At 43.8% G+C, this 261,927-nt stretch overlaps 2 protein-coding genes, 1 long non-coding RNA gene and 1 other non-coding gene across 8 annotated transcripts in view; 2 read left to right on the top strand and 2 right to left on the bottom strand.

Moving 5' to 3' along the window:
• Positions 1-6,534, bottom strand: part of LOC109261385 (solute carrier family 41 member 3-like) — a 319,912-nt gene extending 313,378 nt beyond the window's left edge. The window contains exons 1-3 of one of the 3 annotated variants that reach the window (XM_053896885.1): positions 6,433-6,527; positions 607-740; positions 1-81 (exon numbers count right to left, since the gene is read on the bottom strand). The exon at positions 1-81 is cut by the window's left edge and continues 47 nt beyond it. The gene's annotated coding sequence lies outside the window, so the exon portion shown is untranslated. Of the gene's footprint in view, positions 82-606; positions 741-6,432 lie in introns of all 3 variants that reach the window. The other 2 variants (XM_053896890.1, XM_053896886.1) reach the window with 2 other exon arrangements.
• A 13,095-nt stretch (positions 6,535-19,629) lies between these two features.
• ALDH1L1 (aldehyde dehydrogenase 1 family member L1) lies at positions 19,630-150,210 on the bottom strand. Of its 3 annotated transcripts, none has more exons than XM_053896880.1 (23): positions 149,912-150,210; positions 103,539-103,690; positions 101,007-101,241; positions 100,074-100,239; positions 98,184-98,285; positions 97,258-97,347; positions 96,180-96,317; positions 93,364-93,489; positions 90,114-90,205; positions 60,910-61,057; positions 59,167-59,286; positions 57,761-57,888; positions 53,652-53,802; positions 52,425-52,495; positions 49,218-49,323; positions 47,659-47,746; positions 33,293-33,386; positions 30,782-30,881; positions 29,397-29,495; positions 26,277-26,442; positions 23,140-23,245; positions 21,768-21,967; positions 19,630-19,969 (listed from the first exon to the last, which is right to left on the bottom strand). In XM_053896880.1, exons 2-23 carry the CDS (start codon positions 103,663-103,665, stop codon positions 19,914-19,916), a joined length of 2,709 nt encoding a protein of 902 aa, XP_053752855.1. In that variant the 5' UTR covers positions 103,666-103,690; positions 149,912-150,210; the 3' UTR covers positions 19,630-19,913. The 3 variants fall into 3 exon arrangements, with proteins under 3 accessions (XP_053752855.1, XP_053752856.1, XP_053752857.1); XM_053896881.1 differs by having other exon boundaries at positions 150,077-150,210; XM_053896882.1 differs by lacking the exon at positions 149,912-150,210 and adding an exon at positions 148,214-148,313.
• LOC128775715 (U6 spliceosomal RNA) lies at positions 63,703-63,809 on the top strand. The gene has a single exon (XR_008420695.1). It is a non-coding gene; the product is annotated as a U6 spliceosomal RNA (small nuclear RNA).
• An 18,216-nt stretch (positions 150,211-168,426) lies between the features above and the next one.
• LOC109256024 (uncharacterized) lies at positions 168,427-175,921 on the top strand. Its single transcript, XR_002075470.2, has 3 exons — positions 168,427-168,606; positions 168,846-168,914; positions 175,884-175,921. It is a non-coding gene; the product is annotated as an uncharacterized LOC109256024 (long non-coding RNA).
• Positions 175,922-261,927: the final 86,006 nt, after the last annotated feature.

Here is a 261,927-nt window from a genome sequence, read left to right as displayed (position 1 = left end):
AGTTGGAGGGCTTTGCCGGGATGAATATCACTCAGTTGATAGAGGTCGCCAATAAGGTTTTCATGAACAGAGAAGTCACAGCTGAAAGAGAAGCGGAGAGAAGACTAAGAAGCCACCCTTCTCGCAGCAGAACTAAAAGGAACAGACGCTGCGAAGGTGGGAAGACCCCAACCACCAAAAGGGCAGAAGCCCAGAGCCACCTTAGCAAGGGACCGATGTGCATACTGCAAAGAGAAGGGACACTAGGAGAATGAATGTCCAAATCGGAAGGGACCCTCAAAACCCAGCCAATATTGGGAGGAACCTCGAGGTGAGAACCTCGTTGGTCTGGCCAGGGTAGAATCGGACTGAGAGGGGCCGGGCTCTTTCTCTCTTGGCCCCCATGAGCCCACGGTCGAAATGAAAGTAGGGGGCCGAACAATAACTTTCATGGTTGACCCTGGGGCTGAACACTCCGTTGTTACTTCCCCTATGGCACCCTTAAGCCAAAAGGCAACAGCCATATTTGGGGCTACTGGGACACGGGCAATACAGCAGCTCTTCTGTCAAGCTCGACAATGTGGACTTGGGGGGGTCACAAGGTCCGGCATGAGTTCCTCTACTTACCTGACTGCTCAAGTCATCTCCTGGGCCAGGATCTGCTCTCCACACTTGGGGCCCAGATGACTTTTGAACCCACTGGATGCACTCACCTCCAATTAAACCCAAGGCAGAAGGAAACCCTGGTCTTGGCGATTACCCTGCCAAGCGAAGAAGAATGGAGACTATTCTGCACCCAGGCCTTATTCTGTAACCCCTCAGAATTCAGGCTCACATTCCCCTCCGTATGGGTTGAAGATAACCCACCTGGACTAGCTTGAAATCGGGCCCCCATCATTGTTGACCTGATCCCTGGAGCCCAACCTCAGAGACAAAGGCAGTACCCCCTCCCACTCAAGACTAGAATGGGTTATACAAGAGCACCTGACCAAGCTCAGAGAAGCAGGTATTCGAATTGAGTGCCAGTTGGCTTGGAATACCCTGCTCTTGCCAGTCAAGAAGCCAGGAGGAGGAGACCGACCAGTACAGGATCTGAGGGCCATTAACAAAGTGACTGTTTCCTTACACCCAGTGGTTCCGAACCCATATACTCTCCTCAGCCAAATTCCGGGGTCAGCCACATGGTTTACATGCCTCGACCTGAAGGGTGCTTTCTTCTGCCTCCACCTGGCTCCTCAAAGTCAACCATTGTTTGCCTTTCAGTGGACTGAGCCCGTTACAGGGTGCCAGATGCAGCTGACCTGGATAGACACAACTTCCCCAAGGTTTCAAGAACTCGCCCACTCTTTTTGGGGAAGCACTAGCCGCAGACCTCGCCAACGTTCTGAGGGAAACCACAGGGTGTGTCCTCCTCCAATACGTAGACCACCTCCTCCTTGCCAGCGACACTGAAGACAACTGTATGAAAGGTACCAAGGCCCTCCTGCAGCTCCTATCCTACTTGGGGTACCGGGCCTCTAGGAAAAAGGCACAGATTTGTCAGCAGCAGGTCCGCTACTTAGGCTTCCTCCTCACAAAAGGAAAAAGAGAACTAGGACTGGAAAGGAAGGACGTTATCACTACACCGCCACAGCCCCAAACAAAACTAGGCTTGCATGAATTTTTAGGGGCCGTGGGGTTCTGTCGCATTTGGATTCCTGCATCCTCAGCCATAGCGAGGCCCCTCTATGACCTGTTGGGAGGGCCAGACTGGGAGCCCCTTGCATGGACTGAGGAGGCAAGGACCACTTTCACAGAAATAAAGTTGGCTCTGGGATGAGCCCCAGCCCTGAGTTTGCCTGACACAGAAGGCCCTTTATCCTCTTTGTGCATGAAAAGGAATAAATATCCCTTGGAGTGCTCACTCAGGGCATGGGGCCTTGGCAACAGCCAGTAGCCTACCTGTCAAAAAAACTTGATCCCGTGGCTGCAGGATGGCCACCGTGCCTCAGAGCGCTGGCAGCCACAGTCCTGCTCATCAAGGAGGCAGGCAAACTCACACTGGGACAAACACTTAATGTTAAGGTTCCACACATGGTCGTGTCCCTCACAAGCGCTCAAGGATATCATTTCCTCTCCAATTCTCAGCTGACACAATACCAAGGCCTTCTCTATGAAAACCCAGGGGTCACTCTTGAAACAGTAAGAACATCAACCTGGCCACCTTCCTTCCCACGGAGGAGAGAGAACCCGACCATGACTGTTCCAAAGTAGTGGATGAAGTCTACACCAGCCGCTCGGACCTCCAAGACCAGGTTATAACAAGCCCAGAGATCACCCTGTTCAGCGATGGGAGCAGCTATTTACAAGAGGGCAGCCGAGGAGCAGGATATGTGGTAACCACAACCACCGACGTTCTGGAAGCCAAGGCCTTGCCGGAAGGATGGTCAGCACAAGCTGAACTGTATGCCTTAACCTGGTTCCTCATCCTTAGCAAAGGTAAACAAGTTAACATCTACACTGATTCCCATGAAGCTGATGCCTTCGCTACTGTGCAGGTGCACGGGGCCAGCTATAAGGAAAGAGGCCTCCTTACCACTGCAGGGAAAATGATCCAAAGCAAGGAAGAAATACGAAAGCTTCTTGAGGCCACCTGGCTGCCAGACAAGGTAGCCATCCTACACCATAAGGGGCATCAGAAAGGAGACAACCCCATAACTCAAGGAAGTCACCCAGCTGACAAAACAGCCTGAGCGGCCACCTGTGGTGACCCGGGTGAAGCTCCTGCCTACACTATGACTCTTGCACCCCAGAGGGAAGCCTCCCCTCCCCTGTATACCAAAGAAGAAATAAGTTGGGCCTCGACAGAAGGGGGCACACTAAGCAAAGAGGGATGGTGGGTCATGCCAAATGGGCACATCTTTGTCCCCTTTGTTTTCTGTGGGAAATCACCTAGTGAAGGAACATCACCAACTCACACACCTAGGAAAAACTGCACTAGAGGCCCTCCTCAAAAAGAACAACTCTGTCAGCCAGCTGCCAGCACTATGCCGAGCTGTCAGTGAACAAGGTGGAACGTGTGCCAAAACAATGCTTCGTCTGTCCCCACAGCCCCTGCCTGGCACGTGATGGATGGGGGCCGCCCCTTTCAAAGACTTAGAGGTGGACTTTACTGACATACAACCAAATAAAGGTTTCAGGTACCTTCTTGTAATAATCTGCACATATTTGGGATGGGTCGAAGCATTCCAGACCAGAACGGAAGGAAGTCGCAGAGTGGCCAAAGCTCTTCTACAGGAGATTGTGCCTTGGTTTGGTCTACCCTTAACCATACACAGTGATAATGGGCCTGCATTTGTGGCAGACATTATACAAACCCTAACAAAATCCCTCAATGTTACCTGGAAACTGTGCATTGCTTACCAACCCCAGAGCTCAGGGAAAGTAAAGCGGATGAATCGCACCCTCAAGGAAACCCTGGCTAAGTTCCACCAAGAGATTAATCTCCCATGGCCAGATTTACTACCGCTGGCCCTCCTGTGTGCCAGGTTTTTCTGCCAGCATTCTAGTCTGGTTCCATACAGATTCACTAGGGCATGAGAGACTCAAGGACTTGAGACTTGCCCACTGTGGTGTCCCCCCCCCACCCCTCCTGCATGTGACTTTAGCCCCTGCTCCTTTTCATCCCTTCTCCTCTTTCCTGATTAAGTTTAGTCCATCCTGCACAGAAGAGCTGCTGACTATCAAGTATGATGCCCTGCTCTCATTTCTGAAAATGGCCGCACTGGTGCTGACCCCTTCCTGCAACATCTACAGGAACTCTGACAAATACCTTCCCCCTAAAGCCCTTAAAACATTCTGCCCACCTCCCCCTTGTTAAAAGGCTCTTCTGGAGCTTTCCTGTGTTCAGCACTCTACAATAAAGTCTAGGTTAATTGTGCTGGGACTGATTTTGTTTCTCCTGGGGCTCCTAGTGTGTGCATGTCAAGAAGCCTTTGATTGCTGAGGCATCCATGTCAAAGGCAGCCAGCTCCTAGCAAACCAACCCCACAAGGTCACCCACACACATAAAGCTCCCCTTTTAGCAAGTCCTGGGTAATCTAGATCACTGACTGCTTGAGTGACTCTGCTTCTCCCTTCCCTTATCCTACTTCTTGTTCTCATGTTTTAAGCCATCCGATAATAAGGAACCCATGAAACCCTAATTATCTCATTCCAACAAATGCAGAGCCCCAGGCCCACGCATCCTCCCTCCCTCTCCACCTGAGACTATACTGTGTGGCTGTGTGGCCCTCGCATGTGCCATGGACCTGCCAGGACCTGTGAGTAATAAACCTTGTTCTCCAAAGTTCCCTGATGATTTTGCTGACGCTCTTCCTACAATATAACAAGAACCACAAGGGCTGATCCAGCTTCAACAATGGCTCCAGGAGGGGAACCTGCTGGGGAATCATCACAAGTAGTATAGGCCCAGCGGGCATTCCTGGCCTGTAGCATCAGGTAGGCACCAGGAGGCAAGTGCCAGCAGCCGAGCTAAACTGAAGGGTTCCCTGACTGCTAAGAAAGAGGCCTCCTCTCAAGGTGTAGGGCAGAGCTATGAGGACCACACAGAACAGTTCCAGAAGAAACTTGTGTGAGGGAAGCACACTGAAGAAGACCCTCTAAACTCATCAAATGTGCACCAGAGGCCCATTGGGTCAGCACCCAGCACGCATTCCTACCTACCCTGTGCCCTTACAGTGTGGGGCCTCCGTGATCCCCCAGCAGGGACCTCACAACCCTGTGGATGGTAGTCAAGGGCACTCAGCTTCCTTGGGAAGGTGGGGGTGTGTCAGAAGGAGAATGTGTTCAGATGTCATTTGCATCGACAGAAGAATACGGATGAACACACCAGGTCCTGAAGGACAGGCCTGCTGGTGAAGGCGGCCTCTGTCGGGAGAGTGGGCTGTGGACGCAGGAAAACCCTGTCCTGTAGCCCCCAGAGAGGGGGAGACCTGGGGGGGTGGCACTGACTCCAGGGCAGAGGTTCCCACCCAGCCTTTCCCCCAGAGGACACAATATGGAGACGGTGCCCCAGGACAGGCCCCCACAACAAAGAACTACCAAGGTGTCAGACCCTGCCAAGGTGTCAGAGTGTGGAGTGAGAGCCCTGCACAGCCCATGTGCTTGGAGCCCCTTCCTCGGGCACAGGTCTTGAGAAGGGCTGGGCAGGGGGACCTGGGCCCACCTGGCTGCCAGTCACAGGAATCTGTAAGGTCATTGCTCTTGCAGATGCCTCCTGGAGAGTCTGTACCCATCAGACTGAGGAGGACACTGATGCGGAGCCTCCCCGTGAGTCAGGGAGAAGCTGGCCTTGAATCTAGGGCCTTTGGGCACCCTGGGGCAAACACATCAGGTCTGAGACCTGGTCACCGGGACCTCATACAAACTAGTGCTCACCCCAAGGCAAGAGACAAGGCCAGTCCTAACTCTTCACTGCACAGCCAAAATGCTGGAACCGATGGCTCCACTCAGCTGCCCACTACCTGCTGTGAGGCCAAACTACCTCTGGACTTTACAGGAGACCTGGTTCAGTGGGAGCACCCTGGAGTCTGCCCTGAGGGTCTGAATCCCAGCTCTTCCTCTTCCTAGATGCTGGTCCTTGGAAAAGTGAAATTTCTGTGCCTCGTCTGTTAAATGGGGACAAGAGCACCAACTTCACAAGGCTGTGAAGATTAAATGTAATAATGCACTTACATCACAGGACACCTGGCTGGTTCTCCCACTTCAAATCCCTCAAAGCTCTAATGTTTCAGACCAGTGCCTCTTAAATTATAGCTGCATCAGAATCAGCTGGAGTACCCACCTGGGTAGTTTCTGATAAGTAGGTGGGGGGACAGCAGGCCTAGTAAGCCAAAATACTGGCTATGCGGGAGAGAGAGCCTCAGAAATACCTGAAGACTTGCCCAACCCTCAGTCTGGATTCCCCTCCCCTCTCCCCCCACCCTCCCCCGGACACCAAACCCGCCTTGGGCCCTGGGTTTGTCTCCCTCCACCCCAGGTCCGTCATCCAGGACCCAGCCCTGGGCCCTTACCTGGATACCTCCCCAGGTGCCCCCTCTGCCCGAGGCCCCTCTGGGACCACTTTCTCTTTCCCCTTCCCGCTTTCCCTTACTTTCGCCTATTTGCAGGCCCCTGGCGTCCCACCGGACTCCCCCAGCTCTGGGTTCACGTCCTCTTCTGCGTTGCCCAGGCCCCGGACTTTCCAGGTGTGCCCCACCCCGTCCCGAGGTCCCCCTCCAAAGGCCCTGGGTTTACTCCCTCTACTGCTCATCCCCCACTCCGCGCCCCAACCCCAGCGCTTCCCCAGGGCCGGGCCTCCTCAGTGTGACATGTCCATCCACCCAGACCGCCCCCTTTGGACTCCATCGCCGCTTTACCCCAGACTTCCCGCACCCCTGCCCAGGCCCGCTTGGGGCGCAGCGCCACGCTTACCCGATCCCCTCCCGGGCAGCAGCGCGCAGAAGGCGAGCAGAAGGCGCGCGGGCCAAGGGGAGGGTTCAATGAGGAAACAGGGAATGCCAGATCTTCAGGCCAACTTGCCTGGCGGTTTCAGGACCCGGCGAAAGCGTGACGGGGCGGGGACTGGGCGGGGCTACCTGGAGGCGGGGCCCTGTCGCCCAGGGCCCGAGGGGAGGTGGGGAGGGGGTGTCCCCAGTTCCAAGGTCTCGCTGCTCGACCCAGAGCGCGCCAGAAGTCAGGGCCACGCAGACTCTGCCCCCGGGACCCTGGAGCTTGGCCTTTGTGGTGGGGACACGTGGAGCCAGAAGTCTTTCTGGGCTGTAAACCCGATTGTTTCCTGAGCGTGCCAAGCTCCTCTCCTCCTTTGCTGCAGTTAATGCTCGAAACAGCCCTTAGGGGGAGGTCGTGTGCTGAGGCCTGGTTTACAAAGAAGGAAACCGAGTCTAGGGCTGTAAAACCACCCAGGAGGAAAGGGGGGGGGCTTGAGGATCCCGTCTGTAAAGGGTGTGTGAAGACTGGCCATTCTTAAGGGACAGCTGCTTCGCCTGCAGCCAGAGCTCCATCAGCTCTCCAGGACAGCGTTGTGTTCTTGTGTTTTAACTTCTTTATTATGAGAAATGTTCACTCACGCCAAAAGTAGAATAATAAAATGGTCCCATAAACCAATAGGCCAGCTTCCATCATGGTCTGCATCTTGCCCTTTTTTTCCCCCATCTATATCCCTCCCCCTACACACACACTTTTTTTTTTTCCTGGAGTAGTTTTAAAGCATTCTGGCAGACATATTTCACCTTTAAATTCTTGAGCATGTTTCTCCAATCATTAAGGTTGTTTTTTTTTTTTTCAAACATCCTCAATAATACCAGTATCACACCCAACAAACTTAGCAATACCCAGTCCAGTTCTATTTTTCCTAATTGACTCAAAACAGTCTTAACTGTTGGCCTCTTCTGACCAACATCTAAAGAGGGAGGAGAGATTTTGGGGGGACACAGCCTCAGGCAAAGTTCATCCTCATGGTTTTTGCCACAAACCTGTTCATGATCACAGAGCCAGAACATCAGTGGAATCAGACGAAAGTCCAAAATGAATGGAAACACAAGGGCATGTGAATGCTAGATATTTAACAAAATTTAGTCCTATGCTATATTATTTCAGCAAAAGACAAATCTGCATGTTAAACACAAATACATATATAGATATATATAGATATATTCTACAAGTTTACAGACACCCTGATTTTCAGCAGGTGTCCTGTCCTATATCTGGGTTGGGTACTGCCTGCACACCTCCTTATCCACCTAGGCTTCCGGGGCCAGCCATCCTCTGGCACCTCCTGCCCTCCCCAAGGAAAGAGGATTCATGTCTACTGGTAGCCAGTAATCCTGCCCTAAACTTTCCAGACAATGCTCCAGCTCCCAGTCCTGGGAATTCTGAATGGCTCCAAGCCCACTGCTAGGATATATACTCAGATCAGTGCCCCAGAGAATGAACCAGTTGTGGGGCATGACCTGTGTCTTTATACAAGAGTCCAAGATTTCTACATTTGAACCTGACCTCCCAAGTTGCTATGGAAGTACATTTGTCAAGGCCAGAAAACAGAATAGACTCTATTTTACAGCTATGTTTTCCTTGCATATGTATTTAAACATATGGTTTGTGGGGCCCCCATTTGTGTTTTTTTTAACTTTTTTTTTTTTACTTTTATTTTTGAGAGACAGAGCACGAGCAGGAGAGGGGCAGAGAGAGAGGGAGACACAGAATGGGAAGCAGGCTCCAGGCTCTGAGCTGTCAGTACGGAGCCCGATGTGGGGCTTGAACCCAGGAACCTGAGCCGAAGCCAGATGCTTAACTGATCCACCCAGGTGCCCCTGTGGGCCCCCGTTTGTAATCTTGCCCTGTAAATTTTGAGGTGGGCTTATCTTGTGTCAATATACTTATGAGTATAAGAAACATTTTATTTTCTACTTACCTCTAATGCAAGAAAAATAAACCATCAAAAGCATGAGGATAAATGGCAACTTAAATAGTAAATAGTAAAAATAGTTGACTTAAATAGTAAAGAAACCATAGGGAGAATGTAGCACTCTTGCAAAGGGGGCAGCCCCAGCTAAGTTCCAAAGGACAACTGCAATACCCGGACACAGGACCCATTCTTCAGGGCCTTGGTAAGTGGCCGGCAGTGTGCACCAAATCCTGCAAACTAGCTCGTGCCCCATTCTCTTGCCCTCACTAACGGGCATCTAGAAGTGCCCAGAGTGCTGCCTTGGGAGTCCACAGGCCTGGCTGAACTTTTGGCAGTGAGTAGCTTTACAAAGAGATACTATACCAAACTGTAGTCCTGGGATGGAAATTTAAGATATATAGACACAAAATAAATTTGTAAATGATAAAATGTTAACAGATATTATGGACCGAGTTGTGTTGTTCCCTACCCTGAATTTGTATATTAAAGTCCTAACTCGCAATGTGACCGTACTTGAGGATAATACCTATAAGGATGTTATAAAGGTTAAATGAGGGGCACCTGGGTGGCTCAGTCGTTTGAGCTTCCGACTTTGGCTCGGGTCATGATCTCACAATCGTGAGTTCGAGCCTCTCATCAGGCTCTGTGCTGACAAGGCAGAGACTGCTTGGGATTCTCTGTCTCCCCCTCTCTCTGCCCCTCCCCTGCTCATTCTCCCTCCCCTCTCTCAAAAGTAAATAAACATTTTTTGAAAAGTTTAAGGGGCTCTTGGATGGCTAAGTCGGTTAAGCGGCTGACTTCAGCTCAGGTCATGATCTCATGATTCCTGACTTCGAGCCCCACATCAGGCTCTGTGCTGACAGCTTGGAGCCTGGAGCCTGCTTTGGATTCTGTGTCTAACTCTCTCTCTGCCCCTGCCCTGCTCTCTCTCTCTCTTTAAAAATAAATAAACATTTTTTAAGTTTAAAAAAAATTTCACAAGCTGAGCTTAGGAAAGATGTGAACCTCAGTTTTCTCATCTGTAAAGTGGAGTTAATGTTAGTACCTACCTCAAAAGGTTGAGGACAATAGGAAGCAATCCAGGTAAAGTCCTCACATTGAGTGCCTCACATGTAGCAAGGGTTCAATTCATGTTTCCTACTATGTTTACTGTTACTATTAATGTTCTAACAGGACAAATCACAAGCAGGGGTGATTCTAGGCACATGGATGGACCGTTGTAGCAGGCTTGGGGCACAAGGAGGGCCTTACCCTGCCACAGCTTTCTCATGCCTGTTCCAGTTTCCTGCTGTTGCTCTGCCACCATACCGTCCATCCTTCGTTCCCAACCAGTCCTTGTCTTCCCCAAATGGCCTTCAGCCTGGAGGCAGCAGCCCCAGTTCAAATCCTTCCCAGTCCCCTGCTCCACCACTGCACTGTCCCCCACAGTCTCAGAGGCCCGTATGATGGGCTGGCCAAGCCCTGACTGCCCCACTGCCCAGACTGGAGGGCCATCGCCCGGCCTCGCAGACTGACCCCACAAAGACATACTATAGGTACTACAAATCACTTTGGAGTTTAGGAACCTCACCTTCTTTCCACAATCCCACCAACGCCTGTGCTGCCACTCAGCCATCCTTTCAGAGACCACACCTTGCAGCAAGGTCAGCCTCCTACCTGGTCCTGCCCTGCAGTGGTTGCCCTCTGCAATGACTCCCTTAGCCTCTGCTCAGGCTTGTCCTCCCCTGGGAAGTGTCAAGCACATGCCCCTCAGCCTCTTTCCTTGGAATCCCCCAACACCTCTTAACTATGTCATTGTGCTATATTAGGTGGGATATTTTTGCCTCTCAGACTGTGAATTCCCCAAGGGAAGAGACTCTGTCTGTTCATCTCTGAACATCTCCACTAGTACATAGTAGACACTTGCTTTAGGTTGCCCCCACTCCCAGCCCCCAGAAGTGACCATGAGATGAGGATTTAAGTGCAAGGAGTTTATCTGGGAGATGATCCCAGAAAACGTTGGTGGGAGAGGGAGGAGGTGAAGCAGGGAAAGGAGGGCAGCCAATGAAGTTTCGTTACCAAGCAAGTTACCTCCGTGGGCATCTGGAGCTCAGTCCTGCCTGGATTTCTGGGAGCCTCAGAGATATTGCCCCTGAAGGGTGTACAAATCCTAACTCCCACCCAACTTTACATGAGGACTACTTCCAGGGGACAATAGTGCCCTGGTCCTTCAGGCCTGATGGACTGTCAGGCAAGGTGGGCCAAGTGGCTCCCACAGCAGAGAAGGCTTTCCTGGGAATTGCTGCAGGCCCACATTAAGAAGTCAGACAGGTGTGCCCGGGGCTGGAGGCGGAACCTGAGTGGGGCAGTGGCGGGGACATCTGCAGCACTGGAAAGACATTTGCTGATTGCAGAATAAATAAAAAGGTGCAATGATGGAGGGCAAAGGGTGCCTGCCAGCCACTTACTCCAGGTGCAGATTGCCATCTGCAAATCAGTGCTGACCAAGCCTGTGAGGGGAATATCTCCTACCTTTTTTATGGATGAGGAAACTGAGGTCCTAAAGAGTTCCTCCACTTGCTGGAGGTCACAGCCCTGAGAGGCATAGCCAGAATTCAAACTCCATTCCAATTAAATCTAAAGATGACATTTTCCATTCCATCAACCAAGCTGCCTCTCTCACACAAGGGAACAAGAGAATGAAGGCATGAACGGATGAGTGCTTTATAAATACGGGGAGGCTCCGATTCATCTAGTGTTCTGGCTCAAAGATGACTACTGACTGAGTTAGCTGCTCTTTGATTTATAATCAAATTTACACAGAAAACTATAAAGTTCCAAGTAAGAAATCTGTTGTCTGGTGAGGAAGATATCTTAAAATCAGGGCCTGCCCCTCACCACCCCTGCTTGGCATGCTGAATAATCCAGGGCTGGTTTAGTTGCCCTCCATCCCAGCCTGCCCACCCACACCCAAAGGCCATTCCTGGGCTTCATACACACGTGGAGAAATGAGCTATTGTTATTGTTGGTCCTGCCAAATCCATGACCCCATGACTCAGTGACAGCAGGATGAAGCACATGGGCCTCAAGGTGGGACAGGACTGCAGCAGTTCTCTCTGCCCTAGGCCCGGACCACCACCCTTGTGTCGAGAGCTGCCAGGAAGGAAGACAGCGCCACTACTCAAAACCCTCTTGTAATTTGCATAAACATGAACAAAAATATTTATTCTCAGTCAGTTAAGCGTTCAACTCTTGATTTTGGCTCAGGTCATCATTTCATGGTTTGTGAGTTCGAGCCCCACGTTGGGCTCTATGCTGACAGCACAGAACCTGCTTGGGAGTCGCTCTCTCTTCCTCTCCCTCTGCCCCTCCCCTGTTCGTGCTCTCACTCCCCCTCTCTCAAAGTAAATTAAAAAACTTAAAAACACTGTTCATGCTATAATGGAAACAGTACCTTGAGCTTTACTAGGACTTTCCAACACATGCTTACATCCATGATATCATTGAATCATTGTGACAGACCTGGGGGCAGGCAGAACAGACATTACCATTCCCATTTTCCAATGAGGAAACTGACACTTGCCCCTAGAGAGTGTCTGGCAGTGCTGGACTTACAATGTGAGGGATGATCATGCCTCTGTTAGAAAACCTCCCTACAGCAGACCCTAGGAGTCTTCTCCACCCCCAAAATGGCTTAACAGCCAGGGACGTTCTTGTCTTTGTTGAGATTCATGCAAGCAGACTTACAGTGCCCCGGTAGGGGCATGGACTCAGGTGGGCCTCAGTGAAGCTGCTGGTTTTCCCTCCGGGTAGGAATGTCACAGCAACTGGGCTCACATCCAGGCCCCTGACAGCCTGGGGACACAGGAGGGACTAGCCCCACAAAGGAGGATAGCACATGAAGCTGCTGACACCTTAAGGGTTATAGGAACCTCAAAAACAACCCCTAGGCTACTGGGAAGAAGCCGCAAGGCCCCAGAAGGAGGGCTAAGGTCACTGCATCTGCCACTAAAAATAGTCCCACAAGTTTTGTTGATTTCACTTTGAAGAGCAGGTGGCAAAGGGGAAAAGACTAGAAGTCAGCCACTCACCAGACACAAGAGCCTAAGGAAAGCCTGCTTCCTCACCTGTAAGATGCAGACCAGTGCTGGGCCACATGTCTCTTAATCTCTACCAGTCTGGCTCAAGCTTGTTCATAGGGGGGGAGGTAGCTCCAAGCAGAGAGGGACTGAAAGGTGCATATCTTTAAAAGAAAAAAAAATTTAACATTTATTATTGAGAGACAGAGCATGAGCATGGGAGGGGCAAAGCGAGAGGGAGACACAGAATCTGAAGCAGGCTCTGGACTCTGAGCTGTTAACACAGAGCTTGACTCGGGGCTTGAACTCACAAACTGTGTGATCATGACCTGAGCTGAAGCTGGGTGCCCAACTGACTGAGCCAGCCGGGTGCCCCTAAACTCCATTTCCTGATGGAACAGCACCACATATTGAATGGTGTCCTACCTCATTCCCATTTCCTGCGGATTTCTGCTCAGATCCCACCTTACCAGAAGGATCTTTCCTGAGCACCCCGTACAAATAGTGCCTCACCCATCCCACCCTCGCCCACAGACAGCATTCGCAATTCTCTCACTAGTGTATTTTTTCTCCATATTTTTTCTCCATGGTATACACTAGACTCATTTGCTTATTGGTTTCCTCAGTTTTTGCCCACTAGAATGTACGCTTCATCAGGGCAGAAACTTCCTCTTGGAAAGTGGCACATAATAGGTGCTCAATATATGTTTGTGGAGTAAAGAGATACATAAGTTCTGAATCAGCTATTGACTCAATGCCATGATAATAATAGTAATAGAATCAGCTGGCACTGAGCACTGACATCACACACAAGAAGGTGCTGAATAACACTTCTTATTCATTGTCTTAACCTCACAATTACCCTGGGAAGTAAGGACGGTGAAGATTGCACTCTACAGATGTGAAAAACTAAGGATTGGAGAGGTTATATACTTCTCCAAGTCAGAGTTATTAAGTGGCAGACTGTAGATTTGAACACAGGTACATGAAAATGCCCTTTCATTGTCAGTGGAGGGGATTCTATTTTCCTTTCAGCCATCCTTGTATTCCTAGGATGCTAGAGTTTGGTTATAATGAAATTATTCTCTCTATAGAGATGAATTCAATTTATGAGCATGTTATTGCAAACATTAACTATGTTGCCATTTTTAAGATTGTTCTATTCATTTGGTTTTATGCTGTCATTGTCATATTTGGACACTAGAGACATGATAGTTATACAGAAAGAATGATAAAACTTTCATCTTTTCCTATGCACTGGAACATAGATATGAAAATTATCTATTTCTTAATAAAGAAACAACTTTCCTTGTCTGAGCTGAGAGCCTTGTTGGAGGTAGTGATTCATCCTGCCCACTGATCCTCAGTTTTCCCACTTCTGGACACATGGAGACTGAACTTCCTGTTCCCTGGGTTGGATGGGTCACTGTGGCTAGCCTGAGCCAGTTGGTTAGGAGCAGAAGTGATGTGTCACTTTCAGTGGAGAGCATCTAAGTGCTGACACAGACTCACCAGGGTGTTTCCCCCTTGGCCATGGCACATGTCAATGTCTTAGACCAAGGAGCCCTGGAACAGAGTCCCTGACCATCCATGATGGACACAGAGCATAAGTAAGAAACAAGTTCATTGAGTTGTGAAGCTAGCCAATCATCAATGATACAGAAGTAACTCCTTGTTGAATCTTCCATGTTTTTCCAAAAGTGAACAAATCTGGTCAGGTTCTTTACTACCTCTTAAAAGAATTGTAGTCATGTATCTTTTTTTCCACAAGATAACCCAATGCAGTGAGAATTTAGAATGATCAGCATACAGATTTATTCATTTGGTCAATAAACATTTATTGAGCACCTATTATATATGAAGCCTGTCCTAAGCACTGGGAATAGTGAAGTAAACAAGCTGTGTGTTCTGCCTTCATTGTTTTCAGTTAGAACTCAACACTTGTTCAATGAACAAATACAAGTTTAATATAACCTAGACCTTGCAATTGATTTAATCCACTCCATGAATCATATGGAAGCTAACATTTATCTTGTCCTCACTGAGTGTTAGGCTATTTTCAAAACACTGTGAGGTTTTACAGATGAGGGTATTGAAGCACAGAGCAAGTTCAGTAACTCATGTAAGGCCAGGATGAGACATGTTTACCAAGTCATTCATTCCTAGGTACTTATCAAATGTTTACTATGTACCAAGACTGTGTTTCCAAGTGAATTGGTCTCACATGGGTATTCTGGGCAAGACTGTTTACTAGACAGAAGGAAAGCTTTCAATGTGATACTCTTTGTAGAGAGATGCGTGTCCTCATGCCCTTAATATATTTATTGTAAACTCCTTTACCCATTTGAAATGCAGTTTATAAGGACACTTCACTCCTTGGTCCAGCTCAGTGGACCCCACAACACTAGGGTTGTGGTTATAGTGCCTGCCAGGGACTCACTGCCCAATGCACCTTACACATTCCCTTGGAAGAAGTGGCACTTTTGGAGGATTACCAATGGATATGCAACACAACCTTGTGCCTAAGTTTTTACTCACATAACCAGATGTTCTCTGGAACGTTCTTTGCTCTTGCACTCTGCTCTGCCCGTATCCCCTTGGGCACACAGACCATCTCTTCTTTGGGGTTTCCCCAAGAGGAGCAAGTTCACAGGAAAGCACAGTAATGAGGAATTGTTGACCTTGGAGGGAGAAGGGAAAGGAATTTCCACCACCTATTCCCCGATATATCTCAACGTTTTGCCTTGGCCACCAAGGGATCACCTTCCCCACCTTTCCCCCCGCCTGCCAAGTCTACCTCCTTCCTTTGCCACCTCATTCCTACACACACTTCAAAAATCTTCTTCCCTGTACTACATAGAGCAAGCCTGTGGCCATTTTCTGATCCTGAACATCCCCACCAGCCCCCTTTTACCTAGTCAGAACATTTTTCTGCATGACAGAAGGCACTGCCTGAAATGGCTTCTGGTGAATTCCATTTCCTCTGGCTCATCATGTTTGGATCAAGACAGATCAACAGAATGCTACAGTGGGCTCCAAGGTCTGTCCTCCTCCCCACCCCACCCCACTGTAGTTGGACGAATATGTAGTGTTTCATGCTACCAGGGGGGTCGCTTGTGCCTCCAGTAAGTCATCGTGTGCTCAGCTACCTTGGGGAAGGTCATAAGAAACAGCCATCTGCAGCGTAACGCCCTACTATAAAATAGTATAAGGCAGTGGTCATCACATGAGAAAACATATTATTTTCAGGAGGACATAAAAAATGGATTTCTTTCTGTACTCCAGAAAAACTAGTTTGTTTCTTCTGTCACATGGACACTGTGAATTAGGCCACAGATTAGGTTCCCTCACACTCTTGTCAGCTAGAAAGCTCTGAGCTAAATCGTGCTCCAACTTTAGAATGGTATAAAATTTCACAGAACACAATTTTGATACTAACCACACTCCTGATTTTATCTTTGTGCTGTGTTCCTCCTTGGCCCTATTCACACATGCATATTTTCATTTTGTTCATTATATTTCTTAAATGCCTTTAACATGGAAAGATAAATGCATTTAAAATTACAAAAAGACAAGTTTATTTCTCCCATGTACCAATGACTGCTGGCAGGTCACCTTGGATCATATTCACCTCCATGATGTTGGGGATTCAGATGTCTGCCACTGTGTGCAGCTCCGTCCGCCTCCAAAGGTAGTGCCATATCCGCATGGTCTGAAAATGCACACCACCCTCTTTCCTGGGTCTGCTTCCAGCCAGTCCAAGGGAAGGAAAAGAGGGAGAGCAACAGCATGACTCCCTGCTTTAAGGGGCACGTCTCTGGAGTGAGCACTTCTACTCACATTCTGTCCACTGGACTTGGTTCTATGACCAAGACCTAACTGCAAAGGAGGTTGGGAATTCTGTCTTTCTTCAGGTCAGCCATGGACCCATGCAAACTTTGGGGTTCTAGAACTCAAGAAAGAAGGGGATAAAGGAATGGAAATGCATAAACCGATAGTCTTACCATTCTTACTGTGAGATAATAGAAAATGTGTACTGGTCTCTGTCCATGGTTCCTGGCACAGAGCTCCTGACACCCTTGTAATTTCCTAAGTGATAAGAACGCTAATATTTGTCTCTGACCCTGACACAGTGCTCCCCAAACCCTTGTAATTGCCCGTGAGAAGGGCATAGGAGCATCTTTTATTCTATTGAGGTGACTCTGGGTGGGCTCCCAGATGGCAGCCAATCACCAAAAAGACCAAGCCATGATTAGAAACTTGGCATTTTCACCCCCTCCTGCCCCACCAAACCAATCTCCCGAGAGGGGAGAGTGGCTAGAAATGGAGTTAACGATGAGTCATGACTATGTGAGCAAGTGGCCATAAAAATCCCAGCAGTATGGGTTTTGGAGAGCTTCCAGTCCTCGTAAAGACATCCACACTGTGTGTGAGAGGGCACTGTGGCTCACCCCAACTCCACAGATACAGAAACTCCCATGCTCAGGACCCTCCCAGACCTCACCCTATGCATCGCTTCATCTGGCTATTCATCTGTATCCTTTATCATATCCTTATTAAAGTGGCAAATGTGTTTCCCGAGTTCTGTGAGCTGCTCTAGAAAATTAATGTAACTCAAAGTGGGACTCATGGAAACCTCCGATTTATAGCCAAATCAGATACAAGTTGTGGGTAACCTGGACACCTACTACTTGTGACTGACATCTAAAGTAGGTTGGAACAGTATTTTGGAGTTGAGCTCTTAACCTGTGGGATCTGACACTGTCTGTGATGGATAGTGTTGACAGTTGAGTTAAATTGTAGGACACGCAGCTGGTGTCACAGAGAATTGCTTGATGTGGGAAACACTCCCCACATTTGGTGACCAGAAGCATCAGAAGTGAAGTGTTCCATGTAAATGTAAAGGAGACACAATAGGAAAGAAGTACATAGGAAGGGAAAGCAGGGTAGTTTTTCTCAAGTACTTACCTTATAGTTTCAGAAGAATTCTTGAAGAGAGGAGAAGGTAAAAAAGGTAGGAGCCCAGCTGTGCACATTCAAACCAGAGGTGTCAAGATGGAAGTGTAGTGGGGCAACCTGGCTGAAACCAAGCTCTGTGTGTGTGTCTAAAGAGGGGAGAAGAAGGTTTCTGGGCTCAATTTGGGTTTGGATCAGCCTGCGCTCCAAATGTTTCCTGCTCTTCTACTGTGAAGAGCTGTTTGCAGGGAAGACAAGGCTGACCCCGCCAGACACTGGGCAGGCTTCTGGGTGCATTAGTTGGACCCCCTTGGCCCTGGGGCTGTTTGAGGTGAAACAAAGGGGACCTGGGAAAGGGGAAGATAAGGGACTCATCTTGTTGGATGTGTGTTAAGGCAGATCTGCACCCCTTTGGGACAGGAAAATTCTTCTCAGCATGCCTAAATGGCTAGACCAGTTGAACATCTGACTCTTGATTTTAGCTCATGATCCAACAATTTGTGGGATGGAAACCTACATTGGGCTCTGCGTGTAGCCTGCTTAGGGTTCTCTGTCTCTGTTTAAGATCCCTTCTCTCTCTGCCCCTTCCCCACTCACACACTCATGCCCCCTCTCTCAAAATAAATGAACTTAAAATAAGCGGGTGGGGGAGAAGGTCTTCTCTCAGAGAAGTGGTTCTCTGCCATCAATCATCACGATCAATTCCCAGGGAGGAAACAGGGTCCAAGAGACTTAGGCTGAGGTGAACAACACATTTCTTCCCTTCTGTGGGCACGAGCATTGAGACCACAGTTCTGGTGGTGGGGTGAGCTGGCCCTGCTGCAAGCAGCCAGGTGGGAAATGGGTACAAGTGCCTCCCATGGGGCGTATGCTTCAGGGCTATGGGTCTGGGCTTCGGGGTTCTGAGTTGGCTCATGGAGTAAGAGTTGTCAGTTCTTCATGACCCTCTAAGAAGCCCTCATGAGAAGTTACAGCCTCCTGGCAGTGGTACATGGGGGGTTGATAGAAGAGCCCACTTCCTGCTTGGGCTACAGCGGACATGGGGAGGTAGAGGACCCCCACCCCAAGATGGGAGCAGTAGCCAGTGGATTAGCTTGCTCCCCCCAAACCACAGCAGCTAAGCCCTGTCAAAGAGCAAATCCAAGTGGGCCTGACCCCCAGCAATGGAGGGAGTCAGGAACTCAATACTGAGGGGCTCTCAGAGGGGTGAATTGCTCTGTAGGCAGAAAGGGCTTCAGAGTCCTTCTCACTCAGAAACTAGAGGGAATGCAATTTCAAGTGGTCTTGTAACCTTGGGCAGGTAAATGTCTCTGCCTCAATTTCCTTGTTTATAAATGGGGACAAAAGCAGTTGGGCTAATGGAAGGATTAAATGAGATAAACACATAGTGAGGGCCTGGAACCTCCATGCCTCCAGTTAGTACTACTCAGTGAACTACTGCTTCTCACTACTATTACCACTCACTGTTACCAGGGTAGTCTGGACGGGACTTCTGTAAAAGTGTGTCCTGAAAGGAAGAGAAGCCATCATGGAAGGTAGCCAGGCATAGGGACCTCCCATTGCGGGAGGTAGACAGATTTCATAGGTCCTGGGGGACAGACTTGGCTAAAGGAGGAGGACTGAAGATGTTCCCAGATGAGCAGAGGCTGGGCCAGGACACACCCAGCATGGCCAGGACTTGCAGGGGGAGGAGGGGAATTTCAGAGGGGCAGAGCCGGGTAGGGGTGGAGGGGTGGGATGCCGAGCAGAGTGCTATGTGGGGTAAACTGGGGCAACAGCAGGTAAGTGAGGGTGTAATGTTTGTGCCCTCAGGAGTGGGAGTGCAGAAGGGAGGGCCCCAGAGTCCTGCGGGGTGATAGGAGAAAGAGTGAACAAAGTGGAGGGCTGGGCAGGCAGGGCAGGGCCTGTCCCATCCAGGGAGGCTGCTGCAACACAGGGAGACAGCTGCATCCTGGCACGACGCTTCTGCTGCCCATCCTCTTCCTCTGCTCTGCATTTCCCAGGTATCGCACCACAAATATCTCACACTCCTAGCTTCATCTCAGCACCCATCTTCTCAGGCTGAAGCTGATGAACATTTTTTACTCCTGCACCTCTCCCCAGGACACCTTCCTTGGGCAATGCCACTCAAGTGCCAGGACTTGCAGGGTCACCAGGGGTACCCACAGAGGGAGTGGAGAGACACGGAAGTCCTGCTGCCACTGGTCAGAACCTTTATTTGCCTTGGGGCCAATTTCTCACCCAAACAAAGGGCACTGTGATTGGGCAAGGGTGGGGCTGTCCCAGCAGAGACAGAGAGTGTGGACAGGAAGGTTTCCAACGGTGTCTCAAGTGGGGTGCTGTGCACTCGGGAGGGGGTGAGAGCATGAGACCTCTGGGGGAGCAGCCTAGGCCTCCCCTTGAGAGGGCAGGCCCGGTTGTGCAGGGCGAGGACACATCGTAGAGAGCGGGGCATTCTCTCAGGATATCTTTCTTCAGTACTCAAAAGTAACTGTCTTGACCCGCAGGTACTCGTTCAGGGCCTCCTCTCCTGCAAGACACCACGTGCCATTGGGAAATATCCTCACAGCAGCCCCTACAGCAGGCCTGACGCTGTTCTGAGCACTGCACCCCTGTTGTCACACAGATCCATGCAGCAACCATGTGGGGTCAGCTTAGGCTCAGCCCCAGTTACAGATGAGAAGCTGAGGCCCTGGGGGGTCAGGAATCAGTTGGGTGGATAGGCGGAGGTGAGGATTCCACCACAGGTATCAGAATACAGACCAATCTGGGGCAAATGTTCCAGAAACTTCCCTCCTCTGACTACCTCCTCTCGAGGGATGGCAGCCCCATCAGCCAGAGGGCAGCCAAGAGGCTCTTTTGGGGCCCTTACTAACCAGAGGTGCCTGTCCCCACTGCTGCCCCCCAGCTAATTCCAGGTCATGCCGTTACTAGGAAAGGGAACTCACAGGCACCCAGAAGCTGGCTGTGTTCTGCAGCTGTATGTCTGGCCCCATGACCAGTATGTTGGGTCTGTGGTTGCCTGACATCTCCCCCACCCACTAAGGTTAGCTCCAGGAGCCACACTTCACCAGACAGGGCCTGCTGAGTTCTCTTGGCTCAGCCTCAATGGGCTATTGGGGATGCCTGGTTTATGTGCACAGGACACTGGGGATGAGGTGGCAGCAGAGAGGATGAGCTTGCGGAGCTCGGGGGGCATAGCCTTAAGTGCCAGAGATTAGACCCTGGGGACTTGGCACCCACAGTCTCCTGGATGACAATAGCCCTTGCATATTTCCATGGAGGACACCAAGAAGAGGAGGTGGGAAGAGGTGACAGACAAGGACAAACGGAGCAGGACTGTCCAACATCACACCTGTGCACGTGCATGTGAGCGAGCCCCACCTCTGTGTGCACAGTGTGGTACCAGGCTTTGGGGGGTGTTGTGGGGTCCCTTTAACCAGCACCTTTGGGGGTTCCCACAGCATGTGAAGGATGGATGGGGGGGGTAGAGAAAACAAAATAGCAACCACCTCCCTGAGGATCCTGAGCTGGGTTCAGGGATGGAGTGTTGGGAGACAGCTGCTCTCCCACGCCTTGCCCCCCTCACCACGGCTGGGCCTTAGAGGTAGAATCCCCAAATGGAACCAGTCTTCAACTGCTAGACTCCATAGTGCCAGGATGGGGAGAGTGGCATTCATCCTAAATCATGCAACAGCCCAGGGAAAGAGGAGTGCCAGACCAGATCTCCACTTCTCCTGGCAGGCCAGGTGGGTTGTATGTGGCTACTCACTTGGGTGACATTGTCTCTACACTGGGGACTCACACCACCCCATAGGCCTCCATACTCAGCCTCCATGGCTTCCCCTATTTCTGTGGATGAAGCTCTGACCATGGCCACCAGGACACTGCTCTCTGGCCCCTGCCAGCCTCCCTAGCCTCTTCTCCTCCGGTCCTCCTGTCCCTGAACTGAGGCCCTTCTCTGCAGCTCCAAGACCAAAGCTGGTCTCTCAAGACCTGCTGTCCCTTCTGCCAGGAGCACACACCCTCAGGTCTTTATTCTGCCTCTTCCAGACACTGGTGTCTCAGTGCAGGCACCTCCTCCTGGGAAAGGCCCACCCTGGTCCCCGTTAAAGTCACCTTCCCAGTCTCCCTGGCCAGATCACTCTGTCTTGTCTGCTTCCTGCAGTCCTCACTTTCTAGCAGGATCTTGCATACCGCCTGAATTATCGCTTGTCCCCTCTTGGTAAGAGGTGAGCACTGGCAGCCATCTTAGTGCTACACCCCTGGCCCCCAGGACTGGGCGGGCGGGGGCCAAGAGGCCTTACAGGTGTTCAGGATTAGGTTACCAAGGTCTTTGCCAAAGCCGGACTGCTTGAACCCTCCGAAGGGAGCGGCCACGTCGGTCTTGTTGTATGTGTTGACAAACACGGTGCCTGCCCCCAGCTTGTCGCTAACATACAGGGCCTTGTTGATGTCCCTGGTGAAGACGCCAGAAGCCAGGCCAAATTCTGTCGCATTGGCCCGAGACAGCACGGTGTCCACGTCACTGCGGGGAAAACCCAGGAAGAACTCTGTGAGGAGGGTCATGGGGCCACCCGAGGCATGGGATGCAGGGAGACCTACCCCCCTCCTCCGAGGGGAGGTGCCACCCACTCCAAGCTTCCCATCATGCAGGACCCTCTGAGAAATCATGCTGGGCCGACAGCAAGTATGGAGGAGATAGGGCAGCTGAGAGAAGAGGAAAGAATGACAGGCAGGAGGCAGAGTAAAGTCAGACCATTCTGGTCATCATGGGTGAACCCCTCACTTTATAGACCAGGGGATAGGAGCCCAGAGAGCGGGACAGGCTCAAGCCACACCCACATGGAAAGGAACACCTGTCAGGCATTCCTCATGGAGCTGCCCTGGGGGCGTCCCCACCACAGACATTATAGGCTTGAAGATTCAGCACAATATTTGCTTGGTAGATGGCAGAAAAGTGTCTCATTCTAACACAGCATGTGAAGATAATTTTGATAATTTTTTGACAGCTGGAAGTATGGTGTATCGAGGATGAGGTGCCATTCTAGAATCTGCTCAGAGGTGCTACTTTGAAAAATAATAGTCAGGAAAAGAACCTGTGGTAAAGCAATTATGGCCGGCCCCTATTCCTCTCCTGGCCTTGATGACTTGCTGGACCAATAGGAGAGGGGAAAGTGAAGTTCCGGGGTGCCTGAGGCTGACTGATGGTTCTTGAGGAGGCTTACATCTTCCACTGGCCCTCTTTGGGTGAGTGAGGTGCCAAGCAGCAACTGCCATGCCACGGAAAGCCTAAGGGGAGGCCCTGACATGGAGGTAGAGATGGCCAGTCCCATCGAATGCTGACCAAATTGAAGATTCACAAGTGAAATAAGTAACTTGTTATTCCAAGCCACTGGGGTTTGGGATGGTTTCTTACACAGCAGTGGATAATGGGAACAGGACCAGCAGGCAGTGAGAGGCATCAGAGAGATGAAGTGGATGCTCTCAGTTGGACCCAGCCCTCCTGGACCTCCTGGGACTCTCCTAACTTCAGTGGTTGACAAGGACTGGGAAGACTAGGCTAGGCTTCATCCTTAGCCTCCACCCCACCTGAATTCTCCTTCTGGCCACACCCGCCACCCACAAAGCTCAAGGGAAGAACCCAGTAAAGCATGGAAGAGGATCCGGTTCTCAAGAGACATAAGCAGGGCACACTACCCATCAGCAAACCGAGAGATGATCATGATGGGCCCAAAGGACTCCTCCTTGGCTATGAACATGTGGTCCTCCACATCCGTGAAAACAGTTGGCTCGAAGAAGAAACCTAAGGGGGAGACAGAGGTCCGTGGTGTGTAGGTGGGTGGTCCTCTCCCAGGCCAGACCTGGTCCTGTTGGCCACCATGCACACATTCCCACTCTGGCACTGCAATTTGTGACACCTGTGTGGTGAAGACCACATGCTGTGGGTGCCTTTCCTGCCTCAGGAATATGAGTCCATGGGATTATCACAACTCTTTCAACTAAACGTTGCTGAGGAAAATGAGGCTAATGCTCAGTGTTGGTCTGTGATAGAACAGCGATTCTGTACCTAGTATAGCCCTTCAGGTGGCTCTCCATCAGTCTCTGTGGAGTAGGTTGAGTAGGGGGAGGTCGCACACGAGTTCTGATAGGATCTCCCAGAACTGCTTCCCATCTCCTTCCAGACACCTCAGTGTGGGAGCTGGTGCCCCAGGCACAGAGGCAAGTGCCTCCTGCTCTCCTGTCAACACATGCCCACCACCTACTCCCATCCAGACTGCTGCCCCTACAGGCCCTGGTTCTAGGTGGAACCACCTCTGACCGCAGAAATGCTTCCTCTATTTCTCCTCTAGAAACAGAGTGCAGGGGCCCTGAGACCCTACCTGACTGAGATTTCATTTAGCCTCACTAGGGAAAATTGAGAGACATGAAATTTTCTCTTTCTGGTTTTTTGAAAAACAAAAAGAAATTAACTTTAAAAGTAACTTAAGGGGCGCCAGGGTGGCTCAGTCGGTTAAGCAGCCGACTTCGGCTCAGGTCACGATCTCACGGTCCGTGAGTTTGAGCCCCGCGTCGGACTCTGTGCTGACCGCTCAGAGCCTGGAGCCTGTTTCAGATTCTGTGTCTCCCTCTCTCTCTGGCCCTCCCCCATTCATGCTCTGTCTCTCTCTGTCTCAAAAATAAATAAACGTTAAAAAAAATTAAAAAAAAAATTAAGAGTAACATAAATAAAATATTCCATATTTTTCACACATTTGTAAATTATATTGTAACATTAATTACAATTTTTAAAACCAAAGTTAGGTATGAGGGGTGCCTAGATGGCTCATTCGGTTAGGCATCCAACTTTGGCTCAGGTCATGATGTCGTGGTTCGTGAATTCGAGCCCCGTGTCGGGCTCTGTGCTGACAGCTCAGAGCCTGGAGCCTGCTTCGGATTCCATGTCTCCTCTCTCTCTGCCCCTCCCCCACTCACACTGTCTCTCTCTCCCTCTCTCTCTTTCTCAAAAATAAATAAACACTTTTTTTAAAAGTTAGGTATGAACACATATTGGCTCATGTGGTGTGGCCTGTATTCACTCAATCTGCAAACAAACTGTTGCCCATCAGGTGCTGGAGGCTCTGGGCTGGCCAGGCTCTGTCCCTTTCCTGTTCCTTCATATTCTTCTCTGCCCTTCTGGGCCCCATGAGGGGGACTGTATGGCCACGCTCCCTCATCTTCTGGCTTCTAGTAGAGTTTGTACCTCATAGCTCTACCCCTCACCAGATACCAGGAATTCTATGCCCTCCTCTTGGCCCTCAGGCCAGGGGGTGGTGATGGTGGCTCCCTACTGTTCCTGGTTTCGAGGTAATGCACTCCCTCCCCTCACTGCTCTGCAAACCATGCCTTCAGTTCACTCTCTCCAATCAGCCTCTGAACTCTGCAGAGAGTGGCAGTCAGTGGCTATACAATTGTCACTGTAGAAGATGCCAGGGAGCAGCTGTGACACAGGAGCACATATGGTCTGGGTCTGGCTGTTATTTGAGCTGGTTGGTGAATTCACCAGGTGGTGAAACGGGAGCTGGTTGCTCATCAGAGGAGCAGCAAATGCACAGGGAGCAAGAAAAGGGGAGATGTATTCAGAGAGAATAAAAAATGGTTGGAGCGTGTGTCATGGGCGAGCAAGTTAGAAACAGATCATGGAAGACCCTGTGTATGAAGTGAGGAGATTGAGCTTGTCACTGCAGGGGGATGGGTCCCTGTAGAAATTGCTCCAATGTTGGGGAAGATATAAGCAGACTTCTGGCAGCTACATGAGTGAAGGGTTAGCATGGCTCAAGAGGTTCCTCAGGAAGCAGACATTATGGTCCAGGCAGGACAAGCTGTGGAGAGTTGGCAGGATGGTAGGAGGGTTGCAGGGCAGGCAAGAAAGATTTTTAATTTAATAGAATCAGGCAGTTAATTTAGAGTAGGGGATCAAGAAAAGAGAGGAGTCTAATATTCATTGTTTCCTTCCCTCCTTCATTCCATGAAATTAACTCAGGTTTCATATGAGTCTCAGTGCTGGCATGAAGGACCTAATGGTGTAGACAGAGACAGACACAGTGTCTTTCCCCATGTAGCAGGCAGTCTAACAAGGAAGCAGTTCAAATAGTCCATGCTGCAGCTCCTGCTCCTCTGGCTCCAGTGACTTGATCAGATGGAAGATTCCAGAGAGGCAGGTGTATGCTTGGGTCAGGTTGGGGCTGGGGGAACTCAGATGTGACGGATTCGGTACCCATTCAGTTCAAAGGGGCCGTGGACATACAGGTGGAGGTGTCCAGGTGGGCAGGATTTCTGGATGAGGAGGAGCTTGGAGACAGATATTTGGGAGGGTACGAGCCACTGCAGGGGGTGAGATCCTCCAGGGAAAATGTCTGCCATAAGCAACACTCCAAGCTCAGGAGAGACTTGAGCATACCTCCATTTAAGGGACAGGTGGTGAGGGAGGTTCAGTGAAGAGTGGCCACTGAGAAGTAATGCCAAAGATAGAAAGCCATGAAAGCCAGTGCCTTGGAATCCACAGGAGGAGAGAATTTCACAGATGTGGAGAGGTTTATGGCAAATCAAAGTCCACTATGATACACATTAAACCAGCACTGACTGGATTTCAGCTTTGCTGTCTTCACCTTGCCAGTACCACGCCTGGTCTGGCAGGTGTCCAGATAGCCAAGGCCATGGCATCCAGTGTCACAGATGGGCCCTGAGGCCTGGGAGCCTAACCATGGCCTTCACATACCTCCAATTAGAAGTAGACAGGAAACCAGAGGCCATGCTACTGGCCCTTCAGTTCACCCAAGTGGAGTGCTCTGACTGACCTGGCCGAGGGACTTGACTCCCACCACAGACCAACGTGGCCCCTTCCTCCACGCCACGCTGGCAGTACTCTATTAGCTTCCGTAGGTGGGCTTGGTGGTTCTGCGGCCCATGGTTGGTGTCCCGATCTAAAGGGTTACCAATCTTCATCCTCTTCACCTCTTCTACCTGTGGAAAGTTCTCCCAGTCAGGTCCTGCTCAGGTGCCCAAGTTCCTGGCAATGCTCCAAACCTGACCCACTGACATTTTTGCATTTGGCCTCCAGCCACTGGCCCCTGAAGAAATTCCACACACCCTCAAGATGTTCCATATTCTGGTTCCAAACCTGCCTTCCAAGCTGAAACCCAAGATGTATCCTATGTGCAAGGAGACCTGAGCGTAGCATCAGATGAGCTGGGAAAACAGAGGTGTCCAGGGATATGGGTGAGGGCCGGACATGGGGCTGGGGGTGGTGTCAACAGAGTGTGTCTCTACACTGGTCCTGTGCCCAGCTTCACAGGCCGAGAAGCTGAAAGAACATTTGTCTGGGGACTCCAGAACATGGGATGGGGATGGGGATGGGGCCAGGAAACACCAGTCCTGCTGCAATGCCCCAGTGGTAAGAGTAGAGCAGAGGGGCCTGGGCCTTGAGTCCACCCACTCCTGCTCCCACTTCTGCCTGCTTCAGGGCCCAGCTTCAGGGCCTCCTCCTTCCAGGAAGCCTTCCCTGTTGCCTCAGCCAACACAAAAGTCTTTGCTGCCTGGAGACACAGGTCTGGGTCTCCACAAACGATGTGCCAGATGGTGTCTGCTGGATTCTGGGGCTGAATGCAGAGAGTCATAAAAGCCTCTGAGTATGGGATGCTGTGCTATGAAAAAGAACTCAGATGGCATAACCAGTGGGATGTAGACATCAGAACTTCTGGGCTCCAGGCTAGGATCCACCCCTTCCATTTTTCTCTCTCCAGGCTCCTTCCTTGGTTTCCTAAAATCAAACAAGGTCATCTACACCCTCCCTGTGGCTGCATCAAGGTCAGACCTGACTGGCCATCTCCTCTACCTCTGAGGCGAGGGCTGTCTCACCCCTCCATTCAGGCTCTGCGTACACATTCCAGACAGGCCTAATCAGATGCAGCAGACACTCAAGTCCCTGAGAAACACCCTCTGCCCTTTCACCAAGAACCCCTTCTCTGTGCTGAAGGGGGTTCCCATCTCCTGCTTTGCTCCCCTTCTCTGCTCTCACTTGGCCACCCTCCACCCAATCTCCCTAGGACTCCAAGAGCAATGGTGCTGACCGTCCTGGGTGCACTTCTCCCTTGCTGTATTTGGGAACTGAGATGATCCTGAGAGTTATCCTGGGATTCTGTCCCCTGCCTCACTCTGTGGGAGTTTCATGACTTCCCTGCAGTCTCCAGAAGGGTTGTGCTCCCCATAACCACATCCGCTCAGTGAGCCGCCCCCTCCATCATGATTCTCCATCCGTGTCCCAGGTTCAGCTATTCCTGTGCTGGGCGTGTCACAGCAAAGGACTTGCTCAGCCAGGCTTCCCAGCTCCCAAACTACAGTGGGTTATACAAGTGGACACCACTGTATGCACTTCCCATCGAGGTGGAGCTGGTTTCCCACCCTTTGAAACTGGGGTGGCCTGTGACTTGCTTTGGCAGGTAGAATGTGGCATGAGCAACCTTTGAGAGATCCAAGAGGGCTCTCAACTCCTGCTCTCACTCTTGGGAACCCTGCCACTGGCCCCGCATGTGCCCGAGCACACACTGTGAGAGGAAGCAACACAAGGACAAAGATGAGCCTCCCCAGTGCAGCCACCAGTGCTCCTGCTGGCCGCAGATGCACGAGCCAACCTCAGGTGAACCTGGGTTGGTGCCCACGGTGCCAACCCACAGGACGATGACTGCACAAACAGCATTTACCAAAGCCACTAAGTTTGGGGACTAGCTTATGACATGGAAAAAGCTGTTACACTCCCTTTTCTAGAAGGTCTGCTCCTTTCCTCCCTGCCTTTCATATTTTTACCCATTATGCAAGACCCTCTCCAGGGACACCTGGGTGGTTCAGTGGGTTAAGTGTCCAACTTTCAGTTTCGAACCAGGTAGTGATCTCGCTGTTTGTGGGATCGAGCCCCATGTTGGGCTTTACACTGACAGCATGGAGCCTGCTTGGGATTCTCTCTCTCTCTGTCTGTGCCTCCCCCACTCAAGTGCACATGCACTCTCTCTCTCTCTAAAACAAAAGACCTTCTCCAGAACTCCTTCCGAACACCTGTCCTGCCTTGTCTCAGTCCTGCTCTCTCTTTTTTCCTGGCTTCATACAGTGTGTTTAAACCTGCACACAGGGGTTGTGTTCCAGCATCCCCTCCCTTACCCACTGTGATCAGACTCTCCTTTCCAGGATGTGGGGAAGGGCTCTTGGCTGAAGCTGAGCCAACCAGAGCCCTGTGGGTCCTGCAATCACTAAATGGACCAGAGATGGACCTGGGACCCAGTCATGCCAACCAACATCCTCCCCCACAGCCTTTTCTAAGAGAGTCAGTGGGGACAGGGTGACTTTCCCTCTGGTTCTATGCTATCAGCGCCATGCCCCTGTGGGCACCCATCCCACAGCAGCCATGAGAAGTGGTTGCTGATGGTCCCAGGTCCAGGGGGGAACTCCTCTAGTCCATGGACACTCACAGCCAACAACTGTTGAGAGGGGATAAACGCCTGGCCCTTGACCCAGGGGTACACCTAAGAGCTGTCCTTCTTGCTCCAGAGCTCCTATGTGTGGGTCAGGCTAGGGCTGGATGTCACTTGAGACCATGTCCTGTCTCTGTCCTCTCCTAGTCCCTCTCACCCCTTAGTCTTCACCTGAGAGCTCATCCTTAGTGAGCCACATGCACCTGAATTCCTGGCTCAGGCTTCACTGCTGCAGACGTGCCCTAGCACAGGCCCTTTCTGGTTATGTCAGTGTGAGGTGCAGGGTTGCTATTTCTTGCTGAAACAATAAAAACCAGTAAAAATGATACGGCTTTGCCTGAGGGTTTCCTTGCTCAGATGAACAGTGCCCGACTCCACCTGGCCCAGCCCTGTCTCCCTGTCCCCAACCCCCTGCAGCCCAAGTCTTCCTGGTGAGGACTCTTCAGCATAACTTACCACCTTCTGCACAAAGTGGTCGTGGATCGAGTCCTCTATGAAGAGCCGGCCCGCCGCAATGCAGTTCTCACCTTTGTTGAAGAAGACAGAGCTCATCCCCTTCAGAGAATGGATAAAGATGCTGGCTTACAACCTCTCCCAAGGCACCATCCCCCCACATCCCATCGGCCCCAGGTAACCCCTTCCTATAAGGAAGGGGAAGAATGTGTATGTCTTGACCTTTGACGGATGGTGGGCCAGACCCAGCCAGTGCTGGGCATACAGGCTCCACTCATTCCTCAGTCACCTCAAGAGGAGAGATGAGTCCTATCCCCTGGGGACACCTGTGTCCACACTGCAGAGAGTGGAGAACAAGTGGGAGTTGGGGAGTGAGCCTGGAGACCCTGTATGCAGGCATGCTCCCTGGGGTGATACAGGAGGGGTCAGAACTCACCCTCTTGGGGCTGAGCCTGGAGGGTCTGTTAGCTTGGAGCAGGCAGCAGCCCCATGTCTTTGAGGGACAAGGTGCCAGCTCAGGCCTGAGAGAACTCCTGGCAGGGGTCCAGAATGACTGTCCTCAGTGGCTCAAGGGAGCCTGTATTTTGGACCTGGGGAGCCCTATGTGGGGGAGCAGGGGAGGAGGGTGAGCCTGACTGCTCTGGGTCAAGCTCAGCTCTCATGGCAGCTGGGATTGCACTGCCCAATGACATGGCCTGAGCCACTGGCCCTGCAGCAGTGGCCTTGGCACCAGGGTCAAGACCCTTGGGCTGATGTACTTGTCTCCCTCAGTTTCCCTGAGGCTGTACTCTCTTTCCTGTCCATGCTGGGTGTCACATTGTGCTTCAAGACACCTTGAGACTTAGACAGAATGGGGCATATTTGGGCACATGGTTGAACATGGCCTTACTGGTTTGCTCCCAAAGTGTGGAGAGGGGGACTGAGGCGTAACAATGAGTGACAATACGAACATAAGGACAACTGACACACAGCACCTGCTACATCTTCTAAGCCCTTCAGACTTAATAGCATGTTGAATCGCTGTAACAACCATAGGTGTATTCTCCCCATGATACAGGTGAGAATGCAAGGGCCAGAAAAGTTAAGTAACTTGCCTGAGGCTGCCCAATGAGTCAGTGGTGGAACTGGGCAAACAGACATAGCAAAAAGGAAAGGGTTTCATGCTGACCAGAACAGATGGGAACATGGCTAACATTTCCCATTCTGTGAAGCTGATCTCAAATCCTGACAGTTATGAAACATCTTGGGAAGTTTGTTTTTCTGGAAGGCATATGGAATTCTTTGTCCCCTAGGCCCCTTCCTGCCAGTCTAGGCCAATTTTGTGAGTTTGTGGAATCAGCGATGGGCACCCCATGTCCGCCCCCCACCCCCTTCAGGCCGGCCCTCACCATCTGCACAGCCTTGCTGAGGTCACAGTCAGCAAAGATGATGAGGGGCGACTTCCCGCCCAGCTCCAGGGAGACCTTCTTCACGTTACTCAGGGCGCAGCTGAAAGGGACATAGGTTGGTAGGGCTGAGTCCCTGGGAGATGGGGACACAGGGGCTCCAGGTGGAGGAGCCGAGGGAAGCTCCAAAGCATGCTGTACTCAAAGAGCAAGCAGAGGGTCAGAGGGGGCTTCTCCCCACTCCCACACTCATCTGCTCTCCCTGCCTCACTCCTCTCTCCACACCACTGCCTTCCTCCTTCTCCGCACCCAGGCTACGCCCACAGCGGGGTCTTTGCTCTCACAGCCCCTCAGGACCCTTCCTGCTTCACATATCCTTGAACTTCATTCATCACTTTCTTCTGGCCTCTGCTCCAATGTCCCCTTGCTGGGGTGCCTGCCCTGGTTGTTCCCTATAAATTGCATGCTCCTGAGCTCCGTGCCTGATGTGCTTTGCTGTGTGGAGTATTTGTGTCTGACCCTGCCCATCAGAGAATAAGCCCCACCAGGGTGGACAGGCATGTGTCTGGTCATGCAGCTGTGTTTATCCAATGAATAAACCAAACACAGAACCATTCCCCCATTGGCGTGGCTACAGTGTCATAGGGCCTTTGTCCCCTTGGATGTTTAGTGACAGGTGCAAACAGAGAGAAGGTGGGGGTCCATCGCATGCTATATCAGTGGGCACAAAGTGGACTTACTGACACTGTCCTCAAAGGGACACTCACAGGAGTGGGTCAGTGAAACACAAGCATGGCACAGGGTGGGAGTGGTGGGGGGGTCTCCTTGCTCAGGACTTACCCAGGAAGAAGGCTCTCATCTCAGGCGCCAGCCTCAGGGTATTCTTGGAATGTCCTCAGGTGATGGCAGTCCCAGAGCCACAGGACACCCACCCAAGCCCTCCTGCCCTGAAGTCCTCAGAGCTGACATTTACTGAGCCCTCACTCACCCTAGCACATATGTGCTTACATAGGACTATTGCCTACACAGCATTGGGAAGACCAGATGATTTACTTGTAAATCAACTGCTGTGACTACTTGCAGTTAGCCCCTGCCCCCACTCCCTCATCCGTCCATCTGCACCCCAACTATCAGTCCTGCACCACCACCAGCCTCCCTCTCTTCAATGCTGAGGCTTGCTCTGCTGCACTCAAAACACTTCAGAGTTGCTCTTCCTGGACCCATTCACAGGCTGTGATGTCAGCCTCCACTGACCCTAAAGATACACTCTACCAGCCACATTGGCTGTGGCTCCTGGCCCAGAAAAATATGCCATATAAAGCTGCTGTGATCCTCATAAACATGGTGCCCACTTAAGGAAGGCACCAGGGCCCAGGATGCACCCTGTCCCACAAAGGGCATGTGTGGGGCCAAGGGGTGAGAACCCCATCTTGTGGGGGCACAAAGAGGCCCCTGGAAAGCAGGGTCATGGGCTACAGAAGTGTCCCAGGGAAAAAGAACACTGCTCTGCACTGGGGGCTACAATAAGGTGGTGTTTTAACACAAGAGAAGCCTTTCTCCCGTGTAATTGTCATGTCGTAGTTGGACTGCTCTGGAAGGTCTCACACACGAGTCTTATAGCACAGGCAGTGGTGGGTGTTCATGTGACCTCAGAGAAAGGCATCACTATGTCCAACAGAAACTCCAGCTCCTCTCTATTTGTAACTATTACTCAAGTACACACGCCTGAAACCCATCCCCAGAATTCAGCTTCAGTGGGGTGGTGCTGGGGCATCCAGTGTTTGTCTTGGGACAGCCAGGGCTATGAGGTACTGTCCTGCAGTCCAGCCCTGTCTGTAGCCCCAAGCTTGTTGTCTGCACAAACCAGCACCTCGGAGCATGCAAACTCAACTGGTGGGGAAATTGAGGCCCGGAGGGTCAGGGCTTGGCCCTGGTCCTATCATGAATTATTAACAGAGCCAGGGAATAGAAACCCAGGTGGTTTGAGGCAAGTCCCAGGAAAAAGAGACGAAAGGATGTTCTAGAACAGGGCTGTCCAATAGAACAAAAGCCTCAAAGACCAGCCACAAATGTAAGAGAATTTTTTTTTACTAACCACTAAAAAACAAAAGTAAATTCCTTTTAGCTTTAAAAGAAACACTAAGAAGAAACCAATGAAATTAATTTAAATGTATTTTATTTAACCCAATTCATAAATTATTTCAAACTGCCATCAATATAAAGTTATTAATCAGCTACTTTGGGCACTAAGTTTTCAAAATCCAGGGGGCCTTTGACACTTGAAGCCCATCTCAATTCAGAGCAGCTCTGTCCCAAGTGGCCATGCATGCTCAGGGCCCCAAATCGCATGGAGCCTCCAGCAGCCCCAGGTCTGAGTGTGCTCCGTGGAGCAGCTGCACTGGCCTCCACAGGGGCTGGTCAGAAACTCAGACACTGGGCCCAGACCTGCCTCAAGCTCACACACAGCACTGTCCACATCTTCACACTGTGGCTAGGGGTATCCCCAACACCTACCTTTTCATGATGTGTTTTCCCACCTCTGTGGAACCTGTGAACCCAATTTTCCGCACATCGGGATGGTCTGAGAGTCTCTGGCCAACCAGCGAGCCTGCAGGTTGGAGTCAGTGAGGGAGTCAGGGCAGCCAGCAGGTGCTGAGGGTGAGGTACAAACTCTCCACCCCTGGCACGTGCCTCTTTAGGCCAGGCCTCTGGGCTGTGCACCCCAAGTACTTAGTACCCTCCATGCCCAGGGCCTATTCCCTCTCTGCTGTGGGCAGAATTGCATGCCCTAAAAATTCATTATGTCAACCTCTAGTACCTCAGATCCGACTGTGTTGGAGACAGGGTCTTTAAAGAGGTAAGTTAAAATAAGGCCATTTTCTCCTTTCTTCAACGCACACTGTCTCCTCAGCTTGACCTCACCCTGGCTCGCCTCTTCAAATGTCATCTTCAGACACATCATCCTCTAAATCTGCCTGCAATCCAGATCCATTTATGATTCCTCTGACTGCTCGGCATCTCCACTTGGATGCCTTGCAGCCTCTCATATTCAACATATTTGACACTGAACTCTTAATCTTTCCCCAGACGTGTTCCTTCTCCGGGTTCTCCATGTCAGTAAACAACCTCTCTTTGCAACCAGTTGTTCAAGCCATGAACTGGGAGTCAGTCTTGATACTTCCCTTCCCCACCTTATCAACTGTCTATTCCTGGTCTCCTCCACCCAGTCACCCCTTCATTTCCATGGCTCCCCTGCCTCTGAGCTTGTAAAACTGCATACGCCCAGGTGCACCTGTGAAGATTCTGGTTCAGTTGGTTTGAAGTGGGACACTCTCATCCTCTACATATACTTAAGAAACTAATTCCATTCCACAATTCTTGTTAAAAAGAAAATAACTGTTTGGGAAAGAAAATATTTGCAAAAGACACATCTGATAAAGGACTGCTATCCAAAATATACAAAGATCTCGAGGCGCCTGTGTGGTTCAGTTGGTTGAGTGTCCAACTTTGGCTCAGGTCATGATCTCATGGTTGTGAGTTTTGAGCCCCACATCAGGCTCTGTCCTGACAGCTCAGAACCTGAAGCCTGCTTCAGATTCTGTGTCTCCCTCTCTCTCTGTCTCTCTCAAAAATAAATAAACATTAAAAAATATATATATAAAGATCTCAAAAAAAGAATCAACACTAAGAAAGTAAACCACCCAATGAAAAAATTGCACAGGCAGTGTCTGTACACACACCACATCAAGAAGATATACTGATGGCAGATAAGTATATGTAGAGATGCTCAATATATGTCATTAGGGATTGCAAATTAAAACAACAATGAGACACAACTACACAATTATTAGAATGGCCAAAATCCAATACACTGACAGCACCAAATGCTAGAGAGGATGTGGAGAAAAAGGAACTCTCATTCATTACTGGTAGGAATGCAAAGTGGGTCAATTGCTTTGTGAGGCAGTTTGGTCATTTCTTACAAAAGTAAACATAACCTTAGCATATGATCCACCAATCACAGTCCTTGGTATTTACCAAGTGAGTTGAAGGCTTATGTCTACAGAAAACACTACACATAGATGTTTATGGCAGCTTTATTCATAGCTACCAAAACATGGAAGATACTGAGATGTCCTTCAGTAGGTGAATAGATAAATAATCTGTGGCACATCCAGACAATGGAATATTATTCAGCACCAAAAAGAAATGAGCTATCAAGCCATGAGAAGATGTGGAAGAAACTTAAATACATATTACTAAGTGAAAGAAGCCACTCTGAAAAGACTGTATACTATATGAGTCTGACTATATGATGTACTGGAAAAGGCATAGCTATGGAGACAGTGAAAGATTGCCAGGGGTTGGAGGGAGGGAGGCAAAGTAGGTGAAGCACAGGGAAGTCCTAGGGCAGTGACACTATTCCATATGATACCACAATGGTGGAGGCATGTCATAACACATTAGTCATAGAATGTACAACACCAAGCGTGAATCCTGATGAAAACTATGGACTTTGGGTGATAATGATGTGTCAGTGTAAGTTTGTCAATTGTAACATATGTACCACTCTGTTGTGCGATGTCGATAGTGAGGGAGGCTGTACACACATGGGGATATGAGGTATATGGGAACTCTCTGTACTTTTTACTCCATTTTTCTGTAAACCTTAAACTGCTCTGAAAAATAAAGTGTATATCATCATCATCATCATCATGTTTCAGGCTGTTCAAGAAATATTCACAAGAATGTGTCATATGTCAGACCACAAAGAAATTCTCCATTTTAAGGTCACCTGGGTGGTTCAGTCGATTAAATGTCTGACTTTGGCTTAAGTCATGATCTCACAACTTGTTGGTTTGAGCCCTGCATTGGGCTTTGTGCTGACAGCTCAGAGTCTGGAGCCTGCTTCGGATTCTGTGTCTGTGTCTCTCTCTCTCTCTGCCCCTCCCCTGCTTGAGCTCTTTCTCTCAAAAATAAATAAACATTTAAAAAAAGGACATCAAAAAAAAAGAAAATTTCTATTTTAAAGATTTTGTTTTTAAGTAATATCTACACCAAATGTGAGGCTTGAACTCACAACCCTGAGACCAAGAGTCTCTCACTCCACTGACTGAGCCAGCCAGGTGCCCCAGAAATTCTCCATTTTAGAAAGCAGAATGTTTACAGGCTATTGTGGGTTGGATTGTGTCTTCCCCCATTCATATGTTGATATCCTCAGAATGTGACTTTATTTGGGAATAGTGTTGTTACAGATGTAATTAGTTAAAATAACATCATTAGGGTTGGCCTTAACCCAGTAATGGATTTATTAGGTCAATGGTATCCTCTGACACAATTTGAGAGGTGCCTGGGTGGCTCAGCCAGTTGAGCATCTGACTTTTGGTTACCATTCAGGGCGTGATCTCATGATTTGTGGGTGTGAGCCCTACATCGGCCTCTGCGCTGACTGTGTAGAGCCTGCTTAGGATTCTCTCTCCCTTTGTCTCTGTTCCTCCCCTGCTGGCGCTCTCTCTCTCTCTCTCTCTTATCTCCAAATAAATAAATAAATCTTAAAAAAAAAAGTGGGAGGGAGACTTGAATACAGACACACATAGAGACAAAGTACCATGTCAAGATCAGAGCAGAAATCAGTGATGCTTCTAAAGCTAGGAAAAGGCAAAGAAGGATCATCTCTAGAGCCATTAGAGGGAGCATCGCCTTAGTGACACCTTCCTCTCTGATTTCTAGTCTACTTGGTCAGTATGATTCTGTTGCTTAAGCTACCTAGTTTGTGGTATTTTGTTATGGCAGCACTAGCAAACATGCAAAGGCCATATTCTCTGATCATGACATAATAAAACTAGAAACATAGAAACAGAATTTTAGAAAGAAAAAACAATTGGATTTTTTTAAGTATTACTGAGTCAAAGAAGATGTCAAAACTACAGTTGTATGTTATTTAAGAATAATAAAAATATGAACACAATAAATTCAAAAAGCATGAGGTTGGAGTCACTGCTGAAGATTAGTATGACAATTCCCAGGGAAATAACCATAACTGGTGAAAATGATTTACAAAAAAAAAAACCCAACCATATACAATCTCTGAAAGTTTTCCTAAACTTCCATTTAAGCAAATGAAGAAACATTTATTCAAGTAAATTTACTAAATCTCAGTAAGAACAGTGAGAGTCTGTGGTAACCAAGCCATGAACCATTCTCTCCCTCCAGGTGATGGAAACTCTACCCCAGACAGGTGTGGCCACGAAGGCAGGGTTCCTCTCCTCCATTTCCCACTCCAGGGATATAACATCTCACCATTTTTCACCTCCTCCAACTCTTTTAATTTTTTTTTAACATTTTTTAAAATTTATTTTTGTGAGACAGAGAGAGAAACAGAGCATGAGCAGGGGAGGGGCAGGTAGAGAGAGAGGGAGACACAGAACACGAAGCAGGTTCCAGGATCCAAGCTCTGAGCTGTCAGCACAGAGTCCTACGCAGGGCTTGAACCCACAGACCGTGAGATCATGACCTGAACTGAAGTTGGATGCATAAACGACTGAGGCATCCAGGCGCCCCCAACTCTGTGTTTTAGAGGCTAAATTCTTGCTGACTATGGCTTCCACCTAGTCCCTACTCTAGGGACTAGAGAAGGCTCTAACCCAGGTGTGGCAGGCTGAGACCAGGGGGCCTCATCTGCCTAATCCCAGCTCCCTCATAGGACCCATCACTTGTGCCAGAGGTTCAGAGATTTGGGGCAGGGGGAGAAGATTTCTGTAAGAACCGAGAGCTCCTAAAAAATACTGACTTTATTTGAAACTGTGTGGTGAGGTTGAATTTTAAGGGCATTCTCAAAAACAACGGAGATTTTGGGGATGAGCCCTTAAGAGAAGGCTGATAGCTCTATGACAGCATTAAGGTAAGCATAGGTCAGTTAGTTTACCAGAGAGAACCAGGGAGAGCCCTCTGGGTAGAAACAAACCTCAAAGTCTGGCCTCAAAAACTACCCCTGCAAAGGGGTCCAAATTTAATTGGATCTTATCATGGAGCAATTGATGTCCCAGGCCATTGTTAAAAACAATAGAGCAACCAGACTAGTTAGTGGAGCTGAACTGCTGAGTATGACACCAAAAGGGCAGATAGCAACACAGAGAACAGGGGAAAAGAGAGTCATAGAGAGCCCTGCTAAAACTGCTATCATCCCATGCTCAAGGCTGTGTCCCTGACGAGTGCCATCACTGGCTACACACCACAGGGCAAATAGACGTCACTCAAATAGCCTGGCCAAGTCATTAAAGACATAAACAAGCAAATAATGAAAACACACTTTGCAAAGGGAAGAAGATATTACCTAAATTGTGCCAGCTTTTAACGCAGCTATGATGCATGCAAAGAAATAGGAAAGCATAACCTATCACAGGATAGAGAAAAATAAGCAGGCAGTAGAAGCTGAGAGGGCCCAGACGTCATACTCAACAAAGATGTCAAAGCAGCCATTATATATGTTCAAAGAACTAAAGGAAACCATGCATAAAGACCACACTTGTCTTCATCTAGTAGACAATATCAATAACAAAATATTTTTATATGTAATTCATTGTCAAATTGGTTTCCATACAACACTCAGTGCTCATCCCAACAGGTGCCCTCCTCAATGTCCATCATCCATTTTCCCTCTCCCCCACCCGCCATCAACCTTCAGTTTGTTCTCAGTATTTAAGAGTCTCTTATGGTTTGCCGCCTTCCCTCTCTGTAAATTTTGTTCCCCCTTCCCTCCCCCATGGTCTTCTGTGAAGTTTCTTAGGATCCACATAAGAGTGAAAACATGGTATCTTTCTCTGTATGACTCACTTCACTTAGCATAACAGTCTCCAGTTCCATCCACATTGCTACAAAAGGCCATATTTCATTCTTTCTCATTGCCAAGTAGTATCCCATTGTATATATAAACCACGTTTTCTTTATCCGTTAGTCAGTTGATGGACATTTACGCTCTTTCCATAATTTGACTATTGTTGAAAGTGCTGCTGTAAACATTGGGGTACAAGTGCCCCTATGCATCAGTACTCCTGCATCCCTTGGGTAAATTCCTAGCAGTGCTATTGCTGGGTAATAGGGTAGATCTATTTTTAATTTTTTGAGGAAACTCCACACTGTTTTCTAGAGTGGCTGCACCAGTTTGCATTCCCACCAACAGTGCAAGAGGGTTCCCATTTCTCCACATCCTCTCCAGAATCTATAGTCTCCTGATTTGTTCATTTTTAGCCACTCTGATTAGGGTGACGTGGTATCTCAGTGTGGTTTTGATTTGTATTTCCCTGATGAGGAGCGACGTTGAGCATCTTTTCATGTGCCTGTTGGCCATCTGGATGTCTTCTTTAGAGAAGTGTCTATTCATGTCCTCTGCCCATTTCTTCACTGGATTATTTGTTTTTCGGGTGTGGAGTTTGGTGAGTTCTTTATAGATTTTGGATACTAGCCCTTTGTCCAATATGTCATTTGCAAATATCTTTTCCCATTCCTCGGTTGGCTTTTAGTTTTGTTGATTGTTTCCTTTGCAGTGCAGAAGCGTTTTATCTTCATGAGGTCCCAATAGTTCACTTTTGCTTTTTATTCCCTTGCCTTTGGAGATGTGTCGAGTAAGAAATTGCCGCAGCTGAGGTCAGAGAGGGTTTTTCCTGCTCTCTCCTCTAGGGTTTTGATGGTTTCCTGTCTCACATTCAGGTCCTTTATCCATTTTGAGTTTATTTTTGTGAATGGTGTGAGAAAGTGGTCTAGTTTCATTCTTCTGCATGTGGCTGTCCAGTTCTCCCAGCACCACTTGTTACAGAGACTTTTTTCCCTTGGATATTCTTTCCTGCTTTGTCAAAGATTAGTTGGCCATACTTTTGTGGGTCCAATTCTGGAGTCTGTCTTCTATTCCATTGGTCTATGTGTCTGTTTTTGTGCCAATACCATGCTGTCTTGATGATGACAGCTTTGTAGTAGAGGCTAAAGTCTGGGATTGTGATGCCTCCCACTTTGGTCCTCTTCTTCAATATTACTTTGGCTATTCGGGGCCTTTTGTGGTTCTATACAATTTTTAGGATGGCTTGTTCTAGGTTTGAGAAGAATGCTGGTGCAATTTTGATTGGGATTGCATTGAATGTGTAGATTGCTTTGGGTAGCATTGACATTTTAACAATGTATTCTTCCAATCCATGAGCGCAGAATGTTTTTCCATTTCTTTGTATGTTCTTCAATTTCCTTCATAAGCTTTCTATAGTTTTCAGCATACAGATCTTTTACATCTTTGGTTAGGTTTATTCCTAGGTAGTTTGTGATTCTTGGTGCAGTTGTGAATAGGATAAGTTTCTTTTATTCTCTTTCTGTTGCTTCATTGTTAGTGTATAAGAATGCAACTGATTTCTGTACATTAATTTTGTGTCCTGCGACTTTGCTGAATTCATGTATCAGTTCTAGCAGACTCTTGGTGGAGTCTATCGGGTTTTCCATGTATGATATCATGTCATCTGCAAAAAGTGAAAGCTTGAGTTCATCCATGCCAATTTTGATGCCTTTGATTTCCTTTTGTTGTCTGATTGCTGATGCTAGAACTTCCAACACTATGTTAAACAACAGCGGTGAGAGTGGACATCCCTGTAGTGTTCCTGATCTCAGGGGGAAAGCTCTCAGTTTTTTCCCTATTGAGGATGATATTAGCTGTGGGCTTTTCATAAATGGCTTTTATGATGTTTAAGTATGTTCCTTCTAACCCGACTTTCTCGAGGGTCTTTATTAAGAAAGGATGCTGAATTTTGTCAAATGCTTTTTCTGCATCGATTGACAGGATTGACATGTTGTTATCTTTTCTTTTATTAATGTGATGTATCACATTGATTGATTTGCAAATATTGAACCAGCCCTGCAGCCCAGGAATGAATCCCACTTGAACATGGTGAATAATTCTTTTTTTACACTGTTGAATTCGATTTGCTAGTATTTTGTTGAGAATTTTTGCATCCGTATTCATCAGGGATATTGACCTGTAGTTCTCTTTTTTTGCTGGGTCTTTGTCTGGTTTGGGAATCAAAGTAATGCTGGCTTCATAGAATGAGTCTGGAAGTTTTCTTTCCCTTTCTATTTTTGGGAACAGCTTGAGAAGGATAGGTATTATTTCTGCTTTAAATGTATGGCAGAATCCCCCAGAGAAGCCATCTGGTCTTAGACTCTTATTTATTGGGAGATTTGTGATAACTGATTCAATTTCTTCGCTGGTTATGGGTGTGTTCAAATATTCTGTTTCTTCCTGTTTGAGTTTTGGAAGTGTGTGGGTGCTTAGGAATTTGTCCATTTCTTCCAGGTTGTCCAGTTTGTTGGCATATAATTTTTCATAGTATTCCCTGATAATTGCTTGTATTTCTGAGGGATTGGTTGTAATAATTCCATTTTCCTTCATGACTTTATATGGGTCCTCTCCCTTTTCTTTTCGAGAGGCCTGGCACAGGTTTGTCAATTTTGTTTATGTTTTCAAAAACCAACTCTTGGTTTCATTGATCTGCTCTACTGTTTTTTAGATTCTTGTTTATTTCTGCTCTGATCTTTATTATCTCTCTTTGCCTGCTGGGTTTGGGGTGTCTTTGCTGTTCTGCTTCTAGTTCCTTTAGGTGTGCTGTTAGATTTTGTATTTGGGATTTTTCTTGTTTGTTGAGATAGGCCTGGATTACAATGTATTTTCCTCTCAGGATTGCCTTCACTGCATCCCAAAGTGTTTGGATTGTTGTCTTTTTATTTTCATTTGTTTCCATATAGTTTTTAATTTCTTCTCTAATTTCCTGGCTGACCCATTCATTCTTTAGTAGGGTCTTCTTTTACCCCCATGCTTTTGGAGGTTTTCCAGACTCTTTCCTGTGGTCGATTTCAAGTTTCATAGCATTGTGGTCTGAAAGTGTGCATGGTATGATCTCAATTCTTTTATACTTGGTAAGGGCTGTTTTGTGACCCAGTATGCCATCTATCTTGGAGAATGTTCCATGTGCAATCGAGAAGAAAGTATATTCTGCTGCTTTGGGATGCAGAGTTCTAAATATATCTGTCAAGTCCATATGATCCAATATATCATTCAGGGTCTTTGTTTCTTTATTGATTCTCTGTCTAGATGTTCTATCCATTGTTGTAAGTGGAGTATTAAAGTCTCCTTCAATTACCACATTCTTATCAATAAGGTTGCTTATGTTTGTGATTAATTTTTTATATATTTGGGTGCTACTGAATTCGGTGCATAGACATTTATAATTGTTAGATCTTCCTGATGGATAGACCGTGTAATTATTATATAATGCCCTTCTTCATCTCTTGTTACAACCTTTAATTTAAAGTCTACTTTGTCTGATACAAGTATGGCCACTCCAGCTTTCTTTTGACTTCCAGTAGTGTAATATAGTTCTCCATCCCCTCACTTTCAATCTGAAGGTGTCCTCAGGTCTAAAATGAGTCTCTTGTAGACAGCAAATAGATAGGTCTTGTGGGGTTTTTTTTTAATCCATTCTGATACCCTATGTCTTTTGGTTGGAGCATTTAGTCCATTTACATTCAGTGTTATTATTGAAAGATATGGGTTTAGAGTCATTGTGATGTTTGTAGGCTTCATGCTTGTAGTGGTGTCTCTGGTACTTTGTGGTCCTTGCAACATTTCACTTACAGAATCCCCCTTGGGATCTCTTGTAGGGCTGCTTTAGTGGTGATGAATTCCTTCCATTTTTGTTTGTTTGGAAAAAACCTTTATCCCTCCTTCTATTCTGAATGACAGACTTGCTGGATAAAGGATTCTTGGCTGCATATTTTTCCTGTTCATCACATTGAAGATTTCCTGCCATTCCTTTCTGGCCTGTCAAGTTTCATTAGATAAGTCTGCTACTACCCTTATGTGTCTACCTTTACCTGTTAGGGCCCCTTTATCCCTAGCTGCTTTCAGAATTCTCTCTTTATCCTTGTGTTTTTCCAGTTTCACTATGATATGTCATGCAATTCAAGTTATGTCTGAAGGGAGTTCTCTGTGCCTCTTGGATTTCAATGCCTGTTTCCTTCCCCAGATCAGGGAAGTTCTCAGCTATGATATGTTCAAGTACACCTTCAGCCTCTTTCTCTCTTATTCTTCTTCTGGAATTCCTATGATATGGATATTGTTCCATGTGATTGCATCACTTAGTTCTCTAATTCTCCCCTTGTACTCCTGCGTTTTTTATCTCTTTTTCTCAGCTTCGTCTTTTTCCATAATTTTATCTTCTAATTCACCTATTCTCCCCTCTGCCTCTTCAATCTGCACTATGGCTGTCTCCGTTTTATTTTGCACCTCATTTATAGCATTTTTTAATTCATCATGACTATTTTTTAGTCCCTTAATCTCTGTAGCAATAGATTCTCTGTTGTCCTTTATGCTTTTTTCAAGCCCAGTGATTAAGTTTATGACTATTATTCTAAAATCTTGTTCCATTATATTGCTTAAATTGGCTTTGATCAATTCATTAGCTGTCACTACTTCCTGGAGTTTCTTTTGAGAAGCATTCTTCTGTGTCGTCATTTTGGCTAGTTTTCTGCCCCTGATGTATTTTAAAAGCTTGTGTGCTCTACACCTGAGAGCACTGTTATATTAAATGAAGGTTATACACTGTCCAGGGCCTGGCCCTTCAGGAGTTTTTTCGGGGATTGTTACTTGCTCTCTGTTGTTGTGACTTTGGTTGTTTTATTACCCTATTCATAGTGATAATATGGACCCTCCACCAGGTGTGCTTTGATTTGTTCCTTGGAGTAGCCCTGTAAAGGAAAACAGATAGACAAACAGGAGACAAAAACATGCAAATACACAAACAAATAACACAAACAAACAAACAAAAACAAAAAACTAAAGACAAAAAAGAAAAAAAACCCAGAACACCAACTACAAGTAAAGGAGAGGATGGAGGTGGTGCTGATGGAAGAGCACATACAAAGGGAGAAACAACAGGAGCGGGGTGGTGGGGGGGAGGAATAAACATTGATTAGGCAGAGAGACTAAAAGGTTTAATCCAGAGAGAAGGGAAAATAAAGAATGAGGCAAGGAAAACAAAACGAGGATAAAGTTACCCAGACAGAGAAACTTATGGCTTAATTATTCCAGAGAGGGAGAAGGGAGTGTAAAGAAGCAGGTGTAGAACATGTATCAAGACAATGGATTAAATATGTCTGTTTAGACAGACTAATAACCAGAGTAACCAGCCTAGGGGAGGGAAGAGATAAGGAAGAGAAATGGTGGGGGAGGAGAATATATCTATATATCCAGAGTGGACCTAGAGTTAATCCAGGTAATGCATTGCTTGTCGGGAGTAGCTGTTTGTAGGATCCGTGCAGCTCCAGTGAATACAGTTACCCAGTGAAAAGGGGCGTGGTTTGGTGTAATCAGGACCCACCTCCACTAAGGACCCCGGGAGTGATCCCTGAGGCCCAGCCTTGGTGGTGGTGTTGGTGTGTGGGGGAAATGGTGATGCCCCAGTCTCTTCTCCATGGAGCCAACCAGATGGAGTCAGTTTGAGTTGTCCTCACTGTGACAAGAGTGCAGATGGGGTGGTCCTTCTCGCTCCACCAACTCCCCTGACCCTGCACTTGGCTAGCATTCAAAGTCCCGCTCCATGCACTCTGGCACTGGGGAAGTGCCTCTCAGTGTGGTCTGATATGTGGTCCTGGCTGGCTTTGTCTGTGCCACCGCATTTCAGGGAGGACCACCTTCTCCTACTGCAGACTGAGAGCTGCTGCCCTCACCAGGAGCCCCCTGGGGTGGCAGACGCAAGCAGCCTTTGTCTTTTCCCACAGCACTCCAAGGACATGGCCACCTTTTCCTCCTGCAGACTGCACGCTTGGCCCAGCCACTGTGCCCAGGGGTGGCGGACACAGGCAGGTTCTGTATTATCACACAACCCTCTAGGGAGGAACCACTTTTTCCAACTGCGGACTGAGCCTCTGACCTACCACAGCACCCAGGCCTGGCTCCCCTCCTCCCCAGATGCGCGAGCAGGGAGCCGGCTCCAGTTGGAAGAAAGCCCCACAATTAGAGATCGAATCCTTCTCAGTCTCAGTCCGAGGTCTTTCTCCTGTCTAGATACAGTCTTGCACTTCCCTAGCCACTCTTTCTCTTCCCTTTGTCTCTGCACAGAAGGGGGTCCCTCCCCTCCATGCCCATCTATCTTTTTTCCAGCTTTCCCATTTTCTTCCTTGTAGTTTCAGTCTATTTTCCTTCCAGGCTCTGGTGTTTTCAAAGTCCTTTGGCTTCTACACTTCTTTGTTTGAGAGACGTGGGAAGTATGGATTCCACCTACTTCTCCACCATGTTGGCCCCTCCCCCAATAATAAAATTTTTAAGAACCAGCTAGAAATTCTTGAACTACAGAGTACAGTAACTGAAATAAAAGTATCAGTAGAGTGGCTCAACAGTAGGTTTGAACTGGCAGAAGAAAGAATCAGTGAACTTTAAGATAGACATTATGCAACCTAAAAATGAGAAAAATAATTTCTTTAAATGAAAAGAGCCTCAGAAAGGAATGGGTAACCATTAAACACGCCAACATATGCATAATGGGAGTTACAGAAAGAGAGAAAAACAGAAAGGAGCAGAGAAAAATGTTAAAATAAATAACAGCTGAATACTTCCCAAATTTGATGGAAAAACATTAGTCTAAAAATCCATGAAGTTCAGTAAATAGCTCAATCCATGAAGCTTAATGTAGAATAACCATAAGGAGATCCACTCTCAAACACATCTTAGTAAAAATAGTGAAAAACAAATACAGAAGAAAATTTTGGGAGTATCAAGAGAAAAATGATTAATCATTTATAAAGGAACCCCAATAAGATTAACAGAAACAACTGATTGTTCATCAGAAACAACAGAGGCCAGAAGGTAGTGGGATGATACATTCCAAACACTGAAAGAACAAAACTGTCAACCAAGAATCTCATATTTAGCAAAGTTATCTTTCAAAAAATAAAAGCAAAAAATAAAGACATGTCCAGATAAACAAAAACTTTGATAATTTGTTGCTACCAGACCCACCTTGTGAGCAATACTGAAGGAAGTTCTTCAAGCTGAAAGCAAGTGACTCAGACAGTAATCCATAAGAGACCACCAGGAAAGGTAATTATATAATTATAAAAAACAGCTTAAATGTATATTTTCTTTCTTTTCTTAACTGATTTAAAAAGCAGTTGTATAAAAACAATGTGTATATAATTGTATTGTTGGATTTACAACAAATATAAATGAAATATATTTGACAATAATAGCAGAAAAGAGGTAGGTGGGAGCAAAACTGAAAAGGAGTAAGGAAGAGATACCAGAGTAACTCAACAAGAGGAACAAATGAAAAGAACCAGAAATGTAAATAAGGTTAATATAGCAAACTACGTAATTATATATTTGCTTCCCTTTCTCTTGAACTTCTCTCATAGACATAAAATTATAGCAGCATACTATTGGGTTTATAATGTATATCAATGTGATGTGTGCACAAAAATATGTGGCATAACAGCACAGACGTAATAGAGCGATTAGGAATAGTATTTGTATATTTCCCTGGAGTTAAATTAGCATAAATCTGAAGTATTTTCTGATAAAATCCTAGAGAAACCAACTAGGAAAATAACTAAAAGTTCTATTGTGAAAAAAATCATTAAAAGAATTAAAATGTTACACTAGAAAATATTCACTAATGTAAAGAAAGCCATAAAAGAGACATAGAAACAAAAGACAGGAAACACAGAAAGCAAAAAGTAAAATGGCAGACACAAATCCACTATGTCAATAATCACAGTACATGTAAATGGATTAAACAATCCAGTCAGAAAGGCAAAGACTGTCAAAATGGATCAAAACAAGATCCACATATATGCTGTCCAAGGAGACATCAGATATAAATATGTTGCAAGTAAAGGGATGAAAAAAATACATCATGCAGACAAGAACCACATGAAAGTTAGAGTAGTTATGCTAATATCAGATGAAGCAAACTTTAAGACAAAAACTATTAAGGAAATAAATAGAGACATTTATAATAATGAAAATATTAATAAAAAAGTATGAGGTGTTGTCAAAGTTCTATTTAAAGGACTATTCTATTCATTTAAAGGAAATACTTTCCTTTAAATGACAAAAAAAATAAATGAATTAAACTTTCAACTCAAAAAGTTACCAAAAAAAAAGCACACAGGAGGACAGAGAAGAAAATAAAAATGATAAAAGCAGAAAAAAATGACAGAATAGTAATGGGATGGGTAAGGAAATTCAAGAGCTATTTTGTTTGTTTTTTGAGGGGAGTACAGGAACAAGAACTTTTCACAAATTTAATCAATTTTAAAAGAGAAAGAAAAAGTGAAAAGTATAAGGGGATATTATAACAACCAAAGGGAGAATAAAAAAAGGAATTAGTTATAAGAAATTATTAATACGACTCTATGCCAATGTATTTTAAGTGTGTGCCAGAAGGGACAACATTTCCAATAAACTAGACCACTAACCACAGAAGAAACTAAACAAGCAATTCATGTAATACCTCCCTAAATGCTCTAAGTCTAGAATGTTCTACAGATAAAGTCTCTTAAATATAATAATTCCCAAGATATGTAATTTATTCCAGAGCCTGTATATACAACACACAAAAAATGGAAAACATTCGGGGAAACATTTGAAAGCTAGAACCCTTCCAGGTCTGGGTCCCTCCCACGGTGGGAGAGAGCCATCTCCCCAACAGGCTGGCCACCCCCACTGGATCACTGGGCCAGCAATCACTCTTCCCTACTAGAGCACATCATGCAGCAAGCCCTGTTCTGACCAAGTGCATCTCTGACTTCCTGGAGCCCTGGCACCTCCAGATGCCCCTGTCCACATCCCTTACCAGATCCAGGGAGGATGTTGACCACGCCCTTGGGAATGCCAGCCTTCAAGGTCAACTCTGCAAACTTCAAGGCTGTGAGTGGAGTCACCTGGGGAGGGAGGGAAGAAGACTGGGTCAGGAAGGACCAGGAAGTGGGGCTCGGCCTTCCTCTCCCAGCAGCCAAGGTAGCAAGCAGGGAGGAGCAGTCATGGCAGGAGGACCCTCCAGGGTAAGCCCCATCATAGTGGGTACTGCCAACCCAGCCAGCTTCCCCCAGAGCTTCAGTGGAAAGTGGGGAGTAAGGCCTGCTACCTCCTGTGTCTTCTAGTGCCTTCTCCTGGCAGGCTCCAGCCCTGTGGCCAGGCCTGGCCCCTTCCTGAACATTCATACCTTCTTCACTCAAAGAGTGCAGTGTCCCAGGACTGCCTGGAAGCACCTCAGTGCCAGGTAATGCCCAGAACTCCCTGGTGGGTGTGAGATTCTAATTACCATGTCGTGGCTGAAGGCCATTCCTCTCCCCTGGCCTGCTAGCAGTGGTTCCTCTTCTGGCCCAGGTAATTTTCCTTGTAAAGTTTGGGTTGTGTCCCACCTACCACCTGGCCTTAGGCTGAGCCTCCAAATCTGTGGGGTGCTGGCGCTGGGAGGGCACAGGCCTGTTACCGGGTCTTCCAGGGACAATTGCCTGGATCTGTGCACAACAAGCCCCCAGTAATGTGAGAGGTTATGGGTCATCTCAGAAAGTTGTTGTCATGCTCAAACAAGCAAATGTGTGCAAATTTTTAATTTTCATGTAATTTGTTATGGACTAAAATGCTGCCTCAGGGTGAATACTATAAATGCTAGCTGTCGCTATTGATGGGTTTTAAATTATAACTTTCTCGGAGCCAAGTTTCCCCAAAGTAGCCAGGAGACCTGGGTACGCTGTCCAGAGCCACATGATGGAGCATCTTGCCTTCAGTTCCTAACACCCCTGGGGGCAGGCAGGGGACAGGCTGTTACTTTCAGTATACAGGTGAAGAAGCTGAGGCTCGTGCAAGGGGTTCCTCGTCCCCAGGGGACCCTGCTCAGGCCCTTCCAGCCTGCCTGAGTGACCCTGACCTGTGCAGCTTCCGTGTGAAGGGCTGGCGGGGGTGGGGGGGGGAGGGTGCAGGTGCACAAATCCCACCACTCCCTTGCTCCCTCCAGGACTTTCAGTCTCTGAAGCCAAATAAGCGACCAAAGCTGTCTCAGAGCATGGGGCCTGGACAAGGGACCAAATAGGGTTTCTGCTCCCCCAAATCCAGAGGGCTGGTATCTGTGGGAAAATAACTCTGCTCACCAAGCAGCTGCAGGTACACACACGGCTAACCTGACTCAGCCACCCCATGGTCGAATGAACAGACTCTGCCTACAGCCCACATTGACCCTTGCTGCCTGCTGCCTCTGCTGCTGTGAGCCGGGCCCATGGAAGGCCAGCCCTCATCAGTAGTACCTTTCCTCCCTTGAGGAGGAACCAGTCCCAGGTGGTCAAAGGGCCCAACAGGGCACCTGTTTCCTCCTCTACAGCCCATAGGCCCCACCTGGAACACACCCAGACCCACCTGGGCAGGCTTGATCACCACTGTGTTCCCAGCAGCCAGGCAGGCAGCTGTCTTCCAGGAGAGCATCATCAGGGGGTAGTTCCAGGGGATGACGATGCCACAGACCCTATGGTACAAAGAAGTGTGTCTTCGTCTCTCCACTCATCCTGGGTGCCAGACTTCACCTGCCAACTGCTTCCTCTCCCCAAGCCTGACACCCGTTCCACTCCAAGCATCTTGATATGGTGCCCAAGGTCCCCCTGAGAGAGCTCACCCCTGGCCTTCCAGCCCCTGGTGGGGCAGTATGTCCAGCGTGGCAATAGCCCCTCTTCCTGGCATGGCAAAATACTAGGGAACATGGTTTCTCATCGGAACTGTCAGACCTGTCTAAGGATAGTCCAGTAGGGCATGACACCAGGCAGTGCAGGAGTTGACAGAAGGCAGGGCCAGGGAGAAGGCCAGGGACCACCCAGGTGGGCAGAGAGAGTATGGAAGAGAAGTGGGATCACACGGGTGGGACAGGAGGAAGTCAGTGACGGTCCTCTTGGGTGTGAGGCCAGGGTGAAGTCCCATGGAGAGAAGGAAGCAGTCAGCTGAGGAGGCCTAATAAGGCTTGTCTGCTTTGCATTAAGAGATGGTACCCAGCATCAGTGTGCCCCTTGGTCCCAGAGAAAGCCTCTGGGTGAGCAGAGACTCCATAAAAGGGAAGCCCCTCATGGTCCTGGGGGGCCTAATGCAGACACATGTGGTCCCAGCAGGCATGAGGCCCTGCATTTCCCTGACTCCAGTAAAACCCAGGGCACTGTCTTCATCAGTGTCGACAATTAATGAGCCGGTCCACACAGAACTGCTCAGGCTACCTAACTTGTTTTCTTCATCATATTCATGATCATCATCACCACAGAATGTTTCCCAAAAGAGGACTTAGCTGAACCCAGGAAGGGGAAGAGCGTGTGTGAAGGCTGAGGTCAGGACATTCTGGGGACCAGCACACCATCCTGGGAACAACAGGGTGCACTCAGGGGTTTGGAGAGCCACTCCCCACCCCATGTACACCCAGCAGACCCAACAGGATGAGAAGGTGGAGGGAGCACGGTGAGTTGTCCAGGGAAGAGGGTGAGGTTATCAGGGTTGTGGGGGCTCCAAAGGAGAATGGACGTCAGGAAGTCTCACTGTCATGGCTGAACTGTACTCCCCAAAACTCGCAGTTGAAATCCTAACTCCAGAACGTCCTTATTTGGAAATTGGGCCATCCCAGATGTAATTAGGTAAGATGAGGTCATACTGAAATAGGGTGTGTACCTAACCCAATAGGACTGATGTTCTTCAAAAAACAGAGCCATGTGAACAGACAGACATACACAAGGAGGACACCAAGTGAACATGAGGGCAGAGATTGGGGAACACCCAAGACTGCCAGTAAGCCACCAGAAGCTGGGGGAGATGACTGGAGCAGATTCTCCCTCATACCCTCAGAAGAAACCAACACTCTGACACCTGAATCTAGAACTTCCAGCCCCAGAATGCTGAGGCAACAAATGTGTGCTGCTTGAGTCTCTTAGTTTCAGTACTTTGTTATGGCAGCTCTAGCAGACGCATAAACCCGCCCATATAGGGACAACTTTCCCAGTCCCCCAACTCCCTGGGAGGCTCTGCATTAGTGTCCTCCTCAGTCTGATGGGGACAGACTCCTCGGGAGGCATCTGGAAGAGCAGTGACCATGCAAATTCCTGTGACTGGCAGCCAGGTGGGCCATGGTCCCCCTGCCCAGCGCTTCTCAGGCCTGCGCCCAAGTAAGGGGCTCCAAGCACATGGGCTATGCAGGGCTCTCACCCTACACTCTGACACCTGGGCAGGGGAGTTCCTTGTGGGGGCCTGTCCTGGAACACTGTCTACATATTGTGTCCTCTGGGGGAAAGGCTGGGTGGGAACCCCAGCCCTCAGTGCCACTTCCCTCCCAGGCTGCCCCCTCTCTCTGGGGGCTATAGGACAGGGTTTTCCTATATCCACAGCCCACTCTCCCAACAGGGGCTGCCCTCACCAGCAGGCCTGTCCTTCAGGACCTGGTGTGTTCATCTGTACACATTTCTGTTGATGCAAATGACATCTGAACACATTCTCCTTCTGACATACCCCCACATTCCCAAGGAAGCTGAGTGCCCTTGACTACCATCCACAGGGATGTGAGGTCCCTACTGGTGGATCCCAGAGGCCCCACGTTTGTAAGGGGCACAGGGTAGGTGGGAATGCCTGCTGGGTGCTGACCACACTGGGCCTCTGATGCACTTTAGATGATTTTAGAGGGCATTCCTCAGTGCGCTTCCCTCACACAAGTTTTTCCTGGAGCTGTTCCGTGTGGTCCCCATAGCTCTGTCCCATGCCTTCACACTGCCATAAGCCATGCCCTGGTTAGGAGGCTGCAGTGTTCAGCATGGGTTGTGCAGGGTTTTGTTGTCAAGGCCCCAGCACAGCTGCTGTGAGTGCTCTTGGGCTTGTCTCCTTGTGCACCTGTGTCAGTGAGCCACCATAGTTATGCCTGTGACGGGGTACATTTGGGGACTGAATAGGCACTGCCACGTTGCCTTTCACAAAGGTGGATCCTCTGCCCGCCTCCCCCCGACCCCAAAAGGCAGTGTGAGGAGGCTTCTCTCTCCCTAGGCCTTTGGACCATCTGATGGTGAGGCAAGGCCCCTCATGTCTGGGTTTAACATAATTTCCCCAATTCCTAGTCTTTTCTATGTTGACTGGGCAGGTGTCTGTCTCCTGTTGAGCACTGGTTCCTATCCTTGTCTATTTCTCTATTATTTTTACCCTGCTCCTTGGTTCTGTGTAGTTCTTAATTTTTATGCATATTCATTATTATACTCTTTGCAGATAAAATTTTTCAGGTGTACCCTCTGTTTCCCACTATGACCCTGACTGATACAGGGCTATTGTGGGGATTAAGTAAAATTATACTTATAAGGCCACTGAAACAGTGCTTGGCACAGAGCAGCTACTTTAGACGTGAAAGCTGTTTTATTTGCTAGAATATAAGTCCCCTGAGGACAGGCATTCTCATCAGTTTCGATCATTGTTGTATATCCAGCACCTGAAATGTATGGCATGTAGTAATTAGTGAATAAATAGCATTCGATAGATGTGTAAAAAGGGGATGAGCGCTCACACTACAAATTGCGCGAAAAGTGCCTAGTGTGTGGCGAGTCTTCGACCAACGCTGTGACTCACCCAATAGGCTCCTTCCTGGTCAAGGTCAGGTTGCGGTTTGGTCTGGCTTGGTTGATGGGGATGGTGGAGCCCTGGAACAAACAAGGGGAGTCACTGATAGGGGGCTCCATTGTTTCCTTCCCCCTTCCCCCTGGGCAGCCAGACTGTGCTTGGGGCTCAGAAAGGAACAGGGTCTTGTATGCATCCTGAAACCCCCATGACTGAGACAGGCAGGAGACACAAACCTTCCAGATTATGTACAACAGGGGTATCTGAGGACTTCAGGTACAGGTGGAGCAGGCAGCCATCAGGGGCAAGGTGCCTGCTGCACTGAGACTGGCAGAATCCTCAGACAAGAAACTGGTCCTGGTACATGTAAGGCCTCTGGCTTTGACACTGGGGCAGACAAGGGAGGAGGTGGGGGGCCAAGTTGTCTCTGGAGACTGTGCCGGCCCAGGAGGCCCCAGGTGGGGACTGGCTCCAGCCAACAGTGATGCAACAGTACAAGGAGGAGCAGAAGTTGGGCTTGCCATCATACCTGCACCTCTCAGCCCCATGGAGAGGATAGGAGGCGTGGAGCCCATTTCTGGCAGAGACCCCAATGAACCTTTTGGTAATGGATATCTCTGGGGAAGGGTTGACCCATCCCTGCCTCTGGTGGGCAAACCACTGGGAATGGCTTCCAAGGTCACATCCTGATCCCTGGGATCCAGGAGACGGTGAGCTACCCCTTCTGCAAAGATGTGAAATGGCACAGTTGACCTGATGCAGGTCAGATGATGCAGATGTCCCCAGCATGACCTCGGGAACCTCCATAAAGGCAGAGTTTTCTCCAGTTTAAGAGAGAGGGATGCCAAGTCTGAGAAAGGCAAGGGGGGGTGGGCGGTGGCAAGGGCCAGAGTGAGGCCTGCAGTAGCCTCGGCCAGAAGCCGGCAAGGACCTGGACCTTCGGTCCTGCAACAACAGTTGAGTTCTGCCAACACCTGAACAGGCCTGCAGGCAGGGTCTCCCCAGAGCTCCAGATAAAGCCCAGCCTAGACACTGATCTTGTGAAATCCTAGCATGGAACCCAGCCAAGCCTGCCTGAACGTCCCATCTGCAGAAATGTAAGCTGATGGGTTGTTTTAAACCAATAAACTGGGTCATTTTTTATGCAGTATGTAGGCTAACACACTGCCCTAGAGTTTCCTGCTGAGCCCAGCTTGCCTGCGTGAGCTCTCACTTGGTGGGTAAGAGCCTCAGCCCCACCTGAATTTTGTCACACCAGCCAGCAAAGTAGCGGAAGGTCTGGATGGACATGCCCACGTGGGTCTTCAGGGCCAGTGTGTAGACAGCGCCTGCATCCAGAGCCTCGATGGTGGCCAGCTCTTCCTGGTGCTGTTCCATGAGGTCTGCCAACCTGGGCAAGGGGTGGAGTAGGGGAGGGAGATGGGCTCAGGTCAGGACCAGCCTTGCTTATTCTTTCGAGGCCCTTCTTCAATGAACAAGGGCCTCTGCCCTGCACTCCCAGCTCTGTCACACTCAGATGTGCTGACCTCGGTTTTCTGATCTGTGAGATGGGACAGCAAGGTTTACTTTGCTGGATGGGCATGAGGATGATGCCCTTCTGTCCCTCTCTCCTCTCCTCTCTTTTCCTTTCTTCCTTCATAAAATATGGATGCATTAACTACTTTATAATAACACACATGATTCTGCAAAAGCAGTCCCTCTGCCTCTGCAGTAAGGAGGTCACCATCCAAAAAGGTCACCCTGTCTCTGGACAACTTTGACGAGGGGAAAGCATGTCCAGCTTCAAGCACCAGCTGATCCAGTGGAGTGTGCCCCCAAGGATGGTATCTGTGGGGAGGGGGAGGGGAGATGATGGGAGAGATTCAAGGGAAGGTTCATCTACACAGCTCTCCTTGTTAGCTCTCTGAAATCCAGTTGCCCTCCTGTGATTCTGGTGGGTGTGCTGCTATGGGCAGCCTGGGAATTAGGACTGTGCCCCCTTCTCTGATATAAAGGAGCCCCAAAAGCAGAGTGCCCAGGGAACAGGGTGCCTAGAGGAAGGTGGAGGCCACAGACCCAGAGTGGCTCTCAAACTTGTACATGGGGGAGCTCTGGCCCAGAGATAAGTCTGGGACAAAAGACTGCTGACCAGCTCCTCTCTGAATTCAGCCATGGCATGGCCTAAACACCCCAAGTACACACTCTCCCTGGGAAGCCAACCCTAATTCCTGCCCTCTCTACACCAATAACATATCCCTCCAGTGTCCTGATAGCAACCTCTACCTTTCTTCAAACCTTGCATGACTGTTACAGTTATCCACTTAGTTGAGTATTCCAGGACTATTTGCCTCTCCCTGAGGCCTGGGACAGGATTTGGTCTCCTGCTCCCTACTGGACCTCCTACACCCACTGGGCACACAGTCAGTATGTAGCATAAGGCTTGTGAGTGAAACTGTGGGCTGAACAGACATGAGCAATTTAGTGGCATAGCCACATGGTTACTTCAGACACAGTGACACACCCAGGTACTTCTCTAGTTAAGAACAGCAAAGGTGTAAATAACTTTTTGAGAAGCATTATAGACCAAATAATGAAACACCATGTTGTGGCATAGTTGATAGTTCTATCAACTATAAAAAGAGATGTGTCACAGGTATAAATCTATATTATAAATAAGCCAGGAGCACCTGGGTGGCTCAGTTGGTTAAGCACCCAACTTTGGTTCAGGTCATGATCTCGAGGTTTGCGAGTTCAAGCCCCACATTGGGCTCTGTGCTGACAGTTCAGAGCCTGGAGCCTGCTTCGGATTCTGTCTCCCTCTCTCTCTGCACCTCCCTTGCTTGTCTCTTTCTCTTTCTCAAAAATAAACATTAAAAAACTTAAAAAAAATAAATAAGCCAAAGATGGTCTCTGTGTATTGGCCCCTAGGTTCTTCACTGCAGGGTGAGACCTGTCAGCTTAAAAGCTTGCTGGATACACATTTATGTATCCAATTATTTTAAACATAGCCCAAACAAGCAGACTTTTAGCTATTTAAAGTCTTGCTTTACATCCCCTGGGAATCCCACTTGACAGCTATTATCATTGGAGAGATGGACTATGCACTTACAGCTGTTGCCTTCCCAGCCCTCTGACCCAAAGATCCCTGCTCTGCTGCTGAGCAACATTGCCAGGACACGGGAGCCCGCCCCCCTCTGATCCCCCAACCTCCAAGAGTTGCTTTGCACTCTTCCCATTCTGAGTAGAGACCCCCCACTATAGTCTCTGGAGGGTCTCCCACTATGGGGGTGACGCCTCCTGAAGCTTGTTGTGTGTTTCTACTTCTCATAGTCCTATCTTTTCCCTTGATCAGCCCCAAACCCCTCCAATTCTACCAGACAAGGTCACCTGCATGTGATGTGGCCATGTTATAAAACCCTAAAGTAACTATCACCTAAGCACGCCATTTGGAAAGCTCAGTGAGAACTGAGTGGGATTGTTCACTGTCAACTTTGCTGAGCTGTACCTCTGCCTCCAGCATCCTGTCCCCAGAAAGTACGGGGGGGGGGGGAGGGGGGAAGGCAGTGAAGCAACCAAAGTCACCCCAGAGGTCCTCAGGACAGCCATGAGGAAAGGCAAGTGTGGGGTGCCACACAGGCTCAGCCTCACTCCCAGCAGCCTGGTCCACCACCAGATTCTTGTCTGTGGACCTAAGGAAGTGTCCGAACAAAAGGTGACAGCTTCCTACAGACTCCGCCACCAGCTCCTGGTGGTCCCTCTCTGGCAGCTGGGGACACTGGCTCTCTAGGTCCCTAAGAGGCTCTATCTTGTCCCTCAGTGGTTCTTGGGGCCCATCTAGTGACTTTCTTTAACTCTCTTTTCTAGATCTTTCTTCCCAGCTTCTCCCACAATTGCATAATGTCTGAACCCTATAATGTATTCTGCATTCCATAATATGTATCCATGGTGGTCTATTTTCCTCATTGAATCAGGGGCTGCTGAGCCAGCAATGGGCGAACCTCCACCATGGGGACTGGGAGGTTGCATGAGGCAGGACCAGGTTCCTAGGAGTTCTCAGGTCTGGGCTTGAGATGTCTGTCAAAGCGGTCCAGGTCTCTACTTAGAGCTGTTCAGGCACCCAACCCTTCACTATCATGTTGCTGGTGGTGTTATTATGACACATGCCACTAGATGGCAGCAGAACTGCTCAAGGGAAACACTCTTGGGTCAGCAAACATCTACCTCTGGAGTCTGCTTCAGGGCCACAAGGCTCCTCTCTCAGCATCACCAGCCTGGGCTTGCATGTTTCAGTTTTGCCTAATCTGGGGTCACTAGGTCACTAGGCAATGGCTTCCTAAAATTGATAGGCTCTTCAAGGGGTCTTGAAACTAAATTGAGTTAGAGCAGGCTGGGTGCACCCTTGCCTGCTCCAACCCATACCATCTCTATTCCATTTTGAAACTAGACAGGCCCCTCTCTCTCTGGTTTCCTGTGGTGGAGGCTGTCCTGGTGTTTCTGGCCTCTGAATAGGAAAGAAAATGACATTCTAACTGCAAGGCCAAGATGGAGCCTCTCTCCCACCAGATGACAAGTACATTTGGACCACATCATGACCAGACTCTATGCCTGACAGCTTCCCCAGGACCCAGAGCATAAAAGTCAGGTTCCTGAAACTGGCTTGTTCACTAGGCTTTTCGACACTGCTTAGTTCATCTGTGCAGCACCCTCCTTTCTGTAACCATCACCCCACTTCTTTGGGGGGGCAACTGCTCTTCCCCCATTGGGACCACCTATTTCTAGGGGAATAGTATCTCTCTTCCAGGCCACACTCCCACCCCATGGTCATAAGTGGATAAACTCTACGTCCTTCCCTAATACTTCTGATGAAGCTAAGGGGAGAGAGCCCCTTCTTCCCTGGTTTTAGAAAAAAAAGGAAAATGTGAGATTCCAGCAGTCAGGGAGATCTGAGCAAGGACCAGCAGGAAGAACAGACCCCATCCTTCCCTTGCTGGCTTCTGCATAAAGTAGCTGTGATCCCTCCTCTGGTCCAGTCCACTCAGAGAAGTGTTGTACATGTCTGAGACTGCCCAGGACCATCCATTAACTTTGCCAGTTTGCCACTCCCATCTTATCAGCACTTTCACTTTTGTGCCTCCTTATCTTCAATCACACTGTTCCCTCCACTGAGGACACTTTTCCCTTAAGGCTACTTGTGTCTGGTGAAATTCTTCCTGCATCTCAAGTCACTTCCTCTGAGAAGCTTTTCTGAGTCTCAGGCCTTGGTCACACAACCTGTTTGGGACCCCAGCTTCCTCCTGGCAATACCCGAGCATGCAGTTCCAACCCAAACATAAGGTGAAGTAGCTGACAGGAGTTCGTGGGGTTCTCACCTGTACAGGAGCCGGCCTCGATCCCGTGCACTGATCTTCCCCCACAATCCATTCTCAAAGGCATCCTTAGCGGCAGCCACTGCCTTGTCAACATCGCTAACCTGGGCCAGGGACACCTGGCAGATGACCTATGGTGGAGCAGAGCCATGAAGCCCTCCCTGGACTCCGCGTACACAGATGCCCCATGCCGCCGCTCCCCTGGCTACCTGGGATGGCTCAGTGGGGACAGTAGGCAAACAGGAAGGCCCTGGAAGGGTGTGCACAATGAGGAAAGCTAGGGACCTTCAAAGAGGTTTGCTCGTGTTTCTACATACCAGGACCCTTCTTTTCACTTGCCCACAGAGCCCAAACAGAGTAACAGACTCAGGCTGCAGCTATGAGGCTGAGGATCAGCTTAGCATTGTCAAACCAAGAGCAGAAGCCCATGAATTTGGTAAGTTCTAGGCAGAAAGTCTATTTCTTAAGTGAAATAGTCTAGATGTTGAAGGTGACAGGACCATTCCTGTCCCCCATCCTTGCTCTGTGTCCTGACAGTGCCCACTTGCACTACAGTGCAGGTGCCCACACCTCCTGACACCTGGGCATGGCCAAAGGAAAGCCAGGAGGAGAGAGAAGTGGGAGGTGCAAGGCCAGCACCCTTCTTGTTACCAAAGGCATGGTACACCCTCCCTGCCCAAGGGCCCAGCACCCAGGCAACCCTGTCCAGACAGCTTCCCTTCTGGGATTCCCCAAATAGGCCTCAAGGTGGTAACAGCTCATGTTTCTGCCCGAGGGTACTGTATCCCCTTGTTTGTGTCCCCACAGCCAGTACACCCCTTTGTCAATTATTTTCTTTAAACTCCCTTCAAGTGACCCAGTTGAGTGTGCTATGTGCTTTCCGCAGGCCCTGAGGGATGCCATAGGTAGGGCAGAATGGAAAACTGAGTATGCACCTGTAGGAGTAAGTGTTGTTTCAGGTAGGTGTGTATGTGAGAATACAATATGCACATACTGGGTCATGACATAAAAGGGTCACAGTCAAGAAAGTCTGACAAACATGGGATTCAAGGAAGAATTCCCAACAGTGGGGTGTACACATATTCAAGAGGGTAAGGCCCATGCTGAGGTTGTTGATGCATGGAGGGGGAGGGAATGGCTTCATTTCTTCCATGGGGGATTTTAGCTCTGGTCCATCTCTGAAGCAGTCTCCAGACCTTTGGAATCGTCCTGCCTTCCTGGTCTAGCTCCCCTCTGGGCCATTCCTGTAGGGAGGACTGGAAACTGACTACAACCATTCTGTGTGCGAATAGAGGCCCCCTAAGCAGGGATCCCCAGACACCAGGTGAGGGAGTAGATGAGAGAGAAGAAAAGGCCAAGGAGGGGGCAGGTGGAAGGAGAGCAGAAGGGGGTGCTAAGCCTGCACTCACACTTCCGTCTGTTGGGTTGATGGTCTCATAGGTCTTGGCACCCTCAGCATCCACAAACAGTCCCCCAATGAAGAGTTGGTGGGGCATTTGGAGGGTGAGCTTGTTCACCGCCTTTTCCACCTGGGAAAGGAAGTTTTACAGGGATTCACTGCAGTGTGGATCCTTCACAATGTGCATCAGTGGCAGATACAGACCCACAGAAGGACATAGAAAACACTCAGAGATGGATAGATAACCACTCATGCACACACATGCGTGTGCACTCATGCACACTTGTGCACACTCATGCACACACACACACAGATAGCCAAGGGGCCAGGGCTCTAGGCCCCTTGGCCTTCTCAGGTCTCTGAGCCAAATCCAGTTCTGCTGCCTTCTTTGGCTCAGGGAGCTATTATGTGGGCAGTGGTGGCAGCTGAACAATAAGAAGCGATGAAGAGCACAGAATCTGAGGTCAGCCTTCTTGGGCTGCAACCCCTGTCCTGCCATTTACTTGCTGTGTGATCTCAGGCTGGTTGCTAGGCCTCTGCAAGTAGGAAGTGCCAGTTGGCAGACAGACGCTTGTGAGTCACCAGACATGACACCAACCCCATCGCTCACTTCCCTGTAGACCTGAAATTCCATCCCAAATGGCATCCTCTGGGACACCATTCTTCTCCTGAAATCTGTTCACCAGTCATCTGTCTGCAATCCTAAGGCCAACCTGGTATCCATCCTGGCTGCCTACAATTTCTTCATCAGCTTTTGTTCCAAACTATCCCAATGATAATTCCTGTGGGAGCTCGTAGCCTACCAAGACACCTCAGGATGATTTTTCAAGAGTTTCTTTTAAAAATAAGCTAGCAGGGGTGCTTGGATGATCTCAAGATTCATGAGTTCAAGCCCTGCATTGGGCTCTCTATGGTCAACACAGAGCCCACTTCAGATACTCTGCCCCCTGCCTCTCTGTCCCTCACCACTTACACACACACACACTCTCTTTCTCTCTCTCAAAAATGAATAAAACATTTAAAAATTTAAAAATAAATTTGCAATTACATCATCACACTTCCATATATACAAATTGAATGTATAGGATCACTTGTTTCCCTTATTGAGAAAAAGTTCCCAATTCCTCATTCTCTGTCTCTTTCTCTCCCTATCTTCCTGTCTAGCTTCCTCCCTCCCTCCCTTCTTCTCTCTCTTTTGGCATTTCAACAAAAGGAATTTAATGCATGCAGTTGGTTGCACAGGTGATGAAAGAGCTGAGAGGCCATGAGTCAACCCAGAGATTGATAACAGCACCAAGCGCCTGCCATTACTAGATTAGAAGGACAAATGGAGGAAGTGGTGGTACCAGAACTAGGGTCTAGGGTCCCCCAGCAGAACTAGAGTCCTGGAAGGGTGATCTGGTAGGGGCCAGGGCCACAGCAGCAAGGAGGCAACTACTGGGAAAAACCACAAAAGGAGAAAGAGGGTGAGAAGTACTCTGTAAAAGCCACTTCTTAATATCCTACTCTCATATCTTTGGGTGTCAGAATTTGTCCCATAGACAACAATTTCCTCTGTTGCACTGGGCTAACTGGACTGGCAGCCTCAGGCTATCAGGGTTACCAGGGAGAGTTTGGGACACTGAAGCTGGGCTCTTGAGTGCTCTGGTTTCTGGGATGTCCAGGTTTTCCCCATGTGTCATTGTGGATCCACGGATGTGAGTGTTTGAGAAGTCTGCAGAGCCAAGCCCACGTGGAGGGGCCCAGGACTCACATAGTCAATGATGCACTCGCTCTCTTTGTTGTCCCCTCGTAGCTTCTTCACTAATAGTTGGATGAAGTCCCCAAAGGTGGTTGCCATGTAAACATCTTCATTTTCTAATTCCAGTCCATCACACAGCTCCTTCACTTCCTCAACCAGTCTGGAGAAAAGAAGATGGAAAAGCGGGAGCATGGAAAGAGGCTTGGCAGACCTGCCTCATTCTAGTGGCAGAGGTTATGGTGCCAAACATTTACCCAGAAGGGAAGTTCATATCAACAGCCAAAGTGTGGGTGTTAAGCTAGAACTGGGGCTAAGAGCCCAATCCATGGATTCAGAAGGCCCTAGTTTCAAGTTGTGGCTCCACCACTTACTAATATGTGACCTTGCACAAGTGGAAAACTCCTCTGAGCCTTAGTTTCTTCACCAGCAAAACTGGAATAATACCTCTTCTACTATTTTCTGATAAGCAAATGAGACAATCTACATGTTGATAATAATCAATACGAGATTAATAATAGTCACTGAAAGATATGTTAAAATAATGAAAAGGTTGGGGCGCCTGGGCAGCTCAGGCAGTTAAGCGTCCAACTCTTGATTTCGGCTCAGGTCATGATCCCAGGGCTGTGGCATAGAACCCCACATCGAGCTCTGCACTGAGTGTGGAGCCTGCTTAAGACCCTTTGTCTCTCTTTCTCCCCCTCTGCCTCTCTCCCCTGCTTTCTCACTCTCTAAAAAAATAATAATAATAATAAAAATAATGAAAAGGCAAACCACAGATTGGGGGAAAATATTTCCAAATAATATCTGATAAAGGACTTTCATTCAGAATATATAAAGAACTCTCATATTTCAATACCAACAAAAAAAGAAACAATCCAAGTAAAAATGGGCAAAAGATTGAACAGATGCTTCACCAAAGAAGAAATGCAGATGGAAAAAAGCATATGAAAGTATGTTCAACATCACAATTTCCCATCATTAGGGAAATGCAAATTAAAATGACAGTGGGATATGTCTACACACTTACCAGAATATCTAAAATTAAAGTCTGACCATACATATCACTGGGAAAGATGCAGAGCAACTGAGCTCTCATACACTGCTAGTGGGATTGTTTAAAATGGTACTTTGGAAACCATGCTGGAGAGCAGTTTGGCAGTTTCTTAAAAATTAAACATATTCTTCCCATTTTACTCTCAGATATTTACTCAAGAGAAATAAAAACCTACATATAGACAGAAAACGGTAGAGTAGGAAGCTCCAAAGATCCATTCCTCCACCTAAACAGCTCCTAAGCTGGCAGAATTGTCTGAATCAAATATTCTGGAACTCTAGAGTCAGGCAAACATTTACAACACCCAGGGAAGAAGATGATGAAGAGGTTGGTAAATGTCAGCAAATTTCAGCATTTCATGAGGTGTTACTTCCCATCCCTCCTGTAGGAGGCAGTGGGGGAAGCTGAACTTGTTCCTGGTGCAGCTTTCTGGAGCCAGGGTGGGCAGTAAGGACCTTCTCCTCCCTACATGTAGATTGTATGTTCTGAGTGCTGATGTTCCTTTTGATCACTGAGGGGCCAGCACAAAGACTGGTAGCTGCAGTTTTAACCCCCAAAGGCTGAAGCAACTTCCAGGAAATTTTAAAAGGCAGTACTTTCCCCCCTCTTTTGGGAGTCAGACATTTAAGAAAATCCTTGCTAGGCCACTGGCTGATCACAGAGATAACAAAACAGAAACTTCAATTACTACGTACAACAAGGAATACACACTTTACAAAAGAAAAAAAGTTGGGAAAAGTCACAAATGGATAAATGAAACCCTCCACAAGCAAGACTTAGCAATTACTGAGGACTGAGAGGATACATTCTCAGAATTATACAACATAACACTCAAAATGTCCAGTTTTGAACAAAAAATAGTAAAACATACAAAGAAACAGGCAAATATAGCTGATTTGCAGTAAAAATAAAGGAATTTGGAAGCAATCATCCTTAGTAAAACCAGATATTAAAATTATTAGTCAAAGATATTTAATCAACTGTCTTAAAGATGTACAATGATTTAAAGGAAACCCTGGAGAAACAGTAAAGGGAATAAGGAAAATGATGTAAGAAAAAATGAGAATATCAAAAAAGACATAGAAATTTTAATAATAAACCAAACAAATTCTCAAGCTGACGAATACAATAACTAAAATAAAAAACTCGCTAGGGAGGTTCAACATCAGATTTGACCAAACAGAAGAAAGGATTGCTGAACTTGAAATTATCCAGTATGAAGAAAAGAAGGAAAAAAGAATGAAAAAAAATGAATAGAGTCTGTGGGACATCATCAAACTCATCAACATTCTCATTTTAGGAGTTCCAAAGAAGAGAGGTAGGAAGGGCTGAAAAAATATTTGAAGAAATAATGTCCCAAAAGTTCTCAAGTCTGAGGAAACACATGAATATATACATCCAAGAAGATCAATCAATTCCAAGGAGGATAAACTCAAAGAGATTTATGCCACAACACATTACAATTTGTTGAAACCCAAAGACAAATAAGGAATTTGGAAAATAGTAAGAGAAAACGAACTCATCACCTACAAAGGATCCTCCCTAAAATTAAAAGTTGATTTCCCTTGGGGAGCCTGAGTGGCTCAGTCAGTTGAGCGCCAACTTCAGCTCAGGTCAGGATCTCATGGCTTGTGGATTTGAGCCCACGTTGGGCTCTGCATTGACTGTGTGGAGCCTGCTTGGGATTCTCTCTTTCCCCCCTCTCTCTCTGTCCCTCCCCCACTCTCACTATCTCTCAAAAATAAATTTTAGTGCTCGCTTCAGCAGCACATATCCTAAAATTGGAATGATACAGAGAAGATTAGCATGGCCCCTGTGTAAGGATGACACGCAAATTTGTGAAGCGTTCCATATTTTTTCATATTAAAAAAAATTTTAAAAAACTTCCTGTTAAAAAAATAAACAAATAAATTTTAAAAAACTTTTAAAAAGTTAATTTAAAAAAGAAACACTAAAGAGAACCTTTCAGGCTGAAATGAAAGGACACTAAAGAGTAACTCAAAGTAATAAGAAAAAAGTAAAGAACACTGGTAAAGATAACCACATGGGTAAATATGAAAGCCAGTATTACTGTACTTTTGGTATGGTTTGCAACTTCTCTCTTTTTCCTATATAATAGCCAAATGCAGAACACAATCATTTTAAGTCAATATTAATGGCTATGCAATGCATAGAGATGTCATCTGTGACAATAATAGTTGGGGTAGGAACAGAGATATATAGGATTAGAGTATATACTATTGAAACTAAGTTGATATTATTTAAATTACACTGTAATATGTTAATTGTAATCTCTAAGGTAATTAAGAAATAACTGTTAAAAAGGGAATCAAAGTGGTACACTACGCAGAAAAGGGAGGGCAGTAATAAAGAAACTGAGAAACAAAAAGCATAAAAGACATACCCAAAACAAATAGGTAAAGAGAAGTAAATCCTTCTTTATCAGTAATCTGGTTAAATGAAAATAACTCTCCTATTAAAAACATACATTGAAAAGTTGGATAAAATACATCATCCATCCAGATGCTGCTAGATATTCACTTTAGATGTAAGTACACACAAAAAATTCAAAGCAAAAAGATGGAAAAGGTATCTCATGCAAAGACTAACCAAAAGGCAGCTGGGTTGCTATATTACTGTCAGAAAAAAATAGACTGTATATAAAAACGGGTTATGTGAAGCAGAGACTATTAATAAAAGGTTCAACACAGCAACAGGATATAACAATTATAAACATACAGGCACCAACAACACAGCCCCCAAAATATATATAGCAAAAACAGACAGGAAAAATAGAATTTTCTACAATAGTAGTTGGAGACTAAAATGCCCATCTTTCAATAATTAAACGACACTATAAACCAATTATATACATACAGAACGGACATATACAGAATACTCTACCCAAGAAGAGCAGAATGCACATTCTTCTCAAGTACACATGGGATATTCTCCAGGATAAACTATTTGTTAGGCTACACAATAAGTCTTTTTGTTGTTTTTTCCTTAATGTTTATTTGTGTGTGTGTGTGTGTGTGTGTGTGTGTGAGAGAGAGTGAGACAGAGTGAAACAGGGGAGGGGCACAGAGAGAGGGAAACACAGTATCTGAAGAAGGCTCCAGGCTCTGAGCTGTCAGCACAGAGCCCGGTGTGGTGCTCAAACCCACCAACTGAGAGATCATGACCTGAGCCAAAGTGGGATGCCTAACCAACTGAACCACCAGGTTCCCCAGGATACACAATAAGTCTTAATAAATGTTAAAAGATTTAAATCTCATAAAACATCTTTTCTGATCACAGTGGAATGCAACTAGAAATCAGTAGCAGAAGAAAAATTGGAAAATTTACAAATATGTGGAAATTGAATGGTATGCCCTTAAACAACCAATGGGTGAAAGAAGAAATCACAAAGAAAATGAAAATACCTTTAGTCAAAGAAAAACAAAAACACAACATGCCAAAACTTATGGATTGTAACAAAGGTAGTACAGACAGAGAAATCTGTAACTGTAAATGCATACATTGAAAAAGATCTCAAGTCAATACCTTAATTGTACATCTTAAGGAATTTTTTAAAAGAGTAACCTAAACTCAAAGCAAGTAGAAGGAAGGAAATAATAACGATTAGAGCAGATATAGATAAACTAGAGAATAAAAGGACAATACAGAAAATCAAAAATCAACAAAATTGACAAATCTGACTGACCAAGAAAAAGAAAAATAGAAAAAGACTTAAATTACCAGAATCAGAAATGAAAGTGCTTATGCCAATTTTACAGAAATTAAAAGGGTAAGAGAATACTGTGATAAATTATACAGCAAAAAAAATTTGATTACCTAGATTAAATGGACAAATTGCTAGAAACATGCAATCTACATAAACTAACTCATGAAGTAGAAAATCTGAATAGACCCATAACTACTAAAGAAATTAAATCAATAATCACAAAACCACCCAACAAAGAAATCCCAGGGCTGAATGGCTTCACCAATCCTTCTCAAAATCATCCCCCCCCCCCACCAGAAGGATTGAAGAAGGAACACTTCCTGACTAATTTGATGAGGCCAAAAATACCCTGATACCAAAGCCAGAAAAAGACGCTACAAGAAAAGGAAATTTCAGGCCAATATTCTTTATGAATAAAAATGCAAAAATCCTCAACAAAATACTAGTAAGCTGAATTCACTATGAATAAGTGGAATTCTCAGTTGCAAGGATGGTTTACCTTATGGCCAAGGGGGCAAGGTTTCAGTTATACAGGGTGAACAAGTTCTAGAGATCTAATGCACATCAAGTTGACTATAGTTAATAATATTGTACTGTGTACTAGAAATTTGGTAAAAGAGTAGCTCTCAGGGGCCCCTGGGTGGCTCAGTTGGTTAAGTGTCCGACTTCAGCTCAGGTCATGGTCTCACAGTTTGTGGGTTCAAGTCACATGTCAGGTTCTGTGCTGACAGCTCAGAGCCTAGAGCCTGCTTTGGGTTCATCTCTCTCTCTCCCTCTACCCCTCTCCTGCTCAATGCTCTGTCTCTTTCTGTCTCTCAAAAATAAATAAATGTTTTAAAAAAATTAAAGAAAAAAGTAATTCTCAGATGCTCTCACTGCCAAAAAATAAAAGTGACTATGTGAGATGGATATGTTAATTAGTTTGATTGTAATGATCATTTCACTATATATATCAGAGCATACTATTGTATACCTTAAATATTTACATTTTTACTAAATAAAGAAAAATTAATAAACCTGCTTTTAAGCTATGAAGCAAGAAAAGGCAGTAAAGGAGGAAGAAAGGACTTATTTCCTCACATAATAAGCACAACTAGGTTGCGTCCTCAGCGTCTCTGTGCATGGTCACAGCAAATTACCCCCAGGTTTTTGGTTTAAAGCAGAAATCAGTTAGCCTCAGCCTGTTTTTATAAATAAAGTTTTATCAGAACACACACTTGCAAAGATTTCACACCAAAAAAAACCCCCTGACATATTATAATTTTTTTAAAAAACTTGACATACATTGGAGCCAATAAGCAAACTCAGCAATGTTGCAGGGTATAAAAGCAATACATGAAAATCAGTTGCATTTCTATACATTAGCACTGAACACTACAAAAAAGAAATTAAGGAAACAATTTCATTTATAATAGCATCAAGGGGAATATAATAGCAATAAAGTAACTCAGGAGAAAACAGAGTTGTGCACTGAGAACTATAAGAAAGAAATTTTAGGGGCGCCTGGGTGGCTCAGTCGGTTGGGCGGCCGACTTCGGCTCAGGTCATGATCTCGCGGTCTGTGAGTTCGAGCCCCGCGTTGGGCTATGTGCTGACAGCTCAGAGCCTGGAGCCTGTTTCGGATTCTGTGTCTCCCTCTCTCTGACCCTCCCCCATTCATGCTCTGTCTCTCTCTATCTCAAAAATAAATAAACGTTAAAAAAAATTAAAAAAAAAAAAAGAAATTTTAAAGGGCCTGAATAAAATGAAAAAAATATCCATTTTCATGAATTAGAAGATTTAATATTGTTCAGATGAATCACTACCCAAAGTGATCTTCAGTTTCAATGACACCTCTATTAAAATCCCAACATGTTTGTTTTCCTATGTTTTGTTTTGTTTTGTTTTTTTCATACCCAGTCCCACTGATCCACCAAGACAGCTCACAGAACTCACTATGTAATCATACTTCTCACTAAGATTTATTACAAGGAAAGGAAATAAGGGAAAACTAGCAAAAGAAGGCATATGATCAAAGCCAGGAGGAAGCCAGATGCAAGGTGCCAAGGACTGTCTCCCAGTGGAGTCACAAAGGACATGCTTATTTCTTCCAGCAATGAATTGTGACAATACAGGTCTTTACACCGTGTCTCCAGAGAATCAGCACCTAAGGTATTTCCTTAACGCTAGCCATCTAGACACCCAATGCTTTGCACTTACCAAAAGGACTCCCCAAAGCAAGGCAAGTGCTGGGCATAAGCCACGTTGTGTTTTTTTTTGTTTGTTTGTTTTTGTTTTTGTTTTTGTTTTAATTTTTTTTAATGTTTATTTTATTATTTTTGAGACAGAGAGAGACAGAGCATGAACGGGGGAGGGGCAGAGAGAGAGGGAGACACAGAATCGGAAGCAGGCTCCAGGCTCTGAGCCATCAGCCCAGAGCCCGACGCGGGGCTCGAACCCACGGACCGCGAGATCGTGACCTGAGCTGAAGTCAGACGCTTAACCGACTGAGCCACCCAGGCGCCCCAGCCACGTTGTTTTCATGATCTAGAGGCAATTGATTGCTAGCCTTCCAGATTTTGGTCCAGCATGTAAAGAGTTTGGAGGTCCTCACTCCCATTCTCACAAGAAGAAAAAACTGTAAATCAAAACTCTTCTTAGATCCACAAGAGAATTGAGGTCACAGGGCAGAGTGCTGCCCCCAACACTGGAGAGGCAGAAAAACACAGCTTGCTTGAGCAGAAATGCACAAGTAGAAGCTGCTGACGGGAACACTTCAAAATTGCTGGAAGCACCATGTGAACTAATTGAGAATTAAAATTGTTGAGAAATAAATAAAACTAAATTGAGAACTAGTTGAGAATTAAAAATTCTTGGGGGTCTGGTCTTATGAGGGACCCCATGATTTTGTGAGTTTTACCTCTAGGAGTCACACATCAGGTTCTCAGGGGAAGATCGGAGGCAAATCCCTTAGTGCTTCTGGCAGGAGGAGGGGAAAGTAGTCATTTTGAAATACCCCCACAGCATTCCACTCTTAACAAGGCCTACCCTCAAGAGAAACTGTTTTATTAGAAGTTAACCAACCTGAGGGAAGGGTAATACCCACCTCTGGCCCTCTCTACCTTTCCTGCAACACCAGAGTACAGAAAGACTGAAAGATACTTGTGAAGGTCATATCACAGGGAGACAGGCTCACTAAAAGACTGAGACCTAATCATAAAACTATCTAAGGCTTCCTTTCATACCACATCTTAACTTTGTATCAAGAGTGCTCCTGCAAAATAATAGGGGGTTGTTGTGAAAAGAAGGCAGATTCTCTTTAGTCTCTAGGAAAACCCAAAGACAAGAGAGAACACACAAAGATGCTAGAAGTTCTATTCTTTGACACCTACAACTATAACACAGCCTAACCCCTAACCAGATAAACATAAAACCTCACAGTAAAGGCCTATCTACTCATTTCCATTACTCAATATAGTATGTCCACCTTTCAACAGAAAATTACAAGGCATACTAAAAGTAAAAATAAGCAGTCAGAAGGGACCAAGAAAGGATGAGACCCAGACTCAAATACGGCAGAGATTTGGGAATTATTATACTGGGGAGTTAAAGATAAATATGTTCAATATGATAAGGGCTTTAATGGGAAAAGTGGACAACATGTAAGAAAGGAATAGTAATGTAAGCAGAGATATGGAGACTTTAAGAAAGAATTAAAAGGAAATGCTAGAAATAAGCACAGTAATAAATGAGGAATGCCTTTGAGGGGTTCACCAGTAGATTGAACACAAGAAAGAAAAGAATCAGTAAGTGTGAAGACAAGTCAATAGGAACTTCTAAAACCAAAACGCAAAAAGAAGGAATGCAAAAGAGCAGAATGTCCAAAACTGTGAGACAATTACTAAAGGAATAACATAAACATAATTGGAATATTGGAAGGAAAAGTGAGAAAGGAATCAAAGAAATGTTTGAAGTAATAATTGCTGAGAATTTTCCAAAACTAGAGAGACATTAAATCACAGATACAGGAAGCTCAAATAACACAAAGTAGTATTTTTTTTAAAAAAACTATATATCTACATAAGCCCACCCTATTCAAACTGTAGAAAATCAAAGATAAAGAGAAAATCTTGTAAGAAATCAGAGGAATGAGAGTCTTACTTATAGAAGAACAAGAATGATATTTACATTGGGCTTCTCTTCAGAAACCATGCCAGTAAGAAGAGAATGGAGTGAAATATCTAGAGTATTAAAAGAAGTCAACATAGAATTCTGTATCCAGCAAGATTATTCTTTTGTTTTTTAAATAGTTATTTATTTATTTATTTATTTAGAGAGAAAGAGTACACATGCATGAGCAGGGGAGAGGCAGAGAGAGAGAGGAAGAGAGAGAATCCTAAGCAGGCTCTGCACTATCAGTGCAAAGGCAGACGTGGGGCTCAGTCTCATGAAACCATGAAATCATAATCTAAACCAAAATCAAGATTTGGGCGCTTAGCTGACTGAGTCACCAGGCACCCTGGCAGCAAAATCATTCTTAAAAAGTGAAATAAGGGGCACTTGGGTGGCTCAGTCAAGCGTCTGACTCTTGGCTCAGGTCATGATCTCATGGTTGGTAAGACTGAGCCCCACAATGGGCTCTCTATTGTCAGCGTGGAGCCTGCTTTGCAATTCTCTCTCTCCCTCTCTGCTTCTCACCTGCTCTTGCTCTCTCTCCCTCTCAAAATAAATAAACTTTAAAAAGTGTTTTTAAGTGAAAGAAAAAGAAAGACTTTCTCAGAAAAACAAAAATTGAGGAAATTTTTTGACATTACTTGCTTTGTCTTGGAGACCCTGACACCCTCATGTTTATAGACACAGATATATACTAGATATAGAGGGGAGGAATACAGATACATAAATATAGATATGTAGATATACATGCATATATAGAGAGAATGATAGGTATAGATATATTTTCTGCTCTGTCAGCTGGGAGAGCCAAGAAGCAATAACACACGAGTGAAAATGAGCACACTTAGCACCCATATCTTGGTTTCTAATTCCATTCTCCAATAAAAGGAAACAAGAATCCTAGGAGAAATGCCTGATTCCAGGGCTGTGGCAGGGAATATACAAGAACATCTTGTAGTGCCACAAAGTAAGGAAGAGTTTGTAAAAGGATGGGGGCATGTCAAATGTATACAAGATACAACTGAAAGAGTTTTCAATAGACAAAGCTTAAACAATCTGAGGGAAAAAATAAATTAGTATTGGATTTAACCCAAGTATAAGAAAAATATCTCTAACTCCATACTGTCATAAATAAATGACTGAATAAATAAATAAATGGGGGAAGAGAGACAACTCTCCATGCAGAAGAATTTTAAATAATTTAGGTAAATACTCTTGTTTTCAGGAGCCTTAAACACGGGCTGCATATAGTAGCTTCCTTCCAAAGAATACAATAAGGAAATGGGAGGAAAAGAGTAAGTTCACAATACAGACACCCGACAAGTATGAACTCAGCCAGGTGATTATGGTCAACATCAACAGTGATACGTCATGTTGATAGCATGCTCCCTTTTATGTGAGGAAAATGCCACTTTATCTCTGTATTTTCTCAAACCCATACCCCTTACTAATTATGAGGGAAAACATCAGATAAATCTTCACTGAAGGACAGTTTTAAAGGGGGCCAAGATGGCTGAGCACCATGGAAGTTCTCAGCTTCTGAAATGCAGCTAGATCAGCTCCAAATCATTTTGCACACCTAGGAAATTGATCTGAGGATTAACACAACAATCTGCATAACTTGAGCCTCAGAATTCAGCAGGTACACACTCCAGAGAGGTGAACTGAAAGAGAGAGAAGCCATGGAGGGTAGGGAGCTGTTTCTGCAGAGAGAAGACAGAGAAGGGTAGGGGGAGAGTGTGGTATAATGGGAGAGTACAGGCAAAGCACTCCCTGCCAAAGTGCTGGAGAGAAAGAGAAAGAGTGGAAACAGTCACAAGGGACTGAATAAGAATCTGTTTCCCAAAACCACTGACAGTGAGAAAGAAGAGGGTTTCAATACCATTAGGACTCTATAAATAGGGGAGTGCAGAGTCTGAAATTCTGGAGCTCAATACCCAGTGGTGTTCTGGTGAGGAAACAAGGTGAGTCCCCAGAAGCAGGCTGCGAGGTCCAAGGGGCCCATGGACCACATGGGAAAAAGCCCTTCCCCTGCATGGAGGTCATTTTGTAGAAGCCATATTGACTCTCCATAGGCAAAGGTTCCAGCAGACCCCAGAGAACAGCCACATTTGCTGATATTAGAACAAAGACACCAGAGTGTGGTAAAACCTGGCACCAGCTGTGTATTGTGATTTGCCATAATCTCCAAACCTTTGCTGCTGTGTGATCCCACGAACTTTTTTCATGGGCAAGCCAGCACTCAGCCATTGCTCAGCAAGACCCTCCCCCAGAGGGTCAAACTGGGTCCAAGCTGCAGGGTTCTCAGAAATGATGGATTTGGAAACATAGCCTCATCTGAGATAAAATTTGGGAGGGAGGTGCTGCCTCACAGGTTGATGGCTTGAACATGGACATTGTAGAAGTGGGGCATGGACAGAAGCCTAAGACAAAAAGAGGGGTGCTGGATTGCAGGTCAGTGAGAGCAGAGTTCCTGTGCCAGAAACTAGAAAACTGGGTGACACCATTTTCACCTCTCCCACACAGGCTTATACACATGCTCACACACCAGAGCCATCCACCCCAGGAAGCTAAGCAGCACCATCTAGTGGAGAACAGAGCTGTAACACCAAGCCCTGCCCAGCTGCGCCCACCACGCACACACCCTAGAGGACCACCACAAGTCTCTCCACCTGCTTAGTGTATGAACTATCGCGTGCTTCATAGTTTCAGTTCTGGGGAAACTGGATGTAATTCCATTCAGCTTTCATTCTGTTTGCTGGTTCATCTATTCAGGGTTTTTTTTGTTTTTGTTTTTTGCTTTTGTTTAAATTGTTTTTTATTCCTCTTTTTCTCCTTTCTTTTCTTGTATAGAGAAAGAGAAAATTTTGTCTTTATTTTTCTTTTTTGAAAAAATTTTAATTCTTTTTGCTACTTTTTTTGGTAAATTTATTATATTTCGCTTTCTTTATTTCACTTAATTCTATTTTATTGCAGATAATTTTTAAAGTTTTTAAACTTTTTCTTACATTTTTTTCTTTTCTTTCTCTTTCTTTTCTATCCTACCAAACTCCTTTCAACAATCAGACCAAACACACCTAGTATCTAACTCCCTTTTTAAAATTTTTTCTGTTGTTTTAATTTCTTAGTTTTTAATCTTTATTTTATAAATTATTTTTATTTATCCAAATGACAAAACAAAGGAATTCACCGCACCCCCCCAAAAAAAATAACAGGAAGAATTGACAGTCAGGGTTTTAAATCAACACAGATACAAGCAAGATGTCTGAAATAGAATTTAGAACCATCATAGCAAGAATACTAGCGGGGGTTGAAAAAAGCATAGAATCCCTTTCTGTGGAGATAAAAGAAGTAAAATCTAGTCAGGATGAAATAAAAAATGCTATAGCTGAGATGCAATCTTTTTTTTTTTTTAATTAAAAAATTTTTTTCAATGTTTATTTTTTGCAGAGAGAGAGAGAGAGGGAGAGAGAGAGAGAGAGAGAGCCAGGGCAGGGGAGGGGCATAGAGAGAGGGAGACAGAGAATCCAAAGAACTGTGAGATCATGACCTGAGCCGAAGTTGGACGCTCAACCAACTGAGCCACCCAAGTGCCCCACAAGATACAATTTTGAATGGATGCCACAGCAGCAAGGTTGGACGAAGCAGAACAGTGAATCAGTGATATAGAAGACAAAATTATGGAGAATAATGAAACAGAAAAAAAGATGGAAACTAAGGGAAAGAGCGTGGTACAAGAATTAGAGAACTCATTTATTAAAAAGGAATAAAACCTGAATCATAGGAGTCCCACTGAGGGACAGATTACAAAATACCTGACCAGTATTCCTAAAAATTGTTAACATCATCAAAATCAAAGCAAGTCTGAGAAATTATCACAGTCTAGAGGAGACCTAATGACTAAATGTAATGTGGCATCCCAATGGGGTACTGGGACAGTACACAGAGACATTACACAGAAAAATAAGGAAATCCGAATAAAGTAGATGAATTTTAATGATCAATAATGTAGCAATATTGGATCCCTGATTGTGACAAATGTACCATACTAATGAAGGATGTTAATAATGAGGTGACTAGATATGGAGTATGTGGGAATGCTCTGTATTATCTTCACAAAGTTTTGGAAATCTAAAACTATTATAAAATAAAAAGTTTATGAAAAATAATAGTCCTCTACTACTTTGTGATGAGTAAATGGGACAATTCATAAATAATAGTTAAATGTAGTTTTATTACTTTTATTTATTATTATTATTATTATTATTTACTGGCTACTTAGAGTTTATTTTCCACTTGGTACAAGGCACACATGCTTACAGAATGTCAGGAAGGCTTGTGTGTGGCTTGGATAGTAAAGAGTGGGGTTCTCTCAACTTCCTTTTTGGTGTTTTGCTGTTTCGATATAAAAGATCCCAACTGCTTTTGCTTGCTGCAGCCTGCCTATCTGAAGGGAGGGAAGCAAAGGGGCTCTGATGAGCCATGTGCTTCCTGAAGCCTGGTGGCTGGTGGTGGCCACTCAGGACTGGAGCCCAGTGTAGGCATTGCCAAGCTGGCCACACAGCTGCTTCCTAATGGTTTCCAGAGCCAAGTCACACATCATTATGCTACTGGTAGCCTGAGGAGATTCTGAGAATTCTGGGGACTCCAACACTGTAGTCATGAATGGGAGAGTGGACTTCCTGAAAAAAAAGCTTGGCCACCTTGGTCAGCCTTGGGGAGACAGGGATGGTGAGGGATGGCTTCCCCAAGATACTCTGCACTTCCACAGGAGCTATTATTGAAAATGGAACCCATGCGGTGCATACCACCTTGATCACATCTGATCTTATATGATCTTGGAAGATAAGCAGGGTCAGGCCTGGTTAGTACTTGAATGAGAGACTAGTGTAATTTTAATTGTCTGTTTACTTTGTCTTCCCCAAAGCACTTACAGTCTCGGAATTATATCTGTTTTGTCCCCTACTAAAATCATAACTCCAGCACAATGCCTACTAAGTGCTCAATTTGTTGATGCCACTAATGAATACATGACCTCACATTGTGGTTCTCATTAACACAAATTCTGAGCCACAACCTCCATCCTCCACTTCTAGCAGGTATTTGAGTTTTCTGAGCTCCAAAGAGGACCTTACATTTGTTTTTGATATATTTCATCTGGTTTCAAGGTGACAAGAGTCCAGCTCCACAAAGGGCCTTTACACCCTGATTTTTCAGCCAGTGTGTTCCCATCCTCCCAGCTTTACTGCATTCTTAAGAGGTATCAGTTGGCTGTATAGCACACATATGTAGCAGTGTTGAATAGCCTAGTGTAAAGGACAGAGCCAAGAACACACAAGTGAGCTTTGGGCAGATGCTGGTATCTATTATTGTATATGCTTTCGGTAGTATTATTCATTCTGTGGTGGATCTTTAATTCTTAATTCTGCATTTTGGATGTAAGAAAGCCAAGGTATTTTTTTTTCATAAGCCTGTTGCAGTCCAGCTCTCACAGTGAGATGTGTGTTTTCCCTCTACTTCTCCAGAATCCCTTTTCATTCTCCTCTATCTTGTGTCCTAGCAGGCTAGATTTCGTGGACTATATTAAAGTCATTTATACTGTAAAGTCACTCGCCTTTGGACCTCTGGTTTTATTTGGCCAATAGAAGATTTTGGTAGGAGACTGGAAGTTAAGAAGAAAGAGATTACGGTATTTATCCTCTTGCTTCCTCACTGCTGGCCCACAGGTTGGGAGGACTGTGTTTGTATTCCAATGGTCACAGCTCCTATCATGAAACCCTCTCTAAAGCTGCAAACTGCCAGGTTCCTTCTTCTTGCCTCTGTAGGCTCAGCCTCCCAACTCTTGTGAGTCTCAAGGTGCCATGACATTCTTTATTGATCCTCCCTGTCCCAACCCTTGTATATAGACCCCTCATTAAACTCTCTTCAGTTGTCCATCTATATTGTGCCATATGTGTCCTGTGGGGCCTTGGCTAACACACTGGGTCTCTGACATCTCCTAAGCTGCCTGCCTAGAGACACTGCTCAAAGAAGAAATGAGGAAGAGCTTAAGTTTGTTGCTTCTGATTTTTTGTCGTGTTGTTGTTGTCGTTGCTGTTGTTGTTATTGCCTCTGTTCTTAATGCTGTATTTAAGAAGCATGACAAAGAGTCCCACAAGCTCCTTGGTCCACAAATTGAATAAAATACTTTGTCTCCTTTTCATCCTTCTCTTTCTTTTCCTCTTTCTCTTCTCTGTCCTCTTTCCTCTCTTTCTCCTCCTCCTCTGCCTCATCCTGTCCCTTCTTCTTATTTTTGAATTAGGATATTTCCCAGTATTCAATCCCAGAATCACAGACCAAACTCAGCTAGTTCAGGAGAATAAGGTCATTAGTTGAGCATTAGGAGAATCTGGCTCATTAGTTGGGTCTCTGTCCCCAACAAGAGGATCTGTGTGTGGATGGAAAAGTTGGAAGCAGAATCAAAGGTAAAGAATCAGAGTTCTTAATGCTCTTGAAGTAACATCAAGAAAATGACAGAATAGAAAGACCCAGATCCTTCTTCCTCCCAAAAAACCACTGACTCAATAATACATGAGCCAATCCCCTTTGTGAGAAATCCAGAGAAAACCAGTTAAAAGGCTCCTATACCTCTGACAAGTGTAAAACCAGCTGAATTGAAGCCATTAGGAAATTTGTGGCACCCTCTTGCCATACTGTCTGTCCCCTGGTACAGCACTATGTGATTGGGAGGAAATTCCAAGCTCCCAGCTTCGTACTGGGGAGGGAAAGACAAGCATGGACCACATGTCCAATGTTCTGATCTTTCAGGAGGGCTGCTCAAGGGTCTGGTTTCTGTCTTACCAGTCTCAGAGTACTGATGGGACCTGGCATATTCCAGATGCCTGGCAACCATTGGAAAACAAAACATCTGGGCGATGTGCTGCTGCTCCAGAGGATCCATGGTACAGGAGCCAAAGGCTAACACAGCTCAGCAGCCTCTCCTCCCTCAAGGGGGATGAGAAGAGTGGAATGTGGAATATGCATCCAGTATTCCAACTTTGGGGGGTTACTCAATGGGCTGGTCTCTGTCTAGTCTGACTTAGGGTAGTGACAGGACCCAAAATACTCTAGATGCCTGAAGTCTGTTAGGAACAAGAAAAGAGCTGGGCATCATTCTACTTCATAGAACTTGTGATACAACAGACAGACACCAGAGGGAGCAAAAGATTATGAGCTCCTGAACAAACAAACCAAGAAACACTCAGCAAGTTCCTCAAATTAGAAATTTACATGTACAAGTCCAAAGAAGACACATCCACAGAAAATGTTTGAGAGGCCTCCAGGATCTCTTGCCGGGCTTATGGGTAAAGATCTTTCCCTGTACAAAGTCAGTCTGTAAAGACTTGGAGGGGTGGTTATTTTTTCAAATGCACAAATACAAACCCAAAGTTACAAGAAACATGAAGAAATCACCCCATCAAAGGAATAAAATAAAACTCCATAAATTGGCCCTGAAGAAACAGATGTATGAATTACCTGACAATGAAATCACAATAACCATCATAAAGATGCTCAACAAACTCAGGAAGATGATATATGAATAAAATGAGAATTCCGCAAAGAGATAGAAAATATAAAAAAAGAACCAAGCAGAAATTTGGGGGCTGAAGAATGCAATGACTAAAGTGAACAATTCACCAGAAGCGTTCAACAAAAGACTCGATCAAGCAGAAGAAAGAATCTGTGAACTTGTAGACAAGTCATCTGAAATGACGAAGCCTCTGAAGCAAAAAGAAAAATTATAAAAAGGGAGAAGAAAGACTAAAAGGCTTATGGGAGACCATCAATGAACCAATATATACATTGTGAGAATTTCAGAAGAAGAAAGAGAGAAAGGGAAGAAAGGTTATTTTTAAAAAAATAATGGCCAGTGATGCCTGGGTGGCTCTGTTGGTTGAGTGTCCAAATTCAGCTCAGGTCATGATCTCGTTGTTGACGAGTTCAAGCCCCACATCTGGCTCTGTGCTGACAGCTCAGAGCCTGGAGCCTGCTTTAGATTCTGTGTCTTCCTCTCTCTCTATCCCTCCCCTGTTCATGCTTTGTCTCCCTCTGTCTAAATAAACATTTAAAAAATAATAATAATGGCCAGAAATGTCCCAAATCTAGGGAAAGATTCAGACATATTTAAATCCAAATAATTTCCAAATAAGATGAACTAAATGGACTACCAATAAGAGCCAAAGTATAGAGAGAGCCCAAATGTCCATCAATGGATGAATGGATAAAGAAGATGTGGTATATATATACAATGGAGTATTACTTGGCAATCAAAAAGAATGAAATCTTAACCATTTGCAACTACATGGAGGGAAGTAGAGGATATTATGATAAGTGAAATTAGAGAAAAACAGATATCATAGGACTTCCCTCATATGGGGGCTTTAAGATACAAAACAGATGAACATAAGGGAAGGGAAACAAAAATAATATAAAAACAGGAAGGGGGACAAAACATAAGAGACTCTTAAATATGGAGAACAGAGGGTTACTGGAGGAGTTGTGAGAGGAGGGATGGGCTAAATGGGTAAGGGGCATTAAGGATTCTATTCCTGAAATCACTGTTGCACTATATGCCAACTAACTTGGATGTACATTCTAAAAATAAATTAAAAAAAAAAAGATGAACTAAATGAAGTCCACACAAAGCATTATAATCAAATTGTCAAAAGTCAAATCCAAAGAGAAAATTTGAAAAGCAGAAATAAAAAAGCAATTTGTTACATACGAGGGGACCTCCATAACAGTCTCAGTAGATTTCTAGCAAGAACATTGCAAGACAGCAAGGAGTATTTCTTTCAAAGTACTAAAAAAAAAGAAACTGCCAACCAAGAATACTAAATCCACAAAAACTGTCCCTTAAACATTAAGAAGAGATATTTCCCTAAAAAACAAAAGCTAAGGAAGTGCATCACCAAGATACCTTCGTTACAAGAAATGCTAAAGGGAGTCCTTCCAGGTGAAATTAAAAGATGCTAAAGAACAACATGAAAGCATATGGAGATATAAAGCTCACTGGTAAAGGTAAGTATATGGACAAATACAGAACACTGTAATACTGTAACAGTACATAAACAACTTTAAATTCTGGAACAGAAATTAAAGGACAAAATAATTTTTTAAAACTATATGTTAATGGACACAATATAAAAAGATGTAAGTTATAATATCAATAACGAAGTGTGAGGGGGAGAGGTAAAATAGTGGAATTTTTGTATAAAATTAAACTTAAGTTGTTATCAGCTTAAAATAGAATGTTTTATATAAACCCCATGGTAACCAAAGAAAATACTTATGGAAGATACACAAAAGAAAATGAGAAAAATCAAAGCATTTCGCTACAAAAAAAAAAATCAATAAAACACAAGAAGAGATGACAAAAGAGACAAAAGAGCTACAAGACATAAATCAATTCTTAAAAATGGTAATATTAGGAGCGCCTGGGTGGCTCAGTCAGTTAAGTGTCCGACTTCAGCTCAGATCATGATCTCACAGCTTGTGGGTTCAAGCCCCACACTGGGCTATGTGCTGACAGCTCAGAGCCTGGAGCTGCTTCAGATTCTGTGTCTCCCTCTTTCTCTCTGCTCCTCCCCCACTCATGCTCTGTCTCTCTTTCTCAAAAATAAAGAAACATTAAAAAAAATTAATGAAAATGGTAATAGTAGTCCTTCCCTATCAATAATTACCTCAAGTGAAAATGGATTAAACTTCCTAATCAAAAGATAGAGTGGCTGAATGGATTTTAAAAAAAGATAAAACAAGATACAACAATATGCTGTCTAGAAGAGACTCACTTCATGTTCAAGGACACACATAGGCTGAAAGTGAAAGAATGGAAAAAAGGTAGTTTGTGAAAATGGTAACTAAAGGAGAGCAAAGGTGGCTATACTTGTATTAACAGAATCAATTTTAAGGCAAAAACTGTCACAAGAGAAAAGGAGGGACATCATATAATGATAGAAGGCCCAATTCACCAGGAAGATATAATAATTATAAATATATATGAATTCAACATCAGACCACTTAAATTTATAAAGCAAACATTAACAAAACAGAAGAAATAGAATCACTAGACATCGAGGGAAGATGGCGGTGTAGGAGGACGCTGGGCTCACTGCACGTCCTGCTGATCACTTAGATTCCACCTACACCTGCCTAAATAACCCAGAAAACCGCCAGAAGACTAGCAGAATGGAGTCTCCAGAGCCAAGCACAGATGAGAGCCCCACAGAAGAGGGTAGGAAGGGCGGCGAGGCAGTGCACGCTACACGGATTGGCGGGAGGGAGCCAGGGCAGAGGGGCGGCCCGCCGGCCAAGCAGAGCCCCCGAGTCTGGCTGGCAAAAGCAGAGGGGCCGGATGGAGTGTGTTCAGACAGCAAGTGGGACTTGACATCTGGAAGGTTATAAGCTAACAGCTCTTCTCGGAGAACGGAAGGGCTGGAGGACAACAGGAGGGAGAGTTGTTGAGCCCTGGAGGACAGAGCTCAGCTTGGCGGGGAACAAAGGCGCTCATCAGCACCATCTCCCTCGCCCATCCCCCAGCCAAAATCCCAAAGGGAACAAGTTCCTGCCAGGGAACTTGCTTGCACCACACACCCAACGCTGTGCTTCTGTGGATCCACCCCTCCAGAGGAGGGTCTGACTCCCTCCGGCTGCCACAGGGCCACTCCCAAAGAGCATCATGGAAGGAGAAGCGAGCTGAGCCTGCCCCTCCCGCCCCCGTGCATCATGCTGATCCACCCCAGCTAATAGGCCAGATCCCCACCCAAGACTGGCAGTGTGCAAGTAGCCCAGATGGGCCATGCCACCCCACAAGGAATCCCGCCCCTAAAAAAGGGAAGAGAACGCACACTCCAGTCTGACTGTGGCCCCAGCGGTGGGCTGGGAGCAGACAGCAGGTCTGACTGCGGCCCCGCCCACCAACGCAAGTTATTCAGGACAGCACAGGGGAAGTGCCCCGCAGGTCCTCACCACTCCAGGGACTATCCAAAATGACCAAATAGAAGAATTTCCCTCAAAAGAATCTCCAGGAAATAACAACAGCTAACAAACTGATCAAAAATGATTTAAACAATATAACAGAAAGTGAATTTAGAATAAGAGTCATAAAATTAATCGCTGGGCTTGAAAACAGTATAAAGGACAGCAGAGAATCTATTGCTACAGAGATCAAGGGACTAAGGAACAGCCAGGAGGAGCTAAAAAATGCTATCAATGAGCTGCAAAATAAAATGGAGACAACCACAGCTCGGATTGAAGAGGCAGAGGAGAGAATACGTGAACTAGAAGACAAAATTATGGAAAAAGAAGAAGCTGAGAAAAAGAGAGATAAAAAAATCCAGGAGTATGAGGCGAAAATTAGAGAACTAAGTGATGCACTAAAGAGAAATAATATACGTATAATTGGTATTCGAGAGGAGGAAGAGAGAAAAAAAAGGTGCTTAAGGTGTACTTGAAGAAATAATAGCTGAGAACTTCCCTGATCTGGGGAAGGAAACAGGCATTGAAATCTAAGAGGCACAGAGAACTCGTTCAGACGTAACTTGAATTGATCTGCATGACATATCATAGTGAAACTGGCAAAATACAAGGATAAAGAGAAAATTCTGAAAGCAGCTAGAAATAAACGTGCTCTAACATATAAAGGGAGACCTATAAGACTTGTGACCGATCTCTCTACTGAAACTTGGCAGGCCAGAAAGGAATGGCAGGAGATCTTCAATGTGATGAACAGAAAAAAAATATGCAGCGGAGAATCCTTTATCCAGCAAGTCTGTCATTCAGAATAGAAGGAGAGATAAAGGTCTTCCCAAACAAACAAAAACTGAAGGAATTCGCACCACTAAACCAGCCCTACAAGAGATCCTAAGGGGGATCCTGTGAGACAAAGTACCAGAGACATTGCTACAAGCATGAAACCTACAGACATCACAATAACTCTAAACCCATATCTTTCTATAATAACACTGAATGTAAATGGACTAAATGCGCCAACCAAAAGACATAGGGTATCAGAATGGGTAAAAAAACAAGACCCATCTATTTGCTGTCTACAAGAGACTCATTTTAGACCTCAGGACACCTTCAGATTGAGAGTGAGGGGATGGAGAACTATTTATCATGCCACTGGAAGTCAAAAGAAAGCTGGAGTAGCCATATTTATATCAGACAAACTAGACTTTCAATTAAAGGCTGTAACAAGAGATGAAGAAGGGCATAATATAATAATCACAGGGTCTATCCATCAGGAAGAGCTAACAATTATAAATGTTTATGCGCCGAATACGGGAGCCCCCAAATATATAAAACAATTACTCATAAACATAAGCAACCTTATTGATAAGAATGTGATAATTGCAGGGGACTTTAACACTCCACTTACAGAAATGGATAGATCATCTAGACACACGGTCAATAAAGAAACAAGGGCCCTGAATGATACATTGGATCAGATGGATTTGACAGATATATTTAGAACTCTACATCCCAAAGCAACGGAATATACTTTCTTCTCGAGTGCACATGGAACATTCTCCAAGATAAATCACATACTGGGTCACCAAACAGCCCTTCATAAGTATACAAGAATTGAAATCATACCATGCATACTTTCAGACCACAATGCTATGAAGCTTGAAATCAACCATAGGAAAAAGTCTCGAAAACCTCCAAAAGCATGGAGGTTAAAGAACACCCTACTAAAGAATGAGTGGGTCAACCAGGCAATTAGAGAAGAAATTAAAAAATATATGGAAACAAACGAAAGTGAGAATACAACAATCCAACCACTTTGGGATGCAGCAAAGGCAGTCCTGAGAGGAAAATACATTGCAATCCAGGCCTATCTCAAGAAACAAGAAAAATCCCAAATACAAAATCTAACAGCACACCTAAAGGAAATAGAAGCAGAACAGCAAGGATAGCCTAAACCCAGCAGAAGAAGAGAAATGATAAAGATCAGAGCAGAAATAAACAATATAGAATCTAAAGAAACTGTAGAGCAGATCAACGAAACCAAGAGTTGGTTTTTTGAAAACATAAACAAAATTGATAAATCTCTAGCTAGGCTTCTCAGAAAGAAAAGGAAGATGACCCAAATAGATAAAATCATGAATGAAAATGGAATTGAGACAACCAATCCTTCAGAGATACAAGCAATGATCAGGGAATACTATGAAAAATTGTATGCCAACAAACTGGACAACCTGGAAGAAATGGACAAATTCCTAAACACCCACACGCTTCCAAAACTCAATCAGGAGGAAATAGCAAGCTCGAACAGACCCATAACCAGCAAAGAAATTGAATCAGTCATCAAAAATCTCCCAACAAATAAGAGTCCAGGACCAGATGGCTTCCCAGGGGAGTTCTACCAGACGTTTAAAGCAGAGATAATACCTATCCTTCTCAAGCTATTCCAAGAAATAGAAAGGGAAGGAAAACTTCCAGACTCATTCTATGAAGCCAGTATTACTTTGATTCCTAAACCAGACAGAGACCCAGTAAAAAAAGAGAACTGCAAGCCAATATCCTTGATGAATATGGATGCAAAAATTCTCAATAAGATACTAGCAAATCGAATTCAACAGCATATAAAAAGAATTATTCACCATGATCAAGTGGGATTCATTCCTGGGCTGCAGGGCTGGTTCAACATTCGCAAATCAATCAATGTGACAGATCACATTAAGTAAAGAAAAGATAAGAACCATATGATCCTGTCAATCGATGCAGAAAAGGCCTTTGACAAAATTCAGCAACGCTCTTAATAAAAACCCTCGAGAGTTCAAAAAAGAAAGAAAGAAAGAAAGAATGGTCAACCAGGAAATTAGAGAAGAAATTAAAAACTATAACCCTCGAGAGTTCAAAAAAGAAAGAAAGAAAGAAAGAATGGTCAACCAGGAAATTAGAGAAGAAATTAAAAACTATATGGAAACAAATGAAAATGAAAAGACAACAATCCAAACGCTTTGGGATGCAGCGAAGGCAGTCTGGAGAGGAAAATACATTGCAATCCAGGCCTATCTCAACAAACAAGAAAAATCCCAAATGCAAAATCTAACAGCATACCTAAAGGAACTAGAAGCAGAACAGCAAAGACACCCCAAAACCAGCAGAAGAAGAGAAATAATAAAGATCAGAACAGAAATAAACAACAGAGAATCTAAAAAAACTGTAGAGCAGATCAATGAAACCAAGAGTCGGGCTTTTGAAAAAATAAACAAAATTGATAAACCTGTAGCCAGGCTTCTCAAAAAGAAAAGGGAGAAGACCCAAAAAAATAAATTCATGAAGGAAAATGGAATTATGACAACCAATCCCTCAGAAATACAAGAAATTATCAGGGAATACTATGAAAAATTATATGCCAACAAACTGGACAACCTGGAAGAAATGGACAAATTCCTAAGCACCCACACACTTCCAAAACTCAAACAGGAAGAAACAGAATATTTGAACACACCCATAACCAGCGAAGAAATTGAATCAGTTATCACAAATCTCCCAATAAATAAGAGTCTAAGACCAGATGGCTTCTCTGGGGGATTCTGCCATACATTTAAAGCAGAAATAATACCTATCCTTCTCAAGCTGTTCCCAAAAATAGAAAGGGAAAGAAAACTTCCAGACTCATTCTATGAAGCCAGCATTACTTTGATTCCCAAACCAGACAAAGACCCAGCAAAAAAAGAGAACTACAGGTCAATATCCCTGATGAATACGGATGCAAAAATTCTCAACAAAATACTAGCAAATCGAATTCAACAGTGTAAAAAAAGAATTATTCACCATGTTCAAGTGGGATTCATTCCTGGGCTGCAGGGCTGGTTCAATATTTGCAAATCAATCAATGTGATACATCACATTAATAAAAGAAAAGATAACAACATGTCAATCCTGTCAATCGATGCAGAAAAAGCATTTGACAAAATTCAGCATCCTTTCTTAATAAAGACCCTCGAGAAAGTCGGGTTAGAAGGAACATACTTAAACATCATAAAAGCCATTTATGAAAAGCCCACAGCTAATATCATCCTCAATAGGGAAAAAACTGAGAGCTTTCCCCCTGAGATCAGGAACACTACAGGGATGTCCACTCTCACCGCTGTTGTTTAACATAGTGTTGGAAGTTCTAGCATCAGCAATCAGACAACAAAAGGAAATCAAAGGCATCAAAATTGGCATGGATGAACTCAAGCTTTCACTTTTTGCAGATGACATGATATCATACATGGAAAACCCGATAGACTCCACCAAGAGTCTGCTAGAACTGATACATGAATTCAGCAAAGTCGCAGGACACAAAATTAATGTACAGAAATCAGTTGCATTCTTATACACTAACAATGAAGCAACAGAAAGAGAATAAAAGAAACTTATCCCATTCACAACTGCACCAAGAATCACAAACTACCTAGGAATAAACCTAACCAAAGATGTAAAAGATCTGTATGCTGAAAACTATAGAAAGCTTATGAAGGAAATTGAAGAACATACAAAGAAATGGAAAAACATTCTGCGCTCATGGATTGGAAGAATACATTGTTAAAATGTCAATGCTACCCAAAGCAATCTACACATTCAATGCAATCCCAATCAAAATTGCACCAGCATTCTTCTCAAACCTAGAACAAGCCATCCTAAAAATTGTATAGAACCACAAAAGGCCCCGAATAGCCAAAGTAATATTGAAGAAGAGGACCAAAGTGGGAGGCATCACAATCCCAGACTTTAGCCTCTACTACAAAGCTGTCATCATCAAGACAGCATGGTATTGGCACAAAAACAGACACATAGACCAATGGAATAGAAGACAGACTCCAGAATTGGACCCACAAAAGTATGGCCAACTAATCTTTGACAAAGCAGGAAAGAATATCCAAGGGAAAAAAGTCTCTGTAACAAGTGGTGCTGGGAGAACTGGATAGCCACATGCAGAAGAATGAAACTAGACTACTGTCTTACACCATTCACAAAAATAAACTCAAAATGGATGAAGGAGCTGAATGTGAGACAGGAAACCATCAAAACCCTAGAGGAGAGAGCAGGAAAAACCTTCTCTGACCTCAGCTGCGGCAATTTCTTACTCGACACATCTCCAAAGGCAAGAGAATTAAAAGCAAAAGTGAACTATTGGGACCTCATGAAGATAAAACGCTTCTGCACTGCAAAGGAAACAATCAACAAAACTAAAAGCCAACCAAGAAATGGGAAAAGATATTTGCAAATGACATATTGGACAAAGAGCTAGTATCCAAAATCTATAAAGAGCTCACCAAACTCCACACCCGAAAAACAAATAATCCAGTGAAGAAATGGGCAGAGGACATGAATAGTCACTTCTCTAAAGAAGCCATCCTGATGGCCAACAGGCACATGAAAAGACGCTCAATGTCACTCCTCATCAGGGAAATACAAATCAAAACCACACTGAGATACCACGTCACCCCAATCAGAGTGGCTAAAATGAACACATCAGGAGACTATAGATTCTGGAGAGGATGTGGAGAAACGGGAACCCTCTTGCACTGTTGGTGAGATTGCAAACTGATGCAGCCACTCTAGAAAGCAGTGTGGAAGTTCCTCAAAAAATTAAAAATAGATCTACCCTATGACCCAGCAATAGCACTGCTAGGAATTTACCCAAGGGATACAGGAGTGCTGATGCATAGGGGCACTGTACCCCAATGTTTACAGCAGCACTTTCAACAATAGTCAAATTATGGAAAGAGCCTAAATGTCCACCAAAGAAAATGTGGTTTATATATACACAATGGAATACTACTTGGCAACGAGAAAGAATGAAATATGGCCCTTTGTAGCAACATGGATGGAACTGGAGAGTGTTAGGCTAAGTGAAGTAAGTCATACAGAGAAAGATACCATATGTTTTCACTCCTATGTGGATCCTGAGAAACTTAACAGAAGACCATGGGGGAGGGGAAGGGGAAAAGGTTATAGAGAGGGAAGGAGGCAAACCATCAGAGACTCTTAAGAACTTAGAATAAACTGAGGGTTTTGGGGGGTAGAAGGGAGGTGAAAGTGGTTGATGAGCACTGAGGAGGGCACCTTTTGGGATGAGCACTGGGTGTTGTATGGAAACCAATGTGACAATAAATTTCATATTTTAAAAAAAACGACTCTTTGGCTGATTATTAGTCTGTCTCCTCCTTCAGCTCTTATCAAAAAAAATTGTGGGGTGCCTAGGTGGCTCAGTCCGTTAAGCATCCGAGTTTGGTTCAGGTCATGAACTCACTGCTGCTGAGTTTGAGCCCCACATCGGGTTCTGTGCTGACAGCTCACAGCTTGGAGCCTGATTTGGATTCTGTGTCTGTCTCTCTTCCCCTCCCCTGCCCAAGCTCTGTCTCTGTCTCAATCTCTTTCAAATATAAATAAGCATTTAAAAAATTTTTTTAAATTTGTTAAGAATGTAGAATTCATATGTTTTTTATCATAATAAAAACAAAAGGATATATGGTCTGAAGTATTCTCAAAACAAAAAGTCAGCTTTATCTTCATCCTCCATCAACCTCAGTTCAGAAGCTCTAGACAGCCCTGGGTTGTCCTCAGGACATCATTTTCTCAGATGTCTGATTCTTCTTCTGAGCATAATAAAAACCATTGATTTTATAATTCATACTCACCACCCACACAAGTCAGAGTGAGGTATAAGACACCTGTAGTGCCCAAGGTTTCCAAGCACAGAGGCTCAATTCAGCTTTTATTTTAAAAATTTTTTTTTTCAACGTTTTTTATTTATTTTTGGGACAGAGAGAGACAGAGCATGAACGGGGGAGGGGCAGAGAGAGAGGGAGACACAGAATCGGAAACAGGCTCCAGGCTCCGAGCCGTCAGCCCAGAGCCCGACGCGGGGCTCGAACTCACGGACCGTGAGATCGTGACCTGGCTGAAGTCGGACGCTTAACCGACTGCGCCACCCAGGCGCCCCTCAATTCAGCTTTTATATGTGTGGTAGGTTGAAAAACTGTCCACAAGACTTCCCACCCCCCTTCTGTAGTCCCAGCCTTGAGATGTGACTGCAGCACCTGCCATTGGGAGATGGTGTCCATTTCCTTAATAGGGTCAACTCCATGACTTGATTTGGCTGATACATGTAGTGGATATGATGTGCTCACTTGAACCTTCTGCTTCCTAGGCCCCTACCATGACCATATGAACAAACCTGCACTGGACCTCTGATGGCACTGGCCATCCTGGACCAGCCAGCCCTCCAGCTGACTTGGTAACTGACTGAAAATACGTGACTCCAGCTGACATCAGTGTGGCCCAAATCAACTGACCCCAGCCCAAACTGTTGACCCACAGAACCACGAACCTAAAAAGTAGTGGTGTTTTAAGCCACTATGTTTTGGGAAGCTTTGATACACTGCAAAAATTAACAGGTAAAATATGTACCCCCAATTCTCATTATCTCACAGTTGCTCTTCTGAATCAAACCCTCCCCAAAACCTTCCCTAGGTGGATGGCATGCAACTCCTTCTCAAATACTATTTACATGATGTTTTTTAAAAACAATTTTAAAATAAAGGAGAGGCCTGTTGTCAGGATGACTGGGCATTACTCAATTCAGCCTTGGGTGGACTTTTCAATTGGGTCAGACAGCAGCTACATTCTTGGCTCACCCCAGAGTGCAGAGGTTAGTCTCCTCCCTGTTTTTGCCCCAAAGGTCTTGGAAACATGTAAGTCTTCCCTTGTGTTCAGGGGGACTAGAGTTCACACATCCTTTTTCATCCTGGGTCCCTTTCCCTTATCAGTGCCTCCTCTGATCAGCACTGCTCACTCTACAGCCCTACCGAGGGAACCAAAATGCAGAGGGCTGTTGAGTGTTTCTCTGACATTCTCCTGCACACCTTGTCAATATCACAGCTTTGCTTAATTTCCCATGTGAATTTTTCTCTACTTGAGTGAGCTCCACAGAGTTTCCTTTGCACCTTCTTCAAGTACAAGAATCCTCTCCCCACATGTGGTATACATCTCTGCTTCTGCCTTCACAGCACCCACTTCTCCTGCCTCTACCAATAGCACTGACACTTTCCAAGGAAACAACTTTCTCCTCCCTTTCCAGAGATGTGGGTTGAATGTAGTCCTTTCAACCCTTGACGCCAGAGGTAGGCACATGACCCAGCTTTGGCCAATCAGAGCATGCCTGCTCCTGGCCAGCGATTGATTCTTATTGGGGCACATGACTCCACCAGCTCCTGTCAAATTCAAGTCTAGGACTTACGTGGAGACTGCCATGAGAACAACCACCTTTTCACTGGGAATGCTGATAACACAAATTAGAAAAGAACTACTGTGCAGGCAATGTGTCACTATGAGGAGAAATCCTCCCCCGAAATGAAGCAACAGACAATGACAATGTTAACGATGTAATTTGAGTGTTTGGAGTAACCAGCCCTGCCTAAAGAAAGCGACCATGGAACGTTTGACTTGGTTGTTCTTTTTTGTTTAAACCAGACTGAACTAAGTTACTGTTGCTTGCAAAGATGTTCTACCATATCCACATTCTTCCCTTTATACAAATTAGAACTTACTGCTGTTAAATGGAAAGCAGGAGAATACATATGAGGTTGAAGAATGGGTAACCTACTCTGCGGTGATCTCTAGCTGCCCGTTTTCTTTCCCTACACACCTTGGCTTTCACTGGAGGGAGTTGGGGCTTGTAGCAGTTTTAAAACAGAGTCACACAGTCTTTGATCCTCCTCCCACTGAGGCCTGGGTCTCAGTGCCCAGCACTTGCCCTCAAATCTGGTCAGGCTTGTGACTGCTGAAAACAATCAGGTCAATGGCATTGATGTCATGCGTCCCCCAGGCTGGGTCCACATCTACCTTGTTTCCTGGCATCAGCACTCTCAGAGCCACAAGCCACCACTTACAAGTCCAAATCCCAAAGCAGTCACTTTGGGGCCTCAACACATAGGTACCTGGTTGGCAGTAACACCTCAGCAGCCACCAGCCCTCCAGGCCCATGCACCAGGCATGACAGAGAGAGACTAGCTTGGAGGAAGATATCCCTGCCTGTCTCTTCCAGCTGCTACCAGCCCACTCACCCACTGCCATTCAAGATGATCCCCTGAGGCCTGCACATGCAGGTCTTTTATGAATCCCTGACCTGAATGATCCAAAGCATAAGAAATGATGGTTGTTTCCTGCTACTGAGTCTTGGCATTGCTTGTAACATGGCCATTGACACCTGGGGCCAGACCTCTCCAATCCCAGCCTTACCTCACAACATCCACCGATGCAGCCCCTGACTTGAAGAAATCAGTGGAGTCTTCCACCTCTAGGACACTGGGGAGAATCCGTTTCCAGGCACTCTGAAAAACAGGCATGGTGAGAACAGGGCTCCCTGGGGAACCGGGGGCATGTGTCTTCTGGGTGAGAGCAGCCCCTGCTGTGGGCTTGCCCCACCGGCTGCCAGGCTGGGCTCTGTCCACTCCACGGTGCTGCTGCTCCCAGGCTCCTGGGGTGACTGTGCCCTTGGGGAAGTAGGAGCCCAGGGAGTTCAGCTGTCCTCAGCTCCTTTGGGATCCCTACACCATTTCAGTGCAGCAGGAAGAGTATACATGCAGAGCTCAGGGCTTGGCTGTGCACCAGCTGCTCCCCAGCCCCCTTCACACCCAGCCTCACCTTGGTGCTCTCATCCAGGTGAGGTTCCCAGAGTGATCCTGGTGTTTGGGTGTGTTGCAGTGTAGAAAAGAAAAGAAAGAAAGGGAGTTCTGAGGGTGAAAACAAGGTACTTTGATGGGGTTCAGGAGGCCTGGGTCTTTTTCTCACAGACAGGCCAGCTGGTTCTGTGCCCATCTGTCCCACGGCCTGCAAAAGTCAGCAGTGTCCACCAGCCAGCCTTGTGGGTGAGTGTGGAAAGGCCAGTGTGAGTGGGCAACACCATCCAGAATTCTAAGAAGGCCGTCCAGTGGATCAGGATGGGACAATTATTCTCTGGGTGAGCTCCCAGTCAGGCCTATGAGGACAGGAGCATCAAGATGCCTCACACTCTGCCTGAGCTTCAGACAGTCTTTGGCTGGTCACTGGGCCAGATGGAAGTGGTCAGGCCCAATTAGGACCTGGCCCAACCTCTCCCTGGCTCCTTCTTTTGTTCTTTGAAAGGTGTCATGGTTTTGCTCTTCCCATCCTCATTGTGACCATCAGCAGCCATGCTAAGCCATTCTCTGTCCCCACTTGACTACTGCCTGTCCTCCACACCTCTGCCTGGGCCCTTGCCTACCAGTGAGGTCCTTCTCTGGACCTCCAGCTCATGTTTAAATCCTAAGCATCCTCCAGGACCAGCTGCCATGGCCCCTCTTCCCTGAACCCTTCACTGACTGCTCTGCCTGCTCTTCAGACTCAGGTGGCCTAGGGCCACAGGTCACCTGCTGGTATGTGGACACCAGCATGATGCCTATGGGATGCACCGGCCCTCATCAGATGTGTGTGGAACCTCTGAAAGGCAGTGGACCCTAAACCCACACGGCCTGTTCACACCATAGCTTGGCTCCTGACAAGCCATGGAGATGCAGAGAGTCTCTCAGTGCCTCTGTTTCCTCATCTGTGAAAGGGTCTGATAATGGCTGATAATTCCTCACACGAGGCAGGCAGAGTACCTGTTGTACAGAAAGACCACAACAATGCAAATTTTGTTCCGTTGCTAGGCTCTCTCCACCAACACCAGAGGCCGACACTGGCATCTCCTCCCCAGCCATTTCTGCTCCACCCCAGTCACCTCCAGACCATGCATTCTGAAAGGGCCAGTCCAGCTAGGACCAACAGGTGTAATAATAATGATGCCAAGGATGACCAAGAGGCCATGTGGCATAGCATTATAGTGGTGGAGGCCAGGAATTCAGGCCCACCAGCTGGGCTCCATGCCTAGGCCTGTGCTCATCTCTTGTGACCCCACCTTGGGTCTTGGGCTCCTCTGCTGGGAGCTGAAAGTAATAGAAACACCTACTTCATAGTTGTTACAGTAATTAAACACACTACTGTTCCTGAAGTGATTGGAACACTGCTGCACAGTGTACACACTCTGCAAGCATGTGCTTCTTTTGATGACCCTTAGGCTCCCTGCCCACGTTTACTGAGGTCCTTATAGGTGCTGTTAAACTGCCTGTTTCCATGTGTGTCCTCTCCTCTACCACTCACAACACCCATGGATATGCAGTTTATTCAAGTGCACAGATGAAGGACACAGTCACAACAGCGTTTGACTCAGGCCTAGCTCTACACACACACAACCTTACCTCACCCCAAGGGCCACTCAGCTGTAAGCCCCAGAAGGCTAGTTTGTCCAGCTGGCCCTGTAACTCCAGGGCAAGTACAGGGCTGGGGCCAGAGCAGCTCCTCCAAAATATTTTTGAATGAACAGGCTTCTCTCTCTCTCTCTCTCTCTCTCTCTCTCTTTTTACAGACATTCAGAAAGTTCAGCTTTCTACTGAGGAAGTGCTTGGTGCCCTCTGGAGCAGAGTAAGCTTCTCGTGTCCCTTCCCTGCTGGGTCCTGTCTTTAGCACTTGTCATCAACACCCACAGTCACCACTGTGGCTCCCGACTGGCTCATGTCCTCTCATCCAGCCCTCCTTCCCCCAGAATTCTCTCCACTCAGGTCTCAGGTCAAACCCTCCCCTTCTCCTGCCCAAGGAAGCCTGCCCTGGTTATTCCTTCTAAAGTTGTCCCCCAGCCTCCAAGGACCTTGTTCCCATCAACCTGTTATTGGCCTGAAATTATCTGTTCATTTGTTTGGCTGTTCATTGGCTGTTTTCCCCATGGAAAGGGACACTTCATGAGAAGTGCTGGCTTAGCACTCAGCATTTGATAGGAGCTCATATGTATTTCTTAAGTCATTGATTACATGGTTGAACAAGTGAATGCTTGAAAATTCATCCACAGCCTTCATTCATAAAGGTTAAATACCATCCATACTATGACTTCCAGGGAGAAGGAAGTGGGCAGAGGGAGCAGGAAGGACCAGGAACAAGTCTGGGAGGTGACCACTGACTGGGCTTGCAGTGGAAGGGATTGAGTCTCAGAGAGTGAAGTGCTCTCCTGCATCATCCATGACGGCTGGACTGGAGTCCAGGTCTGCCTGACTATGACATCCGGGCTGGTCACAGTGCAGGAGGCTCCCTCTCAGGGAGATTTTCTGGAAGGTTACACTGCACACATTCTCATCAAAGGGCCATGGATTTGGCACCAACCTTTTCCACCTATTCCAGGGGCTTCTTCATCTGTCCACTCTTGACAGTGAGTCCCTAGAAGAGTCAGACCCAGCTGGCCAAATCCCAGTGTCCCAGTGACAGAGGAAAAGAGCAAGGGGGCATCAGAAAGTCCCAAGACATGATAGAACCAACACGGTGCCCAGGGTCAGCACATACATCTACAGAGGGTGTGCACATCCAACTCCAGGGAGTGTGAGTCAAAAAACACAGATGCAGTGCACAACCTGCAAAACCAGACAGAATCCCTGAAGGGGGCTTTTACCCGCACAGTCTCTGCCATGACCAGTTCTGCCTCTGTCAGCTCAAGGACACTGCTGTCTGCTCCGCTGAAGAAGCGTGAGGCTGGGATCATCCTGCCATCCTCCAGCTGGATGTTCTTCACCAGAAGCTGCAAAAAGAAGGCTTCACAGTACCTGTGGTTGTCTGCATGGCAGGGAAGAGAGCAATTCCACAGGGAGCACTGTGCTGGGCTCCCCACACACTTCGTCTCCAACCCTCACCACAAGAAAGGTACAAGATTAATGAGGAGGGACGTTCACAGTGGAGACACTGCTCTTCCAGGAACACAGAGGAAACTGTAGAGCTCACTTCTCCATCACCCACCACCCTTCTCAGTTCTTTTTAAGTGTAATGATTTTATTATTTCCATAAAAATGCCTACTTATTAGACAAAAGTAATTCAGGCACTACTCAGAAAATGAATCAAGAAAACAACTAGGGGCGCCTGGGTGGCTGTCAGTTAAGCATCCAACTCCAGCTCAGGTCATGATCTTATGATTTGTGAGTTCGGGCCCCACATTGGGCTCTGAGCTGACAGCTTGGAGCCTGGAGCCTGCTTCAGATTCTGTGTCTCCCCCCCCCCCCCCCCCCCCCCCGCTCTGCCCCTTCCCTACTTGTGCGCTCTCTCTCTTTCTCTCAAAAATAAATAAACATAAAAAAAAGTAAAGTTATCACCCAGTAGCCCAGCTCCTAGAAACCCCATGGAAAGCTCTGGTGAAGATCATCAGATGCCCCCTAGGGGGCAGAGGTGGGAAAAGGAGCAGACGCGGATGTCTGTGTTTGACAAGAGTGGTTTACAAGAATGGTAGGGGCGCCTGGGTGGCTCAGTATGTTACGCGTCCGACTTCAGCTCAGGTCATGATCTCCTGGTTTGTGAGCTGGAGCCCTGTGTCAGGCTCTGTGCTGACAGCTCAGAGCCTGGAGCCTGCTTCGGATTCGGTGTCTCCTTCTCTCTCTGCCCTCCCCCACTCACACTCTGTCTGTCTCTCTCTCTCTCAAAAATAAATAAACGTTAAAAAAAATTTTTAGTTGGGATGAGCACTGGGTGTTGTATGGAAACCAATTTGACAATAAATTATACATAATAAATAAATAAAATAATAAATAAATAAATATTAAAAATTTTTTAAAAAATTATAAGAACTGTACACTCTCTGTATGCCCTGACATAACTGAAGCCAGATTCCCTGCTTGGCCTCCACCCTCTTGACTTTTGAAGATATTCTGGAGCTTTCTGTGAGCTAAAGCCCAGCTAGACCCAGCTAAAAGTTCCTGAAAGATACTTCAACCAAGGGTTCCGCCAAGGCTACTTCCTTTGCTTTGCTGTCCCTGTGGACATCACAGAGGGCACAGTTGTTGCCCCCTACCCAGAGCTCCTCCTAGCCCGTGTTCCCATCCTCCAGCTGCTGCGGTATAGGTCATTAGCAATCTAGATGTACCTTCCTCCTCCATGGCTTTTGGCGGATAAGTGCAGCCATGCATAGAGAGGCCCAGGGCTGATGCCTCATTGCCACCTTCCTTCTCCAGGGGCAGCAGAAACCAAGGACTTAGCGATGTGAGTATGCGGGGGCATAATCAGCAGATGCAATTCACACTGCAGTGCCTGGGATCAGACAGAAGATGGCAGACTCCAGAACCCTTATATCTTTGCTTAGCACTGTCCTCTGCCCCAGTCTAGCCCTACATTGTATGGGATTTTCCAAGAGTACTCCCTCAATAAGTCACATGCACAAGAACTCCTGTCTCAGACACTGCTTCAAAGGAACTTGACCCAAGACAGATAGCATCTTTCAACTGCATGTATCCATCATGAATACCTAAAACACCCACTCACTATACATTGCAGACATTAATGGCATCCTCAGGCCCTCCAATGGCGAGACACAGCAAGATAGGCACCCAGAGTGAGCTCGCATCCATCCCCAGCAAAGCTGTTCCACATTCTATCTGGTCTATACACACTGATGCAGCCAATGATTCCATATCCATGAGATTTGTTGAAATCTCCACAGTGTTTGGAGACCCCTGCTTGTACTCCTTCCCTGCCCCCAGTATCTTAAAGTCCAGACCTGCCCAACCACTGTACAGAGGGAGTATTAACCTGGGCATCAGAGCCAGAATTTTAAGGCTTGAATCCCCACTCTGCCACAAATTAACTTGGTGATGTTGGGAGGGTTATTTAAACCTCTTTGCTTCAGTTTTCTCTGCTGGCAAATGGGTATAATATTAATACATATCTCATATAGTTGTTAGGAAAATCAAATTTAATAGATCTAAATTGTTTTAAAATAGTGCTAAGGCACACAGAAGGCACTGCATAAATAGTAGCTGTTACTCAGAGTCGTGGAGTCTGCTAACATGAGTCAGGGCATGTTGTTTGCCTGGCATGGCTCCAGAGGTTCTCACGATGATGTCCCTGTTCAGAAAGAAGGAAACTGAGGCACAGAGATTCAGTCACCACACCCAGCGGCACCTGGACACTCTGCTGGACTGAAAGGAGGTTGCAAATTCAGGGCTCCCAGCACAGAGCCTCTCCCTGATTCTGATACTCTCACAAGGCACCCAACTCTGGCTGGGGGACCTGGTCACAAAGAGCAAGGGGCCAGCCTTCCCCGAACAGGGAAGTGGGTTGGGTGCAAGCAAGGGGTTTTCCGGGGGTTTTCCTGGAGCCTGCGGTCTCACTTTACCATGTTTTCTCCAGAGTAGCCTGGGGTCTAACTGCCAGGGCTGAGCACCTGGACATGTGTGTGTCTCCTGAAGCCTAAAGTACAGACATGTGACCCATAGCAGAACCATTACCATTCTGTCATCATTCCCAAAAAGGATGAGTCCCGCTTTGGTGACTATCCCCGGCTGATGGGCTCCTGGGATAGGCAAGGCTTCTCCCTCGGGCACCAGGCCTTCAGTGTTTAGTGTTGAGTTGAAGAAAGTCAGCTTCTGTTGAGGACAGGAAAACCAAAAGATGGTAGATGAAAGAGGCCCCCACTGCTGGCATTCCAGGCAAGGTTGAACAGGGCTAAGGGGATGAAAGGGAGCTGGGCATGGCTAGGGGGAGGAGAGAGGCAGCTAGGGCAGCCACAACACAAGACTAGTCCTAGGCGACCCCTAGGACTCTGCCTCCAGTAGCACAAACAAGACCTGGAAGAGCCCCAGAGTCCTCAGGGAGCCCTCAAGTTCTATGTGTCCCTAGGATCCTATGTATTGGCCGCTGGCCTCAGACCTCAGGTGGACAGACACTAGGAGAAACTCTGCCCAAGGCATCACAGAGTACCCTGGGGATGCCACTAAGCACTGGTCACATTGCATAGAATCTTGTGGTGATGGGGGGAGCAGAGAGACTCATGGATGGGGTCTGGGGAGTTGGTCAGCAGTCAGGGGTTTGGACAGTCTGAGGCTTTGTGGAGAACAAGACTGCCCTCTGTGGGGAGCAGATTGTTCCCAATGACGGTCCTGCCAAATCCCCATACCTCTTGAGAGCTTGTAAGTGCCAGGGCTCACCATCTGCAGTATCTGGACTGCCCACTGCCCAAGCCCTAGCCTGAGCATGGTACTCCGCCCCTTGACCAAGTCAAGGTCACAGCTGGACTTAGGATCTCTGCAAGCCCATGGGTGGGAGTCAAAATATTTTACAACCAACATAGCTTGAACCCAGAGCTGTTGCAGGGATCCAGAGGCCTTGAGCTGTGCTGGAACTTTATCCTTCAGCCACCAGATGGTGGACGGATCTAATGGTCCTAGGAGAGGGACTGAGGTGACTGGGGGCACTTGGGTGGGTTTGGGGGTCTAGGCAGTGACTCTTTGACAGCCAGTTCAGACATATTTTGATAGTAGGGCACACGAGTGCATCCAACCCAATCTTAGCCAAGTACAAACACACCTGCCCACAGGCCTCTGTCCAGGCGCCTGGCACCTTGTCGTTCCCTCGGATCCAGTTATGAATCGCCTCTGCTGACTGCTCCCAGTTGATCTGTTGGACAGGACATGTGTGCTCAGCCAGTCTCTTCCCCACTCCTTGGCCATCCAGACAACACACCTGTTCTCTCCTTCCCTTCCCCACCACCCTCCAACCTCCCACTTCCCACCCTCCCCAACCTGTCCTGCACCCTGATGAACCCTGACTGAGAGGAGCCCTGGGGAATGAGCTGGGACATCTGGCTTCCTGTTGGGCACTGGTCTGAGTCCCTGAGCTGGAACAGGCCTCTCTCTGGTACCCCAGCTCTGGGTGCTCTCTGACCCCAGACTTTCACTGGTTGTGTAAACTTTAGGAGGATGATTGGGGAAGATAACACTCAGTTAAGGTGGCCAAGGCCTGACACAGACTCCCCAGCAGAGTGCAGGCTCATCCCATAGGCCCCCCAACAGCTTCTCCTCACTTGCAGGGCTCACAAAGACCCCTATGCACCCCATAAGCCCTGATCAGAGGTACAGCCCATAAGCTTCCCCATGCCCAAAGCTGCAGTAGCTCTGAGAAACTGAATTACTTCTCAGATCTCATCTTAGAGACTTCCAGCACTGTGGCTGATGTTTTACACACTGCCCCACCTCAGCTCTTCTCCCTGGAGACCCTGCCTGTCCATTCTTCCTAAAGGGGAACAGAGAACAACCCAGAACACACCCTGTTGCCTGCCTGTCCAGGTGTCACAGGAACTTTGCTCACACTTCTCCTGCGTGGGCTGTTCTCTCTTCAGGCCTTAAACAATTATAGCTTGGCTAGTAAGCCTAAACCCCAGTTTCCCTGGGACACCCTCTGCACCCCAGCACATGCACGGGCAGCCTTTGGGGTGGGCAGGGCTCTGCACTCACCTTGGCTGTTTCCTTCTTCTGAATGCCCTCGTAGGTGGCTCCTTCCTCAGGCTGGGGGAGTCTGGGGGCTTTGCCTTCGGCGATCAGCCTCACAGCCTGCACCTGAGGAGACCAGGTCAGTTGGCATCCCCAGCATTACAACCCTCCCCTCACTCCCAGGCCCTGGGTTCACCATGAACCTGGACTCAGCCCCACACTGACCAGACTTGCCTGGCCCCATGCCAGGTACTCCATGGGTACCCAAGGAATATCCCTGATAGGAATGGGTACAGTTAGTCTGAATCTAATTCCAATCTGAAGGAGGAGTACAAAACCCTGCCATCTCTACCAAACACAGTTTTAGAAGATTATATAGAAGATCTTATACCTTCTGAGAACTTAGATTATATAAACTACAAAGCCCTATACAGATGTAACAAACACAATTCCCATATTTTCATCTAAAACCTTCCCTGTCTGTTAAGGGGAATGGATTCTGAGCCCCATGAGGTGTTTGGAGGTCTGAGATTAAGCAGGAAGCTGTTTTTCTGTGAAGGAAAAGGGGAGATTGTTGAAGAAGGAATCAGGGAAGTGGGCAGGAGAGACAAGGAGCCTAGGTCCATCCTGAGGGGGTCCTGGGGGGACTCCCAGAGATACCCAAACCAAGAAGTGATGAGAATGTCAGAAACATCTAAAGCAGGACTGCCCAGCAGAACGTTCTGGATGAGGGACATGTTCTGTGTCAGAACTGTCCAATACAGTGGCCATCAGCCAGTGTAGTTCCTGTACTGGGGATTTGAAAGGTAGCTATGGGAACTGAGGACCTCAATTTTTAATTAGAATTCAATTTAGTGAATTTAATAGGTGCATGTGACTAGCAGGTGTCATATTGGATGGCACAGCTAGCTCTAAACCACTAAAGTTGTTTCCTGTGGGATATGTCAGATAAGCCCCTTCTCTGTCTCTCCTATCAAATCTCCAGCAAGTCTACTTTGTTCACTATTTTTGTAAGCAGGTGGACTCCATGGGAGGGAATACAAGAGGCATCTTGTTTGACATACACGAAAAATAAAAGATGGCTGACATCTGGGCAGCAGTGAGCACTCTCACATCATTGCTCTGCTTATCGCTACTCCCAAACAGGGAATGTTCTCCTCTCTGAGATAGCCTCCTCTTTGACTCCTGACTGCTGCTGGAACCAACCAGAAGTTCATGTGTGTCTCTGCCTTTTGGTCAACTCTGGCTGGCTTCCTTTGGCTCCACCACCAGCAGCCACACAGACACACCAGTCCCTAAGGGGTCAGGTCCCATGGAGCCTGCCTGCTGTACCAACCACAATTGTGTCTGACATCAGTCCTTCTTGTCTGTCTTGCTCTGATAACAGAACCCTGTCTCCTGCAGACAACTTAACCTATATGACTACAGTTGGGCTTCTCTGATTTTTCATTCAGGAATTTTGTGAGAAAGAGGGTTTTTCTTCCTTTGGAATCCAGAGGCAAAAGCCTCAAGCCATCAGTGACTACTTTTCCTCTCATTTGAGGGCAGCCCACCTGAAGATGAAGCTCATCAAAGAGAGAAAAGTAGAATCAGAAGGAAGGCAAAGATACAGAATCCTAAGACATGGCTTCTACCTCTGGACTCAGCCATGCTTGGCACCATCCTTGTCTTTTGTCTTCTATATTAAATGAGCCAAAAATGTTCCCTTTGTGGATAAGCTTTCCGAATTGGGTTCAGTCAGTTGTAAGCAAGAGTCTTGCCTAACAACAATACATTGTATGCCCTAATCCTGCCTCTTTGAGAGCTCTCTCCCTCTAGAATCCTGGAAATGGGGAAAGAGCCTAGGGGGCAGGCTGGGCCTGGATACCAGTAAGGGGAGGCCCACATATGGCATGGCCACTTCCCAGCCCTTACCATCCCTTTGATGCCTTCAGGAAAGAGGAAGCGGTTGTACAGAGTGCTCACGGTGTCATCCGGGAGGATCTCACACTCCTTCTGGAGAAGAAGGTCCCCAGTGTCCAGACCGTCATCTGCCCAGAAGATGGTAAAACCCCCTTTCTTGTCTCCATGAATAAGGGTCCTAGGGAGCACAAGTTTTAAAGCCTGAGTCTAGGGGGCAATCCGGGAGCACCTAGCACCTGCTAGGTGTTGTGGTAAAAGCCCTATATGCTTGATGTGACATAATACCCCAACAGGTATCACAGACATTATATGCCCCTTTTACAGATAAGGAAACTAAGGTCTAAGAAGTGAAAAGACATAACCAAGGAGGTCAGGGAGCCTGACCCTGAGGTCGGTGAGCCTGAACCTCAGTCTGGCTACAAACCCCTGCTCTTCCCAGCTCAGATGCCTCCCCTTGCTGATCACCCAGCTAAACTGCACCATCAGTCACATGGTTCCATTTGTCCCTTTAGCACTTACCATGTCAAACCATCTTTTTCAGATGACCTTTTACTCCATCTCTATCCCTTTCCAAGTAGGACGCTGCTGTGTACTGGCAGTGGGTGTGGGTTCAAGCAGGCCTCTGGTCACACTCCCTGGGTTGGTACCCTTGGGCGAGTCCCTTAACCCATTCTGTCCCAGTGACCCTGCCTGCCAGGGTGGGACCACTGATGTGTGTACTTCACAGTTGACTGTAGGAACCCAGAGCACTTAGCAAGGTCTGTCCCTGATTCTCTCTGGCACTCTTGGCACTACTGAGAACATCTCACCAGTCAGCCATGTGGATGCCATCTGGCAGCACAGGAGGGGCCCCTGAATGATGCCTGTTCTGTGGCCCCAGAGCAAAGTTGTGGGCTAGGGGAGGATGACTTCTTGGCAGATGGGGGTGTTTTTGCCCTGTCTCACCAGTTGATGGCCGAGGCCCCTCGGTGTCGGGGGAGCAGACTTGGGTGGTAGATGATGGAGCCGTGGCAGGGGGCATTGATGACCTCCATGGGGATGAACTGGCTGCAGAAGGGCAGGACGTTGAGCTCGGCACCCAAAGCCTGGTATTTCGCCACCACATCAGGCAGAGCCTGTCCTTTCACCCGCCAGCGGGGGAACTTGAACACTGGCACTCCATCCTTCTCGGCCTCCAGGCCTGTGGAACAGCAGGTGAGAAACCGGCCCCTCCTCGCAACCATCCACCCACAGCCACCACTGCCTTCCCAGCAAAGTGACTCCTACATCTTCTTTCCCAGCCTGTCCCTCCCGCCCTTCCCCATTGCCCAGCGGGACTCCACTGGGCAGCACAGAGGGAACACAACCCAGGGGACAGCACTGGCCAAGGGCAAGGTTGCAGTGGCTGCTCTGCCTGGACTCACTTCTGCTGACCTGCTGATCTGAGCTCCCTGCTCTCCCAGGTTCCTGTCTGACCCCTGAAGGCTAAGCTCTTCTCCTCACCCCTCCCAAAGCCTCGCCATGCTGTCCCCAAGCTTCTGTCCTCCACCCTTCAACCACTTTCTGGGATGGCAGCTGGGACCCTACAAACTGCATTCCTGCTTCGTCAAATACTCCCTGTCAAGCACTGCCAATAAGGGGTGATGGAGGGACACTAAAAGGTTGAGGGGAAGGCGAAAGTGAGGGAGGTGGGGTTTGCTCCTTTCTGTCAGGTTCCTGTCCTGAGAGCCCCACCCAACCATGCCACCTCACTTCTTAACCCCAGCTGCAGCAGTGCTTTCCCAGAGGAGCAGCTGGATTAATTTGCCGTTTTCCCAACATCTGCAGAATTACCCAAACGTACACTTTCCTCCCACCATGTCTGCCTTCCAAAGTCTGGGTCTCAGCTTGCAAGCACCCCCACCTGCACCTGCCCAGTTACCAACACCTAGGAGCACCATGCAGTCCTCATGGGTCTGAATTCCAGCCCCAAGCTTCCGAGATTTAGAAGCCACAGCTTCCTTCTACTTCCCCAGCCTGGGAAGTGGCAGCTGCCAGCTGCATTCACTACCCTGATAGCTTGGAGTTCCCTTTTGCCTGCCCCTCTTCAGCACATAATGAACACATCCCTATCCTGGGTTCTCCGTTAGAACATCCATCCTGATAACGGGTCCCCGACTAGACCTGACCCACTCTGTAGCCCCCTCTGCCTCTGCCCTGCATTTGGGGATGTTGAGGGAATGTGGGATAAAGGGAGCCGACTGGACTGTGCTTGCAAAAGCTGTCCACGCTATGACCAAGGAATACTTCTGCAAGACATCCAAGGTCAGGGTCAAGTAGCAGCCCCACCCAGGCTCCATCTGGGTCCAGACTCATAGACTGGTATCAGTGGTCACTTAGTGGCTGGTATCAGGGTTCATTTTGTGGTGAGTTCAGGTTGTATCACAGATCACACTGGGGTCAAGTCCAAGAGTGTGCACTGGCTAGCATCAGGATGATACTGGAGCTGGTTCCACGGGTCAGCCTACGCTTTTCAGTCTAGAGAGATTATTTCTATGAACCATACCCCTGTGCCTGGCCAGCCCCACAAGGCTCCTTTCCCAATCTGGCCTTCCATTTTTTTTTTTAATTTTTTTTAACGTTTATTTATTTTTGAGACAGAGAGAGACACAGCATGAACGGGGGAGGGTCAGAGAGAGAGGGAGACACAGAATCGGAAGCAGGCTCCAGGCTCTGAGCCATCAGCCCAGAGCCGGATGCGGGGCTCGAACTCACGGACCGTGAGATCGTGACCCGAGCTGAAGTCGGAGGCCTAACCGACTGAGCCACCCAGGCGCCCCTGGCCTTCCATTTTTAAGCCCCACTTTATATTCTGCATCCATCTGGCCCAAGAAGGACTTATGAATGTCCCCGGAGGGTCTTTTCATTTGAGCTGAGCACCCCTCCTTCCTCCCCTGGGTTCCCGCTGTGCTGCTGATGTTCCCAGCCCAGAGGCTAGTGATTGTCAAACTGGCTCTTCCAAGAGCCAGAGGCTCAGCCTCACCTGGGAACTTGTTAGAAATGCAGATTCTCAGACCCCACCCATCTCTCTAAACAAACTCCCAGGGCAGGGCTCAGGACTGGGCATAACAGGCACTCCCAGTGACGGGGATATGGTGCACATTCATATCTGAGAACACTGACCTAGCAGCCCTTTCAGAGCCTGATGCTGGGGTCAGAGAAGCCTGGAATAGTCAGAGAGCAGGGCCCTGGGAGCAGGCCAGGCTTCTCCATGTCCCTTCTCCAGGACACAACCCCCACCCCATGATCAGGTGGGGAAGGGACTTTTACTTTGTTCCAGAAAATCCCAGCAGCCAGTTGGTGCCTGAGCAGGATTCAAGGTGGAGTATGTACAGCTGCCTCCAGCCAGGGATGCCCACAAACAACACAAGACCCTGCAATCTTCTGCTCCCACCCACCACCCATTGCTACCTGCCTGCCCAGGCACCCCCTTTCCCTGCTCTTGGGCCACCCACTCACCCAGGGGATCCGCCTTTCCATCCTTGTCTGGGACAGTGAAAACGCCCACGACCTCATGTCCCTCCTTCCGCAGGTGACAGTAAACTTCCTGGCCAAACAGGCTCTGCCCAATCACGGCGATCTTCATGGCAGCAGGGATCTGTCAGAAGGATCTGGGGATGGAATAAGACCGCAGCATTAGACAGGGCTCACTGGCCTCGGAGAGCCAACCCTAGTCCAAGTGGGCAGCTGCACAGCACCTTGGCCACCCTGCCCTCCTCAACCACTAGGGGTTATCTCTGGGGCTCCCTGAGTATCAGGATGCTGCAGAGAGTCGCTACTGTGAAAGGGACCAGAGGAGAAAGTTCTGCAAGGGATGGATTTTAGATGCCACAGTAGGTGAGTTGCATGGAGATTGGAGAATTAGGGATTCCTCCTTGAAACTTCCCAAGTTGGCATGGAACACTGAGAGTTGAGTCCCCTGAGATATATATTTTTTAATTGTTTAAATATGTATTCATTTTTGAGAGAAAGAGAGAGAACAGGGCAGGGGCAGAGAGATAGGGAGACACAGAATCTGAAGCAGGCTCCAGGCTCTGAGCTGTTAGCACAGAGCCCGACATGGGGTTCAAACCCACAAACTGCAAGATCATGACCTGAGCCGAAGTCAGACACTTAACTGACTGAGTCACCCAAGCGTCCCTGAACACAGGTTCTTAAACTTCACATAGTACACTTTATCAAAATTTCCCTTTATGATTAGTGGGTTTTGTATTCTACTTAAGAAATTGTTGCCTACTGCCAGTTCATGAAGAAGTTCTCTCTGTCTTCTAAAATCTTTATTGTTTGACAAAAGAGCAAAGTCTACTCAATGGAGGAAAGAGAGCTTTTCAACAAATGTTGCTGGCACAACTGGACATCCACATGCAAAAATGTGAATCCAGGCACAGACCTTACACCCTTTTCAAATGTTAACTCAAAATACATCACAGACCTAAATGTGAAATGCAAAATTCTGACTCCTAGAAGGTAACACAGAAGAAAATTTCATCACCTTGGTTATACAGTGAGTTTTAGATACAACATCGAAGGAACGATTTGTGAAGTAAACAATGGATGCACTCTCGCACATTGCTGATGGAATGCAAAATGACACAGTCACTTTGGAAGGCATTTTGGCAGTTTCTCACAAAACTAAACATACCATTACCATATGATCTAGCAACCACACTCTTTGGTCTTTACAAAAGGAGTTGTAAACTTACATACACACGAAAACCTGCACATGGATATGTATAGCAACTTTATTCATGATTTCCAAAACTTGGAAGCAACCAAAGTGTCTTCCTGTAGGTGAATGGATTGATAAACTGTGGGACATTCAGACAAAAGGACTGAAAAGCAATGAGCTATCAAGCCATGAAAAGACATGGAGGAATCTTAAATGCATATTATCAAATGAAAAAAAGTCACTCTTAAAAGGCCACATAATGTAGGACTCTAACTTTATGATATTCTGGAAAAGGCAAAACCCCAATTTTTATTGGACACAATAAAAATCAGTGGCTACAGGAGTTGGAGAAGAGGAAAGGGATGAACTGGTGGAGCACAGGATGTTCAGGGCAGCAGAAACACCGTGTGATCCCATAATGATGAGTACGTATATTATGCTTTTGTCCAAACCCATATAACATGCAACACCAAGAGTAAACCCCAATGTACACTATGGACTCTGGGTGACACTGTGTGAGCGTAGGTTCATCAACTGTAACAAATGTATCACTCTGGTGGGGGATGTTGGGATGGGGGGGGTGCTGTGTGTGGCAGAAGGCAGTGGAGATGTAAGAAATCTCTGTACCTTCCCTTTAATTTTCCAGCAAACGTTAAACTGCTCTAAAAAATAAAGTGTTAATTTTAAAAAGAGAGGTATTAGAAAAAACTTTATTATTTTACGTTTTATATTTCATTGCATGCAATTCTGCTAGAATTTTTTGTGTATAGCAGGAAGTGGAAGTCCAGAGATATTTTTCCAGTACCATATATGAGTAAATCTATCTCTGGGCCTGTATTCTGTTCCATTGTCAGTTTGTCTATCTTTGTGTTTATTATACCTTAAAAAGTTTTGTAATAATGGTAACAAATATGTAATAGAGAATTTGCCATTTTAATAATTTCTAAATGTGCAGTTCAGAACTCTTTTACATTCACAGTATTGTGTAAGTGTCACAACTATTTCATCACCCCAAACAGAAACTCTATGTTCATTAAGCAGTAACTTTCCATTAGCCACCAGTAGCCCCTGTTGGCCTCCAATCTACTTTCTGTCTCTGTAAATTTGCCCATACATGGTATCACATGTAAGTGAAATCATGTACCTGGCTTATTCCACTTAGCATAATGTTTTCAAGGTTTAAGCATGTTGTTTATAGCAGCACTTTCAACAATAGCCAAATTATGGAAAGAGCCTAAATGTCCATCAACTGATGAATGGATAAAGAAATTATGGATGGAGGAGGAGCCAAGATGGCAGAACAGCATGGAAGTTTTTTGTGTGTCTCGCGTCCATGAAATACAGCCAGACCAACACTAAACCATCCTACACACTTAGAAAACTGACTGGAGGATTAACACAACAATCTGCACAACCTGAACCACAGAATTCAGCAGGTACGTGGCGCAGAGAAGTGAACTTGGGGAGCAAGAGGTGCAGGAAGGGAGGTGCTTTTGCTAGCAGAGAGAGGATGGAGACTGGGGAGTGGGGAGAGAATATGGGAAAAGCACCCCTCCCCAAAAGCAGCTGGAGATAAAGTGGAAAATTGGAAACAGCTGCAGGGACTAAACTAAAAAGGGAGAAAGGAGAAAGGAGAGGGTTTTAAGTTCCATTAAGACTAAACAAGGAGAGTGCAAAGTCTGCAACTCCACAGCTCGATATCTGGCAGTGCTCTGGAGGGAAGGGCAAATCCCCAGGAACAGAGTGGGATCAGGGAGGATCTTGGGCCACACGGGGAAAAGCGGTTCCACTGCTGGAAAGACATTTGGTAGAGACTGTTGAAGCCACCTGGTCCCAGAGGTTCCCAGAAAATGGCCACATTCGCTGGTGCTGGAACAAGGTCATTAAGGGTGAAGCCTAGTGCCAGATGTGTGTTGTGATCTTCCATAATCCCTGAAATGCTGCTGCTACACTATCTCATGAACTTTTTCTGGGGTGGGCTGGCACCTGGCCACAGTGTCGGGGCACCAGCAGCAGAAGGGTCCAGCAGGTGTTCCTGGGTGCAACCAGCATTTGGCCATTGATTGGTGAGACCCTTCTGCAGAGGGGCAGGACAGGTCAAAGCCACAGTCTTTTGGAAGTAAGGGGCTGGGGAAAGCAGCTGCATCTGAGACAAAACTCAGGAGAGAGGTACTGCCTGGGGCCTGGTCACAAAGAGTGAAAAAGCAGGGAGTGGATGAAAACTGAAGACAGAGGGCAGGTGCGTGATTGCTGATCTGGGAGAACAGACTGGGTAGCTGGGTGGAACCATTTTCACCACCCCTGCCCATGCGCATACGCACCTATGAGCGCCACAACAATCCACCCCAGTAGGCTACCAGCACCATCTAGTGGAAATCGGAGCCGTTACACTGAGCCCTGCCCAACTGGGCCAACTTCACTCTTCAGGAACACAAGTCTCACCGCTGGCTTAGTTTATGGACTATAAAGCACTACATAGACTGACTTTTAGGGGAAAAGAAAGTAATTTCAGTCCTATTTCAATCTGTTAGCAGGTCCATCTATTCAATTTTCTTTTTTTTCTCTTTTACACTTCTTTTTCTTGGATACAGAAAGAGAAAAAATTTATTTTAATTTTAAATTTTTATTAAAAATATTTTTCTTTAACTTTTATTACTATATTTTTCACTTTTGTGTAAATTTTTTCAAATTCTATTTTACTTCCATTTTATTTTAGTCTACTTTAGTGTATTGATCTTTTCAAATTTTCAAACAATTGCTTTTTTTCTTTTTCTTTTTTTACTCTTTTTTGTTTCTTTTCTTTTTCTTGAAAGCAGAAAGAGAAAAACTTCATTTTTACCTTCAATTTCTATTAAAAATATTTTTCTTTAATTTTTTACTATATTTTTTGCCTTTATGTAAATTTTTTCAAATTCTATTTTACTTCCATCATTTTGATTTAGTCTACTACAGTGTATTCACTTTTTCAAATTTTCAAATGATTTCCTTTTTTCCTTTATTTTCCTTTTTCTTTTTTTTGTTTCTTTTCTTTCTCTTGAATATAGAAAAAGAAAAAATTCATTTTTATTTTTAATTTTTAATAAAAATATTTCTTTAATTTTTTCTATTATATTCTTTACTTCTGTGTATATTTTTTCAAATTTTATTTTACTTCCATCATCTCATTTTAGTCTACTTCAGTGTATTCATTTTTTGAAATTCTCAAACGATTTCCTTTTTTTTTCCTTTTTCCTCCCCTTTTTTCTCTAATCTGTCAAACCACTTTCAACACCCAGACCAAAACACACCTAGGATCTAGCATCATTTATTCGATTTGTGGGGGGGCGGGGGGTTAATTTTTTAATTTTAATTTTTTTAATTTTAATTTTTCTACGTCATTCCTTTTCTCCCTTCAAAATGACAAAACAAAGGAATTCACTGCAAAAGAAAGCACGAAGAAACGACAGCCAGGGATTTAACCAACACAGATACAAGCAAGATGTCTGAACCAGAATTTAGAATCACGATAATAAGAATACTAGCTGGAGTTGAAAATAGATTAGAATCCCTTTATGCAGGGATAAAAGACGTAAAAAATAGCCAGAATGAAATTAAAAATGCTATAACTGAGCTGCAATCATGGATGGATGCAGCGGCGGCAAGGATGGACAACGCAGAAAAGAGAATCAGTGATATAGAGGACAAACTTATAGAGAATAGTGAAGCAGAAAAAAAGAGGGAGATTAAGGCAAAAGAGCATGATTTAAGAATTAGAGAAATCAGTGACTCATTAAAAAGGAATAACATCAGAATCATAGGGGTCCTAGAAGAGGAAGAGAGAGAAATAGGGGTAGAAGGGTTATATAAGCAAATCATAGCGGAAAACTTTCCTAACCTGGGGAAAGACACAGACATCAAAATCCAGGAAGCACAGAGGACTCCCATTAGATTCAACAAAACCTGACCATCAACAAGGCATATCATAGTCAAATTCACAAAATACTCAGGTAAGAAGAGAATCATGAAAGCAGCAAGGGAAAAAAAAGTGCCTAACCTACAAGGGAAGGCAGATCAGGTTTGCAGCAGACCTATCCACAGAAACTTGGCAGGCCAGAAAGGAGTGGCGGGATATATTCAGTGTGCTGAATCAGAAAAATATGCAGCCAAGAATTCTTTATCCAGCAAGGCTGTCATTCAAAATAGGATAGATAAAAAGTTTCCCAGACAAACAAAAATTAAAGGAGTTTGTGACCACTAAACCAGCCCTGCAAGAAATTTTAAGGGGGACTCTCTGAGGGGAGAAAAGATAAATATATATCTCAAGAGCAACAAAGATTAAAAAGGACCAGAGAACACCACCAGAAACTCCAACTCTACAAGCATCATAATGGCAATAAATTCATATCTTTCAGTACTCACTCTAAATGTCAATGGACTCAATGCTCTAATTAAAAGACAGAGAGTAACAGAATGGATAAGAAAACAAGATCCATCTATATGCTGTTTACAAGAGACCCACTTTAGACCTAAAGACACCTTCATATTGAAAATAAGGGGATGGAGAACCATCTATCATGCTAATGGTCAACAAAAGAAAGCCAGAGTAGCCATACTTATATCAGACAATCTAGACTTTAAAATAGACTGTATCAAGAGATGCAGAAGGGCATTATATCATAATCAAGGGGTCCATCCACCAAGAAGACCTAACAATTGTAAACATTTATGCACCAAATGTGAGAGCATCGAAATATATACATCAATTAATCACAAACATAAAGAAAGTCACCAATAGTAATACCATAATAGTGGGAGGCTTCAACACCCCATTCACCGCAATAGACAGATCATCAAATCAAAAAGTCAACAAGGAAACAATGGCTGTGAATGACACACTGGACCAGATGGACTTAACAGATATATTCAGAACATTTCATCCTAAAGCAGCAGAATATACATTCTTCTCCAGTGCACATGGAACATTCTCCAGAATAGACCATATACTGGGACACAAATCAGCCCTAATTAAGTACAAAAAGATCGAGATCATACCGTGCATATTTTCAGACCACAATGCTACAAAACTCAAAATCAACCACAAGAAAAAATTTGGAAAGGTAACAAATACTTGGAGACTGAACATCCTACTAAAGAATGAATGGGCTAACCAAACAGTTAAAGAGGAAATTAAAAAGTATATGGAAGTCAATGAAAATGATAACACCACAACCCAAAACCTCTGGGACGCAGCAAAGGCAGTCATAAGAGGAAAGTATATAGCAATCCAGGCCTTTCTAAAGAAGGAAGATCTCAGATACACAACCTAACCTTACACCTTAAGGAAGTGGAAAAAGAACAGCAAATAAAACCCAAAACCAGCAGAAGACAGGAAATAATAAAGATTAGAGCAGAAATTAATGCTATCGAAACCAAAAAAACAGTAGAACAGATCAATGAAACCAGAAGTTGCTTCTTTGAAAGAATCAACAAAATTGATAAACCACTAGCCAGTCTGATCAAAAAGAAAAAGGAAAGGACCCAGATAAATAAAATGAAGAATGAAAGAGGAGAGATCACAACCAACACAGCAGAAATAAAAACAATAATAAAAGAATATTATGACCAATTATATGCCAATAAAATGGGCAATATGGAAGAAATGGACAAATTCCTAGAAACATATACACTACCAAAACTGAAACAGGAAGAAATAGAAAATTAGAACAGACCCATAACAAGTAAGGAAATCGAATTAGTAATCAAAAATCTGCCAAAACACGAGTCCAGGGCCAGATGGCTTTCCAGGGGAATTCTACCAAACATTTAAGGAAGAGTTAACACCCATTCTCTTGAAACTGCTCCAAAAAATAGAAATGGAAGGAAAACTTCCAAACTCATTCTATGAAGCCAGCATTACCTTGATTCCAAAACCAGACAGAGACCCCACTAAAAAGGAAAACTATAGACCAAGTTCCCTGATGAACATAGATGCAAAAATCCTCAACAAGATATTAGCCAAACAGCTCCAAATTATTACATAAAAAAAATTGTTCACCACGATCAAGTGGGATTTATACCTGGGATGCAGGGCTGGTTGAATACCTGCAAAACAATTAACATGATTCATCACATCAATAAAAGAAAGGACAAGAACCATATGATCCTCTCAATAGATGCTGGGAAAGCACTTGACAAAATACAGCATCCTTTCTTGATAAAAACCCTCAAGAAAGTAGGGATAGAAGGAGCATACCTCGAGATCATAAAAGCCATATATGAACGACCCAACACTAATATCATCCTCAATAGGGAAACACTGACAACTTTCCCCCTAAGGTCAAGAACAAGACAGGGATGTCCACTCTCACCACTGTTATTCAACATAGTATTGGAAGTCTTAGCCTCTGCAATCAGACAACACAAAGGAATAAAAGGCATCCAAATTGGCCAGGAGGAGGTCAAATTTTCACTCTTCACAAATGACATAATACTCTATATGGAAAACCAAAAAGATTCCACCAAAAAACTGCTAGAATTGATTCATGAATTCAGCAAAGTTGCAGGATATAAAATCAATGCACAAAAATCAGTTGCATTCCTATACACCAACAATGAAGTCACAGAAAGAGAAATCAAGGAATCGATCCCATTTACAGTTGCACCAAAAACCATAAAATACCTAGGAATAAATCTAACCAAAGAAGTGAAAAATCTATACACTGAAAACTCTAGAAAGCTTATGAAAGAAATTGAAGAAGACACCAAAAAATGGAAAAAGATTCCATGCTCCTGGATAGGAAGAACAAATATTGTTAAATGTCAATACTACCCAAAGCAATCTACATATTCAATGCAGTCCCTATCAAAATAACACCAGCATTCTTCACAGAACTAGAGCAAATAATCCTAAAATATGTATGGAACCAGAAAAGACCCCAAATAGCCAAAGCAATCTTGAAAAAGAAAACCAAAGAAGGAGGCATCACAATCCCAGACTTCAGGCTATGCTACAAAGTTGTAACCATCAAGACAGTATGGTACTGGCACAAGAACAGACACTCAGATCAATGGAACAGAATAGAGAACCCAGAAATGGACCCACAAACGTATGGCCAACTAATCTTTGACAAAGCAGGAAAGAATATCCAATGGAATAAAGACAGTCTCTTCAGCAAGTGGTGCTGGGAAAACTGGACAGCGACATGCAGAAGAGTGAACCTGGACCACTTTCTCACACCATACACAAAAACTCAAAATGGATGAAAGACTTCATTGTAAGAAAGGAAGCCATCAAAATCCTCAAGAAAAAAGCAGGCAAAAACCTCTTTGATCTTGGCCACAGCAACTTCTTACTCAACACGCCTCCAGAGGCAAGGGAAACAAAAGCAAAAATGAACTACTGGGACCTCATCAAAACAAAAAGCTTCTACACAGCAAAGGAAACAATCAACAAAACTAAAACGCAACCGACAGAATGGGAGAAGATATTTGCAAATGACATATCAGATAAAGGGTTAGTATCCAAAATCTACAGAGAACTTATCAAACTCAACACCCCAAAAACAAATAATCCAGTGAAGAAATGGGCAAAAGACATGAATAGACACTTCTTCAAAGAAGACATCCAGATGGCCAACTGACACATGAAAAACTACTCAACATCACTCATCATCAGGGAAATACAAATCAAAACCACAATGAGATACCACCTCACACCTGTCAGAATGGCTAACATTAACAACTCAGGCAACAACAGATGTTGGCAAGGATGCAGAGAAAGAGGATCTCTTTTGCATTGTTGGTGGCAATGCATGCTGGTGCAGCCACTCTGGAAAACAGTATGGAGGTTCCTCAAAAAATTAAAAATAGAATGACCCTACGACCCAGCAATTGCACTACTAGGCGTTTATCCATGGGATACAGGTGTGCTGTTTTGAAGGGACACATGCACCCTCATGTTTATAGCAGCACTATCAACAAAAGCCAAAGTATGGAAAGAGCCCAAATGTCCATCGATGAATGAATGGATAAAGAAGATTTGGTGTATATATACACAATGGAGTATTATTCAGCAATCAAAAAGAATGAAATCTTGCCATTTGCAACTACGTGGATGGACCTGGAGAGTATTATGCTAAGTGAAATTATTCTGTCAGAGAAAGACAAATATCATATGACTTCACTCATATGAGCACTTTAAGAGACAAAACAGATGAACATAAGGGAAGGGAAACAAAAATAGTAAAAAAAACAGGGAGGGGGACAAAACAGAAGAGACTCATAAATATGGAGAACAAACTGCGGGTTACTGGAGGGGTTGTGGGAGGGGTGATGGGCTAAATGGGTAAGGGGCACTAAGGAATCTACTCTGGAAATCATTGTTTCACTATATGCTAACCAGTTTGGACGTACATTTTAAAAAATAAAAAATTGAATTAAATTAGATATCCATAAAAAAAAGAGAGAGAGAGAGAGAGAGAATGAAATCTTGCCATTTGCAATGACCTGCTTAGAGCTAGAGGGTATTATGCTAAGTGAAATAAGTCAGTTTGTGGTCCAGGTTCACTCTTCTGCATGTCGCTGTCCAGTTTTCCCAGCACCACTTGCTGAAGAGACTGTCTTTATTCCATTGGATATTCTTTCCTGCTTTGTCAAAGATTAGTTGGCCATACGTTTGTGGGTCCATTTCTGGGTTCTCTATTCTGTTCCATTGATCTGAGTGTCTGTTCTTGTGCCAGTACCATACTGTCTTGATGATTACAACTTTGTAGTGTAGCCTGAAGTCTGGGATTGTGATGCCTCCTTCTTTGGTTTTCTTTTTCAAGATTGCTTTGGCTATTTGGGGTCTTTTCTGGTTCCATACATATTTTAGGATTATTTGCTCTAGTTCTGTGAAGAATGCTGGTGTTATTTTGATAGGGACTGCATTGAATATGTAGATTGCTTTGGGTAGTATTGACATTTAACAATATTTGTTCTTCCTATCCAGGAGCATGGAATCTTTTTCCATTTTTTGGTGTCTTCTTCAATTTCTTTCATAAGCTTTCTAGAGTTTTCAGTGTATAGATTTTTCACTTCTTTGGTTAGATTTATTCCTAGGTATTTTATGGTTTTTGGTGCAACTGTAAATGGGATCGATTCCTTGATTTCTCTTTCTGTGACTTCATTGTTGGTGTATAGGAATGCAACCGATTTCTGTGCACTGATTTTATATAAGATTTCATTTTCTTTTATGGCTAAGTAATATTCCGGTGTGTGTGTGTGTGTGTGTGTGTGTATACATATATATACCACATCTTCTTTATCCATTCATCAGTCAATGGACATTTGGGCTGCTTCCATAATTTGGCCGCTGTTGATAATGTTACTATAAATATCATGGTGCATGTATCCCTTTGTGTTTTCTATTCTGTTCCATGGATCTATGTGCCTATGTTTGTACCAGTACCATACTGTCTTCATCACAATACCTTTGTAATAGAAGTTGAAGCCTGGAATTATGATGTCTCCAGTTTTCCCTTCTTCTTCAAGGCTGCTTTTAGTTTTGGGGTCTTTTGTTGCTCTATACAAACTTTACAATGGTTTGTTCTACCTCCATGAAAAATACCGTTGGTATTTTGATCGGGGTTGCATTAAATGTGTAGACTGCTTTGGGTAGTATAGATTTTTTTTTAATTTTTTTTAATCTTTATTTTTGAGAGAGAGACAGAGTGTGAGCAGGGGAGGAGCAGAGAGAGAGGGAGACACAGAATCCAAAGCAGGCTCCAGGCCCTGAGCTGTCAGCACAGAGCCCGATGTGGGGCTCGAACTCACAAACCATGAGATCATGACCAGAGCCAAAGTCGGATGCTCAACCAACTGAGCCACCCAGGTGTCCCTGGGTAGTATAGATATTGTTAACAATATTTTTTCTTCTAATCCATGAGCAAGGAATGTCTTTCCATTTCTTTATATCATCTTCAATTTCTTCCATCAGTGTTTTATAGTTTTCAAAATACAGATCTTTTACCTCTTTGGTTAGATTTATTCCTAAATATCTTATTGCTTTTGGTGTAATTGTGAATGGGATTGATTCCTGAATTTCACTTTCTGCAGCCTCATTATTGATGTAAAAAATGCAACAGATTTCTCTCTTGATTTTGTATCCTGCAACTTTACTGAATTTTTGAATTAGTTATAGCAACTTTTGGTGGAGTGTTTGGGTTTTTTTTTATGTGGAGTATCATCTTGTCTGCAAATAGTGAAAGTTTGACTTCTTCCCTGCTAATTCGGATGGCTTTTATCTCTTTTTGATGTCTTATTGCTGTGACTAGGACTTCTAGTACTATGTTAAATAACCATGGTGAGAGTGGACATTGTTTTCTTCTTAAAAGAAAAGCTCTCCATTTTTCCCCATTGAGGATGATATTAGTTGTGGGCTTTTTTTATATGGCTTTTATGATGTTGAGGTATGTTGCATCTATCCCTACTTTGTTGATAGTTTTTATTAAGGATGGATGTGGTACTCTGTCAAATGCTTTTTCTGCCTATATTGAAATGATCTTTCGGTTTTTACCCTTTCCTTTATTACTGTCGTGTATCATGTTGATTGATTTGTGAATTCTGAACCACCCTTGCAACCCAGCAATAAATCCCACTTGATCATGGTGAATGAGTTTAATGTATTTATGGATTTGATTTGGTAGTATTTTGTTGAGAAGTTTTGCATCTATGTTCACCAGGGATATTGGCCTGTAGTTCTCTTTTTTAGTGGAGTCTTTATCTGATTTTGGTATTCAGGTAATGCTGGCCTCATAGAAGGAGTTTGGAAGTTTACCTTCATTGCTATTTTTTGGAATAGTTTGAGAAGAACATTTGGTAGAGTTTTTCTTTAAATGTTTAGTAGAATTCACCTGTGAAGCCAACTGGCCCTGGACTCTAGTTTGTTGGGAGTTTTTTATTACTGATTTAATTTCTTTGCTGTTTATCAGTCTGTTGTTTTCTATTTATTCCTGTTTCAGTTTTGGTAGTTTATGTTTCTAGAAACTTACCTATTTTTTCTAGGTTGTCCAATTCGTTGGCATATAGTTTTTCTTTCTTTTTTAAAATTAAAAAAAATTTTTTTTAATGTTTATTTATTATTGAGAGACAGAGAGACAGAGCATGAGCAGGGGAGGGGCAGCGACAGAAGACACAGAATCTGAAGCAGGCTCCAGGCTCTGAGCGGTCAGCACAGAGCCCGACGCAGGGCTCGAACTCATAAACCGTGAGATCATGACCTGAGCCAAAGTCAGATGTTTAACCGACTGAGCCACCCAGGCGCCCCGGATATAGTTTTTCATTATATTCTCTTATGATTGTTTGTATTTCTGTGGTGTTGATTGTTACTTCTATCTTATGTAAATTTTTTCTTGTGGTTGACTTCCAGTTTCATAGCAACACTGAATAAATGGTAAAAAAAAAAAAAAAAGAAAGTCCATCTAAATTGAAATGGAAGAACTAAAACTGTCACTATCTGTAGCTGACACAATATTATATATAAAAAGCCCTAAAGACTCCACAAAAAAAAAAATAATTAAAAAATTGCAATCCCTAGCAAGATAACACCAGCATTCTTCACAGACCTAGAATAAACAATCCTAAAATTTGCATGAAACCAGAAAAGACCCCAAATAGCCAAAGCAATCTTGAAAAAGAAAACTGAAGATGGAGGCATGACAATCCCAGACTTCAGACTATACTACAAAGCTGTAACCATCAAGACAGTATGGTACTGGCACAAAAATAGACACTCAAATCAATGGGACAGAATAGAGAACCCAGAAGTGGACCCACAAATGTATGGCCAACAAATCTTTCACAAAGCAGGAAAGAATATCCAGTGGAATAAAGGCAGTCTCTTCAGCAAATGGTGCCGGGAAAACTGGACAGTGATATGCAGAAAAATGAACCTGGACCACTTTCTTACACCATACACAAAAATAACTTAAAACGATGAAAGGCTTAAATGTAAGACAGGAAGCCACCAAAATCCTAGAGGAGAAAAGAGGCAAAAACCTCTTTGACTTCAGCTGCAGCAACTTCTTACCCACATCTCTGGAGGCAAGGGAAACAAAAGCAAAAATAAACTATTGGGACCTCATCAAAACAAAAAGCTTCTGCACAGTGAAGGAAACCATCAGCAAAACTAAAAGGCAACCGAAGGAATGGGAGAAGTTATTTGCAAGTGCCATATCAGATAAAGGGTTAGTATCCAAAATCTATAAGAACTTATCAAACTCAACATCCAAAAAACAAATAATCCAGTGAAGAAATGGGCAAAAGACATGAATAGACACTTCACCCAAGAAGACATCCAGATGGCCAACTGACACATGAAAATATGCTCAACAGCACTTATCACCAGGGAAATACATATCAAAACCACAATGAGATGCCAACTCATCTCTGTCAGAATGGTTAGCATTAACAACTTAGGCAACGACAGATGTTGGCAAGGATGTAGAGAAAGAAGATCTCTTTTGCACTGCTGGTAGGAATGCAAACTGGTGCAAGAGAGGAGGACAGGATCTGAGGCTGGCTCTGCACTGATAGCAGAAAGCAAAATGTAGGGCTCAAACTCACAAATGATATCATGACCTGAGCCGAAGTCAGACGCGTACCAATGGAGCCACTCAGATGCCCCAATAGCCCAAGCAATCTTGAGAAAAAAGGACAAAACTGGAGGCATCACACTCCCTGATATCGAACTATATTACACAGGTATAGTTGTGAAAGGAGTATGGTATTTGCACAAAAACAGTCACATAGATCAATAGAAGAAAACAGATAACCAAGAAATAAACCCACCCATATATGGTCAATGTATTTACAACAAAAGAGCCAAGAATATACAGTGGGGAAAGGACAGTCTCTTCAATAAATGATATGGGTAAAAACTGGACAACCATATGCAAAAAAAAATGATGGCTAGACCATTGTCTTACACCGTACACAAAATTCAACTCAAAATGGATTATAACAATTTGAATGTAAGACCTGAAACCAAACACAGCAGAGAAGTAGGGGGATCCATACGTCCCGCGTCTCTCAAACAAAGAAGTGTAGAAGTCAAAGGACTTTGAACACCAGAGCCTGGGAGGAAAAGAGACTGAATCTACTAGGAAGAAAATTGGAAAGCTGGAAAAAAGATAGGTGGGTAACTGCGAACTGGAGGAGATTAAAAAAAGGCTATGTGGGCATGAAGGGGAGGGACCCCCTTCTGCGGAGAGACAAAGGGAAGAGAAAGAGTGGCTAGGGAAGTGTAGGACCATTGCTGGACAGGAGAAAGCCCTCAGACTGAGACTGAGAAGGATGCAATCTCTAACTGCTGGGCTTTCTCCGGACTGGGGCCGGCTCCCTGTTCACACACCTGGGGAGGTGGGGAGCCAGGCCTGGGTGAGGTGGTAGGTCAGAGGCTCAGTGCACAGCTGGAGAAAGTGGTTCCCTCCCTGGAGGGCTGCATGATACCACAGAACCTGCCTGAGTCCGCCACCACCCCCCCCTTGGGCACAGTGGCTGGGCCTAGGGCGCAGTCTGCAGGAGGATAAGGCAGCCGTTTCCCTGGAGTGCTGTGGGAAAAGACAAAGCCTGCCTGCGTCCACCACCTCGGGGGCTGGTGGCGAGGGCAGCAGCTCTCAGTTCACAATAGACGTCAGTCCTCCCTGTAGTGTGGCGGCACAGACACAGCCAGCTGGGACCACATATTGCTGCACTGAGAGGTGCTTCCCCAGCACCAGAGCACATGGGGTGGGACTTTGAGTCCTAGCCAAGAGCAGCGTCAGGGGAGTTGGTGGAGCAAGAAGGACCACCGCTGCCTGTACCCGCGGCATAGTGAGGACGACTCAAACAGAGTCCACTGGGTCTGGCTCTGTGCAAAAGAGACTGGGAAATCACCATTCCCCCCCCCCCCAGCCCACCACCACCACCACCACCACCACCATCACCAAGCTGGGGCCTCAGGGATAACTCCCAGGGCCCATAGTGGAGGTGGGTCCAGAAAACGGCAAGCCACACCCCCTTGTATTGGGTAACTGCAGATCTACCAGAACCGCACAGACCCAGCAAACAACTACACCTGACAAGCGATGCAGCATTGCCTAGATTAACTCTAGGTCCATTCTGGATATATAGATATACTCTCCCCTCCCCCTCCATTTCTCCTCCTTATCTCTTCCCTCCCCTGGGCTGGTGACTCTGGTTACTGGTCTGTCTGAACAGGCATATTTAATCCATTGTCTTGATACATGTTCTCCTTCTTTATACTCCCTTCTCTCTCTCTCTGGAATAAATCAAGCTATATAGTTTCTCTGAGTAATTTTATCTTTGTTTCGTTTTCCCCACCTCCTTCTTTATTTTCCTCTCTCTCTCTCTCTCTCTCTCTCTCTCTCTCTCTCTCTCTCTCTCGGAATTAAACCTTTTTGTCTCTCTGCCGAATCAATGTTTATTCCCCACCCTACCCCTCCAGTTGCATTTGTTTCTTTGTATATGTTCTTCCATCAGCACTGCCTCCACCCTTTCCATTACTTATAGTCGGTGTTTGGGGGCTTTTTTTTTTAAGTCTTGAGGTTTTTATTTTTGTTTATTTGTTTGTTTTTTGTTATTTGTGTGTTTGTGTGTTTTTGTCTCCTATTTGTCTATCTGTTTTCCTTTACAGGGCTACTCCAAGGAACAAATCAAAGCACACCTGGTGGAGTGTATAAAATATTACTACGAGTAGGGTAATAAAATAACCAAAGTCACAATAACAGTAAGTGCCGATCCCTGAAAAAACACCTCCTGAAGGGTCACACCCTAGACAGTGTATGACCCTCCATTAATATAGCAGTGCTCACAGGTGCAGAGCACACAAGCTTTTAAAATGCATCAGGGGCAGAAAACTAGCCAAAATGACAAAACGGAAGAATTCTCCTCAAAAGAAACTCCAGGAGGTAGTGACAGCTAACGAATTGATCAAAACCAATATAAGCAATATAACAGAACAAGAATTTAGAATAATAGTCATAAACTTAATCACTGGGTTTGAAAAAAGCATACAGGACAGCAGAGAATCTTGCTACAGAGATCAAGGGACTAAGAAATAGTCATGATGAATTTAAAAAAATGCTATAAATGAGGTGCAAAATAAAACGGAGGTGGCCATAGCACGGATTTAAGAGGCAGAGGAGAGAATAGGTGAATTAGAAGATAAAATTATGGAAAAAGAGGAAGCTGAGTAAAAGAGAGATAAAATGATCCAGGAGTATGAGGGGAGAATTAGAGAACTAAGTGATGCAATTAAATGGAACAATACCCGTATCATAGGAATCCAGAAGAAGAAGAGAGAGAGAAAGGGGCAGAAGGTGTACTTGAACAAATCACAGCTGAGAACTTCCCTGATTTGGGGAAGGAAACAGGCATTGATCCAGTGGCACAGAGAACTCCCTTCAGAAGGTAACTTGAATTGATCTTCTGCACGACATATCATAGTGAAACTGGAACAATACAAGGATAAAGAGAGAATTCTAAAAGCAGCTACGGATAAAGGGACCTTAACATACAAACGTAGACACATAAGTGTAGTAGCAGACAAATCTACTGAAACTTGGCAGGCCGGAAAGGAATGCCAGGAAATAATCAACGTGATGAACAGAAAAAAATATGCAGCCAAGAATCCTTTATCCAGCAAGTCTGTCATTCAGAATACAAAGAGAGATAAAGGTTTCCCCAAACAAACAAAAACTGAAGGAATTCGTCACCACTAAAGCAGCCCTACAAAAGATCCTAAGGGGGATTCTGTAAGTGAAATGTTGCAAGGACCACAAAGTACCAGAGACACAACTACAAGCATGAAACCTACAGGTATCACAATGACTCTAAACCCATATCTTTCTATAATAACAATGAATGTAAAGGGACTAAATGCACCAACCAAAAGACATAGGGTATCAGAATGAATAAAAAAAAACAAGACCCATCTATTTGCTATCTACAAGAGACTCATTTTAGACCTGAGGACACCTTCAGATTGAAAGTGAGGGGATGGAGAACTATCTATCATGCTACTGGAAGTCAAAAGAAAGCTGGAGTAGCCATATTTATATCAGACAAACTAGACTTTAAGTTAAAGGCTGTAACAAGAGATGAACAAGGCCATTATATAATAACTACAGGGTCTATCCATCAGGAAGAGCCAACAATTATAAATATCCATGTGCCGAATTCGGTAGCACCCAAATATATATAAAAAAAAATTAACCACAAATGTAAGCAACCTTATTGATAGCAATGTGGTAATTGAAGGAGACTTTAATACTCCACTTACAACAATGGATAGAACATCTAGACAGAGAATCAATAAAGAAACAAGGACCCTGAATGATATATTGGATCAGATGGACTTGACAGATATATTTAGAACTCTGCATCCCAAAGCAACAGAATATACTTTCTTCTCGAGTGCACACGGAACATTCTCCAAGATAGATCACATACTGGGTCACAAAACATCCCTTGCTAAGTTTAAAAGAATTGAGATCATACCATGCACATTTAGACCACAATGCTATGAAGCTTGAAATCAACCACAGGAAAAAGTCTCGAAAACCACCAAAAGCATGGAGGTTAAAGAACACCCTACTAAAGAAAGAATGGGTCAACTAGAAAATTAGAGAAGAAATTAAAAACTATATGGAAACAAATAAAATGAAAAGACAACATCCAAACGCTTTGGGATGCAGTGAAAGCAGTCCTGAGAGGAAAATACATTGCAATCCAGGCCTATCTCAAGAAACAAGAAAAATCCCAAATACAAAATCTAACAGCACACCTAAAGGAACAGAAGCAGAACAGCAAAGACACCCCAAAACCAAGAGAAGAAGAGAAATAATAAAGATCAGAACAGAAATAAACAACAGAGAATCTAAAAACACCGTAGAGCAGATCAATGAAACCAAGAGTTGGTTTTTGAAAAAATAAACAAAATTGATAAACCTGTAGCCAGGCTTCTCAAAAAGAAAAGGGAGAGGACCCATATAGATAAAGTCATGAAGGAAAATAGAATTATGACAGCCAACTCCTCAGAAATACAAGAAATTATCAGGGAATACTATGAAAAATTATATGCCAACAAACTGGACAACCTGGAAGAAATGGACAAATTCCTAAGCACCCACACACTTCCAAAACTCAAACAGGAAGAAACAGAATATTTGAACACACCCAAAACCAGTGAAGAAATTGAGTCAGTTACCAAAAATCTCCCAATAAATAAGAGTCCAGGACCAGATGGCTTTCTTGGGGAATTGTACCAGACATTTATTTATTTTATTTTATTTTATTTTTTTGTTTGTGACTTTTTTTTTACTTTTTTTTTAATATATGAAATTTATTGTCAAATTGGTTTCCATACAACACCCAGTGCTCATCCCAAAAGGTGCCTTCCTCAATACCCATCACCCACCCTCCCCTCCCTCCCACCTTGCGTCAACCCTCAGTTTGTTCTCAGTTTTTAAGAGTCTTCTTATGCTTTGGCTCTCTCCCACTCTCACCTCTTTTTTTTTTTCCTTCCCCTCCCCCATGGGTTTCTGTTAAGTTTCTCAGGATCCACATAAGAGTGAAAACATATGGTATCTGTCTTTCTCTGTATGGCTTATTTCACTTAGCATAACACTCTCCAGTTCCATCCACGTTGCTACAAAGGGCCATATTTCATTCTTTCTCATTGCCACGTAGTACTCCATTGTGTATATAAGCCACACTTTCTTTATGCATTCATCAGTTGATGGACATTTAGGCTCTTTCCATAATTTGGCTATTGTTGAGAGTGCTGCTATAAACATTGGGGTACAAGTGCCCCTAGGCATCAGTACTCCTGTATCCCTTGGGTAAATTCTAGCAGTGCTATTGCTGGGTCATAGGGTAGATCTATTTTTAATTTTTTGAGGAACCTCCACACTGTTTTTCAGAGTGGCTGCACCAATTTGCATTCCCACCAACAGTGCAAGAGGGTTCCCGTTTCTCCACATCCTCTCCAGCATCTATAGTCTCCTAATTTGTTCATTTTGGCCACTCTGACTGGCATGAGGTGATATCTGAGTGTGGTTTTGATTTGTATTTCCCTGATGAGGAGCGACGTTGAGCATCTTTTCATGTGCCTGTTGGCCATCCAGATGTCTTCTTTAGAGAAGTGTCTATTCATGTTTTTTGCCCATTTCTTCACTGGATTATTTGTTTTTCAGGTGTGGAGTTTGGTGAGTTCTTTATAGATTTTGGATACTAGCCCTTTGTCCGATATGTCATTTGCAAATATCTTTTCCCATTCCTCGGTTGGCTTTTAGTTTTGTTGGTTGTTTCCTTTGCAGTGCAGAAGCGTTTTATCTTCATAGGGTCCCAGTAGTTCATTTTTGCTTTTAATTACCTTGCCTTTGGGGATGTGTCAAGTAAGAGATTGCTACGGGTGAGATCAGAGAGGTCTTTTCCTGCTTTCTCCTCTAGGGTTTTGATGGTTTCCTGTCTCACATTCAGGTCCTTTATCCATTTTGAGTTTATTTTTGTGAATGGTGTGAGAAAGTGGTCAGGTTTCAATCTTCTGCATGTTGCTGTCCAGTTCTCCCAGCACCATTTGTTAAAAAGACTCTTTTTTCCATTGGATCTGCGTTCCTGCTTGGTCAAAGATTAGTTGGCCATACGTTTGTGGGTCTAGTTCTGGGATTTCTATTCTATTCCATTGGTCTATGTGTCTGTTTTTGTGTCAATACCATGCTGTCTTGATGATTACAGCTTTGTAGTAGGGGCTAAAGTCTAGGATTGTGATGCCTCCAGCTTTGGTCTTCTTCAAAATTACTTTGGCATTCGGGGCCTTTGGTGATTCCATATGAATTTTAGGATTGCTTGTTCTAGTTTCGAGAAAAAAGCTGGTGCAATTTTGATTGGGATTGCATTGAATTTGTAGATACTTTCGGGTAGTATTGACATTTTGACAATATTTATTCTTCCAATCCATGAGAATGGAATGTTATTCCATTTCTTTATATCTTCTTCAATTTCCTTCATAAGCTTTCTATAGTTTTCAGCATACATCTTTGGTTAGATTTATTCCTAGGTGTTTTATGCTTCTTGGTGCAGTTGCGAATGGGATCAGTTTCTTTATTTGTCTTTCTGTTGCTTCATTATTAGTGTGTAAGAATGCAACTGATTTCGGTACATTGATTTTGTATCCTGCAACTTTGCTGAATTCATGTATCAGTTCTAGCAGACTTCTGGTGGAGTCTATCGATTTTCCATGTATAATATCATGTCATCTGCAAAAAGTGAAAGCTTGACTTCTTCTTTGCCAATTTTGATGCCTTTGATTTCCTTTTGTTGTCTGATTGCTGATGCTAGAACTTCCAACACTATGTTGAACAACAGCGGTGAGAGTGAACATCCCTGTCGTGTTCCTGATCTCAGGAAAAAAGCTCTCAGTTTTTCCCCATTGAGGATGATGTTAGCTGTGGGCTTTTCATAAATGGCTTTTATGATGTTTAAGTATGCTCCTTCTATCCCAACTTTCTGAACTGTTTTTATTAAGAAAGGTGCCGAATTTTGTCAAAAGCCTTTTCTGCATTGATTGACAGGATCATATGGTTCTTATCTCTTCTTTTATTAATGTGATGTATCACATTGATTGATTTGTGAATGTTGAACCAGGCCTGCAGCCCAGGAATGAATCCCACCTGATCATGGTGAATAATTCTTTTTATATGCTGTTGAATTCGATTTGCTAGTATCTTACTGAGAATTTTTGCATCCATATTCATCAGGGATATTGGCCTGTAGTTCCCTTTTTTTTACTGGGTCTCTGTCTGGTTTAGGAATCAAAGTAATACTGGCTTCATAGAATGAGTCTGGAAGTTTTCCTTCCCTTTCTATTTTTTGGAATAGCGTGAGAAGGATAGGTATTATCTCTGCTTTAAATGTCTGGTAGAACTCCCCTGGGAAGCCATCTGGTCCTGGACTCTTATTTGTTGGGAGATTTTTGATGACTGATTCAATTTCTTCGCTAGTTATGGGTCTGTTCAAGCTTTCTATTTCCTCCTGATTGAGTTTTGGAAGTGTGTGTGTGTTTAGGAATTTGTTCATTTCTTCCAGGTTGTCCAGTTTGTTGGCATATAATTTTTCATAGTATTCCCTGATCATTGCTTGTATCTCTGAGGGATTAGTTGTCATAATTCCATTTTCATTCATGATTTTATCTATTTGGGTCATCTCCCTTTTCTTTCTGAGAAGCCTGGCTAGAGATTTATCAATTTTGTTTATGTTTTCAAAAAACCAACTCTTGGTTTCGTTGATCTGCTCTACAGTTTCTTTAGATTCTATAGTGTTTATTTCTGCTCTGATCTTTATCATTTCTCTTCTTCTGCTGGGTTTAGGCTATCTTTGCTGTTCTGCTACTATTTCCTTTAGGTGTGCTGTTAGATTTTGCATTTGGGATTTTTCTTGTTTCTTGAGATAGGCCTGGATTGCAATGTATTTTCCTCTCAGGACTGCTTTCGCTGCATCCCAAAGTGGTTGGATTGTTGTATTCTCATTTTCGTTTGTTTCCATATATTTTTTAATTTCTTCTCTAATTGCCTGGTTGACCCACTCATTCTTTAGTAGGGTGTTCTTTAACCTCCATGCTTTTGGAGGTTTTCGAGACTTTCCTGTGGTTGATTTCAAGCTTCATAGCATTGTGGTCTGAAAGTATGCATGGTATGATTTCAATTCTTGTATACTTATGAAGGGCTGTTTGGTGACCCAGTATGTGATTTATCTTGGAGAATGTTCCATGTGCACTCGAGAAGAAAGTATATTCCGTTGCTTTGGGATGCAGAGTTCCAAATATATCCGTCAAGTCCATCTGATCCAATGTATCATTCAGGGCCCTTGTTTCTTTATTGATCGTGTGTCTAGATGATCTATCCATTTCTGTAAGTGGAGTGTTAAAGTCCCCTGCAATTACCACATTCTTATCAATAAGGTTGCTTATGTTTATGAGTAATTGTTTTATATATTTGGGGGCTCCGGTATTCGGCGCATAGACATTTATAATTGTTAGCTCTTCCTGATTGATAGACCCCATAATTATTATATAATGCCCTTCTTCATCTCTTGTTACAGCCTTTAATCTAAAGTTTAATTTGTCTGATATAAGTATGGCTACTCCAGCTTTCTTTCGACTTTCAGTAGTATGATAAATAGTTCTCCATCCCCTCACTCTCAATCTGAAGGTGTCCTCAGGTATAAAATGAGTCTCTTGTAGACAGAAAATAGATGGGTCTTGTTTTTTTACCCATTCTGATACCCTATGTCTTTTGGTTGGTGCATTTAGTCCATTTACATTCAGTGTTATTATATATAGAAAGATATGGGTCTAGAGTCATTGTGATGTCCATAGGTTTCATGCTTGTAGCGATGTCTCTGGTACTCTGGTACTCTGTAGTGATGTCTCAGAGGATCCCCCTTAGGATCTCTTGTAGGGCTGGTTTAGTGGTGCGAATTCCTTCAGTTTTTGTTTGTTTGGGAAGACCTTTATCTCTCCTTCTATTCTAAATGACAGACTTGCTGGATAAAGGATTCTTGGCTGCATATTTTTTCTGTTCATCACATTGAAGATCTCCCGCCATTCCTTTCGGGGCTGCCAAGTTTCAGAAGAGAGATCAGTCACGAGTCTTATAGGTCTCCCTTTATATGTTAGGGCATGTTTATCCCTCGCTGCTTTCAGAATTTTCTCTTTATCCTTGTATTTTGCCAGTTTCACTATGATATGTCGTGCAGAAGGTCGATTCAAGTTACGTCTGAAGGGAGTTCTCTGTGCCTCTTGGATATCAATGCCTTTTTCCTTCCCCAGTTCAGGGAAGTTCTCAGCTTTTATTTCTTCAAGTACACCTTCAGCACCTTTCTCTCTCTCTTCCTCCTCTGGGATACCAATTATGCGTATATTATTTCTCTTTAGCGCATCACTTAGTTCTCTAATTTTCGCCTCATACTCCTGGATTTTTTTATCTCTCTTTTTCTCAGCTTCCTCTTTTTCCATAATTTTATCTTCTAGTTCATCTATTCTCTCCTCTGCCTCTTCAATCTGAGCCGTGGTCGTTTCCATTTTATTTTGCAGCTCGTTTATAGACTTTTTTTTAGCTCCTCCTGACTATTCCTTAGTCCCCTGATCTCTGTAGCAATAGGTTCTCTGCTGTCCTCTATACTGTTTTCAAGCCCAGCGATTAATTTTATGACTATTATTTTAAATTCACTTTCTGCTATATTGTTTAAATCGTTTTTGATCAGTTTGTTAGCTGTTGTTATTTCCTGGAGATTCTTTTGAGGGGAATTCTTCCGTTTGGTCATTTTGGATAGTCCCTGGAGTGGTGTGGACCTGCAGGGCACTTCCCCTGTGCTGTCTTGAATAACTGGAGTTGGTGGGCGGGGCCGCAGTCAGACCTGATGTCTGCCCCCAGCCCACCGCTGGGGCCACAGTCAGACTGGTGTGTACCTTCTCTTCCCCTCTCCTAGGGGCAGGAATCACTGGGGTGGCGTGGCCTGTCTGGGCTACTTGCACACTGCCAGGCTTATGGTGCTGGGGATTTGGCGTATTAGCTGGGGTGAATAGGCAAGGTGCACGGGGGCGGGAGGGGCAGGCTTAGCTCGCTTCTCCTTCAGTGATCTGCTTCAGGAGGGGCCCTGTGGCAGCGGGAGGGAGTCTGACCCACCGCCGGAGGGATGGATCCTCAGAAGCACAGTGTTCGGTGTTTGCGCGGTGCCAGCAAGTTCCCCGGCAGGAACTGGTTCCCTTTGGGATTTTGGCTGGGGGATGGGCGAGGGAGATGTCGCTGGCGAGTGCCTTTGTTCCCTGCCAAACTGAGCTCTGTCGTCCTGGGGCTCAGCAACTCTCCCTCCGGTTGTCCTCCAGCTTTCCCGCTCTCCGAGCAGAGCTGTTAACTTATAACCTTCCAGATGTTAAGTCCCGCTTGCTGTCCGAACACACTCCGTCCGGCCCCTCCGCTTTTGCCAGCCAGACTCAGGGGCTCTGCTTGGCCGGCAGGCTGCCCCTCCGCCCTGGCTCCCTCCCGCCAGTCTGTGTAGCGCGCACTGCCTCTCCGCTCTTCCTACCCTCTTCTGTGGGGCTCTCATCTGTGCTTGGCTCTGGAGACTCCATTCTGCTAGTCTTCTGGCGGTTTTCTGGGTTATTTAGGCAGGTGTAGGTGGAATCTAAGTGACCAGGAGGATGCGGTGAGCCCAGCATCCTCCTACACCACCATCTTCCCTAGAATCCCCCTCTACCAGACATTTAAAGCAGAGATAATACCTTATCCTTCTCAAGCTGTTCCCAAAAATAGAACGGGAAAGAAAACTTCCAGACTCATTCTATGAAGCCAGCATTACTTTGATTCCCAGACAGAGACCCAGCAAAAAAAAGAGAACTACAGGTCAATTTCGCTGATGAATATGGATGCAAAAATTCTCAACAAAATACTAGCAAATCGAATTCAACAATGTAAAAAAGAATTATTCACCGTGATCAAGTGGGATTCATTCCTAGACTGCAGGGCTGGTTCAATATTTGCAAATCAATCAATGTGATACATCACATTAATAAAAGAAAAGATAACAACTATATTATCCTGTCAATCAATGCAGAAAAAGCATTTGACAAAATTCAGCATCCTTTCTTAATAAAGACCCTCGAGAAAGTTGGGTTAGAAGGAACATACTTAAACATCATAAAAGCTATTTATGAAAAGCCCACAGCTAATATCATCCTCAATGGGGAAAAAACTGAGAGCTTTCCCCCTGAGATCAGGAACACGACAGGGATGTCCACTCTCACCGCTGTTGTTTAACATAGTGTTGGAAGTTCTAGCATCAGCAATCAGACAACAAAAGGAAATCAAAGGCATCAAAATTGGCATGGATGAACTCAAGCTTTCACTTTTTGCAGATGACATGATATCATACATGGAAAACCCGATAGACTCCACCAAGAGTCTGCTAGAACTGATACGTGAATTCAGCAAAGTCGCAGAACACAAAATTAATGTACAGAAATCAGTTGCATTCTTATACACTAACAATGAAGCAACAGAAAGAAAATAAAAGAAACTTATTCCATTCACAATTGCACCAAGAATCACAAACTACCTAGGAATAAACCTAACCAAAGATGTAAAAGATCTGTATGCTGAAAACTATAGAAAGCTTATGAAGGAAATTGAAGAACATACAAAGAAATGGAAAAACATTCTGCGCTCATGGATTGGAAGAATACATTGTTAAAATGTCAATGCTACCCAAAGCAATCTACACATTCAATGCAATCCCAATCAAAATTGCACCAGCATTCTTCTCAAATCTAGAACAAGCCATCCTAAAAATTGTATAGAACCACAAAAGGCCCCAAATAGCCAAAGTAATATTAAAGAAGAGGACCAAAGTGGGAGGCATCACAATCCCAGACTTTAGCCTCTACTACAAAGCTGTAATCATCAAGACAGCATGGTATTGGCACAAAAACAGACACATAGACCAATGGAACAGAAGACAGACTCCAGAATTGGACCCACAAAAGTATGGCCAACTAATCTTTGACAAAGCAGGAAAGAATATCCAAGGGTAAAAAGACAGTCTCTTTAACAAGTGGTGCTAGGAGAACTGGACAGCCACATGCAGAAGAATGAAACTAGACCACTTTCTCACACCATTCACAAAAATAAACTCAAAATGGATAAAGGACCTGAATGTGAGACAGGAAACCATCAAAACCCTAGAGGAGAGAGCAGGAAAAAACCTCTCTGACCTCAGCTGTGGCAATTTCTTACTCGACACATCTCCAAAGGCAAGAGAATTAAAAGCAAAAGTGAACTATTGGGACCTCATGAAGATAAAACGCTTCTGCACTGCAAAGGAAACAATCAACATAACTAAAAGCCAACAGAGGAATGGGAAAAGATATTTGCAAATGACATATCGGACAAAGGGCTAGTATCCAAAATCTATAAAGAACTCACCAAACTCCACACCTGAAAAACAAATAATCCAGTGAAGAAATGGACAGAGGACATGAATAGTCACTTCTGTAAAGAAGACATCCAGATGGCCAACAGGCACATGAAAAGATGCTCAACGTCGCTCCTCATCAGGGAAATACAAATCAAAACCACACTCAGATACCATGTCACCCCAATCAGAGTGGCTAAAATGAACAAATGAGGAGACTATAGATGCTGGAGAGGATGTGGAGAAATGGGAACCCTCTTGCACTGTTGGTGGGAATGCAAATTGGTGCAGCCGCTCTGGAAAGCAGTGTGGAGGTTCCTCAAAAAATTAAAAATAGATCTACCCTGTTACCCAACAATAGCACTGCTAGGAATTTACCCAAGGGATGCAGGAGTGCTGATGTATAGGGGCACTTGTACCCCAATATTTATACCAGCATTTTCAACAATAGCCAAATTATAGAAAGAGCCTAAATGTCCATCAACTGATGAATGGACAAAGAAATTGTGGTTTATATAGACAATGGAATACTACTTGGCAATAAGAATGAAATATGGCCTTTTGTAGCAACGTGGATGGACTGGAGAGTGTTATGCTAAGTGAAGTAAGTCATACAGAGAAAGACAGAAAGCATATGTTTTCACTCTTATGTGGATCCTGAGAAACTTAACCGAAGACCATGGGGGAGGGGAAGGAACAAAAAAAGTTAGAGAGAGAGACAGCCAAACCATAAGAGACTCTTCAAAACTGAGAATAAACTGAGGGTTGATAGGGGGTGGGAGGGAGGCGAAAGTGGCTCTTGGGCATTGATGAGGGCACCTGTTTGGATGAGCACTGGGTGTTTATGTAAACAAATTTGAAAAGAAATTTCATATTAAAAAAATAGACCTGAAATCTTAAAACTTCCAGAATAGTAAGTTCCTTGACACAGGTCTTGGTGATGATATTTTGGATCTAACACCAAAAGCAAAGGTGACAAAGCAAAAATAAACATGTGAAACTATATTAAACTAAAAATCTCTTGCACAACAAGGGAAACCATCAACAAAATGAACAGGCAACTCACTTAATGGGAGAAAATATTTGCAAATCATATATCCAATAAGAAATTAATATCAAAAGTATGTTAAAAATTTACAAAATTCAGGTGCAAACTTATTTAACAATGGGCAGATCTGAGAAAGTTAAGATGGCAGAGTAGGGCGACTCTAAGCTTGCCTCCTAACTCAAAAACAGGTAGATAAATATCAATTCATTCTGAACACCCAAAAAAATGATTAGAGGTCTTAAAGAACAAAGCTGCTTGTGTACAAGCAGAAACAATAACCCGTGACAGACAGGACCTGCAGAAAGTTAATTTGAGGAAGAAAAAAAAAAACCATGGTTGTGGTACAAAGGAGGGAGCCCTAACCACGGAGACAGGAGCAAGAGAGAACAAGAGAAAGACTGGGGGAAAAAAAGAGTGAAGACATGCACAGGGGACTGCACAAGAAAACTGTTCCCCAAAATTATTGGTTGAGGGAGAAAGAGAGGGTTTCAATACCACCATTTTTTTATAAATAGCAGAGAACAGAGTCTGAAGCTTCAGAGCTCAATGCCTGCTGTACTCGTAGGAGGAAGCAGGGTGGAGCACCAGAAGTGGACTGCCCAATGTGAGGGTCCCCTGGGTTGCTGGGGGAGAAGCAGTTCCCCTGCCTGGAGTGCATTTGGTAGAGGTGATATGGCTGTCTATAGGCAAAAGTCCCTGTAAGCACCATTGAGCTCACCAGACCAGCAGTATAGGAACAAAGATGACAGCTCAGGGCAACAAACCCTGGTACTGGCTGTGTGTCGTGACTTACCCTAAACTCTGAGCCACTGCATGGTCACATAACCATTTTCTGGGACAAGCCTGCACCAGCCAGTACAGCAAGACCCTTTCTTAGAGAATCAGGGCAGGTCCAATCCACAGGGGTCTCTTAAGTGCGGGGTTTTGAAACACAGCCAGGCCTGAGATAAAAGCCAGGAGGACAGTGCTGCCCATCAGGTGGATAGCTCAGACACAGGCAGGGTGAAGACAGGGAGCTGATGGAAGCTGGAACACAGGAGTGGTGATGGTTTGCTCAGCTGAGGGCTTCCTAAGGAGTGGAGGGCACAAGTTCCTGCTCTGGAGAAGAGAAAGCTGGGCGAATCCATATTCACCCCTCACCCACCAGAAATGACTGACTTCAGTGAGAAGAAACAGCACCACCAAGCGGAGACTGGAGCTGCTACACCAAACCCTGCCTCCCTATCTACTGTAGACAAATCTCCACTAGGGCAAGACCACTACTGAGAATCAGCCCCACAGGCCCTTCCCCAAGAAGACGACCACAAACCACTCATACATACCAAGTCTACTGATCATAGAGTGCTGCAAAGCTTCAGCTCAGGGGGAAAGAGCACCTAGCTTCCTTTGGGTTTGTTTATTTTGTTTTTTTACTTTTATTTTGTTTTTTGGATATAGAAAGAGCAATTTTTTTAATTTTTTAAAATTTTTATCTTTTTTTCTTCTATGAAGCTTCTCTGAACAAGCAGATCAAACACAACTAGGATTTAGTTTCCTTTATTTTTTTAAATTTACTTTAATGTAATTTTAATTTAATTTAATTTTACTTTCTTTTACTTTTTAACCTAAGATGGAGGAATTGACCCCCTCAAAAAAGAAGAGATAGATATGGCAGCCAGGGATTTATTCAATACAGATATGAGTAAGATGTCTGAAGTAGAATTTAAAACAACAACTATAAGGATACTAGCTGGGCCTGAAAAAAGCATAGAAGACACTAGAGAATTCCTTACTGTAGAAATAAGAGCTAAAGTGTAGTGAAGCCGAAATTAAAAATGCTCTAACCAAGATGCAAACCCTAATGATTTCCATAACAATGAGGATGGATGAAGCAGAAAATGAATCAGTGATACAGAATAAAATAATATGGAAAATAATAAAGCTGAAAACAAGACAGAAACAAAGGCAATGTATCATGAAGGTAGACCTTGGGAATTCAATGACTTATTAAAACATAAGAATATTCATATCATCGGAGTACCAGAAGATGAAGAGAGAGAAAAGAGGACAGAAGGTTTATTTGGGCAAATTATAGCTGAAAACTTCCCTAATCTGGGGAAGGATGCAGACATCAAAACCCAAGAAGCACAGAGAACTCCCATTAAATTCAACAAAAGCAGGTCATCACCAATCATAGTCAAATTCACAAAATACAGCAACAAGGAAAGAATCCTGAAAGCAGCAAGGGAAAAAATGTCCTTAACCTACAAAGGAAGATAGATCAGGTTCGCAGCAGATCTGTCCACAGAAACTTGGCAGGCCAGAAAAGAATGGCAGGATATATTCAACGTGCTGAATGGGAAAAATATGCAGCCAAGAATACCTTATCCAGCAAGGCTGTCATTCAAAATAGAAGGAAAGATAAAGAGCTCCCAAAGAAAAACTAAAGGAATTTCTGACCACTGATTCAGCTCTGAAAGAAATATTAAGGGGACTCTTTGAGTGGAGGGAAAAAAAAAAACACCAAAAGGCACAAAGACTATGAAGGAACACAGAACATCACCACACCAACTTAGCAGGTACACAACTAAGCTCCTATCTTTCAATAATCATTCTGAATGTAAATGGATTAAATGCTCCCATCAAAAGACATAGGGTGTCAGGATATGGATAAACAACCAAGACCCATCTAAACACTGCCTGCAAGAAACTCATTTTAGACCTAAAGACACCTGCAGAAGGAAAGTGAGGGGATGGAGAACCATCTATAATGCTAATGGATGTCAAAAGAAATCTGGAATAGCCATACTTATACCACACAAACTAGATTTTAAAACAAAGACTGTAACAAGAGATGGAGAAAGGTATATTATTAAGGGGTCTATTCATCCAGAAGATCTAACAATTGTAAATATTTATGACCCCAACTTGAAACCACCTAAATATATAAGTCAATTAATAACAAACATAAAGAAACTCATTGACAACAATACAATAATAGTAGGGTACATTAACACCCAGCTTATGACAATGGTCAGATCATTTAAGCAAAAAAACAACAAGGAAGCAACAGCTTTCAATGACACACTGGACTGGGTGGACTTAACAGGTATATTCAGAACATTTCATCCTAAAGCAGCAGAATGCACATTCTTCTCAAGCACACATGGAACATTCTCCAGAAAAGATCACATACTGGGTCACAAATCAGCCCTCAACAAGTACAAAAGATTAAGATTATACTATGCATATTTTCAGACCACAACACTATGAAACTTGAAGTCAATCTCAAGAAAAAATTCGGAAAGACCACAAATACGTGAAGGTTAAAAAACATCCTACTAAAGAATGAATGGGTTAACCAGGAAATTAAAGAACAATAAATACATGGAAGCAAATGAAACTGAAAACACACAGTCCAAAACCTTTGGGATGCAGCAAAGACAATCCTAAGAGGGAAGTATATTGCAATACAGGCCTATCTCCAAGAAGCAAGAAAAGTTTCAAATATACAACCTAACCTTAACACCTAAAGGAGATAGAAAAACAACAGCAAATAGAGCCCAAAACCAGCAGAAGAAGGAAAATACTATAGACCAGAAATAAATGATATAGAAACAACAACAACAACAAAAAAAACAGAGTAGAACAGATCAATGAAACTAAGAGTTGATTCTTTGAAACAATACAGTTGATAAACCCCTAGCCAGACTTAGCAAAAAGAGGAGAGAAAGAACCAAAATAAATAAAATCATAAATGAAAGAGGCGAACTCACCACAGAAATACAAACAATTGTAAGAGGAATATTATGAAAAATTATATGCCAACAAACTGAACAATCTGGAAGAAATGGACAAATTCCTAGAAACATACAAACTATCAAACCTGAAACAGGAAGAAACAGAAAATTTGAACAGACCCATACCAGCAGAGAAATTGAATCAGTAATCAAAAATTTCCCAACAAACAAGAGTCCAGAGCCAGATGGCTTCCCAGAGGAATTCTACCAGATATTTTTTATTTTTTAATTTTTTAAAATATTTTAACATTTATTCTTTTTGAGAGAGAGAGAGAGAGAGAGAGAGAAACAGAGTGCAAGTATGGGAGGGGCAGAGAGAGAGGGAGACAGAATCTGAAGCAGGCTCTAGGCTCTGAGCTGTCAGCACAGGGCCTGATGCGGGACTCAAACCCACAAACCGTGAGATTGTGACCTGAACTGAAGTCAGATGCTTAACAAACTGAGCCACCCAGATGCCCCTCTACCAGATATTTAAAGAAGAATTAATACGTATCTCAAACTATTCCAAAAAATAGAAATGGAAGGAAAACTTCCAAACTCATTCTATAAGGCCAACTTTACCATGATTCCAAAAGCAGACAAAAATCCCACTAAAAAAGAGAATTATAGGCCAATATCCGTGATGAACATGGATGCAAAAATTTTTAATAAGATACAAGCAAATCAAATTCAACAGTACATTAAACAGTACATTAAAAGAATTATTCACCACGACCAAGTGGAATTATTCACAGGCTGCAGGTCTGGTTCAATATTTGTAAAATGTTGATTAACATGATGTGCTACATTAATAAAGGTGCAGATAAGAAAAATTCTATACTCCTAGCAGATGCAGAAAGCATTTGACAAAATACAGCATTCATCCTTGATAGAAAAAAAACTCTATAAAGTAGGGATATATGGAACATATCTAAACATCATGAAGGCCATACATGAAAGAACCACAGCTAATATCATTAGCAATGGGGAAAAAAAACTGAGAGCCTTTCCCCTATGATGAGGAACAAGGCAAGGATGTCCACTCTCACCATTACTATTTAACATAGTACTGAAAGGCTTAGCCTCAGCAATCACACACAAAAAGAAAAAAAGGAATCCAAACAGCTAGAAGTCAAACTTTCACTCTTTGCAGATGACATGATACTCTATGTGGAAAACCCGAAAAGATCCACCAAAACTTGCTAGAACTAATACATGAATTCAGTAAAGTCTCAGGATATAAAATCAACGTACAAAAAATCGATTGCGTTTTTATACACTAATAATGATGCAACAGAAAAAGAAATCAAGGAATTGATCCCATTTGCAATTGCACCAGAACAACAAGATACCTAGGAATAAACCTAACCAAAGAGGTAAAGGATCTCTATGCTGAAAACTATAAAATACTTATGAAAGAAATTAAAGAGAACACAAAGTAATGGAAAGGCTTTCCATGCTCATGGATTGGAAAAAACGTCTATACTACCCAAAGCAACATACACATTTAAAGCAATCCCTATCAAAATACACAAACATTTTTCTCAGAGCTACAACAATCAATCCTAAAATGTCTATGGAACCACAAAAGACCCCAAATAGTCAAAGAAATTCTGAAAAAGAAAAACAAAGATGGAGGCATCACCATTCCCAATCTCAAGCTATATTATAAAGCTGTAATCCAGGCACCTGGATGGCTCGGTTGGTTAAGCATCTGACTTTAGCTAAGGTCATGATCTCATAGTTCATGAGTTTGAACCCTACATCAGGCTCTGTGCTGACAGCCTACTTCAGATTCTGTGTGTGTCTCTCTCTCTGCCCCTCCCCTGCTCATGCTCTCTTTCTCTCTCTCTCTTCAAAAATAAACATTTTTTTAAAAAAGCTTTAATCATTAATACAGTATGGTACTTGCACAAAAACAGACAAGTATATCAATGGAACAGAATAGAAAACCCAGAAATCAACCCATAACTAATCTTCGACAAAGCCAGAAAGATTATCCAATGGAAAAAAGACAGTCTCTTCAACCAATGGTGTTGAGAACACTGGATAATAGCATGCAGAAGAGTGAAACTGGACCACTTTATTACATCATACCCAAAAATAAATTCCAAATGTATGCAAGATCTAAATGAGAGACAGGAAACCATCAGAATCCTAGAGGACCACACAGATAGCAACCTCTTTAACCTCTGCTGGAGCAGCTTCTTACTAGACACCTTGCCAGAGGCAAGGGAAACAAAAGAAAAAAATGAACTATTAAACTTCATTAAGATAAAAAAAACCTTCTGCATAATGAAGGAAACAATCAACAAAACCAAGATATTTGCAAATGACATATTTGATAAAGGGTTAGTATTCAAAGTCTATAAAGAACTTATCAATCTCAATACCCAAAACAAATAACCCAGTGAAGAAATTGGCAGAAGACATGAACAGACACTTTTTAAAGAGGACATCCAGATGGCTAACAGACACATGAAAAGATGCTCAACATTACTCATCATCAGGGAAATACAGACCAAAATCATGATGAGATACCACCTCACACTTATCAGAATAACTAAAATTAACAACACAAGAAACAGCAGGTGTTGGCAAGGATGTGGAGACAGGGGAATCCTCTTGCCCTGTTGTGGGAATGCAAACCGGTGCAAGCCACTCTGGAAAACAGTAAGGAAGTTCCTCAAAAAGTTAAAAATATGAAAAGATGCTCAACGTCGTTCCTCATCAGGGAAATACAAATCAAAACCACACTCAGATATCACCTCATGCCAGTCAGAGTGGCCAAAATGAACAAATCAGGAGACTATAGATGCTGGAGAGGATGTGGAGAAACTGTTGGTGGGAATGCAAATTGGTGCAGCCACTCTGGAAAACAGTGTGGAGGTTCCTCAAAAAATTAAAAATAGATCTACCCTATGACCCAGCAATAGCACTGCTAGGAATTTACCCAAGGGATACAGGAGTACTGATGCCTAGGGGCACTTGTACCCCAATGTTTATAGCAGCACTCTCAACAATAGCCAAATTATGGAAAGAGCCTAAATGTCCATCAACTGATGAATGGATAAAGAAAGTGTGGCTTATATACACAATGGAGTACTACGTGGCAATGAGAAAGAATGAAATATGGCCCTTTGTAGCAACGTGGATGGAACTGGAGAGTGTTATGCTAAGTGAAATAAGCCATACAGAGAAAGACAGATACCATATGGTTTCACTCTTATGTGGATCCTGAGAAACTTAACAGAAACCCATGGGGGAGGGGAAGAAAAAAAAAAGGTTAGAGTAGGAGAGAGCCAAAGCATTAGAGACTCTTAAAAACTGAGAACAAACTGAGGGTTGATGGGGGGTGGGTGATGGGTATTGAGGAGGGCACCTTTTGGGATGAGCACTGGGTGTTGTATGGAAACCAATTTGACAATAAATTTCATATATTGAAAAAAACAAAAAAATAAAAAAATAATTTAAAAAAAGTTAAAAATAAAACTACCCTATGATCCAGTAATTGGACAACTAGGTATTTACCCCAAAGATACAAAAATACAGATTCAAAGAGGTACATGCACCCCAATGTTTATAGCAGCATTATCAACAACAGAAACTATGGAGAGAGCCCAAATGTCCATGATTAATTAATAGAAAAAGAAGATGTGGGAGGGGGGTGGGATAGATAGATATAGATATAGATATAGATATAGATATAGATATAGATATAGATATAGATACAGATATAGATCAGCCATCAAAAAGAATGAAAGCTTGGGGCTCCTGGGTGGCTCAGTCCATGAAGTGTCTGACTTCAACTCAGGTCATGATCTTATGGTTCATGGGTTGGAGCCCCATGTCAGGCTCTGTGCTGAATGCTTGCTCATAGCCTGGAGCCTGCTTCAGATTCTGTGTCTCCCTCTCTCTCTGCCCCTCCCCCTCTCCTGCTCTGTCTCACTCTGTCTCTCAAAAATAAATAAGTGTAAAAAAATTTTTTTTGTTTAAGGATGAAATCTTGCCATTTGCAACAACATGGATGAAGCTAGAGTGTATTATGCTAAGCAAAATGAGTCAATCAGAGAAAGACAAATACCATACGATTTCATTTATATGTGGAATTAAGAAACAAAATATATGGAAAGGGAGGGAAGAAAAAAAAGAGAGAGAAACAAACCATAAGAAAATCTTAACAATAGAGAACAAACTGAGGGTTGATGGAGGGAGGGAGGTAGGGGATGCACTAGATGGGTGATGGGTATTGAGGAGGGCAGTTTTTGTGATGAGCACTGGGTGTTGTATGTAAGTTATGAATCACTGAATTCTACTGAATCCAATATTGCAGGGTATATTAACTAACTACGAATCAACTAACTAAAAATTTTAAAAGGAAAAAAGAAAAAGAAATAACAATTGGGCAGATCTGAATGGACATTTTCCCAAAGAAGACATACAGAGGCCATAGGTACTTGAAAAGATGCTCAACATCACTAATTATCAGGGAAATATAAATCTAAACCACAATGAGATATCACCTCACACGTGTTAAAATGGTTCTAATCAAGACAAGACATAGTAAGTGCTGGCAAGAATGTAGGAAAAAAGAGAACCCTTGCACACCATTGGTAGGAATGTAAATAGGTCCACTATAGAAAACAGTATGGTGGTGTCTCAAAAAATTAAAAATAGACCAACTGTATCATTCAGCAGTTCCACTTCTGGGTATTTATCTGAAGAAAACAAAAACACCAACTCAAAAAGATATATGCAACCCTATGTTTATTGCTCTATTTATAGCAGCAATGTGTTCAGTGATTATAGTTTGTGGATAAGTGAAATGAATTACAGCAATGATGATAAGGTATGGGAGAGAGGAATCAAGAATACTTTGGTATAAAGTACTTGCACTACCCACAAAACAGTATATTTCTCTACAAGTGGCCCTGGATAGTTGTAAATGTATACTGCAAACACTTGAGGCAAACTAAAAAAAAAGCAAAAAAGCTACAATTAATACATTAAGAGAGAAGAGAAAATGGAATCATAAAAAGCTCAGTGAAAACCTGACAAGTCAGAAAAATAGTGGAAGACTATAAAACAAAAGTAAATACACAAAGAACAAGGAAAAACAGTAATAAATGTGTTATATAAGAATACCTATATTCATCTAATCTATGAACTATATCAATAATCACTTTAAACATCAATGGTCTAAGTATACCAATTAAAACACAGAGACTATCAGAGTGGATAAGCCATCAGGACCCAATTATGATGTGTACAATAAACCCACTTTAAATATAAAAACACAGATCAAAACTAAAGGGATAGAGGAAGATATACCCTACTAACACTTATCAAAAGAAATATGGAATAGATCTGTTAACTTCAGGCAAAGCAGACTTCAGAGCAAGGAAAATTATTAAGAAGAAAAAGGGGCACTACATAATGATAAAGGGCTCAATTCCTTAAGAAGATATAATAATTCTCAATGTGTATGTACCTAAAAACAGAGAATCAAAATATGTGAAGCAAAACTGATAGAATTGCAAGAATAAATAGACAAATCCACTAGTTTAATTGGAAACTTTGACACCTCTTTATCAATACCTAATAACCGAGAGATTGGTCAAGTAGGAAATCAGTAAGTTCATAGGTTAACTGAACAGCACCATCAATTAGCTGGACCTAACAGGCATTTATAAAATACTTCATCTAACAACAGCAAAATACACATTCACCTCGAGCTTACATAAAATAATCACCAAAACACACCATAACAAACTTAAAAGAGTACAAATCATGCAAAATATGCTCTTAGACCACAATAGAATTACTAAAAATCAATACTGGAAAGACATCTGGGAAAGCCAACAGAAAGATTTGTAGAGAATAAATAATACACTTTGGACAACACATGGGTGGAAGAAAAACTATCAAGAGAAATTTTAAAATATTTTGAATTGAAATGAAAATTAAAATATAACTTACTAAAATTTGTGAAATGCAGCTAAAGCAGTATATAGAGGAAAATTTATAGCATTAAGTACATATATTATTAAAGGAAAAATATCCAAAATCAATAAAATAAGTTAGGAAACTAGAAAAAGACGAGAAAATTAAATCAAAATAAGCAAAAGAAAGGAAATAATAAAATTTAGAACACAGGGGCACCTGGGTAGCTCAGTAGGTTGGGCGTCTGACTTCAGCTCAGGTCATGATCTCATGGTCCATGAGTTTGAGCCCCGTGTCAGGCTTTGTGCTGACAGCTCAGAGACTGGAGTCTGCTTCAGATTCTGTGTCTCCCTCTCTCTCTACCCCTCCCCAACTCATGCTCTGTCTCTCCCTCTATCCCTCAAAAATAAGCAAACATCAAAAAAAAATTTTAACTTTAGAGCAGAGATCAATAAAATTGAAAACAAATAGAGACAATAACAAAATCAAAAGTTTTTTCTAAAAGATGAATAAAATTGATAAGCCTCTAGTTAGATTAACTTAAAAAAAACCCAAATGTCTAGTTTCAAAAATGAAAGGAGGGCCATCACTACTAATCCCATAGTCATTAAAAGAATAATAGAGGATTATGAATATCTCTATGCCCTTAAATGTGATAACCTAGATGAAATGGAACACTTCTTGAAAAGCACAATTTATCAAACTTATACAAGGAAAAACAGATATAATATAAATAGTCCTATTTATTAAAGGCATTGGATCAATAATTAATACCTTTCCAAAACAGAAAGCACCAGATTCACTGGTGAATTCCACCAAACATCTAAGAGAGAAATTTTATCAATTCTGTTACAATTTCAGAAAACAAAAACGGAATACTTCCTAACTCAATGTATCAGGCCAACATTACCCTAATGCAAAAAACAAACACATTACAAGAAAGGAAAACTATAGGTCAGTATCTTTCATGAACATAGATATTAAAATCTTTAACAATGTAAAGAAAGAATTATACATCACAGTCAAGTGGGATTTATACTAGTGGTATTCCAGGTTTAACATTTAAAAATCAATTAGTGTAATAGATCACACCAACAGGAAAAAAAAAAAGAAAATCATAGGAACACATAAATTGATGCAGAAAAACAATTTGACTTCCAAAAAACAAGAGTCCAGGGCTGGATGGCTTTACGGGGGAATTCTACCAAACATTTAAAGAGTTAACACCTATTCTCTTCAAGCTGTTCCAAAAAGTAGAAATGGAAGGAAAACTTCCAAACTCTTTCTATGAAGCCAGCATCACCTTGACTCCAAAACCAGACAAAGACCCCACTAAAAAGAACTACAGATCAATTTCCCTGATGAGCATGGATGCAAAAATCCTCAACAAGATACTAGTCAACTGGATGTAACAATATAAAAGAATTATTCACCAGGACCAAGTGGGATTTATACCTGGGATGCAGGGCTGGCTCAACATCTGCAAAACAATCAATGTGATACATCACATCAGTAAAAGAAAGGACAAGAACCACATGATCCTTTCAATAGATGCAGAGAAAGCATTTGACAAAAGACAGCATCCTTTCTTGATAAAAAACCCTCAAGAAAGTAGGGATGGAAGGATCATACCTCAAGATCATAAAAGCCATATACGAAAGACCCACTGCTAATATCATTTTCAATGGGAAAAGACTGAGAGCTTTCCCCCTTAAGGTCAGGAACATGACAGGGATATCCACTCTTGCCACTGTTGTCCAACATAGTATTGGAAGTGTTAGCCTCAGCAATCAGACAACACAAAGGAATAAAAGGCAGCCAAATAAGCCAGAAGGAAGTCAAACTTTCGCTCTTCGCAGATGACGATACTCTATATGGAAAACCCAAAAGATCCAATGAAAAAACTGCTAGAACTGATCCATGAATTCAGCAAAGCTGCAGGATGTAAAATCAACACACAGAAATCAGTTGCATTACTATACACCAATAATGAAGCCAGAGAAAGAGAAATCAAAGAATCGATCCCATTTACAATTGCATCAAAAACTATAAAATACCTAGGAATAAACATAAGCAAAGAAATGAAAAATCCATGCACTGAAAACTATAGAAAGCTTATGAAAGAAACTGAAGAAGACACAAAAAGTGGAAAATGTTGCATGCTCTTGGATTGGAAGAACAAATATTGTTAAAATGTGGATACTACCCAAAGCAATCTACATACTCAATGCAATGCCTACCAAAATAACACCAGCATTCTTCACAGAGCTAGAACAAATAATCCTAAAATTTGTACAGAACCAGAAAAGACCCTGAATAGCCAAAACAATCTTGAAAAAGAAAACCGAAGCTGGAGGCATCACACTCCCAGACTTCAAGACATATTACAAAGCTGTAATCATCAAAACAGTTTGGATATTGCACAAAACATACTCAGATCACCAGAACAGAATAAAGAACCCAGAAATGGACCCACAAACACACGGCCAACTAATCTTTGACAAAACAGGAAAGAATATCCAATGGAATAAAGACAGTCTCTTCAGCAAGTGGTGCTGGGAAAACTGGACAGCGACATGCAGAAAAATTAACCTGGACCACTTTCTTACACCATACACAAAAATAAACTCAAAATGGATGAACGACCTAAGCATAAGACAGAAAGCCATCAAAATCATAGGGGAGAAAGCAGGCAAAAACCTCTTTGACCTTGGCCACAGCAACTTCTTGCTCAACATGTCTCCAGAGGCAAGGGAAACAAAAGCAAAAATGAACTATTGGGACTCTTCTGCACAGTGAAGGAAACAATCAGCAAAACTAAAAGGCAACCGAAGGAATGGGAGAAGATATTTTCAAACAACATATCAGATAAAGGGTTAGTATCCAAAATCTATAAAGAACTTATCAAACTCAACACCCAAAAACCAAATGATCCAGTGAAAAAATGGGCAAGAGACATGAATAGATACTTCTCCAAAGAAGACATCCAGATGGCCAACTGGCACATGAAAAACTACTCAACATCACTCATCATCAGGGAAATACAAATCAAAATCACAATGAGATAACACCTCACACCTGTCAGAAAGGCTAACATTAACAACTCAGGCAACAACAGATGTTGGCAAGAATGCAGAGAAAGAGGATCTCTTTTGCACTGCTGATGGGAATGCAAACTGGTGCAGCCACTCTGGAAAACAATATGGAGGTTCCTCCAAAAATTAAAAACAGAACTATCCTATGACCCAGCAATTGCACTACTAGGTATTTATCCACGGGATACAGGTATGCTGTTTCAAAGGGGCATATGCACCCCAATGTTTATAGCAGTGCTTTTGACAATAGGCAAAGTATGGAAAGAGTCCAAATGTCCATCAATGGATGAATGGATAAAGAAGATGTGGTATATATATATATAATGGAGTATTACTCGGCAATCAAAAAGAATGAAATCTTGCCATTTGCAACTACGTGGATGGAACTGGAGGGTATTATGCTAAGCGAAATTAGTCAGAGAAAGATAAATATATGACTTCATTCATATGAAGAATTTAAGATACAAAACAGATGAAGTTAAGGCAAAGGAAGCAAAAAAATATAAAAACAGGGAGGGGAATAAAACATAAAAGACTCTTAAATATAGAGAACAAACAGGGTTGCTGGAGGGGTTGTGGGAGGGGGGATGGGTAAATGGGTAGGGGGCATTAAGGAATCTACTCCTGAAGGTAACTAACTTGGATGTAAATTACACAATAAATCAATCAAAAAAGGTTTTTAAAAGAACAATTTTGACAAAATCCAACAACGATTCATGATAAATATTCTCAGCAAAGTAGGTATAGAGAGGAAGTTAACTTGATAAAAAACACTTACAAAAAAAAAACTCAAAAATTATAACATCACATTTTTTTTAAGTAGGCTCCACACTCAGCATGGAGCCCAATGTGGGGCTTGAATTAACCACCCTGGGATCAAGACCTGAGTTGAGATCAAGAGTCAGATGCTTAACCAACTGAGCCACTCAGATGCCCCTCTAACATCATACTTAATGGTGAGAAACTAGAAACTTTCCCACTAAGATCAGGAACAAGTCAAGGGTGTTCCCTTTCATTACTTCTATTCAACACCCTACTGGAAATTCTAGCAAGGCAGTAACACAAGAAAAGGAGATAAAAGGTATACAGATTGGAAAGCGGGAAATAAACTGTTCACAGATGACATAATTGTCCAAGTAGAAAATCTCCAAAAATCAGCAAAAAACTCTTGGAACTAATTAATGATTATCAGAAGATTACAAGAGAGAAGGTTAATATGCAAAAGTCAATATGCCGTCAATAAACAATTGGGGTTTGAAATTAAAAACAGGGGTGCCTGGGTGGCTCAGTCAGTTAAGCATCTGACTTCAGCTCAGGTCAAAGAATCTCATGGTTGTTGAGTTTGAGTCCCATGTTGGGCTCTGTGCTGATGGCTCAGAGTCTGGAGCCTGCTTCAGATTCTGTGTCTCCCTCTCTCTCCACCCCTCCCAGGCTTTCTCTCTCTCTCTCAAAAATAAACAAACATTAAAAAAATTTTTTAAAACACAATACCATTTATATTATCACCCAAAACTGAAATTATTTATGTGTAAATATAACAAAATATGTAAAAGAGCAATATAAGGAAAACCACAAGACTAATGAAGGAAATCCAATAAAACCTAAATAAATGGAGATATTGCACATACATGGATTGGAAACTCAATATTGTCAAGATATCAGTTCTTTCCAATTTGATCTTTGGATTCAACACAATCTCAATGAAAATCCTAGCAAGTTATTCTGCACATATCAACAAACTGATTCTAAAATTTATACTAAAGGCAAAAGACCTGAATTATCCAACACAATATTGAAGGAGAGGAGCAAAGTCAAAATACTGACACTATCCAACCTCAAGATTTACTATGAAGCTACAGAAATCAAGACAGGGTGATACTGGCAAAAGAGTAGACAAATATATCAATAGACAGAATAGAGAACCCAGAAACAGACTCACACAGAAACAGTCAACTGATCTTTGACAAAACAGTAAAGGCAATTCAGTAGAGAAAGGATAGACTGTTCAACACATTATTCTTGAACTATTTCCACATGCAAAAAAAAACAAAAACAAAAAAACAAAAAAACCTCAAAAACCAATCACAGACCTAAATGTAATATCTACATTTTCTTTTAAAGATTTATTTATTTATTTATTTTTTTTGAGAGAGAAAGCACAAGTGGGGAAGGGGCAGAGAGAGAGAGGGACAGATCTGAAGTGGGCTCTGTGCTGACAGCAGTGAGCTCCATGAGGGGCTCGAACTCACCAGCTGTGAGATCATGACCTGAGCCAAAGTGGGGCACTCAACCGACTAAGCCACCCAGGTGCTCCAATGTAAAATCTACATTTAGATAAAACTATAAAACTCACAGAATATAACATAGAAGAAAGTCCAGATGGCCTAGGGTCTTTTTAAATACAACAAAACCATGGAAGAAAAAAAGTAATAAACTGAACTTTATTAGAATTGAAAACTTCTGCTCTTCAAAAGACAAGCCACAGATAGGGAGAAAAATTTACAAAACACACATCTGATAAAGGACTAGTATCCAAAATATACAAAAAATTCTTAAAACTCAACAATAAGAAAGCAACTCAACTAAAAAAATGGGGGAAAGACCTAAGCAGATGACTCAGCAAAGAAGATATACTGACGGGAAATGAGTATTTGAAAAGATGCTCAACATCATATATCACTAAGGATTGCAAATTAAAACAATAATGAGATACCACTGCAAATCTATTAGAATGACTAAAATCCAAAACACCACCAATGAAAATGCTGGCGAAGATGGGGAGCGATAGGAACTCTCATTCATTGCGGGTGGGAATGCAAAATGGTAGTCACCTTGAAAAATTGTTTTGCAGTTTCTTACAAAACTAAACACATTCTCTCCATAAAATTCAGCAATCATACTCCACGGCATTTACCAAAATTAGTTGGCAATTTAGGTCCACACAAAAACCTGCACACAGATGTTTATAGCATCATTATTCATAACTACCTAAACTTGGAAGCAACCAAGATGTTCTTCAGTAGGTGAATGGATAAATAAACTGTGGTACATCTGGACAATGGGATTTTATTCCATGCTAAGAAGAAATGAGCCATTAAGCCATGAAAAGATACAGTGGAAATATAAATGCATATTGCTAAGTGAAAGAAGCCAGTCTTAAAAGGCTACATACTGTATTATTCTAACTATGAGAGTCTTAAAACTAAGAAGATGGGGTGGGGGTGGGGGGGAATCAGTGTTTGACACGGTTTGGGGAGGGGAGAAAGGGATGAACAGGTGGAACACAGGAGATTTTTTTCACAGTTATCTACTGTCATGTCAGACGCAGGTCCTTATACATTTGTCAAAACCCATTGAATATACAACACAAAGAGTGATGTAAGCTATGGACTTTAATTAAGAATATTGTATCAGGGGGTCTCTGGGTGGTTCCGTCAGTTAAGTGTCCAACACGATCTCACAGTCCATTTGTTTGAGCCCCGTGTTGGGCTCTGTGCTGACAGCTCAGAGCCTGGGGCCTGCTTTGGATTCTGTCTCCCTCTCTCTCTGCCCCTCCCCCACTCACCTCTGTCTCTCTCTGATTCTCTCTCAAAAATACATAAACATTAAAAAAATAAAAAAGTAAAAGTAAAAAAAAAACAAAAAGAATGTTGTATCAGTATCCACTTATCAAGAGTAACAAATGTACCAGGCTAATGTTAATAATGCAAGGTGTTACTAATAAGTGACAGTGGAGGGGGCAGGGGCTGAGGGACTATATGCAAGCTGTTTGTACTCTGCTCAATTTTTCTATAAACTTAAAACTGTTCTAAAAACTAATTTAAACAAATAAATAAATCTAGGTGTATCGTTCACATCTTACTTCAAAATACAGGTCAATTGGATTAAAATAAGTATTAAAAAAATCAAATACAAGAAGAAAACATCAAAGTATAAGAAAATACCAGTAAGTATGGGGCTTGGAAACTTGACACTAAAGAAGAAATATACAAGAAAGCATGTGATGGCTTTTCATACAGGAAGATTTTACATGTGTCTGAAAGCAATTTGCCAAAAGAAAAAAAATTAGAGCCAATAGATAAATAAAAATGTTCAAATTGCAATTAATCGAATAATTCATGCATAATAAAACAAGGGACTATTTTTCTCCTTTAAAATTGGAAGGGGCTTAAGCAATATAAATATCAGCTGTTGTCTAGATTATGAGAAAACAGCTGCGTTCCTGTAGCACTAATGGGACAACAAATTGGTACCAATTCTCTGGAGGAAAATTTGGCAATAAATACCAAAATCCTAGAAAATTCTGACTCAGCATTTTCACTTCTAAATTCTATTTGGATGAGCAAATAGAGGCATGAGTGTTGTAAAATTATGATACATTCACACTGGGTAAACCCAGCGCAGTCAGTTAGAAGTGGCAACACGCTGTTTCACTACCTGGAATATGTAGGTCAAAACACCCCCATAGGTGACAAACCACTGTAATTTTTAAAAGTGCTGTGGGTGTGTGTATGTTTGTGCACCTGCAGTGTAAAAACCTGGGAGGATTCCCACAGAAATGTTAAAAGTTACTGAGAAGAGTTTTTTGGATTTGGGGTATATTCAATGATTATCAGTAATTATCTTTTTCTTACCTGAATGTTCTGGCTTTTTCTATACTGAGCACGTATTACTTGTGGGAAAAGAAAGCAATACAAACAAGATCCCTTTGGAAGCAGGGAGGCAGGGTCAGGGTAGCCACCAGGAAGGCTGTGGTCACAGTCCAGGGAAGCTGAGTGTGGCAGGGACAGGTGCGCTGGGCGGGGCCTCAGCCAATCTTGACCTTTGGCCAGCAGAAAGATCAGGAAGCGCAGGGGGCGGGGGGGGGGGGGGGGGGGGGGGGGGGGGGGGGGGTGGAGCCGGGGAAGGGAGTACAGAGCCCCACGTGGGCTGCTGCAGCTGGGCTGGCTGAGTGGGCAGCCTGCAAGCCTCCACCTCCTTCCTGTGTTGGCAGGGGCGTGCGCCCCTGTTCCCGGCAGTGTGTGGGTACAGCTGTAGAGCTGTCAGGGCCTCCCAGGCCTCCCACCCCAAGCACCCAGCCCAGACCTGGCTCCCCAGGACCCAGCTATCAGATCCTGCTCAAGAGGGGCAGCCCAGGGCAGGGACAGCAGCTCTGGGCTATCTGTTTTCCTGCTTTGGTCTGGGGACCCACAAAAGAATGCAACTCTAGGAGAGGGCAGAGGCTCAGCCAAGTTGCAGGGCACAGCCACAAGGCATCCTGTTCCACCAGCTGCCCTTCGGGGATGATGGCGGGGGTGGGGGGGAGCTGATTCCTCTCCTGCAGTCAGTCTGTTCCATTCGGCCACTGGCAGGGCAGATGCTTGTCGGTTCCACAGCCAGGGTACGTGGGGGTTCATGTTTCATCCGCTGTCTTTCTCACTATCCTGGGCACACGGGCAGGCCCCCTAGACCACTTGAGCCTGTAGACCTGTATTCAACCTTAGCGAATCACTTGCATCTCTAAGGCTTAAATTCTTGTCTCCAAAATGTCACAGGATTGTCTCCCAACATTGTCGTGAAGGTTGATCCTCATAGGGGGGAGAGTGGCCAACATTCACAGAGGGCCTAGGGCCTTAGTGCATAAACTCATGCCATCCTGAAACAATCTTAGCAGGTAAGGTACTGTTAGTATTTATCCTCCCACCCCAAGTTTAGCCAAAGAAACGGAGTCAGAGTTCCAGAAACTTGCCCAAGGTCACTGAGAAGTGAGGGAGTGGGGAGAAAACAGTCACCAGACGCCAAGCCCATACTCTTAACCCAGTGTGTGAGAATATTAAATTCTGTCTCCATCTGCATCTGAGGGAGATTCTTGCCTTTTCTAGGGAGGTGACAAACGAGGGGCCTGCACAGGTGCGGGGGGGGGGGGGGGGGGGGGAGGGCTGGGTTCCAAGTAGCGCGACCCTGGGAACCCGGGGTTGGGGTCAAGCTGGGGCCCAGGGGTCAGTGCCCCGCTACACCAGGGGAGCTCTCCAATCACAAGAGGTCCTTGTGCACGGCCCCCAGATTTGGCCAATCAGGGGGGATCTTTTCCACACCCGAATGGGGTGAGGGACTTAGCCCCGGAGGCAGACTGCCCCTCCACCACGGACCGGCCCAGTCACCTTCGGCTTGTCCCTTTCTCTCTCGGAGCCTCAGTTTTCTCTTCTGTGAGCTGGTCAGATAACTTCCACTCACTGAGCTGTGCTGGCTCGGTAAAGCACCCTGTTCGCCGGGTCCGGCCCCACCTTCGGCGAGCCCCGCCCCCATACCATGGTCCTTTAGCCTGAGGACCCCTAGCTAGACTGGAGGCTCACCTGCCCCAGGGGGAATCGCGGATCCGGACTCCAGACCCGGCGTCCCTGCGGCAAGGCTCCGGCGTCCACCGGGAGCCCAGTTGAGGGACCTGAGCTCAGAGTCCCTGGAGTCACGAGTTGGGACAGGCTCCCTCCCTCGGAGCGTCGGGGCTCAGGGGCACTCACCAAGCGCGGGAGGAGGCGCAGGAGTCGCGGGCCAGAAGGGACCTCTGAAAGCGTCGGTCGGGGGACAAGGGGCTGGCCCAGGCCGGCCCAGGGCGGCGGAGAGGTGGGACCAGCCTCTGCCAGTCCCAGGGCCTCGAGCAAGGCCAGAGCCAGGGAAGGGAGGGGCGCCGGGCGGAGGCGAGAGGGGCGGGGGCGCGGGGCGGGCATAAAGTCACCCTGGGCGGGGTGGGGAGAGCTCTCAATGGCTGTGTGACAGTGGTCAGGGTGTGTCACTCACCCTCTCTGGGCTTGCTTGCATTTATAGGCGAGAAGACTTGTGATAGACCCTTCAGAATTCACAGGGCTCTGAAAAGGCGCAGGCTCTCTCTGGTTAGGCATTGCTGCAAGGCTGAGTTGGTAGGAGGAAACTCGCCAACCAGATCATTTCACTCTCTCACCCGCTCACTCACTCATTCATTCATCCAAGAATCATGTGCCAAGTTCCTACCGTGTGCCATCCACCGGGCAGAGCCAAACAAGATCCTCACCCTCTGCAAACGCAGTCGCCTGCAGGAGACAGTGACAGTGTGTCCAGATGAATATTGGGGTTTCTGCCTGTGCCCTTCCTGCCTTCTACCACCCCAGGCTTCCCCCTAGGCTACTCCTCTTCTCCTTGCTCCCTTCCACCCAGTCTGGGTGCCGCTGAACCCTCCCCTAGCTCCCCACCTGACCAAGCCTGTCTCAGGCAGGGTTATCTGTTCCACTCTGGGCCAAAGTAAGTCTGCACAAATGAATAGAGGAAGATAAATCTGCACATTGTTTCCTGACTGTGAGCCTATGTCCAGTGTATCCTGAACAAGCTGCCAAGAATGTCCTTCCTGCCACTCCTGCTGCTGGACTCTGCTTCCCAGCCTCACTTCTGAGGCTGTCTCTACCTGAACTACAGTTACCTGGACCTCTACTCAGTGCCTGGACACCTCAAGCATGCTCCAGCCTCAGGGCCTCTGCCAGAATATTCCTCTCTCAAACACTACAGAGGCACACCTCCTCCTGTCTTCACATAGTACCTGATATATCCAGTATCTGATGCAGAGCCTTAGAGAAGCTTTTCCAAGTCACACAACCTAAGGAAGTCTCTCAGCCAGTCCCCATCACTTCACCCTGTTTTATTTCCTTCACAACACTTACTGTACATGTGACATTTTCTAGTTCATTATTTGCTTATTAATCTGTCTCTCCTGCTACTACAACCCTTTGAGGGCAGGAAACTTGTGTGATGCATTCACCGTTGTATCCCCAGGACACAGTGCTAGCACAAAGTAGATGTTAAATGTTTGTCAAATGGTTTAATGCTCACCTGCCTGGATGAAGACCCAGGATTGAGGTGACCTGTCCCTATTGAGCCCCTTAGGCGATTCTCAGGAAGGGTCCTCCTGTTCTTTCCACTCCCGCCTCCAGTTCTCCTTCCTGTCCCTCATATACACTGACCATCTTGACTAATGAGCTCACCATGTGCTGTTCATCTTCTTTCTCGAGGGAACCCCACTCCCTATATACATGTCACATCCTCAGGGAAGCTTTCCCTAGCCACGCACTCACTAGGACAGATCCCCTCACTGTGTGACCACAGAGGGCCACTGATTTTCCTTCATGCACCCCACTCCGTTGCAGTTTTATCACGGCTTCTGGGATTATTTGAGTGACATGTCTCTCCAACAGAACACGAGGGTAAAGACTAGGAATTCCCCAACACCTAGTGCCTTGTGTATAGAAGAGGATTAATAAAATTTGTGGAATTAATGACTGGATGTCAGGAGCCTGGAATGGGAAAGTAGCATGAGCAGAACTTTGAGGCTAGAATAGAGAAGACAGATGATAGGTGACAGGAACTCCTGAATAAATGGCTTTGAGATTGGACACCCTAAAAAGTGTCAGGAAATCAGAGAAGAGCCCATAGCTTTAGCAGTGTATGGAGCTGGAGAGGAGGGAAGTTTACGCAGAAAGTTTCCAGCATTGCCACCTGCAGTAACATGGGAAATGGAAAATGTGCCAGAGGAAACTGATGGTCTGGCTAAGCCTTCCAGGTGAAATGTTGAAGGTGCCTCCTGGTTTCTTCTTGCTGCTCAGGTGAAAATGTGAGGGAAGAGAAATAAGCCAAAAGAAGGACTGTTAAATAAAAAGTAACAAGAGCTTGCTGAATTTGAAAATTTCCAGCTTCTACAGATGCCAAATGATGCCAAAATTAACAGTTTAGGTAAAGATGTAATGCAGGGCCATGCTAGGAAAAGATGGTCTCAAAGCCACAGGGTAGCTATAAAATTCTTTGTTAAGTCTTCAAAAATGTCAAATGTGGTGCTACAGGGGCGCCTGGGTGGCGCAGTCGGTTAAGCGTCCGACTTCAGCCAGGTCACGATCTCGCGGTCTGTGAGTTCGAGCCCCGCGTCAGGCTCTGGGCTGATGGCTCGGAGCCTGGAGCCTGTTTCCGATTCTGTGTCTCCCTCTCTCTCTGCCCCTCCCCCGTTCATGCTCTGTCTCTCTCTGTCCCAAAAATAAATAAAAAACATTGAAAAAAAAATTAAAAAAAAAAAAAATGTGGTGCTACAGAGTATTCCGTTAAACAATAGGACCTTCCAAGAAACTTGACATTGCCATTCAGCAGAAGCCCAAGGTGGAGAAGGGCTTATCTTGAAGACATGCCCATGGGGCTGCCAGTTGGCTAAAAAAATAAAGCTCAATAAGATTCACAGAGGATACACAAAGTTTTCAAAAGAATTACATTGACAAAGCATTGTCAGCTTGGATTGAAATGATCAGAGATAGTACTACATGAAAAAAGACTTCTGGAACCCCCTCCTCTCAAATTCTACTGGCAAGAAGCAGCCAGAGAAAGCACACAGATGCAAACATAGGCTATATTTCAGGGAAACCAAAGGACAACTTGGAGGGGTGCCTGGGTGGCTCAGTTAGTTGAGCATCATACCCATGATCTCAGGTGGTGATCTCGTGATTCCTGAGTCTGAGCATTGAGCTCACTGCAGTCAGCACAGAGCCTTCTTCGGATTTTCTGTCCCTCTCCCTCTAACCCTCCCCCACTCATGCTCACTCTCTCTCTCTCTCTCAAAAACTAATAAACATTTAAAAAATGAAGAAAAGGACAACTTGGAGAGCAAACTGAAGAGTCCAAAGGGTGGAACCAAGAGCATGAAGAATCACGTTCAGACCAAAGTTGGCTTGAGTACTAATCAAAGAACTTCCAACATTTGCCGGACTGGGGTTCAGAAGTGTGTGTCTTGGAGATGCCTGTGTGCCTCCCATCCCTACTCCCTTTGAACCAGCATGTCTATGGTGGTCATACTGCACCTGTTCTGCCATTGTATGTTAGGTTGGGTAGGGGGGAAGGGGCACAGATAGCTTGTCCCTTGAATCCACAGTTCTTCAGATAGAGAGTGACTGTATTCAAGGAGCTCCTTAAAAGGAAATATGCCCCAGCAGCCTCCTCCACATCAGGACCTGATTTAGACACAGAGTCTGGGCTCTGAGCTGATTCTGCAGTAGGATAGGACTTTGGGTAGGGGATGTTTGGAAGGGTGAATATGTTTTGCATACAAGAGGTCAGTAAATAACCTGTGGCCACTGGGTGGACTGTGATAGTTTAAAAGCTCTTTGACACTCCTTGCATTCAAGAGGAGGAGTACCATTCCTTGAGCCCTGGACTCTGGGCTGGACTCAATGACTTGCTTCTAACAAATGAAATACCCAAGGGGTATGGAAGTGACAGTATGTGACTTCTATATCTATCCCTTCATAGACTAGAGAGAGAAGTGGGGCCTGAGTCCAGAGTGGCAAAGCCAGCTCTTCTGTAACCTTGAAGGTTGATACTCTCTGAATGAGTCATACTCAGCCCACCTCTGCCAGTTCTGTTCACTGTACCAAGAATGCCCCTTCACTTCATCTCTGAGCCCCCACTTATGCCTTGGGGATTGGTCTGTGCATTATCTTTTTTGGGAAGCCCTCCCCAGCCCTCCTCCCTTGGGAATTCCCAGAGCCCAGATCACACTCTAATATAATTTCTTTTATGTTTGTCTCTCTGTCTCTCTTTCTCTCTCTGTCTTTCAAATGTTAAGACTCCTGAGGGCAGGAACAGGGTCTACTTCATCTGTGTACCCCAAAGCCTTCCACAGGACCTCACTCAGAAAAGGAACCAGGGTGTGAGTGTGTCCCAACAGAGAGATCCTCTGCCTGAGCTTTCTGCAGGTCCCTCAGTGGTGCACTTTAGAAGATGGCTGAGTCTGGCTCAGGGCCACATGAATAGGTGACCAGATAGATATAGACATGGATTCTCTTTTGGTTGTGTAACGATGATTCAGCTTATCTTCTGGGAACTCAGTAACTGAGTGTTGTGTGTATGTTACAAAGGAAACATTAACTTACCAAGGTCTATGGCCTCTTGGAAATCAAAGCAGGCAGGGTGTATGTCCTGAACTTTCTTTTCAAATCTGGGCCAGTTCTGCCCTTTGCTGAACTCCTGAGGCCTCCCACTCAGAGGCAAAGTAAGACCACTCCACACTCCTCTTAGAACTTGTGAATTGCTCATAGTGTCACTTGATGTCTGATCCCTTAGAATCTCTTCCCAGTGGGAGCTGAGAACTCAGGAGGGTTTTCCTCAATATTCCCTCTTAAAATGGGCAGCCTGTGACTACATATTGTCTTGGTCTGGTCCAGCTGCTATAACACAATGCCACAAACCAAATGGCTTATAAACAAAAGAAATTTATTTCTCACAGCTCTGGAGGTTGGAAGTCTGAGATCATGCCAGCATGATCAGGTGAGGGCCCTCTTTTGGGGGACTTCTTGCTGTGTCCTCAGCAATCTGGTGGAAGGGCCAGAGAGCTCTGTGGAGTCTCTTTCATAAAGGCACTAATCCCCTCCATGGGGGCTCCACCTTCAGTACCTGATCACCTCCAAAGCCCCACCTTCTAATCCTACCTCCTTTGGGGGTTGGAATATCAACATATGAATTTATGGGGGGGGGGCACAAGCATTCAGACCATATCACATATAGAGGTAAAAGTATGAGTTAGCTTTAATACCACTCCAGGTCTTGAACTAGGGCCCATCTGAGGACCCAGAATTACAAAAAACATGTTTCTGTGGCGCTAAGCCATTGGTCAGGAGGTTCACAGCCATCTCCTATGAGGACCTTGCCAGCCTCCAGCAGAACTTGTTGACTCCTGTGTTAAATCAAACCTTGGGGTTGTTTTGGAGTTGTATCCCAGTGCCTGGGACAGCCTCTAGCCTGAAGATAGCCCCAGGAGCTCATGGCACAAGAATGAATGAGAATGGGGGAGAGGCACGTGCAGTCTCTTTCAGGTGCTTGTAGCCTAGTACAGGACATGAATGTGCAGACCCAGCAGAAATGAAAGTGGGGAAAATGATGTGATAGTACAGCCAGGGCAGACTGGGATGAATAACTAAGGGAAAAGATGAGAAAGATTCCAGCTGGAGAGAAAAGTAAGAATGAATGCAGGGGTCGTGGAGGTGGAAGTGTGAGTGTGAGTAGTTTCTAAGGAACAAGGAGGAAGATAACTCACCATGCAGCCAGTTAAGCCAGACATAAACAGACAAATACTGTGTGATTCCACTTATCTGAAGTCTCTAGAGTCAACAGATTCCTAGAGACAGCAAGTAGGGCGGTGATTGCAGGGGCTGGGGGAGGGGGATAAGGAGTTAGAGTTTAATGGAGATGGAATTTCAGTTTGGGAAGATAAAGAGTTCTGGAGATGGATGGTGGGGATTGCACAGCATCAGTGTACTTAACGCCACTGAAGGGGGCACCTAAAAATGCTTACAAAGGTAAATTTTATGTTATTTTACCACAATTAATTTTTTTAAGTCAGTTTCCATTGACATCTTAATTTCAGAAAAAAAGGCCAGTCAGCATCAAAAAGCCTTGGAAAAATAGGGCTTGTTTGAAACTGCTCAGCTTATGCTGGTTCCAGGCCTGCCATTTGGGAAGTAGCCTCTGGCTGAAGGAGTGGCAGTGTCCATGTTCAAGAAAGAGGTGGAGAGACTATAAGGTAGACCAGGTGAGAAGAATGTGGCACTGGCCCCAGGGAGCATGAGTGGTGCCCAGGGCCAGTGATAGCGGAGGTGTTACTGATGAAGTTTTGGGGTGACGAGGGGTTAGTGGGGCCCAGAGGCAATGGCCAAGAAAGAATTCTTGAAGATGTCTTTGGTGCAAAAAAGTGATTTTATTGACGCATGGGGACAGGACCCATGGGCAGTGGGAGGTGAGCATTTTATGGAGACAAGGTAGATAAAGTCAGGAGGGAGTTTCCAAAGAGACTTTCACCTTCTAAAGACTTACTGGAGGCCTAGCTGTTGTCAAGCTAAGGTTGTTTTCCCTTTAGCAAAGTATTAACATTAAGACAGAAGGGAGTTCCTGGACTTTAGGCTATGATGGGATTGTCTTTTTGTGGTAAACTGGTACAGACTCATCAGTTTGACCATTTGTTTTTCGCCCTTTCCCATTTTGGGGTAACCAGGAATGTCCAAGGAATATCATACATGTCCCACCTTGCGGGGGGGGGGTGCTAGTTTGTGCTTTGCCCCTCAGGTTACCTCTTGCTACCTCATCATTACCACCTCTAGGCCCTAAGGAGTTGAGAGAGAGGGCCAGGGAATATTTACTGTACTCAAAGGAGGGTGCTGTAGAGAGAGGACTGTTTGAGAACAGTGACGTTGGGCAAGGACAAAGCCAGCCACCAACATAGCCTAGAGAATTAACACTCTTCTCTTTTTTGATTCCACTTCCCCCAAGTCCATGGTGATGAGGTATTGGGATGATGGTGCAGTTAGTGGGGTCTAGAGCCGAAGATCAGGAAAGAATTATTGAAGACATCTTTGGTGCAAAAAGGTGATTTTATTAAAGCACCAGAACAGGACCCATGGGCAGGAAGAACTGCCCAGGTACCCTGAGGAGACACTGGTTACATGCTTGGGAGTTGGGGGAGGTAAAGTCCAGGGGAAGTTTCCAATGGGATTTTCATATGCTAAAGAAGACTCAAAGGATAATGGAAGCCTAGCTATTGTCAAGCTAATGTTGTTTTTTTCCCCTCTAGCAAAGCATTAACATTAGGACAGTAAAGAGTTCCTGGAGAAACTACTCTGCCAGCCTCAAATAGTTGTCAATGGGCTGCAGGTTATAAGGAAATTTAATTTTACCTGCAATTTACTTCTTGCCTTTGTTCCCCACATCACTATGGAGGGGAGGGTGATGTTGGGGCTCCAGGAAACTGAGTCTACAGGTTTCTGGAGATTAGGCTATTGATATGATTGCCTTTTTCTTGTAATTTGCCAAGACATTTGTAAACTGATGGAGACCCATGTCCTGTATGACTGTGATCTCTACCAGTTAGCCATTTGTTTTCTGTCCTTTCCTTTGTCCTTGGGCAGCCAGGAGTGCCTGAGGAATGTCACAAAAATTCCCCCTGGGGAAGTGGTGCTAGCTTGTACTTTGTCCTCAGCTTGCCCCAAGCTCCCTCATCACATGGTATATAACCAGTTACACTCCACAACCCCAGTGCAGCTCTCCCTGCCCACAGTTCCTGTCCCTGTGCTTTAATAAAATCACCTTTTTGCACCAAAGATGTCTTCAAGAATTCTTTCTTGGCTGTCAGCTCCTGATCCCCCACCATCACCCCAGAACTTCATCAATACCACCCAGTTAGGAGACAGCTCATCCAAGTTCAATGAAGGAACTTAATATATGGTTACAAAAGTGTTAAAAGGGCTAAGAGTGCAAATGAGAAATGATGAGACAACTCAGAGGTTAGCAACAGACAGGAAGCTGACACCACTCTAAAGCCAGATGGATGGACAAAGGAAAGATGAGGTCACCAATGCCTTTCATGTTGCCAAACTTAATGCACACACTTTCTCCCCATTTGACCTCTCCATTATAGTCAAAGCTGCTGGCCCCATGTCAGTCCATGTGCTTGGTTGCTCAAAATCCTTGTCCTGTTCTGCTCTATATAACAGACCTCTGAAGTTGGAGTCTCTCAGCAGAGGAAAAAAACAAAAGAAGACCACTCAGAAACTGGGACTGGCACGGCTGCCCAAGGAGATTTGGATCAAGGAGGAGACACAGCTACTCCTGGAGATGTTGCCTGAAGCAGAAAAGGGGAAAATATCCTGGCTTTGGCTCACTCTCTTCCCATCTACCACCAAGGGCTTCCCAATGCCCAAATGAAGCAGAAGCCATTCACTTGGCAAGGGAGCCTGAGAAATGTGGTTGCTGAGCCTGGGCACCTATAATGTGGAGCAGAGGGGAAAGACACAAGGAACAGACCTGAGAGCAACCAGGCACATGGCTGACACAGGGGGCCAAGGGTACTGACTGCTATGGAGAGGTTAGGATGAGGAAGAAAGCATATGCATTGGGTTGGCAACATGAAAATCATTGGTGACCTCAGTGAGGACTGTGTGGGTGACAGGAACAGAGCCAGCATGGAGGGAAGGAGAAGTGAAAGTACAGTGAAGACATGGAGACAAGCACTTGTTAAGTGTTTGACTGTGAAGGGAAAGATAATGAGACAGGGCATGATGGACAAAGACCTGGAGTCAAGGGAAAGGTTTGTCATGAGACAGACTTAGTGTAAAAATCCAGGGGGAAGGATTCAGCTGAGAAGGAAAAATTGAATAAAAAGAAAGAAAGAGTTGGGGCGCCTGGGTAGTTCAGCCGGTTAGGCGTCAGCTCAGGTCATGATCTCACAGTCGTGGGATCCAGCCTGGCACTGGTCTCTGCACTGAGTGTGGATCCTGCTTTGGATTCTTTCTCTTCCTCTCTCTCTGCCCCTGCCCTGATAGCATTCTCTCTCTCTCTCTCTCTCTTTCTCTCTCTCTCTCTCTTTCATTCTCTCTCTCTCTCAAAATAAATAGACATTTTAGAAAGAGAAAGAAACAAAGAAAGAAAGAAAGAAGATAATTTGTAGTGCCTGAATTTCCTGAAAAGATGGGAAGAGAAAGCACCCAAAAACATATTCATGGAGTGGCCTTCAATGACACTATAACCAGAGGGAAACAAGGCAGGCAGGCAGGCAGGATGGATGGATGAATGAATGGATGGATGGTAGATGAAATCTAGGGAAGGAGACAGGCAGGGAGGGAAATGTAATGGATAGATGATAGATGGATGAATGGACGGGTGGGTGGGTGGATGGATGGTGGAATTGACTTTCAGTTTTTTTTTTTTCAACGTTTTTCATTTATTTTTGGGACAGAGAGAGACAGAGCATGAATGGGGGAGGGGCAGAGAGAGAGGGAGACACAGAATCGGAAACAGGCTCCAGGCTCCGAGCCATCAGCCCAGAGCCTGACGCGGGGCTCGAACTCACAGACCGTGAGATCGTGACCTGGCTGAAGTCGGACGCTTAACCGACTGAGCCACCCAGGTGCCCCTTGACTTTCATGTTAGTTCACCTCACAGCTTTCCTTCCCTCTGTAAAGAACAAGGTGAAACTATCTGCTGACATGGGATACAGGAAAGTGGGTTGGTTCAGGCAATGGTGGAATACTGACAGCTTATTTGATGTTAGTGTTCATAAATAGGACCAATCTGTATTGTTTTGAGACACTCAGCCAGCAGCTCCAGGCTACTCAAAAAGTAGGCCTTAAGGAAAAGGAAACAGGTCTTTGGGTTCATGCAAGCCTGGAAATTTGCCCAGATGATTTCAGTGAAAAACAAAGGGCAGTAATGAACTTCAGAATCTAAGCTGGGCAAGGAAAATGCCGGTGGGTAGGGGAAATTAAAAACGTCAGTGAACTAGAGTTCTCATTTATGTCAGTGAACGGTCATCCTGGAGCAGCTGAGCCAAAGACTGAGTGAGAGAACATGTGGACAGAGAATGGGAGGAGAGGGATGCTTGAATCAGTGGTTCTGGAAGTGGAGGGGTTCTAGGCGACCATAGTTCTAAGGAAGTGTCATCATTAGGTTATGGCAGTGAGGGCCCATTTGAGGTTGGTAATTGAAAGAGCCCCATTTTTGTATTCCCTGTAATTGATGTTTGCCTGTTCCTGGGACAGCAGCCAAGCTTTTTAATTGCTATAGCTTTCTAGCTTTATTATTTAAATTATTTTATTAAAAATTAATCACATGCCCTGTCACCCAGCCATTTCACTCCTAGATATTTTACCCCAGAGGAGAAAAACACACATCCACACAAAGACTTGTACAGTGTTCACAGCAGTCTTATTCATGATAGCCTAGAAAAAGACACAACCCAAATCTTCATCAACAGGAAAAATACTAAGGAACTTATAAAAGGTTTATACAGCAGTTTGTGACTTATGGATGAAAGGGAAGGAGGGGCGCCTGGGTGGCTTAGTTGTTTAAGCATCTGACTTTGGCCCAGGTCATGATCTCATGGTCCATGAGTTTGAACCCCACATTTGGCTCTGTGCTGACAACTCAGAGCCTGGAGCCTGCTTCAGATTCTGTGTCTCCCTCTCTCTCTGCCTATCCCCTGCTCACACTCTGTCTCCCTCTCTCTTTCAAAAATAAATAAACATTTTTTAAAAGGGGGGGGATGTGGTTAAAGAATAATTCCCCCCTCCCCCTATGCACACACCCACCCCGTTTGGACTTCCCTGACATACCTAATGTTACTATCATTTATTTAACAACATTGAAGTCATGTGACTATGTTTGTTACTCTGCAATGCCTCTTCCTTTTCTTTTTCCCCCAAATATTTATTTAAATTCTAGTTAGTTAATGTATAGTGTAGTATTGGTTTCAGGAGTAGAATTTAGTGATTCATCACTTACATATAACACCTAGTGCTCATCCCAATAAGTGCCCTCCTTAATGCCCATCACTTATTTAGCCCATCCCCCACCTACTTCCCTCCATCAACCCTCTAGTTTGTTCTCTGTATTTAAGAGTCTCTTATGGTTTGCCTCCCTCTCTGTTTTTACCTTTATTTTTTCTTCCCTCATCTGTTTTGTATCTTAAATGCCACATATGAGTGAAATCATATTGTATTTTTCTTTTACTGACTTATTTCATTTAATCTACTCTAGCTCCCTCCATGTCATTGCAAATGGCAAGATTTCATTGTTATTTGTAACTGAGTAATATTCCACATACATACCACATCGTCTCTATCCATTCATCAGTTGGTGGACACTTGGGATCTTTCCATAGCTTGGCTATTGGTAATGCTGCTATGAACATTGAGGTGCATATACCCCTTCAAATCTATATTTTTATGTCCTTTGGGCAAATACCTAGTAGTGCAATTGTGGGATCATACATAGTGTAGTTTTCTATTTTTAACTTTTGGAAGGACCTCCATACTGTTTTCCAGAATGGCTATACCAGTTTGCATTCCTACCAACAGCCTAAGAGAGTTCTCCTTTCCCCTACGATGCTTCTTCTCATTAAAAAAAATGCATTACAGATGTCCCTAGAAGTGAGCAGGTAGGGAATCTAACTGAATTTTGCCCCATGAAACAATTTTATGGATACTGTGTGAGTGTCTTTATTATCATTACAGGGCCATTGTCTAGTCCTTAACAGTTTCTTCCAGAGCTCATCATCTTCAAATCGGAGCGAAATACAGCAGCTTTAAAATCTGCAATGTCGCTAGAAAATTTTTAAGCTACAAGAACACATTGCATCACATTGATGGGTTTTTAAAAACCCATCATGTATATATTCAGAATTTGTAGAAAAATATTGTAGAATGCTACTTACTGTATTGCTTTTTCAAGTACTCTTAAAAGGCTTAGTTTTGAGGAGATTCAATAGTTAAAAAAGTATTGGCTTTAGAAATTTTTATTAAATGTAGGTTACATGTGTTTACCTCCTTTTGGTTGAATTTTTATTATGAAACATTCTAAACATATACATAGAGAAAAAAGTGTAATAAAATCTCATGTTCCCATCATCCCACTTCAAAATTATTAGTTCATGGCCAATCTTGTGCATTTGTGCCCATTTTCTCCTCTCCAACATTAGCTTACTTTGAAGCAAAACCCAGATATCATGTCATGCCATTTATAATATTTCAGTATGTCTCTCTGAAAGATAAAATTCTTTTTAAGAAATAGCCACATCATATCACACCTAAAATTTAACAATAATTGTTTGATATAATCAAACATCCTGTATGTATTAAAATTCCCCCAGTTGTCACATATAGTACATTTAGTAGGTCTGAGTCAGGTTCACATGCTGCAATTTGTTGATATGTCTCTTAAGTCCTTTTCAGCCTCTCTCTCCCTCTTCCCTTCCCCCTTCGTCCTTTCAACCTCTCCCTCCCTCTTTCTCCTTCTTCCTCCCTTCCTTTCCCTGTCTCCCTCCAACACCATTCTGTCAATTCTTTGCAATTTACTTGTTGAAGAAACAGAGTGGATTGTCCTGTAGAGTTTTCTGCTGGACTTGGGGGTTGCATTCCTTTGCTGTAAATCTGTAGCTGGAGCTAGAAGCATTATCAGACTCAGGTGTTTTGTTTTGTTTTGTTTTTAAATTTTTTAATGTTTATTTTTGAGAGAAAGAGACAGAGTGAGAGTGGGAAAGGGACAGAGTGAGAGGAAGACACAGAACCTGAAGCATGTTCCAGGTTCTGAGCTGTCAGCACAGAGCCCAACACGGGGCTTGAATTCACAAACCCGAGATCATGTCCTGAGCCTAAGTCAGACGCCTAACTGACTGAGCCACCAGGCACCCCTATTAGACTCAGGTTTGATTTGTTCATGTGTTTGTTGGTGAGAACACTTTTTTTTTTTTTGAGGAAACTTCTTAAGTAGTGTTGCTACTTTCATAAGAGATGTGTGATATCTGATTGTGTCTCTTTATTTATGTTAGTTGTCACCAAAGTTGATAGACAGGATCTGTTATTTCATTTTATGAGGTTCCCTAGCATCTCTAATGGTGACCAATAATTTTTCTTATGCACTGTTATGACCTCACAGAATTGGAGTATTTTCTGTACTCCTATTCTTGCGGTTGGCTATTTTTCATTATTTCCTATTGTTCAGATGTCCTGTCTCAGCCAGTGGAAACTGTGCCATCCCAGAGTGTTTGAAAGTTCCTTGCTTTCTGACATGAGAGGATGTGACAGGTTCATTCTGTACATCCCTTACCTCAGACCAGGAATTAACTATTTCTCAAGAGACCTGTACCCGTCAAATTAGAAAATTAATATGTGCCCAATATGCACAGTCATAGGAAATACTTTCAAGAAGATAGAATTTATCAAAAGTTTATACGGAAACTTTCCATTCAAATTTAGGTTTGCAACACTTTATTGAACCCCTTTGATCTCACATCTGTATCACTTTCTTCCTCTGCTGAAAATCCTGTTCCCAAGGACACCCGTTGTCATGAGCACTTCTTTATCCCACAATACCATACAACCATATAAGGAATAACTGCACTGATACTACCTCTGACAATTTGATGACTGAAATACTTTTAATGTTTTCTTTTAGTATTCCTCTGTGTATCTGCAGACAACTTCACTGAGTTTGTGCACCATCATTTATACACAAGCTCACAGCTGAGGGACATGGGCTCATTTGCTACGGAATGCTCATGGGTGTGTCCTGGAGTATTCAGTCATTCTGACACACATCACCCCAGTTCAGTAATCCCACCTCCCAACAGCCAACAGCATTGTAGTAAATACCCTTCTGTGCCGGAACTTCTTCTCCAGGCTAGTCTTCCAAATGTTGAATTGCTTAACTGACTGAGCCACCCAGGCACCCTTCATAGATATTACCAAATTTGCTTTTGTAAAATATAACATTTCATCCACCCTTACAGTCCAGTGTAAGGAAGCAGTGACTTGCCAGCCCTGGATGTTATCTGATTTTTTCATTTTTGCTGATCAGACTTGTGAAACTTGAATCTTACTGTGGTTTTGAGATCACAGTTCTCTGGCCACCACAGGAAATAATCATCTTTTACAGTTTATGGGTGATCTGAATGCCTCTTCTGTAATTTGCCTGCATTTTACTTTTTTCTCTTTGTCTTCTTTTTGTCAATTTATAGAAGCCCTTTGAGTATAAAAGTTAAACTTTTGCCTGTGCTGTGTCTTTTACACATGCACACATGCACACACACACCTTGAAGAAGTTAGAGACATTGAAGAGGACCCAAAAAAGCTCCAAATAATAAATCAATATCAGCCAAGAAATAAGAAAGTCTCTTATGTTCTGAAACAAGATTCCTATGAAGAATAAATCACTTGAGAAAGTCTCAGATCATGGCACCTCCTCTCACCCTCAGAAGGTAAGGTCAACTGCTATGTAGGAATGGAAGGACCAGGACATCAAGATGGAAAGCACTGTACAACCTCAGAACCCAGGAAAAAGAGGACATACTGAAAACCAGCTCCAAACAGGTCAGACATGAAGAAATGGGGGAGCAAATATAGTAATCTTCCCAATGCGAGATTAACAAGATTGTGCTCAAAACAAGGAGGAGAAATTTCTTTCAGTCATATTTTATTCCCATTTCAAAGTGAAACACATGGAGAGAGTGGAAGGAGCACTTTTGAAGACCTGTACCAAATTTACACGTGCACACACACACACACACACCACATTCTTTTTTAGAAGCCACTGATGTTCGTAAGCTAGGAAAACAACAGAATAAACCAAGAAATAGCAATATTTGCATCAAGGAAGAAGGGGGGGTGGTCAGTACAAGAAATAGGTTAAAGGCGGTCTCAATGTGGCAGGCCAGCCTGGACAACAAGCATGAGCTGGAGGTGCCAGGACAGAAACTGACAGGTTCTCTGCTGGGATGAAGCACCTTAGAAAGAATGTCTTTATGCATTTGACAGGTCTAATAGGGCATTTTTTAAAAACAAAAAATAAGGATTGGTATAGACCTCCCCGCTTAGGGGAAGATATGCTCCAAGACCCCCAGTGGATGCCTGAAACCACAGATATTACCGAATCTTCTTTATACTTTGTTTTTCCTATGCATACATGCCTATGAATAACTTTAATTCATAAATTAGACACAGCAAGAGACTGACAACAATAACAAATAATAAAATAAAACAGTTATAACAATGTACTATAATAAAAGATATGTGAATATGTTCTCCCTCTCAAAATACCTTACTATACTATACCATACTCACTCTTCTTGTTCTTGTGATGAAGTGAGATGATAAAATACCCATGTGGTGAGATGGACTGAGGTGAATGACATAGACTTGTGATGTAGCATTAGGCTACTACTGACCTTCTTGAACCACAATTGACAGGGCAAGAGGTGACTGAAACTGTGGAAAGCGGCACCACAGATAATTGGGGACTACTGTACATGGACAATGAAGCAAATTTTTAAAGCCAACTTTAAGAATAACAAAAGTAGGACCAGAAAAAAAAACCCACAGTATACTGCTATTGCCTCTGCAGTGCATAACATTACATAGCCATAGCCATAGCAAATTATTAATTTTATAACAGACTATTAGTTTTACCCAAATTTTTCTAAACCCAAGTGGAGAGATGGGGAGGGGGTGGAGGTTGAGAGAGAGGGAAAATACAGAGAGTGAAACGGGGGTCACGGATAAGGACTAAATCCTTATCTGTCATACAGACTCTCAACAGCTCATGTCAAAAATGTCTCATGGAGTAGTAATAGTATAAGCATATTATTTAGAAATCTTGATCAACTCAGTATTCAACTCATAGTTTGTAAAATGCCTACCATGTGGCAGACACTGTTCTAGGCACTGGGCCATGAGGGCGAGCAAAGCTAGCCCCTGAAGAAGGGGATGTGAGTGCTTCCATAAAGCCGAGCCAGCAAGTGGACAGGTGTGGTGTGATGGGCTGGTCATTTTTGTCAGTCACATGCTTTTAGTGCAATTTGAATGTTTAATTCTGTCCACGTATTGTTTCTATAAAAACAAGCGTTAATAATTGAGTCAGAAACTCTAGGCTGGCTCACTTAACACTCATTCTTACTTGCTTTCTTCCTTACTTCTCTCTTCTACAGGGACAAGAAAAGTAAAATACAGGATTTCCCTCCTCCCGTGCCATTCAAGTGTCTGTGGGACACGGTCAGGTGGGATGTGACAAATGTCCTTGGAAAGGACCGCCCACATCCTGTCCCTGATCCCAGCTTGTGCCTGCAATTCCATTGTTCTCTGTCCACCAGGAGGGACAGGGCGCCTGCCTGGGGTGCCAGAGCAGGATCCCTGACCACGGCATTGAGCTCTGGGCTATTTGCCCAGCCTTTTCTTGACTGGAGTAGAGAAACTCCTTGGTTTAAAAACACTGGTTGCAGTGTTTTCAAATGATCTAATGCCACATGCAGGTGAAGATGAAGGGAAGGCAAGGACAGAGTCCAGGCAGGAGCTGAGGTGAGGCCACCAGGTAGATGTGACCCGGCGTGCAGCAGAAGCAGGTTGTTCTGTTACCTGCTTTGGACAACAAAGCAAACCCGACCTCACTCTTGCCGATTATGCTTCTGGGAAATCTCTGTTGCTACAGCAACCAAGGGCATTATTCATAGCCTTGCTGGTTGCCAGTTCCTCAGCAGGAATGCTGAGAGGTATTCCTGAATCTCTGAATCTGTTTTTTACCAAGGAACTAGAAAATCTCCAAAGGCAGATTCAGGCTAACTTTGGTGCTTCCTTACCCCACATATAGGAATGGAGACCCCCCCTAGAGGTAGCCCCTTAAGCAGAAGGTGTCCTCAAGACCCTCTTTTTCCCCTTTCCTCGAGTCCAAAGTAGTCCCCCATTTTGCCCCAGTCCAGCACAAGATACGGGGTGCATGGTTCCCTACACTAAATTTCCTTTATAGTAACACACATGCATGAAGATGAGTTTTTGTTTTTGCAGAACAAAGTGGACAGGTATGATGAAAAGATGGTGTTTCTCCCAGTCACAGAAGACATTACCCCCATCATGCAAAAGTTCTGAGAGGTTCTGGCCTCTCCCAGGCCCAGTGGGCCGAGACCACAGCAACCCCATCTGGCCTAGAAGGGGCATGCCCCTGACAGACCCTGTGAGCCCCCCAATGCCCACTGGAGCGCTGGAGGCACTGTGAAGGTGGGCTAGGATTCTGGCAGGTTTATTCAACCCCACACAGAACAATGGGGTGGAATGAGATGGTGAGAACATTCCAATTCAATGTGTAATCAAGGAAGATTCTAAAAATATTGGAGAATTAAGGTATTGTTCACTAATTACAGTTGGGATAAAGAGACAGCAATTAAAAGTAATGAATGCATCAAAGTAAACTTACATAATTATCAAATATAAGCAGCCAAATTATGTTCAATACTAGTAACAGAGAATGCCTTCACCAGGTGGGTGCCTGGCTGTTCAATGTCCAAAACAGTGAAAGGGGTTCTCCAATGAGAAGAAGGATTTGAAGGATGTCTTTCAACCAAAGTTCTCTGTAACTTCTTTTATTTATTTATTTATTTATTTATTTATTTATTTATTTATTTAGGTTTATTTATTTTGAGAGAGAGAGAGAGAGAGAGAGAGAGTGCGTGTACATGCACATATGAGTAGGAGAGGGACAGAGAGGAGAGAGAGAGAATCTCAAGCAGGCTCCCCCCTCAGCACTCAGCACAGAGCCCAATGCTGGGCTTGATCTCACAAACCATGAGATCATGACCTGCCCTGAAGTCACGAGTCAGACACTTAATGAACTGAGCCACCCAGGTGACCCTCTGTAACTTCTTTTAAAAGTTAAAATAAAGGAAAGTAAAAATAAAGGTCCACACAGAACTGGCCCAGTTCCATGCAGATCAACTAACTCCAAGCTTCTCCTAAGGGCCCCTGAAGGCATGGGGTGCTGTGAGTGCCTAAGAGCTTGCACTCAAACCTGGCCTTCCAGATCATTCTGGAAATATATTTGTCAGAGTAGGAAATAGAAGGTGCTCTGTTAAGCAAGCATCACAATGTTTGCCCATTTGGATGTGGCCTCCTCTTGTTTCTTTGTGAGTGCTGGCAGCATTGCAGTCAGGAAAGGCTGTCAACACCTCCCACCTCCCACCTGGGGGCTCCCAGACAGTTGGCTAAGGGTTGGTGGGCAATCCAGACATGAGGGCTCTCCGTGTCCCATGAAGCAGCCCTTGATTCCCCTCCCCTGAAAGACAAATCTGAGATGCATTGCTGAACGTTCCATGGGATCAAGCAACCAGAAGCAAGCTTGCTCTGCTGCTTTCTCTCCTTTCTGTCCCCTGCTTGTCTCTCAGTCACATGCCAGTCACATTCCCAATTCAAAGACTCTTGCATGAGCCTGTGTCCAGGACACGACAACAACTCACTTGCTCTGGTTGCCTACACAACCTCAATTTATGTTCCTCTCAGTCCCTTGAGTGTGCTCTCCTACTACCCTTGCCCTCTTTTTCTGTTAAACTCTTAGGTCACAGTGGTCCTCTCTGACCTCTCCCTCTCACAGCACCATGTCCCCTCCCTTTGCAGAGCTGGTCTCAATGCACCCAATTCCCACTCATTAGCTGATTGCCACCACAGTCTGTGCTGGGCAGAGTAATTCACCCCAGGTAGGTCTAGCACAAGCACACCTTACTCGGGTACTGAGGGCTCCCCCCCCCCCACATATACTGCTATTTATGGGGTCTTGGAATGCTGAAAGGAATCAGCCAGTTGTATGGGGTCAGGTGGGGGGCCTGACCCCACACAAAGGAGTTGCTTGGCTAGAAGGTCTGTGGACAGCATGCTGGCCATACCAGTGGATGGCTCAGAGGCTAATGACAGTCTATCTCCTTGGGCTCTTCCTCAGGGCACCCCAGGCATGGTGACTCAGGTACTGTTTGGGAGCAGCCCATTGTCACCTTTGAGAATTTCTCTGGTAAGTATAACTCTACCCTTCTTCCTCACCAACCCCCATGCTACGGAATATTTATTCTGTAGGAAGAGGTAGTGCCTGAGACATTTGCTACTCTCCAAATATCTATGCACCACCACCCCCAGATCCCCATTTGCAACTCCCACGTCCCCAAGTCAGCCCCACTCTTCTAGCCAATGGCTGGGAACAGAAACATCACTTGGAGACTGAAGAATTTGAGAGCATGCATGCAACTCTCTAGCTCCCTGTCCCCCAGGAGAGGAGTGATGGAGTCACAGAACACAGCAGTAGGGTCCTGGAGCCATTGCTTCCAAGAGAGCTACCCTGGAGAGGCATGGCAATAGACTGGAGGAGAGATGCAGGCAAGAGCAGGTGTTCAGTTGTCCAATAGCATGCACTTGTGGGCATATCAGTTAAAGAGTCTCCATATACACTGTAAAGTCTAGAAATAGATGTTCACCAGCTCACTGTTATATCTCCAGCACCCAACACAGTGCCTGCAGTAGGAAGTGCTCAATAAGTTTTAGAATGAACTAATTAATAGACCCTTGGATATCTCCCTGGGACCCTAGGGACACAGGAATCTCTGCCCTCAGGACCTACCTTCTGGGTGGTTTAATTGCAGTCCCCGCCTGCACCCAGGCTGGGCCCCCACTTCCAGACCCTGAAAGCAACCACACACCAGAAGGGGAAAGGGGCATTCATAGGCCACAGAAGGGCCAGGCCAGGCAGGACCAGGAGAGTCACCCGTGGCAGGCCCTGCTGGCCCAGGAAACAGGAACATGGGTCAGGAAGGAAAGGAAGAAGACACAGGCATTGCAGGCTCTGGTTTCAGTTCCAGATGTGGGCCCCAATGACCTTTGTTGGAGCAACTAGTATTGCACATACAAAGTCCCACAGCAAACAAACAGGAACATAGGCACCGTGTTCCTGGTCTCGCAAGTCCTCTGGCAAGCTGCCTTGTCAGACCAGGTCTGGTTAAGATCACAGACAGACATCTCTCTACTTCTAGGTTTACCGATGAGCTTAATTAAAGCATTTGGTTCCCTGTTGCTGGGGGTTTGGACAAGGAAGGGCTGCTCCCAATTTCCTGTATTTTTAAGCTCCCCATGATAGTTCCATGACAGAAGACACTGTGTGCTTGTGAAATTTTTTGTTGCTCAAAGTGAGTAAGCCCCAGTGAGGTCATCTAATGAAATGCTGCTAATGGGGCATGAATGAGGCTTTGCGATTGGTGCAGGGAGTTTCCTGTAAGGGTTTTTCTGAAGCTTCATGAAATTATTGGTATCTCCACGCTGCAGCAGATGGGCCACTGACTTCAAACAACATTTAAACAAGTGCCCACTGTGTGTTGACTCTGATAAAAAGGCAAGTTTCCATCATTCCTGAAGTTCAAAGTCAGGGAAGGGAGACAGATATGTCAAAATCCATTCTTTCTCTTGATAAGTATCCACTGAGTACCAGCCATGTGTCAGACAGTCAGACTGGGGATACAGCAAAGAACAGTTCTTAAAAATATACCATACTTTCATGGCGCTTACACCTGATGATTGGGAATGGACAATAAACAAACAAACAAACAAACAAACAAAAAACACATGGAGATTACAGGGTATATGAGGTGGGGGAAATTATGTAGAGGAAGAGGAGCACTGGAGAGGTTGCCTTTTAAACAGGGTGGGAGTGGAGGGAAGCTTCATGATAGAGTGATGGCTGAGCAGAGACCTAAGGCAGGTGAGGGAGCAATGTGCTTCTGGGAAAGGGGACGCCCCAGGGGAAAGATACACCTGGGGGAAGGGCACATCTATGGGAAGGGCCAACTGAACATAGGCTCTGGGGAAGAAGTATGTCTCGTTAGCTTCTGAGTGAACAAGGGTGCACATGGGGTAAATGAGAATCAGGGTGTATCCAGGGCCCAGATCACAGAGGGCCGTGGAGCACACATCATCCTTTCTTCATTCATTTATTCATTAATGGCTCTTAGCACCAACTCTGTATGAGGCCCATGGTAGTCAGGGAGGAGTTACCCAGCAAGGAGAACTCATAGTCTCTGGAGACATAGAGCCCAACCACTTTCAGGGCTTTTGTGCTCACTGTCTGCCCCATGTGGTGCTCTTCTCTTGGGCAACCTCCTTGCTTCATCCAGGCACTAACTAGAAGTGATTTCCCCACCCTCTTTTTTTCCATTCCTTCCAGCACTGAGCAGTGCCTGAAATTGTCCTGTTTGTTGACATAACTTTACTCACTTATATGTCCTATCCAAACTCCTTGAGATCAGGGACCATGTCTTAGAATAGTACCTAGCACACAGTAAATGCTCAGTAAATGGCATGTGAAGCAATGGCATCCTACACTCTGACACTCATCCCTAAGAACCTGTGCCTGTGAGGGCCAGTGTATACACAAGGTTAGCTATGGCTAGACCAAGGAAGCCCCACCACTCCCTCCTTCTCTCCTTCCTTTTTGTTCCACAGGAGAGATGTCCTCCATCTCCCAGGGGCTTTCCAGCTCCCGGGGCTCTAGATCCCATCCTCTCAGAAGCCTCAGGAGCCTCCTTCCTTCATAGTTGACTTTTTTTCCCACTTCACCACCCTCCACTGATTATTGCCCAACACCATGAAGGCATGCTTAAGCTTCTTCCATGTCAAAAATTCCTCTTTCACCTTTGTCTCACTACTGTCACTTCCTTCCCCTTGTCATACAAACCACTAGAATTTACAGGCTCTTCTCATTATGTAGCTATGGGACAAGATTCATAGAGTCAGCAACCACTAGAGTACTATGCAGGATTTTGTGTGTACTATGCACAGTGGGATCTTCTTCTAGAGAGATTTGCAGCTTTAGTTACAGTCTCACCCCCAAAGGTTAAGAATCTTGGGGTGTTTACTCCATGTTGCTTATGAATGTAATGGTTTATCAAATATCTAAGAATATTTAACAGTTTATTAAAGAACATCCCTTTCTGGAAGAAGGGATGTTCAGAGGCACTTGCCAAGCCTTGTGTCAGGAACTCTGCCCTGAAGGCTGCTTGCCTCTTCTTGGGGGGGTCATCCACCCAGATCTGGGCTGAGCACCCAGAGAGGGAGAGGGCTCAGCAGGGTCAGCTGTGCTCATGGGAGCTGACACACAGGCCTAATGAGTCCCACACTTGCAGCTGACTTCATGTTTTTCTATAGTTGGCACGTACTTGAAAGAATTTCTCAATTATAGTCCAATAGGACCAGCTTCCCTACTTTACCATTTTATCTCAACCTCAGCACATACACAGTAAAATTTTAACAGTTCAGAAGAACATTTTTAGTCATTTGGCAGAAGCAGTATGCCTATTTGCAAATTCACTGGAAATTTTCCAATATGCAATCTCTGGTAATGAGCTCATTACAAAACCTCTTGCAGTGTCCCTGGGGAATTGTACCAAAAAACAGATGTATCCAAGGCATTACTGTTGTTTCTAGATATTTTGTTTTTGTTGCTATGACTGTGAATGGGTTCCTTACTCACTTTATAAAGGGTTACTTGCTAGTATATACAAATGCAACTTATAGTTGTGTTTATCTTGTATCCAGCCACTTTCCTTTATTTTCTTACTATTGCTCCTGAATACTTGCTACCCTTTTTGAGGGAAGACTATACTTCTCCACCCTGTGGACATCAGGTTTTGGTCAATGAATTGGGGGTTTGCTGCTGGATCCTGAGAGGGGAAGCAGTGTGTGCCCTGTGGATTGTCTGGGTTCAGTAGTTCTTTCTTGGGGTTTCTTATGTGGTCATAGTCAGTTGTTGGCTCAGGCTACAAGTCATCTGAAAGTTCAGCTGGGAAGGACACCTAAGATGGCTCTGTCACATAGCTAGAAGTTAATGTTAACTGTCACCTGGAATCTGAGCTGGGGCTCTTGACTGGAACACTCACATATGGCATCTTCATATAGCTTGGGCTTCTCACAGAATAACAGTTCAATTTCATGAGGGAACATTCTAAGAATGAGTATTCCAAGAGTTAGTGCATTAAGAGAAGCTGCAAGGCCTATCATTGGCCTAGCTTCAGAAGTTCAAGAAAGTTACTTCCAGTCATTAAGACCAGGCCAGATTCTAGGGATAAGGTAAGAGTCCACCTCTTGGTGTAAGGCACATTGGATGCATGCAGAGGGGAAAGAATTGATGATGGCCATCTGTACCTCAGACTTTAAGGACCATCCTGTTGTTCTACTGTGTTCATGCCCAGCATATCCCAGATAAGAGTTACTAGAACTCCTTCAACTGATTCATTCAGGCATGCATATTCATTGAGTTTATACTATATATGTAAGTATCTGGCCTTACAATCCAATGTACTCTCTAGCTACACCCAAGTCCAAGGCAAGGAAGGGGTAAAGGAGATATTGCCTATGCTTGTGAGGCAGACAGGCACAGAATTTGTAGTGATCATATTAAAGAATGATGATAATTACTCTATAACACTTATGTAGCACTTACTGTATGCCAAATACTATTTTAAGTACTTTACACATCAACCAACATCATGCTTAATGGAGATGATCAGCATACTCATTAAATTTAGGAAATAGGAGTTTCAGTGGTCATTTTTATTGTAAATTTTGGCATAATGTAAAGAAATAAAAACAAAATAAAATATTTAGTTATTAGAAGAAATGAACTATTACTATTTTCAGATATATCCACAGAACACCTAAGAGAATAAACTGACAAACTATTACTATTAAGTGATACAGGTTTATGACCTGGGATCAGCCACTCCCTCTCACTTCTCCCTTCTGATTCTCTGCAGAGCCTTCTGAAAATGAGGAGGGGGAGGGTTGATTCCCTGCCTTGTCAGCTCAAAAGTGTGCTGTGAAGAGCCAGAGAGAGAGTGGATTTGGGGAATGTAAAGATGTGTCTTTGACGCTGAACATTATCAAGTAGTTGCATTAGCTTTAACACTCCTCAGAGAGTGCCTGGGACCAGGAGACACAGGATGAAGGGAGTGGCTCAGTCAGAAGAGAAGATGGAGCTGAGAGGTCTAACATTCGGTGGAAGGACCTTATGGTTGCACTCCCTCTCCACCCCACCCCTTTCTCCGGCATTCCCCATATCCAGTCTCACTTCCAATAACAGCAATTTTGCTTCGGGAAAACACAGGTGCATATTGCATTCCATTATTGTGAGAAAACAGTGAAAACATTTCTTGGCCAAGGGCCCATGGCACAAGCCAACGAAACAGGCTCACCAAGGAATCTGAATCTTGAGCAGGGTAATGCAAAGATGGAAAACAACTGACCCACTGTGTCTCTATTGCTGCTCCCTGAGAAAAGTGTTATCAAGTGGTTTTTGTTTTGTGGGAACTGCCTTTGTTCATGTCCTGAGAAATTGATTTTTCACTTTTTGATTCTGTGAGCTACTCAAATTTCTATCTGACTCTTTCTCCAATCAGCCAAATACTGTTTCAGCTGTTAATGGTAGCAACAAGGTAAGACTCCTGGAAAACCGGGGAGTGACACATGCCAGGCCTTGTGGCCCAGAGACACTAAAATATTCCACTGTCTTGATACCATATGGTTTCACTCTTATGTGGATCCTGAGAAACGTAACAGAAACCCATGGGGGAGGGGAAGGAAAAAAAAAAAAAAGAGGTTAGAGTGGGAGAGAGCCGAAGCATAAGAGACTGTTAAAAACTGAGAACAAACTGAGGGTTGATGGGGGGTGGGAGGGAGGGCAGGGTGGGTGATGGGTATTGAGGAGGTCACCTTTTGGGATGAGCACTGGGTGTTGTATGGAAACCAATTTGACAGTAAATTTCATATATTAAAAAATTAAAAAATAAATAAATTAAAAAAATAAAAAAATAAAAAAACAAAAAACAAAAAACAAAAATAAAATAAAAAAATAAATAAAATATTCCACTGTCTTTACACAACAACCCTATGAAGCAGGGATTGTTGTCCCCGTTTTGCAGATGAAAAAAATGAGGTGCAGAGAAGAAAATGATTAATCAATGTCACAGTGAGTGAATGACAGATAGAATACTGCAATCTAGGTCTGAGCCAGGGTTCTGTAGATACTGCCTCATGTACTCAAGAGCCACCAGCTCACCAGATCTCCAGGCCACCAAGAGAAGGCAGGTGTTTGTTCACCAACTAGATTTTCTCTGCTGGTTCAGGCCTTCCCCATTCCCTGTTGAGCCCCTCTGCCCAACCCTGGTCCAGGGTCTGAGCTGTAGAGAGCCCTTGGAAGGTCCTCAGGCATCTGGTTCTCATAAAATGTTGGCCAGGTCTTATTTTTGAAATAATTTTATCATTCGGCATTTTGACAAAAAAACCAATTTGGCCATGGTTTCATTTTCATACATTTCTCCATTCTGATTGTAATCTTTCCTAAACTGTCAAGATTCCCAAGGCATGGTTTCCTACTTGGAAGTCAGACTTTTAAGCCACCACCCCGCTCACCTCCCCACTAGAGGACTCAAGTACACAATTTGGCTCTTTGCTAATAATTAGAGTCAGTTAGGCCAGAGACGTTTCCAAGAGAGGCCAAAGTGCTTGTTGGCCACATTGGAAAATGAGCTGCTGAAGAATTCTAAGGGCTATCCTGCCCAGGAGGAGGGCACAAGCCAGGAGGATGTCCCCCTCAGTGGATGCAGGGCCAATGGAGACCGAAAGGCTGAGCAGTACCAGCCACTGAGGGGAGCCCTGGGATCTGGGCCCAGTCCCTCCCCTCCTGGCCTCAGAGGGGCGGCCCATCATGCCAGACTTGGTCTGAGCCCCAGCTGCACTATTGCCTAGTGGGGAGATCTGCCGCGTTATTTCACTTTGTATTTCACTTTGCTGAGCATCCTTTCTCATCTGTCAGGTGATTTACCTTTATGAGTTTCTCTAACCCAACTCACTTGGTTTTTGTGGCATATTGGTATACTATATGTACAATAATTTAAAATGTTCTTTATTTTTTTTTAATTTTTTAATTTTTTATTTTATTTTTGAGAGAGAAAGACTGAACACAAGCAAGGGAGAGGCAGAGAGAGAGGGAGACACAGAATCTGAAGCAGGCTCCAGGCTGTGAGCTGTCAGCACAGAACCCAACATGGGGCTCAAAGTCAAGAACTTCGAGATCATGACCTGAGCCGAAGTTGGATGCTTAACCAATTGAGCCACCCAGGCACCCCTTAAAAATGTTCTTTAAATCAAATTATATCTTTGTTTAAATATATTTTCACAAAGTATGTGTATGTCATCACTGAAAACGTAAAACCACTATCAAATACCATAAATAGAAGATACCTGAAAATAATAACACAACTGTAGAATAACAAATGTAATATAATATATAATTTAATCTTCCCTAACACCAGCTTGGGTAGCACCAGTGATATGCAGACCTGGTTTTGGAAATACTGCTCTAAGGTGTGTGTGATATGACCTTAAATGCCGCCAGCCTGGATGTCCCCGAGTCTTCTAATTATCAAGGATCTCCCTTTCATTAATTTAAAAAACATGCAGCCTGAATCCCCATTCCATGCATTAGGGCAAGACCCTTCCTACGCTCTCTGCCTTACCCTTACTAATACTTTTGTTGCTCTCCAGAACACTTCTGTTTTCCCAAGACTGTGTGAGCTACCTGCTTTCTTGACGGTGCCTGGCTCCTGACAATCTAGGTTCCAACAAGGCCCAAGTTTATATCCCAAAGCTCTCTTCTGAGCTGCAGATTCTTACATCCAACCACATACTTGGCAATTCCACTTGGATATCTTATAGACACTTCAGTTAGTATACTGAAAACAGAACTATTGATCTCTTCCATAAACCTGCTTTTCCCCAATCTTTCCTGTCATGCCAGAGTTATTCCTCAGACTCTCATGTTCCCACAGTCCTGTTCATGGCTATATCCCCCTGCACAGTGCGTGACTTGGCATAGAGTAGGTTCTTGTATTGGCCAGCTGAAGCTGTTATGCTGCAGTAACAAATGACTCCAAATCCTAGTAACTTAGGACAACAAAGGTTTATTCCTCAATTGTATTTAAGTCATTCTCAGCTTAGCTGGGTCTCTGTTCTATGTCACCTTGGCTCCAGCATCAAGGCTAAAGTGGCAGCCCCTACCAGGCCATGCCAGTCTGATGGCAGAGAAGAAAGCCATAATGAAATTACATGATGGCATTAAAGCTTCTGCTACTACTTGCATCTCACTGATTAAGACTAGTCAACGGGGCTGGGAAGCATAGCCCTCCCATGTGAAAATAACACAGTCCACCACAGGGCTTGATCAATATTTATTGAATGTGGACATAATGAATAGCATTAACCATGGGTCTAGGACCTGGATTTCATGTGCAACTAGAAAATGGGCTTCACACTCAGGTTGCAGGTACATATTTGGGACACAGAGCTTACCTACCAGCTTAGGATATTAACCTGTCATGTGGGCCTGGAGTCCTGGCTTCAACACAAGCCTGGGACAAAATTCTCAGTCTCAGCTTTAAGGCAAGGCACAGTGCAGGAAGTAGACCGTCCTTCCTTCTGTGATCATCACTAACCTGAGATCATGCATCTTCCTGATGTCCATTACCCCCTTCTTGTTGGCACAGTCCCTCTAATGTCACGATTTGTCCCATGGAGAAGACCCCTGAGTAAGCTCTGGACTTCTCTGATGCTCTGCCTCAAGCCACGAACCTTCCAGAAGCCATTGGGAAAGGCCAAGTGCCCATCCTGACTGACCCTGGGAGCCTGCTCTGGTTTCATTCTCAGATGGAGGCCTGGCAGCCAGAAGTCACTTTGTCTCCCTTCCATGTCCTTGCCCAGGCTCGCTGGTACCCTGCGCTAATCCTCCTTCATGTCCAGAGAGCCCCAGGTCTGTAGTCCTGTGGGCAGGTCCACCTCCTGAACTCATTTAGCCCACCTCTCTCAACACTGGCCTGGGCCTCTGGCTCACAGCCCAGCTCCCACACCAGACTCCAATCCATGAGGCCTTGGGGGCAACACACCAGGCCAAGGGCCCATCACATCTTTGGGCTCACTGCCTAAGACTTTCAGAAGATCCTCACAGCTCCTGGGGGTCAACAGGACTGGAGGAATCACTCTGAGCCTTCTATGGCTTGGTCCTTGGGAACCAGACGCCCACACTGGGTCCTATCAAAGGGGCCATCCATGAAAGTGGGTCAGGCTATGTCAAATCTTCCCTAAACTGGAGTTTTATGCAGGTGGAGACAGAGAGAATAGGAAAACTTAGAAATCAGGATCACATGACTTACAGTCCTGGCAACATCCCAGATAGCTGGGGCTGGTACATAGCCACAGGGGCCTTGGGAGTCAGTGCGGGATTAGGTCTGGATGATAAAAGCTGGAAAGACTCCTACAGACATGTCTGCATTGGTGCAAAATGTCACACATGCACACCAACATCCTATCAATTGGGTTCTGGTTAAAAAGACGCTGGAGCACAGCAAAGCTCTCAGAAAGAAAAAAAGAAGTTCCCCATGCATGCATAGGGGGAGACTTCTAGAACACGCTATTAAATTTTTTTTAAGTGAGGCAAAGAACAATGAGAAAGGTACGGAATAAACTATATATTCTATATGCTTGCATTTCACATAGTCATAAACTTGCACTAGATATACAGAGAGCTCATCAAGTGCCTACAGGGGGCACAGAAGAGCAGGGTAGACCCAGATAGAAGAGCAAATTTTTAGCAGTAAACTTTTTTTATCATTTAGATTTTTGAACCATGTAAACATATTATCTGATCCAAAATGAGTTAACCAGAAAAAGCGAGGGTGCACAGAGCCACCCCCAGCACAGACCAGGAATCTTTGAATCCACAGGCACCTGCCATCACCCCTGACCCCAGCTTTCCTCCCACACCTCTGGGGCTTCACAGAGCCCCCCAACTTTCCAGGATGGAGTCACACTTGGGTCTGAGATTGTGAAGCCTTACAGCAGGACTTGGCCATGTTGCCTTGTCTAATTTGTATGGTAAGAGGATCCTGCTGTCTTGGCAAAAGGCCTGCTCATGGCCACCCTCCCAGAGAAAAAAAGGACAGCAAGCTTTGTCCTGCTGCAAATGGGGACACAGAAGCCCGGAAACCTGGGATTGGCTCCAGGGAGGAGTTCAGCCAGTGCCCCCAGTTGCCACTCCCGCCCAAATGCCAGAGCCCAGATTATTACCCTGTACCAGGGTAGGTCTCCACTCTCCCATCAGTCAACGGTGGCCTGAGGGACCAGAGTGCTGCCCCCTCCTCCCAACCACATCCCTGTCTTCTCCCAGCCCTGTCTTTCTTGTGCTGGACACACTTCTTCACCACATCGTCCTCACTCTGAGCTTCGTTCTCTCCTCTCTTTCCTGTCTGCCTGTAGACAATACAGCTCATGGTTCCAGAGAGGCCTCCAGAGCTGCAGCCAAAAGCATTTTGTCCAGAACTCAAAAGGGCTGTCTCCCAGGATGTGGTCCTTCCTGCCCAGTAACTCCAGGGTCTAAAGACAACTGGAGGGGAGAAATGCCTTTGTGGTTCTTGGAAAGACTGCATCCGCTCTGGGCCCCCCACCAGTACTTGCATAATTAGAGGACATGAAGGGACTAGCAGGCTTATCTTTGTGAGGTACCATCTCCCACTCTGAGGCCTTCCCAGGGCACAGAACTTTTTCTTTTTTTCACTTTTTGGCACGCAATATGCACACAGAAAATGAACATCCCTTAAGTGGATGGGTCTTACATGAACATTCCCACATAACCATCACTCAGATCAACAAATCAAATATTACAAGCCCCCAGAGCCCTCCTGGTCTCCCACCCACCTCCAAGGAAAAACCCTTTCTTGATTTCTGGCATCACAGGTTCATTTTGCCTGCTTTGGGACTCTATGTCCCATATCACATGGCAGATAATCCTGTGTGTCCGGCTTCTTCCATGCAACATCAGGTGAGCAATCTATGCCGCCCATTCTCACCACTGTATAGTATTCCACTGGGTAAATAAGCCAGTTTATTTACCCACTTAAACCATTGAGGGGCACCTGCTAGGGGCTATGGGGGATAGCACTGGTATAAGCATTCCAGTGTCTGCTTTTCAGTGAGTATATTCCCACACTTCTCTTGAGTGCATTTCTAGGAGTGGAATTGCTGCTTTCTGGAACTTAGGGGAAAAGTCTTGTTGTGACTCTGAAGCTGAAGGAAGCAGATGGACTATCCACATTCATGATCCCAGGCAGGTATATATGGGAAAAGGCACAGAAGAGCAGCCGCACAGAGATGGAGGCCAGACACTGTGCCCTAAAGGGAAGCATCCCCTTGTTGACCACAGGTATGGCCACAAAACCCAGTGGGTTAGGAAGGAAGGCAACAAAGGGTTTTTAGCCCCTTGCCCCCAAGGTCCACATGGACCTTCCTGACTCCTCCCTGTGGGAGAAGGAGTTACTGATTTGATGGATTTAAGCCTGAGCCATTGATCAGCCCTTAATTATTGCAGACAAGACCCAATGCTACCTCTGCATTGATTTCCTGCCTCCTGCTTTACAGGGCTCAGCAGACCCAGCAGAACCTGGGTCCTCTAGGCAAGGTGGTCTCAGTCTCCCTCCTTTCCATTTCCATTTCCTCTCCACCAAGAGAACAGAGAGCCCTGTTGTGGTGACAGTTTGACACACACTCAGCTATGAATAAAGGAAATGAAAGTCTATTTGCTGCTAGTCCCATTGGGTGTCCCCTAGAGCTGAGGATAATGGACAAGGAGGCCTTGGTTAAGTATGTTTGCTGGGCTATAATATTATCAAAATAACTCAAACCACTAAACATTAAAGAAAATGTCAAAAAGTTGAACTTCATTAAAATGAACTTCTATACATCAAAAGACACCATTAAGAGTAAAAAAAAAAAAAAAAAAAAAAGACAAACACTTCAAAAAGCTGCCTTTTATCCAAAAAGGGCTCATGACCAGAAAATATTCAGAATCCCTGTAAAAATAAGAAAAAGACAGACAACTCAATTAAAAACTAGCAAGAGATTTGAATAGATATTTCACAAAAAAAGGATACACATGAAATAGATATTTGTTTGGCAAAAGAAGATACATATGAACAGGTTACTTAGTATTATTACCCATCAAGGAAATACAAACTAATGCCCCAATGAGATACTGTGCAGCACACCTACCAACATGGCTAAAATAATATTAAGTGTTGCCAAGAACATAGAACAACTGGGGCTTTCATATACCACTGATGGTAGCGTAAGTTGGTGCAGCTACTTTGTAAGTCATGTGGAAGCATCTAATAAGGTGAACCAATACCTGCCATATGAGCCAACAACTCCATTCCTAGTATATATCCAACAAAAATGAGTGCTCATGTCCCTGAAAAGTTACATTCAAGAATATCCATAGCAACTTTATCTGTTTTCTTAGTCCCAAACATAAAATCACATAAATGTCTTTAAACTCTAGAAAGACTTCTCACCAGGGGCCAAGATGGCAGAGCAGCATGGAAATTTCCTGCTTCTCTCATCCCTGAAATGCAGCTAGATCAATGCCAAACCATCTTGCACACCTAGAAAATTGATCTGAGGATTAATACAATAATCTGCATAACTTGAGCCACAGAACTTGGCAGGTATCAGCACGGAGAGGTGAACTGGGGGAGAAAGAAGACGTGGAGGGTAGGAAGCTGGTTTTGCTTATGGAGAGAGGACAGAGACAAGGGGGAGGGTACAGGAAAAGCACTCCCCCCAAAAGCAGATGGAGAGAAAAAGAAAAGGTGGAATCACCCACAGGGGACTTAATAAGAAAGGGAGAAAGGAGAAGGTTTAAATACCATAAATACCCTGGAGAACAGCCACAATTGCTGATGTTGGAACAAGGACGTAGGAGGGTGCTGAAGCTTGGCGCCAGATGTGTGTTGTGATTTACCACAATCCCTGAAACGCTGCTGCTACATGATCGTGTGACCTGGGGCGGGCTGGTACTCGGCAGCAGTATCTGGGCATCTGCAGCAGCACAGTCCGGCAAACGTTCCTGGGTGCGGCCGGCACTGACCATTCCTCTCCCAGAGGGTCTGAGCGGGTCAAAGCCACAGAGCACTCAGATGTGAGGGGTTGGGAAACACAGCCCCATCTGAGATAAAATTCGGGAGGGAGTTGCCGCCTGGCAGGTTGAAGGCTTGCTCACGGACAGTGTAGAAGCAGGGAGTGGATGTAACCCGGAGACAAAGGAGGGGTGCTTGATTGCCAGTCAGTGATAGCACAGAGTTCTGACCCTAGGGATCAGGTAGCTGGGTGACCCCATTTTCACCCCTCCCAGGCATGCGCACACACAATCCACTGCAGTAAGCTAAGCAGCGCCATCTAGTGGAGAACGGAGCCGTTACTCAAAGCCCTTCCGAACTGTGCCAACTGCACTCTTGAGGAACACCGCAAGTCTCTCGGCCTATTTAGTTTATGGACTATAAAGCGCTTCATAGTTGGACTTCTAGGAGAACCAATGTAATTTCAGTCGTATTTCATTATGTTCGCTGGTCCATCTATTCAATTTTTTTTCTTGTTCTTGAATACAGAAAGAGAAAAAAATTATTTTTATTTTCCATTTTTATAAAAAAGATTTTTCTTTAATTTTATTCTACTCTATTTTTTATTTTTGTAAAATTTTTAATTCTATTTTGCTTTCATCATTTCATTTTATTCTATTTTATCGTATTCATTTTTTTAATTTTCAAATGTTTTCCTACTTTTTCCCCCTTCTTTTTCTTTTCTTTTCTTCCCCGTTTTTCTCTATTCTACCAAGCTTCTTTCAACAACCAGACCAAAACACACCTAGGATCTAGCATCCTTTATTTGATTGTTTGTGTTGTTTTTAATTTTTTAATTTAATTTTTAATTTTATTAATTCTTTTTCTTCCTCCAAAATGACAAAATAAAAGAATTCACCCCAAAATAAAGGACAGAAAGAAATGACAGCCAGGGACTTAATCAACACGGATACAAGCAAGTTGTCTGAACCAAAATTTAGAATCACAATAATAAGAATATTAGCTGAGATTGAAAAAAGCATAGAATCCTTTTCTGCGGAGATAAAAGAAGTAAAAGCTAGTCAGGATGAAATTAAAAAAGCTATAACTGAGCTGCAATCTTGAAAGAATTCCATGGTGGCAAGGATGGATGAGTTTGAGCCATGATTCAGTGATACAGAAGACAAACTTATGGAGAATAATGAAGCAGAAAAAAAGAGGGAGACTAAGGCAAAAGAGCACTATTTAAGAATTAGAGAAATCAGTGACTCATTAAAAAGGAACAACACCTGATTCATAGGGGGGCCCAGAAGATGAAGAGAGAGGAAAAAAAGGTAGGTTTATGTGGACAAATTATAGCAGAAAACTTTCCTAACCTGGGGACACAGGCACACAAAATCCAGGAAGAACAGAGGACTCCCATTAGATTGAACAAAAACTGACCATCAACAAGGAATATCACAATCAAACACAAAATACACAGACAAAGAAAGAACATGACAGCAGCAAGGGACAAAAGTCCTTAACCTACAAGGGAAGACAGATGAGGTTTGCAGCAAACCTATCCACAGAAACTTGGCAGGCCAGAAAGGAGTGGCAGGATATAGTCAATGTGCTAAATCAGAAAAATAAGCAGCCAAGAATTCTTTATCCAGCAGTCTGTCATTCAAAATAGAAGGAGAAATAAAGAGTTTCCCAGACAAACAAAAATGAAAGGAATTCATGACCACTAAACCAGCCCTGCAAAAAATTTTAAGGGGGACTCTCTGAGGGGAGAAAAGATTAAACAAAACAAAAAAGACCAAAGGCAACAAAGACTAGAAAGGACCAGAGAACACCACGAGAAACTCCAACTCTGCAGGCAACACTAATGGTCGTCAAAAGAAAGCTGGAGTGGCCATATTTATATCAGACAATCTAGATTTTAAAATAAAGACTGTAACAAGAGATGAAGAAGGGCATTATATCATAATTAAGGGGTCTATCCACCAAGAAGACCTAACAATTGTAACCACTTATGCCCCCAATGTGAAATAGCCCAAATATATAAATCAATTAATCACAAACATAAAGAAACTCATTGACAATAAGACCATAATAGTAGGGGACTTCAACACCCCACTTACAACAATGGACAGATCATCTAAGCAGAAAATCAATAAACAATGGCTTTGAATGACACACTGGACTGGATCAACTTAGATATATTCAGAACATTTCATCCTAAAACAGCAGAATACACATTCTTCTTGAGTGCACATGAAACATTCTCCAGAATAGATCACATACTGGGACACAAATCAGCCCTCACCAAATACAAAAAGATCAAGATGATACCATGCATATTATCAGACCACAACACTATGAAACTCAAAATCAACCACAAGAAAAAAATTTGGAAAAACAACAAATACTTGGAGACTAAAGACATATTACTAAAGAATAAATGGGCTAACCAAGATGTTAAAGAGGAAATTAGAAAGTACATGGAAGCCAATGAAAATGATAATACCACAGCCCCAAACCTCTGGGACACAGCAAAGGCGGTCATAAGAGGAAAGTATACAGCAATCCAGGCCTTTCTAAAGAAGGAAGAAGGGCCTCAGATACACAACATAACCTTACACCTTAAAGAGCTGGAAAAACAACAGCAAATAACACCCAAAACCAGCAAAAGAAGGGGAATAATAAAGATTAGAGTAGAAATCAATGCTATCAAAATAACAACACAACAGATCAGTGGAACCAGAAGCTGGTTCTTTGAAAGAATTAATAAAATTAGGGGTGCCTGGGTGGCTCAGTAGGTTAAGCATCCAACTTCAGCTCAGGTCATGATCTCGCAGTTCATGAGTTCAAACCCCACATCAGGCTCTGTGCTGACAGCTCAGAGCCTGGAGCCTGCTTCAGATTCTGCCTCCCTTTCTCTCTGCCCCTCCCCTGCTCACGGTCTGTCTCTCTCTGTCCCTCAATAATAAATAAACATTAAAAATTTTTTAAAAATAATTAATAAAATTGATAAACCCCTAGCCAGTTTGATCAAAAAGGACCCAAATAAATAAAATCAAGAATGAAAGAGGAGAGATCACAACCAACACTGCAGAAGTACAAACAATAATAAGATAATATTATGAGCAATTATATGCCAATAAATTGGTCAATCTGGAAGAATTGGACAAATTTCCAAGAAACATATAAACTACCAAAACTGAAACAAGAAGAAATAGAAAATTTTAACAGACCCCTAACCAGTAAAGAAATTGAATTAGTAATCAAAATTCTCCTCAAAAACAAGAATGCAGGAACAAATGGCTTTCCAGGGGAGTTCTACCAAACATTTAAAGAAGAGTTAACAGGGACACCTGGGTGGCTCAGTTGGTTAAGAGTCTGACTTCAGCCTAGGTCATGATCTCACTGTTCCCAAGTTCAAGCCCCACATCAGGCTCTGTGATGACAGCTCAGAGCCTGGAGCCTGTCTCAGATTCTGTGTCTCCCTTTCTTTCTCTGCCCCTCCCCAATCCATGCTCGCTGGCTCTCTCTCTCAAAAATAAATAAGTTTTTGAAAAATTTTTTTTAAAAATAAAGAAGAGTTAACACCAATTCTTTTGAAGCTGTTCCAAAAAATAGAAATGGAAGGAAAACTTCCAAACTCCTTCTATGAAGCCAGCATTACCATGATTCCAAAACCAGACAAAGACCCCACTAAAAAGGAGAACTATACACAAATTTCCCTGATAAACATGAATGCAACATACTCAAAAAGATACTAGCCAACTGGATCCAACAATACATTAAAAAAATTATTCACCATGACCAAGTGGGATTTATACCTGGGATGTAGGGCTGGTTCAACATCTGCAAAACAATCAATGTGATACATCACATCAATAAAAGAAAGGACAAGAACCACATGATCCTTCTCAATAGATGCAGAGAAAGCATTTGATAAAATACAGCCACCTTTCTCGATAAAAAACCCTCAAGAAAGTAGGGATGGAAAGATCATACCTCAAGATCATAAAAGCCATATATGAAAGATCCACCACTAATATCATTCTCAATGGAGGAAAACTGAGAGCTTTCCCCCTAAGGTCAGGAACACGACAGGGATGTCCACTCTCACCACTGTTATTCAAAATAGTATTGGAAATCCTAGCCTCAGCAATCAGACAACACAAAGGAATAAAAGGCAACCAAATCAGCAAGGAGGAAGTCAAACTTTCACTCTTCACAGACGACATGATATTCTATATGGAAAAACCAAAAGATCCCATCAAAAAACTGCTAGAACTGATCCATGAATACAGCAAAGTTGCAAGATATAAAATTAATGCAAAGAAATCGGTTGCATTCCTATACACCAATAATAAAGTGACAGAAAGTGAACTCAAGGAACTGATCCCATTTACAATTGCCCCCCAAACCATAAAATACCCAGGAATAAACCTAACCAATGAGATGAAAACTCCATACACTGAAAACTATAGAAATCTTATGAAAGAAAATGAAGAAACAAAAAAATGGAAAAATATTCCATGCTCACGGATTGGAAGAACAAATATTGTTAAAATGTCAATACTACCCAAACGAATCTACATATTCAATGCAATCCCTATAAAAACAACCTGGCATTCTTCACAGAACTAGAACAAACAATCCTAAAATTTGTATGGAACCAGAAAAGACCCTGAATAGCCAAAGCAATCCTGAAAAAGAAAACCAAAGCTGGAGGCATCACAATCCCAGACTTTAAGATGTATTACAAAGCTGTAATCATCAAGACAATATGGAAATTGCACAAAAACAGACACTCAGATCACCAGAACAGAATACAGAACCCAGAAATGGACCCACAAACATATGGCCAACTAATCTTTAACAAAACAGGAAACAATTAGAAAAACTAAAAGGCAACCGAAGGAATGGGAGAAGATATTTTCAAACAACATATCAGATAAAGGGTTAGTATCCAAAATCTATAAAGAACTTATCAAACTCAACACCCAAAAACCAAATGATCCAGTGAAAAAATGGGCAAGAGACATGAATAGACACTTCTCCAAAGAAGACATCCAGATGGCCAACTGACACATGAAAAACTACTCAACATCACTCATCATCAGGGAAATACAAATCAAAACCACAATGAGATAACACCTCACACCTGTCAGAAAGGCTAACATTAACAACTCAGGCAACAACAGATGTTGGCAAGAATGAGGAGAAAGAGGATCTCTTTTGTGCTGCTGATGGGAATGCGAACTGGTGCAGCCACTCTGGAAAACAATATGGAGGTTCCTCAAAAAGTCAAAAACAGAACTATCCTACGACCCAGCAATTGCACTACTAGGTATTTATCCAAGGGATACAGGTGTGCTATTTCAAAGGGGCACATGCACCCCAATGTTTATAACAGCACTATCAACATTAGCCAACGTTCCAAGAAAGAATCCAAATGTTCATTGACAGATGAATGGATAAAGAAGATGTGATGTATATATATATACAATGGAGTATTACTCGGCAATTAAAAAGAATGAAATCTTGCCATTTGCAAAAACGTGGATGGAACTGGAGGGTATTATGCTAAGCGAAATTAGAGAAAGACAAATGTCATATGACTTCACTCATATGAAGAATTTAAGGTACAAAACAGATGGACAAAAGGGAAGGGAAGCAAAAATGATATAAAAACAAGGACGGGAACAAAACATAAGAGACTCTTAAATATAGAAAACAAACTGAGGTTTTGCTGGAGGGGTTGTGGGGGGGGATGGGCTAAATGGGTAAGTGGCATTAAGGAAGACACTTGTTGGGATGAGCACGGGGTGTTACACATAAGGGATGAATCACTGGAATCTATTTCTGAAATCATTATTGTGCTATATGCTAACTAACTAGGATGTAAATTTAAAATATTTTAAAAATTAAAATAAATAAACTCTAGAAAGATTTCTTAAATGGTGGTATTTTAAGAACACAGTGGAATACTACACATCAACAAAAACACATTACCGATACTTGCAATAACATGGATGAATCTCATATTGAATTTAAAAAACCAAAGTGCAAATAACTATGGATGCTATTATATAAAATACAAAACCAGGCCAAACCAATATAGAATTAGAGGTCAGAACAAGGGATTGGAGCCAACTGCCTGGGAACAGACACCAGGACATCTTCTGGGGAGCTGTGAGGGTTGTATTTCTTGATCTGGGAGATGATTACACAAGTATATAAAAATTCATCACACTGTACACCCAAGATTTGTGCACTTTAATGTAGTAAGTTGTCCTTCAGGAAAAAGAAAAGAAAAACATGCCAAACTTTACCTTTCACCTTTCTCCTCAAAACAATCAGGTATCAGAGTTGTGGTAGAAACTTCTGGTGCTGGCCATAACCATTCCTGCCCCCTTTGTTGTTAGCTGAAGCCATATGAGCAGTTCTGGTTCTTGGGTTGTGAGGGAAATGAATATCAGTCCTAAGCTGAAACTTTTCATTGCCAGTGCTGGATCCTCCAGTCCATCTTCCCCTCTACTGCAGCAATCCCAATGAAGTCCCAAGATCAAAGTGGCTTAGACAAAGGGGTGCCTGACTGGCTCAGTCAGTAAGGCACGCAACTCTTGATCTCAGTGTCGTGAGTTCAAGCCCCACATTGGGTGTGGATCCTACTTATAATAAAACTTAAAAAAAAAAGAAGGTGCACATAAATAATTATAAAAAATCAGGCAGAGAAAGAAAAATACCACATGATTTCATTCATGTATGAAATTTAAGAAACAAAACAGTTAAATATATGGGAAAGGGGAAAAAAGATAAAGGGAAATAAATAAGAGACTCTTTATAATAGAAAACAAACTGGAGGTTGATGGAGGAAGGTGGGTGGGGGGTGGGCCAAATGAGTGATGGATATTAAAGAGGGCACTTGTCATGTTGAGCACTGGGTGTTATAAGTAATGAGTCACTAAATTCTACTCCTGAAAACACCGTTAACTATATGTTAACAAACTAGAATTTTGAAAAAAAAAACCACCAGTGAATTGGTTTAAATAGTCAGTCCTTGCATGGAGAGCTGTCTGGACCTGCAGTGGGCTCTGGGTGGGGGAGAACACAGCTTTATTGTGTGAAGCCATTGCTATTTCAGGGTTGTTTGTTACCACAGCATAACCTAGCCTATCGTAACTAATACAAGGATATTTAGAAGCTTGACAGAGGAACAATAGTTGTTCATGTCTCCTGAACTTGTTCTTCATCTTGGCCTGGTAGCACATCTGGCATCCGACCACCAAAAGCCTCATCTAGATTTGACAGAATCCATCGTGGCAGTCCCTGGAGTGATATTACAGCAGAGTGAAGCAGTGGTCTCCAACATTTTTGGAGCAAGCCTTCTTGGTATGTTGTATCCTCTCAGGCTTCCTTGAGTTACCAACATTTTGTGTAAATGTTTGCCCACTGCCCATGCCAGAAAACCTCCATTGGTCATAGTTAGGACTACCAAGTTTCTGGGACTGCTTCCTTTACTACTTTGAACTCTTGTTTCTTGGCAGCAGAATCTGACCAGAATTTTAGGGTTACCAGAAGACACGATTTGGAAAAATGATCCAATACTTTTGAACCCAGCTCTATGATGAAATGTATAATTGGACACAGTGTGGTCAAGAGATGAAGAGGTTAAGAGTCAGACTGCTCAAGTTCAAGCCTCAGTCCCCTTGTTGGCAAATGATGAGATATTGTCAAGTTACTGCTTCAGTTTCCTCATTTATACAATGGGCACAGTGATCATACTAAATGATATTTATTAAATGCAATAAAATTTTTAAAATAGGCTATAGAAAGACTTGAAAATATGTCCTCAATCCTCAAAAATTGTCTTCAAGTTTCCAAATGGAGTAGATTATTTCTTCTTATTTTCTAGAAAAGTTATCTTGGTGACAGATCTCCAGCACCTGTGAAGTAACACAGATCCATTCACCAACCACACTACATTCATTTCAAGTGTCAAACACGGTAGGTCAAAGTGTTCAAGAGGTGGTTGGAGAGGAGCAAAGACTTGAATTCAGCAAGCTGGGAAAAGCCCTACATTTTAGGTGACTGATGATAGAAGAATCTGAAACAAAGACTTGTAATGTTAGTCAGTGATGTAGGCATGCTTCTATAACAAGAAATTAAAAGGGAAAATGGTAAGGAATCTACAAATGCAACAGAAATAGCTCCAAAGGCAAGATGCAAGCCCTGGGGGGTGGAATTATCTGGAGAAGAACTGGAAGTCAGTTGTTAGAGTCAAAGCCTGGTAACAAGGTAGGTTTATTCCAAAATGTGAGAAATAAGCCCACTGACCCAATAAAAGGAGGGATGCGGAGACTCAGAGCACAGTGAAGCAAGGCTTTAATGATCTTGCAACAGTGGGTGTGTGATGGACAGACACACTTGGGGCAGTTATAGCAGGCAATTTGTCTCCTAGCATGCAAGTCCCTCCCCTGATTTTTCATTGGCTGAGTACTACAGAGGTGACAACCTTACCTGGAAGTTGCCTATGCCCATGTAATGCAAAAGCTAGTCTGACTGGAACAAATGTACATTCTTTGAGGTGATGCAGAGACTTCAGTTCTTGGTGCATGCTCATTGCTAAGCCCACAGAAAAAATAAGCCTGCGAAATGAGGAGGGGAAGAAGAACCAGGAAGTGAAGTGCCTAAGGGTTTGGGACTCCACTGTGGGGAGGGGGGTTCGTACATATTTCCAATAGGTTGTTAACCTATTGTTTACTAGACAACACAGTTTTTATTTGGTATTTCTGAAAATGAATCATCTCACTTACTTCTCACAAAAAACCCTCCCCAATTTTTACCACTTATCAATGACTGGTAATCCACCCCAATTTTTATCGCTTGCCTTCTTGGCTCCTGTTCTTGAGTGCCTGTTCTCCTATACTGCTTCTGCCAGGCCTCCTTCATGCTAGCTGCCTCCCTTGCTTATTGGACATCATTGGAGGTGCTGATATATACAGGTGAGCTTCCTTTTATAGGATCCTTGTGGCTTCATCCTTGTTAAGGGTTGTTGACATTATGTTGTTATTTCTTTTAACCCAAAAGCTTGATAGATAAAGACACACACACCTTGCTCCAGAGAATCCCCATTTCACGCTCAACAAGATGGTGAAAAAACACGACATAATCACAGTGTTAATTTTCCTTTCCTGGTTCCACAGATCTATTGAATAGCTTATTTGGGCATGTAATTTTACATCAACCAACATAAATACCAGGTAAAAAGATGGAATCAGGAGTCAAAAACCTCCCAACAAAGAAAAATCCAGGACCAAATGCTTTCACTGGTGAATTCTATCAATATTTAAATCCTCCTCAACCTCTTCCAAAAAACTGAAGAGGAAGTAACACCTCTAAGCTCATTCTATGTAGCCAACATTCCTTTGACATCAAAGGTGCATAAAGACATCACAAGAAAAGAAGTTACAGAACAATGTCTTTTCTGAATATAAATGCAAAATTTCTTTAAAAGTACTAGCAAGCCAAATCCAGGCACATAATCAAAAGATTGCACATCATAACCAAGAGGGATTTATTTTGAACTATGGTTCAACATAAGAAAATCAGTCAATGTAATTCACCACATTAATAGAATAAAGGAGAAAAATCCCACATGAAACATCTCAATTGGTGCAGAAAATGCATTTGACAAAATCCAACAGCCTTTCATTATAAAAATAGTAAGACAACTGGAAACAGAAAGGAACTTCCTCAGCATAATAGAGGAAATTTATGAAAAAACAAAGCTAAAAACATACTCAAAGTGAAAGACCATTAGCTTCCTCCCTAAAATCAGGAACAAGACAAAGATGCCTGCTGTGATAGTTAATTGTATGTGTCAATTTGACTAGGCCACAGGGTGTTCAGATTAAACATCATTTCTGGGTACGTCTGTGAGTGTTTTCAGATGAAATTAGCATTTGAATCAGTGGGCTCAGTAAAGTAGATTGCCCTCTCCAGTATTGGTGGGCATCACCCAATCCACTGAGGAGCTAAATAAAACAAAAAGTGGAGTACCAAGGGATTCATTTCCTCCCGCCTGCCTGCTGAGCTAGAACTTTGGTCTCCTCCTGCCCTTGGACTTGGATTTACACCATCAGGTTCTCAGACCCTTGGACCTGACTGGAATTACACGACTAGCTTTCTCATGTCTCTAATTTACAGACAGCAGATTGCCAATTCCATATATATGGATGGATCTATTTCTTCAGATAAACCCGACCAATACACCTGCTTTCAACACTGCTATTCAACACTGTACTGGAACTTCTAGCCAGAGCAATATGCAAGAAAAAGAAAAGTTATCCATATTAAAAAGGAAGAAGTTTCTATTTACAGATGCCATTATTCTACATATAGAAAATTCCAAAGAATCCACACAAAAAAAAACCTGTGAGAGCTAATAAATTCAGCAAAGTTACAGGATTTAAAAAACAAGGTATACAATTCAGTTTTGTTTCAATAAACCAGCAATGAGCAATATACAAAGGAAATTAAGAGAATAATTTAATTTACCAGAGTATCCAAAAGAACAAAATACCTAGTAGTAAATTTACCAAAGGACTTGAAAGACTTGTACACTAAAAACTATAAGACATTGCTGAAAAAAATTAAATAAGACCTAAATAAGTGGGAAAATATCTAGTGTTCATGTGTTACAGAACTAGGCTGGAACGCTGGAGGAAAAATCAAGAGGCACTTGGAGATCTTGGTGGATTGGAGATTTATTTTACACTGGCGGGCTCAGAGGAGACTGTTTCTCCAAAGGTCTGAGCCCGGAATGCAAGTGGGGAGGGTAATTTATAGCCGACAACCTCCATATTTGTGGGGGTTTTCGCGCACACAGCAAACAAAGGAAGAAGAAACCGGAGGAGGGGTGTCTAAGCTAGAGACCAGAGTTTGTCTTAGTCCAATCAGCCATCTTTGGTGTACTTTATCCATTCTCCAACACATGGAATAAAAGACTTGATATTGTTATAATGTCGATACTACCCAATACTTTCTGCAGATTCAATGTAATCCCTATAAAAATTCCAAAGGTACTTTTTTAAAAAATGAAAAAAAGGATCTTCAAATTCATATGGAATTACAAGAAGCAATCTTTTAAAAGAAGAACAAAACTGGAGAACTTGCACTGTCTGATTTCAAAACTTACTACAAAGCAACAGTAATCAGATCAGTGGGGAACCAGTATAAGGATAGATATATAAGTATAAGGATAGATATATACAATGCAATGGAATTGAGAATTAAGAAATAATTCCATACATCTAAGGTCATTGACTTTCAACAAGGGTGCCAAGTCCATTCACTGGGGGGAATATAGTCTCTCTGACAAATAATATTAGAACAACTGAATTTCCACCTGTGAAAGAACAAAGTTGGACATCTGGCTTACATCATATTCAAAAGTTAGCTCAAGATTAAAGGCCAAAACATAAGACCTAAAACTATCAAACTCTTGGAGAAAACCACAAGGGTAAATTTTCAGACCTTGGATTTGGCAATGGATTCTTAGATATCACACACACACACACACACACACACACACACACACAAAACAAAACATGAGCCATTAAAGAAACAAAAGATAAATTGGACTTGGTCAAAATTAAAACTTTTTGTGCCTTGAAAGAATAATCAACAAAGTGAGAAAGGCAACCTACACAATGAGAGATACGTGAAAATCAGATATCTAATAAGGGTCTAGTATACAGAATAAATAAGGAACTCCTACAACTCAACAACAAAAGGACAACCCAACTAAAAGAATGGACAAAAATGTGAACAGAAATTTCCCCAAAGAAGATATACAAATGGCAAACAAGCACATGAAAAGATGTCCGACATCATTAATCATTAAGAAAATGCAAATCAAAGCCACAATGAGGTACTATTTTACACTCATTAAGATAGTTAGAGTCAAAACAATGGAAAATAAGTATTGGCAAGAATGTGAAGAAATCAGAACCTTCATACAAGACTAATGAGAATATAAAAAGGTTCAGCTACTATGCTGAACAGTTTGATGGTTCCTCAAAAGGTTTCACAGAGAATTACCATATGACCCTATAATTCCACTCCTAGGCATATAACCAAAATAACTGAAAGTAGGGACTCAAACGAATACCTGCACACAAATGTTTATAGCAGCACTATTTACAATAGCCAAAAGGGGAATGAAATCCAAATGACATTCAGCAGATAGATAAGTGAAGTATGATATATACATACAATAGAACATTATCCAGCCATTAAAAAGAAAAAAGGTACTGATACATGCTCAGAAAAGATGAATCTCAAAAATATTATGGCTAAGTGGAAGAATCCAATACAAAAGGTCACATAATATATTATTCCAGTTTTATGAAATATCGAGAATATGTAAATTCATAGAGAGAGAATGCAGATAAGTGGTTTCCAGGGGCTGGGAGAAAAGAGGACAGTGGGGACAAACTGTAAAATCCTGTTAAGGATCCTTAACAGGATTTTACTTTGGAGTGACAGGAATGTTTTACAGCTAAATAGAGATGGTGGTTGCATAGCATTGTGAAGGTACTAAATGCCACTGAAATAATCACTTTAAAAAGACTAATTTGACCTTTTGTTTGTGAATCTCACCTCAAATTATTTTAAAATATTCTATAAAAAATAGTAAAAGTGACTTCAGGGTTCTGGTTCAAGATGGCCAAGTAGGAAGATCCTGAACTCTCCTCTTCCCACTAATACATCAAACCTGTACCTATATATGTAACAGCTTCCTCCGAAAAAAATCCCTAAAGGATGGCAATCTCTTTACATCAGGCAAACAGGATGGGAACCACATCAAAGTGGGTGGGAAAGGCTGAGACTCAATCTTGTCATAAATCTCACCACTACCATGGTGACCCACAATCGAGAGAGAACTTAAAACCTGGAGCTTCTCCCTGAGGAATAAAGAGTTCGTACCCACTTTGGGAACCCAACTTTTAGGACTAGTACCTGAGATACAAGCCTCCAAAACATTTGACTTTGAAGACCAAAGTGGCTCAAGTATAGGAATGGCTTTTAAAGGGCTCACATGCATACGCACCTACTCCATGGCATATCACAGGAGCAGCCCTTTTTTTGTTTGTTTGTTTGTTTTTACATTTATTTATTTTTGAAAGACAGAGTGAGACAGAGTGTGAGTGAAGGAGGGACAGAGAGAGAAGGAGACACAGAATCTGAAGCAGGCTCTAGGCTCTGAGCTGTCAGCACAGAGCTGGATGCGGGGCTCAAACTCATGAACCAAGAGATTGTGATCTGAGCCCAAGTCAGACACTTAACTGACTGAGCCACCCAGGCACCCTGAAGAAGCAGCCCTTTGAAAAGTACATAGGCATTATGTGAACAGACTTATTTTCTAATTTTAAATCACTGCTTTAAGAGGAAAAGGACTTCTGGGATCATCTCCAGGGATGGAGACTGGTGGGAACCATCTTTCTACTCTCTTTCTGGCTTGCTAAAAGCAGTGGCACCATCTTCTCCCACTTTCCTTTTCTGTTTAATTCCATTTACAATTTTTTTCTTTTATTTTCTGTTTTTTCCCCTCCCTTTTCAGTGAGTACCATTTTTACACTCCCTCTTTGTTTTGTTCCAACCAGTGGGTGCCTTCTTTGCCTGATCCTTCGGCCATGCTCCAGAGCACCAGTAATCCTGAAACAGGAGCTTCTACACGTGTCTGGTGCTCCAGTTTTTGTGGTTGCCATCAGGGATCACTTGCCACCCCTTGATGACTTGGCTCTAGAGGCCAGCAGAGTTTGCATTCTTGGGTCCCATGGGACTGTAACAATTAGAGATTCATTTCTTGGCAGACCACCACTATCAGGGCACACAGATAGCAGACTGAAACACACCCTCAGTCTTTCTATGAAAGTGGCCCACTTGTGAGTCCTGGAGCTTTGGCCTCAGGGGAAATCTTGAGGTTTGGCACACATCTAAAATTATGGAAGTACTCTCAGGGAACATAATCCATGGGAAGCCATCTTTGCACTCTTCCTCTACATTGTTAAAGCTCACAGTATCTCCCAGAAAGGAACACAGACACTCTGATTTTTATAACTGTTTTCCAGAGAACATCTTCAAATCACCTGGCTGTAGGGGCCAGAGGGGCTTATCCTTATATTTAGGACTGTGTATATTTGCAACTCCTTAAAAGCTGCTGCTTCCAATCAGCCTCGATCTAGGTGCTGAGATCCTCTTCTTTGGGAACTAACTGGTCTTGGCACACCCTAAAACAAAAGGATTAAAAATAAAATAGGCTCCTTAGACAATCACAAAGCTTTGAGAAACATTCAAGAGCTAGGGAAAGATTAAACAATAAGTTTCATCTCTTACTTAAACAAGGCCAACCTTTCAAGACTGGGACAGATGGTTATTTCATCTAATGCATAGAAACCAACACAGTCAAGCAAAATGAAGAAACAGAGAAATATGCACCAAATGAAAGAAATAAAACCTCAGAAAAATACTGTAATGAAATGGATATAAGTAGTTACCTGATACAGAATTCAATGTAATGGTCACCAAGATGCAAACTGAACTTGAAATAAGAATGGATAAACATAGTAAGAACCTCAAGTGCTAGAGCAATTAGACAAGAAAAAGCTAAAAAAGGTATCCAAATTGGGAAGGAAGAAGTAAAATTATCTCTGTTCACAGATGACATGAACTTATAAGTAGAAAACCATAGAGATTACATACACACAGGCACACACACAGACCTGTTAGAACTAATAAATGAATTCAGCAAAGTTGCAGAATTTAAAGTCAACACCCCAAATCAGTAGGATTTCAATACACTAACAATGAACCATCCAAAAAAGGAAAAATTTTTAAATAACTTCATTTCCATTAGCATCAAGAAGAATAAAGTACTGGGACGCCTAGGTAGCTTAGTCAGTTAAGCATCTGACTTTAGCTTAGGTCATGATCTCATGGTTCATGAGCTCAAGCCCTGTGTCCGGCTCTGTGCTGACAGCTCAGAGCCTGGAGCCTGCTTCAGATTCTGTGTCTCCCTCTCTCTCTGCCCCTGCACTCATACTCTGTCTCTCTTCAAAAATAAATAAACATTTAAAAAATAAAAAAAAAGAAGAATAAAAGTACTTAGGAATAAACTTAAACAAGGAGGTGAAAGACTTGTACACTGGAAGTTATAAAACACTGCTGAAATAAATTAAAGACACAGATAAATGGGAAGACAGCCTCTGTTTATGGATTGGAACATTTCATATTATCAAGATGTCCATATACACAAAGCCATCTATAGATTAAGTGCAATCCCCATCAAAATCCCAACAGCATTTTTGTAGAAATACAAATATTCAATATAAAATTTATGTGGAATATCAAGGGACTCCAAAAATCCAAAACAATTTTGAAAAAGAACAAATTAAAGGACTCAAACTTACAGATATCAAATATACTACAAAGCTATAGTAACAAAAAAACAATGTGGTCCTGGTATAAAGACAAACAAATAGATCACCGGAGAGCCCAAAAATAAACCCCCACATATATGGTCAAATGATCTTCAACAAGGGAGCCAAGACCACTCACCAGGGAAAAGACAGTCTCTCCAAGATACAATATTGGGAAAACTGGATATCCACATGCAAAAAAATGAAGTTGAACCCTTATGTTATACCATATACAAAAATGAACCCAGAATGAATTAAAGACCTAAATGCAAGACTTAAAACTATAAAGCTCCTAGAAGAAAACATAATAGAAAATCTTCATGACATTGAACTTGGCAATGATTTCTTAGATATGACACTAAGAGCACAGGCAACAAAAACAAAAATAGACAAATGGGACTACATCAAACTTTAAAACTTTTGTGCATCAAAGGTGCAATCAACAGAGTGAAAAGGCAACTTACATAATGGAAGAAAATATTCTCAAGTAATATATTTTATAAAGGGCTAATAGCCACAATATATGAAGAGCTCCTGCAAATCAATAACTGTAAGAAAATCAAATAACCAGATGTAAGAATGGGCAAAAGACTTGAATAGATATTTTTCCAAAGATGATATATAAATAGCCAATACATGTATTTTTAGGGTTTTTTAATTTGTTTTTTGAGAGAGAGAGAGAGAGAGAGAGAGAGAGAGAGAGAGAGCACGAGTGGGGGAGAGGAAGGAGGGGCAGAGGATCTGAAGTGGGCTCTGTGCTGACAGGCTGACAGCAGCAAGCCTGGTGTGGGGATTGAACTGATGAACTGTGAGATCATGACCTGAGCCAAAGTCAGATGCTCAGCCAACTGAGCCACACAAGCACCCCAAAATGGTCAAAAAGCATTTAAGAAGATGCCCAGGGGCGCCTAGGTGGCTCAGTTAGTTGGGTGTCTGACTTCAGCTCATGTCATGATCTTGTGGTTCATGAGTTCGAGCCCCGTGTCAGGCTCTGGGCTGACAGTTCTGAGCCCAGAGCCTACTTTGGATTTTGTGTCTCCCTCTCTCTCTCTCTGCCCCTCCCCTGCTTGTACTCTGTCTCTCTCCCCTCCCCCCAAAACCCACATAAATAAATAAATAAATAAATAAGATGCTCAACAGCACTAATCCAGATAAATTCAAATATAAACCACAACGAGTTATCACCTCACACCCATTAATATGGTTACTATTAAAGAAAAAACAGAAAATTACAAGAATTGATGATGTGGAGAAATTGGAACCCTTGTGCACTGTTAGTAAAATTGTAAAGTAGTAGCGATTGTTATGGAAAATATTATGGGATTTCCTTAAAAAAAACTTTAATAGACTAGCATATGATCCAGTAATCCTACTTCTGGGTATATTCAAAAGAACTGAAAGCAAAGTCTTGAAGAGATATTTGTGTACTTATGTTCATAGCAAAACTATTCATAATAGCCAAGAAGTAGAATGTCCACTGATGGGAATGGATAAACAAAATGTGATATATATGTATAATAGAATGTAATTCAACCCTAAAAAGGAAGGAAATATGACCATACGTGCTATAACATGGATGAACCTTGAGGACATTATGCTAAATGAAATAAGCCAGTCACAAATACTGTATGATTCCACTTATATGAGGCATTTAAAGTAGTCATATTTATAGAAGCAGAAAGCAGAATGGTGGGTACAAGGGGCTTGGGTTGGGGAAAAGGGCAGCCCTTGTTTAATGGATACAGTTTCAGATTTGTAATATAAAACATTCTGGAAATCTATTTCATGATGATGCAGATATACTTAACACCACTGAACTGTGTACTTTAAAATGGTTAAAATGGTGAATTTTATGTTATCTATTTTTGCAATTAAATACATATAACATATATATTATATATGTTATATATAAATATATAATATATAAAGGGAAAGTCTTCTATTATTATGCACAGTCCTCAGGCTTCCTTCCCATCCTCACCTCCAGATCCATCATAATTAGCAATTCAAATTTAGTACACAAAATATGCTATCACTCAGTTTAAATGCACAGATAAACTTTATACAAATACGGAAAAGATTTAAGTAGTATCGAATTGCATATAAATGTTTCTGTATCATGTGCTGATTTAAAAAACCCTAAGAATCTAGTCAAAGCTTACATATCTTTCTCATTTTTTCATGCAAAAACTTAATGACCACTTCTGGAAAAAATGTGAGGTAATTCCTTTAAAAAATGAATCAGAAATACTACTTAACATGAGAAGGCTGAAGGTATGTAGCATAATAAAATGCCTATCATCGACACACAGGGAAGATGGCGGCGTAGGAGGACGCTGGGCTCACTGCGCGTCCTGCTGATCACTTAGATTCCACCTACACCTGCCTAAAGAACCCAGAAAACCGCCGGAGGATTAGCAGAACGGAGTCTCCAGAGCCAGGCGCAGACGAGAGGCCCACGGAAGAGGGTAGGAAGGGCGGCGAGGCGGCGTGCGCTACACGGACTGGCGGGAGGGAGCCGGGGTGGAGGGGCGGCTCGCCGGCCAAGCAGAGCCCCCGAGTCTGCCTGGCAAAAGCGGAGGGGCCGGACAGAGTGTTCTGACAGCAAGCGCGACTTAGCGTCTGGGAGGTCATAAGTTAACAGCTCTGCTCGGAAAGCGGGAAGGCTGGAGGACAAAGGGAGGGAGAGCTGCTGAGCCCCCGGATGACAGAGCTCAGCTTGGCGGGGAACAAAGGCGCTCGCCAGCGCCATCTCCCCCGCCCATCCCCCAGCCAAAATCCCAAAGGGAACCAGTTCCTGCCAGGGAACTTGCTCCCTCCGCGCAAACACCCAACTCTGTGCTTCTGCGGAGCCAAACCTCCGGCAGCGGATCTGACTCCCTCCCACTGCCACAGGGCCCCTCCTGAAGTGGATCACCTAAGGAGACGCGAACTAAGCCTGCCCCTCCCGCCCCCGTGCACCTCGCCTACCCACCCCAGCTAATACGCCAGATCCCCAGCACCACAAGCCTGGCAGTGTGCAAGTAGCCCAGACGGGACACGCCACCCCACAGTGAATCCCGCCCCTAGGAGAGGGGAAGAGAAGGCACACACCAGTCTGACTGTGGCCCCAGCGGTGGGCTGGGGGCAGACATCAGGTCGGACTGCGGCCCCGCCCACCAACTCCAGTTATACACCACAGCACAGGGGAAGTGCCCTGCAGGTCCGCACCACTCCAGGGACTATCCAAAATGACCAAACGGAAGAATTCCCCTCAGAAGAATCTTCAGGAAGAACAACAGCTAATGAACTGATCAAAAAGGATTTAAATAATATAACAGAAAGTGAATTTAGAATAATAGTCATAAAATTAATCACTGGGCTTGAAAACAGTATAGAGGACAGCAGAGAATCTCTTGCTACAGAGATCAAGGGACTAAGGAACAGTCACGAGGAGCTGAAAAACGCTTTAAACGAAATGCAAAACAAAATGGAATCGACGACGGCTCAGATTGAAGAGGCAGAGGAGAGAATAGGTGAACTAGAAGATAAAGTTATGGAAAAAGAGGAAGCTGAGAGAAAGAGAGATAAAAAAATCCAGGAGTATGAGGGGAAAATTAGAGAACTAAGTGATACACTAAAAAGAAATAATATACGCATAATTGGTATCCCAGAGGAGGAAGAGAGAGGGAAAGGTGCTGAAGGGGTACTTGAAGAAATTATAGCTGAGAACTTCCCTGAACTGGGGAAGGAAAAAGGCATTGAAATCCAAGAGGCACAGAGAACTCCCTTCAGACGTAACTTGAATCGATCTTCTGCACGACATAGCATAGTGAAACTGGCAAAATACAAGTATAAAGAGAAAATTCTGAAAGCAGCAAAGGATAAACGTGCCCTCACATATAAAGGGAGACCTATAAGACTTGTGACTGATCTCTCTTTTGAAACTTGGCAGGCCAGAAAGGCTTGGCACGATATCTTCAGTGTGCTAAACAGAAAAAATATGCAGCCGAGAATCCTTTATCCAGCAAGTCTGTCATTTAGAATAGAAGGAGAGATAAAGGTCTTCCCAAACAAACAAAAACTGAAGGAATTTGTCACCACTAAACCAGCCCTACAAGAGATCCTAAGGGGGATCCTGTGAGACAAAGTACCAGAGACATCACTACAAGCATAAAACATACAGACATCACAATGACTCTAAACCTGTATCTTTCTATAATAAAATGCCTATCATCTTTGATAGCCAATTGATTTTGATTTTTTGTTTCAACAGAAACAAATGCACTAAACCCTAGTTGAGAAAGTATGTCAGAGCAAAAAAAATACAGCTAGATGTGGGTTGACTTATGTTTAAGGAACTGCAGGATTCTCCAAGACTCTCAAATGAATTTCTATAACATTCTCTTCAATTGTTCTCAAGCTCACAAAGGAAGAGAGGCAGTTTGGTAACTCTGGAATCAGACATCAAGGTTGTGATTCTGCCACTTACTGGCTGTGAGACCTTGGGCAAGTTATTTAAAACCTCTGCATTCAGTCTTCCCAAGTCTAGGATGGGGGTATTCATAGCAACTACCAGATAAAGTTGTAGAGAGGATTTAATGAGTTAATACTATACACTATTTGGTATAAAGTATCATGTAAGTCTTTGTGCCTTAGTTTGTTAGAGTTGCTATGACAAAGTACCACTGGGTACTTTGGTACAGATACAGAGGGCCAGGATTCTGGCCTGTAGAGAAATCAACAAGGATTATCACTCTTTTTGAAAATTTATTTAAACAAAACCAGTTCACACACTTCTCCCGTCCCTACTTTCCACCTTTGGTAACTACCAATCTGCCTTCTGTATCTATAATCTTGGTTTTATTTTTTATTATTTATGTTTACATTCCACATGTAAGAGATATCATATGGTATTTGTCTTTCTCTGTCTGACTTACTTCACTTAGCACACTGTCCTCAAGGTCCATCCATTTTATCACAAAAGACAAGATGCCATTCTTTTTTATGACTGAATAATATTCCACTGTGTATACATACCGCAATTTCTTTATTCATTTATCTATTGATGTTCTTCCATATCATGTTCTTTCCATATCATGGCTATTGTATATAATGCCACAATGAACTTGGGGTGCATGTATATTTTTGAATTAGTGTTTTCATTTTCTTAGGATAAATACCCAGAAGCTGAATTGCTGGATCATAGGGTAGTTCTATTTTTAATTTTTTTGAGAACCTCCATACTGTTTTCCCTAGTGGCTGCACCAATTTACATTCCTAACAGTGCACAAGCATTCCCTTTTCTCCACATCTTGTCGACACTTGTTGTTTCTAGTCTTTTGGATAATAGCCATTCTAACAGGTATGAGATGATATCTCATTGTTTTGATTTGTATTTGTTTGATGGTTAATGATTTAGAGTATCTTTTTATGTGCCTGTTGGCCATCTGTATGTCTTTGGAAAAATGTTTATTCAGATATTCTGCCTGAAGAGGCACTCAATCAGATTATTTTGTCTTGTTTCGTTTTGTTGCAAATGAATTGTGTGAGGTTTTTTTTTTTTTATATATATTTTGGATATTAGCCCCTTGTCAGATATATAATTTTCAAATATTTTTTCCCATTTAGTAGGTTGACTTTTCATTTTGTTGATGGCTTCCTTTGCTGTGCAGAACTTTCTAGTTTGAAGTAGTCCCGCTTCTTTATTTTTGCTTTTGTTGCTTGTGCTTTTGGTGTCAGATTCAAAAAATCGTTGCCAAGACCTACATCAAGGAAAACATGTTTTCTTCTAAAAGTTTTATGGTTCCAGATCTTACATTCAAGTCTTTAATCCATTTGAGTTTATTTTTGCATATGGTTTTATTTTTTTGTATGTGACTCTCCAATATTCTCAATGCCACTTATCAAAGAAACTGTCCTTTCCCATTGTGTATTTTTGGTTCCTTTGTCATAAATTTATTGACCATTTATTTCTGGGCTCTCTATTCATTCCATTGATCTATGTGTTTGTTTTTTGTTCTAGTACCATACTGTCTTGATTACCAAAGCTGTGTAGTAGAGCTTAAAATCAGGAAGCATGATGCCTCTAGTTTTGTTCATTTCAAATTATTTTGGCTCTTTGGAGTCTTCTATACTTCCACACAAATTTCAGGATTAGTTATTTTATTTCTGTGAAAAATGCTGCTAGAATTTTGCTAGGGATTACATTGAATCTGCAGATGGCTTTGGGTATTGTGGACATTTTAACCATATTAATACTTCCAATCCATGAACATGGAATATCTTTCCAATTATTTGCTTTTTCTTCAATGTTTTTCATATATGTCTTGTTTTCAATATATAGGTCTTTCATGTTCTTGGTTAAATTTTATTATTAGATATTTTATTCTTTTCAGTGTTAAATAGGATTATTTTCTTTTTTAAAAAACTTTAATGTTTATTTATTTTTGAGAGAGAGAGGGAGCAGGGGAGGGGCAGAGAGAGAGGGAGACACAGAATCTGAAGCAGGATCCAGGCTCTGAGCTCTCAGCACAGAGCCTGATGCAGGGATTGAACTCACAAACTGCAAGATCACGACCTGAACTGAAGTCGGATGCTCAACTGACTGAGCCACCCAGGTGCCCCTGGATTATTTTCTTATTTTATCCTTCTGATAGTTCACTATTAGCATATAGAAAAACAACATATTTTTATATTGATTTTTGTATCCCACAACTTACTGAATTCATTTATTAGTTCTAACAGGTTTTTTGATGGAGTCTGTAGCATTTTCTCTATATTAATATCATATCATCTGGAAATAGTAACAATTTGACCTCTTCATTTCCAATTTGGATATCTTTCTTTTTTTTGTTGCCTAATTGCTGTGGCTAAGACTTCCATTTCTATGATGAATAAAAGTGGTGAGAGTGAACATCCTTGTCTTGTTCCTCATCTTAGAGGAAAAGTTTGCAGCTTTTCACCACTATGTTTTCTGTGGGGGGATTCTCACTCTTGACACCAGCCTTAACAAGTCTTTCCTCCAAGTTACTAAGCAGAGTTGACCATCCCCAAATCCACTCCCAGTGAGCACCTAAGCTGAAGACTTTGTTATTTCTCAGCAGAATCCACAAGGTTCTTGAAACCAAAGATTCCCCTAATTGGCTATAAATAGTTTTGAAAAAAGCCAGATCATAAATGAACCCTGGAAGAGGCTTTCTTTCTCTCCCCACCACCAACCACCCACAAAGGAACACCAAAGTTCAGACCAGCTCTCCAAGGCTTCTTCTTGGGAAAGTCAGAAACCATATAGTACAGAATTGCTGCCTGCCTCATTGGTGGCCCTCAGCAGATTTGTCAAATAAGTATTCTGCTTCCACATTTTGGATGAAGACCTTTGAAAAGAATGTAGCCTTGCATGGAAGAATAAACTAGCATGAGGAAAATATTATCAAATGTTTATCTAATCATAAGGATCCAGAACCCTTTCTATGGATCAATACAAAGGCAAAATCAATATACAATTCATAGACTTGGCCATTTAAAATTAGCAATATTTATATGTCTTAAAATGCCATAAACAAAATTAAAAGAAAATTACCAAAATAATTATCAGAAAAGAATATATGTACAGTATTCTTCATATATATGTATATATACATGTATATATACATATATATATACTTAATATAAACAATAAATAGAAGAGAAAACACTAATACAAAAATGATCACAGGATGTGGGTGGGCCATCCATGAAAGATAGAATGGACAAGAAATGCTAGTAGTAAACAAAATTAAAACAACCTTGTGATATAGTTTATCACTTAAACAGGCCAAGAATTCTTAAAATGCCAGTATTCAGTGGTCATTCAGGAGACATACACTGTTCAATACTAATGAATGTAATATGTTATTTTTGGCTGATTGAATATCACAAAGCTGTGAAAATAGGCAAATCTGTTGACCTAGCAGGTCTAATCTAGGAACATATCCTAAAGGTATAATAATGGATGCTGCCAAGATTTATCTATTGCATTGTTTTTATCAGTAAAATAAGAGCAGAAAATATGTCTATCCTGTTCATCACTATAGCTTCAGCTCCTCACACAAGGTACGGTACCCAAAAAATATTTAATAAATTTATCTGTGAATTTACCCTAAATCCAATATTTAGGGATTGTATAAACATACTGTAGTACATCCCCACGATGAAATATTTCCAGGCATTAAAATAGATGTGGCAAAGCAACAGCCAGAGCCAGAAAGACAGAAGTTTTGATTTGCCTATCTTGTTTTTTCCATTCCTTTATTGTACCTTGGCATTGAGAATTCCTGGCAGCCCCAACTTCTACAACACCACAGCCTCAACACTGTGGTAGTCGCACAGGACTCAGGGTCTCAGTGCTGTATTAGCCAGTAAAAAATAATGAAGAAAGATGAATGTGAATTACATACACAGAATTGGAAAGATAACCATAAAATAAACTAAGTATAGCAGAGAGGGAATTAATAAAGATAAGAACAGAAGCTGATTAATTAGAAAGCAGTAAATAGGCACAACTGGGAAATAGAATCGAGGATTATTATTTTTGCAAAGATTAGTAAAATGAACAAAGTTATTAGCAAGTTTGACAAAGAAGAGGAAGAGAATACAAATATACAATATTAGTAATGTGAAAAAGGAAACAATTGCAGATATTAGAACCAACAATTAATCGGGGATAATGTGTATAGCTTTAGGCAGAAGAATTCTCTTAGAGTTTCCATCTCTCTGCTACATTACCTATCTGTCTTTGCATATTGTCCACTTTTTCCATTGAACTACTTGATCACAGTTGTGTTAAATTCCTGGTCTCAAAATTCCAACATCTCTGCCATATCTCAGTCTGGTTTTGATTCTTGTACATCTCTTCAAACTGGGTTTTAGTCTTTTAGTATGTCTTGTAATTTTTTTGTTGAAAGGCAAAACATGATGCACTGGGTTAAACAAAAAAGCAATTGAGTAAACAGGACTTCATGGTAAGGTTTTATGTTCATCCAGCTGGGAGTTAGGCTGTGTTTTACTGGTTGATGTAGCTGTAGGTGAGGCTAAAACTCTCCACACTCTTCTTATTTTTGTCTCTGATGTTGTGCAGGAGCTCTATGATGTGGTGGTGCGGTGTGGGAGGGGGGAAGCATTTTAGAGGCCTATAATTACAGCTCAGTTTTTTAGTGAGTCTGCATCCCTGGGCTGTGAGCATCACTACCACTTCTCAACAGTTTTGCGTCCCCTGCCACCCCCAAAACTTCAGTGAGACAGGAAAGCTAGAGGGGGCTGGTGCTGAGTAGTTCCCCTCCTTCAACACAGACAGGCCCTGGTAAAGTTTTCCTCAAGGTCAGGCCTTACTAAGAAGAATTTAATGTTCTGGATGTATTTCAAAATGGTTGCTTTTTTCTCCCCTGCCAGAAGCACAAGGAGATTTTTCTCTGGTCTTCACTGTAAGAAGCTGATAATGTTTCTGGAAGCAAAATTCACAAAGACATGCAGACCCCTCCACTTAAGACTTGGCCGTCCCTGAAGCTTTTAACTCTCAAGCATATCCACACTGAGCACCAGCAATTCATCAATTACAGTTCAAGTCTTCCTCTCTGGGCACCTGGGTTTCTATTCTGGTAACTTGTGATTCTCTGTATCCACCTGTCTCTCTGATTTGGGGGGCAGCAGTTTGCTCTGTGATCTCAATCTCTGATGGATCTAATAAGAGTTGTTGATCTTCAGTTTGTTCCGCTTTTTATTTGTGAGGATAGAGTGATGACCTCCAAGTTCCTTACACTCAAGAACAGAAGCCACAAGTCCCAAGACATTTTCAACTTTTTTTTTTTAAATTTATTTATTTTTGGGACAGAGAGAGACAGAGCATGAACGGGGGAGGGTCAGAGAGAGAGGGAGACACAGAATCGGAAACAGGCTCCAGGCTCCGAGCCATCAGCCCAGAGCCTGACGCGGGGCTCGAACTCACGGACCGCGAGATCGTGACCTGGCTGAAGTCGGACGCTTAACCGACTGCGCCACCCAGGCGCCCCCCAAGACATTTTCAAGTATGAATACGATTCAGTCTTTTCATTAAAAATGTAATTGACCAAGAAATGGTAGAAAACACAGATCGGTAAATATGGATGGCATGGAAAACTCTTTTAAATTAGAAGTATCTGTCACAAGCCAACACCCAAAGTCAAGTTTAATGAGTAAAGGTGTCCTTATTTGAATCAGGAAACATGAGTAATGCTCAGTGAGCTGAAGGTGCAGAAGCCTTTCACCAAGATCCTTGGGATCAACTCAACCTCACAGTCAGAGTTTGTCATACTTTTCAAAGCAATATTGAGTATAAACTATATAATGGGTATAAGCCCAGTGGGGACCAGGGCAACACTCCATCATCAAGCACAGTACTATCTCAGTAGCCCAAATGTGCACATAAAGAATATGAGTAACCTGCATTAGTTCAGGTCAGGCTTTGTTTCCCAATGACTTTGCCACAAAAGATGAAAGAACTTTTAGGTTTTAGAACTTTTGGCACTAAAAACTGCAGATGTGCTATTGAAGACCCATGCTGTCTGTCAACATTGTCCAAAAATTTTTAGACAATAAAATAAGACAAAGAAATGAGGCAAAAGCATTGAAAAAGAAGGAGATAAAATGGTTATTGTATTAGTTGTCCATTTCAAAACAGTAAGAGTGCAATAAGACAGCTACATTTTGGAGCTCATTTTTTAATTGAGTATTTGTCCATATATATAACATATATGTGTGCAAACATGAGTGTATGTCTGTGTATGTGTGTAAGAATGTATAACATCCTTTCTTTTCTCCCAGATGGACACCAAGGACAGTCACAGTCCTTGGCTACTAATTTAATCCAGTCTTTTCTGGACTGTTCATTTCTAAGGCTCTCATCATGTTGCTAAGGGAGCAGGCTTTAGAGGAAAGGGGTCTGTGGCTGCTTTCTTACTCTGCTAAGCCTGAAAGAGAAGTGGGAAAGAACAAAAGACTAAATACCCCTCTGGATAATAGTGTGATTTACTGATTCCATGGAAGGGGGAGTGTTCTTTGCTAATTAAGAGCCAGTTAGGAGACATTTTCTTACTCACTGGGACAAGAACTAATTAATGTCTGTCCTTAAGAAGTGCATGTTTGTGTTTAATTCAAAAGACACTGCTGTACCATGCACATATTAATTTCTAGATGGATTAAATTTTAAATAAAAAACATCAATAAAATCATTTCAATAGGATATAGAATAATAGTTATAAAAACTTGGAGTAGAAAGTCTTCTGTTTCTCAGAAGCCAGAAAGGTAAAATATGACTGATTTAACCATGTGGAAATATGAAATCTTTTATGCTAAAAAGCACCACACATATTAAAAGAGGAAAAAGTCCCTGGTGAAATGACCATCAGAGAGTGTTATGGGTGAGATGATATGCAGCCCCCCAAAAAGGGATTTTTGAAGTCCTAACTCCAGCACCTCAGAATATGACTTTATTTGGACTTTACAGAAGCAATCAACTTAAAATGAGGTCATTAGGGCTAACCCCACCCAATCCAGTATAATTGGTGTCCTTTTTTTTTTTTTTTTTTTTTTTAATTTTTTTTTCAACGTTTTTTATTTATTTTTGGGACAGAGAGAGACAGAGCATGAACGGGGGAGGGGCAGAGAGAGAGGGAGACACAGAATCGGAAACAGGCTCCAGGCTCCGAGCCATCAGCCCAGAGCCTGACGCGGGGCTCGAACTCACGGACCGCGAGATCGCGACCTGGCTGAAGTCGGACGCTTAACCGACTGCGCCACCCAGGCGCCCCAATTGGTGTCCTTTTAAAAAGGAAACTTGGACAGACATGGACATGCACACAGAGGGAAGGACATGTGAAGACACAGGAATGGAAGGATGCCTCTTCAAGCCAAGGAATGTTAAAGATTTCTGGCAAACCACTAGAAGCTAGGAAGAGGCAAGGAAGGATTCCCTTACAAGTTTTTAAAGGGTGCATAGCCCTCCTGGCACCTTGATCTTGGACTTCCAGCATCTAGAACTTTGAGACAGTAAACTTCTATTGTTCTAAGCCCCCCAGTGTGTGGGACTGTGTTACCCAAGGAAACTAACACAGAGAGTTAATAGCATTTAGTGTAAAAAGTTCTTACATGCCAGTAATAAAAAAGATTAAACAAATAGAGACATGACCACAAGAAGATAGCAAGTAAGGTATTGAATAAGACAGAAATCACCATAAACAAATAGAAGAGGTTTGGGGCAGTGCATACCAAGAGTGAGACACTGGGATATTTCCATCCTCAGCACAGGCAATAGCAGATGCCTTTTCTGAAGAGAATGTAAAAAAACCTATTAAAAGAAAGATGGTAGCTACATTTATTGAACACAACATAAGGTATAAACTTGTCCAATCACTATGTTATACACCTGAAATTGTGTGTGAACCATACTCAAATAAAAGAAAGAGAGTCTCTTTATTATCACAATGCACTGGCAATTCCTAACATTAGCAATATAATAGTCCTCAAAAAAAGTCTACTGTCAATCCAAGACTTACTTGCTGCAGTTACTGATTTTTAAAAATGAAGTTTCTCTTTTAGAACAGTTTAGATTTACAGAAAGATTGAGAGGACTTTACACAGTGTTCCCAACACTCCCTCATACGACTCTCCCTAAAATTAGCATCTTACATTAGTATGGTGCATTTGTCACAATTATGAACCATTATTGAGTCACGACTAATAACTAAAGTCCATAGTTTATTCTGGTTTCCTTAGTTTTTACCTAACATCTTTTTTCTGTCCCAGAAGACTACATTATATTTACTCATTGTGTTTCCTTAGGCTTGGTTGTGATAGTTTCTCGTATTTTCCTTACTTTTAATGATCTTAACAATTTTGAGGATTGAGAATTTTGTAAGATATTCCCTTATTGGAATCCATGTGATATTTGTCTGATGTTTTTCTCAGGATTAGACAGGGGTTATGGGAAGACCACAGAGGTAGAGTACCATTTTAATCACATCATATCAAGGTTACATGCTATCAACGTGATTTGTCACTATTGATATTGACCATTCTGTCAAAGATCAGTTGACTCTATTTATGTGGGTCTATTTGTGTGTTGTTTATTCTGTTCCATTGATCTTTTTGTCTATGCTTTAGTCAACATCAGTCTTGATTACTGTAACTTTATATGAAGCCTTGAATTTGGTTGATATCAGTTCTCTAACTTTGTTCTTCAATATTGAATTGGATATTCTGAGTCTTTGCCTCACCATATAAACCTTAAAGTCCACTTATTGATATCCGCAAACTAAGTTACTGAGATTTTGATTGATAAGACTGACTCTATACGATCAAGTTGGGAAAGATTAACATTTTAAAAAATGTATTTATTTAAATTCAAGTTAGTTAGAATACAGTGTAGTATTGGTTTCAGGAGTAGAACCCAGTGCTCATCCCAACAAGTGCCTTCCTTAATGTCCATCACCCCTTTAGCCCATGCCCCCACCCACCTCCCCTCTAGAAACCCTCAGTTTGTTCTCTGTATTTAGGAGTCTCTTACAGTTTTCCTCCATCTCTGTTTTTATCCTATTTTTTCTTCCCTTTCCCTATGATCATCTGATGTGTTTCTTAAATTCCACACATGAGTGAAATCATATGATATCTATCTTTCTCTGACTGACTTATTTTATGTAGCATAATACACTCTAGTTCCATCCACATTGTTGCTTATGGCAAGATTCCATTCTTTTTGATCACTGAGTTGTATTCCAGTGTGTGTGTGTGTGTGTGTGTGTGTGTGTGTGTGTGTGTGTGTGTGTGTGTATACACCACATCTTCTTTCTCCATTCATCAGTCAATGGACATTTGGGCTCTTTCCATAATTTGGCTATTATTGATAGTGCTGCTATAAACACTGGGGTGCATATGCCCCTATGAATCAACATTTTTGTATCCTTTGGATAAATACCCAGTACTGCAATTGCTGGGTCATAGGGTAGTTCTAACTTTAAATTTTTTGAGGAACCTCCAAATCAAAACCACAATGAGATACCACCTCACACCTGTCACAATAGCTAAAGTTAACAACTCAGGAAATAACAGATGTTGGTGAGGATGTGGAGAAAGGGGAACCCTTTTGCACTGTTGGTGGGAATGCAAACTGGTGTAGCCACTCTGGGAAAGACTGACATTTTTAACAGTATTGAGTCTTCCTATTGATAGATATGGAATGTCTTTCTACTTATTTAGATCTTCTTAGATATTCTTTTTCATCAGAGCCTTGTAGTTGTCCTCTACAAAACTCTAGAGCCTGTTTTGATTTTATTAGATTTCTACCTAAATATCTTATTGCTTTTGGTGCTGATATAAATGGTGTGTTTCTAATTTCAAAATCCAATGTTCATTGCCAGTACATGGGAAAGCAACTGAATTTTTATACAAACCCTGTATCCTGAAACTTTGCTATAATCACTTATGAATTCTAGGAGTTTCATTTGATTCATTGGAATTTTCTACATTAGCTAAGATTCTAGTATGATGTTGAATATGAGTGGTAAGAGGGGACATCTTTGCCTTGTTCTTGATATGGTAAATCATCTAGTTTCTCACCTTTAGGTATGATGTTAGAGGTAGGGGTTTTACAGATACTCTTTATCAAGTTGATAAAGTCCTTGTATTCCTAGTTTGCTGAGAGGTTTTTTTTTTAATCATAAACAAGTATTGAATTTTGTCAAGTGCTTTTTCTGCATCTACTAATACAATTTTATGATTTTTTTCTTTAGCCTGTTGATGTGATTGATTACATTAATTAATTTTCCAATGTTGAACCAGTCTCGCATACCTGAAACAAATCCCACTTGCTCATGGTATACAACTCTTTTTATACATTGTTGGATATGATTTGCTAATATTTCATTGAGGATTTATGCATGCATGCCCACGATAGATATTGGTGTGTAGTTTTCTGTTCTTGTAATGTCTTTTCTGGTTTTGGTATTAGGATTTTGCTGACCCTAAAGAATTGTAGAAAATTGGAGATTTTGCATATTATAATGTGGCAGTCCTGGAAACCAGATTCTTCCCTATCCCCAGGGTTGCTACTTCTTGTAGTTGTTGTTTGTTTGCTTACTGACTTATCTGAACTAATTTTGCAAAGTCTGTATTCTTTGTCTAGTGTGGCCATGGAGGTCATGCTTGGTAGATAGCTAGTGATTCAACAAAATTTCCTTAAATGTCTGGGTCAAAAATCTCTCTGTCTTTGCAGATGAACTCTGTGTGCTGGGGCACGCCTTCAACACTCAGCACGCAGTTTACAGCTCTGCCTTAGCCTTCCCTTCTGACTTGCACAGTCTGGAGGTTGGCCAGAGGTCAGAGCTTAGGGCCTTCTCGGGTCTCAAGTGTGCACTGGGCCCTGGGCCTGCACACGGCCTTCTCAGTTAAAATATGTGGGAGTTTTTCAAAGCCTTTGTTCCCTACCATGTCTCATTCCCTGGCTTTTCCTCCCTAGCTTATTGGTTAGCAATTGTTTCCCCCAATTGTTCTTGCTCAGACAGCAGTGGATTTGACATTTGCCTTTAAATGCTTTTGACAGGGGCGCCTGGGTGGCTTAGTCGTAGGGCATCCAACCTCAGCTCAGGTCATGATCTCACTGCTCTTTGAGTTTGAGCCTGGTGTCAACTTGAGTCCCGTGTCAGGCTCTGTGCTGACAGCTCAGAGCCTGGAGCCTGCTTTGGATTCTGTGTCTCCCTCTCTCTGCCCCTCCCCTGCCTGAGCTCTGTCTCTCTCTCTATCTGTCAAAAATAAATAAACATTAAAAGAAGTTTTTTTAATTAAAAAAAAATGCTTTGGACAGAATAATGAAAGCTGTGGTAGAGCTGAGTTAGGAAAATAAAGGCCAACCCTTCAAACCACCCCTTCAGAAAATCCTCAGGCAGGGCAAAACAAATGATGATTCTTTCAGAATGAGGTCTGTTCCCCATCCAGCACTAAGTACCTGTTCTGTGAATGCAGTCTGCTGTCTCATGGCCACCACCTTGTCCAGAATGGGACCAGCATAAGACAAAATGCCACAAAGGTTTTGTTGTTTTTTTTCTACTGAGATTTAGCTGGTTTTTCTCAATTAAGCATTCCCCTGGCTGCTATAAGCTTTTGATTAGTTTCCAGCGTTCCTAAATCATTGCTTCTGACAGTTTTTACCAGTTAATTCATTGCTTTTGAGGAGGAACATTTTCACGTTTCCCAACCCTTTATTTTTAACCTACATGTGTCTTTACACTTAAGTGAATGTCCTGTAGTCAGCATATAGTTAGATCTTGTTTTCTTAACCCACTCATGATCTTTGCCTTTTGTGTATTTAAACAGCTTGAATTTAAAGTTATTATTAATACAGTTGGATTGATACTACCATGTTTGTAACTGTTTTCTATTCATTGCATTTGTTCTGTTTCTTATTTTTCACTTGTTCTGCTTTCTGTGGTTTAAATTTTTTTTTTAATGTTTATTCATTTTTGAGAGACAGACACACAGAGCATGAGTGGGGGAGGGGTGGAGCAAGAGGGAGACACAGAACTCGAAGCAGGCTCCAGGCTCCGAGCTGGCCTCACAGATTCCGACTCAGGGCTCGAACTCACGAACGGTGAGATCATGACCTGAGCTGAAGTTGGACGCTTAACCAACTGAACTACCCAGGTGCCCCCTTTCTGTGGTTTTAATCCAGCTTTTTATCTGATTGCATTTTCTCCTCTTTCAGCATATCAAATATACTTCTTTAAAAAATATTAGTGGCTGTTCTAAAATTTGCAGTATACATTAACAACTAATTTAAATCTACTTTCAAATAACAGTATATTGCTTCCTGGATAGTACAGATACCTTATAACAGAGTGTTCCCAGTACCTCTTTATAAAATTACTGTCATTTCTTTTCCTTACCCATATACTTTAATCACCCAAGAGATGGTTACTAGTCTTACTTTGAACAAGCATTTATTTTTTAGATCAATGAAGAATAAGAAAAATAACAAATTTTCCTTTACCTTCATTCAGTATTCTCCAATGCTTTTCCTCTCTTATGTAGATCAGAGCTCCTGGTCTGAATCATTTACCGTCTCCCTGAACTTCTTTTAACATTTCTTGCAGGTCATATCTGCTGGCAATAAATTTCCTCAGTTTTTATTTGTCTGACAAAGTCTATATTTCTTTCTATGTTTGAAAGATAGTTTCACTTGATAACAAAAGTCTAGGATGATGGGGTTTTTTTCAACTTTTTTTTAATGTTTATTTATTTATATTGAAAAAGAGAGAAAGAAAGAGCAGGGGGTCAGAGAGAGGGAGAGACAGAGAATCCCAAGCAGGCTCTGCACGGTTAGTGCAGAGCCCAATGCGGGGCTCAATCTCACAAACCGTGAAATCGTGATCTGAAATCAAGAGTTGGATGCTTAACTGACTGAGCCACCCTGGCCCCCCTCTTTCAACTCTTAATATTTCTTTTAAAAAAATTTTTTTTACATTTATTTATTTTTGAGAGACAGAGCACAAGTGGGGGAGAGGCAGAGAGAGAGGGAGACACAGAATCTGAAGCTGGCTTCAGGCTCCAAGCTGTCAGCACAGAGCCTGATGTGGGGCTCGAACTCATGGCCTGTGAGATCATGACCTGAGCCGAAGTCAGACGCCTAACCGACTGAACCACACAGGCACCCCTAAGAACTCTTTCTTAAAAAGACTCTGATCCCTACAGATTTTTCAGGTGTAATCCACTGATACTATACTGGAGGCCTGATAGCGTGATGGTAAGGAGTGATAGAGAGAAAGCATTCTGCAATCTTCTGATTAAGGCTGTCTTAGTGGGTCTGTGTCTCTGGCTATGACCTTCACAAACGCTTCTAAGAGTGCTGTTCTCTCTCCAGCTTAGACGACACAGAGAGCCTAGAGGGGGCCACAGTCAGATCACTGTCTTCAGGCTATATGAGATAAGGATCTGACAAAGTCCTTTCCACTGGAGACTTGGCCAGTGCTATGGAGGATACACTGGGCCTGTTTCTAAATGACTACTTTTGCCCACCCCCACCCCCACCACTGCCAAAGGTTCAAGGTGATTTAGGACTCTTTTCATGGCTTTTCACCATGAGAATGTGGTGGATTTCCTGCAGGTAAAATTCATGACAATGTAGAGACTTCCCAAAAAGGATGTCCCACTCCCAATAGCTTCTTATTCTCATCCTAATTCACACTCAGCGTTCAGCATTTCAACAGAATACCATTTAAGTGTTCATACCATTGGGCGTCTGGCTGGCTCAGTTGGTAAAGTGTGGGACTCTTTTTTTTTTTAATTTTTTAAACTTTTTTTTATTTTTGAAAGAGAGAGAGAGACAGAGCACTAGTGGGGGAGGGGCAGAGAGAGAGGGAGACACAGAATCCGAAGCAGGTTCCAGGCTCTGAGCTGTCAGCACAGAGCCCCACGCAGGGCTTGAACTCATGAACCTCAAGATCATAATCCGAGCCGAAGTTGGTTGCTCAATTGACTGAGCCACCCAGGTGCCCCAAGACTCTTTTTTTTTTAATGTTTATTTCTTTATTTTGAGAGAGAGAGAGAGACAGAGAGAGAGAATCCTAAGCAGGCTCTGTGCTGTCAGTGCAGAGCCCAATGTGGGGCTCGATCTCATGACCTGTGAGATCATGACCTGAGCCAAATCAAGAATTCCACGGTTAACTGACTGAGCCACACAGGCACCCTGAGCATGTGACTCTTGATCTCGGGGTTGTAAGTTCAAGCCCCACACTGAGTGTAGGGATTACTTAAAAATAAAAGACTTAAGCGTTCAGGGGCACCTGGGTGGCTCAGTCAGTTAAGCGTCTGACTTCAAGTCAGGTCATGATCTTGTGGTTCGTGAGTTTGAGCCCCAGGTCGGGCTCTGTGCTGACAGCTCAGAGCCTGGAGCCTGCTTTGGATTCTGTGTCTCCCTCTCTCTCTGCCCCTCCCATGCTCATGCTCTGTATTTCTGTCTCTCAATAATAAATAAACACTAAAAAAAAATTTTTTTTTAACTTAAGTATTCATACCAGCCCATGGTTCCAGTGGTCTCTGCTCTAGGGAAGTTGGCCCGGCCCCTGCTTCTCTGTGTGTAAGTGTGCTAGGGCAGCCACAGCAGAGTAGTATAAACTGGGCGCCTTAAAACAACAGAAATGTATTCTGTTACAGTTCTGGAGGCCAGAAGTCCTATATTGAGGTGCTAGCAGGGCCACGTCCTGCTTGCAGGGGAGAACTCTGCCTCCTTTCAGCTTCTCGTGGGGGATGTTCCTTGGCTGGCAGCCACAGCACTTCAATCTCCGCCTCCATTGTCACATGGTGTTTTCTCTCTGTGTGTCTGTGTCTCCGTATTTCTTCTGTTTTCATAAGGACACCAGTTATCGTAGATAGAAGGCTCACCCTATTTCAATATGACCTCTTCTTAATGATATCCGCAATAACTCTACTTCCAAATAAAGTCATATTCAGAGATACTGGGGTTAAGAATTTAGCATCACACTCTGTATGCACCTGTCTCTCCAGAGTAAAAAAAAAAAATATTTTTGAATGTTTATCCATTTTTGAGAGAGCACAAGCAGGGAAGGGGCAGAGAGAGAGGGAGACACAGAATCCCAAGCAGGCTCCAGGCTCTGAACTGTCAGCACAGATCCCGACTAGGGGCTCAAACTCAAGAACCATGAGATCATGACCTGAGCTGAAGCCTGATGCTTAACTGACTGAGCCACCCAGGCACCCCTTGTCTCTCCAGATTTTAAAAGGGTGGTTTCCAGCCTCAGTTGTCTAATGGCTCAAAAAGAACTCAATGATTTTCAGTTTGTTCCATTTTTTTCTTGTTTTGGGGTGTCAGTGATGACTTTCAAGCTCCTTACATGTTGGAGCTGAAACTGGAAGTCAGTTATTGATTTTTAAAAATAATACAGGGCGCCTGGGAAGCTCAGCCGGTTAAGCGCCCGACTTACGCTCAGGTCATGATCTCGCGGTTCGTGAATTTGAGCACCACATCGGGCTCTGTGCTGACGGCTTAGAGCCTGGAGCCTGCTTCAGATTCTGTGTCTCCCTCTCTCTCTGTGCCTCCCTCACTCACACTCTGTCTCTCTCTTGCAAATAAATAAACATTAAAAAGTAAATAAATAAATAAATAAAAATAATATATATGTATGCTTCAAAATAGTATGTTTTTATTACATATCTTTTAATAAGCATTGAATTTTATATGAAAGTTAACTTGGAGACCTCTCTGCTATGTAGGGGACCCCACCCCCAAACCCTCAGAATCAACCGCACACTTGGTTTTGGCACACGTTCTTTTCATAAGTAAGTTTGTAACATGTTGGGAGTGTTCCATATCAAGCTGTGTGCAGTTCTTTTTTTTTTTTTTAATGTTTATTTATTTCTGAGACAGAGCACAAGCAGGAGGGGCAGAGAGAGAGGGAGACACAGAATCTGAAGCAGGCTCCAGGCTCTGAGCTGTCAGCACAGAGCCGGACGCAGGGCTTGAACTCACGAACTGTGAGATCATGACCTGAGCCTAAGTCACTCGCTTAACCAGCTGAGCTACCCAGGTGCCCCACGCTGTGTGCAGTTCTTGACTCCAATTGCTGTGGCACTATGCATTCTTGCGTTTAAAACATATAATTCAAAACACCAATCATAACTCAGTTTTCATAAACCCAAGTTACTTCAAATGTCATTTTGTGGGACCAATTAGAAGAAGTTTTACTTGTGTTTAAAATTTAAAACAATGAAACACAGTACAACGTCAAGAGGCAATATTTTATTTGGCAAGTGCAATTTCCAGTTTTACTTGGAATATTTTACTAAATCTGAAACATGTTTTAATTGAAATTTTATCTGCTTTTTGCTTTTTCAGACTAAAGAAAGATCAGGAAAATCATGATTATTACCTATAATTATTACTGAAAATAATTTTGTCACATAGAATATAAGGGAAAAGATCTCTTCAGAGTGTCGAGTATACTGTCACAGCAATGATTGGGATTCTGCCTGACTGAAAGCAAGACTGTGGGTGAAGGCATTAGGGCGGGAGAAAAGGAGGCACTAGGTGACAAGTGGTGGAGGGAGATTTCTGTTGCTATGAATAGGCTGAGTTCACGATTTAAAAGTGTTTAACAGGGCACCTGGGTGGCTCAGTCGGTTAAACTTCCAACTCTTGATTTTGGCTCAGGTCATGATCTCACAGTTGGTGAGATCGAGCCCTTTGTCAGGCTCTGCACTGACAGTGCGGGGTTCATGGGATTTTCCTCCTCTCTCTCAGTCTCTCCCCTGCCTGTGGGCACACACGCTCATGCTCTCTCTCGAAATAAATAAATAAACTTAAAAAAAAGTGTTTATCAAATTGCAGGATGGACTGATAGCATATCTCAGAAAGATAACAAAATTTCAAGAATGAATAAAAATATTAATAAGTTTTCAGGAGGAAAAACCCATTTCTTACCAATGCAAAGGAATAAAAATTGCTTCTGACTTCTCATCTGCAACATGAGACAACAGAAGACAGGCTAAGACAAAAAGAATCACACACAAGAATTCAGAAAGAATATCGAAGTACGTCACTTATCTGGAACAACACTTAGGAACAGTCTCCTGCCATACAATGAATTAATCAAAACAGAGACCAGAAATGGACAGAAGAGAAAATAATAGTAAATAATTGACTACACACATTTATACATGCCTACATACAAATGAATATGGATGAACTGTCCAAAATGTGTATATGCGTGTGTGCACATGCTAGATAAGCTTCTTAAAGCAAAAAAGTCATAATGAAAAGAAAATTAAAATAAAAATCTTGAACTCACCAAACTATCTCAACAAAACCTCATTTGGGAAAGTCACGATTGGAATCGAAGACCCCCAACACATTTCTCTAAGAACAGAACAGACGTTGCAGTAAAAAGAGTAAGTGAAAATTTTATGCACTAAAGGACATAATCAAGAAAGTGAAGACAGCCTAGAGAATGGGAAGAAGTATTTGCAAATTATATATCTGACAAGAATCTAATATCCAAAATATATAAAGAAACCTTCTAACTCAACAACAAAAGCACAATTTTTAAAAAGGGGGACAAAGGACACAAGAAGATATTTCTCCAAAGAAAATGTACAAATTACCAACAAGCACATAGAACGATGTTCATTATTAGTCATGTGAATCAAAACCACAAAGAAATGCCACTTCATACCCACTAGGAGAGCTATAATAAAATTTAAAAACTAAAAAGAAAAAAAAAACAGAAAACAACAAGTGTTGGAAAGGATGTAAGGAAATTGGAACTCTCAGGAACTGCAGATGGAAATGCAAAATGGTACAACTACTTGTGGAAAACAATTGAGTGGTTCCTCAAAAAGTTAAACACAGAACTATCATGTGATCCCACAATTTTACCCCTTGGTACATTCTTTTCTTTTTATGTTTATTTTTGAAAGAGAGAGAGAGCATGATCAGGGCAGGGGCAGAGAGAGAGGGAGACACATAGTCTGAAGCAGGCTCCAGGCTCTGAGCTGTCAGCACAGAGCCCAAGGTGGGGCTCCAACCCACCAAACGTGAGATCATGACCTGAGCCAAACAAAGTCGGACTGACTTAACCGACTGAGCCACCCAGGCGTCCCACCCCTTGGTACATTTTTTAAAAATTGAAAATGGGGGCTCAAAACAAATACTTGTACACAAATATTCATGGCAGCACCGTTCACTAGAATCAAAAGGTAGAAACAGCTCAAACGCCCATCACTGTGTGAGCAAATCGCGTTACATCCACACGGTAGAGTATCGCTCAGCCATTGAAAGGAATGGAGTGCTGTGTCCTGCTGCTACCTAGGGGGAAACTTGAACACAGTACGCTGAGCATGAGAGGCCACACAGAAAAGGCTGCATATTATACAATTCCATTTATATGAAATATCCATATAGGTCAATCCATAGAGATAGATAATAAATGGGTGAGTGCTGGGGGTGGGGACGTTGCGGGGGGGGGGGGAGGAGTGGAACTGGCTGCTAATGGGTACAGGGTTTTGTTTGGGGGGTGTTGAAAATGTTTTAGAATCGTACTAAACACAATAAATGCTACTGAATTGAGCAGTTGGAAATGGCAAATTTAGTGTTATATGAGGTGCACTTCAATTAAAAAAAAAATAAGGGAAATAGGGGAATCAAATTTGATTTTATGCGCATGTGTTTACACATAATTTTACATCTCTAGACTAGTAATGTATTTTTTTTATATCCATGAAATATTTATAGGGATTTATCATGGAATCCCTTGTGTACAAAAAAGGAGATCAAATAAAATTAAAACCACTAATGAAAAGAGGAACAAGAGTAATATATTTAACATATAACATATATAAGAGGTGTGAAAGCACACTTCTAGATGATCTTGGACCCAGGGTGGTCTGGATGAAGAGTGAAGACTAAAAAGCCATCAAAAGAGGAACACTTTACAACACAACTCTGGGACTTAGGGAACAGAGCACACAAATGATGTTAGCACATACTCCGTCCTCAACTTTGGACATCAAAGGAAATGAGTATTTCATCAAAAGTAAATATGTAAAAAACAAATGGAATTTATTAAAATATAAAACAGAATAAAAATAGAAATGAGAAGAAAAGACAGGAAAGATGAAAAGAATTATAGGTGAGAGCACCTGGGTGGCTCAGTTGGTTAAGCATCCAACTCTTGATTTCAGTTCAGGTCATGATCTCATCGTTTGTGAATTCAAGCCCTGCATCAGGCTCTGCATTGACAGTGTGGAGCCTGCTTGGGATTCTCTCTCCTCTCTCTGCCCTTCCCATGTCCTTCTTGTGACCTCTCTCTCTCTCTCTCTCAAAATAAATAAACAAACATTAAAAAATAAGAATTATAGGTGAAAACCACATATACACATATACATATGTGGCACAAATTTCAAAATCAAGATGAAATTAATGATTTCCTAGAAAAATATAAATGATAATATGGTGATATTATCCTAGAAAAATATAAATGATAATATGGTGATATGATAAATGATCTATGATCATCATAGAAGAAAAAGTATTATTCATAATGGCCCAAACCAACAAACCTGGAAAAAATCTGAATGTCTATGCATGGAAGAATAGTTGAAAACATACAGTATTGCCACACTGGGGTCTATTATGGGTTCATTAAAGGATATGGATTAGGGATGCCTGGGTGGCTCAGTTGGTGAGCATCCAGCTCTTGATTTTGGTTCAGGTCATGGTCTCAGGGTCCTGGGATCGAGCCCCTCATTGGGGCTCAGCATGGAGTCTGCTTAGGATCCTCTCTCTCCCTCTCTGTCTGCCCCTCCCCTGGGCTCTCTCTCTCTCAGAATAAAGGGGGGGGATACTGAATTAGAGGTAGACCAGTTGCCTTAGAAGGATTTCCACAAGTTGAGTGAGAAGAAAGATGCCAAGAAATATATATAATATGATTCCATTTTTGAAAAATGGGTCCCATAGGAGATAGCATATATGCATAGTATGTGAGCACACAATAGATATATGTCTATATCTAGGTCAGTTGATTCTTATTTGAGCATGAGCAAAAATATGAAAGTACACATGGAAATTGTTATCATGGATTCTTGGAGGGTTGCTATATGGGTGAAGTGGGGATGGGAGAGGAAGGGGCAGAGGAAATCCAGCAAAAATATTTTTTAAAAATAGAGAAAGTGGATACATTTTGCATAATATGCTTGCCATCACACATGTATGGAAAATTATAAATACATGAATATATGCTTTTTCAAATGGAAATGAAATCAGTTTTGCAGACAGAGGACTAGAGGGCAGAGTGATGCAGGAGGAGACATGACAGCACAGATTATGTCTGACAGCTGGGACTACACTCAAAGCCTCACACAAAGCCTCCCAAGGTAGGTAAATCCTTCAAAGAACATCTCAACTCAGAATTCATCCCTTATTCATTAGCTGTAGACAAAACCAAGAAGGACTTCAGACTTGTCACATTATTGAAGTCTTTCCACTTCCCTTACTTCTTTCCTCCCTTTTGTTCTTTGAAATGCCACTAGGAGAAAGAACAGTCAGTCTTTGAAACAACCTGAGGACCTCCCCTTTTCTCTCACCTTGGGGCAAAACAGTTTGTTGCACGGAAGCAATTAGAAACTTCCACTAGGAATTTTGAAATTCAAACCCTCCGTTGACATTTAGACAATGGAATAAAGAGGATGAGGAAAGATCTACATGATATATTGATAAAAGTTTTAATCAAGTTGCACCACAGTATGAATAGAATATTTCCATTTAAAATCTATGCTTCTAACGTTTTATTATAAAAAACTTCAAACATACAGAAAGATTGAAAGAATACTACATTAAATACTTCTTTATCTGTATAGCTCCCAGTTAGATAACAAGTATTAAAGGTTACCATATTTGTTCTCTGTTGGTCTATGCTCTGCCATTTCATTGTAGATTGCAGACATCATTGCTTCACTCCTAAACACTTCAGTCCACATCTCCTGAGAATAAAGAAAATGTCCTGCAAACCATAATGCCATTATGATATCTGATAAAATTAGCAATGATTCCATGTCATTTAATATCCTGTCTTTATTTAAATTTCTCCAATTATACTAAGAATATCCTTTATAGCTTTTTCTTAAAGCAGGAGCCCATCTATATTCATTCATTGCATTTGGTTGTTATGACTTTTCAGTCTCTATTAGTCTAGAACAGCCATCCTGCCATTCTTTTATTTATTTATTTTTTAATGGCATTGACTTCTTGAAGATCCCAGGTCAATTTCTTGTAAAATGTCCCACATTTTGATTTGCCTGCTATTTCTTTAATGAGATCATTTAACTTATCAGGCTGAATCGCTTATAAAGTGGAAATTAAATTGAGTTCAGGTTAAAGACTTTGGGTAAAAACACTTTATAATTACATGTTCTTCGTATTGCATCCTAGTGGAGACACCCAGTATAAAGTTGTCCCACTATGAATGATGCCTAGTGTGGCCACTCAGTTAAGAAGGTGACTGGCAGAGCTATACCCTAGAAAGCACAATATTTTATATCTTGGTGAAGGAGACCTGGGCAGAGCAGCAATAATGCCCACCTTCAGCACCCAACAAATGGATGTTGGGTCACAAAAGTGTGCCATCCATGTGATGATATACTCTGCAGCTATTGAGAAGAAGGTGTCAGTAAGGCAAAGGCATATTCTGAGATACATAGGATAGTGGAAGATTTTTCTAAGCATGATATCAACCTTATAATTCAGAAATTAAAAGATTGACATATTTCACTATATTTAAGAGTTAAAACATCCCAGAAATGCAAAGGTGGGTCAAGATTTAAAAATCAGTCAATGTAGTACACGATGCTAATAGAATGAAGGGAAATTAACTACACAATCATCTCAGTAGATGAAGGAAAAGCATTTAACAAAACCCAACATTTTAATGATAAAGCACACTCAGAAAACTAGAAATAAAAGGCAGCTTCCTCAACATGATAAAGGGAATTTATGAAAAGCCACAGGTAATGTCATACTCAATGGTGAAAGGCTGAAACTTTCCCTCTGACAACACAAAGATGCCTGATTTCACCACTGTTATTCAAAACTGTACCAGAATTTTTATCCAGAGCAATTAAGCAAGAAAAAGGGATAAAAGCCACCCAGATTGTAAAGGAAAAGGTAAAACTATCACTATTCACAGATGACATGACCCTATATATGAACAATCCTAAGGAATTCACCAGAAAAAAAAAAAAAAAAACAAAGCTAGTAGAGCTAATAAGCAAATTTAACAAAGTTGGAAGATATACAAGATAGACAAATAAAATTAGGTTGTGTTTCTGTACATCAGCAATGAACAATCTGAAAAAGAAATTAAGAAAATAAATCCATTTAACATAGCATATATAATAATAAAATACCTAGGAATCAATTTAGCCAAGGGCGTGAAATACTTGTATACTGAAACAAGAAAGCATTGCTGAAAAAAATTAAAGATGACCTAAATAAACGCTATGGCAGCCCATGGATCTCACTGGATCTTCACTGCATAGGAACACTTAACATTGCTAAGCTGTTGATACTACTCAAGTGATCTGTAGATTTTTTTTTTTCAACGTTTTTTATTATTTTATTTTTGGGACAGAGAGAGACAGAGCACGAACGGGGGAGGGGCAGAGAGAGAGGGAGACACAGAATCGGAAACAGGCTCCAGGCTCCGAGCCATCAGCCCAGAGCCTGACGCGGGGCTCGAACTCACAGACCGCGAGATCGTGACCTGGCTGAAGTCGGACGCTTAACCGACTGCGCCACCCAGGCGCCCCTGATCTGTAGATTTAATGCAATCCCTGTCCAAATTCCAACAGCCTTTTTTGCAGAAATGGAAACACCAACTCTCAAATTCATATGGAAGTGCAAGGGGCCCTGAATAATCAAAAACAATCTTGTCAACAACCTAAATATAGCAGCTAAAACCAAAAAAACTCTTAGAAGAAAACTCAGGGACAATGGGTTCTTAGATATGACACCAAAAACACAAGCAATGAAAGAAAAACATGGATAAATTAGACTTTGTCAAAGTTAAAAAATTTGCAGCATCAAAGGACATTCTCAAGAAAGAAAAAACAGCCTAGAGAATGGGAGAAAATATCTGCAAATCAGGTATCTGTTAAGAGACTACTACCAAGAATATACAGAGAAGTTTTTATAATTCAACAAACCAATTTAAAAAGGGCAAAGAACTTGAATAGACATTTTCCCAAGGAGGATGTACAATGGCCAATAAGCACATAAAACAATGCTCAATATCATTAGCGATGAGGGAAATATAAATCAAAGCCACAATGAGACGTTACTTCACACCCAACAGGATGACTCTAATTAAAAAACAAACAGAAAAGGGCAAGTGTTGGTGAGTGCTATGGTCTGAATGTGTATGTCCTGCCCCCAGATTCATATGTTGAAATCCTGACCACTAATGTGGTGATGTTAGGAGGTGTGACCTTTGGGAGGTTTGTAGGTCATGAGGGTGCAGCCCTCATGAATGGGATTAGTGTTCCTATAAAAAAGAGCCCACAGAGATCCCTAGCTCTTCCAACATGGGACAACACAGAGAGAAGACACCAGCTGTGGACCAGGAAGAGGACTCTCACCCAATCATGCTGGCCTGGACTTAACACTCCAGAACAGTGAGGATTAAATTTCTGTGTTTTTTTTTTTTTTAATGTTTATTTTTGAGAGAGAGAGAGAGAGAGAGAGAGAGAGAGAGAGAGACAGAGCATGAGCAGGGGAGGGGCAGAAAGAGAGGGAGACAAAGAATCCAAAACAGACTTCAGACTCTGAGCCATCAGCACAGAGCCCGACACAGGGCTTGAATCCACGAACCATGAGAGCATGACCTGAGTCGAAATCCGACGCTCAACTGACTGAGCCGCCCAGGTGCGCTAAATTTCTGTTGTTAATAAGCCAGCCACTCTGTGGTATGTTGTTGTATCAGTCCCAACAGACTAAGGTAAGGATGTGGATAAATTGGAAGCCTCATACATTGTTGGTGGGAGTGTAATTCAACTTCTGTGCATAAATATGTATAGTGGCTCCCCAAAATGTTAAAACATAGAATAACCACATGACCCAAAAATGCCACTTCTGGTTATACACCCAAAATCATCCATTCAAACAAATATCCACTCAAGCAGCACTATTTGCAATAGCCAAAACATGCAAACAGCACAACTGTCCATCAATGGACGGGTAGACAGACAAATTGTGGTATATATACAATGGAATTTTAATCTGGTAAAGACCCAACTTGCTGTGCCACAGTTTAGTTCTGACACTAACGCCTAGAGGTAGCATCAGACTCCACAGGTTCAGGACACGGTCCACAGGACTGCCCCTACCTCAGATGCCAGCTGCAAGTCTCAGGGGTACCCCAGAGCACCCACATTTCTTGTAGACTGGCTATGGATTCAAGGGTTCCCTCTGACCCTTTCAGTTTCCATAATTCCCTAGAATGACCCACTCAGGAAAACCCTATATTTTAAGATGACTTATTATTATCTGTATTGATGATTATTGAATATGCTTTAGTAGAAAAGATACAGATGAGGAACACCAGCCTAATGAAGAGGCATAGGCAATTCTGGGAGATAGCTTGAAGTTTCCATGCCCGCTTCTAGTAGAATGAAGGTGTGTCACCCTCCTGGCACATGCATGTGCTCACCAACCAGAAGCTAAGTAAATCATTGCCCATGTGACCCGACTCAATTCCAGTGCCTCTTGTCCCTGGGCTGAAAGTCCCAACCCTCTGGTCATGCATGTGGCCTTTCTGGTGACCAGCCCCTGTCCCCCAGTTATGTAGGGGCATGAGTCCCTTTGTTAGAATGACAAAGACGCTCCTATCCATCAGAAAATTCCAAGTTGTCTTAGAAGCTCATCCTCTGGGACCAAGACCAGACAAAGCGTTTATTATACCCTAGTCATAACAAAGGAAGGAATAACTGATACCTGCTTGAACACGGGTGAACCTCTGATGCATTATGCTGACTGAAGGAAGCCAGACATAAGGTCACATATCATATGATCCCTTTCTATGAAATATCCACAGATATCTTATAACAGGCCCATGGGATGGCATCATCTGCTCCATGGCAGGTGCAGGGACTGGAGCTGAGCTCCCTTGTTGCATGACAGTTGGTGGCAGACAGCATTTGAACCCAGGTCTGAAACAAACGTCCACTCTGTAGCCCACACTCGTGGACATCCTCCAGGCCTCTCCCAACCCAACAGGAACATTATCACGAAAGCATATATAAATCCACAAAGTCTAACAAACCATGCAGCCCTTCCTAGAATGACAACCGACACTTTCCTTTCACTCCTGTCCCCTCCCCAGAAGACACCTCTGTAAACAAATGTGCGGCATGTGAGAAAGTCCCGGCTCTTGAGGTGCAAAGCAGCAGTCAGCTACAGGGGACTGGAGATACAGCTGGTATGATTCATCCGTCCACAGCCGCCACCTAACCCAGATCCCTCTCTCTGCGTGGGAACAGCTCCCCTTCCATTTCTGCTCTTACAGAGAATGCCAGGTGATCATTTTGGACCAACGGCCAAAATCCCTCATGCAAGTCCTTCCCAGGACAGATTCACACAAGCACAGTTTCTCCGGACCAGGGCCCATGGTGTCTGATTGCCTCTGGCCCTGCTCATGCACAGACCTTTGCATTTTTGTCACTATGATGAATGATGAATGACACAATTTACATTTTTGTTTCTCTGACTATTGGGGAGAATGGGGGGTAGTTTCAGTTGTCCACATCACTTTCAGAACCTGGAAAATCTACAGAAATATCTACATCTTGAAATTTCAAAGTATCAAAAAGAAGCAGAGGGCCAGAGCACCCAGATCCCCAGTTATCCCACCCCGGCCTCCACTCAGGGGAAAGGGCCCCCACTGGTGCACCCTTTCTTGGGGGCTGGGAAGGCGTTCTGTCTGTTCTGAATCTCAGGATCCCAGGTGATGTCAGATCTGGGGGAGCAGAAAGACGTCCCAGGCCAAGCACTCCATTTCATGGATGGCGAAACCGAGGCCCTGGGAGTGACACACCATCTGGCTGGGGTCTCACAGGGTGTGGCAAAGCAGGGACCAGTATCCAGATCTTTCACCTCTCAGGAAGGAGAAAGACAGAACAAGAACAAAGGAAAGGAGGTGGGGGCAGTGAGCCGTGCTTGTGCTCAGCAGGTGCAAGGCTGGGACGGAGGTGGGCCTTCCTGCCCAAGGGAAGGGTGCTTCCCCATCTGACTTAATGTAGGTAAGCATCTGTGAGGCCCCTAAAGGATCTTGTAGCAATTACGACAGATGGTTCTGCAAGGGGCACCTCCGGGCACCAGCCCCTGAGGGATAAAGAGCTTTTTTCCAAGACAGATCAAAGGCCCATTCCCAGGGCACTCTGGGGACAGGGGTGTTTGACACCTCTTTCCCCTGGTGTCCTGTCCCACAGACCCTTGCTCAGGACCTGCACATGGGCTTCACTGCCTGACCAGAGGAGGGCAGTGGAGTGCAGCAGAAGAGTGTGGACTGCAGGTTCTGCCGGAAACCTCTCCAGGGGACGGCAGTGGTGCCCCCAGGGGTCACTTCTAAGATCAGGCAGAGCCGAACTCAAGACTGATCTAAAGTCCCATGGAAAACACCTAACTAAGGCACCACACTTGAGAGCAACTGGCCTGGCCAAGTCAACACAGTCCGGTGTCCCTCTGCCACCGGATCAGATCGCTGTTTATCTAGCTCAGTCAGGGATTTCAGGACCTGGTATGAGCCATACCTATTTTTACATGCTAGAGTCAGCCTCCAGGAGGGTCACAGAGGTCCCTGGGACCGGACACCTACTACGTGAACAGGGGTGCCAGGTTTCTGTGCTGGCGCTGCTGCAGGGCTGTTGACAAGAGCAGGGCACTTAGTAGGTGCTTCAGCACTTAGCAGGTGCTTCACACCCTCCTCATTCCTGTTCTCTCCTCCTGGGTTGCCAGATGTGCACAGCTTGCACAGCAAACCGGCCTTTCTGTCTCCTTCTCTCTCCATCCCAGACTCTCCTTTCAAGTGTGTATCATTGATTTTGACCCAGTTCCACGTGTCATGATGCAAAGCCCATGTGTGCCTTCCCCTCCCTGATGGCCCTTTCATCCATTGCACAACAGAGAGTGGGGTTACATCAGCTCAGAGGCCCGGCCAACACACAATTCAGCATGTCCAGGGGCCTCTGCTGCCTCTTAAGTAACTCACCTTTGATGGGAGGCATGGTGGGGTGGGTGGTGGGGGGATCCGTGGAGACCCTTCTGCCAAGAGCAAGACCTGAAATGCCCGAGCCTTCTCCTGGGCCTCCATCAATCACTTGGCTGCTGCATCCTCCTGGCTTCCATCTAGCCATCCCCCCTCCCTGCCCCCCACTGCCCGTGTCACCAAAGGTCTGCAGGACCAGCATGTGCACTGTCCCACCTGGGCAGCACGTGCTCTGTGGCCCCGAAGCTGAACTCCCCCAAATCCAGGACCTGCTACTTCAGCCTCAGAGCCACACGAGGGTTCCTCGGGGGAGGCACTGAGCTCTGCCCAGGCCTAAACGAGAAGTGAAATAATGGAGCAAAGCAAAATCAGCAAGATAACAAAAGCCAGAAGATGATCCTATTCAACAGTGAGACGAGTTCTTTAAAAACTAGAGACTTAAACTCCATGTGGTCAAAATGAATTTCAAGCCATAAAGGTGCACAGGCCATTTTAAACAGAAGTCATTGCTCTAATTAATCTCTCTCATTTCCCATTTTTAAGGTAACCCCAAAATCGCAGTCAGTTCAGGGAACCCCTGATCCTTTCCCGGGTGTCTGTCCATCTCCGTGTGTGTCTAGAAAAAGTTGGCAGGATCCTGGTTACACCTATGTTCATCCCGCCCCCCCCACGCCCCCCTCCCCGCCGGCTCTAGGGTCAAGAACACCAGGAGCCTGGAATGTGTATGGGGATGACTCAGGCCTCATCCTGGCTACCCAGCACCTTCAGGAAGGGGGGGCAGGTGGCCAATCTCATGGGATGGGCGGGGAGGGGAAATGAACTCATAGAGTGTTGGGGATGCAGGACATGCCATACTTCACAAGGAAGTCCTCCTTCCAAGGGGGTCCCTGTCATCCCAGAGTGTGAGGATCCAGACCTTGAGCATTGAGAGAAAAGCTCAACCGTCTTTGGAAAGCAGGATCCCAGCGGCCCATCCAGCAGCGTCCCCTGTTGGCACCACAGTTGTGCAATTATCCAAAGGTCTTGTTGTACTTGGTCCTCGTTATTAAAACAAATGAAGAATGGCATTCAGGGATGCCAGTGCAGATACTGGTGGTGAGAAGTCTAGCTTTCTCGTGGCTGCAAATGGCTTGGGGCCTGAGGAACGAGTGTCTGCAATCACACTCCCTTGGTCTCGGAGCTCAGCCTGCAACTACCTGTCTACATATGAAAGCAAAAGATGACGTGAAAATGCAATTCAGAAATGCTGGAATGTGCCATCAAAACAGAGAAGTGGCTTCAGGGTTCTGTCCTGGGTGAGCTCTCTAGGAATGGATGCCTCCCACCCCCCCCCCCCAGACATAATATTGGAGCCTATCAGGCAGTTTGCAATGTCTTCTTTGGGGCGGGGGCATGCATTGTGAATAGAATTGAGCACTTTGTTCCCTTGGCTTCACTTGAAGTCAGCATTTGAGATATTTTAAGCTACGTTCATTTATGAAGAATCCACACAGTTTATGCAGTCTCGATTCCAATTGGCCTTTCTCCAAACACTCACATACCCTGCCTCCTTCACACTTAAAGCACACATGCCCAGAGTTCTGAATTAGAGGAGTTCATCTTGTCCCTCCAGCTGGGGTTGTCCCTGCCTGGACTGGACCCCTGCCACAAATACCCTGTGGGCTCAGCACTAAATCCTGTTGGTCAAGCAGCAGCCCCAGATGAATCACAGGCTGGCAAGAGGCAGAGGTGGGCTGGGGCGGAAGGAGGGACAAGTTGCATCACCCAGGCCTGTCGGAAGGGGACAGCTAGGCAGCTAACCTCAGAGATTCCCATTTTCCCAAAAAAGACAGAAATCTGGATTTGTATAGGAATTCAAAAGTTTTAAGATTATAACAAGACCAAACAAAGAGTGTCCGTGAGCTGGAAGTCTGCAAAGGATGGGGGACAGGGACTAGGGTGTCCTGATTGACTGGTGTCCCATGCCCACTGGCATGTCATAGGCACTTAGGCAAATGATTCCTGAATGGATGGATGGATGGATGGATGGATGAAAAGTGTGGCAGGATGCCCAGTTCCCAGGGGCTGGAAAATTTGTTTACCTGATATCTTGTGGGAGAACACGGTGTCCAGCAGGGACATGCCTGCCGATGTGCTGGCTCTGACATGGGGGTTGACTGTCAGCCACCATAGCAAGGAGCTGTGGTGGGAAGGGCCAAACTTAGGGTCCCCTACTAGCAACCCAGTCTTCCAGCCAACAGCTTCCACTCCTTAGGCCCTCACATCTGGCTTAACATAAACACAAAGGCACAAACACAAGGGCCTGAGTGAGCGCATCCCCTGAGAACGCAGCGCCTGCCCCTTGCCCTCCATACCCACCTTGTGCAGCTTTTCCCAGGAGGCTTCGGTCCCAAGAGGCCAGGCCAAGCAGGGAGGGGACTGAGCCAGAGAGAATAATCAAGGTGTCTCTCCAGATCAGGGGGCTGCACCCAGGACCTCAGGGCCCTCTGCCTGTCTGCTGAGACTGTTGAGCCGGGGTCCTTCCTCCAAGTGTGGAGGTCTCAGTGTGTACATGTTCTGCGGCGTGTGCATGCTGTGCTATGGATGCATGTGCCCCTTGGATGTGTGTGTACGACCTGTTAGGTTCTGCATGTGAACCACTTCAGTGTGTATGTGCAGGGGAAATGCACATGTGTGCAAGTATCTGGCATGTGAGTGCACGTAGGTATGTCTTCTGCTGTGTATAGCTGCCCGTGAGGAGCACAGGTGGGCGTGTGTGCCACCGTGTGTAGTCTCCATCTGCAGCATTTCCGTGCATGCGCATAAAGGCCATGCATACCCCTCAGCAGGCGTGCACTTTGGTGTGTATGCACATTCTGCTGTGAGTGCACATGCGCGAACACACACACACACACACACACACACACACACACACATTCTGCTGTGAGTGCACATGCGCAAACACACACACACACACACACACACACACACACACACATTCTGCTGTGAGTGCCGGGGCACACGTTCTCTGGGTGGAGGCGTCACTGTGCCTGCATGGTGTTCTGGTGGGGTGAGTGTGCTCCAGGCCCCTCTGGCCTTTCCCTGGGCCACCGTTCAGACTCAACTGCAGAGAGCAGGTCCGCAAGTCCTGCCGTGTGGCTCTGAGGGTTGGTGACAGTGTTGGGTCCGCTGGGGACGATCCCCGGGCTGAGCCAGATTCTGGGCCAAGCGCCCCGCCCCCGGTTGGGGGTTGGGGGTAGGTCGCTGTGACCGCATTCCTGGGCGCGCAGCGCACAGGCTGGAATTCGTACATTCCATTCATAACATTCCCGCAAGCAAGCGAGAGGAGGGAGGACAAAGGCGGAGGGTTAGTGATTAAAAAGGAAGAAGAAATAGAGCTTCTTGCCGCTGGGGGCTGTGAGTTTCCTCGCCCCGGCCTAGGCCGGGCCCTGAGACGCAGGGCGCACGTGAGCTGTTTACTGAGCAGCCTGGCCGGGCAGCCTGCGTTTCCCCTCTGCAGAGGCCTGGGGTGCGGTCAGAGCACTCAGGAAGCCTGAAGCCGCTCCCTCGCTCCCTCTCACAGGCGGCCTTTATGGTTGTGGCCAGAAAAGGCTCCTCCATGCAGCAGGCCCCCACGGCCAATGAGGGTCAGAGACGATCAGACTACCCTTGGGCTGCAGAAGTACAGGAAGCACCCCCTACCCGCCCCCACCTGGATCCCCTAATGGGTAGGCTTTATTGTCACTTCCATTTTACAGATGTGGAAACTGAGGCTCAGAGAGATGAAAGAGCATGTGCCATTCATTTTCCCCTGCCCAGGACCTCTCGCCCTCTTACAACAGTAGCAATTGCCTTCGCAAGAGACCTTGCCCATTCACAATGTGCTCTCGCTCACTTGACACGCATGTTATGTCTCCCTCAGCTGAATCCTGCCCTCCTCCAAAGCGCCCTGTGCCCCTGTCCCTCCTCTTAGCCCTGCAGTGCTGTCCTGTTTGCTGCTCCCAGGAGGATGTCGCCTCCCCCACTGAGCCGTGCCTTCCCTAAGGACAGGGGCCCAAGTCCCACCTGTGCTAGGCCAGACTAGGGTCCAGCTGGTAGGGCATTCTGACCTGTGGGAAGATTAGTCCTTGGCCCACTTGAGGCAGTAGCAATGAGGACAGAACAGGAGGAACAGAATCTGATTTGGCTCCTGGATGAGCAGGGAGGCAGGTAGGGTGGAGAAAGGGAGGGGGTCTTGAGGGGTCAACCAACATACACCAACCAACACAACCTTGGATAGGTGGTGCCACGATGCTGCCGGGACAGCTATGGCTGTGTCCCAGAGCTGAGCAGGGATGACACAGAAGAAAGAGGAGTTAATTCGAGATCCTGCTGGTCCTGGCCACAGTTGGGGCCAGAGAGGGTACAGGCTTTGCTCTGTGTCTCTGGGGACACTCTGAGGAGCTGGGGGACCAGGGTAGTTGAGGGATTTTCTGGTCAGGCAGGTCTGGCAGAGGGAACAGCATCTGTATGGGTTGGGGCCACTGGGTGGGCCACAGTCACCCGGCCACCAGATGGATGGTAGATGGCGGAAGCCTACCTTCCAAAGCCAGGGAACAGAGTGACCACTTTTCCACTACGGTCCTTCATTCAGTCCACTCTTCTGTATCTGTTCAATCATCAGTTCTTACTGCCCTTGGGGATTAGCCTGCATAGCACTGAGTTTGATGATTGGTGGAGGAAGGCTGGGCCCAACAGTTGTGCTCAGTCAACCACGGATCAGGCCAAAGTACCAGGTGAGGGCCTCTCCTGGGCTAGTGAGGCCTGGGCTGATCACCGAAAGCCATTCTAGCAGGTCCCTCTGTCTGATCAGTCTTATTGTGCCTACACCCATCCATTTGCTGTGTGACTTTACTTCACTCAGCCTCAGGGAACAACGGTGGCCCTGGTGTCTCTGTCATGGGGTCACTGGAGGCAGTGACAGGAATCCCTCGACGAAGCTATGTTAGCTCCTCTGCTCCCTACTGCCTTCTTCATCCTCCCTCGCCCCATTCCTTATCATAATGAGTTCATTGAGACCCATCCTTCCAGAGCAAAATTTCCAGTCACCCTGATGTAGTGCCCAATTCTCAGCAGTGCAGAGCGTGGTGCAGAGAGCCTTGGGGCCCTGAGACGCTTCAAGGGGTTTTCCACACAACAGCCATACTTATGATAAGACTAAGACATTCCCCTCTCTTGTCCTCCCCTGAGCGCACAGCAGTGTCTTCGGGCATGAGGTGAAATGCCGTCCTATAGCTCTGACAGCCAGTGAGATAGATGCGTGCTGTATATTCTGCTGCTTTCCAAGTCTCTCAGTTCGAATTGCAGAGATATTAAATAACCACAGGTAAAACTCACCTTTTCTAAAAAATGCTCCTCAAGGTCTCCAGTAATTTTTCGTGGATTAATTGCGTTAAGGGAGTCCCGAGACCAAAACATTTGAGAATTGCTGATTTAAACTGTGTTCAAATCCGGGTTCTGCCCCTGAACGTCCGTGAGTCCTGGAGCGAGTTACTTTCAACGTGTGACATGAAGCCACAGTTCCTCTTCCTCAAAAGGGGAGAGTGGCACTTTTCTCTTGTTACTGAGGTGGATGGGAGATGCTGGGAACCAGACACAGTGGTGCATTCAGTCAGTAAACCCACACAGCTCTGTACTGCCGAGGCCTGGCCTCCAGGGGACAGCTGCCAGCTCCCTGGCTTGCACACTAAGGACTAGGGTGCCCAACAGGATTTGGAGGGACTCTTAGCAGCTATTCAGAGTCCGGCAAACAAGGACAAGCCAAGCCCCTGCCCCATAGCATTCATCCAGCCTGGCACTTTCCCCAGGCGGGCTCCTGGCCAGCTCCCTGAGCACACATTTTCCTACATGTCCAAGGTGTGAGAAAAGTAACACATTTGTTGTTGATCTTGTTGGAAAAGGTCTGGTTTTAAAAAGCAGTGTGTTTTGAACTCGTTGCGAAGTACATTCTGTAATTCCTGACCAAAATACCAACTGACGTAAAAGAAGCTCCTTTATGGAAAAAAATATTTTGCTTGGAGACGGAACCCCTGGGTGCTCGTGGAGGGTTAAAGTGCCTCTTCCCTGAGCTGGAGCTGAGGGCCAGGTGGGAGGGCCAACCGTCCCCCCAGAGTGGCGCAGGAGTCACCTTTATTGGCTGGGCTACTGCTGCAGAAGGGTCCAGAAGCAAAAATGTGCAAAGAAGCCATAGGGGGAAAAATGCTATTCCAACTGAAAAGAGAATTTAGTTCAGTGGCCAGTTACAAAATAAATATACAAAACCTTGTGGCTTACCAAACTCCCCAAAATAACTGTAACAAAATATATTGAAAAAAGATCCCTTTCACAATTCAACGAGAAATTAGGGATCTTAGGAATAAGATAAACAAGGAAACAGACACAGGACAGGAGACTCCAACTCTTTCCTGAGAAATACAACTTATTTAGTCAATGGAGAGATATGACGTGTCCCTGGATAGAAAAGCATAACACTGTTTTATAGAAAAGGTCCGTTTTCCAGCAAGAAACATTTGAAAAGGAAAACAAGCTAGCAGAGGAATGGGATTATCAGATATGAAAGATAAAATCTTTTAACATTGGATTCCTGATCCAAGAACGGAATGGAAAAGAGTAGAATCAGCCTGAAGTTATATAAACATGAAATACATGCGAAGATGACCTTTCAAATCAGTGGGAAAAGCTTGGATTTTTTTCAATAAACAGTGTGGGCAAATGGCCAACCCCTTGAAATTAAATAAAGTTAGATTCCTGTTTCTTGTTCTAGATGGATTACAGATTGAAATGTAAAATGAAACCATAAAAACACTAGAAGCATATTTCAGTGAATATTTATGTAATCTTAGGGGTAAGGAAGAACTTAATACACATGAAACCAAAGATTAAAACAATAAGGGGAAAGGTAAATGGATTTGAAAACAAATTTTAACTTCTGTGTCAATAAACGCAAACAGATCTTTTCTTTAGAAATGGACTCTGTCTAGCAGCTTCAACTGAAACCCTTCCAAATTTTCACCAACATTGGAAAAAATGAAACTCACTGCATCCACCCAGACAGTGAATATGCATTTAGTAGCTATGAAAAATAAAAACGGAAAAGACCCCTACTAGAATGGCATTGACATCTAAAATGAGAACCAACTAAGAAGGAAGCAAATAAAAAAACTGCCCATTGAAAACTAGGATCGAAATTCAAATTAACAAGTTCTTGGAGAAGCTGCTGGTAATTGGGCAGGAGGCCATGGACTGGAGGATCCCTATCCAAGCTGCAGCTCATAAGAAGACCTCTGATGTCTTCATCTGGTCCTGAAGCAGATCATTTTCAGAGGGATCTTCTTCCTTTGTGCATTTCTTTTTCCCTCTTCACTATTTTTCTCATCATCACATGCCCATTTTCTCTTGTCTCTATTCAACCTGGAAAGGCTGTGTTCAGTGTGTCACATAAATAATTATGTAGGATTTCAAATGGTGCTGGGAAGAAAAGTTCCTGATTACGGGTGGTCCTTAGATGAGTCTTCTGAGTTTTAATAGTTTTCCATTTATTTTATTCTATTAGAAAAACACTGGTTTTGGGGGGCACCTGGGTGGCTCAGTCAGTTAAGCATCCAACTCTTGATTTCAGCTCAGGTCATGATCTCACAGTCATGAGATCGAGCCCAGCGTCGTGCTCCTCACTGGGCATGGGATTCTGTCTTTCCTCCTCTCTCTGCCCTTCTGCTTGCTCTCCTGCATGTGTGCACACGCGCTCTCTCTCTCAAACGCACATGCACACACGTGCTCTCTCTCTCTCTCTCTCTCTCAATAAATAAACAAGCTTCGGGGCGCCTGGGTGGCGCAGTCGGTTAAGCGTCCGACTTCAGCCAGGTCACGATCTCGCGGTCTGTGAGTTCGAGCCCCGCGTCAGGCTCTGGGCTGATGGCTCGGAGCCTGGAGCCTGTTTCCGATTTTGTGTCTCCCTCTCTCTCTGCCCCTCCCCCGTTCATGCTCTGTCTCTCTCTGTCCCAAAAATAAATAAAAAACGTTGAAAATAAATAAATAAATAAATAAATAAATAAACAAGCTTCTTAAAAAAGAAAAACATTCCTTTTCCATTTATGGGAGAGCAAGTGGCATTTCCTTTTTACATAAATATATTTATTTAAGTAAGGAGTTGATTTGAAAAATAAGGTTAAATACATAGGTGGTTCAAGTACACACCAAAAAATCATAACTTTGATTAGAGAAATGACTGCGGTTTGGGAGATGCTGTTGTGGACAAGGGACAGCTAGGGAGTACTTTGCTCAGGCTGTGTTCTAGCACTTACCAACAAGAAGCATTGATAGATTAGGGGACACCTGTGAAGAGATGCACAAAACAGTAAGGCTTGAGCTGGGCAGGAGAGGAAAGAGGTCATTCTGGAGAGACTGAGGGCAATCAAGACAGTGGATGTGGAGGATAGGAATGAGGGCATCTCAGTTACGGCGAAACCTTTGGAGGGGATCCCTTGACAAGACCCCTAGACACCCAGGGAAGTTACAGGGCAGCAGTTAGGGGCCCAGAATGCCGGACTTGTGGATTCAAGTCCAGGTTTTCCTCCCAGGCAAGGCACTGAATCTCTCTGTGCCTTGGTTTGCCCAGGAGTTACAATAGTGAGGATGAGAGTGCACACCTCATGGGACATTGACCATACCTCCTCTTCCTCCCCTAATGAAGCAAAACCACAAATGGCCCTCACTCACAGGAGTGTGTGAGCACTGAAGGGAATTTATAATGTGAAACACACACATAGCACTTGACAGTCAGCTCTCCATAGACATCAACTTTCATTCTCTCCTCGGGCTCCCATCCTGACCACCCTCCCATCTGATACTTTGTGTTATTAGCATTTGCCCATGTGTTCTTCACCTGCTCTGACCTGTTCAGTGTCCCGGGAGGTCACCTCTAGGATTCCATGCTCCTTCACCAGGATTCAAGGCACCCCAGCTGTGGGAAGATGGGATCAACACCCCACTTTCCTTTCCACCCACCCCTGTGCTGGGGGGCAGCCAACCTCCAGTGACCTGGTAAGTAACCTGTTCGTGTGAAGCTAGAATCTGCCTCACTGTGGGGGCAAATCAGACCAGGAAGACCCTTGAATGCCATGTTAACCTGGATGTGGTGGGAAGTGCGAGAAGTATTTGAGCAACACAGGTCAGGATGACCCTAAAGAGAAGAACCTGGTCACAGATACAGTGTTTTTAAAAAGATCCATAACTTTGTCACCCAGTCTTTCTATTCCCAGCCGCCTCAGCCTGCTCCTTCCCATCTCTGCCTCCCTCCCTGCCACCCCTCTTCCCTCCCTCCATTTTTCCCTTTTTTCTTTCTCTCCATCCCTCCCTCCCTTCTTCCTTTCCCACCCTTACTTCCTCTTCTTCCTTTCCTTCCTTCCCACTCTCCCTTCTTCTCTTCTATCCTTCCTTCCTTTCTTCCTTCCTTCCCTTGCTCCCTCTTCCTTCTCTTCTTCCTTCCTTCCTCTCTCTTTCCTTCTTTTCTGGTGGTGGTGGGGGAGACATTTTCTGTTTTTAAATAAATACAGTTCTGTACTAAGTGTTGATAGCAACACTTTGGCCACCCATGACACAAGCCTATCCAGACATTGCAGAGGCAATGCTTGTGAAACACAGAAAGTTTCAACAGTGTTGGAAATTAGAACTATTGCCCAACGGCCCATTAGAAACCTCCTCTGCAATGCTGAAATTAAGCCGCCGGGGAGAGAGCAAAGGGTGCTGACACCGGTTTGCATCACAGAACCAGGTGGCCCAGAGAGACCAGAGCCTCCATGGGGGTGCAAGTGAGGTTGGAAGCTAAAGGGTTGCTTGAAAGGTTTCAAGACTCTCCCCTACAACTACCTATCTCTCCAATCCTGGCCCCCGCCCCTACTCCACCTGGAACATCCTGTTCTTATCCTTAGGAGAAACTAGAGGGCAAGCATCTCTGAAGGAAAGGTGTCAACCTGTGATCTAAGGGCCATGTGAAAAGAAGGAAGTGGAGAGCAAGGTTTTAGGTCTAGGACTAACTTGAGCTGATTTGCATTTTAGAACTCACCCTGGTGACTGTGTGCAAAGTGTAGAAAGTGGAATGTGGGGGCCAGACGGCCAGTAGATACTGGCTGGAGAGCCTTGCAGCCAGCCAGGAAAGGGGCGAGCACTGAGATCCACCCCCCCACCCCCCCGGGGCAGGCACAAAGCCACTTCACGTGTCTGCTGCAAACAGACAGACAGATATGTGTGGGCAGCTGAGTAGTGAGACTCCAGGATAGCACCAGACTTCTTGAATGAGAAATAGCCTGGAGGGAAGCACTACCTCTTGGATGGAAGCTGTGGTAGAAAGATTAGGAGCTGGTTCCTGGTGTAGGATTCCCAGGTTTGAATCCCACCTTGACCACCTGCTAGCTGAATGATGGTTTATACATCACTTAATCTCTTTGGGTCTCAGTGATAGCCAGATGAGTTAGTTTTTAAAAGTACCTGGAAATGGAGTCATACCAAAGAACCCTCCTTTCCTTATAGGGTTTCTGCTAAGATCCCTCCTTATGGACTTTCATGTGGGCCCCATAGCTTCACACTCTCTTCACACATGTCTCAAAGTAATGAGCACATGCCTTGCTGAAAATCTTTCAAATTCATTTAAAAAATCCTGTGATGGCAAACAAAGATTCTTAATATTTTATTTATTTATTTATTTTTAAATTTTTTTTAACGTGTATTTATTTTTGAGACAGAGCATGAACGGGGAGGGTCAGAGAGAGAGGGAGACACAGAATCTGAAACAGGCTTCAGGCTCTGAGGGGTCAGCACAGAGCCCGACGCAGAGCTCGAACTCACGGACCACGAGATCATGACCTGAGCCGAAGTCGGACGCTTAACCGACTGAGCCACCCAGGCGCCCCTTAATATTTTATTTTAAATTAAAATAATTTTAAAATAAAATGTTTTCATTTTATGCTGAATTGTATTTGAAGAGTGCATATCTTTTTCTTATTGGATTTTAAAGCGTTTTATATACTGCAGATTTTAAAATACCCTCAAATGTTGAAATTATTAAGCTATTTTTAATTTCATCATTTCACTTTATTTGAAGGCCCTTTGCCATGTGGAAATTTTCGTTTTTATGTGGACAGATCCGTCCAACTTTTCCTCTTGGCTGGCCGAGAAGGCCTCTCCCCATGCCAAGTTTATAGAACTAACTTCCTGTCCTTTTTTCCAATTCCTTTAAGGTTTTATTTTTCACATTTTAATATTTAATTCATCTGGAAGAAATCTGGTTTTTATGATTTTGGTCATTGAGCCCAACATTATTTACTAAATAATCCATTTCATTCATCTGGAACACCACTTTGACCATTGACTAAAGTCTGTGTATGCACGTGCCTGGTTCATATTTCTATCGCTTTCTCCCACACCCTGCAAGATTCTTTTAATCCCTAGACCTCTAGAACAGATATTTATGCCTGATAACACAAAAAAACTCTCACTGCTCTTTTTTACTCCAAAAATGTCTCTGCTATTCTTAAACATTAATTCTTTCTGGTGAAATTTAGAATTATTTTATCAAATTCCAAATAAATTCCACTCAAATTTTGAGTCACGCTACAACACTATCATAATACCTCTGACTATATTCTCTATGCTGTACCTTTCATCCCATGTTATTCAGTCCACAGCTGGAAGCCTGTATCTCCCATTCCCCTTTGCCCATTTTCTCCATTCCCACACCCGGCTCCTCCCTGGCAACCATCAATTTGTATATATGATTCTGCTTCTCCTTTTGTTTGTTGGGTTGGTTGGTTGGTTGGTTTGGAGTTTTAAGATTTTACATATGAGTGAAATCATATGGTATTTGTCTTTGACTTATTTCGCTTAGCATAATACCATCTAGGTCCATCTATGTCACTGGAAATGGCAAGATCTCATCATTTTTATGGCCAATATTCCATTGTAAATGTATACCACATCTTCCTTATCCATTAATCTATCATTGGACTCTTCAGTTGATTCCGTATCTTGGCTATGGTAAATAATGCTGCAGTAAACATTGGGGTGGATATATCTTCTCAAATTAGTGCTTTCTTTTTCTTTGGGTAAATACCCTGTTCTGGAATTACTGGATCATATGGTAAGAAATTGCTGTCTTTAAAATGTCAAGGCTCCCGGGGCACCTGGATAGCTCAGTTGTTTAAGTGTCTGACTCTTGATCTCGGCTCATGTCATGATCTCACATCCATGAGATTGAGCCCCGCGTCGGGCTCTGTGCTAACAGTGTGGAGCCTGCTTGGGATCCTCTCTCTCTCTGTCTCTCCACCTCTTGCCTGTTCATGTGTGCTCACTAGTTCTCTCTCTCTCTCAAAACAAAATAAACAAACTCTAAAAAAATGTTGAGACTCCTTTTCCAGGAATCAGGAAAATCACTGCTTATTTAGTGTTTTTTATGTCCTTAGTTGACTTTTATTGCTATTGTTTTCCTCTCGCAAGTGTTTGCATTCTTTTTTGTGTGTGGCAAGAGCTTTATTGAGATATAATTCATGTACTTACATACCATTCAGCCATTTCTAGGGTATAATTCAGTGTGTTTTAGTGTATTCATCACATTAAATTATAGAACATTTTCATCTCCTCAATAAGAACCCTATACCCTTCAGGTAGCCCCGTCCAATCTACTGCTCCCCCCCAATCCCAGATAATGACTTATCTACTTTATGTCTCTACACATTTACCTCTTCTGGACATTTCAGAATGGAATCATCTAATTCATGGTCTTTGGTGATTAGCTTCTTTTGTTTTGTATAATGTTTTAAAGGTTCAGTTGTGTTTCAACATGTGTCAGTATTCCACTCCTTTTCATGGCCAATGATGAATATTCCATTGTATGCATAGACCACATTTTGTTTATCAAGTGATAGATATCACTTGATAGGCATTTTGGTTGTTTTCACCTTATGGCAATTATGAATAATGCTGCTGTGAACATTTGTGTACAAGTTTAATTTTTTTTTAATCTTTATTTATTTGAGAGAGAGAGAGAGAGAGAGAGAGAGAGCGAGCCAGTGGGGAAGGAATAGAGAGAGAGGGAGACACAGAATCCAAAACAGGCTCCAGGCTATGAGCTGTCAGCACGGAGCCCAATGTGGGACTCGAACTTAAGAACCAGGAGATCATGACCTGAGCCGAAGTCCAACTCTTAACTGACTGAGCCACCTGGGTGCCCCTGTGTACAAGTTCTTATGTGGACATATTTCAATTCTCTTTGAAATGGAATTGCTGAATCAAATGGTAACATCTCTATTGAACTTTTTTAGGAACTGCTAGACTGTTTTCCAAAGTGGCTGCACCATTTTACATTCTCACCAGCAGTGTATGAGGGTTCCAATGTCTCCACATCTTTGCTAATACTTGTTATCGTATGACCTTTTGATTATAGCTATTCTACTGATTGTGAAGTGGTATCTCACTGAGGTCCTGATTGGCATTTCCCTGATGACTAGTGATGTTGAGCATATTTGCATGAGCTTTATTAGCCATTTGTATATCTTTTGGGGGAGAATGTTTCTTCAGGTCCTTTGCCCAGTTTTAAATTGGATTATTTGTCCTTTATTATTGACTTGTAAGTATTCTCTATATATTCTAGATACAAGTCCTTTTCCAAACACGTATGATTTGCAAATATTTTGTCACACTCTGTAAGTTGTCTTTTTACCTTCTTGACCGTATCCTTTGAAACACAAATGTTTTTGATTTTGAAGTCCAATTTATCTATTTTTTTTTCATCTGTTGTTTATGCTTTTAGTGTCATATTTAAAATTCCGCTGCCAAACCCTAGGCCATAAAGATTTACTCTTATCTTTTCTTTCTAAGGGTTTTATAGTTCCAGTGCTTACATTTAGGTCATTTATCCATTCCTACTTAATTTTTATATATGACATAATGTAAGGGTCTAACTTTATTCTTTTGGATGAGGCTATCTTGGTGTCTCAGCACCATTTGTTGAAGAGATTACTCTTCTCTTGTTGAATGGACTTTGCACTCTTGTTAAAAATTAGTTGACCATAGATACATGGTTTACTTCTGGCCTCTTGATTCTAGACCTTTGATCATATGTTTGTCCTTATGCCAATACCACACTGCCTTGATTACTGTGGGGTTTTGGTAAGTTTTGAAGTCAGGCAGTGTGAGTCCTCTAACTTTTGTTCTTCTTTTTGAAGATGGTTTTACCTATTCTAAATCACTTGAGTTTCCACATTAATTTTAGGATCAGCTTGTCAAGTTCTACAAAGAATCCGGGGATGAGTTAAATCTGTAGGCCAATGTGGGTCTTAACCATATTAAGTCTTCCAATCCATGAACATGGGATGTCTTCTTATCTATTTAGATTTTTTATTTCTTTCAGTGGAACTTTATAGCTTTCAGAGCATAAGTTTTGTACTTCTTTTGTCAAATTTATGATTAGATATTCTATTCCTTTTGATGCTATTGTAAATGGAATTATTTTTGTAATTTCATTTTTAGATTGTTCATTGCAAGTATATGGAAATGCAATTAATTTTTATATTATTTCTCTTGCATTTTGCAACTTTGCTGAACTTGTGTTTTAGCTCAAATAGTTTTTTAGTGAATTCCTTAGGAATGTTTATGTACAACAACATCACGTAATCTGAAAATACAGATAGTTTTACTTTTTTCTTTACATTTGGGATTTGAATTCAGAATTGTATGTACAACTTATGTGTGTTACTCTGACTCACCTCCATATAATTCAGAGACCTTAAGTCAGGGCCCATAGACATCTAAAGGGTCCACTGATCTGCTTCAAGCAGCACATAAGACCCTTGAAAATATGTACAAAATGTTGAACATATGCTTACATGTTTATTCCTTTTTTTAATTTAATTTAATTTTTTTAAATTTACATCCAAGTTAGTTAGCATATAGTGTAACAATGATTTCAGGAGTAGATTCCTTAATGCCCCTGACCCATTTAGCCCATCCCTCATCACACTACCCTTCCAGTAACCCTCTCACATGTTTGTTCCTAATCAGCAAAAGCTTTTTATACAAAATATGGTATTAAATTATATGACATATTTCTTGGGCATTTTTTGAGGTTATAATTTCTCATTTTGCCTAATAGTCTAATGAATTACATTAATGAATTTTGTAATGATGATCCATGCCTACATTCCTTGGATAAATCTTTTTTTTTTTATCATGGTGGATTCTTTTCATATTCTGCTACATGTGCTTTGCTAATATTTTATTTGCAACATGCATCCAAATTCAAGTTCTTCTCCTACCTATCTTTGTTACATCTTGAGTCACTTTTGCTACTTGCCGTTTTCTTAGAAAAGTATTCGTGCTTTAAGGGCTCTAAATACATTAGTTTAACATTTTATACCATATTTTCCCAGATTTAAAAACTTCTTTGGTTTGCTTTGCATGATACCTATGGCATGTTTCCAATAACTTTAGTCTCCCCTTGCATGGCCATGGCAGTGATCACTGTGACTTTGGGAGTCCTGGAGTTGTCCTGGGCTGGTGGCAGAGGACTATGGCCTGAGTCCTGGGTTCTGGGCCTGAAGCCTGAGGACTGGGAGTGTCTGAGCCTCTTGCTGGCTGTGCGATGCTGGCCGGTCCCCCTCCCTGCCAGAGCCCTCTTTTCCTTTCTTTCTTTGAGGGAGAGGGACTGAATGAGCAACCAGATCACTCACTTCTTTATCTTGAGGCTGGCTGTCCATGCCAAGCCTGGGGAAGGCAGAGTTTCTTTGAGCTCAGGCTGCAGGCAGAGGTGCTGGAGTCCCAGGCTACCTAGGGGTCCAGAAGGGAATGCTTTAAAAAGGCCCATCCTGGGGCGCCTGGGTGGCTCAGTCAGTTGAGCGTCTGACTTCAGCTCAGGTCATGATCTCACAGTCCGTGAGTTCGAGCCCCATGTCAGGCTCTGTGCTGACGGCTGGGAGCCTGGAGCCTGCTTCAGATTCTGTGTCTCCTTCTCTCTTCCCCGCTCATGCTCTGTCTCTCAAAAATGAATAAACATTAAAAAAAAAAATTTAAAAAGGCCCATCCTTCCTGGGGTTCCCACTCAGCTCCCATCACCTGTCAGGGATTCCCATTCTGGTGGGACAGGTCTATTCTTCCCAGTAAGCTACTGTGTACACTTTCTCCCGCTCACCCTCCATCTGGCCTGGATCCTCCACAACCCCTTTGTGTGTGCTGACTGGAGCTAGAGAGTAAGGACATTCCCTGGTCCAGAGCCAAAGCAAATTCCAACTTGCTCCAGAACCTGGATTCCCCACTGAGGACTCTATCACCAGGAGGATCTGTGCACAGGAATCTGCTCAAGAGGAATCCCTAAGTTTCTGACCACAAGGCAATGAATTTTATTGCCTTAGCAATTGCAGCACTGAGTCAGTTCTCAATTTCACAGGAGGAGAATGAGGCCTCAACGTCAACATTCCTTCTTCTAGATCGTTGGAGAGGCTGAGGCAAAACCAGGGCAAGCACAAAGGCCTGTGGTTTCCAGCACCATACTGTCTCTTTACTAGTGTCTGGCCCAGAGAAACCACCAGTGGTGGCCAAAAGTGGTTTGAGGTGGCAGAGGGATAAACACATCATATTTCAATAGTTGTGTTTTATTTCCGTGTCCGTTGAAAGACAGCTGGCATATCAAATCCATGCTTTCACAGGTACTACAGCTTAAAATGAGACTGAAAGGGATACTTGAATGACTAAAACCGAGTTAGTTAAACTAAATATTAAGAAATCAGTCTAACAGAGACATGGAAATTAGCAAAAAGGGAGTATGGAAGGAAATGATCTGCAAGAAAATTCAGGCTCCATCAAGTTGGTGGTTTTAAACTTATCCATGTGCATATCAGGGACGTGAATAAATCCCTGGGCAAAAAGGAAGACCAACTCAGGTCAAGTATTGGCAGTGGGCAGGTGCCAAGGCTGAAATCTTAGCATCCCAGAGCATCACCCTTCTCTCAGTCCCACCAAGAAGTGCGCACGCCCCACCTGCGGAAGGCAACCGGGGAACTTGAGAGGAAGTGATGCCCAGAATCCAGAGGCCCCATGGTGGTGACTTGTCCACTGGTCAGCCTTGCAGCCCCAGCACCGCCCAGCCTTCCCCCACCTCACTCTCTGCCTTTTCTGCGTGTGCTGCTCATCACTGACTGACCTCCTTCTCTCTGGTGGAAAGAGTTGGAGTCGCCATTCTGGGTATAGGTCTGCTCACTGCTGGGCAGAGCACCTGGCTCACAGTTTTGGACACACAGTCGATGCTGGACAGCCAGCAGCCCCTTCATGCTGCTAACACTCCCCCAGCTTGACCCCAAGGCCATCAGGCCTGACAGCTTGGCATGAGGACAGCTTGATACCATCTAGAAACAAATCACTTAAAATTATTTCCCCCCAAATTACAATAAGGTTTGTTTTTTTTTTTCGGCCTGCAAAAATCTATGAATTCAGTCCAGTTTCAACCAAAATCTCAATGGGGTATTGAAACTTGAGAAGCTGATGTGAAATTTCATCTGAAAGAGAAAATACTTATGAATACTTAAGGTGTTTTCGAAAAGCCCCCAAAAGACTTTGGCAATTAATGCAGGCAATCCAGAAACAGATTCACATTCATGTGGAAATTTCTTGTTGGATAGAGGCAGCATTTCAAACCACAGCTGAAATGAAGGGTCAAGACATGTTTGGGGAAACTCACTATCGTTTGGAAACCAGTAATATTAGGTTCTTTTTCACACCAGTGGCAAGAATAAATTTCAGGTGTATTAAAGAGATACACATAAAAAGTGTATAAAATGTTTGGAACCAAATATGAAACATTTTAAAAATTGGGTTGTGAAGAAGGCTTTACTAAGCAAGAAAGGAAACCCAGCCACAAAAAAGTAATGAATCGTGCATGAAACAAACTAAAAACTAATTGCAGACAAAATAATTTACTGAAGATGCAATGAACATGTTGCGTAAACATCTCCTACGAACCAATAAAAAAAGGTGATTAGGAAATGGGTAAAAGGGTCAAACAGGCAATTCACAGAAGACAAAGGTAAAGGGGAACTCAACCCCACCCATAACCAAGAAAATGAATTTAAAACAAGACATCGGTTCTCATTCGTTTGTTTCTTTGTGGCCACTTTCTACCTGTGGTTCTACACCCTGCTTTTTCACCCTAACATAAGCATAAATTAACCAACACAGGTCAATAGCATGTTAATACCTTCTTTCTCTGCATGCATATATTAGTTTATCTTTCCCTCTAGAATGGAAATGTTAATTTCTTTCTATTTCACCCTTTTTAGCTCTGCTGCTAGGAGCTTCCCTACAACACATCCTCAGATTAGACCCCCAGAAGGGAGATGGTCGGGCCAAAGGGGAAGCACATTTTGATGCAGAAGGACAAACCTGGTCCCAGAGGCCTGCACAGATGGAACCCTCACCTCCACCCCCACCCTCACCCTAAAGCTCAAGGAGCCTTATTTGCCACTTCTTGGCCCATCAGAGTATTCTCATTCTTTTAGAATTATTTCTAGTCATTTTGTCATATCACAATATGCAAATATTGAAACATTATGGGGTACACCTGAAATTAATATGTTCTATGTCAATTATGCTTAATTAAAAAAATTATTTTCTTTGCTTATGTTTTATTGACTTTCACGAATTCTTAGGGGCACCTGGGCAGCTCAGTCTGTTAAGCATCGACTTTGGCTCAGGTCATGATCTCGCAGTTCGTGAGTTCAAGCCCCACGTTGGGCTCTGGGCTGACAGCTCAGAGTCTGGAACCTGCTTCAGATTCTGTGTCTCCCTCTCTCTCTGCCCCTCTTCTGCTTGTGCTCTGTCTCTCTCTCTCAAAAATAAACAAGACATTAAAAAAAGAATTATTCGTATAGTTTATCACTTATCATTTTATGTGGTCAAATCTACCAAACTTCTTCTACTTTATGTGTCCTGGCATTGTTGCCAGGCTTAGGAAGCCCTTTCCATCCCAAGACTATGGAAACATCCACCTAAATTTTATCTTTGTGTCTCACCAACCACAGTACTTTCCACTTTGGAGAAGGAATCACTAAGTTCATTCAGAACAGCCCTTCCTGCCCTTCCCCCACAGTAGGTCCTGGAAAGGAAAAGGGGGTACTGGCAGTCCTACCAATGCTTCTTTCACATATCACTTACTAATTTAAAAATGTATAGTTTTCCCCTTTTAATGTAGCCATTTGAGGAAACTGTTTCAACATTGTTATATGAAATTGGCCTTATCTAAACACGCTGTTCATGCATTTTTCCCGTCCTGTACTAGTACAATTTTTTTTTTTTTTTTTTTTTTTTTTTTTTACCAAGAAGAAAACTTTCCTTTTATCCTTGTCCAATTTTACCTTGTTAGGAGCTACTGACTTCAGAGAGGATGGCAGAGTGCCATGTCTGCAACATTTTCCCCGCAACTCCAAAACTCTCATCTGTAATTCATTTCAAAGGCTCTAGGTAAATGGAGAGAAGTGTGGTTTCTGGGCCCTGGTCAAGCTATCCCACAGGAAAGGAGCAGTGTCCTCAGACATTTCAGTGGCTTCCCTATTAGGGACAAAAAGAGATTTTGGAAGGTGGCTTACTGTTTACAAGATAAAGGCGTTTTGAAACAAGACCTGGCCGTGGTTTCTTAAAATGAAGGTAAAAATGTGAAACAGGCAAAAGATCCGTGTAAATCATCCCTGGAAGCTGCAAAATTGAATCGATGCTACCAAAGAGAGGGTCAGCTAAAAAGAAGAGATGTTTGAGAAACATGCAGAAAGAAGTAGACACAGACATTAAGGCAGGGGGAAAGGAGAGGAGCCCACACAGTGAACAACCAAGGCCAGAACAGAAAGAAGTTTGCCAGTATCAAACAGAACTGAAATAAGAATTTAAGATAAAGAGTAAGACTAAAGAGACCCCCATGCGGGGGCTCAGTCTGTTAAGCGTCCAGCTTCATCTCAGGCCATGATCTCATGGTTTGTGATTTCAAGCCCCTCATTGGGCTCTGTGCTGACAGCTCAGATCCTGGAGCCTGCTTCAGATTCTGTGTGTGTCTCTCTTTCTGCTCCTTCCCCACTCGCACTCTGTTTCTCTCTCTCTCTCTCTCTCTCTCTCTCTCTCTCTCTCTCTCAAAAATAAACATTAAAAAAATTTTAAATAAGGAGTATTATTTTAGATTATCAAGTCTTGTCAAGGCACAGGCTGGTAAATAAGTAAACCACAAACACAGGATCCTGCATGTTGCTCAACTATAGCAGAAATAATAACCCACATGACAGAAGGAAGCCTGTGCCCGAGAGTCTCTCTGAGACTCCAGATGCTCCACTGAGCCCTCTGTCCATACATCTCCCGGTTCACAGTTGTTTCCCAGGGTGATATTTGCACCCAGGACTTCTGGGATGCAGTCACTTGGCCAGCCTGAGCCATCAGCTGCTCTCCAGTGGAGAGCTAAGGATGAACAGGGGTCTGGAGCTCTGACTCTTGGCAGCACCAAGAAATGAGGTTTCAAACCCTGCAGCTGGCTAGCCACCCAAGTGTCTGGAGTTGTTCCGTGCCTGCTACTTCCAAGGCTTGGCTTCTTCTTCTTCAGCCCATGAGTCCCCCACTAGCCACTCAATAAACCCCCCTTCCCTCAGTTTTTTGGGGAGAAAACTAAACTTTCCCTGATTGACTCCTTCCACACTGTAAATACCCATGGAAATGGCCAGAAAAATATAAACTCAAAGAAGCATCTAGTCCTGTCCCTGGGAAGCCCACTGGTCTCTTTTGCACCAGCCATTTAGTCAGCTCCCTCTTTCTCAGACTTCCCAGGACCATGGCCAAGCCAGGTCCAAAGTCAGTTAATGGTTCACCAGGCCCAACTCCCCAGGAGTGCAGGGCTGGGGTCTCTGCCCCCACACTGCCCCCCATTCCCTAGCACCTGGGAAGAGTTTGGCTGCTGCTGAGGGTTGGGGGCTCTCAGGTGACCCCTTGTAAGGTATGTGAGGCTCCCCCCTATAAATCAGCCACAGGATCAGTGCTTTCCTACTAAGTCTTCCCACTCGAGTAAACCTCCAGGACTGCCTGTCCTGCCAGACTTCGTCTCTGCCCCACAAGAGGGCTACAATTACGGAAAGGAAGCAGCTAATTGGCTGGTAAATTCAGCAAGTGTTTACTGAGCAGCTATTGAGTGCCAACTCCATCCTAGACTCAGGAGATGACCACGTGGAGTCTGTCTCACATGGAGAGGACATTCTGGAAGAGCAAGGTCAGTAAACACAGGGATCAAGAGTGGACAGTGGCTCCTTTGACCTAGCAATGGGGGAGGCCACTGCAATTCCGTCCTGAGTGACAGAGGGACAAACTGGGGAGACAAAGCAGGTGTGCCCAGTGCAGAGGGCCCAGGGCTCAACTGAGGGATATAAAGACACCCAGGGGTGATGACACAGACGGTGAGGAGGAGCACAGGAGATTGAGGTTGGTAGGACCCTGTGGACCCTGGGGAGGAGTGGGATGGACAGGTGCTGGAGGGTTCTAATGAGGAGTGGGCTAATCTGCTGGATGGATCAACAGGTTCAATTGTGTGCTAGGTGGAGAGTGGTCATTGCAAGGGGACACAGGGGGATGTGAGGAAAGGTTGAAAATGTGATGCAATGAGGACAGATTTTGGAGACAGAGCCAACAGGGGACAGTAAAGCAAACAGGGATCCAATGACAGCTTTTCAGTTTGGAGACTTTTTCTGAAATGGGAAGAACAGAAGAGGAACAGGCCTGGGGGTGTTGGGAGGGATTCAGAGATCTCTTCTGGCCAGTGATGAACTGAACTGTGTCCCCCCAAAGTCCACATGCTGAAGCTCTAAGTCCCAGTTGGGGGGGACGGTATTTGGAGACGGGCCTTTGGGAGGTAATCGGGGTTAGATAAGGTCACGAGTATGTCCCTCATGATGGGATTGGTGTCCTTATCAGAAGGGACTAGAGAGCTCTCTGTCCTCCCCCTGAGGACACATCAAGAAGGTAGCTGTCTGCAAAGCAGGTTGAAGGGCCTCCCCAGGAGCCAAATCTGTTAGCACCTTGATCTTGGACTTCCAGCCTCCAGAACTGCGAGGAATCAATGTCTGTTGCTGACCCCCAGCCTGTGGTAGCCTAAGCAGACTAAGGCAGCCAGTTACATCCCAGATGCCTCCTCAGCCCAGGTGTGTCCGTATGAGTGAGGCATTACTGCCCCTTGTGTGAGCCTCCCCTCTGGTGACCATAGGGCCTCGATTTCCCAGAAGAGGCTTGATTTTATATGGGCTGTTAGCCATCAGACTTTAGACGTCATCCTTGGTTCAGAGCCATGGTCACCCATAGGCCTCATGCAGACCCTTCCATGCCCCCCAGAAGGTCACACAGTGCATGCCTCATGACCACATGCTACCTTAACCTCCACACTCATCCCTGCCACATGGAGGCCTGGCACAGTCTGTGCGGGCCCCAGGGGAAACCGCCACCCCCCCCCCCCAAGCGAAGACCACTGAGCACATTTGGTGAATCACACCCACACCCACTGCCTGTTGCATTTTGCGATGTGCATTTTGAGATTTATAGAAAAGTTGCAAAATCAGCACAGATAGTTCCTCTACACCCTCCACCCAGCCTCCCCTCCTGTTGCCATCTCCCACAATCATAGCACATTTACCAAAACTAGGGAGTGATCACCGCCTCTGCCCGAGGAGGAGGGAGTGGACTGCGAGCTTTATCTGAATTTGACCGGTGCCCCACTGTTGTCACTTTTCTGTCCCAGGGCCTTGTCCAGGATCCCAGGTTGCATTTGGACGTCACACTCCTTAGTCTCCAGCACTCGGTGTCAATTCGTCACCTTCCCTTGCCTTTCATGATGCATTTGAAGAGGGCTTGTCCTTTACTCTGGAATGTCCCTCCATTTGAGTCTGGTTCTCTCATGACTGGACCGAGGCTATGCATTTGCAGCAATTGTATGTCAAGAGAACCGAAGCAAGGTGTCCTTCAGGTGTAGCCTATCAGAGGGTGCTTCGTGTCACTGTGGCTTCCACCTGTGATATTAACCTTGATCCCCTGACTACTGGTGCCAGTCCACATTCGCCACTGTAAACTTACCTTTGTCCTCTTGGTACTTATTAAATACTTTAGGGATGATACCCCACGTCAGTGCAGACATCCTGTTTCTGCATCAGCTGTCACCCACTATTTTTTTTTTGATGTTTATTTATTTATTTTGAGAGAGAGACAGACAGACAGAGAACAGAGGAGGGGCAGAGAGAAAGGGAGAGAATCCCAAGCAGGCTCCACACCGTCAGCACAGAGCCCGACATAGGGCTGGATCTGACGACCTGTGAGATCATAACCTGAGCAGAGATCAGGAGTGGATGCTTAACCAACTGAACCGCCCAGGCAGGTGCCCCTCCCCCACTAATTTGAATATGCACCAGTGGGCCCTACCTGCAGCAATTATTACTGAGCTATTCTAGTGGTGATCTTCTTGTCCTCTCAGTCCTTCTACATTGATTAATTGGGCTTTTTCTGTCAGAAAGAAGTTAATGCACTTTAAACATCAATAATTAAGCCAGACTCCAGGCTTTAGAGCCTGGAACAGGAGGAAGAGCAGAGCCTGCAAGGACGAAGGGTGGCCCGAGTCACTTTTTAACTGAGCACTTCTCCCTGCTCAATGTCTGACCCTTTGTTCGTTTTGGCTCCCCCCTGCTCCCTTCCTGGCTATGACTGATCTCTGCTGCTGAGCTGTCAGCGGTGCCTGCACGGACCCAGCCTGTGCTTCAGCAGGGGTCTCTGCACGGAGCAGGACCTGCTTCCTTCTTTCATCCGTGAGGAAACCTCCCTCTCAGAGCCTATTTCTCTTACAGCCAAGAATTTTGTTAGCGCCCCTCCCCCTCCATGCAAACACACACAATGCACACAGGCATATACACACGCACGGAGACACACACGCACGCACACACAAGGTGGATGTGATATGCACACAGGTGTATGTTGCACACACCGGCACATGTGCCCACAATCTATGACACACGCACACGTGTGGGCATGCATGCACGTGCACCCATACACGTACACATACATAAGGGCATATCCACACACATAAACATGCACACACATGCCATGAACACACATACATACGTGCATGTTCTGATTACACATGTCAGGTCATTGTCTTTAAAAATCAAACAATAAAAGAAGATGATAACAATAGCTTAGGCTTCTGGATAGCCGGATTAGTCCTCAGAACAGCTTGAGAGCAGACACTGTCAGTATCCCCCTTTAAAGATGAAGCTGCAGCGTCAGGAGTCCAAGGTCACACGCCCGCCGGAGACAACAATAGGCCCACAATCTGGGCCTTTCGGACGCACGGACTCATGACCTGTGTCTTCAGCCTCATCCCTGTGTGCTGCTCCGAAGGTGACCCCTGGACTTGTCCACATTTGTGTCTCAAGTACCTCGGCCAGATCAGGTCCTGCTCCCTACCCCACCCCACCCCACCCCCACCCACCCCTTCCGGAAAGGATGTCCGCTTCACCCCTTCACCAACAACGACTGAGACTGCCGGTTTGCACAGAATCACTGAGTGGTATTCACAGCTCATGTTTCTCAGCCTGATGGGACTAGAAAAATCGCAGCACTGTTTTAATGCGTGTTAAACTTGTATAAATTTGCACTTAATTTGCATTGAATATCAAAATCTTGCTTTTCTCAGTGATTGAGACAGCTGCTCTTGTCTCTGCATGGGGGCCTTGCTGACCAACGGCAGATACCCTGGTTCCGCCAGTCCTTAGGGTGACCTTGGGGGGCTGACGACACTCCCTATTCCTTATCTCCAAGTGTAGAAAACGCAGTACCTACTTCAAAACCTCATTCTGAGAGCACAGATTAATCCATTAAGGAGGCTGGCATCTTCAAATAGCAAAAGTTGGCTGCTATAGTTGCCTTTTATTTTCAGGGGGTGCTCATCCTTTTTCTCATTGGTTTGTAAAAACTCTTCATATTCATAGGGTATTAACTTTTGATAAAAAAAAACATTTAGTTCTGGTTGTTTGTTTATTCTCTTTCTTTGTGGTGTTTAAGCCTAAACTTAATTTCTAAAATTTTATTAGTCAAATGTACTGATATTTTATTTTATAGTTTCTGACTATGGTGTTATGCTTATAAAGACCTGCCCCATTTTATCTTTATTAAGCATCACAACTTTTTTCCTAGTACAGTATTTTTTTATTTAAAAAAAAATTTGTTTAAGGTTTATTTATTCTTGAGAGAGAGAGAGAGAGGGACAGAGAGAGACAGAGAGCAAACAGGGGAGGGGGGGAGAGCGAGGGAGACACAGAATCCGAAGCAGGCTCCAGGCTCTGTGCAGTTAACACAGAGCCCGATGCGAGGCTCGAACTCACAAACCATGTGATCATGACCTGAGCTGAAGTCGGATGTATAACTGACTGAGACACCCAGGTACCCCCTGGTACAGTATCTTAATGGCCTTATTTATTTTTACACTTAAATAACGAACCTGGAATTCAATCTGATGTAAACCATCCAACTTTAATTCTCTTGCAAATGATTCTCTTCCTTGAGGATCTAACAGCACTTTCTCATTAATTTACTCTCACCTCACCATTTTAAAAGATTACTTTCCATCACATGGTAAGTTTCCCAGACATTTGAATCCTTTCGTGGGTTTGCAATCCATTTGCTCTTCTACTAAAGAGGCAGAGCGGCTTTACATTGAGACTTCTGGCTGGGCAAGTCCCCACCTCGTTACTGTGGGGCCATCCGCGGGGTGGTAAGGCAGCAGTTGCACAAGCGTGCACGGAGTCCATTCGGGGGGCAGCGCTGGGAGGGCTTCTGTGCACGTCTGACGCCAGCGATCTCCGTGAACCCAGCAAACACTCCACGCCGGTTTCCTGATATGCAGAGTGGGCGAGAACCAAGCCCACTGTCTTTGACAGGACCAAGCAGGATGACCCAACACCAGTCAGTGCCCACAAGGGTTACAACGGCTGTACTTGGGGTGTGTTATGCACTGAACTGTATCCCTCAGAAGTCACATGTTGAAGCGCTAACCCCCAGCACCTCAGAATGTGACTGTGTTTGGAGATGGGGTCTCTCCAGAGGTGATTAAGATAAAATGAGGCCATGGGGTACCCCTATCCAAACTGACTGGAGTCCTTAGAAGAAGAGGACACAGACACACACAGAGGGACAACCACGTGAGGACACAGGGAGAAGATGGCCATCTGCAAGCCATGGACAGGGACCCCAGGAGGAACCCACCCTGCCAACACCTTGATCTTGGACTTCCAGCCTCCAGAACTGTGAGAAAATAAATTTCTGTTGTCTAAACAGTGCAGTGTGTGGTACTTTGTTAGGCCCCCTACAGACAAATAGAGGACTTGAGCTGGGGGCTCCTGGTTCTGGTGACCCGCCGGTGTAGCATGGGGTCTCAGAAGCTACCTGCCCTGCATGGACACAAGAGCTTCATGATCACCTAGACATCTTGCTCAGTATCAGACAAAAGACCCAAGGACCCTGACCACAGTGAGTCAGGATGCCCTCCACTCCAGCCAGGAACATATTAAAGCAGGGTGGCTCCACTTTCAGGAGTAACAAGCTGTGGTGGACAGGAAAAATGAGTCCATATGGCACCTGGACCGCTCCCTTTTCTGGCCTCTGCCCTTTGCTTGCAGGTAGTGTTGCTTGTTTGCGGTTCTCTAACAGCTGGACCTGACCATGGCAAGCCTCTAGCCAGCCCCTCACCAGGACTGTCCTCTGCCCTGCACATCTCCCCATCCCACAGCAAGGACAGGCTGGTCCCCTTGGCTGGTGACTACCAGGGTGCTTATGAGGCACATCCAGAGCTTCCCGTATTTCTACCAGTCACGCAGTAGGTTTGGACAGATGTCCCCAACATGGCTCCACTGCGCAAAACTCCATAATGAGAAACCAAACATTTCCAAAAACACAAGCAAAGATTTGAAAAGACTTTTCACCAAAGAAGTTACAAAGGTGGCAAATGAGTACATGAAAATGCTTGAAATCAGTTAGCTCTGGTCCTCAGACTTGTTTTGACTATGCTAGTTCTGCGTTTCCCTATGAATGTTAGGACCAAGCAGTCAATTTCTATGACAGAGTCTGCTGAGAATTTGATTGAAATCGCACCAAATCTATAGATCAATTTGGGCACAATTGACATCAAAACAGTTTTATCTTCCAACAAGTGAACAATGTCTACCTACTTAGGTCTCCTTTGACTTCTCCAAAAATGTTTTGTAGTTTTCAGCCCCTCGTGGATTTACACCCAAGTTTTGGATTTTTCATTCTATTATAAATGGTGTTGATTTTTTCTGCCTCTCGGAATTTATCTCTTATGATTTTTTTTTATATTTTAATTATTTATTTTTAAATTTACATCCAAGTTAGTTAGCATCTAATGCAACAATGATTTCAGGAGTAGATTCCTTAATGCCTCTTACTAAATGGTGTTAATTTTTTTATTTCAATTTCTGACCATTACCAGTATAGAGAAACTAATTTTTGCATCAGATCTTGTATTCTGCAACCTTGCCAAGCTCACTTGTTACTTCTAGTAGCAACTTGTAACTCTTGTAGCTCTTCTGTAGATTCCATTAGATTTTCCAAATAGACAATCATGTTGTCTGCGAGTAAACACGGCTCACGTCTTCTTTTCCAATCGATGCATTTTACTTTTTATCCTTGCTTTATTGAGCTGGATAGAACCTCCAGTACAATGTGGAATAGATGTGTTGAGTGTGGGCATGCTGGCTTGTTTCTGATCTTTTTTTTTTTTTAATTTTTTTTTAACGTTTATTTATTTTTGAGACAGAGAGAGACAGAGCATGAACAGGGGAGGGGCAGAGAGAGAGGGAGACCCAGAATCGGAAACAGGCTCCAGGCTCTGAGCTGTCAGCACAGAGCCCGACGAGGGGCTCGAAATCACGGACCGTGAGATCATGACCTGAGCCCAAGTCGGACGCTCAACCGACCGAGCCACCCAGGCGCCCTGGCTTGTTGCTGATCTTAGGGAGAACGCATTCAGTCTTCCACTATTACACATGACGTTAGCGCTAGGCTTTTTCACAGACGCACTTTGTCGGGTTGGGGAATTTCCCTCTTTCCTGGTTTTCTTTTTTTTAAATTTTGTAAAAAAAAAATTTAATGTTATTTTATTTTATTTTTGAGACAGAGAGAGACAGAGCATGAAAGGGGGAGGGGCAGAGAGAGAGGGAGACACAGAATCGAAAGCAGGCTCCAGGCTCTGAGCCATCAGCCCAGAGCCCGACGCGGGGCTCGAACTCACGGACCGCAAGATCGTGACCTGAGCTGAAGTCGGACGCTTAACCGACTGAGTCACCCAGGCGCCCCTCTTTCCTGGTTTTCTAAGAGTTTTTTTTTCAATCATAATGGATGTTGGGTGTTTTTTCTAAATGGTTTTTGCTGTTTCTATTAGGATAATGCAATTTTTTAAAATTTAATTTATTATTATAGTACATTGCATTGAATGTTTTTCAAATATTAAACTAACCTTGCATTCCTGAGATAAAACCCACTTGTTTGTGATGGCTTTGAATATGTGAACTTGGCTAGGCTATACTATATTCCCTAGAATTCCCTTCCTGGTATGTTTTCAGTTAGGGTAGGCTATAAAAGATAGGACAGATGACATAATAGTGGTCATTTTGCAGGATACACACACCTGTTGACTAATCAAACACGAATCTAGCTAATGATGTGAGTGATGTTTCAGAAATGAGGTGTTATATATATATATATATATATATATATATATATATATATATGGTTCTGCTGGGTTCATGGATGTCTTTGTATCTGGTTAATATTCTTGAACTTTGTTTTGGTACTCAGTCAAGTTACTGGAAACAGTTTGATCATATCAGGTATTGCCTTTCAGATTTGTTAAGTGGAGCCAGAACAGCATTTAATCTAGTGAAGCAAAACCATTCTGAGTATGGCGTCTAATGCTCCATGAATTATCAGGCTTTCTGGTCTGGCTGGCGGGAACAGCTGTGAACTCCAGGCCTTTATATGCACCCAGGCACTGTTCTCCCTAAGTTTTTCTGACGGCCTTCCCCCAGCCTCAGTTCCTTTCTTGGCATGCTCGCACTGACCAGTTGACTGCTGAGTACTCTGAGACCCCCCCCTGCAAATCCTCCTCCTGTGTGGCCGTCTGAGTTACCCTCCTAGCACCTCCACATGGGAAGTACTTCAAGGCAGTAAGCTGGGCTGGAAAACACTTGTTTTTCCATCTTGTGGGGATCACTGTCCTTCACAACTTGATATCCAACGCCTTAACTAACATTGTTTCTTATCTTTTGTCTAGGCTTGTGACTGTTTCACACAGGAGGGTAAATTAGTTCCCTGCTATCCCCTCTTGGTTGGAAATGGAAGTCTGAGAGATGCTGCTGAAGTTGCCACCCTTCCATTCATTGCGAACGTGGAATGCCATCCTTCCATTCATTGGCTACAAGTAACCGAAAATATGAGTACGCCTAAACCATTCCTTGTTTACCCATGTAGCAAACACCGTGAGACCCTTCCCAATATCTCATTCTTCTCTCTCTTCTCAGTATAGAACTCTTAAATGTTAGTTAGGCACATGACCATCCGGGCAGAATTTACATTTCTCAGTCCCCCAGGCACTAGGTGTGCTCATGTGATGAAGTTCTTACAAATTTACTGTAAATGAAAGTGGTGCTTACAACGTCCAGGCAGTATTGTCACAGAGAGAAGACCTGCTCACCTCCTCCCCTTTTCTGTGCCCTGCTGATTAGAACCAGGCGTGATGGCTGGAGCTGGGGCAGCCATCTTAGACCACCAAATGAAAGCCACGTGTTGAACCTAGTCCCTGCAATTTATGGAGCTAGGTTGCCAGCTATACGTGTTCTTACTTTAATAAATATATATTTTTGGGGGGTGCCTGGGTGGCTCAGTTGGTTAAGCGTCTGACTCTGATTGTGGCTCAGGTCATGATCTCACGGTTCACAAGTTCCAGCCCTGAGTTACATTCTGTGCTGACAGCTCAGAACCTGGAGCCTGCTTCAGATTCTGTGTCTCCCTCTCTCTCTGCCCCGCCCTTGCTCATGCTCTCTGTCTCTCTCTCTCTCTCAAAAAGAAATAAATGTTAAAAAAAAATTTTAATAAATGTATTTTTTATTTTAATAAAAATAAAGTTTAATTTTATTTAATATGATGAATTTGGGCTTTTTGTCATTCATATCTGAACCTAATTCTAACAAATACCAAAAAAACAAGAATTATAGAGGCAGAAGATTCTCCAAGTTTGTACATGATACGGAGATACTATCAAGCACCCAGCACTTCCCGTAATTACACTCCACTCTCCTAAGTGTATTAACTTTTTCTTCTCATCCTTGGAGGCTCAGGGTTGCCAGATGGCTGCCACAGACCCAGGCATCACATTTGTGTTCCAGCAAAAAGAGGAGGAAAAGAGCAGCTCCCAGCATTCATTCTCATCTGGCATCTGTCTCTTTTATCAAGAAAGAAAAAACCTCCCCCAAAGTCTCTTCCACCCTTCCTAACTCAGGACTTGGCTACATGGCCACTCCTACCACAAGGGAGTCTGGGAAAGTTACTGCCTGCTTTTCTAGCCTCTGGTGTGGGAGGCTGGCAGCGGGAGACCAGCATTGTCTCCCCCACACAATAGAGATCACAGCCATCCTAAAGGCAAAAGGTTTTGAAATCCCAGACATCTGAATATAGACTTTTTGTGTGTGGGAAGGGGAGAGGAGAAGGAAAAAAAGGAAGAACGCCTTTCGTAGACTGTCTTTATGATTTTCAAACTTCCATGCACAAGGAATTTATTGATCAGAGGTGTGTGGAGAAATCGAGGTACATTTTATGTGTTGTGTTTCATGGGCGGCAAAAGAGATTTTCACAGAACACTCTGATTCCGCATGCTTTTGTTTCCACGCTTGCCAATGCGGATGCTAACCACTGTGCAAGATGCAGCTCTGTGTCTCCTCCATTAAACTCGGGCCTGCAGGGTCAGAGGGATTTAGCTTCTAGAAGCTTTCTTCTCAGGTTTGTGCTTTGGAAGTCAAGAGGCCTGGACTGCTGGTTATTTTTGGCATCACAGCCTCAGAGGTGTTCTCTCCACCTTCCCTACTCAGGGACTAACCACAGTTCTGGAATCCTTACCCTCTTGGAAGCCTCTTGGACTTACGGGTAGAAGTCCTGGTGAACATTGCTTAGAAATCACATTGAGGGGAAAAAAACACATTGTGGCATCTCTCTTCCACCCCCAAAATATTTACTCTATGAAAATAAATGTGTAACTTAGATGTTGACTGGTTAAACCTCACTCCACGCCCTGCTGAAGTCCAAAGGCCTCTGTGAGCTCTCTCTGGGTCTGTGGTCTCTTGGCAACCTTGGACTCTGACTTTGGCCTCAAATGGTCATTTTCCTTAACATGCACACACACACACACACACACACACACACACATGCACCTGTGCACACACATACTCATGCAAATATACATAAACATGGGTACTCGGTGCCTGCACATGCACCCACACACATGCATACACAAGCATGCCTGCACATGTGTGCACACACATGCATTCATTCAAAGATACATGCACACATGTGCACACGCACCGACACACACACCCCAGCTGTGAAGTCCAGTGTGTGGAAGCTCTGACGGTGTTATGAACTGAATGTTTGGTTTCTCCTCAAATTCCTATGTTAAAATCTAATCCCCAGTATGATAGTATTTGGAGGTGGCATCTTTAGGGGGTGATTAGGTTGGGGGGGAGGAGAGCCCTCGGGAAGGGGATTAGTGCCCTTATCAGAAGCGGTCAGAGTTAGGTCTGTCCCCTCCACCACACTGAGGATACAGCAAGAAGGGCCTCTACAAGCCAGGAAGAGAGCCCTCCCCAGAACCTGACCACGCTGGCACCTTGCCCTCAGACGTCCAGCCTCCAGAACTGGGAGAAATAACTGTCTGCTGTCGATCACCCCACAAGTGTCTAGCACTTTGTGATAGAAGCCCAAGCTGGCCAAGTCAGGGAGCGAGAGGGGACGAACAGGGCATTTGCACTGCCGAATGCCAACAGCCAGTCGCCAGCAGTGCTGCCTAAAGAGACGCCCTCCATCTGCTTCTACCGTGCTTTCTCACTAGACCCTTGCCCCTGGAGCCCAGCCCCGCATCATCCCCTCCCTGCAGCCTGGCCCCACACAAACCCCTCGGGGCAGTGCCGAATCCAGAGGGAGCTCTGACTGGTGTCCATCCAGCCTTCAGGGCCAGGCTGGACACCGACAGAGGGTCCGGTCCATGCACTCCCCTCCCTCACGGGCCTGACGCCCCCCAATCCCAGACACACGCTTCTCCGCTCCCCACTCTCCACCATGGCACCACCAGTTCTGCCCAACCTCTAGCAGTGGGACACGGATGTGGACCATTGTCTGGCAAGACCCACAGGGACTCCTTTTAGAAGGGGGCAGGAGTCAGCAAAGAAGCTGGACGCCAGGAGGGGATGCAGACCTTGGAATGGGACATGTGGCTGCCATTTTGAAAAAGTGAGAGAAACGAGCACAATGCTGGTCATAGGCAAGCATCTAGAGTGGGTTACAGGGCCACCCCGGGACCCAGCCCAGTCACCAGCATGTCCTCTCATTGCCTCCTCACAGAGCAGGGCCACACATGTGGCAGCACAGCC

This window comes from Panthera pardus, unplaced genomic scaffold (genome assembly GCF_024362965.1).
Source record: "Panthera pardus isolate Hobbes unplaced genomic scaffold, ASM2436296v1 HiC_scaffold_8, whole genome shotgun sequence".
NCBI lineage: Eukaryota > Metazoa > Chordata > Mammalia > Carnivora > Felidae > Panthera > Panthera pardus.
Note: the sequence above shows the minus strand (reverse complement) of the source record. Positions and strands in the feature narration are given on the sequence as shown.

Bases quoted from the DNA above. Each gene is read 5' to 3' on its own strand.
- ALDH1L1 (XM_053896880.1), bottom strand. From the start codon at position 103,665: ATGAAGATCGCCGTGATTGGGCAGAGCCTGTTTGGCCAGGAAGTTTAC. The intron at 97,348-98,183 runs GTGAGTGCAGAG...CCTGTCCAACAG, and splicing joins AGAAGAAGGAAACAGCCAAG to ATCAACTGGGAGCAGTCAGC. The intron at 90,206-93,363 runs GTAAAAGCCCCC...CCTGTTTTTCAG, and splicing joins TCATGGCAGAGACTGTGCGG to AGTGCCTGGAAACGGATTCT.